Genomic DNA, 234,181 nt, shown 5'->3' on the forward strand with positions numbered 1-234,181 from the left:
ATGTAATTTTTCTCCTTGTTAAGGAAAAAATCAGAGTAAAAGAGAAAAGAAATATTCTATTGATTTGCTCTGTATATAAAAAAGAGAAGTGTGAATCTGTTTTTTTTAAATTTAAAAGTTATCCAAAATTTCAATATGTAAAATATATCATTTAGTCTGTAAGTGAGGGTAACGGATAAAGCACCTCATTCCAATCCTAATTTATCTGACAACCTCAGCGACTGGCACTACAGTGGGTCCCTCACCTCCTGAGTTAGGAGGGAAAACTATCCTGTTAGAAAGCTAAAACAGCATGGATTAAATATGACTCTGAAGTCAGGTTTATACACTTGAAATGTCTCATCAAAACAATAGATGGCCATAAGCACCCGGGAATTGCTTCCTTCAGGAGAGAGTAAAGAAAGAAAAGGTGAGGGGAAATTTAAAATAAATAATAGCCATTGTTTTTAATAATCTGAGGCACACATCAGACTTTTCACAGGTGGTGCTGGAAAGCAAAATGGTGTCTACCCCTGTAAATTAATTCAGTTTCACAAAGGAAAATGTGCAAATCCAGTACTGTATTTTTCTCAAAGGATTGGATATGTTAAGAAAAAAGAAATGACTTTCATTACTGTAGTGCCTTGGATGACCTGAGGACATCCCAAAGCACATTACAACAAATTAAGTATGACTGAACCATATGCTGGCGAAAATGCCACGTGAACAATGTTTGGTGCAAGACCATAGGCCTTTTTACATCTGTCCTCTGGGTTTCATTTTAAAATCTCATCTAGAAAAACTTCATGGATGGAATTAACAATCACTATTTCTCCCCTAGATCTCAAGATGCTGCATAAGACACTGACAGGGAAAAAATTACCAATTGTTCCACGCAAAAGAAACTAATACCAAATAAGTGTGCCGTGAAACTGATCTAAGCTGTGATTAACTCTCGTACTTCCCATTGAGACCCAACCTCGCTGAGTAACTCCTCTCTCCATGGCACTGAGGTGCTGACGACAGCCCTGGCTGCTGTGCTCCATGCCTGCTAATATGATGAACTGATAAGTGAGGCTTTGGGCCTACTCCGGGCTGCTCCAGGGTTTGGAATCGAGGACTCAATTTGGTTCAGATTGTTGCTCGCTTCAGTTGTTTGCATGATTGATTTTTTTTTCCCTTTTCTCTTACACATCGGGTGTTAGTCTTTTATTATTTATTTTTAATTGGGTTCTTTTGGGATTCTTGCTTTGTAGCTACCTGTAAGTAAACCAATCTCAAGGTTGTGTAATTTGTACATTCTTTGATAATAAATGTACCTTGAATCTTTGAAATCAAGGATTTCACATTCATATTTTGGTATTACTGGTCTCTAACTTTATCAAGTTTAGATTGTTCAACCAAATCATCTTGAAGACAGGCCCTCTTTTCACTTGACTACATGTACAGGACTATGATGCGAAGCAGAAGCCCTAACCATAGAATTGTAAAGATTAAAGCACAGAAAGAGGTACAGCCAATTGCACCTATGTCAACACTGAGGTTAGTTTTAATTTACTTTAAAAACATCCTGACCGAAAACCAGTCAGTGTGGCCATTGTGATCACACTGATAACTTGACTCAAACTCTCCAATCTGCCTATGCCGGGATCACTATACATGTTATCAAACTACAAGTTTATTATAACACAGGGTCAGTTAAAGACAAGAAAGACCTTGTACTTCACCTTATATTTCAGGAGATTCAAAGTCCTTTACAGCCAGACAAATCATAAACAAGAGAAATCTGCAGATGCTGGAAATCCAAGCAACACACACACACACACAAAATGCTGGAGGAACTCAGCAGGCCAGGCAGCATTGATGGAAAAGAGTACACAGTCGATGTTTCAGGCAAATATTGCTTCTGACCATTATCTGATGCAATCTGCAAGACAGCATGATTACAGAGTCATAGAGTATTACAACTCAGAAACAGGCCTTTCAGTCCATCAAGTCCAAGCCGAACTATTATTCTGTGTAGTTTCATCAATCCATACCCTTCCTATCCACGTATTTATCCAAACTCCTCTCAAGTGTTGAAATCGAATCTGCATCCATCACTTCTGCTGGCAGCTCTTTTGACACACGCACCCACCCTCTGAGTGAAGAAGCTCCCCTTAAACATTTCACTTTTCACCCTTAACTCAAGCCCTCTAGTCCCAGTCCCACCCAACCTCAGTGGAAACAGACTGCTTGCATTTACTCTAATTTTGTATACCTCTATCAAATCTCCCCTCATTCTCCTCTGCTCCAGAAAAATTATGCAAAAAAATTCTGCTTCCAAGTAAACAAACTGGAAATGCTTACAAAGTAGATACGCATGCAAGGAGCAGACTTAAGGTTAGTACGGGAAGACAAATTTACTTCTCGATTAAGAAAAGCTTTTTTCTCCTGGTATTTCATCCAACAATTTTAAAATAGGGAAAACACAATCTGTAAGACTGAAGTAGAGGTAATGTTGCTAATAAAGCTTCAGGAAGACAAGTAATTAAAAAAAAATCAAAGACCTCTCTCACACACGAGGAATTCTGCAGATGCTGGAAATTCAGGCAACACACATCAAAGTTGCTTGTGAAAGCAGCAGGCCAGGCAGCATCTCTAGGAAGAGGTACAGTTGACATTTCTCTCTCTCTCTGTGAAAGACCTCTCTCTGTGGTTTAGGGAGTAAATCCCATGAAGAGCTCAATTTCTTGTTGGACACGCTTGCCAACCTGAACAGATTCAGCATGCATCAAGTTGGCTATCTCAGCAGACATATGTTCTTTTTCTACATAGGAATTAAGCAAAAAGGAGCTGGAGGTGTATACTCTGCACTTCAACAAGACCATGGCTCATCATTTACCTCAAGCATCATTTTCCTGCCTTTCCTTCTATCTTATAATCCGTTTTGCATCTGGAAATCTACCAGTCCGTTTTGAATGCCGTCAGTGACTGAACCTACCATAGCTCTCTGGGCGGAGAATTTGAAAACCTCACCATAATTATTATCCACCATTATTTCAGTTCTATGTGGTCCGAGATAGTGTTGCCCTGGTTCTAGACATCACAGCAGGGAAATTATCCTCTGTGTACCAATCCTATCAATTTCTGTAGGAATTTTGTAAGTTTTAATGGTATCCTTTCTCATACGTTTAAATTTTAAAGAACACAGTCAAGTCTACCCAATCTCTTCTCAAAGAAACAGACCTGTCATTCCAATAACTAATCTGGTGTATATTCATTGCAATCCCTTCAATCATTGTATCCCTTTTTTTTAAGGCAAGGATTTCAAAATTGTACACAATACTCCAGATACTCACACCTGTGCTTTTGTACTGAATCCTCCTGGGATAAAAGCTGATGTCTCACTATTGTAACTGCATGTTAGCTTTCATTAGTTTGTGTGCAAAATATCCAGCCCCTTAAAACATGACTATTTCCAAACCACTCAACATTTAAGAAATGCTCAGCATTTCTGTTTTTCCTTCTGATGAATAAAGCTCACAGTTTTCCACATCATATTCTATTTTGTAAACTCAGCTGGTTTGCTCTCACTGTTGCCATCAGGAAGAAGGTACAGGAGCCTCAAGATTCACACCACCAGGTTCGGGAATAGTTATTGTACCCTTAACCATTCTGCTTTTGAACTAGAGAGGTAATTTCACTTGCCCCATCACTGAACCTATGCACTCACTTTGAAGGACTCTATCTCCATTTCTTTTTTTGCCTGTCCATAAGACATAAGACATGGGAGCAGAATTAGGCCATTCAGCCCATCGAGTCTGCTCCGCCATTCCATCATGGCTGATCCCAGATCCCACTTAACCCCATGTACCTGCCTTCTCACCATATCCTTTGATACCCTGACCGATCTTCTGCCTTAAATATACCCATGGACTTGGCCTCCACTGCAGTCTGTGGCAGAGCATTCCACAGATTCACTGCTCTCTTTCTAAAAAAAATTCATCCTTCTCTCTGTTCTAAAAGGTTACTCCTCAGTTTTGAAGCTGTGCCCTCTAGTTCTGGATACCTCCTCCATAGGAAACATCCTCTCCACATCTAGTCCTTTCAACATTCAGTGGGTTTCAGTAAGATCCCCCACCCACCCCCGCATTCTTCTAAATTCCAGTGAGTACAGGCCCAAAGCTGCCAAATGCTCCTCATATGTTAACCCCTTCATTCCCAGAATCATCCTTGTGCAACTCCTCTGGACTCTCCCCAATGACAATACATCCTTTCTGAGATACTCCTAAATTGACATTGTACCCGTGAATACTACCTCACTTTTTAAATATTTATTATTTCAGTTCTAATCTATTCAGTATACATATACTGTAATTGATTTACTTATTATTATTATATTTCTTCTTCTATATTATGTATTGCATTGAACTGCTGCTAATTTAACAAATTTCATGACACATGCTGGTGATAATAAACTTGATTCTGAATGAAAACTGTTAACAATACTCCAAGTGCAGCCCGACTAGTGTCTTATAAAGGCTCAGCATTATCTCCTTGTTTTTATACTCTATTCCCTTAGAAATAAATGCCAACATTTCATTTGCCTTCTTTACCACAGACTCAACCTGTAAATTAGCCTTCTGGGAGTCTTGCACAAGGATGCCTAAGTCCCTCTGCATCTCTGATGTTTGAACCTTCTCCCCATTCAGATAACAGTCTGCACTATTGTTCCCTTTATTGTCTTCTCTACATATTGAATACTATTGGATGTTTAGTTCCTATCCATAATTTCTATCCAGTCACATTTCCATAATCTTGATTGTATCATGCTCCTTTACATTTATTTGTAGGATTAATTCACCCATTTTATTGTGAATGTTCCAAACATTAAGACACAAAGCCTTTTAAGCTGGTCATTTCTCAAGTCTTCTTGGCGTTATTTTGCACCGTGGCTCTGTTTGTTTTTCATCCTTGATTTCTCAGCTGTCTAATCTGTTTTCCACCTCCCTTTTCTTGTTTCCCTCCTTATTTCCCCTTCCTCTGTCTCCCAGCTGCAAACACACAATCAAACATTTCCCCAGGATATTGGTCATAGATCTGTTTATGTGCAGTCTGCCTAACTACCCTAGAATTGGTTCCAATGACCCAGGCATTTAAATCCTTAACACCATTCCTCTAGCCAGGTAATCATCTGACAGATCCTGCTGTTTTTACTTTGACTAAAATGTGGCGCTCTAATCCTGAGATTATTCCCCAGCTGTACTATCTTTTATTCTGGAAATTTGTCAACATCTGCAGATGTGCCTGTCTCTTCCCCTTACAATTGAATACTCTAACATTATAGCCCTCCCCTTTTGTTCCTCCTTTCTGTGCAGCAAGGCCACTTGTGGTGCCACAAACATGGCTGCTGTTGCCTTCCTCTGATGGGCCATCTCCCTCAATGTTATCTGAGAGACAGGAATTGCAGATCCCTGTATTATTTGGCTTTTTCTACTGTGCCTGATGGTCACTCATTTCAGATATGGATAAGTCGAGGATCTAAAGTGCAGACAATAAAATCTGAGTGGTGGAAAATTCTTTGGAAGCATTGATCCAGCATTGACTATCCATTAATAGTCACTCATAGGCAATAAGGCAAATAAGGCAAGTCAATATGGATTTGTTGGGAGTATATTGTGTTTAATTAATTTAATGTAGCATTTTGATTAGGTAATGGTTTTACAGACCCCTAGAAGTCTTTTAATTTACTGACTTTTAGGCTTTTATCAGTTAAATTGAAGCGTGTGACATAAAAGGGACATCGACAACCGTAAAACAAGATACAGACAGACAGACACTTATGCAGTTGGCTCAGAAACAAGCAACAGCTGTGCTGCTGTTATTTTCTGAGTGGAAGAAGGTGAGCAGAGACATTCTTTAGGCTCAGTGCTGGGGCCATATTTAATAGTCAGGACAAGGGGAATGCAAGTCATAGTTTCTAAATTTGTCAATAACACTAAACCCAGTAGTACTGTGATCCACAAGGAGGATAATATATTTGTCAGGATATAAACAGGCTAGTGGAATACACAGTATGATGGGGGAGGATTAATATAGAGATGCAAGGTGATGCATTTTGATAGGAAAAGTCCAGAGAAGCAATGTAGAAATATCATTCTAAAATGGACCCAGGAGCAGAGGGAACTAGGGATATGAATCTACAAATAATTGTAAATAGTAAAGTAGGTTGTGAAATGATTAATGAGGCTTTAATAACAGAGTTGTATACCCTGTAGTATAAAAGCAGGGAAGTTACGCTGAATCTTTATAAAGCACTGGACTACTGCAAGTGGAGTACTGTGTTAAAATCTAGATTGCACTTTACAAGAAGGGTATGAAAACATTAGATATGGTCCAGCAAAATATGTACTAGAGCATGAGAAGATGGAATGCAGTTACAACGATTCAATCGGTGGCCTGTGACTGTTTCCTTTGGAGAGAAGACTTTAGGTCAAGGACTAAATAAACGTCACAGGCATAAAGGGAAAGACAACTAAAATATCAGGAAGAAAAATACATTTTTTCTTAATAAAAGTGGGTAGTTGTAATCTGGAAGGCTCAGCCTGCAGATATGGTGAAACCAGTCTCTTCAGGAGGGAATTGGATGAAGATGTAAAACAAAAATTGCGGAGTTACGGATGTGGGGCTGATGGGTGGAATTGGAGAGTTGCCCAAATGGCTTTCTTCTCTGCCGTAACCGTTTCTGTGACGGCATTTCTCACAGTGAAGCCCTTCTCCCTCATCGCCAGGCTGAAATATACAACCTCGACTTTCGCATTCAAATTTCTGGACAGCGACTTGGTTGTAAAACTCACAGGCGAACGCAAAATAAACACGTATGCAAAAACAAAAGTCAAATTTGACATACACATTAAAATGCAAATCAGCTGTAGATAATGGTACTAGTATTTTGATCCCTCGGGCGGGTTTAGTACTGTATACTGCTCTACTTTCCCCAAGCTACAAACTCCCTTCAACCGTAACCAGGCGAGAGCTCACAGGGCTGTTTGTTCACCCCCCGGCCTACGAACGACGTCAAAGCTGTTCAACCGAACTTCAATTTTCTTCCTTTCTTCCAGCACGGCCCGCCTTCCCCCCCGACCCGACCCCACCCCGCCCCACTACACAGCCTTTCTCACGGCGTGACGCCACTGGATTGACCTCGGCACCAACCGCTCAGCGGCGACATGTCGGTTTGATTGACATCGGCGGACAGCCAGTCATCAGGCGTCCCTGCCGTTTGACGTCGGCGGAGTGTCCCGGCCCCTGCCAATCAACGGGGGACAGGGGGCGGGATGGAGCGGGTGGCCCGCCCATATCCTCCCTCCCTCCCTCCCGCCCTTCCCATCCTCTCCACACCCCCTCGCTGACTTGACCACACAACCCCATGTTGGAAATAGATACGGCCGTTCGGCGCTGACACAAAAGGAGGAAAAACACAATAGGGAGGGATAGAAAATACCACACGAGGACCTATCAGGAACGGGCGAGTGCTGGTGAATCAAGTGCGCTCAAGGAATGTGACAGTTTTTTTTTGAGAAAAAAAATATAAATCGTCTACTAATTGTTCCCCCATCGCGGAGGGGATCTGATCTCAAACACACGCCGCAGCCGCCCGATTTTATGGACGCTTGAAGTGAGCGGCCCCGAGGCGGCTGGCGCTAACTGGACAGGAGCCTGGGGGGTTGCTGTGGCCCCGAGCTCGCCTACACGACACCCCCTCCCACCCCTCCGATCGAGAGGCGGAGAGGACGCCGGCCGGTGGTGGGTGGGGGGCCGCCCGATCGTTTGCTACCGCTCGCCCTCCGATCGCGGGCTGCTGCTGCTGCTTAACGCCACTTTTGCGAGGTGACCAGGCGCCGGGTTGACGTGATCGGAAGGGATATGTCCTCGCCTACCGTAACCACTCCAACGGAGAAAGTAGATGGATTCACCCGCAAGTCCGTTCGGAAGACCAAGCAGAAGCGCTCGCAGAGCTCCTCGCAGTACAAGATCCAGGGTAAAGCCGTCGACTTGAACCCCCTGCCTCTACTGAAAGGTAAGGCCACAAAAGTCAGCCTTCACACTCGGCTCCCCCAGTAGTGCCTGCAATATTCCACTATTGGATTCCGTCCCCATTCATGCACTTTTTGCAAAGTTGTTGGGGTTGGTTGGGGGGGGGTGGTTGTGGCAATGTGATTGGAGAAGGAGATCTGGCGTGAACTTGACCAAAGAGAAGAATAGATATCATCAGCACAGTTTATAATGATCCTGCATGGTCAAATCCGTTAAGTAACTTTTTATTCCCCGCTGCAGAGGTTTCTTTAATGAAATGTAAGGTTCTGCAAAGTTCGATGGAGACATTCAACATAAATACAGATTGAAGACATCCCCCTTCCGCTATACTGTTCCTGACACCCTGATATGATGTTTATAAGGTTTGTCTGCAGCTTCCTGATGTAAATCTAAGTTAGGGATTGTATTCTCCTCATATCTAAGTGGTGCAGGTACAGTAGAGATGTATTCATTGTGTGGTTGCTAGGCTAACAGTCTCTGTTGTTGAAGTAACAAGGGTCTCTTGAGGCAATTACTTGTAGCTTTTAGTGTTAAATATATTGTTTGGGGAGCTTGAGTTATGTGCACCTGTAATATTGAACTAATTTGCGTTGATCTGGGGAGTTACAATGACTTTATAAAGCATTATGATACTATGAAACCAGGGTTTTGTAAGATTTTCAAAATACTCTGTGTTTGCCTCCTAAAATATAGATAGCTGAAAAGTTTGTGGACAATGAAGTTTTGCAGCAGTATTGATGAATTATTGCAGTTTTTAATTCCCATGTATATGAGATCTAGGATTCTCATACCCGTAATTGTTTCAGGAAAAAAGCAAGAATGGTAACCATAGATAAAATTACATTTGAATGTTTATTGTGCAGTATGCATAATGCGACTGATAAATGTTCTTAGGGTTTCTAAGGATATAAGCTATTTCCTTATGTTATTGAACTGTCTTCTGTTTTTAAAAGAAGCAACTCCTGATTGGATGAATCCTGTTTTTCTGCAGCTAGTTCTATTGGGTGCAAATGATATTTTTAAATTCTAGGCATTGTGGTGACGTATCCTTTTAAGTATACTAGTGAATGCTAGCGATAATTCAGAGATTTGTCTATCAACTGGTGTATATTAGCAATAGCTGGTTTGTCTGTCACAGTTTTGGTAGAAATTACTGGTTTAGTTGTTGGTACAAAAAGTTAATGATGCCTCTAGAAAAGAAGGTTAATAGAATAGTTCAATTGAACATCAGATCACGAGGATAAATCAAATGATTCATGTCTGGCATCTGAACCTTGGAAATCATCAGGTTAAAATTTGTATAGACTTGGTTGTTTATCTCTTTGACTTAAGAGTGACAATATAGCATTTTCTGTGAGGAAATTGCAAGATTATTCCAGTTGATTAAGAAATGTAATCTATGTATAAAGTAGTCATGTTTCCAGAGCTGCTTTCCGTTGTTATTAAATCCATGAACATTTCCTTGTGTGCTGGTATTCCCCCAGTTATTTTAATAATTGTTTAAAGTTTGTTCTTCTGTTACAGTTGGTATAATAATCAGAATCAGTTTTATTATTTATTTTATTTATTGATATAGTGCAGAACAGGGCCATCCGCCGCAAAGAACAGTACTGCCTAGCAACCCACTGACTTAACCCCAGCCTAAACCATAGGACAATATATAACAACCAAGTATCTACTAACCAGTGCATCTGTGAATTGTGGGAGGATGCCAGAGCACCCAGAGGAAACTTGTACGCTCACGAGCTCTCTTACGGATGACGCTGGAATTGAACTTCAAACTCTGATGTCTCGAGCTGAAATAGCATGTACTAACCACTACGCTACCGTGGTGGCCTAACATATTATCTCTGACAGATGTCATGAAATTTGTTTGGCGGCTGCTGTAAAGTACAACACATAAAAAAAATTACTATACTTGACAATAAGAAATGTATGTAGAAAATAAATAAGTAGTGCCAAAAAATCAGGTAGTGTTCAAGGTCCATTCAGAAATTTAACTGTGGAGTGGAAGAAGCTATTCCTAAAACATTGTATGTTTCCTCAAGCTCCTGTACCTTCTCCCTGATGGTAGTGATGAGAAGAGGGCATAACCTGGATAGTGAGGTTCTTTAATGATGGATGCTGCCATTTTGAGTTACCACCTTTTGAAGATGTCCTCAGTGTTGAGATTGCTTGTGCCCTCGATGGAGCTGGCTGAGTTTACAACCTTCTCGCTTTTTCTGATCCTGCGCTTTTGGGCCTCCTTACCAGACAGTGATGCAATTAATTAAAATGATTTCCACAGTATATCTGTAGACATTTTCTCAAGCCTTTGGTGACAGACTAAGTCTGCTCAAACTGCTACTGAAATAAGCTGTTGGTGTGCCTTCTTCATAATTGCATCAATGTATAGGGTCCAGTATAGATCTTCAGGATGTTGACCATAAGACACAAGAACAGAATTAGGCCATTTGGCCCATCAAATTTGCTCTGCCATTCCATGATGGCGGATTTATTATCCCTCTCAACGCCATTCTCCCTGTAACCTTTGAGACTACTGCCAATCAAGAGTCTATGCTACCTGGTCTGCTGAGTTCCTCCAGTATTTGTGCGTGTTGCAAGAATCTATCAATCTCCACTTTAAATACACCTAAGGACTTGCCCTCCATGGCCATCTGTGGCAATGAATTTCATGGCTTCACCACCCTCTGGCTAAAGAATCTCTGTTCTAGTGGACGTCCCTCTATTCTGAGCCTGTGCCCTTTGGTCCTAGATTCCCTCACTATAGGAAACATCCTCTCCACTTCCACTCTCTCTAGGCTTTTCAATATTCAATAGGTTTCAATGGTTCCCCCTCATTCTTCTAAATTCCAGTGAGTGCAGCCATCAAATGCTGCTCTTACATTAACCCCTTCATTCCCAGAATCATTCTTGTGATCATCTTCTGGACCTTCTCCAAGGCCAGCATGTCTTTTGTTTTAGATGAGAGGCCCACAACTACTCACGATATTCCAAGTGCAGCCTGTTCAGTGCCTTATAAAGCATCAGCATTACATTCTTGTTTTCATATTTTAATCCTATCGAAATGAATGCTAGCATTGCACTTGCATTCCTTATCACTGACTAAACTTGCAAGTTAACCATGAACTTAAAGATAAAGCCAAACCATTGGGCACACCTATTTGGTATGTAGTCAGAGATTACACAGTGAAGAATTTAAGTCTGCTGATTTTGCTTTGTACAGTATTTATTTTGCTCTCCTTTCCAACTTGTCCAGCTCAGGATCTTCAAAACATAATGATTTCAGGAGTAAAACAAGTTAAGCTCGTTCCAGATTGGCAATCAGACCTGGGTCATGTCAATTCCGTACATTTTAGGAGCACAGTGGATTTAAGAGCACTTGGAATATAGTTTTTCACTAGTAGGTCACTTGCTTGTTCAATTTTGCAGCTGAGTGTAGTGTGGTCTAACTTAGGAATCTGTGAATGCTATCAATATAGCAAAGTCTTATTCCATTAGGGTTAGTAAGAAAATATTGTTATTGACTTAATTTCAGATCTTTCTCAAAAATACTTTGCTGTTTTGTGCTGATTTTAAGTCCAACTGGCTACTGGCACCATAAGTTAATGAGGCCCTCTCTGAAAAGGAAAGCATACATCAATTGAATGATTCAATAGAATGCCAGATCATGAATGTATTTTGATTGATTCTGGTCCAAACCCTGAATCCTGAAGTGTTGTTCGTTTATAATTTGAATCAACAGACTGAGTTGCTTTTCTCTTGAGAAAAAAGAGCAGAAGTTTTGCCCAGTAGGGGCTTTTAAAATTATTAGAAGATTTTAATAGTGCATGCAGAGGGAATGTTTCCACTTGTGAACATAAATAGAGCTGATCAATAGAAAATAGCCACAAAGATGTTCTTTACTTGAGAGTGGTGAAAATGTGGAATTTGCTTCAAGGAGTGGCTGAAGTGAATAAAATAGATACATTTAAGTAGGGGCCAGCTGAGAGTATAGAAAGTATAACAATAAAATTTTAAATTAGGAAGGTAAAGAGTAAGAAAAATTATAGAAAAAAAACTTATAAAGTCAGAGATAATACGTTGAGTAGAGGGTAACCAAGGAAAAGAATGGACTATTAGGGATGAAAAAAGTCATTTGTATGGTGGGGAAGGATATGGTTGAGGGGCTTACTGAATATTTTATGTGCATATTTACCAAAGGTAGTGTATTTAATTGTTGCTGTTTGCAATTAAAGACCAAGCGCGTGAAATAATGAGTTAGGATAAATGGAGAAAAGCAGTGAATTTAAGATCTTTGAAAATGCATAGTCATCTCTGGATGAAATATATCCCAGACTTTAAAAAATGGAAAGGCGGGTATTACAGAGGGTCTGATGACAGTTTTTCAAGTTTCTGGCTATAAGGATGGTGCCAGAGGATTGTAGGACTGCTAACTTTGTACACAAAGGAAGGAAGAAGGAATAAACCAAGAAACCAATATACCGGGTAAATGAGTCATCTTTGGGGTACTGCAAGTCTGTGTCTTTGCTGTTGCTTTGCTGCGTGCTTGAATGCTCGGTGGTGGGTGCCGATGCTTTTAGTTGCTGGTGTCGGGAGGGGGTATCATTGCTTGCTGCTGCTTACGCGTGGGAGGGAGGGGAGCTGGGGGGGGGATTTTGGGGTTCTAACATTTAACTGTTGTTCATTCTTTGGGAGCACTCCTGTTTTTGTGGATGGTTGCGAAGAAAAAGCATTTCCGGATGTATATTGTATACATTTCTCTGACATTAAATGTACCTTTGAAACCTCTGTGTTGGGCATGTGGCCAAGTGGTTAAGGCGTTTGTCTAATGATCTGAAGGTTGCTAGCTCAAGCCTCAGCTGTGGCAGCGTGTTTGTGTCCTTGAGCAAGGCACTTAACCACACATTGCTCTAGTGTCTGTGCAAGGAGTGGCGCCCCACACAGACTTCCAATCTGCGCCTTGTAAGGCATGAAAATGCCCAACACAGGCCTCTCATGTCTGAGTCGATGTTCCCTCCCTCCCTCCCTCCCCTTTGAAACCTTTGAAATTAGAGTATTTTAAATTTGGTAGGCAACTTATTGGAGTCCCATACTTGGGATTCATACAAGCCTTCATTTAGAAAGCATGGATTTGTTAAGGGAAGGCTGTGTTTAACGCATGGTTGGATTTTTTTTGAGTTAACAAGATTGTTCTGTAGGATAGTGCATTTGATGTATGTATTCTGCTTGTGTCTGTCTATGACCCACTTAGCAGACTGGTCAAAAGTACAAAAGCCTGTGGGATCCAAGTGAGAGTGGCAAATTAGATGGAATATTGCCTAGAAACAAAGACAATACAGTGGGTTCCGCTTATTTGGGACAACTCTTGGATTTGGAGCATGCAATCATCAATAGCATTGTATGAAAGCAGACCATTATCTGGAAGTAGAAAAAATATGGGAAGTGTAGTAGTGAAACTTAGAAGAGAGATTAGGGAAGCAGAGGGAAATAATGTATTTGGAGGGTTGCAGTAAGACATGGGGAATGTACAGTGCAAGGTGAGGGAAAACCAGGATCTTGGAATGTATGTACACTGATCCTTAAATACCACATGACAGGTCAGTAGGGAAGTTTCAAAACAGCATAACTTTGTCAAGTCATTAAAAATTTAGAAAGTAACAGGGAAATTTAGCTTGAACAATAAACAGCATTGGTCATTTCATAGCTTGAGTACTCTGTACAGTTCTGGTCACTAAATTACTGGAAAAATATTGCACTGGAGGAGTGTGGATGGTATTTTTGAGGATAGTGCAAGACTGGAAGATTGTAGCCATGAAGAAAGATTGGATATGGTACTGGAGATTTAGATAAGGGATTGAAAAGGAAGAATTAAGGGCTGTTTCTCTCAGTTGCATGGTCAGAGACCAAGGTACATAGATTTAGAATAATTGGCAGAAGGTTAGAGAGTGGAAGAGACCAAAAAAAAATCACTTGAAGGGTAGTAGAGGCAGTAATGCTTATCACTTTTAAATAACAGCTGTTGTGACCTGCAGGGGCATGGAGCCGGTAGTGAAGATGTGATTAGGCGGGGCAGGCTTTTTTTTTTGCAAGTTTTCTGTTATTTCTGATGAGAGAGAGTAGAATAGAGGGAAATATTAATAGACAAACAAGGACATTCTGCAGAGGAACATAATGCCGTGGATGCTAAACAGCACTTGTGTAAATGTTATAGATTCTGTAATAGTAATTTTTTTTATCCAGTTAGGTGCTGCTTCAGGAATCCTTTTGAAAGACTTATTATGTTCATATTGAATCGTGCTGCTCCAATTACGATCATGTGGTCAGTGTGGTAATGCACTATACTTTGTAGAATATACTTGGCATTTCTCAATTTGGCACAATTTAGAGAACTTTAACACAGCTTTCCATCATTTTTCATGTTTTTATATCTCATAATTGTTTGTGTCCCTATACTATACAATATGAATAAATTCTGTTCTTGTTTCCATTCATAACATTTTCCAGGCAGAGAATGTTTATATTGGTGAAAAATTCGAAGGGAAATATGCGGTATAGTTGACCAAAACTGTGATTCACCAGGGATGGTAACCATGGTGAATCAAAACGTTAAGTTGTAGAAAGGAATGAATAATGATGTGATGTCAAGCTTAAAAGTTGGAGAGCATCAGGCTCTTGCTGTTTGCTTTATTCCATGGTCCAGGTGAGGTTAGTATGGGCCAGAGGAGAATATGGAACCTGCTGGCTTTCATGCCTAAGGTGTATGTTAGGTAAATGTTAAACAACCCACCCAAACAGTGAGAAAGATATGATTTTCAAAATTATTTTAACATCTTCCTGTGACATATTTGCTCGTTGCTTCCCCTTATTTAGCAATTCATTGCAGTTGAGCCATGATGGTAAAACTAATTTTTGTACCTACTTATTTGACCAACTAACGTTGGTCAAATAAGCCCTAGTAGTTGAGCCATTTAACCTTCATAATGTACCCCCGATACCTTTTAATTTGATTGATAAAGGATAAACCTGTGCCTTGATCTGGATTGAGAAAGAACCTTTCTATTTATTGCTGTCTGTAGCTATTGCATTTCTGGAGGAAGTGTGATAGTCTTCTGTCTGTTGCTTTTCAAACACCAGCTTTATTTGAAGTCTTCCATTTTCTGAAGAGAATGGTACTCAGAATTGAGGAGTAATACTGCAAGGATAGAATCCATTCTGTTGCCTTTTATTTTTTGTTCAGACAGATAAGGGATGATGGACTAGATAAAAAGACGTTTTTTTTATTTGATTTTTTTTTACTTTACTGTCCATTACGCCACTGGCATTTAGGGCATCAAAGAAGGTCCTTCATCTCTGGCGGTGTTCAGGGCTCCCTTCTTCATGTCAGTAGCTTCCTCTCGGTTTTCACTACTGTCAGTCACCTAAGTCCTGGGGTGGAGACTCAGGAATACCATCACATTCAGATATAGAAGGATTCTTCATTGCTGTTTCCATTTTGTTTTTCCAGTTAGGGTTGTTACCCCTGAGCAGAACCCTTGAACCTGGAGGACCCGTGGACCACTCTAAGTCTGGCCTCTACCCTTGACTTGTTTGGCATGGGTGACCCCACTATGAGCTGAAGCATAAAATCCTGACTCCAGCCAGCATACCTCTCCAAGTCATTGAGGCATGCAAGCCTCCAAACCCAGCAACAAGGCTGTGGTCCTCTTGGAGGTTTTTATTTGTTAGGGATTTAAAAATAGGAGCTGTAATCCAAAAGCTGCATTCAATCACAAAAGGATATATTTGAAACTTTTTTTCTACAACATAGTCGGAATCTTGCCCTTTAAAGTTGTGACTGTTGCATAAAGTGGGATCTTTTAAAAACTCAGGTAGATATTTGGATGAAAACATTAAATGATCAAGAGCAAAGGCAGGTGTGTTAGGTGCATGCTAACCAAGATCCAACTGAAAGTTGAATTAATTACACTGGTCTACCTCTGTTCTTTAGCTGGAAGATCTACTGACAACTCCTCCTCTATTAATGCTATTATATTTGGCATGAGATGTATTCTTTGTTTTCATCTGGACTTCAGATCGTGAAAAGTGATTAAATTGCGTAAACATTAACTTCTGGCATATCACTTTGATATTCGATGAAGCTTACTTACTGGATTAGAATAATTTTTTTTTGAGATTTAATTTTGATACTGAAATCCATCCTCTTTAGCAGGTGAGGAAGCAGTTGTACTTCTGCTCCCTGCCAAAATATCGAAATGTAAATGTTTTGCATGTTGGAGATGAGGGTTATTAATTGACCAACTTGGTCATTATGTTTTCCTGGTGCTGAACTAGCAGATGTTTGGATTATTCAAAATTATTCATATTAATGCTCTGGTGAACTTTCAATTCTCTCTTTTTTTTAAAGATAATACATAATAGAGAAATATTTATTGGAACTAGGTAAGTTTTGAGGAAGGATGGTAAACAGAGCTTCAAGGGGAGGCAGTGAACAGACCAGCAACACACACAAAATGCTGGAGGAACTCAGCAGGCCAGGCAGGATCTAGGAAGCAAGTTCAGTTGAAGTTTCGAGCCGAAACCCTTTGGCGGGACTGGAGGAAAAAGCTGAGGAATAGATTTAAAAGGTGGGGGAGGGAGAGAGAAACACAAGGTGATGGGTGAAACCGGATGGGGAAGGATGAAGTAAAGAGCTGGGATGCTGATTGAAGAGGCAGAAGGCCATGTAAGGAAGAAAGAGAAGGTGGGGAGGAACACCAGAGGGAGGTGATGGGCGGGCAAGGAGATAAGGTGAGAGAGGGAGAAGGGGATGGGAAATGCTGAAGAGTTGGGGGGGGGTTGTTCACAACCCCTTATATTCCGTATGGGTAGCCTTCAACCTGATGGCATGAACATCGACTTCTCGAACTTCTGGTAATGCCCCCTTGTGTTTCTCTCTCCCCTCCAAAACCTTTTAAATCTACTCTTCAGCTTTTATTCTCTAGTCCTGCTGAAGGGGTTTGGCTCGAAATGTTGACTGTACTCTTCTCCTAGATGCTACCTGGCTTGTTGAGTTCCTCCAGCATTTTGCGTGTGTTGCTTGGATTTCCAGCATCTGTATATTTTCTCTTGTAGCGAACGGACCAGGTAAGCTTCAAAGAGGTGTGGCAAATAGACAAGGTGAGTGAGCAGAGAGTGTGGTAACTGATGCCACAGTGAATGGGAAACGTTAATTGGTGAGCCGGATACTTAAACTGTTAGTATTTCCAAATAGCCAGATAGTGACTTATCAGCATTTTATTGCATTCTGAGACCAAGTTGTATCTGTAAGAATTGTGTTTGAGTCCGGTATGGTAAGTAATAGCAGTGTTGCTTCATTAATTCACAATTATGTTTTTTTACCACAAGCTTGACAGTTTGTGTGGTCATACTGTTTTGTGGTAATCTATTAAACTTCAAATTGAAAACATGCAGTGGTAGGATTTGAACAGTTTTTTGTTATGATCAGTGCACAGCCGTCACTGTAGCTACACATATTGTAGTTGACGTTGAAGTGAGTACACACAGCTAACAATATAAAGATGAATGAGGGGCTCCAGCCCTTGTCAACTTCATTCTTCCATGGAATTGATATCTGTTGTTTTAGCTTTAGTCCATGCAATAGTAAATAATAAGAGTTATTATCTTGCATATTGTATGTGTAGCAGTATGCATTTCTTGTAGTAGCGAAATACATATAAATCAAAAACATAAGTTGACAGAAATGAACAAATTAGCACTGCTGTCAGCTGCTGACATTTTTCTTGATGAAGCAAGATGCTTTATTTTAATTGTGTGTTGAGTTGCACATGGTTTAACATCCTTTTTTTAAAAAAATGGAAATGAAGGCTTCCAGCTTTAAATGAAGCAGTGTTTACTGTACGAGCCTGGATACAGTCTAATCAATGCCCTATATCCCATTGCTGAAACTGCCTAACTCCAGGGCCCTTGAGCAATTCATTGCTATTAGATTGCCAACAGAGATCAAGAATTTCTGTCTAGTGTGGAGCAATGGAGAGGGCAGCAGTTTGTACCAGCTTCCTGGTACTGCAACAGTTTCAGTAATACATCACTCTAAAAAATAAAGTATTGATATCTCTTAACATTGATTCCCTTAGAGCTCTAATACTTGGACACACATCCTGAGCACAAATCAAGGTACCAGCAAACACCAATATTTTAAAAATGTTCTTTAGACCATTAATTATAGATTTTCATCTAACCATCTCCCTGCCTTGCGACATTTAGACTGTGAATGGCTGATGGGTTGTGTAAGGAGTTAGTATTTATGTGTGTTGTACTCTTGTGGGGTTAGAAATTGAATGGAAATAAATCGACTGTGGGACATTAACACAAACATTGTTTTAGCGTAGACTTGTTAAAATAAGCATCTTTTTGATATAAGCTTTATGCAAAATATATACACTAATACTCACCCATGAGGGTAGGGGTTATGAAACTTGTAATATTTAGCTGATTAGAAGCTAGTCAGTTGATAACATAATTTCCTAATTGAGAGTATAGATTTCCCCTGAGTTGAAAGTAAAACGCATCTTGATTTGCTCTGGGGAAAGATGTTTTAGTAACATATTTGTTGTATATAATTTCAGGTAGTTAATGTCATAAGAAAAGTGCATTTTTGAGTACTTCATTTGAATTAAGCCCAGTGAACTTGAGAGATTTTTTTCAAGTGTATGATTCATCTGAGATCCCTCAGAATGAAGCAAGTTGAAATCATAATTATAACTATTCCAGTGAAATTTTGTGTTATCTGCATGAAAGTTGCAATGACTTACAAGATTTTGTTGAAAGTGTGTAGATGGGTTGTGTGGTTGGTTACAAACATTCTTGCTGCATATAAACAATTGCCTTCAATTGGGAAAAAAAAACATGGTCTCGAGGACATGTGGTTTTGTTTGAGCAAATGTTCTGTTTTCATTGTGGGTTACTTAAAAAAAAATTAGATTGTCATTTTGGTTTGATGGGTTAGGACTAAATCACAATGTTAAGAAAATGGGCTTGATGGATTTGAATGAGTGCAAATTTAGATGTGTTGGGTTGATTAGAAATTGAAACCTAGTTTATCAGTGGTCTTTGTAATTATGTGCTGAATTATTGAAAACATGCCAGGGACAGGGTTTAGACCCCCTTCACACAAAGACTTTGTAATTAGATGATAAAGGTAAAAAAATAGAGCAGAATTTTTTATTGTAAAATACCATGTAAGATACCAGACGCTTATTGGGGTTAGGTGTCACAGTTACTGGCTGCCTTTAAAAGTATGTGATTGGATGCTTTCAAGCAAAAGGGCTGTGGCACCATAAAGATGAGCCCAGTTTTGTAGTTTCCCATGATTCAAGTGCACTTTATATGGGGTTTAGCAGAATTTAATTGGGCAAAGATGATTTTTTAAAAAAGTTTTGTTTCAACCTTCCACTATGGATCAAGCTTACTTTGATTGGAAAACCAAAGGTATAATACGTTTTCATGATCTATTTCTGGATAATTGTTTCATGTCTTTTGATCAACTTTCTAATAAATATAACTTACCCAGATCTGAGTCCTGACGAAGGGTCTCGGCCTGAAACGTCGACTGCACCTCTTCCTACGGATGCTGCTTGGCCTGCTGCGTTCACCAGCAACTTTGATGTATGTTACCCAGATCTCACTTTTTTAGATATCTACAGATTAGAAACTTCTTAATTACTGTTTCTCCTAATTTTCCACACCCATATCCAATGGACACTTTGGAAAAAATTTTAGATTTAAATCTCTTTCAGAAAAGTGTTGTAGCAATTATATATAATATAATTATGAATTTATGTCCCGATGTTTCCAATAAAATTAAAGCTGACTGGGAAGGTGAACTTAACATTATTAAACCGATTGAAAAATGGGAAAAAAATTCTTCAATTGGTTAATTTATCCTCTATATGTGCTAAACATGTGTTGATACAGTTTAAAGTACTACACAGGGCTCATATGTCTAAAGATAAACTATCTCGTTATTATTCTTATATAAATCCTATATGTGATAGATGTCATTCCGAGATAGCTTCTTTAACTCACATGTTTTGGTCATGTCCTTTGTTGGAAAAATATTGGAAAGACATTTTTGACATTATTTCAATGGTTTTGAATATAGATTTACAACCTCATCCGATTACTGCTATCTTTGGATTACCAATGATAGATTCAAATTATCTAACCTCTTCAGCACGTAGGATGATTGCATTTCTTACTCTAATGGCTAGAAGATCCATTTTGCTGAATTGGAAAGAGATTAACCCTCCTACGGTATTTCATTGGTTTTCACAAACTATGGTATGTTTGAATTTGGAAAAAATTAGAAGTGCGGTTTATGACCCTTCCATTACATTTGAAAAAAACTTGGAGGCCATTCATTCAGCATTTTCATTTGATGTAATTTGACCATTTCCAAACTTGTTTTATTTCTCTGTATTGTTGGTTGAGAGGAATGGAGTCGTCGACACTAAGGTTTTCTTCTTTCCCATTTTCAAGTTGTTAGTATTGCCCAAGTCTTTTAGTTTAGTTGACTAATTCTGTTTAGTTTAGTTTTTTTGGGGGATGGGGTTTGTGTTTTTTTTTCTTTTTCATGATTTTTCTTCAGTTTTTTTTGCTTTGTATTATTCACTATTATTCTGCACGATTGGGAGCTTTGTTAATTTTTACTATTTGGTTTTATAATTACTCATTTTAAATGTAACAATGTATCTCCTACTACTTGTATTTTTGCTTTGTTATGTTTTCATTCTATGAAATTAATAAAAAGATTGAAAAGTTTTGTTATTCTGCGATGTAAATAATTCAACGTGTTTGTGATCTGTATAGCTCACCGCCTTACAAGGTAATGTCTTAATCTATATTGGAAAGTTCCTGTAATTTATCTTGGAATTCGCTACTGTGGTATATTTGTTTATTGCCTTGCTATTAGTTTAGTGTAAATGTATGGTAAAATAACATTTCAAAGTTCAAAATAAATAAGTCACCATAAAAACCCTGAGATTCATTTTCTTGCAGGCATATGTAGTAAATCCAAGAAACACAGAATCAGTGACAGACTGCACTCAACAGAACGGACAAACAACCAGTGTGCAAAAGACAACAAACTGTGGAAATACAAATAATAATAAGGAAATAAATAAATAAACAATAAATGCCGAGAACATGAATGAGTCCATAGGTTGTGGGAGTAGTTCAGATGATGGGGTGAGTGATGTTGAGTGAAGTTATCCCCGTGGGTTCAAGAGCCTGATGGTTGAGGAGTAAGAGCTGTGTCTGAACCTGGTGTGTGTACCATCTTTCTGAAGGCAACAGCAAAAAGAGAGTATGGCTTGGATGGTGGGAGTCCTTGATGATGGATGTTGCTTTCCTGTGATGACCGTCCACGTAGATGTGCTCAGTGGTGAGGAGGTCTTTATCCGTGATGGACTAAGCCATATCTACTACTTTTTGTAAGATTTCCCCTGTTTAAGGGCATTGGTGTTTCTGTGCCAGGCTGTGATGTAACTAGTCAATATACTCTCCATCACACATCTAGAGAAGTCTGTCAGTGTTTTAGATGTCATGCTGAATCTTTGCAAACTTCTAAGGAGGTAGAGGCGCTGCTGTGCTTTCTTTGTAATTGCATTGGTGTCATGGGTCGAGGGCAGACCTCCTGAAATTATAACACTGAGTATTTTTAAAGTTGCAGACACTCTCCACCTCTGATCCCCCGATGACGACTAGCTCATGGACCTCTGGTTTCCTCCTCCTGAAGTCATTAATTAGCTCCTTAGACTTGCTGACATTGAGTGAGAGGTTTTTGTGGCACCATTCAGTCAGATATGCAATCTCTTTCCCATATGCTAATTCGTCACCAGCTTTGATTCAGCCAATGACAGTGGTGGTGTCAGCAAACTTACATATGGTTTTGGAGCTGTGCTTAGTCTCATAGTCATAAGTGTAAAGCAAGTAGAGTGGGGGCTAAGCACACAACCTTATGCACCTGTGATGGTGGAGATTGTGGAGACGTTTTTCCCAATCCGAATTGACTGAGGTCTGCATGTGAGGAAATTGAGGATCCAGTTGTATAAGAAGATATTGAAGCCAAGGTCTTGAAGCTCGTTGATTAGTTTAGAGGGAATGATAATGATTGCTGAGCTGTGAAATGCATCTTCACTGTCCAGATGTCCTAGGGTTGAGTGAAGAGCCCATGAAATGGTATCTGCTGTTGACCTGTTGTGCCAGTAGGTGTATTGGGGTGGACTCAAGTCACTTCTCAGGCAGGAGTTGGTATGTTTCATCACTTTCCTCTCAAAGCACTTCATCACAGTGGATGTAAGTGCAACCAGATGATAGTCATTGAAGTAGGTTAACTCATTCTTCTTAGGCACTTGTATAATTGAAGCCTTCTTTAAGCAGATGGGTACCTCAGACTGCCGAAGTGAGAGATTAGGGATATTGATGAATACTCCAGCCAGTTGATCAGCACAGGCCGTTAGTTCTCGGCCAGGTACCCTATCTGGGCTGGATGCTTTTGTTGGGTTCACCCTCCAGAAGGATGCTCTCATGTTGGCCTCAGAGACTGAAATCACAGGGTCATCTTTCTGTGGTAGTAGAGTTGATCTCTGCAGTTTGGAAGGTCTGGGATCTTAGTTGCTTTGTTAGAAAACGGTATGCGTTTTTATTTTACAAAGCCACATTATCTGCACGCATCAAGGAATGAGTTAGGAGAAAAAAAAGATTTCTGTTGATTTACTCACTTTTCATACTCATCCCTAGAGAGTGAATTCTATTCTGTTTCACAAATTTTAGGATAATGAATGATAAATTCCATGAGGGTGAATTTTCATCACTCAAATGACTACAACATGGGTGGCTGGCGGGGGGGGGGGGGTCACCTGTACTCATTCATGTTATAGATATGAATAGATTTTGGTAGTCTATTGAATATTACTTTCCTCCCAAAATCAGTTTTTTATTTGTTCATGCCGTGGGTGTGTGTGTGTGTGTGTGTGTGTGTGTGTGTGTGTGTGTGTGGTGACAAAGTATTGTGAGTTTGATGATAGCTGAATTGAATAGTTTGATTTTTGGTTTTCAAAAGAAATTGTGAATCCAGTCACTGATATGAATGGAATATTGCTGACAGACGCTATTGACAAACTAGGGACTAAGATATCACCCTGGTTCTGCATTGATTGGTTTAATTTCTGGCCATGAAAGCTGTCATTTTTGAGAATTTAAGTATATAACAAGCTTCATGAAAGAATTATAAATGCATCATTTCCTTCTGCATCTTTTCGCTTTATATTTTATAATTTGCTCATAATTGTAAGAATAATAGGATTGTGTTAGAAATTTTAATTTCGCTGTATTGACTAGGGTTACCCAAAATTTTAAGGACCTAGACAAGGTGGAATTTGTGAAATGTGTCCAAGAAAATTTTTAAATTAATATAGATGACCCTACTTAGGAGAGTGAAATACTGGATCTGCTCTTGTAGCTGAAGTGGCAGTCAAGTAGAACTTTGGCTACAGTGACCATAATTGTATTAGCTTTAAGATAGTGGTGGAAAACAAAAGGACAGGTCCACAGACTAGGGTCCTAAACTGGAGCGTGTACTTATCAGGGCTGTTGTACTCCGTGTGATGTCCTGGGCCTCGATGCTAGTTTAAAATCTGTATAGCAGTCTAGTCCATATTTGGCCATTGAGCCATAGCTAGGCTGTTCCTGATAAGTTTTAAATTACTTATTGTTATACATCCAATTATTGAGCTTTGCAATCCATGTTTTGCAGTTTTTATTGATCTATATAAGAAGTTTGGTTTGCTGGCCATTCATGCCTGCCCTGTCATTTTCTGTCAAAGGCCTTAACTCTGTTTCTGTGACACTCCTACATTACCCTCCATTTCCCCCATCTTGTTTTAAATATTATTTACCTACCTTCAGTAGTCTAGCGTGCATAACACCTGGGTGTAGAACTCCAGAAATTTACCCCGTCTGTGAGTTTAAAACAAAATCCAATGTTCCTCAGTTTTAAGTGATTACCCATTGCATCATGACTATATTTCCATCTGAGACTCCTCCACTTGTGGAAATATCTTAAATCTACCTTGTCACAGCCCCTAGGATCTTGTACATTTCAATAAGATCACCCCTTGTTGTTGTAAACTCCAAAAAAAGTTAATGATTACTGAACCCAAAACATGATCATTTATCTTGGTTCTTTGTCTATGCAGCTGAAAACTGGGTATCAATCCATAAGATTTGGATGTCACTATGGTCTTGTAGTGGGTCACATCCTGGTCAGCAGGATGTGTGTTCTGGTACCATTCAGATTTTTAGCATTTAATCATGTTGACTGTGCTGAACTTTTACAAGCATCAGCTTTCTAGTGCATAATGCAACATCTACTGTTCACTCATCAGGATGTTTTTAATGCTCTTTGAGACAGAGCGGTGGAGTTCTTTGCATTGGCTGTCATTTATTCTCTACCAGTGACAACTGAAAAATACGATTTTGCCATTTAATTGATGTTTGTAGGATCATGTTGTGTGCAATTGATTTTTACTTTCTTCAGTAACAGCAACCACACACTCTTAAATAATATTTTTTTTGAGTGGGCTGCAATCAGCGTGTGGTCAAAAAAAGAAGGGAGGTGTAAATGGAGCAGCCATTGTTGGAGTGTGGCAGTGTTAGAATGGTTTGACTTTGGCTCAACAGGCTTGGCAAGCAAAAGTAAGTAAGTTTTCAGTAATTTTTTTTCTGTTAGTACATAGCTAGTGTGCTGAGAATGGGTCTACAGGTAAAGGTATGTTCTTTGTGTGAGATGTGGGAACTCAGAGATCTTCACTCTCACTGATAACTGCATCTCCTATAAGTGCATCCAGCTACAGCGCCTAAGAGACCATGTTAAGGAACTGGAATCTGTACCTCAATGAGCTTCGGCTCGTACGGGAAAATGAGATGATAGATAGAAACTACAGGGAGGTAGTTACTCCTAAATTGCAGGAGGCAGTAAACTGGGTGACTGTCAAGAGAGAAATGGAATAGGTAACCAGCGCAGAGTATCCCTGTGGCTGTTCCTCATAGTAATAAGTATACTGCTTGGGGAACAACCTATCAAGGGCAAGCTGCAGCGACTGGGTGTCTGGCTCTGTGGCTAAGAAGAGTAGGAAGGAGAAGAGGAGTGCAGTAGTGATAGGTGATTCATAACTAGAGGAGCAGAAAGCAGATTTTTTTGATGTGAAAGAGAGACACCTGGATAGTATGTAGCCTCCCAGGTGCCAGGTCAGGGTTGTCTTGGATTGGAGCCACGGCTTTCTAAAAGCAGGACTTCCAGGGTAGTAATCTATGATTGTTGCCTGGGCTACATGCCATTGAAGGTAAGAATAGGATGGTTTGACAGGTGAATGCGTGGCTGAAGAATTGGTGCAGAGGACTGGGTTTCAGATTTCTGGATCATTGGGATTTCTTCTTGGGAAGGTATGACCTCTTTTTGAAAAAAAAGGATGGGTTGCAATCAACTTGGTGGGGGGAGAGCATTATCTTTGCTGGCAGGTTTGCTACAGCTGTGGGGTAATGGTTTAAACTAATTTGGTGGGGGATTTGGAACTGGAGTGATAGGGTTGAGGATAGGGCAGTTGGAATACAATTCGATGCAGAGTGTAGTGAGCGTGAGGGAGGACAAGCAGATGGTAGGGCAAAATTGCAGTCAGTGGAATGAGTTAAAGTGCGGTAGGGGGCCAAAAACAAAAAGGGTGATGAATACAGAACAAAAGGTGTTATATTTGAATGCACACAGTATCTGAAACAAGGTAGGTGATCTTGTATCACAGTTAGAGATTGGTAGATATGATGTTGCAGGCATCTGAGTTGTGGTTGAAAGATCATAGATGGGAGCTTAATACCCAAGGATACACATTGTATCGAAAGAACGGGCAGGTAGGAGAAGGGGATGGCAGGGGGCTCTATTGCTAACAAATGAAATCAAATCCTTGGAAGAAGGTGACATAAGATTGGAAGATGTAGAATCCTTGTGGGTAGAGGTAAGAAACTGCAAGGGTAAAAAGACCCTGATTGGAAGGGGACACTAGCAGGGATAATGGCAGAGCAGCAGTGGCTGGAATTTCTGGAAGCAATTTGGAAGGCACAGGAAATATACATCCCAAAGATGAAGAAGTATTCTAAGTGAGAATGAGGTAACTGTGGATGACAAGGGAAGTCAAAGACTGCATAAAAGCTAAAGGGGGGTGTATGATAGAACAAAAATTAGTGGGAAGCTAGAAGAATGGGAAGCTTTTTAAAACCAACTAGGTAACTAAAATGCTATAAAGAGAGAAAATATGAAATGTGAAGGTAGGCTAGCCAGTAATATAAAAGAGAATACAAAATTTATTTTTCCAAATATATAAAGAGTGAAAGAGATGAGAGTGGATTTCGGACCACTGGGAAATGATGCTGGAGAGGCAGTGATAGGGTCAAAGAAATGGCGGATGAACTGAGTAAGTACTTTACATCAGTCTTCACCGTGGAAGACACAAATAGAATGCCAGAAATGCAAGATGTCAGGGCAGAATAAGTGGCATTACTGTTAATAAGGAGAAGGTGCTTGGGAAGCTGAGAAGTCTAAAGGTAGATAAGTCACCTGGACCAGGTGGTCAACATCCCAGTGTTCTGAAAGAGGTAGTGAAAAGATCGTGGAGGCATTAGTAATGATCTTTCAAGAATCACTAGATTCTGGAATGGTTCCTGAGGATTGGAAAAATGCAAATGTCACTCAACTCTTTAAGAAGGGAGGAGGCAGAAGAAAGGAAATTTATAAACTAGTTAGGCAGACTGCAGTGGTTAGAAAGACATTAGAGTCTATTATTAAGGATGAGGTTTTGGGCTACTTGGAGGCACATGATAAAATAGGCCAAAGTCTACATGGTTTTCTAAAGGGGAAATCTTGCCTGACAGATCTGTTGGAATTCTTTGAGGTAACAGGCAGGATAGACAATGGAGAGTCAGTGGATGTTGTATATTTGGATTTTCAGAAGGCCTTTAACAAGGTGCCACCCATGAGGCTGCTTAACAAGATGAGATGCCATGGTATTTCTGGAAAGGTTGGCTGATAGAAGATTGGCTGACTGACAAGAGGCAAAGAGTGGGAATAAAGGGCACCTTTCCTCATTGTCTGCTGGTGACTTGTGGTGTTCCACAGGGGTCTGTGTTGGGACCACTTCTTTTTACGTTATAGGTCACAGATTTTAATGAAGGCATTACTGGCTTTGTGGCCAAATTTGCAGATGATATGAAAATGAGTAGAGGGGAAGGTAAAGGAAAAAGTGTCTGCAAAAGGCAAATTGAGGGGTTGGGCAAGGAAGTGGCAGATGTAATATAGTATAGGGAAGTGTATGGTCATGCATTTGGCGGAAGAAATAAAGGTATGGACTATTTTCTAAATGGGGAGAGAATTCAAAAATTAGAGATGCAAAAGGACTTGGGAGTCCTTATGCAGGATTCCCTAAAGTTAACTTGTAGGTTGAGTTGGTGGTAAGGAAGGCAAATGCAGTGTTTGCATTCATTTTGAGAGGACGAGAATACAGTAGCAAGGATCAAATGCTGAGGCTTTATAAGGCAGTGGTCAAACCACACTTGAGCAGTTGTGAACAGTTTTGGGCCCCTTATCTAAGAAAAGATAGATATGTTGGCATTGGAGAGGGTCCAGAGAAGGTTCATGAGAATGGTCACTGGAAGGAATGGGTTTACATATGAGAAGTGTTTGATGGCTCTGGACCTGAACTTACTGGAGTTTAGAAGAGTGAGGGGAATCTCATTGAACCCTATTAAATATTGAAAGGCCTCAATAGTGTGAATGTGGAGAGTATATTTTCTACAGTGGGGGAAGTCTAGGACCAGAGGGCACAGAACAGAGATGAGGAATAGTTTGTTTCTCAGAGGGTGGTGAATCTGTGAAATTCATTGCCACAGGTGGGTGTGCAGGTCATTAGGTATTTTTAAGGCAGAGTTTGATAGGTTCTTGATTAATCAGGGCATCAAAGGTTATGGGGACAATGCAGGAGAATGGGTTTGAGAGGGATAATAAATCAGCCATGATGGAATGGCGGAGCAGACTCCATGGGCCAGATGGCTTAATTATGCTTCAATGTCTTATGGTCTTGTAGTCTAAATTGGGTCATATTCTCACCATCAAGACATAATGTAGATGAGGATTCTGTTATGAAATAAAGCAAAATTTGCTGGAAATGCATGGTAAGCCAAATGGCACTTGTTGAAAGAGAAATTGTTAATATATTTGGCCAATAACTTTTTACCAGTTCTGATGACAGTTCATTGTTTTCGTTTATGATCAGAAATATTCACAAACTGATCAAGCAGTAGTAATTTGACATAATTGTTTTTAAAATTCCATATCCTTTTTCAATCAGGGCCAAATGAGTGGGATTATGTAGTGTAGACCGGTCATCCTAGATTCCTTGGTCTCTTGGTGGTGTATATGCATATTTGTTGCATGATCAGGAACTCACTGCTAAATTGAGTGTCAGAAAGGTGGCGAGATGCACTGGCACCTGACCTTGAGCTAGTGTTTTCTATTTCACTTTATGTTTCCAATATCTGAAGTTTTTTTGATTACTCGTATGGAAAATAACACAAAGGATTCTGTATCTTCTAGAATCTGTATTGATAAAAAAGTCTGCTTTCTTTCTCTTCTGTGTATCTCCTGTGTAATGATATCACCTCAAACGATTTGTCGAAGTTTCCCCAATAAAATTATTTGGTAATTAGTAAAATGTTGACATCAGCACAAGGTTCAGAAACTAGAGTAGATCATTTAAGAATAAAATAGAAATAAGTGAAAAATAACCTTTTGGAGATTCTTACAAGGTGGTTGCAGCAAAGCATGTATGGGCCAAATCAAGGTGGTAGAGTCCGGGCCTGAGAGCTGGGAATGAGCCAATGTTTCGTAATTGCTGACGCAGACTTGGAGGTAATTCGATGTGGCAGATGCTACAGTGTCGTGGCAAAAGCCCTGACCTGAGAGCGAGAGAAGATTTGAGATCTGATCAATTTAAGTGCTGAGCCGAATTGGAAAGATTGAGTGTGGACCGAGTTGAGGTGGCAGGTCTCGGGCCCACAAGCTTATCGAAGCAGCAGGTCCCAAGTCCAAGATGATTTAAGCACCGGGCTGGATTGAAAAGGACAGGGTTTGGGGGCAGGTGGCGAGAGACGGGCTGGTTCAGCTTGCTGCTCCATGAATCTGTGCTGAACTGAGGCTGTGGCTGGCAACTAATGCACTTCTGTGGACTTAGTTTCAGGAACTTCAGTTCTGAATACTATTTATTTGCTTTTATTGTTTGCATGATTTTTTTTTTCTTTCTTTGCACATTGGCTGTTTGACAGTCTACTTTTTTTTAATGGGTTCTATTGGATTTCTTTATATTATGGCTGCCTATAATGAGACGAATCTCAAGTTTGTATACAGCATACGTACTTTGATACTGGCCGGTTGGTGGCGCAATGGCATCAGTGCCGGACTGCGGAGCGAAGACTCCCAAGTTCGAATCCCAGTCGGGCCACCCTCCGAGCACGCTTTCCATCCGTGCTGGGTTGAGCATCGAGCTAGCCACTCGGCCTCGTAAAAAAAAAGGGTTGAGACAGGAATGTTCATATCGTGACCCGGTTAATCCGAAAGGAGACCAATCCTGACACCACGCGCCAGACTAGAATGGCTGACTGTCTAGTGCGACATGCTAAGAAAAAAACTTTGATCCTAAATATATCTTGAACTTTGAACCTTGAAGTGATTCAAAAACAACCCTGAGATCTGATATGATGATAAGATTAAGTGAATCACAAACCTGTTTTTGAACCTACCTCTTCATTCCATCCTTGGGTGAGTCTATTATGAAAGTAATTTAACTTAGTTCATTCAACAGATTGAGGAAAATATGCCTATTATGTTATCTTCGATTAATCTTATGGCAATATTTGAAAGAAGATTACTTTTGTCATCACTAGAATAATGTGGTCTCAGCCTGTGATCGGTCTCCTCTGAGAGTCCCTTTTGAAATCTATGAGCAAAATACGGTTGCATCCTTGCAGTGCTATTAAAATTGTTAATAATTTTGGTTCTGTGGTTGAGCTTGCAAGGGTTTTTTAAAAGAATTTTTTTTACAGCAGCAGTGCAAGTGCTGTAACAAAATATTTGGAATAGGTCAAAGGCTTTCAATGTTAGTTATTGGTTTGCAGTTACATTGAATTATGAAGTAATTTGTGATTGATTACCATACGAGCCTGAGGGTAGAATTACTTTTAAAATATTTGGTGTCTGTTCACCCAAATTGCTTAATGTAATAAATGGCATTCCTACTTTCCTGAGGCCTTTTGATAATTGTACAAGTTTCTGCACTGACCAAAGTTATTTCATAATTCCATTCTTGATTCACGTTTTTGGGACACAATCTTATTTGTTCAGGCTTAGATTTAACTACTTGTAGTAAAAGTGAGATGGCATGCAGAAATAGAGTTAAGAAGTTTTGATTTGACTTTAAGATAATTTTCACCAAACTGCAATAATATAATTGCTGATATTTTTGAAGACATGTTTTACTTTTTATGGTAACTCAGTTTTCAAGATGGTTGTCCAATTGCAAACAAGAGAAAATCTGGAAAATACTGGAGGAACTCAGCAGGCCAGACAGCATCAATGGAAATGTGTAAACAGTTCACGTTTCAGGGTCTTGGCCCGAAACATCGACTGTTCACTCTTTTCCATGGGTCCTGCCTGGCCTGCTGAGTTCCTCCAGCATTTTGCTGCATTATCAAGATGGTTGTCTTCATTGTTAAGGATTTGCCATCTCTACTTAGTGGAACTAAAAAGGTGTTGCATATTTAGTAGAATTTAAAGCAAAATGTTTGAATGCTTTTTATTGAGTCCAAATGGAGAGTCTCTACCCTCTATAGATGCTGCTTGACCTGTTTCTTTTTCCACTGGTTTCTCCAGCATTTTGTATGTTACTCCAGATTCTAGCATCTGTGGTCTCTTATTAAAATGTCTGTTCTGTTAAGAGCCCCATTTCATGTTTCTATATTTTATACTACTTTGTTTTTCAATTCTCTTTGTGTGAAATTGTTGCAGATTGTTAGGAAAATAGACTAACTGGAAAATCAAGAATTGGTGGTGTGTAACTTGAATGTATTGGATACTTTTCCGGAGGATGTCTATGACCAGATTATATGTCAAATGACAAGTTTCACCAATGGCAAATGAATTTTGACCTCTCAGTACTTCATTCCCTGTGGGATTTAAAAAAAAATTATTCCCAGGGTCTGAAGTTTTTTTTAGATCTGGATTCCTAGATAGTCCTATTTGTTGAGTATTTAAATGCAGCCTGTTAGTTCATGATGCCATTTCATTCCTCTGCCTTTACCTAGCTGAAGAATTGAGGCTGTTTGTTGTAAACTGCAGAGGTGAAAATGTTTTGTTATGCAAATTAGTTCTCACATTAACTTTCTGCCCTAGTGACGGCTCATTACCCCGTTCTTTAGAAACATAGAAAACCTACAGCACAATACAGGCCCTTCGGCCCACAAAGTTGTGCCGAACATTACCCTACCTTAGAAATTACTAGGCTTACCTATAGCCCTCTATTTTCCTAAGCTCCATGTACCTATCCAAAAGTCTCTTAAAAGACCCTATCGTATCCGCCTCCACCAACGTCGCCGGCAGCCCATTCCACGCACTCACCACTCTCTGAGTAAAAAACTTACCCCTGACATCTCCTCTGTACCTTCTCCCCAGCACCCTAAACCTGTGTCCTCTTGTGGCAACCATTTCAGCCCTGGGAAAAAGCCTCTGACTATCCACACGATCAATGCCTCTCATCATCTTATACACCTCTATCAGGTCACCTCTCGTCCCCTGTCGCTCCAAGGAGAAAAGGCCAAGTTCACTTAACCTGTTTTCATAAGGCATGCTCCCCAATGCAAGCAGCATCCTTGTAAATCTCCTCTGCACCCTTTCTATGGCTTCCACATCTATCCTGTAGTGAGGCGACCAGAACTGAGCATAGTATTCCAAGTGGTGTCTGACCAGGGTCCTATATAGCTGCAACATTACCTCTGGGCTCCTAAATTCAATTCCACGATTAATGAAGGCCAGTACACCGTATGCCTTCTTAACCACAGAGTCAACCTGCGCAGCTACTTTGAGCGTCCTGTGGACTCGGACCCCAAGGTCCCTCTGATCCTCCACACTGCCAAGAGTCTTACCATTAATATTATATTCTGCCATCATATTTGACCTACCAAAATGAACCACCTCACACTTATCTGGGTTCTCCTCTTCTTCTGTCCATCACCTGTACTGGGGCACAGGCTGCCGATTGCAGCTGGCCATAGTATTCTGTCTTTTAGGTGTAATCCATTGAATGTCCTTCCACTCCCAGGGATGAGGTGTTGGCGTTCCTGTAGCTGTGGGTCTTTACAGGATGGGGTTGCTAACCCCATGCCCAACACTGTTTTCTGCTCTGAAATTTTTTTACCTCAGTTCATCTTTGTACTCCCCTTATTGTTCTCCATGTACTTTGTACAGGTACTTCTTCAACAATCTTATACTCTTCTGGATTTTTGTGTTTACCTACCAGTTACCCAGCAGCACTTACAGGTACCCAATACATTAGTGGCATTCTGAAAAAGGATCGTTGGGACTTTATATTACATTGGGATTTTCGGTAAGTTGGGGATGCATTCGGACACAGTGGCCTCCCTGGGGCCAACCAAAGGTGTTTTAATGTTTTTTAAACACCTTTTTTGATTGCAGGACAATGCTGGGCATTAAGAACTTCAGGCCCTACCCTATCAGGGAGGTGCTCATTGGTAGAGGAACTGGACTTGGTGCACACCATGTAACTGCTTGCTACAGTATCATAGTCAATACGTGAAGGCAGAGTGCAGTCTAACAGCTTGGACGTTTCTCTTGCAAGGACAATACCCTGTTGAACATTGATAATATAAAATGTTCCAAAGTTTTAACCAGAGGCAGATGGCAGATGAGCTGTGCGGAATCAGTTGTAGCGAGGAGTAGGCCTCAAATGGCAGGCTGTTGTAGCAGTCCACAAGAAGAGATGCCAGAGACCATGTAGCTCAGCCTCTGTTCTGGGTTGGGGGCTGGCCCTTTCCTTGGTTGCTGCCCTCCAGTGTTTGATTGGTGGAATGACAAGCTGGATTCCATGCATGCGTACTGCTGAGCACTGCTTGTTCTTGTCGATAACACCCATGCACCTTCAATTTACAGGACATGTCACTCAGGAATTTGGACTATACTGTATATACTTTTGTTTGAATGTAGAGGTACTTGCTATCTATGCCTTACATGACTATTAGTACTGTGTTTTGCACCTTGGCCCAGGAGTAACTTAAACATTAACCAATCATCGAGTTTAATACAACAAATAAAATTTTAAAACTAGGAAAAAATCTGCCTTCACAAAAATCAAAAGTAACGTGCACCTTGGGTAAGTAAATTTATATTGTGAAATATTGACATGTAGCTAGAAGATATGTCTGTTATTCTAAAGGAAATTTACCATCATGCTAAAGAGAAGGTTCACTTACACGGATATGGACGTGTCCAAAGCTGATGAGTAGAATATGGCCTTTGTGTACTCGAGAAAGAAATTTACAAATTACTGTAGATCCTTTGGATGTGGAGTTTTGAAATCATTATTTTACAGTAAGATATTAAAGGCTTTCATTTTTCTATTTCTAACAAATATTTTGATTGTTGGTTTCCTTGGTTATGAATAACATTTCTAGTTATGAACAGCCTGTCGAAGAAAGCTTTCATAATAAATCAAAAGGGTTTTGGGCATTTCGACCTTTTATTTACCAAACTACTGAGTGACTGTTTCATCTATTATTATTCCTGAAAGCCTGTGTGTTTACTTATTGAAACATACGATGTTTTAACTCATTCATTTAGGTCTTTGAAGTGCTCCTTTTTGAAAGGCTCCTGATCACAAAATACCCTATTAGATGGTTGGAAGATTGCACAAGTGTCAGTATTAAGGATAGTAGGAACAAAACTTTTACAACAAAATTTATTCCAAGTCATTTGATTATTTGGTAGCAAGTCTTTCCCGAGAGCAGATCAGACTTACAAAAAAAATCCCATTGGGATTGAATACTGGTGAAACAAAAGCCAAATACAAGACAAAAATGCTGAGAAATAGAGTTTGGGAATTAGGTCGCAATTATTTTGTTGGACTGAATTATATGAAATAAAGTATAATTGTCATCTCTTCAATAATAGTTGTGCTTTATATTTGAAACCAGAATGAAAATCAAAGTTCTTTATATGTAACCATGAACAACCCTGGCGTTCGTTTTCTTGGAGGCACATGGAAGAAAAACAATAGAATCCATGGAAGATAGCACCCAATATGATGGATGAATGACCAGTGTGCAAAAGACAACAAATTGCCAAAACTAAATAATTAAATTGGTAAACAAATAAACAAGCAAACAAGAAATGTCGTGAACATGAGATGAAGGGTCCTCGAAAGTGAATCCACAGGCTGTGAGAACAGCTCAGTGATGGGGCCAGTGAAGCTGAGTGAAGCTATCTCCACTGGTTAAAGAGCCTGATGGTTGAGGGGTAATAACTGTTTCTGAACCTAGTGGTGCGTGTCCTGAGGGTCCTGTGCCTTCTTCCTGATGGCAGCAGCAAGCGGGGGGCCTGACCTGGGTGGTAGGGATCCTTGATGATGGATGCTGCTTCCCTGCAACAGCGCTCCTTGTAGATCTGCTCAATGGCTGGGAGGGCTTCACCTGTAATGAGCAATCAGAATCAAGTTTATTATCACTGACATGAGTTGTGACATTTGTTAATTTAGCAGCAGCAATTCAATGCAATACATAATATAGAAATAAATCAATCAATCAGATCAATTACAGTAGACATATATTGAATATATTAAAAAACAGAAATAATATATATTAAAAAAGGGAGGTAGTGTTCACAAGTTCAATGTCCATTTAGGAATCAGATGACAGGGGAAGAATCGCGTGTGTGTGCCTTCAGGCTTCTGTACCTCCTACCTGATGGTAACAAAGAGAAAAGGGCATGCCTTGGGTGCTGGGGGTCCTTAATAATGGGCACTGCCTTTCTGAGTCACTGCTCCTTGAAGATGTCGTGGGTACTTTGTAGGCTAGTACCCAGGATGGAGACGTCTAAATTTACAACCCTCTGCAGCTTCTTTCGGTCCTGTGCAATAGCCCCCCCTCATACCAGACAGTGATGCAGCCTGTCAGAATACTCCCTGTGGTACATCTACAGAAATTTTTGAGTGTTTTTGTTGACATACCAAATCTTTTCAAACTCCTAGTGAAGTATAGTCGCTGTCTTGCCCTCTTTAAAACTGCATCGATATATTGGGACCAGGTTAGTTTCTCAGAGATCTTGACACCCAGGAACTTGAAGCTGCTCACTCTCTCCACTTCTGATCCCCCTATGAGGATTGGTATGTGTTCCTTTGTCTTATCCTTTGTCCACAATCAACTCTTTCATCTTACTGATATTCAGTGCAAGGTTGTTTTGCTGTGACACCACACTACTAGTTGGTATATCTTGCTCCTGTACGCACTCTCATCTCCATCTGAGATTCTACCAACAATGGTTGTATCAGCAAATTTATAGATGGTATTTGAACTATGCCTAGCCACACAGTCATGGGTACAGAGAGAGTAGAGCAATGGGCTAAGCTCATTTACAACCCCTGAGGTGCACCAATGTTGATCATCAGCGAGGAGGAGATATCATCACCAATCCACACAGATTGTGGTCTTCCAGTTAGGAAGTTGAGGATCCAATTGCAGAAGGAGGTACAGAGACCCAGGTTCTGTAACTTATCAATCAGGATTGTGGGAATGATGGTATTAAATGCTGATCTATATTCAATGAACAGCATCCTGACGTAGGTGTTTGTATTGTCCAGGTGGTCCAAGAACGTGTGAAGATCCATTGAGATTGCGTCTGCCGTTGACCTATTGTGGTAATAGTTTTTGTAGGGTTTTCTGTTCAAGGGTATTGGTGTTTCTACACCAGGCCGTGATGCAACCAGTCAACATACTCTCCACCACACATCTATAATGGTTGTCAAAGCTTTAGATGTCATGCTGAGTCTTCACAGACATTTAAGGAAGTAGAGACACTGCTATACTTTCTTTGTATATTCACTGGTAATTTTATGTGTTTGCACTGTACTGCTGCTCCAAAACAACACAATTCAGGTCATTTAAGTCACTGATAATAATTCTGATTTTGAGTTGAACATTGCAGAAACATTAGTTATCATCCCTACTTCTGACCTAATAAAGGAAATAAAGGCAGCTAATGATTGCATCTGTAAAAGTGTGTTTGTTTGATTTAAACAGTCTCCCTCCCAAAAAAACTACAGAAATGTTAGATGAATGTTCGTGAATTTTAATAATTTTTAAGTTATATTTTTTCTGAATTCTTGATCCATGTCAGCCTTGTACAACTTATTAATTAGCCTGATTAGTGCAGAATTGACTTCAAAGCTTCAGCACATCTGTTTATATACCTACTGATGCTTTGAAGTCAATTCTGCTCTAATCAGGCTATCTCCTCAATAAATTGTACAAAGCAAACATGAATAAAGAATTTGTTTAACTTATTTGAAGGTGATTTTTTGATCAACGCTGAAGGAAATGATCTGCATAGTAAACAGGCAGCTTTAGACCCAGAAGAACATTGAAATTACGTTCCAGCTTGTGCTGCTTTCCCTCCCCCCACGACATTCTGGCTTCTTCCCCCTTCCTTTCTTGTCCTGAGGAAGGCTCTGTCAGCCCGAAATATTGATTGTTTATTTTCCTCCATAGGTGCTGTCTGATTGCTGAGTTCCTCCAGCTTTTTGTGGGTCTTGCTCTGGATTTTCAGCATCTGCAGAATCTTTTGTGTTTAGAATTTGAAGGGTGTACAGGATCACTAACAGATTAAGCCTATTGCAGGGCAATGTTTTAAAAAAAAGTCTTTTGGTTTTATTTTCAGCTTTATTTAAAAGTTATTTATGCCTTACCCTGTAATCTCACACTAAATTTTCTGCGGGTGGCATGTATGACTTTTTTTGATTTATTTTATATTGGCCTAGATTTTAGTGTATTAGTATTAACTGGGCTGCCAAAACAATATCATCCGTGGAAAAACATTAAGTTGTTGTCATTGCTCTTCCACTGGGTGCTCTCACTGAGTAATTACTGAAGAAAACTGTCCTGAACTAATGGATACTTGCCCTTTGTCTTTGCACTAGAATGATGAAAAGTTACAGGTTATACAAACAGTTTAATCTGCCAAAAACAGTGCTGATAAATCTTTGTGTTTGGGGAAAAAAAGCTGATAGAATCAATTTAATAATGTGATATTTTTGAAAATAGCTTTTCAAAGCTTTCACAAACACCTATATGCTCCCTTATTTGTTCACAAGATGTGAGCATTGCTAACAAGGCAAGCATTTAATATGCTGTATATCCTTCATAAATCTTGAAGCCAGTGCTCATAATATTCAGTTTTCCATTGGTAGTGGTGATTAGAGAGCAGGATTTTGACTTGGTAATGAAAGAACGGCAATATATTTCTAAGTTGGATGGGGAAAATGTATTTTTCAATCTTTCTTTACCCTTCTTTATTCATGCAAGAATAAAACATCAATTGCATTCTGATTATCTAAATTACCTGTTTCATGAATCTTGTCATTGATCTGGTTATAGGGTTACAGCTGCATGATCTGCCTCTCAGATGTCATGTTGTTGAGGTAAAGAGTGTCATGCTAAATAAAATACTCGGGCAATAAAAACCTCTGCTGACAACCCATTGAAAAATGAGGTGACCCTGCAAGAGCCATTTCCATGCCACCCACAGCAAAGTCCTGGCTTACTCATGCCTTTAAGGCAATAGTAAGTCTTTGCTAACCAACAATCATCAATATGGAAAATGGTGGAGGAATGTAATATTTTAATAATTCAAACATTTTCTATCTTTCAGCATCTTGAGAATTTCTTGTAAAAATTTAGCTTAAGAATTATGCTTAATTTTTTTATTCCTCATTTGGTAATACATAAAAAAATGGCTTTTGTTGAGCCTTGTTATCAATAATATACTATAGATTTAAAATAGAATAAATAGAGCATCAGTCTTGCCTGGTTTAAGAACTTTGGATTCTTCTTCACATCTCACTTCATTGTTCTGCAGTTCCTTTCTTTAAGGACGATAGAATATTTTCCAGTTTTCAGTGATAACAATATCTCTACTAAAATATCTTTGGGCTTTGATGTTATTGAAATTCATTAATTAATTATGTATTGTTCTAGCTTTGATTATTTTAAGTTTTTAATACTGGAATGGAGTGCATTATTCTAAGTTATGTATATTTTAAGGTGTATACATAATTTTGCTGTAATTCTAAGTTCAAAGTCATTTTATTATCAAAGTACATATATGTCACCATATACAAGCCTGAGATTCATTTTCTTGTGGGCATACTCAACAAATCTATAGAATAGTAACTATAACAGAATCAGTGAAAGACTGCCCAACTAGGGCCTTCGACCAGAATGCATAAGACAACAAATTGCAAATGTAAATATTAATACATAGCAATAAATATCGAGAACATGAGATGAAAAGTCCTTGTAAGTGAGTACATAGGTCGTGGGAGCATTTCAGTGATCGGGCTAGTGAAGTAATTCCCTTTCAGCAAGAGCCTGATGCTTAAGGGGTAGTAACTGTTCTTGAACCTGGTGGTGTGAGTCCTGATGGCAGCAGCGAGAAGAGAGCACGATCTGGGGGTGATGGGGAACCCTGTTGATGGATGCAGCTCTCCTACAACAGTATTTCATGTGGATGTGCTCAATGGTTGGGAGGGCTTTACCCATGATTGACTGGCTGAATCCACTACTTTTTGTAGGATTTTCCGCTCGAGGGCTTTGATGTTTCCATATCAGGCTGTGATGCAACCAGTCAATAGACTCTCCACTATACATCTATAGAAATTTGCCTCTATTTATTATATGCTACATTTATTTGTACGTAATCATTATAAGTAATGCCACATGAAATCCTCTGATTTTTAATTCACTTAAATGTGAACCCTGACTGAATCAGTGACATGAACAATTTGCTCACACTGTCTTATTTTTCTCATTTTAGTATCCTTCATTTTGCATTACTATCGCTTTTGCTGGAGCACTATTTAAAATTTTGGTAGGTAACAGCAAATTGTGGTAGTGAGAGTTGTAATGAAGCTTTGGCATCCAAGGACAAAGCTTCTTGCTGCTTTGGTAATGCAGTATATTTGGGAGGAAAAATGACTTCCCTGGCTTAAATATGTGTGCTTTTGGTGTTTGCTGATTTCCACATTGAACCAACTCAGGCTGAAACTTTTGGTATTATAGTTCCAGAGCAGGACTTTACTTGAGAGTGAAGTAGATGTGTATTGTCATACTTTGTTGTATAAAAGTGCTGAAGAAAAATGCTTGTTTGGTGCTTCATAAAATCACAATTAGTGGAGAATCATTATAAATATTGATCCCTCAAGGAGGTTTTGTAATTAAGGTCATTTCAAGCTTGGATTACTTATAAATAAGGGAAGACCGTAAGACATAGAAGTAGAATTAGGCCGTTTGGCCCACAGGTTCCGGTCTGCCATTTGATATTCAATAAGTTTCAATATTCGATAGGTTACAATGCGATTCCACCCCCCCCTCTTCTAAACTCCATTGAGCCCAGGTTCAGAGTCACTAAACACTCCTAATTTGTTAACTCTCTCAATCCCAATGTCATTCTCATCAACCTTCTCTGGGCCTTCTCCAATGCTAGCACATCCTTTCTTAGACAAGGGGCTAAAAACGGCTCAGTACTCCCAAGTGCAGTCTGACCAGTGCCTTATAAGCCTCAGCGTTACATCCTTGCTTTCATATTCTACTCCCTTTGAAAGAAATGCTGCCATTTGCCTTCCTTACCACTGATTCAACCTGCTAGTTAATCTTTAGGCAATCCTGCACAATGACTTCCAAGTCTCTTAGCATCTGATTTTTCTCCCCATTTAGAAAATAGTGTACACCTTTATTCCTTCCATCAAAGTACATGACCATACATTTCCCTACATGATATTCCATCTGCCACTTTGTCCATTCTTCTAATTTCTCTAAGTCCTTCTGAAGACCCCCTGCTTCCTCAGCAGTACTTGCCACTCCACTTATCTTGGTATCTTCCACAAAGTCATCAATGCACACAGGATGCTGGAGGAATTCATCGGGCCAGGCAGCATCTCTGGAAAAGAGTAAACTGTTGACGTTTTGGGCTGAGACCCTTTGTCAGGTCTAGACAAACAGATGAGAAGTTAGAGCAAGAAGATGGAGGGAGGGTAGGAAGGAGTACCTGGTGGTAGATAGGTGAAACTGGGAGAAGGAGATGGGTGATGCAAAGAGCTGGGAAACTGATAGGTCAGAGGGATAGAGCTGGAGAAGGGGGATTCGAATAGGAGAGGGTAGATGGCCATGGGAGTAAGGGAAGGGGGATGAGCACCAGAGGAAGGTGATGGTCGGGTAAGATGAGGTAAGAGAGGGATACTGTAAAGGGAATGGTGAAGTGGGGGGGGGCAGTTATCAGAGGTTTGCGAAATCGATGTTCATGCCTTTGTGTTGGAGGCTACCCAGACAGAATATAAGGTGTTGCTCCTCCAACCTGAGTGTGGACTCATTGTGGCAGTAGAGGAGGCCATGGACATTTTGGAATGGGAATGAGAAGTAGAGTTGAAGTGGGTGGCCATGGGGAAATCCCGCTTTTTCTGGCGGGCTTGGCGAAGTGGTTTCCTAATCTACACCGGGTCTTTCTGATATACAGGAGGCCACACCAGGGGTATCAGATACAGTAGATGACCCCAACAAAATCAAGATGCTAAAGTCAAAACTAAAGCTATTCTGATGCTCACTCAAATATCCCATTAAAGTTTCCATTTTAACAATTAAACTCTACTTTTATTAAAATTACGTCGGGTTTGCTTAGCATATGCTAACTTTTATTAAACCCTCCCACCAGGCTTGTTCACTTTTTAAAAGAATGGGTAAGCTGGAATGTCAAGTTTGAGCCTCTGACAAGAGCCTGGTTGTGTTGAATTTGGACTACCTTGAAGATCTGAATCTTAATTACACTTTTTAAAAAATTCACTGCTAGTTTACTTCACTGGTGGGTGATAGTGGATATGCTATATTCAGGATAAGGCACACATCTGGTGAGCTGGGAGTGAACATGGAAGGGAACCGAGGTTGTGCAATGGCCCTAAACCACTAGTGGATTAGTCAGGATTTTGGTCCAAAGATGATGTTCCCCACAGCAGGCCTGAAGTGATGTCCACTGAAGGTTTCTAAACTAGTGAGATCCTAAGCAGGTACCACAGCCCTTTACTGGCTGCCTGATCTGTACTGACAGGACCCAGCTTCATGTTGGGTTAGGGTTGGATTGGGTATTGAAAAAATTTCTTGGAGATAAACAAAACTGCAGATGCTGGAATACTTATTGCTCTATAACTTCTAGTTGGGATAAGGTTGTTTGACTGGTTAGTTCTTGTAATATTTAAGTTTTAAACTTGAGCATACTGCTACTGGATTGGTTGCTTCACAATCGCCAAGGTATATTTCCTCCATTTCACTGCTCACTTTTAAAACTCATGACAACTCTCTCTCCTTGAGGGTAACATTGAAACGCTCTTCATTAATATATCAAGTGAGGAAAAAGTTTGATCATTAGTTGGCTCATTTTGATATGGAAAATATTTCAGATGATACTGTTGAAATGTGCTATACGAATCACAAACATTAGCCATTGAATAAAAAGCAGGAAGTATGTATTGCATAGTGGAACAGGATTAATATGTGTCTGGCACTGATATGGTATGAAGGCTAGAGAACACTGCTCTGAAATAAGAAAAGGGCAATTGTAAAATCAACTTGCCCGCTGACACAACATTATGTTGAAATACGGACAGTTTTAACAACTGGCTATTGGCCTTTACCTTGTGAACTTGTAATTCTAAATAACAAGGCAGTTTTGTGAATTGTAGCCTACGCATCCAGAATTTCCTCCTTTTTTCCCTTACTGTGTTGAATAAGATTTTTGGTTCTTCTATTTTATCTGAAGTATCATTCCAAATATTCATATTGTCTCCAAGAGAAAAAAATCTTCTGCAATTCTCTTTCATGTGTTACCAGTCTAAGCTTTGATGTAGTGCTGCAATTTACGGTTGAGGTATACAATTTTGTATCCCAAATATTTAGTGCCTTGAAAAATTATTTGCACCCAACCCTTTCTTCACATAAATGAGTATTGCAAGTAGGGATTTTCATAAAGGAAACTGAGAATTATTATTTGTGAATCACATGTTCCTCTTTTTCACAGGGGAAAAAGAAATAGGGAAGGCATAAAATACTAAAAATTCAAAAACTGAAGTATCAGTAGTTCAAAAGTGTTCAACCCCTTGCTCAGTACTTAGTTGAACCTCCTCTCACAGCTATTACAGCTAGAAGTCTTTTTGGATAAGTCTCTATTAGCTTTGCACAACGTGATGGAGCAAGATGTGCCAATTTCTCCTTGCAAAATTGCTCGAGCTGTGCCAGGTTAGTTGATAGCAATCTTGTGGTCTTGCTAGAGATATCTGATCAGGTTAAGGACAGTACTCTTACTGGGCCACTCAAAGACATCAATTTTCATCATTGGAAGCCACTCCATGGTTGCTCTGGTAGTGTGCTTTGGGTTGTTGTTCTGCTGGAAGACTAACTTTCTCCCCAGTTTAAACTTTCTGGTAGAGGCTAGCAGGTTTTTATTCAAGGTCTCTCTGGATTTAGTAGCATTCGTCTTCCCATCAGTCCTGGCCACATGCCCAGTTCCTACTGATGAAAAGCATCCCCATAACATGATGCTACCTCCACCATACTTCACAGTAGGAATGGTGCTACTGGCTGATGCGTAGTTTTAGATTTATGCCAGACGTACCGCTAAGTGTTTGGACCAAAAAATTACACTTTAGTTTCATCTGACCACAAGATCTTCCACATCTTTACAATATCTTCCAAGTGGCGCTTTACAAAGTCTTTGTGTGCATATGCTTTTTTTTAGCCAGGGTTTTTTCCTTGTCACTCTTCCATAATTACCCTTTTTATGCAAGGCCTTCGATATTGTGGAGCCATGAACTTCATATCCAGTTGCGGCCATTAACTTCTGCAGCTCACAGGACTGTTGGCTTCACAAGTAGCCTCTCTTACATGTGCCATACTTCTCTGGCGATTTAAGTTTAGAGAGGCAGCCTGACCTAGGCAGTGCAGCTGTAGTTTCATATTTTTTCCCCAATTTTTCATGATGGACTGCATGGAGGTATTTTCAGCTGGTAGTGTACCCTTCCCCAGATTTGTGTTTCTCTATTATCATATTCTTAAATTGTCTTGAATGCTCTTTTTGTCTTCATTTTGGTTTGGATACTTTTTCAATCTCATAATTCTGGTTTTTCATTTTTAGTAAATTGTTGACAGGTTTGGGAATTTTGATTTGGCATGATGCACAATGTTTTATTGATTAGCTCAAAAAATCCTACTTCAGTATATTTTAAATTTAGAAAATGAGACAGTAAAATGTGAAATTAGTTGTGGGGCTGAATATTTTTTCAAGGCATTGTATATTTAAAAAAAGTTCTCAGGACTTCTCCCATTTTTGGCTCTAAACTCAATCTGTTAACACCCAGGATCAACTGCATGGTTTTCATTTCATTTCCCTTAAGGTTTGAATGTTTAGCTAAAATTGTAAACTATACTCAATGCTGTCTGACCAGGAATACCGTAATTTTAATGCTGACTCACCATCTCCTATTCCATTTCTTTCACTTTTCTGATACTTTCACAATATATCTGAAAATGTATGCACATAAACCTAAAATGTTACTTTCATTGTCTACCTCAGCCTTGATTGGATTGAATTTTTTGTGCTAATGTTCCATTTTTGAGATATTTTACCTCAGATTTTTGGCTATATTTTGCTTGCACAGGAACTGTATCCATCACTTACAATTGCCATTTCTTTGGTTGACATGGGATTACGATTCTGTTCCCTATTTTTCTTCATAATAAAAGAAAAGCTACTGCAGATTTTTCTTCTTCTCAAGTTCATGTCCACAGAAGCTTTAAATAGAATCTTGCTACCTTTATCAGTTTCTCGAAATTTTTCTACAGATGACTTGGGGTACTTTCTCAAGAGTTCTATCAAGCAAAATTCTGCTACCATGAAACTTAAATTCTGTTATCATGGAATGCCTAGGTAGAGTGGACATGGAGAGAATGTTTTCAATAGTAGGAGAGTTTGGGACCAAAGTGCACAGTCTCAGAATGGAAGGATGTCCCTTTAGACCAGAGATGAGGAGAATTTTTTTTTAACCAGAGGGTGGTGAATCTTTGGAATTGGATGCCACAGAAGGCTGCCTAGGCCACAGTTAAAATGGAGGTTAGATTCTTGGTTAGAAAGGGTGTCAAAGGTTACATGGACAAAGGCTGGAGAATGGAATTGAGAAGGATAATAAATCAACCATAATCAAATGGCGGACTCGGTGAACTAAATGGCCTAATTTTACGGTCTAACAGCATTAGTGCTGAATGTTTACACATCTTAACTAACCCAATTTATGGTTTTCAAACATAGCCAATATTGTAGCTACATTCTGAACATAATTTTGGTAATGCATTTTTCTCTTGAGAATTGTATATATAAAAACATCAGCATTTCCTTTCACACTCTTGTCATTATCTATAAATTTACAGTATATCTACTACTTTCTGTTTTACTTTCACTTCAAACAGTTTTAATTAACACTGTCAATCAATTGATAGTTCCAATTTTTCTAAATTGGCATGAAGCCCAAGATCCTTGAAATTATCATGCACCTCTTTTATAGCCACCCAAAGATAGATATTATTTGTTTTAGTATTGGAATGACAATGTACTTCAAGTACTTGCAGTTGTTTAAAAAGTGTATATACAGTTGCAAAAAAGTTTAAAAAGAAGATAATTTGTGTTTTGGAATGGCTAAGTCAGGGTCCATACCTGAACCCAACTGAGATGCTGTGGCATGACCTGAAGAGTACTCATTATGCAAGGTATCCCAGAAATGCTGATGAACTGAAACAGTTTTGTATGGAGGAACGGTCTAAAACTCCTCTTCACCATTGTGCAAATCTGATCAGCAGCTACTGGAAACATTTGGTGGAGGTTATTACTGCTAAAGGAGGTTGCGTCAGTTGTTAAATACAAAGGTTCACATTCTTTTTCCAGCCTGGACTCTGAGTGATTAAACAATGTGTCATAAAGATATGAAAAGTTCAAAAAAGGTTCATTTTATTGTTAAAGTATGCATGTGTAGTACAATTCTGATATTTGTCTGCTCCTGATAGCCATTAAATATGGGACGACCATGGGTGTTGATGAAAAAAAGACATTAACTCGCTCCCCCAACCAGAACGAAAAAAAAAGCAAACCCGCAGACCCCAAAATCACCCCCCTCACCTGCAGCAAAAGCAGTCATAATAACATTCAAAGACCCCCTTCACACAGTGGTGCAGTGCTAGCTGGAGCGTACCGGAGTGCGTCTGGCACATCTTTAAGAAAAAAAGCCAAAACAAACAAGCTAATTAATTAAACGCAAACAACAGGAATTCTGCAGATGCTGGAAATTCAAGCAACATACATCAAAGTTGCTGGTGAACGCAGCAGGCCAAGCAGCATCTATAGGAAGAGGCGCAGTCGACGTTTCAGGCCGAGACCCTTCGTCACCTAATTAATTAGGTGTCACCCAGGGTGATTTGAGTATCTCAGAAACTGCTGATCTCCTGTGATTTTTACACACAACAGACTCTGGAGTTTACAAAGAATGGTGCCAAAAACAAAAAAAAAGTCCAGTGAGTGGATTGAACAAGATGTTTTCGCTCACAGAACAGCCACTTGCTGGATGTTTTTTTTTTATTTTTGATACTCAAATCACCCTGGACAGCACCTAATTAATTAGCTTGTTTATTTCAGCTTTTTTCTTAAAGATGTGCCAGATGCGCTCTGGTGCGCTCCGGCTAGCATTATACCACTGCCTACACATAACAATCCCCGACTCCCTCACCCACAGAAAAGAACAGCGACAGTAGTACCAAATCCCCACCCCTTGTACCCATATTACGATTGTTTGTGTGTTATTAGAAGATCGGGCCACATTTTATGAGTAATTAATGTAGCAAAACAGGTAACTGCAAAGGTTTCACAAACTTTTTCTGGCAGCTGTATGTGTATGTAGGATATAGAATGTACTTTTAGAATACATTGTATTAATTAACATATTGAATATTAACATCATTCACTTTTGAGGATTTGTATATCTTTAGAGATTCATTTCCAAACTTTTGTTTGTTAGTATTGTGGATTCTGGTTAATTGGGACACATCAGAACCAGTACAGTTTGGCACAATTATGTGGCTGCCCCAGTTAGCCAAGATTTCATGGAAATTGTTAAAAATGTTTAAAAAAGACAAACTGAATAACAAATTGTGTATTTAAATGTAATGCAGATCAAAATGAAACACTATCAATACTACTACAGTACTATAAAACTGTGTATTAATTCCTTATTGTTATCAGTGGAGGAGTTCATCCAGCGTACCTGTACACTGCCATGTTGTTTTGATTGTAAATGAGAAAAAAGTGCAGACTCCTAGTGTAGATAATGAACTGCCTTCATACAATGACATCAATGATTTCATCCTTCAAATATTTTTCTGGTAATATTCAAGATGATTGTTGATATCCTCAAATTCTTTGTAGTTCGTAACTTGTTAAAGTAGTGAAATTGCTTCATTTTCACTCCTGGTCATCTCCGGCATCTCCAAGCCTGAATGTTTAAAACTGCAAAGCAGTTCAGAAATGTCTTACTACTTATTTCTCATGAACTACCATGTCAAAAATCACTACTTTTTGAACACAACTGAACACAAATGACACTATTTAAAAACTGTTCAGCAATAGTCTTCTGCCTCAATTAAGCAGCATAGTATCCTAAATAAGTGAAGGGAATCCTGGTTATTTTCTTGATTAGTTTTTTGTTTTTAAGAATTATTCCAAATAAATGGCTGCCCCAATTAACTGATTATGCAATTAACTGATTATGCAATTAACTGGTATCCACTGAATTTGATTATTGCATATATTCACATATAGTGCTTGAATTTGTTTTTGACACTTGGGTTCATTGTACTAGCATTTAATTAATAAAAAAGTTTTACATTGCCATTAAGTTTTACATTTTCCTGCCTATCTTTATTATATTGACAAATATTCAGCTATCTCTATAGTCTTCAGTAGTTCTGCCATGACAACTTTCGGCACTCTGTATCATACAGAGGATGCTTTTGTTGTTTGTGTGAACATTAGAAATTTAAAGAGGTTAGAATAGCAAAGACCACTGGTGTTCAGTAGACTGATCCTACTATCATGAACATGTATTTATTATAGTTATTCTATTCCTTTTTCCTCAAACCTTTCCCCACCTTCTCCAATTTTCTTGCTGTATTCAATTCAGAATCAGAATCATGTTTATTATCACAGGCATGTGTTGTGATATTTGTTAACTTAGCAGCAGCATTTCAATGCAATAGAAGAAAAAAATAACAATTAAAAATAATAATAATTACAGCATACATATATTGAATAGATTAAAAATCATGCAAAAACAAATAATATGTATTAAAAAAGTGAGGTAATGTTCAAGGGTTCAATGTCCATTTAGGAATCGGATGGCAGAGGGGAAGAAGCTGTTCCTGAATCGCTGAGTGTGTGCGTTCAGGCTTCTGTACCTCCTACCTGATGGTAACTGTGAGAAAAGGGCATGCCCTGGGTGCTGGAGGTCCTTAATAATGGACACTGCCTTTCTGAGACACCGTTCCCTGAAGATGTCCTGGGTACTTTGTAGGCTTAGTTAGCTGCTCCATAAATTCATTGCAATTTACTATGCTATTAAATTTAACTAGTAACTATCATCCTGACTAACTTTAAGGGTTATTAAAAAAAAAGAACATCAGGAGAAGTGTATTGGTTATGTCCAGAGCTGCAGACTTAAATCGGGACAAAGAAAGCCTTTTGGTTGTCAAGTGCATATCCTGTAGGGTGATTGCAACACTGGATACAGCTGTGAATAATAGGGAAGGAAGGCTGAAGAGAAGTAGGTCTTGCCCCTGCTTTTCTCATCACTTGCTCTAAATGCAGTCTGGAAGCAATGTCCTTCAGAACCTGATTAGATTAATTGACATTCAAGCTTCTTATCCTAGGTATAGTTCATCAGCCAACAGAGGCTTAAGGTGGGTTCCTTGTCTATTTTTGACCTGATGATATTAATCTCAACATTGAGCAATCACAGATCAATTCCCTTCCAACAGGATTGAAATAAAAGAAGATATTCTGAGTATGTTACATGATTAATCTCTAAGGCTGTTCTTCCACTTACGGCTTTTCCCTAGATGTAGGTTATGTTGCAGGTTTGTCTGGACCGTGCACTTTTGTTATGTTTGAAACTGCTTTCCAGGTGGTTTATATTAGCCTTTAATTTCTTTTAATAGAACTGATAGACCTATTAAGGCCCTAATTAATGAATCAGAAATCATATACGAATCAAGTGGGTTTTTACAACACTCTTGTAGTTTCATGATGAATGCTACTTCTAACATTACAATTCTAAATGTATTTAGTTAACATGAAAATTTAAATTCTACAGGTGCTCATGTGGGATTTGATCTTTAGAGTATGGACTCAACCTCTGAATTGGTTATTTACCTGACTAGATCACCATTCATTCCAGCAGAGGCCACATTTGAAATATTGTGTTCAGTTTTAGATTCCCAGCCTTTCAGTAAAAGAATATACTATGTATTGAAGATATTTCCACAAAGAACAGCACAGTAGTGATGGATGGTTCTAGAATTTGGGATCTGAATTGTAATAATGTTTTCCCAGAGCACCCCCAAGCCAATAGTTATTTTATATAAATACATATAAAATGTTATTTAAATATTTTATTGACAAATTGGTTATTTTAATAGTATGAGCTCTTTATTCCTTTACATGTCAATTGTGAAAAGTAATGCTTACATTAAAACATTTTTAAAACAAATTAAATTAGGCTGAATTAATTGGGTCAGAGATAATTTAGAAGATAATCATTTGGCCTTGGATATCTCTCCCCACTTTGGAATATTAGACACATTGCTCTGTAGGTCATGGCGCTTCATGTATACTGTATATTGAAGAATTATTTAAGTGTAACGAGAGTTTCTGTCTCACTGATCCTCACAAACACTGGTCTCTCTGAAAACGGGCTGTTGCCCATTTTTTCTCTTGTCCTCTACCAATTATCTCAAATCTATGCCACATGGTAATAATTATGTCAAAGGAAGTAATTATTTTCTATTTAACTTTCCATGCCATAAGAACATGGGAGCAAGTGTAGACCATCGGCACTTTAAGCCTGCTCTGTTATTCATGACGATTCAGCACTATCCCCACATCCCATGGTTCCTTTAATGTCTAGTAGTCTGTTGAGCTTTAGTTTGAACTAGTATAGCAGCTGAGCCTCTACAGTTTACTGGGCTCGACAGTTCATCCACTGAATCAATTCTAAACGCTCAGTGTCATCTGGGTGAAGAAATTTTAAGTCGTAAATTCTAATGGCCTACCCTTAGTCCGAAACAGTGTCCCCTGAACTGGACTCAGTTGGAAAATACCCTCCATGTCTAACCTATTATGTGCTTCAAGAAATTTATTTCCATGAGATCTCCCATTGCTCTAAACTATGTGGAATACAGTCCCAGTCTCCTCAATCCTATCAAGCAAGTGGATTATCTCAGGAATCTATTGAATGAATCTTTGCAGCACTTCCTCCATGGGAAGAGTCTTTCTATGGACATGGAACAGTCTTTTTCTGTTGTCAATGTCAAAAAAGCTAAATTAAATCCACTGTGATTTAATGTTGTAAAACAATAAAACATGAAAACTTCCAAGGGGAGGTGAATACTTTTTATAAGTACTGTATGTTATTTCTGGTTTGAATTATTTTTAATCTAACTATTTAATATAAATATATATCCATGCTGTAATTGATCCCTTATATTGTTTTTGTAATTTGTTCTCTATCCTGTAAGAGAACCCTGTAAGCATGAAAGTAAGCTGCCAGACCACATTTCCTTTTAATGCTTCAGTTATAGCTGAAGTATTTTGTCTGTCAGCACCAATAACTAGCTGAATTGTTTTTTTCATGAACTTCCTTGCAGTGTTGTCTTCATCTTTTTTTCCTGAATTTCTACTCAGTTCTTCACGCCCTTATCATTCCAGTTTAAACCTTCTCCAAAACTGTAAAACCTAGCCACAGGAATATTGGAACCAACCCTGGCGGGATGAAAGACATCTAACCTATACAGGTCAATTTTTTCCCAGAACTGATCATAGTGATTCAAATTTTTCAAGCTCTGTTCCTCACAACATCCCTCCAGTAATGTAGGTATCTACAGTCTAACATATTTCTATACTCCTAGTAGCAGCAGGTGCTACTTTTCCTTAAAATCTATCTGCAAGACCATAACCATTTCTGTATCCACTTTGTTGATTAGGACTGTTCACTTTTCACCCTCTTCTTTAAGTGTTCTGCAGCTTTTGTGACGTCCTTGACCCTGCCTGGTTTAGAGAGTATGCATTATGATCAGAGATTAAGGGAGCTAGGGCTTTACTCTTTGGAGAGAAGGAGGATGAGAGGAGACACGATAGAGGTGTACAAGATAATAAGAGGAATAGATTGAGTGGACAGCCAGCGCCCCTTCCCCAGGGCACCACTACTCAATACAGGAGGACATGGCTTTAAGGTAAGGGGTGGGAATTTCAAGGGGGATATTAGAGGAAGGTTTTTTACTCAGAGAGTACCATGCACTGCTTGAGTCAGTGGTGGAGACAGATACACTAGTGAAGTTTAAGAGACCACTGGACAGGTATATGGAGGAATTTAAGGTGGGGGCTTATATGGGAGGCAGGGTTTGAGGGTCGGCACAACATTGTGGGCCGAAGGACCTGTACTGTGCTGTACTATTCTATGTTCTATGTTCTGACCTCAGGAGGTCACATGCTACATTAATTATTCTGCAGATGCAGATATGCTGCTTCCATGCTAACTGTAGAGCACCCTACATCTATTACTCTCTCGATATGTATTGTGAGTGCAGTGGTGTTTGATGTCCAATGAATTGAATACTACAGTTGAAGGCAAGAAGTCAAGGAGTTTGGGAAGTGTTGTGAAGTTGCTTGCTTGCTTTTTTTCCTACCTTTTTGGAGTCACTTTGTTCTTTCACTGTCTTGAACTGTGGGCCAATCACTTCCTGGAAAATTATATCCACAAAAATACACAGTCACACAAATGGACTGCAGCCATCAGCTATGGCTCAAGCTCAAAACCCAGATCTCAAGTTCCTCTATTTTTGTGCATTTTGTCTTGGATATGGTTGGGTCTTGGGTGCCATATTCAGTTTTGTTTTCTGTTAGCTAATCTATGATGTATGAGAAAACAACTTTCCTTTCTTTGCAGCTAATTGTTTCACTTGCCAAAGTCCTGAAGTTCATATTCTGCAGAACTGGAAATGTGTGCATCAGTGAAACACCTGTATCGACACTAGGACATCAAAAAGCTAGGGTTGGCCCTTGCTGATGGTAATTACCATGAAACCTCATTGAGATGCCCATTGTTTATACATAACGATTGGACAGAGTTTCCTTTTATATACTCATTTGGTTTTTATTTCATGGCTTGACATTTTGTAGCATATTATTTCCTGCCAATTTCCTATTGCGAATATAGCTGACATCTGCAACCACAAGTTGGTACTTGCTTACAGTTTCCTTGTAATGGTTAATTTGCATTCTAGTTAACATGAAGTTAATGTTCCAGTGCATGAATTGTCAGATTCTTTCTGATAGACACGATATATTTGGACTATGAGTTGCTAAACTCATAAATGCTATACACAGTGAATGTCACACAAATGATGCCAAAATTTGAATTGATAATTGGGTAAAATTGAATAATATTAGATAATCAATATTCCAATGAATGAATATTGGAATGCACCCTTGAACTACTGTATGAAATTGTGCGAAGGCTCACAATTGATGGAGATGTATAAACTTTAAAAATTTATATGTAATTATTTACTTTAAATCATGAATTGTTGGTTATTTAGTATGGAAGTATGCAGCAGGTGTTTTTAATGTGTCATATTAGTAATACTTTTAAACAGATGAAGATGTCCTAGGGAAGCTGAGAAACATACTTGCTCATCTCTAGTGCCCTTGTAACTTTGTATGCAGAATATTCTCTCCGCACTATTTCAGCATTTCTGGGATTGACTTCAGTCGAATAATATTTATCAGAATGGGGTGTGAGTTCGGGGTATCATCAGTTCCTGATCACCACAGATTTTACACTTGCTGCCACAAGTAACAAATAATTTTATTGCATTCCTAAGATGCATTAATGCCATTACTAGCATTTCCAGTTGGCTTGGTTTGATAAAATATTTTCTTGAAATTTCAAGTAAATTTCATAACTTGGCAACACTTTCTCTGTTGCAGTGCAACCTATAGATAGCAGACAGTATCATAATGCATAGAGGATGGAGGTTGTCCATAAGTTAGAAAATACACAAAAAGCACTTGATATGATAACTGTACCTCCTGGGGAAGGGGAAGTGGGGCCCCAGTATCTGCGAGTCTGCTGGATGCTGAAGAAAATGGCCTGTCCTGAGATACAGTATTAGAAGATTGTATGCACGTGCATAGGGAGGAACGGGATTTGTTTGCTGTAGTTGCCTGTTAACTTTTATTTTATTGTGCTGTGTGTTGCTCTGCTGAGCATTGGGGGCAGGTATGCTGTGCTGGTGCCGGAATGTGTGGTGACACTGGCGGCTGCCCCCAGCACATTTTTGGATGTGTTGGTTGTTAAGTCAGTTGGTATGTTTCACTGTATGCTTTGATTTAAGTGTGGTAAATAAATTTGCATCTGAACGGCATCAAAAGCCCATATTACTAATTGAACACAATTACTAAAATATGGAGAGAAGGAGGAGATGAGTTTTGCAATTCATAGTGAAAGGTTTTACTACACTTCACATTATTATCAAATGGGCATTAATATTGAGAGGCTGGTGGCCAAAATTGTGATCAAATTGGGAAAGAGGGAGAAATGGAAAGGGAATTACAGAATTAAATATATTTGGAGCTGACGGTTTAGCTGCCTGCGAGTAAGCAATCAAATTTGGGCAGGAATGAGCTATAATTTAAGGGATATCTATACTCTTCCCCCACCTTTTTATTCTGGCATTTCCCCCCCTCCCCTTACTTCTCTGTCCTGAAGAAGGGGCTTGCTTGAAACGGCTCCATAGATGCTGCCTGACCTGCTGAGTTCCTCAGCATTTTGTGTATATGTTGCTCTGGATTTTCCAACACTGCGGACTTTCTCATGTTTATCTCTACATTTTGATACTTTTTGGGACCAGGTCAATAAGAATAGGGGTAATGAGTGAACATGAATTATGATAAGTTGGGATATCAGAGGGAGATTGGAAATCTGGTTGAATAGTACCATAACAACAACCTCTCGCTTAATGTCAGCAAGACCAAAGAGCTGATGATTTACCACAGGAGGAAGAAATCAAAGCTCCATTGAGCAGGTCATCATTAGGGTATGGGAGGCAGAGAGGGTCAGTAACTTTAAATTCCTGCTCCACCATTCACTAAGATCAACTAGCCAATCTATCTCACTCCAGTCTCCTCATCACCATCTGAGATTCTGCTGACAATAGTTGTATTACAGTATCAGCGAATTTATAGGTGGTGTTTGAGCTGTGCCTAGCCATGCAGTCAGTGAGCAGCGGGTTAAGCACACAACCCTAAGGAGCGCCTGCATTGATTGTCAGCAAGGAGAAGATGTTATTTCAGATCCACACTGACTGTGGTCTCCCGCTGTGGAAGTAGAGGATCCGGTTGCAGAGGGAGATACAGAGGTCCAGGTTTTGAAGCTTGAGGGGATGATGGTGTTGAATGCTGTGTTGCGATCAATTAAACAGCAGTCTAACATAGATATTGATGTTGTCCAGATTGTCCAAGGCTGAGTGGAGAGCCAGTAGGTTGTATCCACTGTAGACCTGTTGTGGTAGATGGTGTAATAGTCAATGCCTTACATGGAAGTTTACTGCTATGCCTGAATACTGGATTGTAGCATAATTACAGAGACATTGGAACTGACATTTTCATCTTGCCCCCCTCCCCAACACACCTGTAATTGTATCTTCAGTGACTTGCAGGCCTTGTGTTTATTTCTTGATAAGGAGCTACCAGACAATTCACATGATTATGAACCTTTACTGGGACTGCAGCAAATTTTGTTTTGATCCTGTGGGCAGGATTTGTGGTTGGAAAGCCCAAATGCACCATCTGTTCATATCATTTTGTGATAGTGCTGTACAAAATCATGTGATTGTGCAAAGCAGCCATGTTTCAGATAAACTAATAATTCAAAATAAAAAAAATGTATGTTTTGATAGTACTTATTAAATCACTTAGCATCAATTATCATGAGCTTGCAGATGCTCAGGCATGCAAAGTTGAGAAAGGCCTTTTGACTTGGTGATTGGAGTCTTTAATATTGGCGTCATATCTTTAGCTGATAAAGATATAAAAATGCTTGAAAATGAACTGTAATAAAGAATTACATTCTTAAACTTACCTTCAAGCAATCCATGCAGGCGAGAGTGAAGTGCTCCATTTTGTTGAATTCTAACTGTTGATTGCAGATAAACATCTTAAAAGTTTAAAAATAGGGTCAGATCATCATTCTATCCAAAGTATTAAGCTTCAGATTCAGATTTATTTATCACATGTACACTGAAACACACAGTGAAATGTGTTTGTTTGTATCAACAACAAATCTAATGGTGTGCCTGGAGCAGCCTGCATAGATCGCCACACATTCCATCGCCAACATAGCGCACCCACAATGATCGGCAGAACACAACAAGGAACACAACAAGCCCTTTTCTTCTCTCCCAAACATTCCCAGGAACAGTCCTCCAACTGCAGGACAGGCATCTGAGCCTTTAGGCTTCGATCATTGGACTACAACTTCTGGACTTCCGATCGACCTTCACCTTTGATCTTCGGTATTGACCCCAGATTAGTTGATAACCAGACCCCACAGCTTGAACTCCGAGTATGCCGAATGATGAGCTCTGTCCCTCCTGCTGTCACGGACACGCACACATCTGTGACAGCTCAACAGCCATGGATGTCCTTTATTCCCTTGTCCATGTTGCTGGCTTTTCATAGGCAGAGTGGAGGCTCCGACTCCTGAGGTCCTTTGTCAACTGTCCACGTCACTGGCCTTTGAATGTGAAGCCAATAACCATGGAAATATGTTATTTAAAAAAAAAATTGAAGCCTGCTAATTGCAAATTTTGAGGCCTGGCGATTTCTTTCCAATTTAAAAAAATATTTTGAACTAAAAGAAGTGGACTAAGCCACATGGTCCCTCAAACATGCTCCATTTTTCAAGAATAGATATTTGAGCATGCACATAGATAGGAGAGGTGTAGAGGGATAAGGACAAAATGGGCATATGGGACTGGCTTAGATGGGAATCTAAATTGTACTGCTCTATCAGTCAAAATCATGGCTGATCTAATCATGAACTCAATTCGTTCTTCCTGAAAGCAGAATGACAGGCATTGTAAGTGTTGGATGTATGTCCTGTTCCCATTTTTTTTATTCCCCTGAAGTATAAAATTCAGGCTGAGATGGCTTATACCTAATGACTCTGCTTCTAGAGCTTTCTGAATAGAGAATTCCAAATCAACTTTTTGAGAGATGAAATGTCTGCTCTTCTCAGTCTTACCCCTAGTATTGTGAGTTATCCCTCAAATTCTAGATTCTCATGACAGAAGAAAGATTTTAACAGCAACTACTGTCTCAACCGCTTAATCTCCTATGATTCAAGCTGATCAACTTTCACTCTTTTAAACTCTGATGTATAAACTTAATCTGCATACTATTTCTTTATAGGATAATTCCTTCAAATATGGAATCAGTTTAGTGAGCTGTTTTTGCATTGTATCCAAAACAATATATCATAAATTAAGTAGGCTAAAACTGTACACAGTATGATCAGACAAAAGTCATGTGCAGCTGTAACAAAATTTCCCTATGGTTTGCACTCTGTCTCTGTGGCAATAAAGAATAATAGAGAGCTGAGGCTGAGAATGATTTTTGTGCTTTGGGGGAATTCATGGTTTGTGAGAACCAGACAGATTTGTGGTAGTTGACCTCTTGTGGATGAATTACTTTGTAGGTTTGAGGGACCATATGGTTTAGTCCTACTTGTATAATCTGAAAAAATTTAAAGTGGAGGGTGATTGCCAAGTCTAAAAACATGGAATTCGTAGATTGCAATTTACTTTTTGCCCTCTTGTGGCCAGAAAATGAATATGCAGGTACGGCCGATTACTCAGACACTCAGTTCCTGCTTGGTGGAGGATACCAAGTCTTCTCTGAGCAATATGAAATAGTCTCAGATAATTTAAATAATATACTTTTCCATTCTTTGTTTTGAAGTGAATAGCATAATTTCCCCATAATATTACTCAATTTGTTGTTTTGAGCATTTTCTTAATCTTTTCATATCCCTTTACAGACTTTGTCTTCATCCCAAAGCAGATGCTGGAAAAATTAAACAAGGTAGAAAATGCTGGGAAAACTCAGCAACTGTGGAAAGGGAAAAGGTTAACGTTTCAAATGAGGGGCTTTTGATCAAACCTGAGAAGGGAAATTAAATTGGTCTAGCTAGCAGAGAAATCTTGGTGAAACCCCGAGAATTTCTGATAGAGTGAACACATGCAGTACCTTGGAAAAAGTATTCAGTCCTGCCCCCCCCCCCACAACTATTTTCACATTTTACTGTCTCACCTTCTAAACTTAAAATATATTAAAGTAGGATTTTTGAGCTAATCTACAAAACATTGTGCATCATGTCAAATCAAAAAAAAATTCAAAACCTGTCAACAGTTTATTAAAAATTAAAAACCAAAATTGTGAGGCTGAAAAAGTACTCACCCTCTTTGTAGTTAGTACGCTAACTTTCCTCAGGTACAATACTGTATATTCCTTTAACAACTCACTCAATTTGTTGATGTAGAAAATTGGAGGATCACCTGTTTTCAATAAATTCATAAGAATAAATACTCCTCTCTCTGTAAGGTCCAAAAGTATGGTAGATTCTTAACAGATCAAACCAAAATGAAGACAAAAGAGCATGCAAGACAAGTCAGAAAAATGATAATAGAGAAACACAAACCTGGAGAAGGGTACAAGACTATATCAAAGGCGCTGAATATGCCTCGGAGCTCACTGCAGTTCATCATGAAAAAGTGGAAAAAATCTGAAACATGGCCACACTGCCTAGGTCAGGTCGCCCCCTAAACTTAGTCCCTGGAGAAGAATGGCACTTGTAAGAGAGAGGCTATTGTGATGCCAGTGGTCACTCTATGAGTGAGCTGCCAAAGTCAGAGGCTACAACTCGAGATGAAGTTCATGGCACCACAATCTCTAAGGCCTTGCACATAAAGGGTGTTTATGGAAAAGTGGCAAGAAAGAAGCCCTGTCTGAAAAAGAACTTATCCTCGCCTGTCAAAGCTTTGCAAAGCATCACTTAAAAGATACTGTAAAGATGTGGAAGAAGATTTTGTGGTCAGATGAGACTGAAGTGAACTTATTGCCCTCAACACTAAGCGGTACTTGTGGTGTAAGTCTAAAATAACTACACATCAGCCAGGTAACATCATCCCTACTGTAAAGTATGGTGGTGGTAGCATTATGCCAAGGAGATATTTTACAGCAGCAAGGACTAGAAATCTGGTCATGATTGATGGGAAGATGAATGCTGCTAAATACAGAGAAACCCTGGATAAAAAACCTGCTAGCCTCTGCCTGAAAGCTTAAACTGGGGAGGAAGTTAATCTTTCAGCAGGGCAATGGCCCAAAGCACACTAACAGAGCAATGATGGACTGGCCTCCAGTGAAGAAAATTAATATCCTTCATTGGCCCAGTCAGAATCCTTAACCTGATCAAACATCTCTGGCAAGACCACAAGATTGCTGTCCACTGCTGCTCCCCAACTGACCTGGCACATCTTAAGCAATTTTTCAAGGAAGAATGGGCGAATCTTGTTCTATCATATTGTGCAAAGCTAACAGAGGCTTAACCAAAAAGACTACTGGCTGTAATAGCCGAGAGGTGGTTCAACTAAGTATTGAGCAAAAGGGGGAGGAATACTTCTGAACTGTTGACAATTCTGGTTTTGCATTTTTAGATTTTATGCTTTATAGTTGGCTGTGCATTTTAAAAAAACAGGGCATGTAATTCACAAATAAAAATTCTCAGTTAAATTGATGAAAATCCCTGGTTATAATACTCATTCATGTGAAAAAAGGGTTGGGACCTGAATACTTTTACAAGGCACAGTATAGCTGATTGGTTAAAATTGAATAATTTGTTGCTGATGCTCTGGTATTCTGGGGCACGTTCAGTAAGCTTGACTATATATCTATATGCACACACGCCAGCACATGTGCCCACGTGCACACACACTGAGCAGGTGGTAATTGTTTTTAAATAGGAAATTTCTTATCAAGTTTTTTAAAAACTTTTTCTTCTGTTAGTTGCTTCAGTTTTTTTAAAAACTGCATTTTGACTAGTAAAATATTTTGCTACAGTCCAACAATTTTTAACCAAAAGTTTATCACTAACGTTTTACACAATAAACTCTCTGTCTTTGTGCTCACGTAACAGTTTAGCTAATAGTCTTACATCAAAAACTGGAATGCATGTGTCCAGGTGAATAAACTGAGCATTTTCATTGAGGTCAGGTTGGACTGTTGTTTGCAGGGTGCAGTTGTCTTCACACTTGCAGTGAATTTTGAGATCTTTACCAAAATGACAAAGTAACAGGAGAAGTACAAGCACTTTTTCCTCATTTAACTACTGAGCAGTGTTGGGTGCACCCCGTTTAGATGAAGACAGTGATTCCCAGTGGGGGGCAGTTATGTGTCCTAAGGGAGTGTTGGGGGAAATAGAAGTCATCTGGTGGGGGGGGGTGGTGGCATTCGAGACTCTTGGGAGAGGGGGTAACTGGCACCCTAACTTGAGGCGCGAGAGCTGACTGATTGTGTCAACTTGCTGCCGTTGTCAGCATCCGATCAGCATTCCCAGTTTGCATTAATTTTTAGATATTAATTTAGCCCAGTTAATGATAAATAATCTACGTATGGCGTGATCCTTATGATTCTGAAGACGGCGAAGTCTTGAATTCTAATCCTGCTATGAAACAAACTACAGAAAGTGCATCAATACAATGTTACATACCCAGAGTATGGTTTTATTGTTACTGTCAGATCAGTGACACCCCATGTGTCTTATTTGTAATACTGTACTGTCTAATAAAGCCATGAAACCATCAAGATTGCAGGAACACTTCTGTAAAAGACACTCTGAAAAGGCTACTCAGTTCCAGAAGATGAAGGCGTTTGATAAGCATTACACTTGAGTCATTTGCCAAGAAATCTAAAAATGACCTTGGTAGTGGCCTCATTGCTTCTTATAACATTTCAAAAATGATAGCAGTGTGGAAATTCTTATACAATTAGTGAACGATTAATAATGCCTGCTGTATCAGACGTGCTCACTACTAATCTCAAAATCGATACCAGTAGTTTAAAACTAATTTATCTGAGTAAATAACTCTGTAGCTCGTCATATTGATGAAATGAGCAAAGGTATTGAGTATCCAGTTGTGCAGAGAGCTACAAAAAACAGAATTTGGGATATAACTGGATGAGTCAACTGTGCGAGTCAATGAGGCATTGCTAAAGGCATATGTCTGGCATAAGAGAAAAAGTTTTATGAAGAGATTCTCTTTTGTAAAAAGTTTAAAAAAAATATCAACAGACAGTCAATCTACAATGAACCCAAAATGTATATTGAGGATAAAAGTATTCCAATTAGGAACATGATTTCTTGTGCAACAGATGGTGCATCATATATGACAGGTTGCCATGATGGTTTAGTGGCACTTATGGAAAAAAAGAAATTTCAAGTCTGTTCACAATCCATTGTGTAATTCATCGTCAACATCTTGCAACTAAAAACCTCAGCCAGCGACTTTTTTTCCCAGCATGACTCTTGTAACATCTGCTATCAACAAAATTAAAGCTCATCCATTTAATGGCAGAATAATTCACCAGTTATGCCAAGATAACGATGAAGAGTTTGAATGCTTGCTTGCTTCACATTGAAGCGTGTTGGCTGTCAAAAGGCTGCTGCTTGAAATGTTTCTTTGATCTTTTCAACACCGTGGTTGAATTTTTGCTCATACTCGACCAGATTTTGGGAAACAAAATTGAACTTGTGGTATGTGGCCACTGTCATATGAAGTTTTCTGGTCTTTGGAAAAGAGCCAAACTGCTCTTCATTGCATGTACGTCCTCCTACCTTAATGAAAGTGGCTTCAGTGCAGTGAACCACATACTCACAAAAACCAGAAGCTGCTTGGACATTGTTATGTGTGGGGACCTGACGCTTTTGCTGTCACAACTTGAACCAAATATTTCAACTCCTGCTAAAAACCATCAAGTTCAAGGATCACATTGATGTCGAAGCTACTGTACAGCACTTAGGTACAGTGAAAGCCAGGTTTAAAGACAAAAATTTAAAACAGAATTTTTTTTTCTCTCATTTTAGCATATGGTAGAAATGTTTTTGCACTGTGGGGTGCCGGAAAGTATATTGTGCCTAAGCATTGACAAGTATGAAAGTGCTTTAAGGGGCCTAAAAAAGGTTGGCAAACACTGGACTAGGATTATTTAATCAAATATATGATGCTTCTGACATGTTCTTTGTCTGCAACAGTACGTTTGCTCTTTGGTCTCGCATTTGCCCATCCTCTCCTCCTGTATATCTTTTGTGGTGTCATCCCCATTTTGTAATTAGCTTAATATTGTTGCCTGTACTGGGATACAGTGAAAAGCTTGTCTTGCATGCTGTTCATACAGATCAAATCATTACACAATGTGTTGAGGTAGTACAGAACGCAGAATAAAGCATAACAGCTACAGAGAAAGTGCAGTGTAGGTAGATTGTGAGGTCAAGAGTCTATCTTATTGTACTGGGGAAACAGTCAGTATTCTTATAAAAACAGAATAGAATCTGTTCCTGAGTCTGATGACACACTTTCAGTCTTTTGTATCTTCTCCCTCGTGGGAAAGGAAATTATAGACCAGTTAGCCTGACCTCAGTTGTTGGGAAGATGTTGGAGTCAATTGTTAAGGATGAGGTTATGGAGCACTTAGAAACAATAGGACAAAGTCAGCATGGTTTCCTTAAGGGGGAAATCTTGTGTGATGAACCTGTTAGAATTCTTTGTGGAGATTACATGTAGGATGGATAAAGGAGATGCAGTGTATATTGTATATTTAGACTTCCAGAAGGCCTTTGACAAGGTGCCACACATGAGGCTGCTTACCCACTTAAGATCCCATGGTATTACAGGAAAGACACTGGCATGGTTAGAGAATTAGCTGATTGGTAGGAGGCAGCGAGTGATAATAATAGGATTCTTTTCTGGTTGGCTGCCAGTGACTAGTCGTGTTCCTCAGGGGTTGGTGTTCGGACAACTTGGTTTTATGCTGTATATCAGTGATTTTGTTGATGGAATAGATAGCTTTGTTGCCAAGTTTGCTGATGATAGAAAAATAGGTGGAGGGGCAGGTAGTGTTGAGGAAATGGGTAGGCTGCAGAAGGACTTGGACATATTTGGAGAATGGGCAAGAGAGTGGCAAGTGAAATACGATGTTGGAAAATGCATGGTCATGCACTTTGATAGTAGAAATAAATGTGCAGACTATTTTCTAAATGGGGAGAAAATCCAAAAATCTGAGTTGCAAGGGACTTGAGACTTGGGAGTCGTTGTGCAGAACAACCTAAAGGTTAACTTGGTGGTGAAAATGCAATGTTAGCATTCATTTCAAGAGGTTTAGAATGCAAGAGCAGAGATGTGATGCTGAGGCTTTGATGGCACTGGTGAAGCCTCACCTTGAGTATTGTGAACCTTTTTGAGCTCTCATCTAAGAAAAGATGTACTGGCATCGGAGAGGGTTCAGAGGAGGTTCGCAAGGTTGATTCCGGGAATGAAAGGGTTATAATACAAGGAGCATTTGATAGCTCAGTGTCAGCACTCGCTGGTATTTAGAAGGATGAGGGGATCTCATTGAAATCTTTTGAATATTGAAAGACCTAGACATGGTAGATGTGGAAAGGATCTTTCCCATGGTGGGGGAGCCTAGGACAAAAGGGCATAGCCTCATGGAGGGACGTTCATTTAAAACAGAGATACGGTTTCTTTAGTCAGAGGTTGGTGAATTTGTGGAATTTATGACCATAGGCAGCTGTGGAGGCCAGTTCGTTGGGTATATTTAAGGCGGAGCTTGATAGGTTCTTGATTGGACATGGCATCAGAGGTTACGGGGAGAAGGCTGCAGAGTGGGGCTGAGGAGGGTTAAAAAGGGTCAGCCATGATTGAATGGCGGAGCAGACTTGATAGACCAAATGGCCTAATTCTGCTCCTATGTCTTATGATCTTAGGTATAGACAGAGTCCACAGAGGGCAGGCTTGTTTCTGTAATGTGCTGAGCTGTGTACAGAATTCTCTGCAGATTCTCGCGGTTGCATGTACAGCAGTTGCCAAACCAAGCCGTGATACATCCAGGTAGGATGCTTTCTCTGGTGCATCAACAGAATTTGTTTTGGATCCCTTTTTGTTGCTTCCAATCTTTTCACACACTGCTCTATAATTCTCAAGAGTGTTACATTACAAAATTACTAGATGTTTGTGCAAACAATCTTGTAGGTAATTTCTTGCAAAGAATGTGTCACCATCATGGTATCTTAAGAAGAAAATAAAGGGAATTAAGTGATTGTAATGGTCAAATGAATGGAGTTAAATTTAGCTGTTAATAATTGTTTTCTTGTTGGAATGGGAAATTAACTTGTATTTAGGATACATTGGAATATATTAATTTAAACTCAGTGTATGCTGTAATCATTTGCATTCATGCATTTAAGTAGAGTAATGTTCTAGAATACAAGAACTTTGATTTTTTTTTCCATTACCATTTTATTCTGATGAATATGAAGAAAGGCTGCTTGATGATTTTGGGAACTAGAAACAGTTCACTATGCTTCCACGTTAATCTCATCAGTCTGTGCTTTAACAAATTGTTCTGTTTTTCTTCTGCTATCCTCCCAGAAACTAAATGCACCTTTTATAATGCAATTATAGTCAGGATGTTGATGACCTAGGGATACAATAATGTATATTTCAGGTAATTTTACATGCATTGGGATTAATTTCTCTTTCTTTTCAAATCTTTTTATTGTTATATTATACAGGAAAAATAACATGAGTACATTGAAGTAACAACACTTACAATGTCTCAAAAAAGACATTATCTTAAAGATTGAAAAAAAATTCTGTGATATCAAAAAAAACCTACTAAGCAGAAAAGTGAGAAAAAAAGGGAACCCATTAGATGTACAACCCTGGAGTCATGCGTAATACAAAAAGCTTCTAAAAATAAACATCAAACCGCCAGCAAGAAAATATACTAAAAAATTTACAATTAGATCGTGGAAAAGTTATATCAATTAACTCAAATGATAATAATGAGCAAATGAGCCCCATCTTTTCTCAAAATCAAATAAAGGTTCAAAGGTTCGACTTCTAATTTTCTCCAAACTAAGACATAGCATCACTTGAGAGAACCATTGTGACAAAGTGGGAGCTGATGTATCCTTCCACTTCAACAAAATGGCCCTCCTAGCTATCAATGTAACAAATGCAATAACATGTTGGTCAGGGATTAATTTCTCTTATACAGGTTTGGAGCCACACATTGATCAAGCTGCACAAATGTTCGACCTCTTACACAGTTAACTGGGATACGGGGAGAAGGCAGGGGATTGGAGCTGAGAGCATAAATTAAATCAGCCACGATGAAATGGTGGAGCAGTCTCGATGTGCCAAATGGCCTAATTTCACTCCTGTATCTTTATGGTCTTAACTGAGACTTAAACTACTAATTAGCATATAACCGTTGATATTTTCATGTGATATAATGGTTTATGAAATTCTAAAGCTGAAAACGTGCAGCCACTTGACCAGCTAATGAAAACATTACATTTCCAGTGCTTTTCCATCTAGAGTTTCTTTTATTCTGCAGACACCATTTCTTTTGAACAATTGCAATATTCTTGAGCAAAAAACAAGCTGCTGGAGGAATTCAGCAGGTCAAGCAGTATCTCTGCAGGCAAAAGAGTAGTTGCTTGAGACTGCATCAAAACTAGGAATGAAAAGGGGAGATATAGCCAGTATAAAGAGGTAAGCGGGGGCGGGGGGGAGGGATGAGATCAGGAGGTGGATCTAGGTGAGAAGGGGTTGATGGGTAAATGGAGTCAGGTAGGAGAAGGAGATAGCAACAGAAGCTGGGAGGTGATAGTGGAGAAAACAAAGCTGTGTGGGGAATGGGGTGCAATATCTGCCTGTGGCCATCAAACTTTCCAACTCCTCCCTTGGAGGGTCAGACACCCTGAGCCAATAGGCTGGTCCTGGACTTACTTCATAATTTACTGGCATAATTTACATATTACTATTTAACTATTTATGGTTCTATTACTATTTATTATTTATGGTGCAACTGTTTCGAAAACCAATTTCCCCCGGGATCAATAAAGTATGACTATGACTATTTCTGGTCTAGATGTGTGGCATGGGCTACATTAATTGAATTGACCAGTTATAAAGTTGCACAAAATGAAGATGCTAATTTTAGACCCATCATTGATGATGTGGTAATACTCATAGAGTCATAGAAAAGTACTGCACAGAAATGGGCCCTTTGGCCCATCTAATCCATGCCAAACCATTTAAACTGCCTATTCCCATCAACCTGCACTGGGACTGTAGCCCTCCGTACCCCTCCATGTACCTATCCAAACCTCTGAATGTTGAAATCAAGCTCGCGTGGACCACTTCTGTTGACATCTCGGTAAACACTCACGATACTCTTGAGTGAAGAAGTTTCCCCTCATGTTCCTCTTAAACGCTTCACCTTTCACCCTTAGCCCATGACATCTAGTTGTAGTCCCACCCAACCTCAGTGGAAAAAGCCTGCTTGCCCTTACCCTATATAAACCCTTCATCATTTTGTGTGCCTCTGTCAAATCTCTCAGTCTTATACTTTCCAAGGAATAAAGTCCTAACTCAGGTCCTCCAGACCCAGCAGATTCCTTGTAAATTTGGCAAAGGAAAAGTTCAGAGTTCAAATTTATTGAAGTATGTATATCATAAACAATCCTGATATTCATCTTTTTGCAAGCACTTACAAAACAAAGAAACCATAATAAAATCACACACACGCAAGACTGCCATCTATCCAATTTGCAAAATAGGTCTAATCATGCAAATAGTTTTAAAAGAAGTAAACAAAAGCACATGGAACATGAGCTGCAGAGTCCCCAAAAGTGAGTCCATAGCTGCGGAGTCCATTCAGTGCTGAGCCGAGTGAAACCTGCCCAGGATCCCGATACTTGCCGGGCAAGATCTGCTCCTGAGCTTGACGGTGTGGACCCAAAACTTAGTGAGAAGAGAGGGAGACCGGTCATATGCAGGTAGATGCTGCTGAACATCTCCTTATTTTCCACTCCTGTCCATGAAGAATTTAATCTTGGTGGACGTTTCAATTGACACAGTATAGTGGGAACCCGTCACCGGTTCATCTTCTGCTATCAGGCGTCGAAACAGGGTCCACCCCAGTGATGGTCGCCCCAGCCATACCTACATTCTCAAGAGTCTAGTTCACCAAACTTCCAAAAGATCACAAAAGTGCCAGATTGTTAAGGTGGTTCAAGTGTACACCCTTAAAAGGGCAATTGCCAACTGCAGTCTGCAGCGATCACAGTTCAGAAGATGTATATCTACTGGAGTATCTAGCAGTTTTGTGAGTTGTCTGCAAAATGCCGTAGTTGGTTGCCGGCACTCATCATTTGTGTGGTCACACAGTCACAGTCTGTAAGGTTTAAACCAAAAATCTTGTTTAGTCATGTCTTGGGTTTAAATAAATTGTAATTGTTCTTTTATCAAATCCATTAAAAGCTAGTAAAGAGGGAAGTTAGCATAATTAACCATCAAACCCATAACTTACCCTTCCTACCAGCTGTTGATTTTGGATTAAACTGTTTGGCAATGACGTAGAAATTAGTTTTTTTAAAGGAGTTAATAGCAACCTGCTGTGTTAATGACAGATTGTAGCAAACGTTTGGACGGTTAAGCATATTCTGAGTGCATTCACTTTTGAGTACAAAAATCATTTATTTTCTCTGTTAGAATTAATTCAGAATCTATTTTATAAATAGTGCTTTTTTTTATTGTTTTGGTACCACATTGATTAGTTGTGTTTAGAGGTTATAATTTTAAATATGGAAGAAAATTAAGTGCAGATGCTTGTGAGTTTAAAAAAAGTGAATATACAAGAACAATGGCCTGTGTTAATTGGTATCCTCACTCACACTAAATGTATGGTTGGTTGTTTGTTAGTTTCCTATTTTCATGATGTGCATTCAGTCCATTTGATATATTTATGTATCAATCATTAAATAGATGATCTTATAAAAATCACATTAGCATATTTTAACTATCTTTGTTTTACAATATGTCTATAATGAAATTAGTGTATTGTCACTACTGGCTTGAATTGTGATAAAAGTCTGATTTTTACTGTAGTCATTAGTTATCCTTCATGACAGCTATTCTGTAGGGTAGAAAGCTACAGAGACTTAATTACCTCTGAGAGAAGCTTTTTTCTGATAAGCCCAACAGCTGTAGTTATCAGCTGTTATTCTTTTTGTTATCATATATAATGAAGCATTGCTGTATCACACCACATAATTACTTTCTTGATGGCAGCTGTTACTTTGACTATTTTTTATGTGCTTCAGAATCAATAGAAAGTGAGTTCATTAAGTTTGTTTATTATTTGAATTTTATCTTCTCTTCACAGCAGAATTATAGTTTGTATTAATGTCCATGTTGCATATTAGAATTTGTGACCCTTGAGCCTGGGTCCATAATCACATTGAACTTGAGTTACACACTCAACAAGCTGAAGGAACTCAGCAGGTCAGGCAGCATCTACTGAAAAGAGTAACCAGTCGATGTTTTGGCTGAGACCCTTCACCAGGACTGTTGAAGTGTCCTGATGAAAGGTCTCGGCCCAAAACATCGACTGTTTACTCTTTTTCATTAGATGCTGCCTTTCCCGCTGAGTTCATCCAACTTTTTGTGTGTTGCTTTGGATTTCCAGCATCTGCAGATTTTCTCATGTTTGCGTAGAACTTGAGTTTACTTTACATGTGTTGGTCACTTTGCCTTCCGTTACTCGAGAAAGTGAGTTGCTTACTAGCACAACTTTCATGTTGTCTATTACAATATTGCTCCCCTATTTTATTCATGTTGATATATAATGCAAACAGGATCTTACAGCTGGATCACTATTCACCTTGGACCTTTTGTCAAGAATAATACCTTGCTAATTGCATACAGTGCATGCTGAATCATTTTTGTTAACTTTGAATGTTTCCTGTAATGGCACCTTGTGTGTACTAAAGTTTGCCCTTTGTGAAGTGTGCCGCCTACCAACTAATCCTTCATGGTCTTCGACTGTACCGTTGTCTGAACAGGAAATAAAAATTTGCACTTAAGAAATTTGTTTGGGGAAAAGAAGAACAATTTTGCTGTCATTTTGTGATAAGAAGGTAATAGGCTTTGCATTATGGGAAGACCCGATAGGGACCATTTTCTATGAACGCAGCCATCCCCCTACCCACCCCTAATGAAATCTAGGGGTCACCTATTTAATCTTTATAAACCTATGCGACCCATTTCTTTTCTGTGGATTAATATACAAAGCTGTAAATTATATTATTTGTCATTACAGTTACTGTAGCATGTTTGTAGTCTTTTTGATTTATGTTCTCTGAATTCAGTGAGTCAAGTCCATTAGCATCAAAATACTGTTGCTTCTCCACAGCTTCTATTAATGTTTCTAATTTGGTGTTTTGTTTTGAAATGGATGAATTCACACTTCTCCCTCTTTGTACTCCATCTGCTATATTTTTGCTCACTCTATATTCCTTATGACACAGGAGGTACATTCAGTCCCTCAAATCTGTTATTTGCTTTCTGCATAATGTCATCAACCCTATCCCTCCATTATTTCTTTCTCTCACATTCCTATTACCTGTAGGTTAGGGGACTGTGTGTTTACAGTAGGCAATCAACCCAGCTATTGTAACTGTGAACAAAGTCACTGGAGAGGCACTGAAGCTAGTGATATAGAAGTGTTTATTCAGCATTTGAAGCACTCTTGGAAGAAGAAGTCTGCTCGACCCAATATTACATGACATTTTATATGCCAAAGATCAAAGGTAACAACAGGCCATTTCTATAGTTAGTGTGTCTGCAGTGCTTCCTTTGAATTATATATAGTTTGCAAACACCACCTTCTTTGCACACATACTCCAGATATCCAAAATGAATGTTAATCCCTACCTACTGTATGCCACATTCATGCATATACAGGTAACTGAGGTCTAAGTGGAGTGTTTCTTTGTTTGTGATTGACTCCAACCTGCAGCTCCAGAAACCCCAATGTTCTGAGCTGCGTTTTAAATTCAGTCTGCAATCCACATTCTGATCTGAAGAATGGTTGCTGTTGAAATTATTATTTGCTATGTACCCTAACTCCACCAACAACTAGTACACCTTTAGGAAAAGGAGGAACCTGGAGCACCCTGCGGGAAACCTAGGCTGTCAACTATAGAACGTGCAAGCTTCCCACAACACTCGAGATCAGAACTGATCCTTCACAGGTGCTGTGAGGCTGCTGTACTGTGTGCAGCACTACTCTGTTACCCCTCCTCCACTGAGCTTTCTGATTTCTAATGAGAGATGTTGTAGCACTTTTTATACAAAAATTGATTAACACTACCTTTGGTGACTAGGTCTGTCTTTATTTATCCCAAGATGGAGCTGGCAGTGTACAGTGATGGTTTGCAGATAGCTCAAAAAGCTTGTTAGTACTACATATCTTTCTTCTGAACTATGATCAGTACAACCTGCAGCCTTTACTTTCCCTTAAACAAATGTGCTTTTGAACCAACTAAACAAATTAGTGATTGTATGATCTCCTGAGGGATTCAGTGAACTTGAATTTCAATAGTGCAGTTACGGCCAGGGCGGCCATTGCTAGGGGCTGTATCGAGGCCTGAGGGCAGAAAATGACCATGCTTAGCTCCATTAATCTGCACCAGTTAAAGCATCGAGCCAGGTTAAAATGTTGGAAATCGAGCCAATATTCAGTACCTTCTGCCTGTGTTTGACCCGTCTTCCTTCCTTCCCGCGACTACCATCAGGCAGAAGGTACAGGAGTCTTCGGTGGTGACAGGACAACTGTGTCCTGGTCAAATGCATCCAGGTCATTGGCGTCCCTGGACATTTGTGTCCGTTTTTCTTGCGTCCCAGACATTTGTGTACCAATATATGTACAAACCCCATTTCCAGAAAAGTTGGGATATTTTCCAAAATGCAATAAAAAACAAAAATCTGTGATATGTTAATTCACGCGAACCTTTAACTGACAAAAGTACAAAGAAAAGATTTTCAATAGTTTTACTGACCAACTTAATTGTATTTTGTAAACATACACAAATTTAGAATTTGATGGCTGCAATACACAACAAAAGTTGGGACAGAGACATGTTTACCATTGTGTTACATCACCTTTCCTTTTAATAACACTTTTTAATCGTTTTGGAACTGAGGAGACTAATTGTAGTAGATTTGCAAATGGAAATTTTGTCCATTCTTGCTTGATATAAGACTTCAGCTGCTCAACAGTCCTTGGTCTCCGTTGTCTGATTCTCCTCTTCATGATGCGCCATACATTTTCAATAGGAGATAGATCTGGACTGGCAGCAGGCCAGTCAAGCACACGCACTCTGTGTCTACAAAGCCACGCTGTTGTAGCCCGTGTAGAATGTGGTCTGGCATTGTCCTGCTGAAATAAGCATGGACGTCCCGGGAAGAGACGTCGCCTTGATGGCAACATATGTCTCTCTAAAATCCTAATATACGCCTCAGAGTCAATGGTACCTTCACATACATGCAACTCACCCATGCCGTGGGCACTGATGCACCCCCATACCATCACAGATCCTGGCTTTTGCACCTTTCACTGATAACAATCTGGATGGTCATTTTCATCTTTGGCACGGAGAACTCGATGCCCGGTTTTCCGAAAACTAGCTGAAATGTGGACTCATCTGACCACAGCACACGGTTCCACAGTCTTTCGGTCCATCTGAGATGAGCTCGGGCCCAGAGAACTCGCCGGCGTTTCTGCATAGAGTTGATGTATGGCTTCCTCCTTGCTTAATACAGTTTAAAGTTGCATTTCTGGATGCAGTGACGGACTGTGTTGAGTGACAATGGTTTTCCGAAGTACTCCCGAGCCCAGGTGGCTATAATTGTCACAGTAGCATGACTTTTCTGTGCACTTTTCCAATCTTATTTTAACTCTGTCCCAACTTTTGTTGAGTGTATTCCAGCCACCAAATTCTAAATTTGTGTATATTTACAAAATACAATTAAGTTGGTCAGTAAAACTATTGAAAATCTTTTCTTTGTACTTTTGTCAGTTAAATAAAGGTTCACGTGAATTAACATATCACAGATTTTTGTTTTTTTGCATTTTGGAAAATATCCCAACTTTTCTGGAAATGGGGTTTGTATATTTCATATTAAATTTGTGTCCCAATATGTGTATATTTCATAAAAGGTATAATTTTACATATTCGTGTAATTTTTAAAATCAAAAACAGTTTTATTAAAAAAGGGATTATAGCATGCATTTTATTGATTAAAAAATTTGATTTATAAGTCCAAACTTAAAAAGTATGCATGTTGTGGGCAACCCCTCATAAGAAACTTAATTTGTCCTCAGGATTATAACGTGCAATTAATGATTGAAGGCGCTTATTGATACTGTTATTTCTTGGTTGGACAATAATCTTTCTTTGGTAGTCAATTTTCTTCTTTGTGGCCATAGCTTCCGCTTTCTTCAACGCATCAATTAATTTCCAAACAGAGGGGTGTTGACAAGTAATTGAATTTTGAATAGCATTATGCCACCCCTCTAAACTATTGTTAGATCTAGGCAAGTCGTTCATTGTTCGATCATGAACATTCCAAGTTGTGGTGGAAAAGCTTGCTGCAATCCTGTGCCCACATCTACCTCTTGCTTGGCCAATGTATGTAACTTCAAAGTATGCGATGAATTCGGGAGGTAAGTCATGATCTTCACTCAGATCCAAGAAGCCTGTTACCACATCATTTACTGGAAGGAAAGCTAATGCAGAGAAACATCTAATTTTTAAATTGAATTCTTGATCTTCGTTATATTGTTGTCTTAAACCAAGGTCGCATATTTTCTTAAGGATGGATTTTGACAAATGAAAAATACATGAGCTTATTGTTGCATTAGGATATGTTTCTGCTATACTCTTTCTTGCTCCTATTTCAAAATCCGTCAGCACTAATTTGGGATTAAGTTGAGGGCGAGTCTGCAACAAAAGACTGAATAGGCGGTCATATGTAGAAGAGCAAAAGCACAGGGAATACTGAATGTACCATCTTGGACATGGATGCAGTACAATTGATAATAGATTTGTGGCAGATTTTAGAAGTGCCATCTGCTGCCCAATTCTGAAATCGTGTCAAGTCATCCAGATCCTCTTCAGAAGCAAAGATGAGCATTCTATTTTCATCATTTATGCCAGTATCAATTGCAAGAAACCATTGTCCTGTGGGGAGAATACAATATTCTTCTGGTATTTCGTAATTACATTTTTGGTTTGGTATAGATGAAGAATTTTGTGCTTTCTGTCTCCAACGATGAACATTTCTCCCCATTGCAGAGACAGAAGGCACTTCTGCCATTGAAAATTCATCATGTTTTGACAAAGTTGTTCCAATGAGATGTCTTGTTGGTTCTTGTGAGGATATCGCAGTTTTTCAACTCTAAAATCGATCCTTTTGCTCTAATTGCAGCAGCAGAAGAACCATGGTTATGCTCATTAATTCGTTTTGTTATTACATTGCTCTTGGTATGAACTCTTGCTTTGCAGGATCGTACCACACATCTCCAGTAAGTTTTCGTGCCCGCAGCATTTTTCTTATGATAGTAATAGATATAATTTCCGTCATCAACAAGTGTATTTCCAGCTTTGCTTGATTTCAAGAACTGTGACATAGCTTAATTTCTGAAAAAAAAGTAAATTTAAAGTCAAATTGTAATAGGAAACGTGGGGGTTTGTTTATAAGTAGCTCAGTCGCAAACGAGGCATGCCTCATTTGCCTACAATTACCCTAATTGATTAGACGGTTGCTTTTTGAGCTGAGATAAGAGGCTTATATAACACAGGGTTTGTTACCCAGTAATGGTTACATATAGTGGGACGCAAATGACCGGGACGCAAAAAAAAGGATGCAAATATCCAGAGACACTAGTGACTGGGACACAATTGTCCAGGACGCAAATACCCTAGTACCGTCTTCAGTTCCTTGCCACAGTGTTTGGGAGTAGTTGTTGTCCTGCAGCTGTGGACTCACTTTCGGAAATCTGCAGATCATGTTCTATGAATTATTTGTTTACTTTTTTTTTACTAATTGCACTCTTGTTCATTGGATGTTTCTCAGTCTTTGTGACTTTTTGTGGGTTCTATTGTGTTTCTTTGTTGTGTAGCTGCCTGCAAGAAGATGAATCTCAAGGCTGTGTATGGTATACATACTTCGATAATAAATTTGAAATTTGAACTTTACCTTTGATTGTCTTGGCTGGAATTGATGAGAGATTGGAGTGGAACCCATTTTTATACAGTAGTCTAATATAACTAAGACATGCAAGAGGTGCTGCTTATTATGAGCTGGATTTGCCACTGCTTTCATATTGGAAATCTGCAATCAATGGCCAGGGTTGTGTCAAAACACATCACCCTCTTTATTTGTCTATACAAAGGACTGAATGCCTATTGAAGCTTGGTTGATAATATCGGGCTGTTCTCATCGCAGAATTTTCCATCTTTTAAGGTTGAACAGTTGGTTATAAACTGAGATACATTTTACCAATGTATTTCAACATGGAACTGAGTAGATCAGAATTACCCTTTCCTCCTGGTCATTAAAATCTTATGAGCTACCACTGTCGAGCTGGCCATGCTTTCCCTTTTGGAAAAATAATCGTTGACACAAGGGAATGATTTAAGTTAAGACTATACAAAAATACTCAAATATTGAAGCTTTGTGGTGAAACAGCTACAAATTTAGATTACATTGTGGGATTCCTCAGTTTAAAAACTGCAAGTGAGAAGTCTGGAGATGAAATATCTTCAGGTTTTGTTTCTAAAAGCAGCCGTGGTTTGTATTTTGAACTGCAGCCAAGGTTTAGGTGGTGTAATTTTAGATCATATCATGGGATGTTTTCACATTTTAACTGAAAGTATACATTTTTAAGTATATGAAACACAAGGTTTTATTGATACAGGTGGCCCCCATTTTCCAAACGTTTGCTTTACGACACCTCGCTGTTACGAAAGATCTACATTAGTTACCTGTTTTCACCGACAAAGGGTGTTTTCACTGTTACAAAAAAAGGCAGCATGCCCCCGAACAGCCAAGCTCCTCCCCCGGAACTGCATTCTAGCCGGCATTGCTTATACGCGTGCTTTATCTTGATTTATTTTGTACATCTGTTAGCAAGATCGGTTCTAAGGTATCGGAAAAGCCTAAAAGAGCTCGTAAGGGTGTTACACTTAGCGTAAAACTAGACATAATTAAGCGTTTCGATCGTGGTGAACAAAGTAAGGACATTGTTCATGCGTTGAACTTGCCTGCGTCCACCATTCGCACTATTTCTACGCAGAGAGAAAGAATTTTGAAAGCTGCCAATGTTACTGTTGGTTCTGCTCGTAGCAAAGTGGTCTCTCTTAATCCGCATCCAATAATAGATAAAATGGAAAGTCTATTGCTTGAGTGGATTGATGGGTGTACAAAGTGTGGTGATCCGTTAAGTTTTCTTATACTTAAGGAGAAATCAGTCAGTCTTTTTAATAAGCTAAAACAGAAAGCACTGGACGATGGTGATGAAAGTGTTGCGAAAGTGGAATTTAAAGGTAGTCATGGGTGGTTTGATCAGTTTCTGAGGCGAGGGCAGCTTCATAGTTTAAGCAGTGGTCCCCAGCCTCCATGCTGCGAAGAATAGAGTGGTGCAGCGGTAGTCGGGACACATACAGCACATCTTTAAGAAAAAAGCCGAAATAAACAAGTTAATTAATTAGGTGCCGCCTGGCACGTAAATGTCAGCCCAGATCAGAGGCGATTGCCGATTGCGTCAGGTGGTTATTCGTATAAGCAAGTGTTTAACAGTGACGCAACTGCAATTTATTGGAGTCTTCCCGATTCCGGTAAGTGAAACTACACTGTACATACATTATTTCTACTTTATATAGGCTGTGTATTTTTATGTGTTGTTTGGTATGATTTGGCAGCTTCATAGCTTAAAAGTAACTGGAGAGAGTGTTTCTGCCGAGAGCGCTTCCGCGAGATTTTCGCTGCGCTAGACAGTGCTGCAGAAAAGTATTTCTACTTTATATAGGCTGTGTATTTATCATATCATTCCTGCTTTTACTATATGTTACTGTTATTTTAGGTTTTATGTGTTATTTGGCATGATTTTGTAGGTTATTTTTTGGGTCTGGGAACGCTCAAAAATTTTTCCCATATTAATAAATGGTAATTGCTCATTCACTTTACGACATTCCGGCTTAAGAACCGTTTCATGGGAATGCGCTACCTTCGGATAGCGGGGGAAACCTGTATTCAATTGTGTATAGAGTCTGAGTATGAAAGGAAGAGGTGAAAACATTGATGCAGTGGGGTGTAACATCTGGAAAAAGTTTACTTATTTCAGATTAATGCATTTTCTTTACATTCCAAGGCAATCTGCTTGAAAGGAATATACTTGAAATAGGCAGCCTATGACAGTGGCCAAGTATTTTTTTTTGTATTAATATAATATCATGCACCTATAGGAGTTAAACATGATTTTGAGAGAATATTGGATGGGTCCAGCTCGCATGTTTCTTTTGAACTTGAATATGGATATTAAGTAGATCCCAAGGTTCCCCAAGGAAAATAATGCTCGACATTATTTTTGTTGGGTTACTTTTCTATTGGTTTGTTTGAATGGTTGGTAGCTAACTTTGACTTTCTGCTTGCATTAATGGAAATCATTTTGAAAACAAATGGTATATAAAAATGGAAATGCACTTGCTTTCAACTGGATGGTTGTTATAATTCTCATCCATTTTGGCTTTTTTGTAGATGTTTCAACAACGGAGAAAGTCATGCTCTTTCAGAAGAAATTACAGCAGTGTTGTGTCGTATTTGATTTCATGGATTCATTAGCAGACCTTAAAATGAAGGAGTATAAGCGCTCAACCCTTAGTGAATTGGTAGACTTTGTTGCTGTGGGTCGAGGAATCTTGACGGAACAAACATATCCTGAAATAGTTAAAATGGTAAGTTTGTTAACTTGCAAATTGTCCTTTTTCATTTGGACATTTTTTCCTCTTAATCCCATCATTTTCTAATGCCAGCACACTTCAACTGTACATTGTGGAATTTATTAGTCATCTACAACCGTATCTCTCATTTTCAAAACCTCTTAGTATTTATTTTTGCATCAAAGTAATAAAAGAAAAAGTGGAGTAATTTTTATGGTGTGATAGAAATTTAATTGGGTGGCGTTCTCGAGTGGGTTGGCTCTTTGTCAAAGGAAAAAGATTCAGATTTATTTACCATACGTAATTGGAAATATGCAATAAAACGCATCGTTTGTGTTAACAATCAGCATGTATGTGCTGGGGGTGGCAGCCCGCAAGTGATTGAATTTAAAAACAATAGATTAAAAACCAAACGAAAACTTACTAGAGTAAGACACATAAGCTATTCAACTAATTGGAAATCCCAATAGTGCAGGGGCTAACTCACTAGGACCTTGGTTCCCAGGCTGTCTCTGACATACTTGAGACCTGGTACCTACTCTACACTCCCTTTATACTTGGTGGCTTTACTGGAAAATCTGTTATTCTACTGTGTAACTGCTTTAAAACAAAATGTGAATTAAGTGTAGAGGTAATAATATCCAATAATGTACGTTAGTCCAGAAAACTTGATAATCCGGCATTACCAAAGAGCTGAAAATGACAAGATTATTGGAATTTTACTGTAACTGAATTACTCTAGTGGCTTCACCAACAAGCTAATCCATTGGTGACTGCCTTTGAGAATGTGCTGGTGAGCTGTGTGCTTCCACAAATCCGTTGGGTCAAGGAATATAATTGTGACCAATTAACTAGGCTGAAACTGTGATAGATGCATAAGGACATGGAATTACTTGCAAAGAGGCCTTGGCATCTGGTAGAGAGTAAGCACCAGAGTGGTATTGATGAATGGACTGGATGAATGATGCTAATCAGTTGGCTTGCTTTGGTGTCCCTCTGCATAACTCTTGCAGCCATCCTGACTCAAACCAATCCTGCCCTTCACTAGGTACATATATTTTTTATTACAAAAATTCTTGCAGGTGTATTTGCTCTTTTAATAATTATTCATTTTGTTTGTTTCCTCATAGTGAAGTTGCTGAAGTGATTAGTAAATTTGTATTTGCTTAATATATTATGTTAAAATTATTCTTTTCTTTTAAGCTTATTATAAACCACTGGATAGAACTACCACATTGAATCTATAGAGAACGTTTCAATGTAGTATACCTGCATATTAATATCTATTTTATTTGTACTGACATTTCAGTACAAGAACCAAAGGGGAAGTTCATCGGGTATACTTGTTTAACAGGTATTTCTTCAAGAATCTTTATCAGTCTTTTAAAATGTGGAAATTACAAATGATTTATGCATGCTATTTGGAGATTACAAACTGTAATTTGCAATATTCTCACTAATTCTGTTGAATTGTTTCTGCAAATCATTGCATCAGTTTATGAGCTGCGATATTGAAGGCAACAATATTTTTTGATCCTGAGATTGTGATGTATTTCCAGGTCCGTATGAAGTGTCACTATTAAACCTCTGTTCTTGTTCTTCTCGGTTGCTGCTGGTTAAGATAACTAAGTTTTTTGAGAAGGATGTTCAATATGTAATTTCTATTCTATTTTGCCATAGGTTTCTTTAAATATTTTTAGGACACTCCCACCTTCAGATACTTCAGAGTTTGACCCAGAAGAAGATGAACCAACACTGGAGGCATCCTGGCCTCACTTACAGGTAAACTCTACAAGTTCTTATGTAAAATTAATATGGTATCTATATTAGATATCTAGCTTGGCTAGCTCTGTAATATTTTGGTACAATGGCAATCAGAATATTAAATGTTTCAGACCACTGAAAGTCTAAAACTTTCCAGTCCTGTAATTTAAATTTAATAGTTTTGACTGGAATAAACCAAGGATTGCACAAAATGATGATCAGCACTACTTAAAAAAAAATTTTCAGTGATATGGATGGTGCTAGCACTATTAATTGTTCTAATTTTAACATTCTTGAGGGCTCTTAAGTATCTATCATACAATGGAAATGAGGGTCATTTACTTCCAAGCAAGATATAGGTATCAGGGTCCCTTTCTGAAGAATATTTTTCCTCACAAATTAGTTGGTTTTCTTAGTCAATCCAGTTTTCACATTTGTTTTAATTGGTAATACCCATCAATATAATTGCTTCATACTGGAACTTGGCTTTGTGTAATTTAACTTTGCCACTTTTGGATTCCTAATTAATTACCATTTCCATGTGAATACTCTTCATTTATAGAGTTCAATGATTTTAAAAATTATTGTCTTTTAGATAAATTACCAATGTTCAATCTCACTTTTTGCATTCATTCAATTAATTTGACCTTTTGGCTGATGCAATTTCAACATTGCTCTTGGCATTGCTATTAATTGAGGAACTTCTGAGAGCATTAATAGTTGTGTTATCCTACAATCCATGCCTTCCGGGCTGTTTTACCTGCAAAATATTTATTAAAACATGTTTTACTACTAATAAATTACTTAAATAACATTAGGTTGCGCTCAGCATCGAGAATTCCAGTGGAAGAAATGGTACAAGCAATATTCAACTTCACTTGAAAAATTAGAAATCCAGAGCTTGCTTTTCTATAGATGTCATTAGTTAAAACAATCAACATAATTGAAGCTTTGAATTATCACATGAAAATTGTAATATAAAGTTGTCCTTTGGAGTCAGAATCAGGTTTATTATCACTGCCGTAGGTCATCAAATGTGTTATTTCGTGGCAACAGAACAGTGCAAGACAAAATAACTATAAGTTCAGATGAAGAATAGCAAGGTAATGTTCATGGACCATGCAGAAATCTGATGGCAGAGGAGATGAAGATGTTCATAAGAACGTTGTCTCTGGACCTTCAGCTCTTGTACCTCCTTTTGGTAGTAATGAGCAGAGGGCATGTCTCATACTGTGAGGGTGCTCAATGATGGGTGTCACCACCATGAGGCACTGCCTTTTGAAGGTAGCTGTGATGGTGGGGGGGGAGGGTTGTGCCCATGGTGAAGCTGGCTGAGTCTACAACCCTCTGCAGCCTCTTTATGTCCTGGCTTTGGAGCCTCCACACCAGGTGCTGATGCAACCGGTCAGAATGCTCTACACAGTACATCTGTAGAAACTTGCTACAGTCTTTTGTGACATACCAAATGTCCTTAAACCTCTAATGAATTATAGCCACTGGCATGCATGACTTAGCAAATATTTCGATGTGTTGGGCCGGAATTGATCCTCTGAGAAGCTGACACCCAGGCACTTGGAGCTGCTCACCATTTCACTGCTGACCTCTCAGTGAGGACCGGTGCATGTTCTCCTGACCTCTCATTCCTGAAGTCCACAGTCAATTCCTTGCTTTAACTGATGTTGAGTGCAAGGATGTTGTTGCAGCAGCACTTACTGACCAGGTATCTTGCTCCTGTGCACCACCTCCTCCCCATTTAAGATTCTGCTAACAACAGTGATGTCATTGGTGAATTTATAGGTGGTATTTGAGCCATACAGTTGTGAGTGTAGAGAGAGTAGAGCGGTGGGCTAAGCACACATCCTTGAGGTGCACCGGTGTTCATTTTTATTTTTTATTTAGCGATCCAGCGAGGATTTGGCCTTTCCGGCACTTCGAGCCATGCCACCCAACAAACCCTGACAACCCTGATTTCTAATCATGGGACAATTTACAACAACTGTTTAACCTACCCGGCATCTTTAGGCTGTGGGAGGAAACCAGAGCACCTGGGGAGAACCCACATGATCCACAGGGAGGATGTACTAACTCCTTCCAGAGGTTGCTGGAATTGAAATCTGAACTCTGATGCCCTGAGCTGTAATAGCGTCTCACTAACTACCACGCTGCTGTGTTGATTGTCAGCGGGCAGGAGATATTTCAACTGATCTGCACTAATGAGGAAATCAAAAATCCAGAGGGAGGTTCAGAGGCCCAAGTTTTGAAACTTCTGTATGACAATGATGCTATTTCAATATAATTGGCATATGTTGATGCCACTATTTTAAAGTGTGGGCTGTTTGTCACAAGGAAAATAGCCCATCAATGACAGAATTATTTTGTATTGTACCTGAAGGCGACTTGCAAAGCACAAATTTTTTTGTGAACAACTGTTTTATTTTGGGGTAAAATAGTAAATTAATTAAGTGGCTATTATCATTTTTCTGTCCTGAAAGTGGGAGATGCGTGGCAATTAAATTTCCAGTGTATACTACACAGTAGCGAGCTGCAAGACTAAGTCAAATTGGTATGAATTACCTGCAATAATTATAGGTAAAATACAGGAGGTAAAAGTGAGGCCTTTTGTGAAGTCTTAGCATTTAGAGATACAAAACTGATGACCATAATGAAATATAATGGTCTTCCTTATATTTGAGTGACCTTCATGATCAGTCTGAAAAATCTGTATCATATGTTGCTTTGATGCCAAGTAGTTTGAATTATATGTCATTATTTGCTCTATAAGAATTGTGTTCCTTATTGATATGTACAAGCCAATTAAATTAAGGCCAGCTTTTGGAACACTGCCTCTTTATTTAGCTCTTAATATCATTTTCAACATTCCCATAAGAATATTAAATATTGCAAAATCTTCTTTCTCCTTTATAGTTAAAAACAGACTTTCTTGGTATCTTTTTCATATACCATAAAATATTTGGAGCAGAATTAGGCCATATGACCCGTTGAGCCTGTTCTGCCATACCATCATGGCTAATCCATATTTCCTGTTAGCTCCATTCTCTGGCCTTTTCCCCGTATCAAGACTCTAGCAACCTCTGCCTTAAATATACATAAAATCTTGACCTTCACAGTTGCTTGTGGCAGCAAATTCCACAGATTCAGCACTCTCTGGTGAAAGGAATTCCTCTTCATCTCTGTTCTAAAAGGATACCCCTCTATTATGAGGACGTATCCTTGGGTCTTAGACACTCCCACTATAGGAAGCATCCTCCCCACATCCGCTCAATCAAGGCCTTTCACCATTCAATAGGTTTTTATTAGGTCACCCCTCATTCTTTTGAATTTCAACAATGCAGGCCCAGAGCTATCAGATGCTCTTCATATGACAAGCTGCTTAACTCTGGAATCATTTTTGTGAGCTTCCTTGAATCCTCTCCAGTTTCAGCACATCTTTCTAAGATAAAGGGGCCCAAAACCACTCAGAAACGCCTCTGAGGCCTCACCAGTGCTTTACAAGGTCTCAACATTACATCCTTGCTTTTATGTTCTAGTCCTCTTGAAATAATGCTAACATCACGTTTGCTTCCCTACCACAGACTCAACCTGCAAATTAACCTTTAGGGAATACTGCACGAGGACTTCTAAATCGCTTTGCACCTTAGATTTTTGTATTTTGTCTCCATTTAGAAAATCATCTACCCTTTTATTTCTTCCAAAGTGCATGACCATAAACTTCCCGACCCTGTATCCCATCTGCCATTTCTTTGCCCATTCTCCTAATCTGTCTGTCTTTCTGTAGCCTACTTCCTCAAACCACCTGCCCCTCCACCTATCTTCATATCATCTGCAAACTTTGCAACAAAGCCATCAATTCCATCAACCAAATCATTGACATAATCTTTTACAATGGTTTTACTATTGTTAATAAGGTCAAATGTTCCCTTCATTAGAATTGATTCCTCTCTAATCTTTACATGTACAGTATCTTTCTATATGCTACTAAAACTCTAATGCTCTGTCTGTCTGTTTGTGACCTCCAATTAGCGCAAACGGTGCAATACAGTGGCACTTTTTCTTTTGGCTAAATCGAATTAAAATGTGCTAACTTACAGAATGCAGGCAAAGTTCAGGGTTATATATTTGTATAAAATTGCTCATTCACCAAAAATCAACAGGCTGCCTTTCACCCGAGACCCGATTGGCCATCATGGAGACTGCAATGCCACAGCCCGACGCATGCGAACGGCCAGCCTCCGCGCGCCTCACGATGCTCACAGAGCCGGCTCCACCTTCCATGGAGACTGCGACGCCACAGCCCAACGCATGCGCGCGGCCAGCCTCAGCAGCTTGGAGGCTTGGTGTTACTGCTTTCTATCTTCTATCAAGCATTAGGGTAAAAATATATGGATAGCCTAATTATGCCGCGTGGAAAGAGAAGGGGGACATTATGGTCAAGAGGTGACGCACAACATCGTCGGGAAGCAGCAAGGAGAGGGAGAGAACAACAATCGGTTGAGGCCAGGGCCGCACGACTCCAGGATCAAAGAGTCAGGACAAAAAAGATGAGGGAAGACGAGACAGGGGAGGACAGGCATGCACGTCTCCAAAATGACAACAATAGGCACAGATGGAGGAGAGAACAAGAATCCGATCAGGCCTGGGCCGCACGACTCCAGGATCAGAGAGAAAGAACAAATGGTAGAAGAAATGAAGAGACAAAGGATGAAAAGGCTGCGCGTCTCCAGAATGACAAAAACAAGCAGAGGAGGAGGAGAGAGGAAGAGACAGAGGAGAAAAGGAAAGATCAACTCGAGAATATGCGGCACAGAGTAATTATTGCGAGAGTTGCTGAAGACGACAATGGCCGCTTTCGATGACAATACCTCGACAGAGAAGGAGCAAGGCAAAATGCACAACTCACATGCCGTCACATTTCTGCTTATGTTGCTTCGATGACCAGAGTATGCCCTCACTGTCATGCCTTCCTATTCACTGCAGAAACCACACATTTCTGCTGTATGAAGGGAAAGGTCAGGATAGGCAATTTGCAGCCTCTATGTAATGAACTCCTCAATTTGTACAGCAATGATGAACCTATTGCAAACGAGTTCAGGAAGAACATCAGACAATATAATTGCCTCTTCCAAATGACATCCTTTGGTGCCAAAGAAGTCATTCCAACTAGGAATCGATGGAATCCTTCTGTGATTATTCAAGGCCAAATCCATCATTACATCGGACATTTAATTCCAGACCCGACCCAGCAAGCCCGATTCCTTCAAATTTACTTCATGGATATTTAATGTTCATTCTGATCACATATTTGTCTTGCTATGCGTCTTTCTTCTTTAATAAGCTGAGTTTTTCTTCTTTAATTTCCAAATCAAAGAGATAGCAATAGCATTCAGGAAAATTTAATGTTCATTCTGGTCACATCAGACTGCACTACCCTTCTCCCAAAGGGTGCCCCAACGGGTCACCCCGTTGTCTAGTTAACACTAACTTTGAATCATGTTTATTAATTTTATGTGTTGCAACATGCCTTACAAATCACTAGAATATTTAAATATTTGTGTGTGTGTGTTACATATTGCATTGACTTGGTGGGATTAGAAATCTGGAATTAGTAATTGATTAATGTTACTAATAAATCTTTTTATGCCTGACTTCTGTGCTGAAGTTTTTTTAATGTGTTTTTTCTTTAGTAATTTTACTCTTTCTTGTCTATTCCAGCTTGTATATGAATTCTTCATTCGATTCTTAGAGAGTCAAGAATTCCAGCCCAGCATTGCCAAAAAATATGTAGATCAGAAATTTATATTGCAGGTATTTAAGCAAAACTGTCTTAACTGAGTAAAGAAATAATGAGATGCATTTCCTTGTATTTACTTACTATCCAAGTTACATAGCGGTTTATGAGTGTAAACTTTGTCCATTAGTTCATGGTAATTGGTGAGTAAGCTGTGAATATCATGATACTTAATGAAATTGGTATTGTAAACTTAACTCATCTATTTCAAGTTTAATATTTTGTTTTGAAAACTTACTACTGTTTTCATGTGTTCAATATACTTTAAACTACCTTTGTAAATTTTAGTATAAGTGTATAGTAATCATTGAATAGGCTTTACTATTGCTAAGATGATATATAATTAATCTTTACACAGATTAGCATGTTTACAATGGAATTATTGTATAATTATTTTTTCATGAATTTGGCAGGCCTGTTTCAAGTTTAGCATTTTTGCTTTGAAAGCATAGTACAATCAGGTGATCAAGAATGTTTATTGTACTTGTTGTGAAGTACGACTAAAAATGAGATCTGTCTGGGTAGCCTCCAACCTGATAGCATCAATATCGGTTTCTCTATCTTTGGCAATTTCTCCCTGTTCCCTCTCTTCTTTCCATTCCCCATTCTATCTCCCCTCTTTCCCTTTCTCCTCACCTGCTTGTCACCTCCCTCTAGTAATCCTCCTCCCCTTTATCCCATGGTCCCCTCTCCTGTCTTATCACCTCCAAGTTTCTCACTTCATCACCCCCGAACCACTTACTTTCACCTATCACTACCTAGCTTCTTCTTTTTCCCCTCCTCCACCTTATTCTGACTTCTTCCCCCTTACTGTCCAGTCCTGATGAAGGGTCTCGGCCCTAAATGTTGCACTTTATTCCTCCCTGTAGATGCTGTCTGACCTGCTGAGTTCTTTCAGTATTTTGTGTGTCCCACATGAGATTAAATAAAGCTGATTCTGGGGCTTCTAACTATAAAAGGAAATCATAGAAACATAGAAAACCTACAGCACAATACAGGCCCTTCGGCCCACAAAGTTGTGCTGAACATGTCCCTACCTTGGAAATTACTAGGCTTACCTATAGCCCTCTATTTTTCTAAGCTCCATGTACCTATCCAAAAGTTTCTTAAAAGACCCTATTGTATCTGCCTCCACCACTTTTGCAGGCAGCCCATTCCATGCACTTACCACTCTCTGCGTTTAAAAAAAAAACAAACTTACCCCTGACATCTCCTCTGTACCTACTCCCCAGCACCTTAAACTTGTGTCCTCTTGTGGCAACCATTTCAGCCCTGGGAAAAAGCCTCTGACTATCCAAACAATCAATGCCTCTGATCATCTTATACACCTCTATCAGGTCACCTGTCATCCTCCATCTCTCCAAGGAGAAAAGGCCGAGTTCACTCAACCTATTCTCATAAGGCATGCTCCCCAATCCAGGCAACATCCTTGTAAATTTCCTCTGCACCCTTTCTATTGTTTCCACATCCTTCCTGTAGTGAGGCGATCAGAACTGAGCACAGTACTCCAAGTGGGGTCTGACCAGGGTCCTATATAGCTGCAACATTACCTCTCGGCTCCTAAATTCAACTCCACAATTGATGAAGGCCAATACACCGTATGCCTTCTTAACCACAGAGTCAACCTGTGCAGCTGCTTTGAGCATCCTATGGACTCGGACCCCAAGATCCCACTGATCCTCCACACTGCCAAGAGTCTTACCATTAATACTATATTCTGCCATCATATTTGACCTACCAAAATGAACCACTTCAGATCTTTTATTTCTTTTACCATGCTTTTTTTTCCAAGAAATTAGCAATATACTCTGACCGAACACATGGTATGTTTTATGCTCTTGTATGCTTGTGTGCTCTATTTGAAATTGGCACCTTTTGCAGATAACTTCTGTAACCCTGAGGTTTGGCTAGCATGCGTTTGTCTAGGAGAAGACAGCCTCTGGTCCAGCCAAACTGAGAAATCTCGTTTTGTGTGGATGCTGCATGATGTGTTGCCCGGTTACAATTCCGAACCGCAAAATATCAGGCAGTACACCATATGCAATTCAATGATTGAACTTTATAAATTTTAATCTGACTGTAGGGTTAGTAAAAAAAGTTTAAAAAGGGGCCCATTTTAATGAAGCAGTCTAATTTGCACGTTGGAGCTCACAGATTCGTCCATTTGTTCCCCATCAACCTCCTCCAAGCGTCACTGACTGTTGGACCCCCACTCTGAGTCCACTTTGTCCGCCGGTCTGCCAACTCTTTCCATTTACGTCTTCTCTCTTCATCTCCTACCGACAAAGGACTGTGAAATCCCTGCTCTTAGACCCACAAGAAAGAACAGCATGCCTCTCATTGGCTAGCACACATTCCAAAGCCCCCGTTATCTCTAGTCATAACCCAAACATTGCCGCTACTGAGAAACCATTACTTTACCAGTGAAATATTACAGAGAGGCTATTACATAAGCAGTGAAGCTTTACAGTGTGTTACATTTCATTACATGGATAAATAGATTTGGGGTTCTATTAAATCTTGTACTTGTGATGTGACCAATTAAGGCAGCATTGAATTTTGTGCTGGCCACGATACTCCTGTGGCTGACGTTGAAGTTCACAGATATGGGTTGACAGAGATAAAACAAAAATCAGTATTCCTAACAACTACGGAATTTCAAATCATTAGATCTGTTTTATCCTTGGAATTGCCTTATTGCTGCTCTTTAGAGTATTTTATTTAATCTTTCCCCCATTTAGGGGATACTTCCTTGAACAAGTTATTCTTTGGATTTGACTTCTACATTTTTATGACTTGTGTAGCTTCTTTGTGGGATTTGAAGGTTCATTGCTAATCTGTCACTCATCTGGCTCTGTATGAAACTAGGATCTGATGATTATCTACCTGTGCAGATTTCAAAAGTGTTGAGCCCTGCTGTTTGATTTTTGCTCCTTTAATTAAACTACTTTTTAGTTTCAAGTGATTTGAACTAATCTGATATGAGTATTTGTTTCATTGCTTATTTTAGGGGATTGCTGTTTCTTCATATGTAATGATTTCAGTGTTCAAGCTGCTGAATTGAAACCCCATAATATTTACAGCAAAGATTTGTTTGTTACTTTTCAGCTTTTGGAGCTGTTCAACAGTGAAGATCCTCGGGAGCGAGACTATCTGAAGACCGTCTTACACAGAATCTATGGAAAGTTTCTTGGACTTAGGGCGTTTATTCGAAAACAAATTAACAATATTTTTCTACAGTAAGTATATATTTTCCTTGTCAGCTGTTGCTTCCAAAGTAATTAAACATTATTTCAAATATTTACTATTTGTACTTTTTTAGACTTGGAGAGGAATATTACTTACTCAACCCGATTTTATAAACATGGTATTTCCTTCTACCAAATTTAATAGATTTATTCATAGGTCATAGTGGCTACACTGAGGAACGTAAACCCAAAACTTGTTACGAGGAAAATTGCAATAGCATAAGGTTACAAATTATACTTTGGACAGTTTTCTGGACCAACAAAGCTATAAGATAATTGAGAGCAATTAAATATAACCCTTAACATTAGCTGTGTCATTACAGTTGTCACCATTGGGACTAATTGGGGAATTCTTGAAGAAAGAATTGATCTCTAAGTTTGAATAATTCTGCTGAATTGATCTTTGTTTAAAAGGTCCTTCCGGTAAGAGGCTGGAATCTTCCTAAATTTCCATTAAAACTGTTTCTAATCTGGCCAGTGACAAATCAGTCAGACTGAACTTCAAGGCAAAGTTTTCCTATCTTTTTGTTCCTCAAACGCTTTAAGTTGCTGATTTTAACAATTAAGTTCAAAAATGTATAATATACCTCCTGGGCTCTCCTGGAACACACTTAGAGACCCTTAGATGGGCACATGAATGAAATAAAAGTAGTGGGCTATGTGGGAGGAAAGCATTAGATCAATCTTGGAGATCGGCATGACATTGTGGGCTGAAGAGGCTGTATTGTAACTCGTTGACTTTATTAACTTTGCCTCCAACTTTCACCCTGCCCTCAAGTTTACCTGGTCCATTTCCGACACCTCCCTCCCCTTTCTAGATCTTTCTGTCTCTGTCTCTGGAGACAGCTTATCCACTGATGTCTACTATAAGCCTACTGACTCTCACAGCTATCTGGACTATTCCTCTTCTCACCCTGTCTCTTGCAAAAACGCCATCCCCTTCTCGCAATTCCTCCGTCTCCACCGCATCTGCTCTCAGGATGAGGCTTTTCATTCTAGGACGAGGGAGATGTCTTCATTTTTTAAAGAAAGGGGCTTCCCTTCCTCCACTATCAACTCTGCTCTTAAACGCATCTCCCCCATTTCACGTACATCTGCTCTCACTCCATCCTCCCACCACCCCACTAGGAATGGGGTTCCCCTGGTCCTCACCTACCACCCCACCAGCCTCCGGGTCCAACATATTATTCTCCGTAACTTCCGCCACCTCCAACGGGATCCCACCACTAAGCATATCTTTCCCTCCTCCCCTCTCTCTGCATTCCGCAGGGATCACTCCCTACACAACTCCCTTGTCCATTCGTCCCCCCCATCCCTCCCCACTGATCTCCCTCCTGGCACTTATCCGTGTAAGCGGAACAAGTGCTACACATGCCCTTACACTTCCTCCCTTACCACCATTCAGGGCCCCAAACAGTCCTTCCAGGTGAGGCATCACTTCACCTGTGAGTCGACTGGGGTGATATACTGCGTCCGGTGCTCCCGATGTGGCCTTTTATATATTGGTGAGACCCGACGCAGACTGGGAGACCGCTTTGCTGAACATCTACGCTCTGTCCGCCAGAGAAAGCAGGATCTCCCAGTGGCCACACATTTTAATTCCACATCCCATTCCCATTCTGACATGTCTATCCACGGCCTCCTCTACTGTAAAGATGAAGCCACACTCAGGTTGGAGGAACAACACCTTATATTCCGTATGGGTAGCCTCCAACCTGATGGCATGAACATTGACTTCTCTAACTTCCGCTAGGCCCCACCTCCCCCTCGTACCCCATCTGTTACTCTTTTTTATGCACACATTCTTTCTCTCACTCTCCTTTTTCTCCCTCTGTCCCTCTGAATATACCTCTTGCCCATCCTCTGGGTCACCCCCCCCCGTCTTTCTTCCCGGACCTCCTGTCCCATGATCCTCTCGTATCCCCTTCTGCCTATCACCTGTCCAGCTCTCGGCTCTATCCCTCCCCCTCCTGTCTTCTCCTATCATTTTGCATCTCCCCCTCCCCCTCCAGCTTTCAAATCCCTTACTCACTCTTCCTTCAGTTAGTCCTGACGAAGGGTCTCGGCCTGAAACGTCGACTGCACCTCTTCCTATAGATGCTGCCTGGCCTGCTGCGTTCACCAGCAACTTTGATGTGTGTTGCTTGTACTGTTCTGTTTTGTGTTCTGTGTGTCCTTTTCTGGTTTGTTCATGCCACTTTGTTTTATGGCCCATTTGAATATCCCCACTTCGGCAGAGCAGTTGTCATGCCAAGCTGTAAGGTATAGAATAGGATAATTTCTGTAGTACATTGATCAAAAATTGATGAGGGTCAATGGAGACATTGTGAATTTCCTTAGCATTGTGAGGAACTAGATGCACCGCTGTGCTTTCATGGCCATAGTATCACTGCAGTTGGGCCAGGACAAGCTGGTATTTATATTTAGGAATGTGAAACTTACAAAGATGAAGTGGCGGCACAGTAGAATAGTGGTTAGCGTAACGCTGTACAGTGCCAGCAATCTGGTTTCAATTCTTGCTGTTGCTTATAATGAGTTTATACGTTCTCCCTGTGATGGCATGAGCTTCCTCTGGGTGATCTGGTTTCCTCCCACATTGCAAAGATGTACGGGTTGGAGTTAGCAAGTTGTGGGCATGCTATTTTGGTGCTGGAAATATAACACTTGTGGGCTGGCTGCAGCATATCCTCATGCTGTTGGTTGTTGATGCAAATGATATATTCTGCTGTATGTTTTGATGTACATGTGACAAATAAACCTAATCTTTTCATCTCCACCTCAGCATTATTGATACCTACAAGGGCTGCTTCCTGAAGTCAGTGAATGGCCAGCTCTTTTGTTTTGCTGACATTGAGGAAAAAGTGGCCTAAATTGTCCTAAAGCTACATGTGCTCTTCTGGTCCTCCTTTTGCGATGGGCAATAAGGTGTTTGCCCATTATCTATTTTATTTGTTTTAACTATCTTGTCTTTTTTGTTTAAAAGGTCAAAATTTTGCACCTAAGAGTGGGTGAACAATGTGACTAAATCACAAGCTGAAGGTGGCTTTGCTGTCCTGTCAAGTTGCTCAATGTTTTAAGACCGTTGTGGAGGATAGACATCCCTGTCTTGCTCCATATTGCCAACTCTTAAACTACTTTCTGACTTGTATCATGTACAGGTGTTACTGATTTTATTATCAAATCCATTGACTTCCTTACTGCTTTGAAAACAAACACAAATTCTTATCTAATGTTTTTGAAGTAACAAAATATCCTAAGGCAGTTCATGAGAGTAATCAATTCTAATTTGGAACTACATAAAATGAGGGAAATTTGAAACTTTGTCAAAAATAGCTGTCATGCAGGAAAGGAAAAGCTGGAAAAGTAATGATTCAGGAAGGCAATTCCAGAGCTTCAGTTCAGTATGGCTGAACGGACATCAGAGGGAGAATGAATGGGGGCCATGATGAACAAGCGGAGTTGATTGGGGAGTGGGGTGGTGGTGTTGGGGAAAGGGGACTAAACAATAGAATATATTATACTCTAAATGTTTGTCAGTGAACTGAGAAAAGAATCAAAAGTCCATTTTGAGGCAAACAAAAGAACATAGAAAGTAAATACCTGATTTGTTGGTCACACCACATTCTTTCTTGAAAAGACGGTAGTTGTCACATGTTGGGCAACCAAATAAAACATTGAAACCAAAGTTACTTGGAGAAAGAAAAATATTAAATTCACTGTGAAAATACTAGTGTTCATGTTTTTATTTTTTATTTTCTTTGTTGCTCATGGTTAACTTGTATTTTCTTTGCAGATTTGTTTATGAAACAGAACATTTTAATGGTGTAGCTGAGCTTCTGGAAATATTAGGAAGGTAAAAATATTAATTTCCATCCTGTCCAGCCCTTTATCTTTCCTATTCACCTGGCTTCACCTACCACCTTCTAACTATCCTCCTTCCCCTCTCCCCACCTTTTTACTCTGGAGTTTTTCCCCTTCCTTTCCTGTCCTGAAGAAGGGTCTTGGCCCGAAAGGTTGTCTATTTATTAATTTCCATAGATGCTGCCTGACCTGCTGAATTACTTCACCGTTTTATGTGTGTTGCTTTGGATTTCCAGCATCTGCAGAATTTTTTGTGTTAAAGGTTTTTTCTAATTGTTTCAACTTTTCCTACTGGATTACACTTGCACAATATTCTGGTACCTCTCCAAAATGGTTGTTCCTTTTGTCCACGTCAAAGTAGGAAGTGTCAGGTGGCAATTTCTTTAAGGAAGCATTGGGACCAAACCTCACCAACTATTTAAACTCATTTTCATCATTTAGCATTCTTTAATGTGTACTGAGAAAAACTTATCAAGAGATGGACAATTTTGAATGCATCAACAATGCATTAGTAAAATGCCAAAACTGTAGTGCAGCTGATATTATAAATATTATGTACTGCTTTTTATTGTAAATGAATATTAAACAATTCGTAATTAGTTCATGCTGACCTACATTTCTTGGTCTCCAAGGCAGTGAAAGACAATGAAAGAAATGAGGCAAAAGTGAAAATGGAGATTGAAGATTTCTCATATTGAACATCAATGCCTCACTGTTTATCTTCATAAAATACTGTCAGTTTTGGTGGTTTAGTTGGGCTTTCTGCAATCTGGTGTAGTATTTTCCTTATAGAGCATGGAGGATTTTCAAATTAGAATTAATATTACTGTATGAGATTTCAAATTTTGCCATTCTTGTTAGAGTTGCAGATGTTTTAACCCTTTATTATAATTTGTGATGAAATAGGAATCTTAACTATGATTTATTTAATTTGAACATAACATGGACAAATACTTGATGTTTAGAAAAATACTTATTAATATACCTTGTTCAAGATACTCATTTTTAGATAGAAGCTGTTTCTATGCCACATCCTTTTTAAAATTTCTAAAGACTGAACTTTGGTATGTAAGTCTACTGAATAAAGTAGATAACTTTTTCTCTTTCCATTACAGTATAATAAATGGGTTTGCATTGCCTCTCAAGGCTGAACACAAGCAATTTCTGATCAAGGTGCTGCTGCCTTTACATACTGTGAGGAGTTTATCACTTTTCCACGCACAGGTAGGGATGATGCTTGACTTCTTTATAATATGGTTTACTTATACCTTATTTATTCAGCTAAATACAGAGTAAAAGAATTCTCTATTCTTTTGGTGGATAAAAAAGTCACACTGGAAAAGGTAAATTTGAGAACTTTGCTATAACTGCCAAATCTGATGAATTCTCAATGTATTGTATACTAAGCTTTTATGAAGGGAATTTCACTTCGGGATACAGAGTTAATTGTTTTCTGCTGTAGAAACTATTTCAGATAGAGATATGGCTATTTATTGGTTCCCTTAACAACTGACAATTGGCTTTTCAGATTGTTTTTGTTCTCCTCATATTTTTGTAGCCTTTCTTTCTCCCAAAGTTGCCAAACATAAAATAGAGCAGTTTATAGATTTTTATTGGCATTACGTCTCTGAGTTGGTTTCAAGCCCATTTGTCTCAAACTTACCCTGTAGTCATTTCAAACAACTCTGGATCTATTATGTGTTCTTCTGAGTGATCAACTTGTACAAATCTTTGCTTGTTTTCCATGATCTCATGACTTCAGTGTGTTGTTTGCTTGGAATTCTGCATGGAGTTTATTTGATATGCTCTTTCAGCTTGTATAGTTCATTGTGAAAAATAGTATAATGGAGAATATTCCAGTATTAAATGAAAGGTGTCTTGATTCCTTGAATTGCTTTTGTCAATGATTGAGTTGCAACCTTTAAAATCCACTGTAGAAATTTTGAAATATACTGGTTTTCTGATAGTATCTCACGAACATATTCACAACACAGTTGTCAAGGCCAAAAATAAGCAGTCACCCTATACTTGGATGTATTGTCATTTTGAGTCTTGGTGACAGATTAAATTCAGCAAGGAGGTAACACCTGCATTCTGCCCAGGTTGTTTGATAGCAAGTTAATTCAGTGTTTGAGAATATCAGATAGGCTGATGATCCAGCCAAATGAAGGGTGACTGGAGTGATACAATCACAGTCACTAAAAAGGTAATGATCAACAAACTAGTGGGTCTAAAGGTGGACAAATTCCCTGGTCCTGAGGGGTCCATCCCAGGGTCTTGAAAGAAATGGTGGAAATTATAGCAGATAATTTACAAAAATTCTCTGGAGTATGGGCAGGTCCTATTGGCATATTGGAAAACAGCCAATATCATGCCATTGTTTATAAAATAATGTAGGCAAACGGTGGTTAACTAGAGGCCAGTTAGCTTAATGTCTGTAGAGAGGAAAATGCTTGAAGCTATCATCAAAGAAGAAATAGTGAAGCATTTGGATAGAAATAGTTCTGTCAGGAGGATACAGCTTGGATTCATGAAGATGAATTCATGCCCTGTTTGACAAAGTTACTGGAATTCTTTGCAGATATAGTGAGCTCAGTGGATAGAATGGAACAGGTGGTTATTGTGTACTTGTATTTCCAGATGGCATTTGATAAGGTACTGTATAAAAGACTGATCCATAAGATAAGGATCTATGGAGTTGGGGGTAATGTATTAACATGGATAGAGGATTAATTAACAAATGGAAGGCAGAGGGTTGGAATAAATGGGTGTTTCTCTGGCTAGCAGTCGGTGGTGAGTGGAATGCTGTAAGAATCAATGTTGGGCCCACAACTGTTCATGACATATATGTTTGGAAGAGGGTTTAGAGTGTAGTATGTCTAAAGATTTGCCGATGTCACTAACTTATGTGGAACAGCAAAAAGTGCAAAGGATGCAGAGAGAGATAGCTGGATTAAATGAGTGGGAATGGATCTGGGAGATGGAGAACAACATTGCAAATTGTGTGATCATCCTCTTTGGAAGGAAAAATAGAAGATCAGATTATTTAAATGCTGTTGTTCAATAGGATTTGGGATTGCAGGAAGTTGGTTTGCAGGTGCAGCAGATTATCAAGTAGACAATTGTTGGCCATCATTGCTAAAGGGATTGAATTTAAGAGCAGGGAGGTAATGCTGCAACTGTACTGGTACTGGTGAGGCCACAGCTGGAATATAGTGTGCAGTTCTGGTCTCCTTACTTCAGGAAAAGCATACTGGTTTTGGAGGCCTTGCAGAGGAGGTTCACCAAGTTGATTCTGGAGATGAAGTGGTTAACCTTTGAGGAGAGATTGAGCCACCTGGAAGTATACTCGCTGGAACAGAATGAGATCTTATTGAAACAACTTTCCTGCCTCTGTCTCATCTATTCCTCTCATATAGATCTATGGAAGAAATATATAAGAGAGGCAGAAAAGTTGTTTCCACTGGTAAATGAGATGAGAACTAGGGGATGTCCCCTCAAGATTTAGGGGAATAGATTTAGGACAGAGATGAGGAGAAACTGCTTTTCTCAGAGAATAGTGAATCTGTCAAATTCTCTGCCAAGGGAAGCAGCAGACACTACTTCAACAGATATATTTAAGACATAGTTACATACTGTAGAAGTTTGCACAGCAGAGGAATTCAGGGTTATTGGGGGAAAAATGGGTAGGTGGATCTGAGTCCACAGCCAGATCAGCCAAAATTCTTATTGAATGGTGGAGTAGGCTAAACAAGCCAGATGGCCGACTGCTGCTCCTATATCAGAATGAGGCTTAATATCACTGCCATATGTTGCGAAATTTGTTTTTATGTGGCAGCAGTAGATTTCTTCTGTTATTATGTTCTGCTGACTGCATCAAATGGCTATACTCATTAAAACTGCATAATAGTGTTATCTCAGTGAAAAATACTGATGGATACAAGAATGATCATCATTATGTGCCGTGTTGTATAAAGTGGCTGATTGTGGTTTTCCATCTCTCTTTAATCTGAGAGATTCTAATAAGCACTGCAACCCTCTCACCGGACTTGTATACAAACTTGGCTTCTTAGCTAACTCTGCTAACAGCCACGTGACGCAGTGGTGAGAAAGCCACCTTTCATAAGGGTCAGTATGATTTGGGGTTCAACCAAACAGGAAAGTTGGGGTGTTCTGGGGAGGAACATTGAGTGTAGTGAATGCTGTGTAATTACTGCTCTATGCAAATATATCGTTTGCCAGAAAATTAATAGATCTTACAGCTGCATAAAATTATGAAAGAAATATATTTACCGAATTTTCAACTTTTAACAAACAGTTAAAGAAAAAGAAGACAAAATTAGAAGGGCCCATTACAGTTGAAACAGTCTACTTGTGCACATAAACATTGGAGCTCATTTCTGGAGTAGTCGGGTATATTGCTTTACTCGTGCTGAACTCGTGGTCTGAGTGAAAACACCTGCCATAGTCTGAATTCGCCTTGAAGACCATCTCGAATAAACTGGCTCTCTCAGGAGTATTGGCCCTTCCTCCTTGAAGTCACTCATCTGCACAAAGCACTTCTTACGATCGGGACACTCCTTCAAACAGCATTCTGCTGCATCTTTCCCTGTGCCCCTTATGGCTCCTTCTCTTTAGCCAAAGCCAAAACACTCTTACAGGACACACTGCTTTTACAGAAAACTACTAAAATTTAAAAAAAATACCTCACAGCATAGCAGCAGAAATCTTACCCAGGGCATTACAGCTCTTAAAAACTTTCACCTGTCATCCCTTGATGTAGCTCATGGATGTCATGCGCTGTTGACTACGGCTTTTTCTTTCATGAATTTTTCCCATCACTGCAAGACGTTCGAGCTTTACTTTCCTCAGTACGTGTCCCAGAAATTCCAACTGCCATTCCCTGATTGACGATATCAGCTCTCTTTTTATTCTGCCTTTTTGCAACACTTCCTCATTTGTTACTTTTCTCCATGATATTTTCATCATTCTTAAGAACCACATTTCTACAATTTTGAGTCTTCCCTCATTTTGCTTGATATTGTCCAACTTTCGCTTCTTTATGTTGGTGTGGAATGAACATAGCACCACAGTACTCTGAGTTTTGTACCCATAGAAATGATGTTATTCTTTGGTATCTTACTCAAATGTTTGAACGTGTATTTAACAATCCCAATCCTTCTGCTCATTTCAACATCAGCCCTACCATCAGATGTTATCGTGCTCTCTAAGTAATAAGAATTTTCTTTTACTTGCATTTGGGAAACTTAACCATAAATATGTGAAATTATTTTTTTGTTAACGTACAGACAGAATTGGTATTTGTGGCATGATCATTACAAAGTAGTTTTATGACTTTGTAGTGTAATAACAAATGGGAATTTACAGTTTAAATGTAGATCGTATACACATTCAGCATTTGCACAGGGATAACTTCCTCATGGTCCTAAGGTAAGAACAGTTTTCCCTGCCAAAAGGCTCAACATTGTGGTCAATGCGTGCAGTGTGGCTAAAATAAACACTAATAAAGTTAATACAAGTATTGGAATACCAGTCATTTCAAAATTGAATTTGACTTTACTACTTACATCCTTCATATACATGAGGAGTAAAATCTTTACATTACGTCTCCATCTAAATGTGCAATGTGCAATTTATAATAAATATTATGTACAACAGAACAGTCAATATAACATAGAAATATGGTTGCATCAGCGTGAATTAATCAGTCTGATGGCCTGGTGGAAGAAGCTGTCCTGGAGCCTGTTGGTCCTGGCTTTTATTCTGCGGTACTGTTTCCTGGATGGTAGCAATTGGACCAGTTTGTGGTTGGGGTGACTTGGATCCCCAATGATCCTTCGGGCCCTTTATGCAAACCTGTCTTTGTAAATGTCCTGAATATTGGGAAATTCACATCTATAGGTGCACTGGGCTGTCCGCACCACTCTCGGCAGAGACCTGCGAATGAGGGAAGTACAGTTCCCATGCCAGGCAGTGATGCAGCCAGTCAGGATGCTCTCAATTGTGCCCTTGTAGAAAGTTCTTAGGATTTGGTGGCCCATACCAAACTTATTCAACCATCTGATGTGAACAAGTGTTATTGTGCCTTTTTGACCACACAGCCGGTACGTAGGGTCCACGTGAGATCCTTGGTGATGTTTATGCCAAGGAACTTAAAGCTCTTCACCCTCTCAACCCCAGATCCATTGATGTCAATAGGGGCTAGCCTGTCTCCTTCCTCCATAATCAGCTCCTTTGTTTTTATGACGTTAAGGGAGAGGTTGTTTTCTTGACACCACTGTGTCAGGGTGATGACTTCTTTTCTTTCGGCTGCCTCACAGTGTAGTGTCGTCAGCAAATTTAATTAGCAGATTGGAGCTGTGGGTGGTGACACAGTCATGGGTATACAGAGTAGAGGGGACTTCGTACACAACCCTGAGAGGCACCTGTGTTGAGGGTCAGAGGGGCAGAGGTGAAGGAGCCCACTCTTACCACCTGCCAGTGATCTGACAGGAAGTCCATGATCCAGCTACACAAGGCAGGGTGAAGACTGAGGTCTCTGAACTTCTTGTTGAGCCTGGAGGGAATTGTGGTGTTGACATTCTCACATAAGCATCCTTCTTCTCCAGGTGTGTAAGGACAGTATGTAGAGCTGTGGCTATGGCATCATCTGTATGTAATGTTTTTGGATTAGTAATTTGTAGAATAAAGTGTATTCGTATGTAATTTTGTTTAAAAATAACTAAGTTTGCCTAGAAGCTGTGGTAATTAAAAAAAACAATCCCCTTCTCTGTCCTGCATTGAACATATGTTTGTGTTTTTCTGTGCACCTAATTACATGAGTTGTTCCAAATCCTTAAGCAATCCTTGAGTAAAATATCAGCTTGAATCAGAAATTTTAAAAATGTGTTTTTTTTTAAACTTTTGATTCAAGCTGGTATTTTACAAGATAGAAAAGGCTGATGAAAGAATTTTCATTGGTTGATAACTTGGTTTAACAACCATCAATATGGGCAGAATTTAGTAGTTTGCCTTTTGTATGCATTTGACTAATGTTTCAATTTTTCTTATGACTACACAGAACCAAATGGTAAGGCCTGTGAGTTGCATTAACGCATCCTGGCATTTAAGTTGTCAACATTATTAAAAATAAACATTTGCAGCAGCAAAGGATTAAAATGAAAGAGTTTGGCTTATAACCATTCAGCCCATACAGAGTACTGTTTTACAAATTATAAACTTTGCTTAAACTAAAACATTGATCTTTTTATTCAAATGAGTGGATTATCTGGTTGAATTGTTATACTGCAGTTTTATGAAATAGTCATAGAGTATGACAGCACAGGAACAGGCCCCTTAGCCCATCTGGTCCATGCCAAACTGTTATTCTTCCTAGTCCCATCGACCTGCACCTGGACCACAGCCCTCCATACCCCGCTCGTCCATGTACCTCTCCAAATTTCTCTTCAATGTTGAAATTGAACCCGCAACCATCACTTCCACTAATAGTTTGTTTCACTCTCTCACCACCATCTAAGCGAGAAATTCCCTCTCATGTTCTTAAATATTTCACCTTTCACCCTTAATCCATGACCTCTAGTTGTAGTCTCACAGAAGCTCACTGCAAAAAGCCTGCCTGCATTTATCCTGTCTAGACCTCTCATAATTTTGTATACCTCTGTCAAATCATTCTCCAACCCACCAGGAAATAAAGTCCTAACCTATCCACCCTTTTCCTATAACTCAGGTCCTCAAGTCCCAGCAACATGCTTAAAATTTTCTCCCTACTCTTACAATGATATTGATATCTTTCCTGTAGGTAGGTGACCAGAACTGTACACAATGCTTCAGATTAGGCCTCACAAATGTTCTTCTTGTACAACTTCAACATTACATCCCAACTCTTGTATTCAATATTTTGATTTATAAAGGTCAATGCTTTGATTTATGAAGTTTTTCATTCTGTAATTTTGTGAAATACTTGATCAGTGATGTCTGCTGGATTATGTTCCAGGTTGGTTGATGTTGCTTTGGTAAAAGTAAATTGGTTTTAAAAACATTGTGTTACTTAGATACAGTTTTGGCTTGAGTAAGAATTTTGTTAGCTAATTTCTTGCAGATGGAAAGAAAATGTATTAAAGAAGTTAGGCATTTATCTTGATTTCATATTCCCTCCATGTGATAATATTTTTTAGTTGTCATCCATGGGTTTTTCTTTTACAATGCTGAAAGAAAAATATATATAGTGGAAGCAAGTACCAAAAAATTGTGAATTGTGGGTGACACTCTGAAGCATTGAGAGTAACAAGAATGGATGCATTCTTGTTATGCTGGGGAGATTTGATATGTCCATTTCATAAAAAAACGTAAAACACCTACTTAAGCAACACACATCAAAGTTGCTGGTGAACGCAGCAGGCTAGGCAGCATTTTTAGGAAGAGGTACAGTCGACGTTTTGGGCCGAGACCCTTCATCAGGACTAACTGAAGGAAGATCTAGTAAGAGATTTGAAAGTGGGAGGGGGAGGGGGAGATCCAAAATGATAGGAGAAGACAGGAGGGGGAGGTATGGAGCCAAGAGCTGGACAGGTGATTGGCAAAGGGGATATGAGAAGATCATGGGACAGGAGGCCCAGGGAGAAGGAAAAGGGGGAGGGGTGGGAAAACCAGAGGATGGACAAGGGATATAGTGAGAGGGACAGAGGGAGAAAAAGGAGAGAGAGAGAAAGAATGTGTATATATAAATAAATAACGGGTGGGGTACGAGGGGGACGTGGGGCATTAGCGGAGGGTAGAGAAGTCAATGTTCAAGCTATCAGGTTGGAGGCTACCCAGACAGTATGTAAGGTGTTGTTCCTCCAACCTGAGTGTGGCTTCATCTTTACAGTAGAGGAGGCTGTGGATAGACATATCAGAATGGGAATGGGATGTGGAATTAAAATGTGTGGCCACTGGGAGATACTGCTTTCTCTGGTGGACAGAGTGTAGGTGTTCAGCAAAACGATCTCCCAGTCTGCGTCGGGCCTCGCCAATATGTAGAAGGCCACAGCAGGAGCACCGGACGCAGTATATCACCCCAGCCGACTCACAGGTGAAGTGTACCTTACAAACACCTACTTAATTGTTTTGCAACATTGATCGAACCAAAGATGTGAGAGAAACATAGGTGGAACTAGAGTTGTAGAGTGATACAGCATGGATACAAGCGCTTTGGACTAATGAGTCCATACTGACCATAGACCACCCAGCTAGTCTCAATGTCCAGCATTCAAGGTTCAAAGTAAATTTATTACCAACATCGTTTGTACATAAATGTCACCAACCTGTGTATGTTACCAGATACTACAACTAGGTTAATTTTCTTGCAGTGTTTATGGCAATAAAGAAATGCAATAAAATTTTATGACAACTGTACATAAGCAGGCTGATAATAATCAACCAATATGCAAATGAAGACACTGAAAATAAAAATGATACTGAGAGCATGAGTTGTAAAGAGTCCCTGTAAGTGAGTATTTAGATGATAGAAGCAGTTCAGAGTAGTGGTGATTGAAGTTATCCACGCTGGTTCAGGAGCTAGTGGTTGTAGGGTAGTAACTGCTGAACTTGGTGGTATTTGACCTAAGGCTTCTGTATCTCCTACTTGATGGTAGTAGTGAGATGAGGGCATGGCATGAATGCAAGGCGTCATTAATAGTCGATACTGCTTTTCTGTGACAGTGCTCCATGTAATTGTGCTCAATGGTGGGGAGTTCCCAGTGATAGACAGGGGAATAATCATCCCTTTCTGTAGACATAAACAAGAGAAAATCTGCAGATGCTGGAAATCCGAGCAACACACACAAAATGCTGGAGGAACTCAGCAGACCAGGTAGCTTCTAGGAAAAGAGTACAGTCGGCGTTTCAGGCTGAAACCCTTCAGCAGGACTGGAGAAAAAAAAGGCTGAGGAGTAGATTTAAAAGGTGGGTGGAGGAGAGAGAAAAACACAGGGTGATTGGTGAAACTTGGAGCGGGAGGGATGAAGTAAAGAGCAGGAAAGTTGATTGGTGAAAGAGACAGAAGGCCATAGAAGAAAGAAAAAGGGGGCAGTGGGTGAGCAAAAGATAAGGTGAGAGATAGAAAAGGGGATGGGAAATGGTGAAGGAGGGGAGTTTGGGGGGTCATTACCGGAAGTTTGGGAAGTCGATGTTTATGCCATCAGGTTGGAAGCTACTGAAACAGAATAGAAGGTGTTGTTCCTCCAACCGAAGTGTGGCCTCATCGCGACAGTGGAGGAGGCCATGGATGGGGAGATCCCGCTTTTTCTGGCGGATGGGGTGTAGGTGCTCGGCGAAGTGGTCTCTCAGTATATGTCCGGTCTCACCGATAGACAAGAGGCCACACCGGGAGCACCAAACACAGCATGTAACCCCCAACAGACTCCCAAGTGAAGTGTCTCCTCACCTGGAAGGACTGTTTACGGCCCTGAATGTTAGGTATATTGGTGAGACCTGATGTAGATTGGGAGACTGTTTTGCCAAGCATCTATGCTCCGTCTGCCAGGAAAAGCAGGATCTCCCATTTTAATTCCACTTCCCATTCCCATTCCAATATGTTCATCCATGACCTCTTCCACTGTCGTGATGAGGCCACACTTGAGTTGAAGGAACAACACCTTGTATTTCGTTTGGGTAGCTGCCAACCTGAAGGCATGAACTTCAATTTCTCAAACTAATGGTAATTCCCCCCCACCCCTCTCCTTCACCATTTCCTTTCCCCTTACCCCTTTCTCACCATGTTTGCTTGCCCATCCATCGCTTCCCTCTAGTGCACCTCCCTGTTTTTCTTTCTTCCATGACATTCTGTCTCTTTCACCAATCAACTTCCTGGATTTTTACTTCATCCTCCCTCCTCCAGGTTTCATCTATCACCTTGTAATTTGCTCTCCCCTCCCCCTACCTTTTAAATCTACTCCTCAGCTTTTTTTCTCCAGTCCTGCTGAAGTGTTTCGGCCCAAAACGTTGACTGTACTTTTTTCCTAGATACTGCCTGGTTTGCTGAGTTCCTCCAGCATTTTGTATGTGTTGCACCTCTTTCTATAGTCTTTTCCATTCCTGGGAATTGATGTTTCCATACCAGACCATGATGCAATCAGTTAAGACACTTTCCACAGCGTATCGACAGTTGTTTGTCAAAGATTCAGGTGACATTTGGAAACTTCTAAGAATGTATCATTTGGTTCATAACCCTTTAAGCCCTTCCCCTCCATGTACCTATGCAAATACGCCTAAAATGTTGCAGCTGTACTTGCCTCAACCACTTCTTCTGGCAGTTCATTCCGGGTACTCACTACCTGTGCAAAGAGGTTACCTCACAGGTCTCTTGTAAATCTCCCCCCTCTTATCTTGCATCTGTGCCCTCTAGTTTAGGACTTCCCAACCCTGAAGAAAAGACGATGACTATACAGAAGAATTGATGAGATGAGAAGCATAACGGAGAAACTGGTAAAGGAACAGAAGAAGAAAGTTCCCTGAAAGTTACAGCTGTGAGGTGTCTGTGTACAGATTGAGTGAATTGAGTCTTGGCCTGGTTCTGTGCTTATATTCTACTTATTTATTTCAGTGTACTTTTATGATCTTTGGATATAAAAGAATTTGTATTTTTTTTTGCCACTGATGGTAGTGGAGGCTAAACCATTTAAGTTAGAGATCAATATTTGAAAGGGGTCAAGCATTTGTGGATTAGAACAAGCACAGAAGAGTGGTTGAGGCCATTGTAGATCAGTCATAATATTGAATGCTGGGACAGGATTGAGAAGTCTTGTGACTTATTTCTGCTTATATTTTCATATATTCTTCAGTATTGGTCATTACTTCTGAGAGGATATCAGTTTCTATCTTTCACTTGGAGATGATTGCCACATTTGCCAAATAGTTGCTTTGTTCGTTTCCTTGTATTGATGGGGAGGACGTACAGACACCTTTCAGAGGATGCCGGGATTAAAATCCGACCCCCAGTGCTTCCAGCTGTAATCGCGTTACGCTAGCCACTATACTTCTATGGTGGCCAACATAGAGTAGTGGTTATCTGGAATGAGATGCCTGAGCAGTTGGTAGAGGACGATGTTTAAAAGGCACATGGATGGGTACTTAAATAGAAGAGGAGTGGAGGGATGTTGCTCTAATCTGGATTTATGGGATTAATGTAGATTGGTGTTACAGGTTGTGCCATAGAGCTGATTTCTGTGCTCTACAGCTCTGTGTAGGAATTTTCAAGATTTTGGTGTACCAGAAATAAAAGAAAGCTGTTTCATTTTTCGATTCAACCTAACAGTCACTAAAATAACTCCTCAACCATTAACAACAGTAAGCACCTCTGCCAACACAGAAAGCACATAACCTTTGTCAAAGCTGAAGATAAACCACAGCCTCAGCCCAGATCACCAGCAGGCTTGCTCTCTGTGGCATCTGACTGGCAACTGAAAGTTGATCTTGGCAAATAATTAAAATTCCCTGACTTCATCGCATCATCATCACTGAGGCCTGACGAGGTCATTCTATCAGAAACCGTGAATCAGTGGTCATAATAAAACTGAAGTTGCCTTGGGAAGAGTGGATTGAGGAGTCCATTGATGAATATAGGACTGAAGTTGTTATATTTGAATGCACACAGTATACAAAATAAGGTAGATGAACTTGTAGTGCAGTTAGAGAAGGGCAGGTATGATATTGTGGGCATTTCTGAGTCGTGGCATAGTGGTTAGCACAGCGCGTTACAGTACCAGCGACCCAGGTTCAATTCTCACCGTTACCTGTAAGGAGTTTGTACGTTCTCCCTGTGACCGTGTGGGTTTCCTCTGGGTGCTCCGGTTTCCTCCCACAGTCCAAAGACCTCCCGGTTGGTAGGTGAATTGATCATGGTAAATTATCTCGTGATTAGGCTAGGATTAAATTGGGGGTTGCTGGGCAGCGCAGCTTAAAGGGCCTATTCTGTGCTGCATCTCAATAAATAAATAAAATAAAATAAGATAAATCATAGTTGAGAGCTTATCATCCAACCATACACATTGTATCAAAAGGACAGGCAGGTAGGCAGAGGGGGTCGGGTGGTTCCACTGGTAAAAAATGAAATCAAATCCTTGGTAAAGGGGATATAGGATCGGAAGATGTTGAATCCTTGTGGGTAGAGTTAAGGAACTGCAAGGGTTAAAAAGACTGATGGGAGTTGTATACAGCTCTCTAAACAGTAGCTAGGATGTCGGGTACAAGTTAAAACGGGAGACAGAAAATGCAGGTAAAAAGAGCAATATTGCAATAATTATGGGAGATTTCAATGTGTAGTTAGATTGGGAAAATCCAGTTGGTGCTGATCCCAAGAGAAGGAATTTGTAGAATACCTATAAGATAGCTTTCCAGAGCATCTTGAGGTTGAGCCCACTTAGGGATCGGCTATTGTGAGTTTGGTGTTATATAATTACCCAGATTTGATTAAGAAGCTGAAGGTGAAGGAGCCCTTAGGAGACAGGGATTATAATATCTTAGGATTCACCCTGCAGTTTGAGAGGGCAAAGGTAAAATTGAATGTATCCAGATTACAGTGGAGTAAAGGGAATTACGGCAGCATGTGAGAGGAGCTGACCAAAGTTGACTGGAAGTGGACGCTAATGGATGATGACAGAACAGCAATGGCAGGTGTTTCTGGGGAAAATTCAGAAGGTGCAGGAAAGATGCATCCCAAAGAAATTTTAGTGAGAGGATGAGACAACCATGGCTGACAAGGGAAGTCAAAGTTAACATAAAAGCAAAACAGAGGTCAATTAGCAAAAATTAGTGGGAAGGTTAGAGGATTGGGGAAGCTTTTAAAAACCAACAGAATGCAACTAAAAAACCCATAAAGAGAGAAAAGATGAAATATGAAGGTAAGCTACCCAATAATGTAAAAAAGAATACAAAAAGATTTTCAGATATATAAAGAGTAAAAAAGAGACGAGAGTGGATAGCAAACTGCTGGAAAATGAGGTTGGAGAGATATTAATGAGGGACAAAGAAATGGCGAACAAACTTAATAAGTATTTGGAAGACACTGGCAGAATGCCAGAAATGCAGTGATGTCAGGGCAGAAGTGAGTGTCGTTGCTGTTACTAAGGAGAAGGTTCTTGGGAATGTGAAAAGCCTAAAGTTAGATAAGTCACCTGGACTAGATGGACTACACACCAGTATTCTGAAAGGGGTAGCTGAAGAAATTGTACAGGCATTAGTAACAGTCTTCTGAGTATCATTAAATTTTGGAATGATTCCTAAGTGCTGGAAAATTGCAATCTCCACTCTAAGAATGGAGGGAGGAAGAAGAAAGGAAGTTATAGGCCATTTAACCTGAATTCAGTGGTTGGAAAGATGTTGGAGTCTTTATAAGAATGAGGTTTTGGTGTACTTGGAGTCGCATGATAAAATAGGCCAAAGTCAGCATGGTTTTCTAAAAGGGAAATCTTGATTGACAAATCTTCTTTGAAGATATAACAGGTAGGATAAACAAAGAAGAATCGGTGAATGTTGTTTACTTGGATTTTCAAGAGGCGCACATGAGGCTGCTTAACAAGCTTGTGGTATTACAGGAAAGGTCCTGGCATGGATAGATGATTGGTTGACTGGCACAAGGCTAAAAGTGGGAATAAAGGGGACCTTTTCTGATTGGCTGCCGGTGACTAGTGGTGTGCCTTAGGGGTTGGTGTTGGGACCACTTCTTTTCATGTTGTATGTCAGTGATTTGGATGAAGGAATTGATGGCTTTGTGGCCAAGTTTATGGATGATACGAAGATAGCTGTAGGAGCGGGTAGTGTTGAGGAAGCAGGGTGTCTGCAGAAAGAATTAGATAGATTGGGGGAATAGGCAAAGAAGTGGAAGATGGAATATAGTGTAGGGAAGTGCATAACCGTGCACTTTGGTAGAAAGAATAAAGGCAAGGACTGTTTTCTAAATGGGGAGAAACCTCAAAAATCAGAAGGTCTTAAGAGTCCTCGTGCAGGTTTCCCTAAGTTTAAGGTTTACAGGTTGAGTCAGTGGTAAGGAAGGCAAATGGCATCTCATGCATTTTTGAGATGACTAGAATACAAAAACAAGGATGTAATGCTAAGGCTTTATAAGGCATCGGTCAGACTGCACTCAGAGTATTGTGAGCATTTTTAGGCCCCCTATCTGAGAAAAGATGTGCAGTCCAGAGGGGTTTCATGAGAATGATTTCAGAAATGAAAGGGTTAACATAAGAGTGTTTGTTAGCTCTGGGCCTGTACTCGCTGGAGTTAAGAATGAGAGCAGATTGAATATTGAAAGGTCTGCATAAAGTGGATATGGAGAGGATATTTACAATAGTTGGGGAGTCTCAAACCAGAAGCCACAGCTTCCAATTTGGGGGACACCCATTTAGAACAGATGAGGAGAAACTTCTTTAGCCAGAGGATGGTGAATTGGTGGAATTTATTGTCACAGATGGCTGTGCACCAAGTCAATGGGCATGTTTAAGACGGGAGTTTGATAGGTTCTTGATTAATCAGAATATTAAAGGTTACGGGGAGAAGGCAGGAGAAAGGTGTTAAGAAGGATAATAAATCAGCAATCACAATCACTACATATGCCTTTCAATATTAGATAAGGTTCAATGAGATCCCTCTCATTACTTGAGGAATCTGTTCATGTGCAGCATATTTCTGAAGGTAGACCTCTGCACCTCATGTATTGGTGCTGAATTTCTTCTGAATTTCTCATTTGCCAGCAATTAATGCGACAATATACCATGAAGAGAGTGCACATTATGAAAATGGAACCAGTTCTACATAGATTCTTGTTACACCTAGCAGTGTTGTTGTGAACAGATATTTCTGTGAAGGGTAAACTATTGATCTAACATTTTCATCCTCAGCAACATTAAGTTGATGGAGTCTTCTCAATGTTGGATGAGCAATGTGAGAAATTCTTGAATAGTTGAGGGCAGATGGGAGAGCTGGAGCTGAATATTTCCATCTAGTGTTTTGTTCTTTGCAAGATCAAAATGGATACATTTAAACCAGGTCTTACTGTCTAGTTTGTAAATTTTTTTGTGTACAAATATAACTTATTCCTGTTACAACAGCCCAGATATATTATAATTATTAAAATTCTGCATCAAAGCAAACTCCTGTGATTTTTTAAAAAGTGCATTCTTCTTCTAACATTTTATTTTTCTTTCGCAGTTGGCATATTGCATTGTACAGTTTCTTGAAAAAGATCCAACATTAACTGAACCGGTGAGTTCTATGATGCTTGTCAATTAATGTTATTAGATAAAATTCAAGTGGATTGACCTTAATACTTTTGACTTTTATGCTTCTTCAGGTCGTCAGGGGTTTACTAAAGTTTTGGCCAAAAACATGCAGTCAGAAAGAGGTAATGATATGATTTCATTCTCTCCTGTTGGAATAAAAAAAATTGCTTATGCTGAAGTAATCATTATATTTAAATGAAATGCAATTTATATTTTTGAGATTTTGAAATGCAAAAAATAAGAAAATTTAGTGCTAAATTACTCCATGATGTTCTTAAGCATTTTGTTGTACTGATTCAGAATGTGAATTTGAGACTTTTTGGACTTACAATATATTCACCCTCTGGGAACTATTCTCAGAAAGTTGTAACAGATTATAGTCACCAATAATTTGGGTACACCGTACATTATGTAGAAATGTATTCTGATCACTGCTTTGGAAAAAATAATTGCAATAGGGACTGACTGCGCCATAGTGTTCATATGGATGTATTAGTGTTGACTGCTGCTATTGTAGTTTTCTGTGAAATCAGTAAATGAGTAATAACTGAAAGGAAGGTACAAGTTTAAGTTGAGTAAATCAATGTGCAGACTATTTAATTTCCAATTAAAACGTAAGAACTTGTTAATGACAGATTTTTGGAATGCTGTGACCAAATTTCATTTTCTGATGCATTGTTCATTTTACTTACAATTTTTTCAAGTTTTGAAGCCTTTACTTTTTTCATAAACAAAAGCTTTTCTTCATAGAATCTTCATCGTAATTAAAAGATATCCTCATACCATTTCATAGGTGTGTGCCTCCAAATTTATTTTTCTGAAGTATGCAGATGTCCTGATGTCACAATTTCCATCTTCTCCCACTTCCCCATTGCTTGGTGAGATCTATGTTCTGTGTGTCAGCTATGATTGCCTGTCAGTCATCTCTGACACTGAACCAATCATATTCCAGGTTTCCAAGTCAGACAATGGGGACAGGCATTCCAGCATATTCGGGTCAGAGCAGCACCCCAAGACTTTGACAAAATAGTGATCGTGGTGAAGTAGTAAGACTCCTTATTACTTTTTTTTTGCATCCCAAGCAGCGGAATTTTCTAAATTAGCCATATCTTCTACTATTGAGTGAATCTTCTGTAAACAAAGCAAATCCTTAAGGCTCTTGACCAGGTTTGTTCCAGAATATAGACATTTGCAGGATGTACTTAAATCCTACAAGTCAGCTATTTATGTTGATTTTAGAAGAAGTGATGGGCATGGAAAATATATATAATATTGGTTGAAATTGAGGAAATCCATTACAAGTGCAATTCATAATTGACAATGACAAGTACCAATGACATAGCAAGGAAGAGTGAGGAGGTCCTGGAGAGTGAGTATAGGGAGCTTGGTAGGAAGTTGAAAAGCAGGACCTCGAGGGTGGTAATCTCAGGATTGCTACCTGTGCTATATGCCAGTGAGGGTAGGAATAGGATGCTCTGGAGGATGAACAAGTGGCTGAGGAACTGGTGCAGGGGACAGGGTTTCAGATTTCAGGATAATTGGGACCTCTTCTGGGGCAGGTGGGACCTGTACAAGAGAGACGGGTTACACTTGAACTACAGGGGGACCAATATCCTTTCAGGGAGGTTTGTTAGTGCTATTGGGGAGGCTTTAAACTAGATTTGCAGGGGGATGGGAACCAGAGTGCCAGAGCTGACAGTGTGGCTGGGGTGAAAATAAGTGATATTAAAAGTTCAAGCAAATCCGCTAATAGAAAGGTTGTGAGTGGTGGTAAAAATCTTCTGAGGTGTATATATCTCAATGCTAGGAGTATTGTGGGGAAGGCGGATGAATAGAGGGCGTGGATTGATACATGGAATTATGACGTTATAGCAATTAGTGAAACTTGGCTACAGGAAGGGCAGGACTGGCAGCTTAATATTCCAGGGTTCCGATGTTTCAGATGTGATCGAGGCAGAGGAATGAAAGGTGGGGGAGTAGCATTGCTTGTTAGGGAAAATATTACAGCAGTGCTCAGGCAGGACAGATTAGAGGGCTTGTCTATTGAGTCCTTATGGGTGGAGCTGAGAAACAGGAAAGGTATGGCCACATTAGTGGGATTGTACTACAGACCAGCCAATAGTCAACGAAAATTGGAAGAGCAAATCTGCGAGAGATAGCAGGCAACTGCAGGAAACATAAAGTTGTGGTGGTAGGGGATTTTAATTTTCCATATATTGATTGGGACTCCCATACTGTTAGGGGTCTAGATGGTTTAGAGTTTGTAAAATCTGTTCAGGAAAGTTTTCCAAATCAATATATAGAGGGACCAACTAGAGGGGATGCAATATTGGATCTCCCGTTAGGAAACGAGTTAGGACAAGTGACGGAAGTCTGTGTAGGGGAGCACTTTGGTTCCAGTGATCATAACACCATTAGTTTCAACTTGATCATGGACAAGGATAGATCTGGTCCTAGGGTTGAGATTCTTAACTGGAAGAAGGCCAAATTTGAAGAAATGAGAAAGGATCTAAAAAGCGTGGATTGGGACAGGTTGTTCTCTGGCAAGGATGTGATCGGTAGGTGGGAAGCCTTCAAAGGAGAAATTTTGAGAGTGCAGAATTTGTACGTTCCTGTCAGGATTAAAGGCAAATTGAATAGGAATAAGGAACCTTGGTTCTCAAGGGATATTGCAACTCTGATAAAGAAGAGGGAGTTGTATGACATATATAGGAAGCAGGGAGTAAATAAGGTGCTTGAGGAGTATAAGAAGTGCAAGAAAATACTTAAGAAAGAAATCAGAAGGGCTAAAAGAGGACATGAGGTTGCCTTGGCAGTCAAAGTGAAGGATAATCCAAAGAGCTTTTAGAGGTATATTAAGAGCAAAAGGATTGTAAGGGATAAAATTGGTCCTCTTGAAGATCAGAGTGGTCGGCTATGTGCGGAACCAAAAGAAATGGGGGAGATCTTAAATAGGTTTTTTGCGTCTGTATTTACTAAGGAAACTGGCATGAAGTCTATGGAATTAAGGGAAACAAGTAGTGAGATCATGGAAACTGTACAGATCGAAAAGGAGGAGGTCCTTGCTGTCTTGAGGAAAATTAAAGTGGATAAATCCCCGGGACCTGACAGGGTGTTCCCTCGGGCCTTGAAGGAGACTAGTGTTGAAATTGCAGGGGCCCCGGCAGAAATATTTAAAATGTCGCTGTCTTCAGGTGAGGTGCCGGAGGATTGGAGAGTGGCTCATGTTGTTCCGTTGTTTAAAAAAGGATTGAAAAGTAATCCGGGAAATTATAGGCCAGTAAGTTTAACGTCGGTAGTAGGTAAGTTATTGGAGGGAGTACTAAGAGACAGAATCTACAAGCATTTGGATAGACAGGGACTTATTAGGGAGAGTCAACATGGCTTTGTGCGTGGTAGGTCATGTTTGACCAATCTATTCGAGTTTTTTGAGGAGGTTACCAGGAAAGTCGATGAAGGGAAGGCAGTGGATATTGTCTACATGGACTTCAGCAAGGCCTTTGACAAGGTCCCGCATGGGAGGTTAGTTAGGAAAATTCAGTCGCTAGGTATACATGGAGAGGTGGTAAATTGGATTAGACATTGGCTCAATGGAAGAAGCCAAAGAGTGGTAGCAGAGAATTGCTTCTCGGAGTGGAGGCCTGTGACTAGTGGTGTGCCACAGGGATCAGTGCTGGGTCCATTGTTATTTGTCATCTATATCAGTGATCTGGATGATAATGTGGTAAATTGGATCAGCAAATTTGCTGATGATACAAAGATTGGAGGTGTAGTAGACAGCGAGGAAGGTTTTCAGAGCCTGCAGAGGGACTTGGACCAGCTGGAAAAATGGGCTGAAAAATGGCAGATGGAGTTTAATACAGACAAGTGTGAGGTATTGCACGTTGGAAGGACAAACCAAGGTAGAACATACAGGGTTAATGGTAAGGCACTGAGGAGTGCAGTAGAACAGAGGGATCTGGGAATAGATACAAAATTCCCTAAAAGTGGCGTCACAGGTAGATAGAGTCGTAAAGAGAGCTTTTGGTACATTGGCCTTTATTAATCAAAGTATTGAGTATAAGAGCTGGAATGTTATGATGAGGTTGTATAAGGCATTGGTGAGGCTGAATCTGGAGTATTGTGTTCAGTTTTGGTCACCAAATTACAGGAAGGATACAAATAAGGTTGAAAGAGTGCAGAGAAGGTTCACAAGGATGTTGCCGGGACTTGAGAAACTCAGTTACAGAGAAAGGGTGAATAGATTAGGACTTTATTCCCTGGAGCGTAGAAGAATGAGGAGAGATTTGATAGAGGTATATAAAATTATGATGGGTATAGATAGAGTGAATGCAAGCAGGCTTTTTCCACTGAGGCAAGGGGAGAAAAAACCAGAGGACATGGGTTAAGGGTGAGGGGGGAAAGTTTAAAGGGAACATTAGGGGGGGCTTCTTCACACAGAGAGTGGTGGGAGTATGGAATGAGCTGCCAGACGAGGTGGTAAATGCGGGTTCTTTTTTAACATTTAAGAATAAATGGGACAGACACATGGATGGGAGGTGTATGGAGGGATATGGTCCGTGTGCAGGTCAGTGGGACTAGGCAGAAAATGGTTCGGCACAGCCAAGAAGGGCCAAAAGGCCTGTTTCTGTGCTGTAGTTTCTATGGTGTCTGTGGTTTCTATAATTGGCAATAAAAAGTAATTGGTGCTTTGAACTGTAGGGGACAAAGAAATGAAAACAAACTATATAGAATGGATAACCTGTTGTACAATCCGAGAGGAAGATTTCCTTTACATTATCTTCAATTGGGTTGGGTATATAACAAATAGATGACCCACTGCCACGTAGAGTATTTCATAGTTTTACCAAAGGTAAAAGGCCTGCCCATGATTTCAAAGAACAAAATTAATTTTAAGATTGCCGGAAGAGACTATAACAAAATGTATTGACACAGCGGGGTGCCAAGGCTTTATTTAATGTTTTCTAATGAGCTCTTTTGTCACAGGTTTTCAAATAAAACAGTTGTCATATTGAAAATAAATGTTTTGTAATCCTCACCGAATTACTGAATTTATCTTTGCAGATGAGCATTGTTTTGAAATGCTCTTATGTATTCCATCTTATGAGATAAAAATTGTTATATTGATTTCTCATTAAATATGGAAATACTTTAGTAATTGGGCAACAATTATGCCTGAGTTTAATGCTGACTTTTGTGGTGCATTTTCATTGCTCTTTCAGTGATGAAATATAGTTCTGATTAGTTAAGCTTTGCCAACATAGTAAAGACTGAAGATAAACTGGTATAAGCAGTTTTGTTCTGATTTGTGTGATGGCTAACAAAGTGAACAAGCACAACAGTGGATTCTGGTTTATTGGGCCATCGTTTAGTCAGTGCAGCTGCTTATTTGGGACAACTCTTATAGAACAGAAACTGAAAAATAGCCGGGATTCCCTTTGTTTATTTGGGATACTATTGTGACGGAGCCTGTTGCTGAACAGTTTCCAACTAGCATCAGATATGTGCTCTTGTGTGGCTGCTGGACACGACACTGTGCTTAGAGTAAACAGTTTCCAAATAGTGTCAATTGTGTGTGTCTGTGTTCAAAAAAGCAATGATTTTTGCCATTGATAGAAATAAGCAGTGTTAATTGGGAACTGTTTTGCTCACTGCGGTTTCAAGGATTCGGGTTTGGAGATGCCAGAAACGGCTGGGGATGAAATTGAAATGATTTCATTACTTCAGGTTAGGAACTACAAAGAATTTGAAGGTATCAACAACCATCTTGAATGTTACGATGAAAATGAAGATTTGGAGGATGCCTTTTTTTGAAAGCATTGCATGAAGACTGTCCATTATCTGCACTAGGTGTCTGCACTGATTTTATTCATTATGCACGCTGGATGAATTCCTCTGTCTATACTACTGTAGTAGTATTGGTAGTGTTCTAATTTGTTCTGTATTTCAGTTAAATACATAATTTGTAACTCAAACAGTGGTCTGTCTTGTTTATATCTTTTAACTATTTCCATAAAACTGGCTAATTGGGACACCGCTTAATTGGGCCAAAATGTACTGGTCCCGATGTGTTCCCATTAACTGGAATCCACTGTATTTGTTTCTGTTGTGTGAGAATGTATTCTTGAAACGTTAATGTTGCTCTAGAACATCTGCACACAAATATACAGTTACTAATGTTTTAGCAGGTATAAAATAAAATAACTGGAATAATTCAAAGTCATATGTAAAGTTTGATGCACTGGTGTCCCTAATATCTTGTCCATGAAGAATATATAACTGAACTCTGCAGCTCGAAAGGTTACGGATTTGATTCCTGGACTGTGGTTGTGTTATGTAGTCCAATGTCATTTTCCAGAAAGTATGCTTGTAAGAATAGTACTTTAATAAGCATGGTGTTTCAGGATACCCATGGAAAATGCCAATATTACTGACTAGTAATTCCGAATAGAAAGTGGGTGTTGTGTGAAGATTCGATGATGCCGATTATTGATAAGTCGGCCAACAGCAAACCCATAAAGACCGAGTATCTGGTTGAACTGCAGCAGCATCATTTCACTTGCAGACTGGTAGCTTCATAAAATGACCCTCTGAAGGGTGGGATTTAGGGGAAACCATTTTCAAAGAAAGATCCTGAGTTACTGAAAATTAGCATATTGGGGTTAGAGATATGCAATGTTAGATAATTAGTATCCAAAAGATTACGGCAATAATATATATTGTGTTACTGAAAGCGCTGGAAATTTGTGAATTATTTTGTGTTACTGTTTTCTAAACCAGGTCATGTTTCTTGGGGAAATGGAAGAAATCCTGGATGTTATTGAGCCTACACAGTTTGTAAAAATTCAGGACCCACTCTTCAAGCAAATTTCCAGATGTGTTTCCAGTCCTCATTTCCAGGTTCGTTGGCTGAAGTGCCTTAAATTTGAAACATTTTGATGGTAGCGCGGCCATTCTGATGGTTTTAAAGTGTATTGTTTTCTGTAAACACCACAAAGAGCATCAGAGGCCTGATATACGGTAAGGTATGGAAACTTTAGGTATGGATAGAAGCAATACTCATTACTCAGGGTTTAAGGATTAGATGGGAGAGGTTTTAAGTAATTAGTAAAAGATTTGGGTTTTGATATGAAGAAATAAATGTGCAGTATGTATCTATGAATTAAAATATATTGCCTAAGAGTGTAACAGATGCAAATTTAATTAAGAATTTCATAATTGAATCAAATAAATACTTAAGTTTTTAAAAAATCTGTAGGGAAATTGAGTTGACTGAATTGCATTATAATGAATCTGCAGACTTAACCACATGGAAGATTCCTGTGCTGTTTTGATTCTGTGAACCTTGATTAGTTACAAGAATTTTCATCATCCCTCACTGTGTAATGTTGTTAGGCTCCTGATGTAACAATGCATTTCATTTTAGAAAAGCTCTCATCATTATTTTCAAATCACTTCATGGTTTTACCCCTTCCTGGCTTTGTAGAAACATAGAAAACCTACAGCACAATACAGGCCCTTTGGCCCACAATGCTGTGCCGAACATGTACTTACTTTAGAAATTGCCTAGGGTTACCCATAGCCCTCTATTTTTCTAAGCTCCATGTACCTATCCAGAAGCCTCTTAAAAGACCCTATCGTATCCGCCTCCACCACTGTCGCCGGCAGCCCATTCCATGCACTCACCACTCTCTGCGTAAAAAAACTTACCCCTGACATCTCCTCTGTACCTACTTCCAAGCTCTGTAAAACTGTGTCCTCTCGTGTTAGCTATTTCAGCCCTGGGATAAAGCCTCTGACTATCCATACGATCAACGCCTCTTATCACCTTATACACCCCTATCGGATCACCTCTCATCCTCAGTCACTTCAGGGAGAAAAGGCCGAGTTCACTCAACCTATTCTCATAAGGCATGTTCCCCAGTCCAGGCGACATCCTTGTAAATATCCTCTTCACCCTTTCTATAGTTTCCACATCCTTCCTGTAGTAAGGTAACCAGAACTGAGCACGGTACTCCAAGTGGGGTCTGACCAGAGTCCCATATAGCTGTAACATTACCTCTCGGCTCTTGAATTCAATCCCATGGTTGATGAAGGCCAATACACCGTATGCCTTCTTAACCACACAGTCAACCTGTGCAGCAGCTTTGAGTGTCCTGTGAACTCAGGTCTCAAAATCCCTCTAAGACTCCACACTACCAAGAGTCTACCATTAGTACTATATTCTGCCATCATATTTGACCTACCAAAATGAACAACCTCACAATTATATGGGTTGAATTCCATCTACCACTTCTCAGCCCAGTTTTGCATCCTATCGATGTCCCGCTGTAACCTCTGACAGCCCTCCACACTATCCACAACACCCCCAACCTTTGTGCCATCAGCAAATTTACTAACCCATCCCTCCGCTTCCTCATCCAGGTCATTTATAAAAATCATGAAGAGAATGGGTCCCAGAACAGATCCCTGAATCACACCACTGGTCACCAACCTCCATGCAGAATATGACCCGTCTGCAACCACTCTTTGCCTTCTGTGGGCATGCCAATTCTGGATTCACAAAGCAAGGTCTCCTTGGATCCCATGCCTCCTTACTTTCTCAATAAGCCTTTCATGGGGTGCCTTATCAAATGCCTTCTGAAATCCATATACACTACATCTACTGCTCTACCTTCATCAATGTGTTTAATCACATTCTCAAAAAAATTCAATCAGGCTCATAATGCACGACCTGGCTTTGACAAAGCCATGCTGACTATTCCTAAAACAACAGGAATTCTGCAGATGCTGGAAGTTCAAGCAACACACATCAAAGTTGCTGGTGAACGCAGCAGGCCAGGCAGCATCTGTAGGAAGAGGTGCAGTCGACGTTTCAGGACGAGACCCTTCGTCAGGACTAACTATTCCTAATCATATTATGCCTCTCCAAATGTTCATAAATCCTGCCTCTCAGAATTTTCTCCATCAACTTACCAACCATGGAAGTAAGACTCACTGGTCTATAATTTCCTGGGCTGTCTCTACTTCCTTTATTGAACAAGGGAACAACATCTGCAGCCCTCCAGTCCTCTGGAACCTCTCCCGTCCGCATTGATGATGCAAAGATCATTGCCCAGAGGCTCAGCAATCTCCTCCCTTGCCTCCCACAGTAGCCTGGGGTATATCTTGTCCGGTCCCAGTGACTTATCCAACTTGATGCTTTCCAAAAGCTCCAGCACACCCTCTTTCTTAATGTCTATATGCTCAAGCTTTTCAGTCTGCTGTAACTCATCCCTACAATTGTCAAGGTCCTTTTTCGTAGTGAATACTGAAGCAAAGTATTCATTAAGTACCTCTGCTACCTCCTCTGGTTCCATACACACTTTTCCACTGTCACACTTGATTGGTCCTATTCTCTCATGTCTTATCCTCTTGCTCTTCACATACTTGTAGTTTAAGTCTACAATCCTTTACTTTTCTATCTATGCAAACACGAGGAAATCTGCAGATGCTGGAAATTCAAGCAACACACACAAAATGCTGGTGGAATGCAGCGTGCTGCGTTTCACTAGCATTTCGTGTGTGTTGCTTTTCCATCTATACCTTAGATTATCCCTGATTTTAATTCCTTCATAGTTGACAGTCACATATTCAACTGTTAGGGCCCAAATCCTAGCAATTCCACCCCCCCCGAAACTTGTCTAAATCTAGGTATATGGGACTAATGCAAGAAAGTGGCACTGAGGCAGAGATCACCTGTGTTCTTATTGCATGATGCAACAGGCTCAAGGAGCCAAATGGCTTACTCTTGCTTCTGTTTATGTTCTTGCATAAACCAGACCTTTTGGCCTCATTCCTCCTCTGAAGTTTTGCTCTTCCAGCATATTTTAGGCCATTTGCACCAGAATGATCTTGTCTACCTGGTGCCATAACGTGACAAAGCTGTGGATCACCAAAGGCTGTTTTATGCCATTGAGTAGCCTGCATAAATAAAAGTTACTGTTTGCTGGATGACAGGAGAGCAGGAGTTTGATGCTGAGCATATTTCTCTTAACTTGGTAACCTGACAGGTAAGTCATCGAACCAGGCAGTTTATGAAACCTGTCAGGGCCCGGTATAATGACTGATGCCCCAGTTCACTTGTTGGGATCCTGGTTGAATATGCCCTCATGCTAATTCTCAGTTATAGAGTGGGTGAAACACCCACTTTGCCATTTCTTCAACTTCTCAAGTTCTGCATAGGTGTGTTCCATTGAGGCAGGGAAAGGATGGTAGATTTAAAGAACCATGGTGTACAAAGAATGTAGAAAATCTGGTTAAGAAGAAAAGAAAAGCTTACAAAAGGTTCAAGAAACTGGGTACTGTTAAAGCTGTAGTAAATTACAAGGTTGCTAGGAAGGAGCTTAAGAATGGAATTAGGAGAGCCAGAAAGAGCATGAGAAGGCCTTGGTGAGCAAGATTAAGGAAAACCCCAAGGCATTCTACAAGTATGTGAAGTGCAAGAGGATGAGCTGTGTGAGATAGTGGAAACGTGTGCTTGGAGACGGAGGAGGTAGCGGAGGTACTTAATGAATACTTTGCTTCAGTACCAGGGAAAAAGACCTTGGCAATTGTGGGGATGACTTGCAGTGGACTGAAACGCTTGAGCATATAGACGTTAAGCAAGAGGATGTGCTGGAGCTTCAGAAAAGCATTAAGTTAGATAAGTCACCGGGACTGGATGAGATATACCCCAGGCTACTGTGGGAAGTGAGGGAGGAGATTGCTGAGCCTCTTGCGATGATCTTTGCATCATCAATAGGGACAGGAGAAGTACCGGAGGATTGGAGGGTTGCAAATGTAGTTCCCTTGTTCAAGAAAGGGAGCAGAGATAACCCAGGAAGTGAGTCTGACTTCAGTGGTTGGCAAGTTGTTGGAGAAGATCCTGAGAGGCAGGATTTATGAGCGTAAGGAGAGATGTAATCTGATTAAGGATAGTCAGCATGGCGTTGTTAAGGGTAGTTCGTGCCTTATGAGCCTGATTGAATTCTTTGAGGATGTAAAAAAAAACATTGATGAAGGTAGAGCAGTGGATGTAGTGTATATGGATTTCAGTAAGGCATTTGATAAGGTTCCCCATGCCAGGCTCTTTCTGAAAGTAAGGAGACCTTGCTTTGAGGATCCAGAATTGGCTTGCCCACAGAAGGCAAAGGGTGGTTGTGGATGATTCATATTCTGCATGGAGGTCGATGACCAGTGGTGTTCTGCAGGAATCTGTTCTGGGACCCCTCCTCTTCGTGATTTTTTTTTATAAATGACCTTGAAGAGGAAGTAGAAGGATGTGTTAGTAAGTTTGCTGATGACACAAAGGTTGGGGGTGTTGTGTATAGTCTGGAAGGTTGTCAGAGGTTACAGCGCGACATCAATAGGATGCAGAACTGCACTGAGAAGTGGTAGATGGACTTTAACCCAGATAAGTATGAAGTGGTTCATTTTGGTGGGTCCAGTTTAAAGACAGAATACAAGATAAATGGCAAGACTCTTGGCAGTGCAGAGGATCTGAGAGATCTTGGGGTCCATGTTCGTAGGACACTCAAAGCTGCTGCGTAGGTTGACAGTGTTGTTAAGAAGGCATATGGTGTGTTGGCATTCATCAAACATGGGATTGAGTTCAAGAGCTGTGAGGTAATGTTATGGCTATATAAGACCTTTGTCAGACCTCACTTGGAGTACTGTGTTCAGTTCTGGTCACCTCATTACAGGAAGGGTATGGATACTATAGAGAGAGTGCAGAGGAGATTTACAAGGATGTTGTCTAGATTGGAGGGTGTATCTTATGAGAATAGGTTGAGTATACTTGGCCTTTTCTCCTTGGAGTGACAGAGGATTTGAGGTGACCTGATAGAGGTGTATAAGATGATGAGGGACATTGATCATGTGGATAGCCAGAGGCTTTTTCGCAGGGCTGAAATGGCTAACATGAGGGGGCATAGTTTTAAGGTGCTTGGAAATAGGTAACCGAGGTGATGTCAGGGGTAAGTTTTTCACACAGAGAGTGGTGGGTACGTGGAATGCACTTCTGGCGGTGGTGCTGGAAGCAGATAAATAGGGTCTTCCAAGAGCTTCTTGGATAGGTAGATGGAGCTTAGAAAAAAGAGGGCTATGTGCTAGGGAAATTCTAGGCAGTCTCTAGAGTAGGTTACATGGTCAGCACAACATTGTGGGCCAAAGTGCCTGTAATGTGCTGTAAATGTCTATGTTCTAGATTTACTTTCATTTATCTGTAAGCTAACAATTTAGATAAATATTTGTAAAGTTCATTCACCGTAAAGAATCACTGATTTATTATCGATTTATCAAATTCTGGTTGAAATCCATAAATGAGACAGACCAGCAAAAATTGGTGAAATTCAATTTGGGATATTTGATTGTATTATTATAGCTAGTGTATTCAATGGAGTTGAGTCTATGAAGACGTGGTAAACAACTTCCTCTGTTTATATTGCTTTCCACACAATAATTGACATAGCTAAGTTAGAATTGGACACTGATTTTAATCATAAGTTGATAAAACAGTGATTTACCAAGACCTGAAAAGATACTGCCTGGAATTGGTATTGTTATCAATAATATTGCCTTTTTTAAAAATGCCGAATACTTATTTTCTTTCTTCCTCTCAAGGTGGCCGAGAGGGCGCTCTATTACTGGAACAATGAATACATTATGAGTTTGATAGAAGAAAATTCAGCTGTAATCCTCCCCATCATGTTTCCCAGCCTCTATAGAATCTCCAAAGAACACTGGAACCCGTATGTATAGTTCTAAAGCAAAAATATTTCTATTGTCTTTAAGAGCTTTTCCTGTATACTTTTTGGCTATGTTGTTTTACCACTTTGTCTTTTGTACAGCTTTAATAGTGTAAACCATCTGATTCTCATTAGTCTGAACAGAAAGCCATATTGTCTTCTCTTGTCTATTATGCGAGTACTTGCCTCCATCTCCCTCACCTCAGACAATGTTAGCCTTGAATTCAAAAGCTGGGAATCTTGAACAATTATAAAGTGCTGAAGGTCCATAGAAGAGCAGAATGGCTTTCAGAGTTTGTTCAGCTGAATATTCATTGAATAATATGATTATGTCAGGAGCACAGACACTACACTGATCAAGAGGTTGTATAGAGTTACACCTGGAGTCATTTGGGGTGAGAATTTGCATTGTTATCACTGGCAGGTGGATATGAGATATCCTGTGACACTGTTTTAGTAAGTTTTATAATGTTCTGGTCATTAAGTAGTAACACAGCAAAATGGATTGTCTGGTCATTGTAACGTTACTGTTATAGGGACTTCCTCTGTACATATTGGTTATTGTGTTTCCTCCATTACAATAATGACTGCTTTTGAAAATACGGTACTTTTGAAACTGAGGTTATGCGTGGCATTGTATAAATGCAAATCCATTTTTTTTATTACTTAAGTGATTATTGGTGTCTAGTTTTTATTAATCCCATTATAGCAGTTTATTAATGATTCAGAAAGTGGAAACTTTGTTTTCCCTTTCTCGAGGTTCACTTGTAGATCGTGTGGTTGTATGACTGTAAAATCATGATGATTACGGATGTGAGTATGCATTGATAAGTGCACAAAATTTTCTGAACTTTGAAAGCAAATGATAACAAAATTGGTTCAAGGAGATGCTGAAGGACAGGTGGATAGGTTTTAGTAAACCAGAGAGTTAATGATAAAATCATTCAAATAGAGCACCCTCTGCAGGAAGAAAGGAACATGATGCGTCTTCTGTTAATTTTCAACAGCAAATTAGGTCAGCCTTTGAATAGTTTGTAATGTCTTTCATTTGCATGTTGGAAGAAATGGTAATTTGCAGGTACTTGACTTTTTTTTGCTTTCATTTGAGGTTGTTTTTTGAGTATAAGATGTTTTGTATCTGCAGTAAGTCATTGGATCTGAACTGAAAAATAATACCCTAAGGCAGTTTTTTTCCCTTGTAAACAGCCATTTTCCATTTTTGATTTTGCTTATTCTATATCTAAGCAATTACATACTGTAGGGGAGCCGATTACATAGAATTGTTGTAGCTGTTGTGATTGCTATTTTTCCCCTCTTCAAGAAATTTTTTTTAAAAATGGAAAAAGTGAACCAACCACAACTAATGAAATTAGACTTTAATGAAAATGGAAAATGCATGTCTGTCAGCATCTATTAGGGAGAAACAGAACTAATGTTTCAGGACTGTGATCTGTTAAACAGACAACATGAATGCCCATTGACCTGAAACTTAACCTTGTTGTTCTCGACATAAGATGCCTGACCTGAGTATTTATAGCATTTTCTGTTTTCAGTTTCAGGTTTCCAACATCTGCACTATTTTGCTTTTGTTAAATTAAAACTGTAAACTTAAAAAGGAAGAGACTTATAATGTTGCCAAATAGAGTAGCACCCATGAGGATTTTGGAATTCAATAATGGATAGTCAAGAAATTAATAGAGAGACAAATGGAATGAGCATAAAATAGCAAGGCATACAAACAATAGGTATGTAAACATCTGTGGAAGAAATATTGTGTGTCCCTTGTGCCAGAGAGATATTGTAATACAGTAAGGAAATGACAGGCATTAAACAAATGATTTGTATTTACCTTTATAGTAGAAGGCATGGTGATTCCGGTAAGCTTTCTTTGAATCAGAAACTTAAAAAGTAAAATTAGTAAAGTGGTTGTATTGCAGAAATTAATGTAACAAACAGCAGACATTTCCTAAACATGATCTTGTTTTTTGATGAACTAATGATGACGAATACAGAAATAGTGAATGAAATGATTTGTTTCTTCCAGAAGTGTCCAAATTTTTAAATGTTCTCTGCAGACTAAAAGGAAATGTACATAACCATGCTGTACAAGAAAAGGAGAGAGAGCAAAGGACTAGACACTCTGATGTCAGTTATGGAAAAAATGTTATGATTTGTTGTTGAGTTGTGGTACAGGGTACTTAAGCAACTCATGAGAATGGGTAAAATAGTAAAAAGAAAATTGTTATTTTCTGAGGTTGTAACTGGCGTGGAAGGGGGGAACAGTGAATCATCAATCAATTATGTGGGGATTGTAGGTTCCCTTCTCAGAATAATTAGTTTATGGTAATTGGGTAGTTTCAAGGCAATAAACAGCTCTTTAAATTTACCTCTGAAGTGCTATGGTAGGTTTCAGAGTTGACTTAGAATCAAAAATGCTGGCAATAATTACATGTGCAGTGAATTAGGCACTATGATATAGCATAGCATTAGGTGTATGCATTTAATAAGGTCACAATCATATCACAATTAGGGCTCAAGGGTTTGGGAGCAATGTCTCTCTTGAAGTATTTTGCATAAAATATTGTACAAGAAAGATAGTTTTTATGGTTGGTAAGTAATAACTAGCCTGTCATTTCTTGAGTTGTAATTTTGGTTATAAGTGACTTTGGAGGAAATCCAGTATAATGAATAGAAGTTTGCTCATAGTTCAAACTGGAAATTAAGACAGCATACAGAGAGACATAAAGGTATGAATGACCAATAAACGTGACAGAATGAATATAATATGGATGCGTATTAAGCTATCCACTTTGGTTGGAAAATAAATATAATTACATTGGACTTCAGTTAATTAGGATACATTTTGGCCCAATTAGAGTCATAGGGAAGTACACCACAGAAACAGACCCTTTGGTCCATCTAGTTCATGCCAAAACCATTTAAACTGCCTGCTCCCATCTACCTGCACCGGGACCATTGCCCTCCATACCTCTAGCATCCATGTACCTATCCAAACTTCTCTTTAATGTTGAAATCAAGCTCTCATGTACCACTTGTGCTGGCAGCTCATTCCACACGCTCACAACCCTCTGAGTGAAGAAGTTCCCCTCATGTACCCCATAAACTTTTCACCTTTCAATCTTAACCCATGACCTCTAATTGTAATCCCACCCAACCTCATTGGGGAGAAAGCTTGCATTTACCCTGCTTGTATTTACGATATCTATACCTTTATTATTTTGTATACCTTTATCAAATCTTCCCTCAATCTTCTACATTCTAAGGAATACAGTCCTAACCTATTGAATCTTTCCTTATAACTCAGGTCCTCCAGACCTGGCAACATCCTTGTAAATTTTCTCTGTACTCTTTCAACTTTGTTTACATCTTTCCTGGAGGTAGGTGACCAAAACTGCACACAGTACTCCAAATTAGGTCTCAACAATGTTTTATACAACTTCAACATAACATTCTATCTCCTGAGCTCAGTACATTGATATATGAAGGTCAGTATGTCAAAAGCTTTCTTTTTGACCCTATCTACCTGTGACACCACTTTCAACAAATTATGGGCATGTATTCCCAGGTCCCTTTGTTCTACCACACTCCTCAGTGCCCTACCAATCACTGCGTTAGACCTAACCTGGTTGGTCCTACTGAAGTGCAAAACCTTGCCCTTGTCTGCATTAAGTTCCTTCTGGCATTTTTCCAGCTAATGCAGATCCCTCTGCAAGCCATGATTGCCTTCCACTACACCCCCAATGTTGGTGTCAACCTCAAATTTACTGATTAAGTTAACCACATTATCATCCAGATCATTGATAATAGATGACAAACAGCAACAGACCCAGCACCCTTCGGCACTCCATTAGGTCTCCAGTCAAAGAGACAACCATCTATCACTCTCTGGTTTCTCCCACAAAGCCAATGTCAAATCCAATTTACTACCTCATCTTGAATGCTGAGTGACTGAACCTTCTTGACCATACTCACATACGGGACCTTGTCAAATGCCTTACTAAAGTCCATGTGGACAATACTGCCTTGCCTTCATCCACTTTCCTAGTAGCTTCCTCGAAAATATTTATAAGATTGGTTAGATATGACCTACTACACACAAAGCCATGCTGACTATCCTTAGTCAGTCCATGACTACCCAAATATTTGTATATTCGGTCCCTTAGAATACCTTCCAATAACTTTCCCAAAACTGATGTCAGACTCACCAACCAACTAGCCAAAGTTTTATGAAATATTTGAAAAGGTATTAAAAAAAACAAACTACCGTTTAGCTGAGTAACAAATTATGTATTTATATGAAGTACAGAACAAATTAGAATGCTACAATACTACAGTACAAATCTGTGTATTAGTTCTTAATAGTTATCAACAGAAGAATGCATTCAGAGTATGATGCCATATTCTTTCGATTGACTGTAAAGGAACAAAATTAGTGCAGACACTTAGTGCGGATAATGGACTGTCTTCATATAATACTTTCACTGATTGCATCTTCCAAATCTTTATTTTCATTATAACATTCAAAATGATTGTCAATAACTTCAAATTCTTCAACTACTTGTTGAAGTAGTGAAGTCGTTTTATTTTCACCCTGAGCTGTTTCTGGCATCTCTAAGCTTGAATGCTTGAAACTGTAGTGAGCAAAACAGTTCTGAATTGTTTTACTGCTTACTTCTTGCCAACTATTAGTAACAAAAATCACTTTTTTGAACACAAACACACGCAACTGGCACTATTTAAAAACTGTTAGTTTTAATCATGGTATAGTGTTGCTATGGCCACAAATGGCACGCAACTGATGCTAGTTAGAAACTGTTCAGCAACAGTCTCCAATCCCAATTAAGCGGCATAGTGTCCCAAATAAACAAAGTGAATCCTGGCTATTTTCACTCCAGTTTTTATTCCATAAGAGTTGAAAGTAAGCAGCTGCCCGATTAACCAATGACCTAATTAACCAGAATCTACTGTATTTCTAAGTATTGTGGAAGACTAGAAAATGTATTGGTATTTTGATGAATCTCAAATGTGTAGGTATAACAATTTGTATAGCAAACCTTTAGATATTAATCTTTAATAACAAAAGTATCAAGAGCACAAAGTCCTACCAGCTTGGTGAGATGACCATCTGGGGTATTCTGTACATTTCTGGGCTCCATCCGTTTCTTGGTGCACAGCAGTTCACAAAAATAATTGTTTTGTTAGAGCGAGTAGAACAAGAATACTTCCAAAAGCAAAATAAGTGTAGATGCTGGAAATCCAAAATGAAACAAAATGGTAAAGGTACTTGGGGTTGGAAGTGTTTATAGAGAGAGAAAATGCTTCAGGTTAGTTACTGACGGTCACTCCCACAAAGCCTGTCTGCCGACCCACATATTTTCGAATTTAGAAGAACATGAGTTTATCTATAAATATGATATTCTTTGGAAGTTTGACAAGATAGAAGCTGGAAGGAGTCATTAGCCAGTGGGTGGTAACATCAGAACCTGAGATTTAGATTTATCTATCACATGTATGTCGAAACATGCTGTGAAATGTGTGGTTTGATGTGCTGGAGGCAACCCAGAAGCGTCACCACACACTCTGATGCCAACATGAAAGCAATTTTCCTTCATTGGATGGGCTCAGAATCATTGAGTTTTCCATTCCTGAAGCTGCTTTATTGTTCTGTCATTCTGTATTTTGAAAACACACTACAGTAGATATTTGGAAAGAAAGAATATTCAGGATATGGGAATGATGACAAGATGGCAGTGGAAAATCAGCTAAGTTCTTGCTGATGGAGCTGCTTGAAGCTCTGCGGGCCCACTCCTGCACCAAACCTTGTGCCTTCAAGGGATCTTTTATATTTATGTTTGATTTCTGTTTCAAAGTCTGCACAAATGATTTGTCATAGTGTATTCTGCTAATCTACTGTTGAGATTTATTCATATTCTTTCAATGATGGTCATTGAGTTTATCTTAATTTACTGTATACACACTTCTCATTGATCAGTGCATGTTTTTGCATTCTTCAGGGCAATTGTAGCTTTAGTCTACAATGTATTGAAGGCTTTTATGGAAATGAACGGCCCCTTGTTTGATGAGCTGACAGCAACCTACAAGTCAGATCGGCAAAAGTAAGATTTTATTGCAGTAGATGAATTATGTTAAGTGTAGAATTACTTTTAAAGGCCCTAACTGAAGTACTAAAATATGTAGCTGTGGATTTGAGACCTTAATGGTGTGGATTTACTCAAAAAATCATAACTAAGTGAATCAGTGGGTGAGAGGGAACCACAGAGACTAGAGATCATTTTAAGGGCACCTAGTATATTCTGGCCATGTAGTGAAATACAGATATTAGAAAGCATTGTAGTTTCCAATTTGCAGTTGCCACCCAACCACGTTCCTGCCCCTGAACATTAAGAATAATTGTGAATGTACATTTCTAGACATAAAAGTACTAGTCTAAAAGATGTTTAATGCAGTTAACCACATAAAAGATATTTGCCGTGTAAGCAAAACTTTTATTCATCGTTGACTGCAGTAACAGGTTAGGAGTTTAGCAATTCTGTGTTAAAGGCTTGAATGGGGGTTCTCAAAGACATTGACTAAAAATTATGATCTATTTTTTTCTGATAAAGTATATTATGAAAAAAATATCCACTTGCAACTTGAGATTATAAATATATAGTCCTGATTTAATATGTTTTTCAGAGAAAAGAAAAAGGAAAAGGAGCGGGAAGAACTTTGGAAAAAATTGGGTGCTCTTGAAATAAAGAAAGGTGTGAAAAAAGGGATTTCATCTTAAAGAAGCATGGTACCAATATTCCATGGTATACATTTATGTAGTAAGAGATGGATCAATGGTCTTTTGTATTGTGCTACTTTACAGTAGATTTCACATCTGTTTCATTATGAATGACAGTTCTGTAACAGTACTGTATATAACTTTTCTCATGTTTAAATAGTATGGCAAAAGGAGGGGAACCAATACAAAACTTGTACAGTAGATTGATGTCTGAGAATTCTTATGTAAATGTAGTCATTGTTTAACTTTTTCCAAAAAAGAAGAAAAAACATCCTTTTGCATTAGCACAGATACTCCAAGAAGTTTGCTATTTCAAAATACCCAGATATGTTTCCCTACTTATTGGTGGCAGACCGCAAGAAAATATTTTTTTAGACTGAAGATTGTGTTCTGCTTGTCCCTGTGACTTTGCTGCAATTTAATTTATAGTTACAGAAAAGTTTGTGGATGTTTTCTTTTTAATTTGTTGGTTTTAAACCTCTTATGGTGTTAAAATACCTCTAGACACAGCACACTAAACTGTGTAAAGGTTAATATCCATGTGCATCAAGATGCTGTTCATTATTTTTTTACCTAGAAGTGTATTAAAATGCACTGCCAGGAGATACGGTATACTGAATATTAAAGTATCTGTTAAAGATACATAATTGTTTTGTTTGGATACGGAACTGAATAAACAAAATGTAGACAGTAAAGAACCAAATTTTAAGTTTGGGTATATATTGTTCATTGGAATTATAGACTACATATCCTCTTTAACCTGCTGTATTTCACACTTGCATCGAGCATCATTAATTCATACAACTAGCTTTAATTTGAAGATTCCCGTATGGAAGTGAACACACTTCCCTAATCCATAACTAGTGCATATTTTGGTGCATTATTCATGGTGTGTATGAGATTCCGTGTTTCAGTTATATTCAGTGTTGTGTGGCACGACACTTGTGTTGTTGGGATTGTGTACCTGACTAATTTAATAAGGGGGGAGTGGGTCATCAATACCATACGCATCTTAACCTTTTTAAAAAATCTAATGAAGCAGTAGGGAATTGAGCCATAATGTCTTGTGGCATAATAAGCCCTGTGTTGATCCAGTTGGAATGTTACACTACCAGTGTTATATTGCTCCATGTGTCACACCACTCTGTTGATGTAACAGCTTTTTTTGAAATCCCACCAGGTGTGGGAAAGAGTAGGGTATAAAACTTTGTTTTTTTTTAAATAAAACTTTTTTTGTAATTTTTAAAAATTTTACTGCAGATCTGACATGCGCATCGTCTTGCACTGTTCCCAACCTACAAAGGAAACCCACCTCAGACTTTACAAAAAAAAAAGAGCATTGAGCTTCACAGGTTTTGCTCAGTCTTGCTCTTCAAAATGTAATAAGCTGCCCCTGTTAAATCTGATGGCCATGTTAATATGATTTCTTTCAGCTTTTGGAAAAAACTGAGTGGCTGAAAGGAATTACTGCCTCATCAAGCAATATATGCTGTTTAATAATTACTCATTGTTTCAAATTTTGATGCAAAATATTTGCACTCAATTAGTACTGGTTACTGTACCGTACATGTTGTACTTCAGAACGGCACTTTTACAGGTGCAAAAAGTAACCAGAGATTTAATGTGGGTGTGTTACTTATCTGCTCTTTATTTACTCGTTTTGTGTGTGATGCTCAAAAGCAAAAAAAAATCTTGAGAGCAGAAATAAGAGACTTCAGGGATGACTGGGGCTTGAAAGAAACTTATTCAACTTCTCTCAGTTGAGAAACAAATTTAGATTCTTAAGTGGGCTCCACAGTGCTTTCAAAAAGTAATAAATGGTGAATGTGATGATGCACTGTAGTCTGTTATTAGTCAGTAACCTCCCATGTTTAAGCAATCCAAGTATTGCTTAGTGTGCACATTGGTCATATATGTGGTTTTTGATACCAACATAAAGTTACTGTATTTCATGACAGATTACTGTGTGAATGCCCTTAGGTCCGCTTTTGGATCACATATTGTAAATAGGCTGTAATCAGAAGTTCATGTATGACTGCAGAGTTTTAAAAATACAGATCTTATCAATGAATTGCTGGTGTTATCTTCTTTATCAAATATAGAACGACAATGCCACACATCTAGGATGCTCTGTAAGGAAAATGTACTTACATATTTTTCATATCTTTTTCTGGCAGTATTACTAAAATCCTGCAATGTATTATTACGATGTTGCATAATTGTACAGTAATGAATCAAACATCCTATAAATTATATTCCTAAAACTGAGGTTAACTTTCCTGTTTTGTCAAAACGGCTGATTTAAAGAGTATTTTCAACTCAGTGGCATTGCATTAAACATAAGATGTTAATACCCAAATCACTTATATTAAACTGGCATCAGTCATATTAAGGATCACCTTAATCACCACACAAATACCATAAGCTTTTTGTCCCCTGTGCGCCACTCATCATTGACCTGGGTCAGCTGTTTTTTTAAGTCTAACATTGGAATACAGATTAATTTAGTTGGTTTGTATAAGACCATAAGGTTTGTTATGGTTTCTATTAACCTTATGGTATATAAGGTTTGCTATGCAACATGTTTTAGCAATTTCCAAGTGTCTCACTCTTTCTGTTCCTTGCTAGAGAATTAGAAATGAAACCAATGTAAAAGAACCATGTAAACAAAGTGTTGTTGATCTTGGCTTTACTTTCTCATATACTGTCAATGGTAAAGAACTGATGTCATTAATACTCAGCAAAGAAATCCAATTTACATGAAACACAATGCATTGAGCAATAATTTTGTGAAATTACACACTGAAAGCTATTGTATGGAACTTAAATGTAAATTTCTTTCCTTAGTGTGCATTGTATAAAATTTGATATAGTAGTCTTGCTGATCTGGAAGCAACATTTTAATAACATTTAATGAGTAAAATTCAAAATTTATGTGACTCAATTCATTTTTCAGTTTAATGACAATTTCTTATGTCTAATTGACATTTTATTTATTGCTTTTGTAACCGTTATGAAGATTTGATGTGGAACTGTTCAGAAGGTCTTTAATGCTGCGCTCCAGGACAATGTTTCACATTAAACTTGAATCAGAAGTTAAGCCTGTAGTTTCATGTAGTTTAAAAGCCACTGTGTTAAATGCAGTGGGGTTGAAGAGGAGGGGAGGAGTGCTGTGGTTGGTGGTGGTGAGTTCTTATAAGCTATGTCTTATGAGAAAATGTAACATTTGTGGTTGGAAACTTCCTGAAGTAGACGATTCACATAGCACACATGTTCTTTATCTCAAAGCTGATGATAATTTATACTATATTTGAGTTGGCATTTTAAGTATTGTTCAGCTTCACCAAAGCTATGCTGGTAATGGTGTAATTAGTTCTTTTTTTATTTGTGTTTATAAACAAAATGCAGCAAAAATATAATTTAATTTCCCTATTATGACACCAATCTAATATTTATTAGTATTGCTTAAATAATGGTTTCTGACAAAGAATTTCAAATGCTTGCCTTAAATTTTGACGGAAGGTTTAGAATAGGGTGTCACCTTGACTACTTGTGGAAGCCATGTTTATTTTCACTTAAGTAAAAGACCTTAAAGTTTAATGATCTGTCAAAAAGAAGCTTTGACATTTTAGTTCAGTTCCTAACATAAATCACCCTTCCACCCCCACCCGTCTCCCCTACCAATTCACTTCAGTCTGAGTAAAAGAAGAACCTCATCATTGATTACAGATTTTACAAGCAGAGCTCTTGCAATGCATCCACTGATGAATGTGGAACTTCTCTTTTTTTTTAATCACTTGGGGACTTAAGGCAAATGCAGCCTATTATCAATAATAATAACATGACAGTGTTTGAACATGAAGGCCACTTTGATATAGAGTACATGAGCAATTTCAAAAGACCTACTTAAAACTATAATTGTCCACTGCTAGTGTGTAATTGCTAGTTTTTTTAAGAGCTTAACCTACAAGTAAAGTGATGGTACAACATAGGCTTTTTGAATCCAGGCCACTCTTTGTTTCTCCAATGTACCCAGTGACTCCTCTGGATAAAACTGGTTGTTTTGCTGCTTGGTTCACAACACCCCCTTTTCTTCTACACAGTGGATTTTGGTTAATTGGGTCACATCAGGACCTGTACATTTTGACCCAATGTAGTGGCTACCCTGATTAGCCTTAGTTTGATGGAAATAGTTTAAAAATGAATAAATGACCAACTGAGTAACAAATTATGTATTTAAATAAGGAACAAATTAAAACATTGCTAATAGTACTACATACTATAAAACTGTATTAGTTCCTAATAGTTATCGACAAAGGAATTCATCCAGTGTATGCAATGAGCAAAATCAGCACGGACACCTGGTGCAGATAATGGACTGCCATCATACAAAAGTATTGACAATTGCATCCTCCAAATCTTCATTTTCATTGTCGCTACCTTCAAATTCTTTGTAGTTCAAGTTTGTTGAAGTAGTTAATCATTTCATTTCCACTCCCAGATGTTTTTAGCACCTCCAAGCCCGAAGGCTTGAAACCGCAGTGATCAAAACAGTTCTGAATAGTCTTGCTGCTTATTTCTCACCAACTGTCAGTGATAAAATCATCCTGCTTTTTGAACACAAGTGCTCACAACTCTCACTATTTAAAAACTTTTTACTCTATGCATGGTGTGTAGTGCCTAATGGCCACACGTGCATGACTGATGCTAGTTAGAACCTGTTCAGCAAGTCTCCTGTCCCAAAGAAAGGAAGGGAATCTTGGCAATATTAGTGTTTAGTTTTCGTTCTTTAAGAGTTTTCCCAAATAAACAGCTGTCCGGATTAACCATGGCCCAATTAACTGGAATCCATTGTGATTTGATTTTGGTTGATTCTAGCAATTAAAGGCATTTAGAGTCAGAATAATACAGTGTAGAAGCAAGCCCTTTGACCCAACTCCTTCATGCTCATTAGGATGCACATCTAAACTAATCCCATTTGCCTGTGTTGAGTCCATATTCCTCTAAACCTTTTGAACTGTCTTTTAAATGTGGTTATTGTACTTGCCTGAACCACTTCCTCCAACAGCTCCTTTCATACATGCACTGTTCTCTGCAGGAAGGATTCCCTTGGGTCCCTTTAAGTTTTTTTTACCATCTCAACTTAAATCTTTGGCCTCTGGTTTTTGATTCCCTTTCCCTGCGGGTGTGGGGGGGGGGTGGGTGTAGAGAAAGGACTGTGTGCATATCTCATCAATGCCTCTTATGATTTTATACACCTCTACAAGGTCACTCCTTAGTCTTCAGTGCTGTAAGGAGTAAAGTCTTAGCATGTCCACCTCTCAGGCCATTGAATTCTGGCAGCATTCTTATAAATTCTCTGCCCTCTTTTAAGCTTTTCACACAACTAAAATCCAATAACCTTTATCTGAAGGAAAGCTTATACTGTTGAAGATTCTCATGAAGAAATTATACAGGAGGCTTTACAACTTGAAGCTGGAGGGAATTGCTACCATCACAGCTTGTTGCGAGAATTATGGTAGGTGAGAATTAAAAAAAATACTGGATATGATATGAACACACGTTAAGATTTAGCAAGTGGTAAAGACTTTACAAAGATTTTTTTCCAGTTTCTTCTTTCCCAAGTAAAAGATTAAAGCACTTCAAACTTCAGGAAGTTCCAAAAGATGGCATCCCACAGTCCCAGTGCATCTATGAAGTGCTTGAATGCTTGGAAAAAATATTTCACTTCTGCTTGAACTGCAGAAGCTTATCTTGTACTGAATGAATTATAGAGGGTTTTGTTTCCTTGACTATTCCTCGAGAGCCCTCATTGAGATGGGCTTTACACATGTAATTCAGGTAACGTTGATTGATTAAAGCTCCTTTGGAGTACGTCTCAAGTCAAGGAGATGCGAGTTCAGCAGCACTTCAGGTGTCCAGTGTTTATGGTCATTATTTTATGTTCTGTTTATGAGATGTATAAATGGTTTGGACAGATATATATAGGAGGCTGATCAATGAATTTGCTGCAGAGTGGATAGTGAGGGAGATTATCAACTAATGCCGGATATAGATCAGTTGGAAATATGGGCAGGGAAATAGCAGATGTAGTTTAATTCAGACTTTGGGAAGGTCAAATGTTAAAGGAAAGTATGCAGTAAATGGCAGAAGCTTTGGGAGGTTTGATGTACAGAGTGATCTTGAAGTGCAAGTCAATAGCTCCTTGAAAGTGGCAATGTAAGTAGATTAAAAAGCTGTGCTGGCTGGCTGGTGTAGTGGCATCAGCACTGAACTTTGAGGCAAATGGTCCTGGGTTTGAATCTTACTGGCTCCTTGCGCGCTTTCTATCCGTGCTGGGTTGAGCGTCGAGCTGGCGACCTTGTAAACCAAGATTAGAGAGTATTAACTATAATGCAAGTTTGGACAGACCTGGTGATGAACTTGATGCCCTTGAGGCTATTGTTGCAAATGATATGAAGACGGCTGGAGGGGCAGGTAGTGTTGAGGAAGCAGAGAGTCTGTGAAGGACATAGATGCAGCTCGCAGCGGCCACTCCAGTGGTGATGTCTGTTATCTATCAAGTAGGGTGCCGTGCACAATCCTGATTTGATGGATACAGATGCAAGAGCATGGAGGAACATCTGGTGAAACTTCTGAAATGCCTGCTTCGCTGCCGCTGCTGCTGTGTGATCCAGAATCTCTGGAGGGGAAGGCCCCAAGTCCTCAGCTTCGCTTGTTGCTCAGCGGCCAGGGCGGGGTCAAAGCGCTCGGAAGAGAATGGCGCTCGGTGCTCAGTGTTGGAGCGCTGGTCAGAGGCTCGAAATTTTCGGACGGACTCGGAGTCCGCTGCGGTCGAGTGCTTCCAATGGTGCTGCATCGGCAAGTTTCTGGTGCTTGGAGATTCGTGGCAGGGAGAGTTTCTCCCTTCTACCATCTGCGTGAGGTGATGAGGCTATCGGGACTTGAGACTTTTTTTTTACCGTGCCCATGGTCTGCTCTTTATCAAATTACGGTATTGCTTTGCACTGTTGTAACACTTTTTTATAATTATGTGGTTTTGTCAGTTTTAGTCTTGGTTTGTCTTATGTTTCTTGTAATGTCAGTCTGGAGGAACATTGTATCATTTTCTAATGCATGCATTTCTAAATGAAAATAAACAAGGACTGAGTGTCCTCATAATCTAATCTAATCTAATCTAATTAGGAGAATGAGCAAAGAAGTGTAGGAAATAAAGGTGTAGACTATTTTCTAAGGAGATAAGTCAAAGATTAGAGATGCAAAGGGAACCATAGAACACTACAACACCAAAAACAGGCCATTCGGCCCTTCTAGTCTGTGCCAAAACTTTATTCCGCTAGTTCCATTGACCGGCACCCAGTCCATAACCCTCCAGACCTCTCCCATCTATCCAATTTATTCTTAAAACTTAAGAGTGAGCCGGCATTTACCACATCAGATGGCTGCTCAATCCGCACTCCCAACCACTGAGTGAAATAGTTCTCCCTAATGTTCTCTCTAAACCTTTCACCCTAAAGCCATGTCCTCTTGTACTCATCTCTCCTAACCTAAGTGGAAAGAGCCTACTCACATTTACTCTGTCTATACCCCTCATAATTTTGTAAACCTCTATCAAATCTCCTGTCATTCTTCTATGCTCCAAGGAATAAAGTCCTAATCTGCTCAATCTTTCCCTGTAACTCAACTCCTGAAGACCCGGCAACATCCTAGTAAATCTTCTCCGCACTCTTTCAATCTTACTGATATCCTTCCTATAGTTAGGTGACCAGAACTGCACACAATACTCCAAATTTGGCCTCATCGATGTCTTATACAACCTCACCATAACATCCCAACTTCTACACTCGATACTTTGACTTATGAATGCCAGGATGTCAAAAGCATTCTTTACAACCCTGTCTACCTATGACGCCACTTTCAGGGAATTATGTATCCGAACTCCCAGATCCCTTTGTTCCTCGCACTCCTCAGTGCCCTACTATTTACTGTGTATGTCCTGCCTTGATTTGTCCTTCCAAAATGCAACACCTCACACTTGTCTGCATAAAATTCCATCTGCCATTTTCTGGCCCATTTTTCCAGTTGGTTCAGATCCCTCTGCAAGCTTTGAAAGCCTTCCTCGCTGTCCACAACGCCTCCGATCTTAGTGTCATCAGCAAACTTGCTGATCCAATTTACCACATTATCATCGAGATCATTGATATAGACAACAAACAACAATGGTCCTAGCACAGATCCATGAGGCACACCACTAGTCACAGGCCTCCAGTCTGGGAAGCAATCATCCACTACCACTCTGTCTTCTCCCACACAACCAATTTCAAATCCAGTTTACAACCTCTCCATGGATACCTAGTGTCTGAACCTTATAAACTAACCTCCCATGTGGGACCTTGTCAAAGGCTTTACTAAAGTCCATGTAGATAACATCCACAGCCTTTCCTTCATCTACTTTCTTGGTAACCTCCTGGAAAAACTCTACAAGGTTCATTAAACATGATCTACCATGCACAAAGCCATGCTGACTATCCTTAATCAGCCCTTGGCTGTCCAAATACTTGTATATCTGATCTCTCAGAACACCTTCCAATAATTTACCTACTACTGATGTCAGGCTCATTGGCCTGTAATTACCTGGTTTACTTTGAGCCTTTTTTAAGCAACGGAACAACATGAGCTACCCTCCAATCCTCCGGCACCGCACCCGTGGCTAAGGACATTTTAAATATTTCTGCCAGGGCCCCCACAATTTCTACACTAGTCTCTCTCAAGGTACGAGGAAATATCATGTCAGGCCCGGGGGAATTTATCTACCTTTATTCACTGTAAGGCAGCAAGCACCTCCTCCTCTTTAATCTCTATATGTTCCATGACACCACTGCTTGTTTCCCTTCTTTCCATATATGCTATGCCAGTTTCCTGAGTAAATACTGATGCAAAAATACTGTTTTAAGATCTCCCCCATCTCGTGAGGCTCCACACATAGACAACCACTCTGATCTTCTAGGGGACCAATTTTGTCCCTTACTATCCTTTTATTCTTAATATACCCTTAGAAACCCTTTGGGTTTATCTGCCAAAGCAACCTCATGTCTTCTTTTTGCCTTCCTGATTTCCTTCTTTAGTATTTTCTTACATTTTCTATACTCTTCAAGTACCTCATTTGTTCTTTGTTGCCTCTACCTGCTATACACCTCTCTTTTTCCTTAACCAGATTGCCAATATCCCTTGAAAACCAAGGTTCCCTATGCCTGTTAACTTTGCCTTTAATCCTGGCAGGAACATGCAAACTCTGCACTCTCAAAATTTCTCCTTTGAAGGCCTTCCACTTACTGAACACATCCTTGCCGGAAAATAACTTATCCCAATCCACTCTTCCTAGATTCTTTCTCATTTCCACAAAATTGGCCCTTTTCCAATTTAGAACCTCAACTTGAGGACCAAACCTATCCTTATCCATAATTAATTTGAAACTAATGACATTATGGTCATTGGACCCAAAATGTTCTCCTACTTCTGTCACCTGACCTGTCTGGTTCCCTAATAGGAGATCAAGTATTGCATCATCTCTCGTAGGCACCTCTATATATTGATTTAGAAAACTTTCCTGAACACATTTGACAAACTCCAAACCATCTAGCCCTTTCACAGTGTGGGAGTCCCAATCAATATGTGGAAAGTTAAAATCCCCTACTATTACAACTTTCTGTTTCTTACATCGGTCTGCTATCTCTCTACAGATTTGCGCCTCCAATTATCTCTGACTATTGGGCTGTCTATAATACAACCCTATTAGTGTGGTCACACCTTTCCTGTTCCTTACCTCCACCCATATGGCCCCTGTAAACAACCTCTCTGGGCTGTCCTGTCTATGCACAGCTGTGATATTTTTCCTGACTAATAAAGCCACTCCTCCCCCTTTCATCCCTCCCCATCTGAAACAATGGAACCCTGGAACATTAAACTGCCAGCCCTGCCCCTCCGGCAACCAAGTCTCACTAATAGCAATAATGTCGTAATCCCACGTGCCAATCCACACCTTAAGATCATCTGCCGTACCTACAATACTCCTTGCATTGAAATAGATGCACCTGAGAACATTTCTATCACGTAGAAACCTTTGATTTCTGTCTATACATGCAGTCCTCACATGACCTCTCTCCTCCTCCACCTCACTATCTGCTCTTACACTCTGGTTCCCCTCCCCCCGCAAATCTAGTTTAAACCCCCCGGAGCAGCATTAGCAGATCTACCCGCAAGGATGTTAGTCCCCCTCCAGTTCAGGTGCAAACCGTCCCGTCGGAACAGGAACCAACTTCCTTAGAACAAAGCCCAATTGTCCAGAAACATGAAGCCCTCCCTCCTGCACCATCTCCTTAGCCACATGTTTAGCTGCATTATCTTCCTATTTCTATCCTCACTCGCACGTGGCACAGATAGCAATCCTGAGATTGCAACCCTGGAGGTCCTGCCCTTCAACTTTGCACCTAACTCCCTAAACTTTTTGCAGGACCTCCTCCTCCTTCCTGTCCATGTCATTGGTCTCTACATGGACCACGACATCTGGCTGCTCACCCTCCCTATTGAGAATACCAAGAACTCGATCCGAGATATCACAGACCCTGGCACCAGGGAGGCAGCAGACCATCTGGGATTCTCGATCTCTCCCACAGAACCTCTTATCTGTCCCCCTAACTATCAAATCCCCTATCACTACTGCTCTCCTCTTTTCCCACCTTCCCTTCTGAGCTGAGGGTCCAGTCTCAGTGCCAGAGACGTGACCACTACAACTTGTCCCTGGTAGGTCGTCCCCACCAACAGTATCCAAAACGGTATACTTATTATTGATGGGAACAGCCACAGGGGTGCTCTGTTCTCTCTGTCTATTCCCCTTCCCTCTCCTGACAGTCAACCAGCTACCTGCCTCCTGATTTTTAGGGGTGACTGTCTCCCTGAAACTCCTGTTTATTTCTGCCTCTGCCTCACGAATGATCTGAAGTTCATCCAGCTCCAGTTCCAGTTCCCTAACTTGGTTTGTCAGGAGCTGCAGCTGGATGCACCTTTTACAGGTGTAGTCATCAGGGACAATTGTGCTGTCCCTGTCTTCCCACATACAGAGCACTCAACTGCCCTAACTGTTGCCTCCATTACCTACTCCTAAGTTAATTAAATTAATTAAGGGAACTTACCCAGCCTTATCTCACTGGGAGCAAGCTCATCCTCAGCTCTGCTCACCGAAGCCTCTCGAGCTGAAGCCTCAAAGCTCCACTCCTACCCTGAGCCACTCACACACTTGCCACTCCTCTTCAGTTACCCCTCCTTTTATTTGTCCCTGCCAATTATCTCAAGTACTCACTCCCTCTAATCAACTAATTAACACTCTGTTTAACCCTTCAGTTGCCCTCCACGCTCCTTTTTAAAGCACACTCACCTCAGCTGCTTTCCAGCACTCAGCACTCTCCCGAGCCCCTCACTCCTCCTCCCGCTGTGACGGTCCCGCGATCACACTTGGGAGTCCTCGTGCAGGATTCCCTAAAGGTTAACTTGCAGGTTGAGCTGGTGGTAAGGAAGGTAAATGCAATGTTAGCATTCATTTCAAGAGGGCTACAATATAATAAGGCATTGGTCAGAATGAACTTGGAGTACTGTGAGCAGTTTCAGGCCCCTTATCTAAGAAAAGATGTTCTGGCATTGGAGAGAGTTCAGAGGAGGGTCTCACGAGTGATTCCAAGAATAAAAGGATTAACATGAGGAGTCTTCAGCTCTGGGCCTATATTTGCTGGGGTTTAGAAGGATGTGGAGGGGGGAATCTAATTGAAACATATCAAATGTTCAAATCCCTATGTCGAGTGGATGTGGAGAGAATGTTTCCTATAGTGGGAATTTTAGGACCAGAGGCCACATCCTCAGAATTGAAAGATGTCCATTTATAACAGAGAAGAGGAATTTATTTAGGCAGAGGGTTCAAAGTTTATCTTTGGGTCTGTGCAATACATTGCACTGATGGCTGTGGTTGCCAAGTCTTTGGGTATATTTAAAGCGATAGTTGATAGGTTCTTGAGTCAGGGCGTCATCAAAGGTTACGGGGAGAAGGCAGGAGAGTGGGTTGAGAGGGATAATAAATCACCATGGTGGAATGGTGGAGCAGACTCAATGGGCCATTTGGCTTAATTCTGCTCCTTTGTCTTATGGTCTTAATGACTCGGGTTGTTTTCCCTGGACTGATCGGGCAAACTGATAAAGGCATTTAAAGTTATGAGATTGTGAAAGAATTGAATAATAGAGTGCCTGGCATTAGGATGGCGAGGGAAGGGAAGGACAAAAAAACGGTGTGCTGATGGATATGATTTTTAAATTTGGCATCTTGGCCATCACAGATATGACAAACAAAGGGCCTGTTCCCATGTTGTCCTGCTCAATGTTCCATATAAGTTCTTTATTTGCAATAAGATTTTGTTCTGTAGGGTTTAAGGATAGATTTGGCGTGGATATTGAATATTATGTGGAGAAGGATATAAAGTTGTTGAGTTATTATTTAGAAAATTTCCAATCTAGTATTCTTTGATATGTTTAGAGTAGTTTTCTTTTTGTTTGGTACCATAAGAGGGCAATAAAGAACCTAAAATAGAGCCACAGTTTTGTATGAAAAGCCAATTCATTTTTATCCTTTGATTTTAAATGCTGGAAGCTGATCTTTTAACTCGCTATCGGACAGAAATTGCTCATCATCTCTAGTCATTTATTTTTGTTTCTAATATCACTTCAGGGACTGAGCCCACTTCTTTTTAGCCAACTTAAAATGCTCCACCTTTGTGGATATATTCATAGAGTGTTGAATGTTTATAAATTTACAGAATGAGTTAAAATAAAATGCATGAATCATTGAGCTATGATATATTTGTAATTTCCTCAAAAGAAGGCACAGATGGTTTGCATGGATAAAGAAACATTGTAATGCAGGAATACCTTAAACTTAAACTCAATGCACAATGTTGGGATCTATTGGGACACAGTGATGTTATGGTAGTGGTCCAAAGTTGGAAAAAACTTCCTTCTCCAGCCGAGGTGAAAAATAAATATAAAAATGTCAGAAGTTGCTCAGTGAACAGATCAGCTATAAATAATGCATGCACGTACACACAGGAATGTAATTTATTGTTTTTATGCTAGTTACTAGTTAGGGTTTGCCTTCGTTCAAGTTTGCAGGTACAGAACTCTGTAAGGTACAAATATATTACACAGAAGTGAGTTCAATGAGTTATTATTGAAAGGAAAGAGTACTCAGTCACTATATTTACTGGAGCAATCAATGCTAACAGATCTGTGAGAATAGACAATGCAAAGGTATTTAATGAATTTTGTAGTGCTGCTTCAGCTAGGTTGTTAACTGCTCAGTTAATAAAGACCATAAAACATAGGAGCAGAAATATATTAAAAAAATCTCGGGTCCCTGAGTGTCAGTGTTTCTCAACCTAGGGCTTCCACGAGAGAGCATGATTTAAAAAAAAACAAATCGGTTTTATGAACTTGGCGCAATGCACAATGGGAGTACTGGCAGTGGTGGGCAGTGACTGAGCAGCCCTGTTGGTGGTCTCTCAGCCCAATATGGCAGTGCACTGTACAACCGTGTTTATTTGGTTGCAAACAACAGGAATACTGCAGATGCTGGAAATTCAAGCAACACACATCAAGGTTGCTGGTGAACGCAGCAGGCCAGGCAGCATCTCTAGGAAGAAGTACAGTCGACGTTTCAGGCCGAGACCCTTCGTCAGGACTGACAAAGGGTCTCGGCCTGAAACGTCGACTGTACCTCTATCTAGAGATGCTGCCTGGTCTGGTGCGTTCACCAGCAACTTTGATGTGTGTTGCTTTATTTGGTTGCGTCCATTTTCCCTTTTTGATGCGAGGTAGGGGAGGCCATTGATAATCAGTGAGCGCTGAATTGCACAGAAGGGAGGAGGGTTGGCTGATGAGGAGAGTGAAGTGTGTTTTCCAAGCATAGAAAGGACTCACCTAACTTGGGCTGTGACATCAGCTTCTCCCTCCTGAATTACCTCCCCCAACTTCCCCTTACGAAAATAGTACGGTCAGATTTTGCTGAGCATCTTGAAGATGAAGAATAGCTTACTTAGCGGACATTTTTCATCATATGAACCAGTTGAACAAGTCTCTGCAAGGCCTTGGAGAAAAAGTTTTGACTTCAAGTGACAAGATTCTTGGATGTAAAAGGAAACTGGATCATGTTGCAAAAGGAAATCTTGAAATGTTTCCACTGCTGTTTGGGCTTGAGAGTGAGAAAGGATATCAGAAGGTCTTGAGACTTACTGAAAACCACCTGGAAAACTGCAGAAGACAATTGAACAATATTTTTCCAGTCTTTCAACACAAGTGAGGGACCCTTTCACTGAATCTTCTGCTCAGCCTGAGGACTTGACTTTGAGAGAGATGGAAGAACGTTGTGAGCTGCAGTCTGATCATGCAGTCAAGACGAGTTTTGGGTTTAAATTCAAAAGCCTTCTAACCTGAACTAAAGCAACACACATCAAAGTTGCTGGTGAATGCAGCAGGCCAGGCAGCATCTCTAGGAAGAGGTACAGTCGACGTTTCGGGACGAGAAGGGTCTCTTCTCGGCCCAAAACGTCGACTGTACCTCTTCCTAGAGATGCTGCCCGGCCTGCTGCGTTCACCAGCAACTTTGATGTGTGTTGCTTGAATTTCCAGCATCTGCAGAATTCCTCGTGTTTGCGTAACCTGAACTAAAGGTCTCTCTTAAACTGCCCCATTCAAATGATGGCCTTTTGTCAAATGCCTATTTAAGCAAAACACTGAGCAATGTTGTTTGAGTAGGCAACAGTGCCTTTTTATCAGAGAATACCTTTCTATCTGATACTGATAGTTTTATCTCAAACAATATCTTCTTTCATTGAATCGATTGCTAATCTCAACATTCAGATGTGACATTTGGTGGTTTGGTTTTCAAATCAGAATCAGGTTTAATATCACTGGCACATATTGTGAAATTCATTAACTTTACAGTAACAGTACAATGAAATACATGATAAATACGGGACAAAAACCCGAATTACAGTAAGTATATATATGTAGTTAAGTTAAAATAAATTGTGCAAAAACACACAAAAAGGTTCATGTGTTCAGTGTCCCATTTAGAAATCAAATGATAGAGGAGAAGAAGCTGTTCCTGACTGGCTGAGTGTGTTGTTACAAGCTACTGTCTCTCCTTCCTGGCAGTAACGATATGGGAGCATGTCCTGGGTGGTGGGGGTCCTTCACGATGGACACCGCCTTTCTGAGGCACCACTCCTTGAAAATGGCATATAAATTTTTTTAAAATGGTGAAATGTTGGAAGTGATGTAAGTGTTGAATATATTAAAGTTCCAGTTGTCCTTTTTCACAGCAAATAAATACAATCAATTCAGCTGCTTTTAACATGCTCGACATGGAACCTCTGTACTCTGAGTAACTTCCCTGAGAAATATCCACAGGGAGCTCAAGAGTGTTGTACAAGTATCATTAAAGAAGAAATAGCGAGGCATCTGGAAAGAAATGGATCCATCAGGCAGACGCAGCAGGGATTCAGCAAAGGCAGGTCCTGTTTGACAAACTTACTGGTGTTCTTTGAGGATATAATGAGCACAGTGGATAGAGGGCAACAGATGGATGTCATTTACTTGGATTTCCAGAAGGCATTTGATGAGGTGCTGCATAGAAGACTTAACAGGTATCCATAAGATAAGGAAGTATAGAGTTGGGGGTGATGTATTAGAATGGATAGAGGATTGCCTAACTAATAGAAAACACAGAGTTGGGAGACATGGGTGTTACTCTAGTTGGCAACCAGTGGAGAGCGGTGTGCCGCAGGGGTGGGTGCTGGGCCTGCAACTGTACATGATGTTCATTAACAATCTGGAAGAGGGGACAGAGTGCAATGTATCTAAGTTTGCTGATGATACTAAATTGAGTGGAAAAGCAAATTGTGCAGAAGATACGGAGAGTCTGCAGAGAGATATAGATCAATTAAATGAGTGGACAAGGGTCCGGCAAATGGAGTACAATGTTGATGATGTGAGGTCATCCACTTTGGAAGCAAAAATGGAAGATCAGATTATTTAAATGCAAAAAATTGCAGCATACTTCTTTGCAGAGGGACTTGGGAGTGCTTGTGCGTGAATCACAAAAGGTTGGTTTGCAGATGCAGCAGGTTATCAAGTTGGGCTTCATTGCTAGAGGGATTGAATTTAAGAGTAGGGAGGTTATGCTGCAACTGTACAGGGTACTGGTGAGGCCGCACCTAGAGTACTGTGTTCAGTTCTGGTCTCCTTACTTAAGGAAGGATATATTGGTTTTGAAGGCAGTGCAGAGGAGGTTCACCAGGTTGGTTCCAGAGATGAGGGGGTTAGACTATGAGGAGAGGTTGAATCGTCTGGTACTGTACTCGCTGGAATTCAGAAGAATGAGAGGAGATCTTATAGAAACATAAAATGATGAAAGGGATAGATAAGATAGAGGCAGGAAAGTTGTTTTCACTGGTAGGTGAGACTAGAACTAGGGGACATAGCCTCAAGATTTGGGGAGTAAATTCTGGATGGAGATGAGGAACTGCTTTTCCCAGACAGTGGTGAATGTGTGGAATTCTCTGCCCAATGAAGCGGTGGAAGCTACCTCAGCAGGTGTATTTAAGACAAGGTTGGATAGATTTTTGCACAGTAAGGGAATTAAGGATTATGAGAAAAAGGCAGGTAGGTGAAGATGAATCCATGGACAGATCAGCCTTGATCTGCAGAGCAGGCTCAACGGACCGGATGGCCTACTCCTGCTCCGATTTCTTATGTTCTTATGTTCTAAGTATCAGTATGTTGAAGGAGCTATGGCAGGAAGAGGATGCCTCAGCTTGCTTCCCTTTGTAGGCAGAGGTATTAAGCACTTGGGTTGGGTCATAATGTTGCATCTGTACAGGAGATTGGTTAGACCACACTTGGAATAATATTTGCAGTTCTGGCCACTGCATTTGTGAAGGGATGTGGCAGTATTTGAAAGTTTGTCGAGAGAGTCACCAGATTGTTGTCTGGAATGGAGAGTTTTAGTTACATGGATAATTTGGGAATGTTCTCTGTGGAGTGCAAGAGGTTGATGGATAGTTTTAATAGAATTTTATAAAATTATGAAAATCATAGGATAGATAGATAGTCTTTTTACTGGATAGGGATGTCTAAAACTAGAGGGTATAGGTTTAAGGTGAGCAGGGAAATAATAAAGGGAGATCTGAGGACAAGCTTTGATAAAGCACTAGGGTAAAAGGAACAAGCTGCCGAAGGAAGCTGTAAAGGCAGGTACAATTACAATATTTAAAAGACATTTGAATCAGTTCATAGCGAGGAAAGGAGAAGAGGGATATGGGCTGGACAATAGTGGAGAGAGGCATCAGTATTGGCATAGGATGAGTAGTACCAAAGGGCATGGTAGACTAGAACTATTATGACGTTTGTTATAAACAGTGCCTGAGGAAAGTCACCGGAAGCTCTAATGGGAGATTTACGATGGAGGAAAAATGAAGTAAGTTGTTTTTTTAATTAAAGTCTGTCACGAGCCTTGTGGCCCATCAGGCCAGTGCTTATGCTGGTTTCCGTGGTGTGAAGCAACTGTAGGCTCCCCCCCCCCCCCCGGATAGGACACCAGTCTATCGCGAGGTTAACCCCCAGCATTTTTGCTGGTACCCATTCTCAGCTGGGTAGACTGGAGCATTGTGTGGTTAAGTGCCTTGCTCAAGGACACACATGCTGCCTCGGCCAAGGCTTGAACCCATGACCTTCAGATCGCTAGTCCAATGCTCTAACCACTTGGCCACACGCCACAAGATGTTGTTTAGCATATGTTTAAGGTTTTTTCTACTGGAGACAATACAGAGAAAGAGGTGGGGAAGGTGAAGGGTAAGTGAAAGAACTGGAGAGATTATATGACAATGGGAATGAGGTGGGAAGTGAAAAAGGATGGTAATAGGACATTGACTGATTGGCAGGAGGAAAAGAGTGGGAATAAAGGGAGCCTTTACTGGTTGGCTCCCAGTGACTAGTGGTGCTTTACAGGGGTGTGTGATAGGACAGCTTCTTTTTACATTATATGTCAATGACTTGGATGGTGGAATTGATGGCTTCTGGGCTAAGTTTGTGGGCAATATGAAGATAGGTGGAGGGGCAGGTAATTTTAAGTACAGAATGATTTACACAGATTTGGAGAATGGTCAGAATTGCCAGATAGAATACAGTATTGGGAAGTGTATAGTCATTCACTTTGGTAGAAGAAATAAAAGGGTAGACTACTTTCTAAATGGAGACAAATTTTAAAAATCTGAGGTGCAAAGGGACTTGGGAGCCAAGTCAAGTTTATTGTCATTTAACTCTATACATGTATACTGTCAAATGAAACAATGTTTTTTCGAACCAGGGTGTAAAGCACTGTATATACATAACAAACATAACACAGAATCTTATCAAAGTAAGGATGAAATTTACAGATAGATTACACACAAAAGAACAAACCAATGTGTATAAAATAAGTATTACAAGGTACAGAACAGATTAGTCAGTGACACTTTGAATGCAGTGCAGCAGGGAATTCAGAAGCCAAATGGTCTGAGGGAAGAGACTGTTTTCCATCCTGATTGTTCTTGTTTTTATGCACTGGAGTCTCCTGCCTGATGGTAGAAAGTCAAAGAGGAAGCTGGATGGATGGGTGGGATATTTAATAGTACTAAGGGCCCTGCGTACGCACCTCTGCTGATAAATGTCCCCAGTGGATGGTAGGGAGACCCAGCTTCCTTAGTCACCTTAGAAAGTGGAGACGCTGATGCCGCCTTGTTCAGGGAGGTGATATTAGGTGACCAGATGAGGTCATCCATGACGTGAACTAAAAGGAAGTTGGTGCACTTAAATCTCTCTATGGAAGAGCCATGTATTCACAGGGGGGGATGGTTCATCTGCATCTTCCTGAAGTCTACAGTGATTTCCTTGGTCGTCTTCATGTTCAGACTTGGGCTGTTGTTCTTACACCAGTCCACCAGCTGCTCCGTTTCCTCTCTGTAATCTGACTCATCGTTGTTGATGAGGCAAAACACTTGTGCCATCCGCAAACTTGATGAGATGGTTTGAGCTGAATCCTGTGACACAGTCACACGTCAGCGTGTGAACAGCAGCAGGCAGTTGAGAAGTCCAGGATCCAGTTGTAGAGGGAGGTGTTGAGGACAGTTTCTGGGGTATGATGGTGTTAAACGCCCAACTTGTCTATAAACAGCAGCCTGCCATATGATGCCTTGTTTTCCTGCTAGGACAGGACAGAGGTTATTGCATCATCAGTGGATCGACTTGAGTGATAAGCAAACTAGAAACGGTCCAATGTAGCTGGAAGTTAGGCTTTAATGCACTCCATGACCAGCCGCTCAAGGCAGTTCATAGTAGTTGATGTTAATGCCACTGGACGATGGTCATTTAGACAGGTTACTGTGACCTTCTTTGGAACTGGATTGATGGTTCCCGCCTTGAAAACCGAGGGGACAGTGGACTGTTCCAGAGAGATGTTGAATATATCAGCCAGCATCTTAGCTGGGCTGGGCAGTCTTTCATGTTATGTTATCGGACCCTGCAGCTTTGTATAGGTTGACTCTGGCCAGAGTCTTGCCTCACCTCACCTCTGCTTCAGCTATCCTCGTGAACAGTTTCATAAAGGTTAATTTGCAGATGGTGAGGAAGGCAAATGCAATGTTAGCATTCATTTCAAGAGGACCAGAATGTAAAAGTAAGGATGTAATGTTGAGGGTTTATAAGGCACTGGAGAGGCCTCACATGGAGTTTTATGAGTAGTTTTGGGCCTCTTGTCTAAGAAAAGATGAGCTGACATTAGAAAGGGTTCAAAAGAGGTTCACAAAAATGACTCTGGGACTGAAGGGTTTGTCATATGAAGATGTTTGATGGCTCTTGTCCTCTACTCACTGGAATTCGGAAGAATGTGGGGTGACCTCTTTGAAACCTATTGAATGGTGTAAGGCCTTGATAAAGTGGATGTGGGAGAGGATGTTTTTCTTTGGCGGGGGTGGGGGGGTGGGGATGGTCTAAGACCAGAGGACACAGCCTCCAAATAGAGGGTCATCCTTTTAGAATGGAGATGAGGAGGAATTTCCTTAGCCAGGGAAGGGTGAATCTGTGCAGGCCAAGTGAGTGGGTATATTTCAGGCAGAGGTTGATAGATTATTGATTAGTCAGGGCATGAAGGGATACAGGGAGAAGGCAGGAGATTGGTGCTGAGAGGGAAAATGGATTAGCCACGATGAAATGGCCAAGTAGACTTGATGAGCCAAATGGCCTAATTCTGCTCCTATGTCTTGTGGTCTTATTATTCTATTATTTTTATTTGCAAAGTTTGTCATCTGTTTGCAACACACATCAAAGTTGCTGGTGAACGCAGCAGGCCAGGCAGCATCTCTAGGAAGAGGTACAGTCGACGTTTCAGGCCGAGACCCTTTGTCAGGACTAACTGAAGGAAGAGTTAGTAAGAAATTTGAAAGTGGGAGGGGGAGATCCAAGATGATAGGAGAAGACAGGAGGGGGAGGGATGAAGCCAAGAGCTGGACAGGTGATTGGCAAAGGGGATATGAGAGGATCATGGGACAGGAGGCCCAGGGAGAAAGACGGGATGGGGGGGGGACCCAGAGGATGGGCAAGGGGTATAGTCAGAGGGACAGAGGGAGAAAAAGGAGAGAGAGAGAGAGAAAGAATGTGTGTATAAAAATAAATAACGGATGGGGTACGAGGGGGAGGTGGGGCATTAGCGGAAGTTAGAGAAGTCAATGTTCATGCCATCAGGTTGGAGGCTACCCAGACGGAATATAAGGTGTTGTTCCTCCAACCTGAGTGTGGCTTCATCTTTACAGTAGAGGAGGCCGTGGATAGACAAGTCAGAATGAGAATGGGATGTGGAATTAAAATGTGTGGTTACTGGGAGATCCTGCTTTCTCTGGCGGACAGAGCGTAGGTGTTCAGCAAAGCGGTCTCCCAGTCTGCGTCGGGTCTCGCCAATATATGTCATCTTTTTGGTTGCTTTGTTTAAGTACAGCTTCAATAAAATTATTTTCTAGTTTTTCCCGTAAATGCCCGCAAAAAAATAAACCTTAAGGTAGTATATAGTAATGTATATGTACTCTGATGATAAATTTGCTTTAAATTTGAACATGTAAAGTGGGAGAAAAGGTCAGTTGAAATGTTGTAAATGGAAGTAGTAGAATAATAGTCTGAAATGAAAAGCGAAAATGCTAGAAAACTCATCATTATTGAAATTATTGAACTCCAGTATTGAGTCCAAAAACCTGTCATAATCCCAGACAGAAGGTGAGATATTGTTTCTCAACCTACACCAAGCTTCATTAGAACAATGTGATCAGGGTGGAATTCGGGTGGACAATTTAAGTGGTAGGCAATTTGAAGATATAAATTAATTAATTTTTGCATACAGAAGTTTCTGCTGACATTCATTTATTCTGAAGTACTGAACCCAAAATGTAGGAGTTTTAGAGATTGACTGATCTGAAAACTGTGACCCCAGCTGCAGAAAGAGTGACGACTTTGTAGAATAACTGGCCTCTGCCATAGCCATCCTAAGCTCCCAGTTGCAAACCATTTAAACTTTTCTCCCTGTGCTCACATCGACTTGTCTGTCCATTGCCTCCTGCATTGGCATGGTGAGGACAAATACAAGCTAGAGGAACAGTAACTCATATTCTGCCAAAGTAGTCTACAGTCCAGTGGCGTGAATTCTGAATTCTCCAATTTCAGGTAACTTGCTCTAACTCTATTCCTTTCTCTTTCCTCCTGATCCATGTCGGTCATTTTGTATATCCCCTTCTTCCCAGCCCCAGCCCTCTTTGCTCTCCTTCAGCTGATCTGCGTATTACCCATACTAGCCAGTTGATCCCCTATTTTCTTCTCTCCCCCAACTGTTCCCCTTTTGTTATGCATTCCTCCCTTATCAGGTTTCACTCACAACCTTCCTTTCTTATCAGATTCCATAATCTATAACCTTGAGGAAAGGTCTCGGCCTAAAACGTTGACTGGTTGTTCATTTCTATAGATGCTGCCTGGTCTGCTGAGTTCCTCCAGTACTTTGTGTATGTGTTGCTTTGATTTCCAGTGTGTGCAGACTTTCTCGTGTTTACCTTTAGCCCTTTGTTGTTTTCTCAGCCTTTCTCGCTATCCCCACCCCTCCCTCTCCCACCTGGATCTATCTGCCCATCAACCCCTCCTGGCTTGGATTCATCTCCAGCTACATCTCTATACCAGCTAAATACCCTTTACGTTCTCAGTCTGATGCAGGGGAATCCCTTTACTACCACAGATGCTGCTTGAACATTGAGTTCCTCTCGTAATCTGTTTCTTGCTCTAGATCCCAGCATCTATAACCTCATTATTGTTATTCACAGTTGAGGCATGGCTTCTCCCAAGATTTATAGGTTTAGATTTATCCCTAGATTTATTTCCCAACCTAAAAGTCCAGGAATTAATGGTATCAAAGGTTGTGGGGAGAAGGCAGGAGAATGGGGTAGAGACTGATAATAAATCAGCTATGATGCAGTGGTGGAGTAAACTCGATGAGATGAATGTTTTAATTCTGCTCTTATATCTCATGGTATAATTCCAAGACCAATGTTCTACACCCTTCTCTGGAACAGCTGACCTTGAAACGGCAAATGACAGCTAAGGACCGAAGTAAGATTTGGCTCCCAGTTTAATTTGTATATTCTGTTCTATTCAGTGTGTGATAAGAAGGTGTCCGAATTCTTCAGGTAATTTGAAATCCTTTAAGATTCTGCAATGAGAAGGACTTGAGTGCAATAGACAGACTGTTTAAAGCTTGAGAAGAACAAAATTCCTTGGAGACAGAGGAGTCAGGCAGTTGTTCATTGGAGCTACATATACTCTGTTATGGAAAACAAATAATATTCAGAGACAATAAATGGAATTGAATTGGTATTGGTTTATTATTGTAACATGGACCAAGATGTTTCTCTGGCATTGAAGCAGAACAAGATAAAACAAATAACAATGCAGAATAAAGTGCAATAAAATGTAGCTTAGCATAGTTACGTAGAAAATCCTACAGCTCAATACGGGCCCTTCAGCCCACAATGCTGTGCCAAACATGTACTTATTTTAGAAATTACCTAGGGTTACCCATAGCCTTCTATTTTTCTAAGCTCTATGTACCTATCCAAGAGTCTCTTAAAAGACACTACTGTATCTGCTTAATGAGGCACTCTCAGTTTGCGATTCATACCCATGGCATTCATGGTTTTCCTTCTGGTAAATTCCAATTTTGCAAATTTCCTTTTCCCCACTTCTGTTATCTGCTGACCTTCACTAACTCCATCATGATTAGTATCATGCGTACAGTGGTTGTTGAAATATAATATTTTTGGTATAGAAACAAATGCTGTAGGTGATCAGTAACGTGGTGAGAGAAACTGCTTGTATTTCTCTCTCCAGATACTATTTTACTTTTCATATATGAAAGGTTCTATTTCAGATTTCGGAAATGATGGTTTCCGCATTATTTTTCTCTGGCGCCTACTCTGGATCTTTAAAAACCTTATGGTGATATTAGTTTCTTGAAATTGGGAAAGGCAACAGAAAAATTGCAGTCACTTTGGGGTAAAAAATACTCTAAGTGTTCATTTCTTTTTGCGCAGACTATTGATTTTGAAGATTATAAAAAAGATGTTTGCTTCCCCAATGCTGAAATCAGAGGCTTATTGTGAATATCTACTTTGATACTTATCAACGGATATGTAGAATCCGGTAGAAATGATTAGGACCAGATAGAAATGATGTTAATTTAACAGACTGGGTGACCTTTCAAGAACTAATGGAAGTATTTCAAAGACTTGAACTTGCTTTAACTGGATTAGGTCATTATCTTTTCATCCAACTCGTTAAAAGAGTATTAGATATAAATTAAAGCCCCAGGATTAACTTGTAGCCTTTGAATCATGAAGAAGACATGCCCGCGGCTCTGTTTCATTAGGAGTTTAAGGAGATTCAGTGTGTCACCAAAGGCTCAGACAAATTTCTTCAGATGCACCGTGGAGAGTATTCTGACTGGTTCCATCACTGTTTGGTATGAGAGGGTCCAGTGCACAGGATTTAAAAAAGCTACAGGGGATTGTAGACTCGGCCAGCTCTATCATAGACACTAGCTGAGGACATCGCCAAAGAAGGTGGCATCAATCATTAAAGATCCTCACCATCTAGGGCATGCCTTCTTTTCATTACTACCATCACGGAAAAGATTCAGGAGCCTGAAGATGCATACTCAATGTCTTAGGAACAGCTTCTTCCCCTCTGCCATCAGATTTCTGAATGGCCCTTGAACCCATCACATTACCTCACGATTTTGTTCTCTTTTCTATCCATCTATCCATCCATCACAACCATCCATCCATCATATCCAGCCGACATATCCATCTAGTTATCTGTCTAACTCATCTATTTTTAAATGTATTTTAATGCTGTCGTGCTCTGACTTTCATCCCTTAGCAGTCTACAGCCACATAGTTAACTGAGAAGCACAAGAGAAGAATCACCTCTTCTATAATTTGTTTCTTTTGTTGTCTTTTATCTGGTGCATTTTACTGAATAATAATTGGGTGGGAAGTTGGACAAAAAGAAATAAAAAACATATTGATTTTTACCCCAGAAGACATTTTATCAAATGCATAGTTAACCTAAAGTATGGTAGATTAAATACAGCCACTGCTAAAATGTATTCAGTAATAACTGTGGACGGAAATAAAAAAAACCAATGTACATGCTTTCTTATTACATTAAATTTTAAACAGTTTTTGAAATACAATTACTAAAGAGCAATATGATGTCAAACAATTTGAATGCTGATATTTCTACATATGTAGCAATATGTTTGCTTATATTTTCTGTCATTGATGAAGTGTTCTGTGTACCTTTGGTAAATGCCATAGATTGACTGACAAATAATCACTGTTCTATTTGGCAGAAACTTACTTAAGTAAAGCAAGTAGGGACAGAGTAACCACAATCCACCTGAAGTTAAGAAGATGAGGTGGTGGACACAACTGCACATATTCTCCCCATACCTAAGGATGTGCTCACCAACCACCGCAAAAATTGACAAATTTAAATTCCTGCATGTACCCATCCCGTATCAATACCACAAAGATCCCCTGTGGCAACTGTGAGCATCCATACCAGGCACTGTTCAGCTCCCACCCAACAAAAATCATCATGGTTCCTTCCTTCCCTTTTATAGAACAAAGAACATTACAGCACAGTGCAGGTCATTCGGCCCACGATGTTGTGCCAATATTTAACCTATTCCCCAATCTATCTGACCTTTCCCTCCTACATAGCCCTCCATTTTTATGTCACGTGCCCATCTATGAGCTTATTAAATGTTCCTAATGAATCTGTCATTAGGTCAAGCTGTTCCACACAAACTCCATCCTCCATAAAGAGCTTACCTCTAAAATTTCCCCCATGCTCTTCTCTAATCAGCTGGCTGGTGGCGCAGTGGCATCAGCGCTGGACTTCGGAGCGAAGGCTCCCGAGTTCGAATCCAGCCGGCTCCCTTGCACGCTTTCCATCTGTGCTGGGTTGAGTGTCGAGCTAGCAACTTGTAAAGATAAAGATGACGGCGTCCCGATGACTCCACTTGGAGTTAAGGGCTTTCTTCTTTCTTCTTTCCTCTAATCACCTTAAAACTATATCCCCTTATATTGGCTATTTCCACCCTAGTTATCCACTCGATTTATGCCTCTTTCCTTGTACACTTCTCTCAAATCACCTCTTGTCCTCCCTTGCTCCAAAGAGAAAAGCCTTAGATCACACTTAACCTGTCCTGTTAAGACTTGCCCTCTAGTCCAGGCAGTACCCAGGTAAATCTCCTCTGCATCCTCATCTAAAGCTTCCACAGCCTTCCTTTAATAAGGTGACCAGAACTGAGCACAATACTCCAAGTATGGTTTAACCAGGGGTTTATAGAGCTGCAACATTACCTCATGACTCTTGAGCTCAATCCCTCCAACGAAGGCCAATGTACCATTAACTTCCTTAGCAACCCTATCAACTTGCGCGGCAACTTTGAGGGATCTATGGATATGTACCCCAAGGTCCTTCTGTTCCTCAGCATTGCCAAGAATCCTACCATTAACCCTGTATTCCACCTTCAAATTGAATCACTTCACACTTTTCTGAGTCAAACTCTTTCTGCCACTGCTTAACCCAGATCTGCATGCTGTCAATGTCCCACTGCAATCTACAACCCTCCACACTATCCACGACCCCACCATTCTTTGTGTCATCAGCAAACTTCCTAACCCATCCATCCATCTTCTCCTCCAAGTCATTTATAAAAATCACAAAGAGCAGGGGTCCTAGAACAGATCCTTGCAGAACATCACTAGTCACTGACTTCCAGGCACAATATGTCCATCTACTACCAACGACTGAAGTGAAATCAAATCATTAAAGAGGAGAGAGTCCTAAGGAGGTTCACAAGGATGATTCTGGGAGTGAAGGGGTTAACATATGAGGAGTGTTTGGCAGCTTTGGGCCTGTACTCACTGGAATTTCGAAAAATGCGTGAGGATCTCATTAAAACCTACCAAATGTTGAAAGGACTAGGTGAGGTGGATGTGGAGAGGAGGTTCCTTCTGGTGGGGGTGTCCAGAACTAGAGGGCACAGGCTCAAAATTGAGGGTTGACCTTTTAGAACAGAAGTAAGGAGGAATTTTTTTTAGCCAAAGAGAATCTGCGGAATGCTCTGCCACAGGCTGCAGTGGAGGCCAAGTCCGTGAGTATATTTAAAGCGGAAGTTGATAGATTCCGGATTGGTCCATACATCAAGGGATATGGTGAGAGGGCAGGTGTATGGGGCTAAATGGGATCCGGAATCAGCTGTGATGAAATGGTGGAGCAGACTCGATGTGTTGAATGGTCTAACTCTGCTCCTATGTCTTATGGTCTTATAGGTGATGTAGGATCGGAAGGTGTAGAATCCTTGTGGGTAGAGCTAAGAAACTACAAGGGTAAAAAGACCCTGATGACAGTAGCCAGGATGTGGGCTACAAATTGTAACAGGAGATAGAAAAGACATGTCCAAAGGGCAATGTTATGATAGTGATGGGGGTTTTCAATATGCAGATAAATTGGGGAAATCAGGTTGGTGCTGGATCTCAAGAGGGGGAATTTTTGAATGCCTATGAGATGGCTTTAAAGAGCAGCTCATGGTTGAGCCCACTAGGGGAAAGCTATTCTGCATTGGGTATTGTGCAACGAACTGGAATTAATTATAGCGCTTAAGGTAAAGGAACCCTTAGGAAAACGTGATCAGAATATGGTAGAATTCAACTTGCAGTTTGAGAGGAAGAAGATAAAGTCAGATGTACCAGTGTTAGAGTGGAGTAAAGGGAATTACAGAGGCATGAAAGAAGAGCTGGCTGAGGATGATTGGAAGGGGACTCTAATGCGGAGGTTGGCAGAGCAGCAATGGTTAGAATTTCTAGCAGCAGTTTGGAAGGCTCAAGGTAAATACATCCCAAAGAGGAAGTATTCTAAAGGCAAGACGACGCAACTGTGGCTGACAGGAGAAATCAAAACCAACATAAAAGCCAAAGAGTGAGAGAGTAAAAAAATAATGGGAAGTTAGAGGATTGGAAAGCTTTTAAAAACAACCAGAAGGCAACTAGAAAAGTTAGAAAGAGGGAAAAGATGGAATAAGTTAGCCAATAATATTAAAGAGTATATCAAAGTTTCATCAGAGATATAGAGTGAAAGAGAGATGAGAGTAGATATCGGACCACTGAAAAATGATGCTGGAGAGGGAGTAATAGGGGACAGGGAAATGAGTATTTTGCATCAGTATTCAGTGTAGAAGACTCTAGCAGTGTACAGAAGTTTGAGGGTGTCAGGGGGCAGAAGTGAGTGAAGTTGCCATTACTAGAGAGAAGGTGCTCGGGAAGCTGAAGAGTCTGAAGGTAGATAAGTGTCACCTGGACCAGAAGGGCTACACCACAGGGTTCTGAAAGAGGTGGATGAAGGGATTGTGGAGGCATTAGTAATGATCTTTCAAGAATCAATTGATTCTGTCATGGTTTCGGAGGACTGAAAAAATGTAAATGTGACTCCACTCTTCAAGAAAAGAGAGAGGCAGAAGAAAGGAAATTATAGGCCAATCAGTCTGACCTCAGTGTCTGAGAATATGTTAGAGTTGATTGTTAAGGATGTGGTTTCAGGATACTTGGAGGCACGTGATAAAACAGGCAGTAGTAAGCATGGTTTCCTCAAGGGAAAATTTTGCCTGATAAATCTGTTGGAATTTTTTAAAGAAGTAACAACCAGGACAGACAAAAGTGAATTGCTTGGTGTTGTGTACTTCGATTTTCAGAAGGCCTTTGACATGAGGCTGCTTAACCATCTAGGAGCCCATGGTATTACAGGAAAGATTCTACCATGGATAAAGCAGTGGGGGATTGGTAGGAGGCAAGGACTGGGAATAAAGTGAGCCTTTTCTGATTGGCTGCTGGTGACTAGTGGTGCTCCACAGGGATCTGTGTTAGGACTGCTTCTTTTTATATTATATGCCAATGATTCGGAAGATGGAATTGATGACATTTTGGCCAAGTTTGTGGACGATATGAAGATAGGTGCAGGGGCAGTTGGTGCTGAAGAAGCAGAGGGACTTGGGCAGATTAGGAGAATGGGCAAAGAAGTGGCAGATGAAATAAAGTACTAGGAAGTGTATGGTCATGCACTTTGGTAGAAGAAATAGATTATTTTCTAATTGGAGAGAAAATTCAAAAATCCACAGTGCAAAGGGACTTGGCAGTCTTTGTGCAGGATTCCCTAAAATTTAATTTGTAGGTTGAGTTGGTGGTGAGAAATGCTATTGCAGTGTTAGCATTCATTTTGAGAGGATTAGAATATAAAAGCAAGGATGTAATGTTAAAGCTTTATAAGGCACTGGTAAGGCCTCACTTGAAGTATTATGAGAAGCTTTGGGCCCCTTGTCTAAGAAAGGATGTGCTGACATTGGAGAGGGTACAGAGGAGGTTAATGAGAATGATTCCAGGAATGAAAGGGTTACTTTATGAGGGCCAATTGATGGTTCTGGGACTGTACTCACTGGAATTCAGAAGAATGCAGGGGGATCTCATTGAAACCTATTGAATGTTGAAAGGCCTAGATAGAGTGGATGTAAAGAGGACGATTCCTATGATGGAGGAGCCTAGGACCAAAGGGCACAGCCTTGGAATAGAAGGATGTCCATTTAGAATGGAGATGAGCCAGAGAGTGGTAAATCTGTGGAATTCGTTGCCATGGGGAGCTTTGTAGGCCATGTCATTGGGTATATTTAAGTTAGAGGTTGATAGGTTCTTGATTAGTCAGGGCATGAAGGGTTATGAAAGAAAGCATGAGATTGGAGCTGAGGCGCAAATGGATCAGCCATGATGAAATGGTGGAGCACACACGATGGGGCCAAATAGCCTAATTCTGCTCCTACATCTTACTGGCTTATGGTTCTACCATCCCCTGCCTTCTGTGGGCAAGCTAATTCTGTATCCACACAGCCAATTTTCCCTGTCTCCCCTGTTTATGTTGGATCTTCCTCTACCACAACTGGAAAACCAAGGTTCAAGGCAGCTCACCGCCAACTCCTTGCCAGGCATGATCACACAAGGTAAATGATTTTAAAAAACTAAACAAAAACTAATCCCGTTTTGAAGCTGGGATCAAATAGCACACAAGATAGCAGGGTGTTCGTTGTGGTGAGAGACTAAGAATGGGCTTGTCAGTTAAAGAACTTAATCTGTGCTTTTTGTCTTTCAACTAGTTAGCCAAGCCTTAGTTCACCTAGTACAGTGAATGATCTCATACTGAATTGTGTAATTATATCCGGATAACTCACTATAATTATTTAATTATTTTCTGTGTTCGTATCGACAGGAATGACCACAATTTGAATAATAATAGTAATAATAGGCATCCGTTAGTCTCATGAGACCATGGATTTGCACCTTGGAAGGTTTCCAGGGCACAGGCCTGGGCAAGGTTGTATGGAAGAGCAGCAGTTGCCCATGCTGCAAGTCTCCCCTCTCCACGACACCAATGTTGTCCAAGGGAAGGGCATTAGGGCCGATACAACTTGGCACCGGTGTCATCGCAGAGCAGTGTGTGGTATAATGGTATTATGGCAACAACCTTTCCCCTCAGTGTCAGCACAACAAAGGTACTGGTCATTGGCTTCAGGAAGGAGCAGCACACATGCCCCTGTCTACAGCAGTGGTGCTGAGGTTGAGGGAGATGAGAGCTTCAAGTTCCCAGGGATGAACACCACCAGTAGCCTGTCCTGGTCTACCCACATTGACACCACAGCTAAGAAAATGAATCAATGCCTCTACTTCCTCAGGAGCAAACAAAATTTGGCATGACCTCCTTGATCCTCATCAATTTTTTTATCATTATATCATAAAAAGCATCCCGTCTGGATTGATTTGGCAAATGATGTGCTCATGATTGTAAGACACTGCGGAGAGTTGTGGATACAGCTCAGCTCATTGTAGAGACTAGTCTCCCCTCCATAGACTCTGTCTACACTGCCACTGCCTCAGTAAAGCAGCCAGCATCATCAATGACCTCACCCATCCTGGGTATTCCCTCTTCTGTAATGAAAAACTTGTATAGAGACTGTTCATACACACATCAGTTCTTTACACAGTGCATTAAGAACATGTTAGAACAATAACAATGTAGAATAAAGTGTGACAGCTACAGAGAAAGCACAGTGTTGGTAGACAATATGGTGTATGGTCACAATGAGGTAGATCATGAGGTCAAGAGTCCATCTTATCATATAAGAGGTCCATTGAATAGTATTACAATGGGGTTAAAGCTGCCCTTAAGTCTGATATGTCCTGGTCATCCACTGCGCCTAGTCCCACCTTCAGCCGTCTCGACTCTGTCTTGCCACTGGATCCTGATGGGAATTGGGAAGAGAGAGTGAGGCTGACACTGCGCAACTCTCCCTCACTTAAATCCAAGTCACGCGCTAGTCTCGACACCATCAAGAGGTCCTCATCGACGTACGATGGATGAACAACAACAAGTCTGATAGTACAGGCTGAGTACCCCTTATCTGAAATCCGAAAACCATAAGACATAAGAGCAGAATTGGGTCATTTGGCCCATTGAGCCTGCTCCACCAGTCAATCATGGCTGATCCTTTCCTCCCCTCCTCAGCCCCATGCCCCGGCCTTCTCCCCGAGTCAATACCGTGGCTCTATCAATCTCCTCAACAAGGCCATCCATGCCATCATCTAAATCACTGATATACAAGATAAAAAGAAAAGGTCCCAACCTCAACCCCTGCGGAACGCCACTAGTCACTGGCAGCCAAGCAGAGAATGATCCCTTTATTCCTACTCTCTGCCTCCTACCAATTAGTCAATGCTGTAACCATGCTCGTAACTTTCCTGTACTACCATGGGCTCTTAACTTGGTAAACAACCTCATTGTGGCACTTTGTCAAAGATCTTCTGAAAATCCAAATGTACAATATTCACAAGGCATTCCCTTTATCTATCTTACTTGTAACATCCTCAAAGATTGACTACAGGTGTGTCAGGCAAGATTTTCCCTTAAGGAAACCATGCTGCCTTTGTCCCATCCTGTCCTGTGTTACCAAGTATTCCATAACCTCATCGTTAACAATTGACTCCAACATCTTCCCAACCACTGAGGTAAGGCTAACTGGTCTATAATTTCCTTTCTGCTGCCTCCCTCCTTTCCTAAAAAGTGCAGTGTTTTGAAAACTTCCAAAGTCCAAATTTTTTTCAAGCGCTGCATGACGTCACAAATGGAAAATTGTACAAGGTGCCAGGAAGGTTGTCGGGTGATGCTCGGGTCTCTGAGACAGTTCTGAGAAGTGACCTCACACATGTAATGAACAGAAGTTAATGAAAAATAGAAAATTACAGCATAAAGTGAAAAATGAAGATTTTGATTGTGCATTGAAAGAATGCATTTGTCAGCATCGGAGTGAACATAATGCCACTTAACTGTACACTGATCATGAAACAAGCAAAGATCTGTCACGACAAACTAAAAATAGAAGGCAATTGTAAGTGTTCAGCAGTCTGGTTGCAGAAATTTAAGAAAAGACATGGCATTAAATTTTTAAAGATTTAAAAAATTTTCAAGTTAAAGGGTTTACTGAACACGAACCAGCAGAGAAATTCATTGATAAGATTGCAAAGATTGTCACTGGTGAAAATCTATCATCAGAACAAGTCTATAATGCTGGTTGTTTTTATACCCTACATAAAACCTTAAAAATGTAAAATACAAACACCATGTATCCTGAGCTGAATCCACAGTGAATTCTTTGCAGTTTTTCCTGATGCATTCTATCTAAGGCAACATCTTGGTGAACTCCCTCTGGACCCCCTCCAGTGCAATGACATCTTTTTTGTCATGTGGTCACCAGAACTCCAGCTGTAGCCTTAATAATGTTTAATATAGCTGCTGCATAACTTGACTGTTGTTCTATCCCTGGCTGATAAAGACAAGTAACTCTTAACCACCTTATCGACTTGAGCAGCTGTCTTCAGGAATCCTTGGACATGTGCACAAAGGTCCTCTGTTCCTCCCCACTGTCTAATGTCCTTTCATTCATTCTGTATGTCATAATTTCATTAGTTCTTCCAAAATGCATGTCACAGATTAAGCTCCATCTGCCATTATTTTGATCATCTTACTAAATCAACAATATAATTCTGTAGCTGCAGACTGCTGTCCTCATCATCAACACCACCAGCAGTTTTATGTTAATTTACTAATCCTGTCTCCCACGTTCACATCCAGGTGATTCCTATATATTACAAGCAGAAAGGTCAGGCATTCATTTCTTAGGTATGTTATTGTTCGTATGGTCCCAACCACAAAACAACCATCAACCTTCACTGGTTTAGATACAATTTGCCAAATTGACCTGGATTCCATGGGCTCTTTTTAATTTCGGACCAGTCTGTCATGTGGGACATTGTCAAAGGCCTCATTGAAGTCTATGTCAACCACATCAACTACAGTGCCTTGATTCATATGCTTTGTTATTTCTTTGAAATATTCAGTGAGATTCGTCACAGTATCATGAAAGAGAATTCTTTTGGACAGTAGAACTAGAATTAGAATCAGAATCAGAACTAATGTCATTGGCGTATGTCATGAAGTTTGTTGCTGGAAAAAAAGTAAAGTAGTGGTTATGTCATTCAGAAATCTGATGGCGGAGGGGAAGAAACTGTTCCTGAAACATTGAGTGTGTGTCTTCAGGCTCTTGTACCTCCTCCCTGATGGTAGCAATGAGAAGAGAACATGTCCTGGGTAGTGCGGAGGTCCTTAGTGATAGATGCCACCTTTTTGAGGCATCGCCTTTGGAAGGTATCCTCAATGCTGGGGTCGCTAGAGTCCATGATGGGCCAGGCTGAGTTGAAAACTTTCAGCAGCTTTTTATGATCCTGTGCAGTGTCCCCTCCATACCGGCGCATGCACCGGTCGTGCATGCAGCCTGGTACAGCCGTTCCGATCTATTCTTACTTTCTTCTTCTTACTTTTTAATTTACGTTATTTTTTGTATTTTTTTCTCTCACGGTAACACGTCGAAGCTGTACCCTCTTTAATATGCTGGCAGAGAGAATTTTATTTGGGTCTTTTTTGGCACTGGAAATGGTTACATCCCAACACGCGGGACAGAAGCAAGGTCGCATTGTGTATTCCATGGACCAGCAAAGACCGGCTGGCTTAGTGAACAGAGCAGCGGACACCCCTGCTGAAATCCGGAGGAAAACACACAGAGGGGGATCACAAAGCCGAGGAAAGAGGACCGGATCGAGACAACAGAGACTTTTGGAGAAGAGGAGTTCGGTGGGTAATACCGTTCCGGCTGACCGGAAGTGCACTGAGAGCGGTAAGCGTAAAGGAGTTGGGTGCTTACTGTTCTGGTTAACAACGGATGGTGCAATCCGGGGTATATTACGATCAAGGAACGTGTTTAGCAGACTGGATATTGAACTTTTTACTGTTGGACTTTGGCCACATTCCACCGTGATACAACACTTGGCGGCACGGGAGGTCGTTCCTGCCTGTGGCCATCGAACGTGCAGCTCCTCCCGTGGAGGGTCAGACACCCTGAGCCAATAGACTGGTCCTGGACTTATTTTCCATCTGGCATAGTTTGCATTTTGGTGTTTGATTGTTGGGGTTTTTTGTAGTGCTATATTTACGCTCTATTCTTGGTTGGTGTGGCTGTAATGAAACCAAATTTCCCTCGGGATTAATAAATTATATCTATCTATCTATCTATCTATCTATCTATCTATCTACCTGATAGTCATTCAACCATTTAGAATGCTTTCCATGGTACTTCTATAGAAATTAGCAACACACCAAGTCTCCTCAAACTCTAAATAGCTGCTGTCATGCCTTCTTTGTAATTGCATCAATATGTTGTGCCCAAGGTAGACCTTCAGTGTTGTTGACACCCATGAACTCAAAATTGCTCATCCTTTCCATTGTTGATCCCTCAATGAAGACTGATTTGTGTTCCCCTGGCTTCCCCTTCATGAAATCCACAATCAATTCCTTGGTCTTCCTGATATTGAGTGCAAGGTTGTTGCCACACCACTCACCCAGCTGATCTACCTCACTCCTTGTCACCATCTGAAATTCTGCCAACAATAGCTGTGCTATCGGCAAATTTATATTTGAGCTGTACCCAGCCACGCAGGACTGAGGGTATGATTGCGTTGAGCACTGAGCTGTAATCAATAAACAGCGGCCTGATGTAGGTATTACCATTGTCCAGGTGATCTGGCCCAGTGGAGAGCCAGTGAGATTGCATCTGCTGTAGGTCTATTGTGCTGGGCAAATTACGGCAGGTCCATGTCCTTGCTTAGGCAGGAGTTGACTCTGGCCATGTCCAGCATCTCAAAGTGCTTCATCACAGTAGATGTGAGAGCAACTGGGTGATATTCATTGAGACAGCTTACCTGCTTTTCTTGGGCAGTGGTAGAACTGTGGCCTTTTTGAAGCAGGTGGGAACCTCTGACTGCAGCAGAGAGAGAGGGTGAAGATGTCCTTGAACACGCCTGCCATTTGGTTGGCACAGGTTGCCAGCGTCCCACTGATGGGGTGAAGGGGTGGGTAAATAGGGGTACAGACTAAGAACAATGGTCAATCACCTTGGGTGCGCTGTAGCTTACTGTTTTGGACAGTCAGAAAGAAGCTTTACCCAACAACTGGTGACGTACTAGTCATTGTTCTCTAAAGATAGGCAAAGCCTCAAATAAGGAACTATCTGATCTTACAGAAGCAGCTCAAGGTATAGCTAAATATGGGAAGTATAGTGTAGGGGCTAGAATGTTCTGGAGAAAAGGGGAAGGGTCCGAATGAGGAACTGATGGGCTAGCTTTGGCTTAAAATAATTATAACTAACTGACCAATGATTATTTTACATCTAATTGTATCTTAGCATGTGATTAAAATTATTCTAATATTATCTAAACTTGTAATCATAAGATTTCCTGCTCCCTGATCAATGTTATAAATTGTGGAGAACTGCGTAATTCAGGGGCAGTGTCTGGACTGGCTCTTTTGGGAGATCAGTCTGTAACTTCCCCCATAGCATGCTATGAGTAAAGAGTAAAGGTTTGAAAAAGGATTACGTGTGAGAGTGTTTTTGTGGTACTTTGTCTTTGCATCGGCCGGTCCAGTAGGACACCACCAGGTAAACCATCAGGGCCTGATGCCTTGCGAGAGTTTACCTTTCTGAAAGATGTTCTGACATCAGCCTCCGAGACAGAGATCACAAGGTGACTATATAGAGTGGGTGGTGGAGTAAAGGGAGTCAGAATTGGAGGGCTTTCGCTCAACGGGGTTTCAGCGATAACGGGTCGAGGCAAGGTAAGTTACTTGTGAAGAACAGAAACAGGAAGTATGTCTGTGAGACCAGTGTTCTGTACTGGGTGTCAGATATGGTATGCCGGGAGACTCCCAGCCTCATGGACGCCCACATCTGTGCCAGGTGTGTCAAGCTGCAGCTCCTTAGGGACTGCATTAGGGAACTGGAGATGCAGCTCCATGACCTTTGTCTGGTCAGGGAAAGTGAGGAGGTGATAGAGAGGAGTTATAGGCAGGTAGTCACTCCGGGGCCTCAGGAGACAGATAAGTGGGTAACAGTCAGGAGAGGGAAGGGCAGGAGTCAGATACTAGAAGGTACCCCAATGGCTGTCCCCCTTAACAATAAGTACACGTGTTTGAGTACTGTTGCAGGGGGAGTGGCCTCTGGCACAGTGTCTGGCCCTGTGGCTCAGAAGGGTAGGGAAAGGAAGAGGATGGCAGCAGTCATAGGGGACTCTATAGTTAGGGGGTCAGACAGGTGATTCTGTGGACGCAAGAAAGAAACACAGATGGTAGTTTGCCTGCAACACACATCAAAGTTGCTGGTGAACGCAGCAGGCCAGGCAGCATCTCTAGGAAGAGGTACAGTCGACGTTTCAGGCCGAGACCCTTCGTCAGGACTAACTGAAAGAAAAGTGAGTAAGAGATTTGAAAGTTGGAGGAAAAGGGGGAGATCCAAAATGATAGGAGAAGACAGGAGGGGGGGGGGGGGATGGAGCCAAGAGCTGGACAGGTGATTGGCAAAAGGGATATGAGAGGATCATGGGACAGGAGGTCCGGGAAGAAAGACAAGGGGGGGGGAACCCAGAGGATGGGCAAGGGGTATAGTCAGAGGGACAGAGGGAGAAAAAGGAGAGTGAGAGAAAGAATGTGTGTATAAAAATAAATAACAGATGGGGTACGAGGGGGAGGTGGGGCATTAGCGGAAGTTAGAGAAGTCAATGTTCATGCCATCAGGTTGGAGGCTACCCAGACGGAATATAAAGTGTTTGCCTCCCAGGTGCCAGGGTCCGGAATGTTTCTGATCGCATCCATGATATCTTGAAGTGGGAAGGTGAACAGCCAGAGGCCATGGTACATAATTGGTACCAATTGGTACCAACGACATAGGTAGGAAAAGGGAGGAGGTCCTGAAAACAGACTACAGGGAGTTGGGAAAGAAGCTGAGAAGCAGGACCTCCAAGGTAATAATCTCGGGATTGCTGCCTGTGCCACATGACAGTGAGTATAGGAATAGAATGAGGTGGAGGATAAATGCGTGGCTGAGGGATTAGAGCGAGGGGCAGGGATTCAGATTTCTGGATCATTGGGAACTCTTTTGGGGCAGGCGTGACCTGTACAAAAAGGATGAGTTGCACTTGAATCTGAGGGGGACCAATATCCTGGCAGGGAGGTTTGCTAAGGCTGTTGGGGAAAGTTTAAGCTAGAATTGCTGGGGGGTAGGAACTGAACTGAAGAGACTTACAAATAACAGCTTACAAATACAGAAAGCCTGTAGGCAGTGTGAGAGGGAGGATAGGCAGGTGATAGAGAAGGGATGCACTCAGACTGATGGTTTGAGATGTGTCTATTTTAATGCAAGGAGTATCATGAACAGAGCGGATGGGCTTAGAGCGTGGATCAGTACTTGGAGCTATGATGTTGTGGCCATTACAGAGACTTGGATGGCTCAGGGGCAGGAATAGCTACTTAGAGTGCCAGGCTTTAGATGTCTCAGAAAGGACAGGGAGGGAGGCAAAAGAGGTGGGGGCGTGGCACTGTTGATCAGAGATAGTGTCACGGCTGCAGAAAAGGAAGAAGTCATGGAGGGATTACTGAGTCTCAGTGGGTGGAAGTTAGGAACAGGAAGGTGTCAATAACTCGACAGGGTGTTTTTTATGGACCATCCAATAGTAACAGAGACATCGAGGAGCAGAAAAGGAGACAGATTCTGGAAAGGTGTAACAATAACAGGGTTGTCATGATGGGGGATTTTAATTTTCCCAATATTGATTGGCATTTCCCTGGAGCACGGTGTTTAGATGGGATAGAGTTTGATGGGTGTCTTCAGAACAGTTTCTTGACATAATATGTAGATAAGCCTACAAGAGGAGAGGCTGTACTTGATCTGGTATTGGGAAATGAACCTGGTCAGGTGTCAGATCTCTCAGTGGGAGAGCATTTTGGAGATAGTGATCACAATTCTATCTCCTTTACCATAGCATTAGAAAGGGATAGGAACAGACAAGTCAGGAAAGCGTTAAATTGGAGTAAGGGGAAATATGAAGCTATCAGGCAGGAACTTGGAAGCATAAATTGGGACTAGATGCTCTCAGGGAAACACATGGCAGAAATGTGGCAAAAGTTCAGGGGATATTTGCGTGGCATTCTGCATAGGTACATTCCAATGAGACAGGGAAAGGGTGGTAGGGTACAGGAACCATAGTGTTTAAAGGCAGTTGAAAATCTAGTCAAGAAGAAAAGAAAAACTTACGAAAGGTTAAAAAAACTAGGTAACGATAAAGATCTAGAAAATTATAAGTCTAGCAGGAAGGAGCTTAAGAATGAAATTATGAAAGCCAGAAGGGGCCATGAGAAGGCCTTGGTGAGCAGGATTAAGGAAAACACCAAGGCATACTATATGTTTGTGAAGCATAAGAGGATAAGATGTGAGAGAATAGGACCAATCAAGTGTGACAGTGGAAAAGTGTGTATGGAACTGGAGGAGGTAGCAGAGGTACTTAATGAATACTTTTCTTATACACATTCAGAAAGAGAGTGTGCTGGAGCTTTTGGAAAACATCAAGTTGGATAAGTCACCGGGGCTGGACAAGATATACCAAGATATATCACTGGCTACTGTGGGAAGCGAGGAAGGAGAACGCTGAGCCTCTGGCAATGATCTTTGCATCATCAATGGGGGCAGGAGAGGTTCCAGAGGATTGGAGGGTTGCAGATGTTGTTCTCTTGTTCAAGAAAGGGAGTAGAGATAGCCCAGGAAATTATAGACCAGTGAGTCTTACCTCAGTAGTTGGTAAGTTGATGGAGAAGATCCTGAGAGGCAGGATTTATGAACATTTGGAGAGGCATAACATGATTAGGAATAGTCAGCCTGGCTTTGTCAAAGGCAGGTCGTGCCATAGGACACTCATAGCTACTGCGCTGTGTATTGGCCTTCATCAACCATGGGATTGAATTCAAGAGCTGAGAGGTAATGTTACAGCTATATAGGACCCTGGTCAGACCCCACTTGGAGTACTCTGCTCAGTTCTGGTTATCTCACTGCAGGAAGGATGTGGAAACTATAGAAAGGTTGCAGAGGAGATTTACAAGGATGTTGCCTGGATTGGGGAGCATGCCTTATGAGAATAGGTTGAGTGAACTTGGCCTTTTCTCCTTGGAGCGATTTAGGATGAGGGGTGACCTGATAGGGGTGCATAAGATGATGAGAGGCATTGATCATGTGGATGATCAGAGGCTTTTTTCCGGGGCTGAAATGGCTAACATGAGAAGGTACAGGTTTAGGGTGCTTGGAAGTAGGTATAGAGGAGATGTCAGGGGTAAGTTTTTTACGCAGAGAGTGGTGAGTGCGTGGAATGGGCTGCTGGTGATGGTGGTGGAGGCGGATACGATAGGGTCTTTTAAGAGACCCCTGGATTGGTACATGGAGCTTAGAAAAATAGAGGGCTATGGGTAACCCTAGGTAATTTCTAAAGTAAGTACATGTTCAGCACAGTGCTGTGAGCCGAAGGCCCTGTATTGTGCTATAGGTTTTCTATGTTCTAGATGCTGCAGGAATTCACACAGGTGTAGTTTTAAGTGTGCATAAAACTTCAGGTTTATTGTCATCTGACTCTACATATATACAACCAAACGAAAGAAAGTTCATCTGGACCACTGTACCCCTACACAAAATATATCACACACTGCACGTAAACAAAAATATTATACTATAAATAAGTTCATTAATTCAAAATGCATGTAATGAAGCATAGCATAGGTAAACAGTAAACAGCTTGATAGTCTAGTGACGAGACTTCAGTGATGGCACTGTATCCATCAGTCTCAGAGCTTGAGGGGAGCAGTTGTTCCCCAGTCTGGCAGTCCTAGTCCTGATGCTCGTGTACCTCCTTTCTGATGGTAATGGGTCAAAGAGATTGTGGGATGAGTGGTAGGGATCCTCAACAATGCTTTGGGCCCTTCATTTGAAATACTCCCGGTAAATGTTACAAATAGGTGTGGGGGTGGGGGGGCGAGACCCTGATGATCCTCTTGGTGGTTTTTGCCGTCCTCTGTAGGATCTTGCAGTCAGATGCCTTGCAGGGTCTGTACCATACAATGATACAGCCAGACAGGATACTGCCAATGGTGCTCCTGTAGAAAGTTGTTAGAATGGGGTTGGTAGCCTTGCACACCTCAGTCTCCTCAGAATCTGTAGATGCTGCTATGCCTTCTTGACTAGTGAGGAGGTGTGGTGAATCCAAGTTAGATTGTCCATTATGTGCACACCAAGGAATTTTGTGCTCTTCGCTCTCTGCACGGCAGAGCCATTGGTGCGCAATGGAGAGTGGTTGACCTGGCCTTTCAGAAGTCCACAGTCATCTCTTTTGTCTTGTCTATGTTGAGACTCAGGTTGTTCTCATGCCACTTGACAAGCCTCTCTAGCTCCTCTCTGTATGCCAACTCATCATTGCTGCTGATGAGGCCAGCCACTGCAGTATTACCAGCAAACTTGATGGTGTGGTGTGAGCTGGAATCTGGTAGTGCCATTGTGAATCAGCAACATGAACAGCAACAGACTGAGCACAGAAACCGGGGGCGGGTGCTCAGTGCGATGCTGCCAACTCCAACTTACTGGGGTCTTTCCATCAAGAAGTCCAAGATCCAGTTACCGAGGAGGTGTTGAGTCCCAACAAGGCCTTTGAGGGATGATCGTGTTAAACACTGAGCTGAAATTGATGAACAACATCCCGGCATACAAGGCATCGTTTTCTAGGTGGGACAGGACGGAGTAGAGGGCCGAGGTCATGCATCATCAGTGGAGCAGGTCGAGTGGTAGCAAACAGGAAAGGGTTCAGAACATGAGAGTCCTTGAAAGTGACTCCTCAGATTGTGCAATCAATTCAGAGTTCAGGTGAGAGATACATGTTTCTTCAGGAGCTAGATGGTTGAAGTGTAATAACTGTTTGCGAACCTGATAGTGTGAGGCCCAAGGCTGCTGAACCTCCTTCCCGATGGCAGCAGCAAGGAGAGAGCATGGACCGTATTCTAGGGTCCTCAATGATGGATGCTGTTTTTTTGTGGCAGTGCTGAAACTGGAAAGGGTTCAAAGGAGGTTCACGAAAACAATTCCAGGATTGTATGAACTTGTCACATGAAGAGTGTTTGATGGTTCTGAGCATGTATTCATTGGAAATTAGAAGAATAAGGGATGACCTAATTGATATCTGTTGAATTGTGAAAGGCCTTGATAGAGTAGATGTGCAGAGGATGTTTCCTATGGTGGGAGTGTCTAAGACCAAAGGGGACAGCCTCAGAATATAGGGGTGTCGTTTTACAGTGGAAATGAAGAGGAATTTCTTTAGCTAGAGTGGTGAATCTGTGGAATTCTTTGCCACAGGCAGCTGTGGAGGCCAAGTTTTTATTAAGGCAGAGGTTGATGGACTCTTGATTGGTCAGGGCATGAAGGGATACAGGGAGAAGGCAGGAGATTGGGGCTGAGAGGGAAATTGGATCAGCCGTGATGAAATGGCGGAGCAGGTTCGATGGGCCAAATGGCCTAATTCTGCTTCTATATCTCAAGGTTTTATGGTGCCCCCTGTAGATGTGCTTAATGGAGGGGAGGGCTTTGTCTGTGATGGACTGGGCTATGTTACCACATTTTGATCTATTTATCTATCATTTGGTATTATACAGTGAAGTTGGGATTTTATATGATCCATTACCAGTGCTCAAAGCACCACATGGTTGTTGAAGTCAGTGGCACTGGGCAGAAATCAATTAGGCCAGTTGCCACTCTGTCTTGGGCACCAGAATGATGGTGGTTGCCTTGAAGCTTGCAGGGACAGTGGACTGTTTCAGAGAGATACTGAAGATGTCCATTGAGATATAAGCTGGGATACACAGCTCAATAAAAGATATTGAGTTCATCTGGGTGGTACTGCATCATTCTATGTTGCAGGTCAAGAGAACAAGAGTGTGACAGGACCACTTTGTTCTATAACTTCTTACAAGAATGATCAGATTTCAGGGCAAGTAAATGTCAGATCCTTCAATAATATCTGCTTTTAATAACATTTCATACGATGTCATGGCTACAGGAGAAGGTTTCACGTATTAATCTGGTGTTGCTCCAGGGAAGGGTTTCCCAAACTTTTTTATGCCATGGACCAACACCATGAAGCAAGTGGTCCTGCGGACCCCAGGTTGGGAGATCCTGCTAAGGACATTCTGTTATGCAGAGATGTTTAAGGGCATAAGAACGAGAATGAGGCAGGCAGCTAAATACAGATAAGGTGCAGAACATCAACACTTGTTCCCCAAGAGTCACTTAGTTTGCTGTTTTAATTGCCCATCCCACTCTGGTCTGAAATCCCCTGTACCATTACAAAAGGCTCAAGGCAAACTTGAGGAACAATTCCTCACCTTCCATGTTACAGCCAGCAAGACTTGATATTTAATTTTTGTTTAGCCATTTCTGCCTGTATTCCTCTGTTCTGACTTGCTGGGTATGTTCTGACTATACTATGTTACCTGAAATCAAAATCATGATCAGAGTCAGGTTTGTTATCACTGATATATGTGGTGAAATGTGTCGTTTTGTGAAGCAGTACAGTGCAGTACACAAAAATTACTCTGTTACAAATAAATAAATAGTGAGGGTATGATGGAATTGAACTCCAAGCTGAAATTGATTAACTGTAGCCTAACATATGTTTTGCAGTTTTCTTCATAAAGCTTGAGGATGTAACAAAACACATTGATGAAGGTGGAGCAGTGGATTTAGTGTACATGGATTTCAGTAAGGCATTTGATAAGGTTCCCCATGCAAGGCTCATTCAGAAAGTAAGGAGGCATGGGGTCCAAGGAGACCTTGTTTTATGGATCCAGAACTGGCTTGTCAACAGAAGGCAAAGGATGGTTGTGGATGGTTCATATTCTGCATGGAGGACGGTGACCAGTGGTGTTCTGCGGGTATCTGTTCTGGGACCCCTCCTCTTTGTGATTTTCATAAATGACCTGGGTGAGGAAGTAGAAGGGTGAGTTAGTAAGTTCGCTGATGACACAAAGTTTGGGGGTGTTGTGGATAGTCTGAAGGGTTGTCAGAGGTTACAGTGGGACATCGACAGAATGCAGATTTGGGCTGAGAAGTGGTAGATGGAGTTCAGCCCAGATAAGTGTGAAGTGGTTCACTTCAGTAGGACAAATTTGAAGACAGAATATAACATTAATGGTAAGACTCTTGGCAGTGTGGGGGGAGAGAGGTCTTGGGGTCCGGGTCCACAGGATATTCAAAACTGCTGCATAGGTTGACAGTGTTGTTAAGAAGGTGCATGGTGTGTTGTCATTCATCAACCGTAGGATTGAGTTCAAGAGCTCTGAGATAATGTTATAGCTATATAAGACCTGGGTCAGACCCCACTTGGAGTACTGTGTACATTTCTGGTCACCTCACCACAGAAAGGATGTGGATACTCTACAGAGAGTGCAGAGGAGATTTACAAGGATGTCGCCTGGATTGGGGAGCATGCCTTATGAGAATAGGTTGAATGAACTGGGCCTTTTCTCCTTGGAGTGATGGAGGATGAGAGGTGATCTGATAGAGGTGTATAAGGTGATAAGAGGCATTGATCATGTGGATAGCCAGAAGCTTTTTCCCATGGCTGAAATGGCTAGCACGAAGGGGCAGAGTTTAAAGGTGATTGGACATAGATATAAAAAGATGTCAGCGGTAAGTTTTTCATACAGAGAGTGGTGGATGCGTGGAGTACACTGCCAGCGATGGTGGTGGAGGCGGATACAATAGGGACTTTTAAAAGACTCTTAGATAGGTACATGGAGCTTAGAAATATAGAGGGTTATGCAGTAGGGAAATTCTAGGCAGTTTCTAGTGTAGGTTACATGGTTGGCACAACATTGTGTGTTGAAGGGCCTGTAATGTGCTGTGGATTTTCTATGTTTCTATGTTTCTATGTTTCTATCTGGCCTGTCGAGCCTGCTCCGCCATTCAATAAGATCATGGCTGATCTGGCCATGGACTCATCTCCACCTCCCTGCCTTTTCCCCATAACCCTTAATTTCCTTACTATACAAAAATCTATCCAACCTTGTCTTAAATATATTTACCGAGGTAGCCTCCACTGCTTAATTGGACAGAGAATTCCACAGATTCACCACCCTCTGGGAAAAGTAGTTCCTCCTTATCTCAGTCCTAAATCTACTCCCCCAAATGTTGAGGCTTTGTCCCTTAGTTCTAGTCTCACTTATCAGTGGAAACAACTTTCCTGCCTCTATCTTACCTATCCCTTTCATAATTTTATATGTTTCTATAGAACAAAGAAATACAATAGAATTAATGAAAATATACATAAGCAAAGACTGGCAGACAACTGATGAGCAGAGGAAGGCAAACTGCAAATAAAAATATAGACAAATAAATGACACTCTAAACATGAGTTGTATAGACATTGCAAGTGAGTCCATAGGTGGTAGAATCAGTTCAGTATGGTATGTGAAGTCATTCACGCTAGTTCAGGAGGGTAATAATTATTTGTGAACCTGATAGTGTGGGATCTCCTTCCTGATGGCAGCAGTGAGAAGAGAGCATGAGATTAGCTTGGATGTTCATCTTGGTCAGCATGGACCAGTTGTCTGAAGGGCCTGTTTCTATGCTGAATGATCCTAGGACATATCTGCACAGCAAAGACCAAACTTTGGCTACCTGTATCGTAATACAATTGTTTAATGTTGTATGACAGAACTCCACCCATTGTGCTAGTGCATAATAAGTCTAGGCATATTTCATATGTTGGAAATGAGAATTGTAGAGGGATGAAAATTCTTAGAGACATCTTTGACATTCACCTTCAAATGTTTTAAATTCTTCAATACTTGTTCAGTCCCTGACAACCACCTTCCAACTCCCTAAAAACTGCACCGTGAATAATACCACCTTTTTGATATCAAAAAAAGACTTAATGGAAAGACCCATGACATTAATTGGATTTAATGAATACAAGTAATAACATGCTTTCAAAAGGAACATTACTGCCTGGCTTTATTACCAAAGAGACATTAATCTACTAATTAACCCTTGCATCATTTAAGTTATGTCCTGGCAAGCGTAAAAGAAGTCCTGGTGTAACATGGCAGACGTATGACAATACTGTCAAGAGAATGATTAAAATGGGACAATAATGTCCCAGCTAATATATTGGGGAGGTATAGTATCGAGTTTCCTTTTGGACAGGATAACTTGACTATTAAGCAGAGCAATGAGAACTCTTGAGAGAATAAGGGGTATATCTGCAAAGCCAGTGCTCTGTTTTGAGTGTCAGATGTGGTATTTCTGGGAGGCTACTAGCCTCCCCAGTGACCACATCTGCACCAGGTACCTTGAGATGCAGCTCCTTAGAGACCGAGTTCCGGAACTGGAGCTGCAGCTCGATGACTTTCTGCTTAATAGGGAAAGTGAAGTGATGATAGACAGGAGCTGACAAGGGAAATTAGGGATAGTATCAATTCCAAAGAAGAAACATACAAATTAGCCAGAAAAAGCGGCACACCTGAGGACTGGGAGAAATTCAGAGTCCAGCAGAGGAGGACAAAGGGCTTAATTAGGAAAGGGAAAAAAGATTATGAGAGAAAACTGGCAGGGAACATAAAAACTGGCTGTAAAAGCTTTTATAGATATGTGAAAAGAAAAAGATTGGTTAAGACAAATGTAGGTCCCTTGCAGTCAGAAACAGGTGAATTGATCATGGGGAACAAGGACATGGCAGACCAATTGAATAACTACTTTGGTTCTGTCTTCACTAAGGAGGACATAAATAATCTTCTGGAAATAGTAGGGGACCGAGGGTCTAGTGAGATGGAGGAACCAAGGGAAATACATGTTAGTAGGGAAGTAGTGTTAGGTAAATTGAGGGGATTAAAAGCAGATAAATCCCCAGGGCCGGATGTTCTGCATCCCAGAGTGCTTAAGGAAGTAGCCCAAGAAATAGTGGATGCATTAGTGATAATTTTTCAAAACTCTTTAGATTCTGGACTAGTTCCTGAGGATTGGAGGGTGGCTAATGTAACCCCACTTTTTAAAAAAGGAGGGAGAGAGAAACCGGGGAATTATAGACCAGTTAGCCTAACATCGGTGGTGGGGAAAATGCTAGAGTCAGTTATCAAAGATGTGATAACAGCACATTTGGAAAGCGGTGAAATCATCGGACAAAGTCAGCATGGATTTGTGAAAGGAAAATCATGTCTGATGAATCTCATAGAATTTTTTGAGGATGTAACTAGTAGAGTGGATAGGGGAGAACCAGTGGATGTGGTATATTTGGGTTTTCAAAAGGCTTTTGACAAGGTCCCACACAGGAGATTAGTGTGCAAACTTAAAGCACATGGTATTGGGGGTATGGTATTGATGAGGATAGAGAATTGGTTGGCAGACAGGAAGCAAAGAGTGGGAATAAATGGGACCTTTTCAGAATGGCAGGCAGTGACTAGTGAGATACCACAAAGCTCAGTGCTGGGACCCCAGTTGTTTACAATATATATTAATGACTTAGACGAGGGAATTAAATGCAGCATCTCCAAGCTTGTGGATGACACGAAGCTAGGTGACAGTGTTAGCTGTGAGGAGGATGCTAAGAGGATGCAGGGTGACTTGGATAGGTTAAGTGAGTAGGCAAATTCATGGCAGATGCAAATTAGTGTGGATAAATGTGAGGTTATCCACTTTGGTGGCAAGAACAGGAAAACAGATTATTATCTGAATGGTGGCTGATTAGGAAAAGGGGAGGTGCAACGAGACCTGGGTGTCATTGTACACCAGTCATTGAAAGTGAGCATGCAGGTGCAGCAGGCGGTGAAAAAGGCGAATGGTATGCTGGCATTCATAGCAAGAGGATTTGAGTACAGGAGCAGGGAGGTACTACTGCAGTTGTACAAGGTCTTGGTGAGACCACACCTGGAGTATTGTGTGCAGTTTTGGTCCCCTAATCTGAGGAAAGACATCCTTGCCATAGAGGGAGTACAAAGAAGGTTCACCAGATTGATTCCTGGGATGGCAGGACTTTCATATGAAGAAAGACTGGATCAACTAGGCTTATACTCTCTGGAATTTAGAAGACTGGGGGGGGGGGGGTGGATCTTATTGAAACGTGTAAAATTCTAAAGGGATTGGACAGGCTAGATGCAGGAAGATTGTTCCCGATGTTGGGGAAGTCCAGAACGAGGGGTCACAGTTTAAGGATAAAGGGGAAGCCTTTTAGGACCGAGATGAGGAAAAACTTCTTCACACTCAGAGTGGTGAATCTGTGGAATTCTCTGCCACAGGAAACAGTTGAGGCCAGTTCATTGGCTATATTTAAGAGGGAGTTAGATATGGCCCTTGTGGCTAAATGGATCGGGGGTATGGAGAGAAGGCAGGTTCAGGATTCTGAGTTGGATGATCAGCTATTAACATACTGAATGACGGTGCAGGCTTGAAGGGCTGAATGGCCTACTCCTGCACTTATTTTCTATGTTTCTATGTTTCTAGGAGCTACAGGGACGTGGTCACACAAAGACTACAGGAGGCAGATAAATGGGTGACTGTCAGGAGAGGGAAGGGAGAACGTCAGATAGTGGAGAGCACCCCTGTGGCCATCCCCCTCAACAGTAAGTACTCCATTTTGAGTACTAGTGGGGGGTAGGGGATGAACTTCCTGGGGGAAGCAACAGCGGCCATGTCTCTGGCACTGAGTTTGGCCCTGTGGCTCAGAAGTGTAGGGAACTGAGGAGGAGGGCAGCAGTGGTAGGGGACTCTATAGTCAGGGGGACAGATAGGTGATTCTGTGGATGCAAAAAGCAAACACGGATGGTAGTTTGCCTCCCAGATGCCAGGGTCCACGATATTTCTGAATGCATCCACAATATCCTGAAAAGGGAAGGTGAGCAGCCAGAACTCATGGTACATATTGGTACTAACAACGTAAGTAGAAAAAAGTAGAAGGTCCTGAAGAAAGAATACAAGGAGTTAGGAAGGAAACCGAGAAGCAGGAGCTCCAGGATAGTAATCTCAGGATTGCTGCTTGCGCCATGCGACAGTGAGGTTAGGATTAAGACCAATTTATACTTGTGCGTCAAATCGACGCTGTAGGTATGGTGTAGCCATGTACCCTACACCATACCCTACGCCGTAGCCTGACGCGCACCTCCCCAAAAATGTTACTACGCGTCGCGGCGACACAGACCGCAACAACTGTGATTGGTCTGCTTGGTAGCCTTGCATTTCCTCCTACGCTGCAATAGCTTCCCATTGGGCGACTGAAGGGCAGGGAAGGAATTCTGGCTGCAATGCTTTCCATAAAGCTTTCCAGACCTCCAAAATTATGGAGGACCCTGTGCTTGACGCCAGTTTGTAGCTAGCTGCTACAGCCTGTTGACTTCCACCTGAAGCTAAAACTCGAATGGTGATTGCCAGTCTCAGAGTATACTGTGCGTACACTGATGCGAAATAAATGGTTGGAGATGATGAACTAAATCGTCAAACCTATCTGCCGACATCCGAAAATATTTGAAATGCATTTCCTCGTCCGTGTCTCTCAGTGGCCGGACAAGCACAGAAAATTCACCCTCCTTCAGTTTCAGTCGCCATTGTTTGAAGTTTGAGTTTCTTCGTGTTGAGTTTCAACATGAAGAAACTCAACACAGTGGCATAGAAACCCCACCGCCAACTAGCGTTTTGGTGGTGAATTACAGAGCGACGCAGACACACCAATGCACAAGTATAAATGCTCACAACAGCATAGCCCACTTGTGTTGGCTACGGCGTAAACTAATACGCATAAGTATAAATCAGCCTTAAGAGATTTTACAGATATGTTAAGAGCAAAAGGATTGCAAGGGACAAAATTGGTCCTCTGAAAGATCAGAGTGGTAATCAATGTGAGGAACCAAAAGAGATGGCGGAGAACTTAAGTGCATTTTTTGCATCTGTATTTACTCAGGAAACCAATGTGGAGTCCATAGATGTGATGCAAATAGTATCAACTGCATGGACCCTATACAGATTACAGAGGAGGAGGCGTTTGCTGTCTTCAGGCAAATTAGGGTGGATAAATCCCCAGGGCCTGACAAGGTGTTCCTTTGGATCTTGCGGGAGGCAAGTGTAGAAATTTTCGAGGCTCTAGAAGAGATATTGAAATCATCCTTAATGGGGTGAGGTACCAGGAAAACTAATGTTGTTCCAGTGTTTAAGAAAGTCTCTGAATATAAATCAGCAAATTATAGGCCGGTGAGCCTGGAAAGGTTATTGGAAGGTATTCTGAGGAATATGAGTATTTGGATAGACATGGACTGATTAAGGCTAGTCAGCATGGCTTCGTGCATCGTAGGTTGTGTCTAACCAATCTGATAGAGTTTTTCGAGGAAGTTACCAAGAAAGTTGATGAAGGTAAGTGAAACACCTTCAATAACTCCAAAAGACCAAGGTTAGGTAAAATACCGAAAGGCTTTTATTCGCTGTACAATACAACCTCCATGGTGAGTGTCTGCCCCCGGACTGAGGGGGAGGGGCAAGGCGAAACACCTTTATACAGGATCTGTGGGAGGAACCACAGGGGCAGTCAGCAGAGGGGCGTGTTCAGACAGTTAACCCAGTTACAACATTTATATGGTTTACCACCATAAGACATGTTGTTTACATAGTCTTTTGCAAGACATTTGACAAGGTCCTGCTTGGGAGTTGGTCAGGAAGGTTCAGTTGCTCGGCATTCAAGATGAGATAGTAAATTGGATTAGACATTGACTTTGTGGGAGTAACCAGAGAGTGGTAGTAGATGGTTACCTCTCTGCCTGGAGGCTTGTGACTAATGGAGTACCACAGGGATCAGTGCAGCACTCACAACATGCTGGAGGAACTTAGCAGGTCGGGCAGCATCCGTGGAAATGATCAGTCAACGTTTCGGGCCGGAATCCTTCATCAGGACTGAAGTGGGAAGGGGCAGAGGCCCTAGCCCTGTGCTGGGTCTGTTGTTGTTTGCCATCTATATCAATGATGTGGATGATAATGTAGTTAACCTATCAGCAGATTTGTGGATGACACCAAGATTGGGGGTGTAGTGGACAGTGAGGAAGACTATCGGGACTTGCAGTGGGACCTGGACCAGATGAAACAATGGGCTGAAAGATGGCAGATGAAATTTAATACAGACAAGTGCAAGCTGTTACACTTCAGTAGGACCAACCAGGATAGGTCTTCCAGAGTGAATGGTAAGTGCAGTAGGACAATGAATACAGGTCAATAATTCATTGAAAGTGAGCTGCCAGCAGAAGTGGTGCATGTGAGTTTGATTTCAAAGTTTAAAAGAAGTTTGGATAGGTACATGGATGGTAGGGGTATGGAGAGCTATGGTCCTGGAGCAGGTCAATGGGAGTAGTCAGCTTCAATGGTTTAGCACAGACTGGATGGGCTGAAGGGCCTGTTTCTGTGCTGTACTTTTCTATGACTCTGTAACAATGACATTGTTATTGTTAAGAGAGGTTTTGCTCAACTGCCGTCCATTTTTGCTTTTCTTTCCTAGTTGTTAATGCTTTCATATCATATGCTGTAGCAACTAAGAGTTATTTTGTTATCACTGAAATTTCAATTCCAGGCTGTGTCATTATATCTAGTAGGATTGGTTACAACATGACTTCTGGTGATATTCATTCCTTTTCTATAATCTTCTGCACAGACTCCATTTAACCCCTTGTACATTGACACATGGGAGCATTATACTTCTCTGGGTTGAGGCCACAAAACAATTATTTTGTGACAGTGGAATCCACCATTGCGCTCACTTAACCAGGGTTTGGGCAAACACATCTTCTACAATGTAATAATTTTTCTCTTGGTGGTTTCATTCTAATAACAGTTATTTTCACAAAACTCTGCCAAAACAACACTTTCTTCAATTCTTTGTCCTACAGATTTCTCCTCCAGGCCTAACAATAACTTCCTTCCTAACTTGCTCAGACTCACACATTAAAGAATCACAATGCAAAAAGGGAGAGAATTCAGCTTCTGTGCCTTTGTTTTCTCGTGGAGTCATAGACACTGCTCCTCAGAAACAGGCCCTTCGGCCGTCTAGTCCATGCCGGACTGTTATTCTGCCTAGTTCCATCGACCTGCACCAGGGCCATAGGCCTCCATATGCCTCCATTCCAAGTTTCTCCCAAATTGAAAGTGAACCCGCATCCACCACCTCCAGTGGCATCTCATTCCACACTATCACCACCCCCTGAGTGAAGACGTCTCCCCTTCGTGTTCCCCTTAGATAGCTTACCTTCCACCCTCAACCTATGACCTTTAGTCTAGTCTCACCCAACCTCAGTGGAAAAAGCCTGCTCGAAATTACCCCATAAATGCCCCTCATAATTTTGTATACCTCTATCAAATCTCCTCTCATTCTTCAAGGCTCCAAGGAATAACGTCCTAACTTATTCAACCTTTTCCTGTAACTCAATTCCTGGCAAAGGCCTTGTAAATTTTCTCCGTACTCTCTCAATCTTATTGAATAAATCAGTGAATTGCTCTCAGTCTACTGATAACTTCCTATGGCCAAACATTAAAAAAAAATCTGATCAAGTATATACATTTGTATAAAATTCTCTTCCAAAAATTACTCTTGAACTTGCTTCCATTCCCCTCTCAGACATTACATTTCAAGTTGCTGCATTTTAAAATAACCTCTTCTCTGCCTTGCTGGATCTTTTACCCTTCTGCTGCCGAGCCTGGAAATTTGAGCTTGTACCCAGCCATTTGTATCCATATTTGTCCAAGAATACAAAACACCATTGCTGATTGTACTGAAACTGCTCATCAAATGCTATTCGATACCAATTGAAACATTTAAAATATTAATAGTCAGAAACAAAACAAGTTAGCATACTAACCCCCCTGTAACAGCTATAACTGTCCCCATAAGGACGAACATTCACTGAGGTTGAGACCCAGATTATATGTTGTCCCTTCTGAACTCCATTATGCCTCAGCATGAGGATGATGTACAACAAGACCCTGTCAATGGCCTGGACCACTTACTGCACTGAAACAGGACTTCTGCTCCATCAAGTCCACATTCATGAACAGCCTCCTATTTCTGGAAAGTTTAAATTAATCCCATTTTTGATCGGTTTCACTTTCTGTGATTAGTTTATTACTGTCACATGTACCAAGATACTGTGAACATTTTTGTTTTGCATGCCAACTACAAAGATTATTTAACAATGTACTGTAAGCAGGTTGAGGTAGTACAGGAGAAAAGCAATAACAGAATGCGGAATATAGTATTACAGTTACAGAGAGAGTAGATAATAAGGTGCAAGAGCCGTGATGAGGTAGGTTGCGAAGTTAAGAGTTCATCTTTATTGTACAAAAGTTTCATTCAATAGTCTTATAACAGAGGGATTGGAGCTGTCCTTGATGCTAGGTGCTGTGTGTTTTCATGCTTTAGTATCTTCCGCCCAATGGAAAAGAGGAAGAGAGGTAATAAACAGGGTGGGAGGAATCCTTGATTATGTCACGTGCTTTCTGAGGCAGTGGGAAACGTAGACAGAGTCCAGGAAGCGGAGGTTAGTTCTTTGTGGTGGACTGAGCTGTGACCACAACTCCTTGCAGTTTCTTGTGGTCTCAAGCCTCAATGCATTGGGATAGGATGCTTTCCACAGTGCATGGAGCATAGAAAGCAAAACTGGTGAGTGTTGATATCTGAATTTCATATTTAAAATTTCTGTATTTCCTTAGTCTTCTGAGGAGGCAGAAGTTCTGGAGAGCTCTCTTGGCTATGGCATCAATGTGGTTGGACCAAGGCTATTGGTAATGCTTACATCTAGAAACTTGAAGTTCTCAACCATCTTCTCCTCGATACAGGGATGTATGCCCCACTCTCCTTCCTGAAGTGAATGACCAGTTACTTAGTTTTTCTGACATTGAGGAAGACATTGTCACTGGGCCCTACATTTCCTTCCTGTACTCTGTTTCATCAGTATTTCAGATTATGGTGTCATCACCTGCAAACATATGAAACTCTAAACTTCTCATTAACCCCTCCCAGATTCTACCTCCACAGACTACTTACAGCAGCCATTTAACCTAGCAACCCACATATCTGAGTAATCTGAAGCACGTAGAGGAAACTCGCGCTGTCCCAGGGAGAACATGCGAACTCCACACAGACAACATTCAAGGTCAGAATTGAACCCAGGTCCTTGGTTCTGTGAGGCAGCAGCTCTACTTGCAGCACCACTGTGTCACTAAAACAGTGGACATTGTTATTCATGTGAGAATGGAAATTCTATGACAGAATAGTTCTGAGATAATGGCGGTAAAAGTACTGACTTTAACCATAATGGTAAGGATACTATGAACCATGAACTTTGCTAACCTTTAACTTCAGTTCCTTATTTGAAAGACCATGCATGCTTAGAACAGTAAACGACAAAGAATGCCATTTTGCTTTTCAAATTGCAGTTGAAATAGACTCAGGTACAGAAGTGGAACCCAGTGTTGTCTTCTGCACCCCACATGTGGTTATTTGAGTTACTGTCACTTTCCTGTCAGCATGAACCATCTAGCCACTCTCCTCTGACCTCTCTCATGAACAAGGCTTTTTTGCTGGTCACCAGATTTTTTTTTTTTTGCTTTTAGCACCATTCTCTGTGAATTCTAGGGACTGTTGTGTGTGAAAATCCCAGGAGATCAGCAGTTTCTGAAATAGTCAAACCATTCCATCTGGCACCAGCATTGTCAAAATCACTTGGATCACATTTCTTCCCCATTCTGATGTTTGGTTTAAACAACAACTGTACCTCTTGGCTATGTCTGTATGCTTTTATGAATTGAGTTCCTACCACATGATTGGCTGATAAGATATTTGCATTCACAAGCAGGTGTACAGGTGTACCTAATAAAGTGGCCAGAGTGTATTTCAGTATGTCTGCTGCTTGTAAAAATCAAGCATGATTTATGTTTAATTTGTTTTTCTTGTGAATGCTTTGTGCCTGTGATGCTGTGATAAGTTTATCACTGATCCTGTGCATGTACATGCGTATATTAGATTAGATTAGATTAGATTATGAGGACACCCAGTCCTCGTTTATTGTCATTTAGAAATGCATGCATTAAGAAATGATACAATGTTCCTCCAGTATGATATCACAGAAACACAGGACAAACCAAAGACTAACACTAACAAGACCACATAATTATAACATATAGTTACAGCAGTGCAAAGCAATACCATAATTTGATAAAGAGCAGACCATGGGCACGGTAACGATCAACTCTCAATAGTCCCCCGATAGCAGACGGCAGGAGGGAGAAACTGTCTCTGTCATAAACCTCCAGGCACCAACAACTGTTGATGCACTGGAAGCTCCAGCCCCCAGCCAACTCTGAGTCGGTCCGAAAACTTCGAGCTTCCGACCAGCCCTTCGACACTGAGCACCGAGCACCACCTCTGCCGAGCGCTTCGACCCCGTCCCGGCCGCCGAGCAACAGGCAAAGCCAAGGATTCGGGGCCTCCCCTCCGGAGATTCAGGATCACACAGTAACAGCGGCAGTGAAAAAGGCATTTCAGATGTTTCTCCAGATGTTCCTCCATTCTCTCACGTCTGTCTCCATCAAATCAGAATTGTGCACAATTAACTTGACAATAAACAATAAACTTGACTTTGATATTGACTTTTGAAAGGTTGCATTCTTATTTGTCTCACCTTTGAATTCCTTGCATATCCTCCTTAACTTTTCAAGAAAAATAATATGCAGGAGAAAGTTCTTTAGAGCAGTGTGGAATTTCCAGGATAAAGTTTTAATTCATGTACAATACCTTTTAAGTTATTTTTATATAAGAAGTGCTTCTTTGTGTTGAATTAATTGGTCTCATGGTGACAGTGAGGCGATTAAACTATTCTCGGTGCTGCTGGACAGAGAGTACTTATCCACTTTTTATCAATGACATACCTTTTTTAAACAATATTTTTATTGAATTTTACATATATTTCACATATACAAATAAACAATAATAATAATTAAACTAAATAGTGAAACATGTCCTCATGTTTTTCACAATCATTAAAGGAAAAGAAATATAACATTTCACATACTTCACATATTTAACAAAGAAATAAAATAAAAACACATCAGAAAAAAAAAACCGTAGAAGCACTCACCAACACCCAGCTATTTCAAAATGACTGTGCACCTTGACGTCCAAGAAACTCCAATAAGGGTTTCCACACATTTTCAAATTCTCCTGCCCTTCCTCTAGTTATGTAAGTCAGTCTCTCCAATACAATACAAGATGCCATCTCCTTCACCCATACCTGTACTGAAGGTATATCCATTTTTCTCCAAGATAAAACTATCATCCTCCTGGCCTGCAGGAGTCCGAAGTCAATTAAAATTGACTGTTTTGAACTAACAGTAAAGTTCTTTGGATATATATACCTATTACAAACATTTTTGCTTGGTGAGGCACCTTTACTCCAACAATCTCAGATATAGTCTGAACAACTGTTTTCCAGTATTTTTTTTAATTTTGGACAGTCCCATACACAGTGAAACAGAGTACCCTTTTCTGCTAAACATTTAACACAAGTGTCCGGGTTGTCAGGGGACCAATGGTTCAGTTTGACCGGGGTAATATAAGTTCTCATTAACCATTTGTATTGCAATAGCTTCATTCTTGTATTAATTGATTGTTTTTGGGCTTTTAAGCATGCCATTTCCCACTCAGTTTCTTGCATGTCCTCTTGAACATCCAGTATCCATCCCTCTAGCCTGTCAATGGTGGACTCCTTATCATATGACATCAAAGCTGTATAGAACAAAGAAATCTGACTCCTCCCCTTTAGGTTTAGAAGTATGAGATTTTCAAGATGTGATATTGGTGGTTCAGATATTAAATGCCTATATTTTGATAGTATGAAATGTTTCAGTTGCAAATATTTAAAAAAGTGTTTTTTAGGAATATGGTATGTCTGACATAATTGATCAAATGTAATAAGATTACCATTCATATAAAGGTCCTCTATTTTTTGCACACCTTTGTCTGCCCAGATTCTGAAACCACCATCTGCTCTTCCTGCCCTGAAGTATGTATTGCCCCATACTGGGGAGAAGTGAGAAATGGGAGGAGTATCTTTAATATGCTGATGTGCTTTATACCAGATGTCAATAGTATTTTTGAGGAAAGGGTTCTCAGTTGTTCTTTTCAGATTTCTTGGGTCTGCAGAGTATATATAGAGCTTTAATGGGAGGTTTGATACTGATGCCTGTTCAATATTCACCCAGGCTGGAAGGGCCTCCATTGAGAAATAAAACATTGCAGAACGTAACTGGGCAGACCAATAATACCATTTCAGGTTCGGAGGTCGTAGCCCTCCCCTTTCATAAGGCAGGTACAGCAGCCTAAGTCTCAGTCTAGATGTTTTATTATTCCAAATGAATTTACTAAAAACACTATTAAGCTTATCAAAAAATGATTTTGGTAGTGGGAGAGGAAGTGCTTGAAAAAGGTATAGAAATTTTGGTAATATATTCATTTTGATCATATTTATACGACCAATCATTGATATGGGCATTGTTATCCATCGATCCAACGTCTCCTTCACTTTACCCACTAGTGGATCATAGTTTGCTGGGACGATCGTTTAAACTTCAGGAGTAATTTTGACACCAAGGTAGGTAAATCCTTCCTTTGCATTTATAAATGGGGTTTTTACGACTGGTTTCAATATTTCTTCTTTGTTCAAAAATAGTACTGATGATTTTGAATTGTTAATGTTATAACCAAAGAACTGCCCAAACAATTCAATCTGTTGCATTATGTTTGGAATACTGATGGATAAATTTGTTAAAAAAAAGAATCACGTCGTCAGCATATAAGGATATTCTATGTTCCTGTTCTCCAAGCTGGATGCCCGACAGGCCTGTTTGCGTTCTTATTGCCATAGCCAGGGGTTCTATGGCCAGTATAAACAGCATCGGTGACAAAGGACATCACTGGCGAGTAGATTGCTCCAAGATGACTGGATTAGAAAATATACTACAGGTATTTGTTAAGACACTGGCTATTGGATTTGTATATAAAATCTGAATCCATTTAAGGAAGTGCTTTCCAAATCCAAATCTAGGTAATACATTAAATGAATATGGCCCATTCTATTCTATCGAAGGCCTGCTGAGCATCCGGTGATAATACTGCTGTATCTTTAGCGTCAAACTTTTCACGAATTATGTTAAGAACTCTTCTGATATTATGGAATCCTTGGCATTTTTGTACAAAACCATTCTGATTATTATGAACTAGAGGTGGATATAAGGATCTAATCTTCTTGCTAAGGCTTTACAAAGTATTTTTGTGTCCGATCCAATTAGACTTATCGGTCTAAATGAGGGACATTCTGTAGGTGGTTTGCCCGGTTTCAAGATCAGTGTTATCACTGCCAGCCTTAAAGAGGGTGGGAGAGTTCCATTCCGATAAGATACATCATACATATTTAAGAGTGGGACCAGTAATTTTTCTTGTAATGTTTTGTAGAATTCAATTGGTAGGCCGTTAATATTTTGGATAGCCTGTGTTATCTCTTCAATTGTTATGCCTCTATCTAACTCCTTTTTTTGCATCTTTGGCTTCCAGTAGCCTTAGACTTATTTCTGCATTATAGAATAAAGGATGTGTAGTTAATTCACATGACTAGCTGTCAAACATGAAGCAGAGAGTTGCAGTAGAAGGTTATTGAGAATGACTGTACTCTGGAATAGGGGCCCCACAAGAATTAGAACTGAGGTCTCTTTTGGTTGTTACATGCTCAAGGAGATCTGTTTTTTTTTGTGAGAATGATGTAATGGTCTTTTGGAGGTCACCTGATGTGATTTTCCCGCCGATGAGGTCACGTGATGACATGTGCCCCGTGACTATATAAAGGTCAATCCAGGTGACACAGGTTTTTTTTTTAGTTTGTAGATTTCCAGGTAGAATGTGCTGTATCTCCGTTTCTGTTGCGTGTTTGTTTTTTTGGTGACACAGTTTCATTTTTAAAATGGAGTGTGCGTTCTGTTGCAAAATACCATATTATTTAGACTGGAAATTTTTGCTAGATGTGTTGATTTACTCAATTCCAACATTAGAAGGGAGAGTGAAGAATTTATCGAAGTTACAGGATCGAAGGATCAAGAGGAGTCGGCATCATTTGGCAGTTTAATAAAGGATCGACCTTATTGTATCTTCGTTGGAGGAGTAGCTACCTGCATCGAGATAACTCTTGCCAAAAAGAGCAGGGAGTTCATGCAAAAAGGTGATCTCTCCCTCTCTCTCTCTCTCTCTAAAGGAATTTAAGGTCAGTTGATTTAAACTGGTTATTTTTGGCATCGTGAATCCTGTGGACAGAACCAGCAGTAAAGTTGCGTCTGTGAAGAAATCCTTCTCCAGAGAAGTCTCTCCCAATTGAACGTGTAGATCGGTTGGACCTTCGAAGTTATCGCTTTAAGAACTATATTTGACTTTATCGCTTTAAGAACTGTTTTTGCATTTAACGCTTTAAGAACCAGACCCAAGTGGCGAGTTGGTGAACAGCTGCATATCTGTTAACTTCTGGTTAAAGTTTTCGTTTGTTTTTTTTTTCCTTATCGTTTATCTGTGTTTAATAAATGTTTGGTTGTTTTTATATAACCTGCCTCGATTGATATTCATTGTTGCTGGTTACGTAACATGGTCATGATGTTTTAAATGACATTGGCCTTGGAATCAAAAATACAACTTCTAAGGATGTGAATCATATTTTGTTTGGAATAACCAATTACCAAGTTAGGCAAACAATTTGGGAATTTTATTGCTTTACCGAAGTAGGAATATTCTGTCGGGAGAAAAGAGAACAAATATGGTAATTGGGAATTTTCCAAGCGGCAGTGGAATAGAAAAGACAGTTAAAGCAAGGTTGACATGAACTGGACCCACATAGCCCCAAACACAAGAGATGGATATTGCGACGAACTTAGCAGGCTGGCTTCAGCTGAAATCCTTCAGATGAAAGAAATTCACTAAGCACCCTCCCCCGACGTGATTTCTGTAGAATCGGTTTCTTTAAGAGTTTTAACTTGTGTCGCTATTTATGAGTAATGGAACTATTTACCGAGATGAAGCACTAGCTCTTAAGATGTCACAGTGAAAAATTGCCCTGCATCCGAGTTCAACTTGGTTTTCATGTAACCGACTAGACTACAAAGGAAAGCGGTGAGTTCTAACAAAAGTTGTTACATAATTATGCTCTACTGTGCAAATGTTTGCAATGACTCAAAAATCCTGAAACACCTCAATCATGGTTTGCCATAACCTAACGTCAATTTTCCATGTCACCTAGGTAATTGGAAAATATCACTTCATAAACAAAGTTGACGCATCGCAAAAATATGTTCCACAGCTCTGACCGCAAAGCATACATTAACACAATTCAGTGAATTTTCTCCACATATTTATGCAGCCTAATTATCAAGTTCTATCAGTAACTACACAGTTTTAAGGAGAGGGGATTATGGGGTTATCTCAAAGCTGAGCATAACTGTCATGAAGGCATCTGCTTTTATCAGTTTTCCATTAGCTAAAAGCAGTTTGGATAGCTGAGCGTGTTATTATTGTCAAGTGGGCACCCATCAGTCTGTCTACAGCCCTCATCATTGCATATACAAACAGGGTAAATCCATAATGATCTTCAGTTTAAAGAAATGGCGATGCATCTCCCTAATGTCTTGTTATATCCAGAGCATGGTTAGTTCATCAGATCATAGGTCAAGAGACAAAGGAGCAGAACTAAACCATTCAGTCCATCAAGTCTGCTCTGCTATTCTAACAAGTCACCGATTTACTGTCCCTCTCAACCCCATTCACCTGTCTTCTCCCCACAACCTTTGACATCCAAACTGATCAAGAACCTATCAACCTCTGCTTTAAATATATCCAACGATTAGGCTTCCACAGACACTTGTAGCAATGAATTCCACGTATTCAACATCCACTGGCTAAAGAAATTCCATTTAAAGAAATTGGAAATCTCTGTTCTAAAGGGACTTCCTTGTATTCTGAGGCTGTGCCCTCTGATCCTAAACTTCCTCATTATAGGAAACATCCTCTCCATGTCCACTGTTTCTAGGCCTTTCAATGAGATCCCCACCACCTCATTCTTCTAAATTTCAGTGAGTACAGGCCCAAAGCTACCAAATGCTCCTCATATGTTAACCCTTTCATTCATGGGCTCATTCTCATGAAACTCCTCTGGAACCTTACCAATGTCAGCATATCCTTTCTTAGATAAAGAGCCCAAAGCAGCACACAGTACTCCAAGTGCATCCTGACCAGTGCTTTATAAAGCCTCAGCATTACATCCTTGCTTTCATATTCTAGTCCTCTAGATTTCCACATTAGATCTGTGGTTCTCAATGTAACTCCACATCACATGTTTGCTGAGTGATCTCTGATACATAGTGCATCACCATGTGGTATAAATAGTATACTTATAACTAACGGATAGTTCTTTAGTTATTCAACCATACATTAATGTTATAAAAGTAATAGTTAATATCATTCCAAATAGAACATTGTATTTTTGATAAAGGTCAGCCCAACTAAAGCTTCAAATTACTGTTCATTTGTAGCTGTGCATTTGCCACTTCTCAACCTGGATACTAGATATAATGTGACATTGTTAGATACAAATAGATCTTAGTGAGTGTGGAAGAGGGTGTTGGTGGGGAAGGATGGGAAAGTCCTGCAAGGGTGGTTTGGCAGGGGCAGATTCAGTAATAGACAATAGGTGCAGGAGTAGGCCATTCAGCCCTTCGAGCCAGCACCACTATTCACTCTGATCATGGCTGATCATCCACAATCAGTACCCTTTTCCTGCCTTCTTCCCATATCCCTTCACTCCACTATCTTTAAGAGCTCTATCTAACTCTTTCTTGAAAGAATCCAGAGAACTGGCCTCCACTGCCTTCTGAGGCAGAGCATTCCACAGAACCACAACCCTCTGTGTGAGAAAGTTTTTCCTCAACTCCGTTCTAAATTGTCTACCCCTTATTCTTAAAACTGTGGCCTCTGGTTCTGGACTCCCCCAACATCGGGAGCGTGTTTCCTGCCTCTAGCGTGTCCAATCTTATATGTTTCAATCAGATCCCCTCTCATCCTTCTAAATTCCAGTGTATACAACCCCAGTCGCTCCAATCCAGTAGAAGCAAGGTCAAGCTCACAACCTTTTCTCCCTGCCTTCCCAGCTGAGAAAGACCCTTTTCATCATCACCACTGGTAGCTTACCTGTTTTTTTATAATGCAAGGCCTGCAGTGATTATGAAAGAATAAGAAGATAAATTGGAATGGGGATGGAATCAGTAAGATTGGTGTCAACCATCATTAGTCTATTTATCAAACTGTGAAGTTTGAATTGAGTTAGATCTAACAATGTCAGACAAGTTTAAGTTCAAGATTTTGAACATTTCTACTGTGGATCCAGCTAGAGGAGCTCACTAGGACCGGCAGTGTTAAAATAATCCATGTCAAAAAGGAGTTACTGAAGCAGGAAATGCAGAATTCAAAATTCATTCATAGTTTGACCAATGCTTTAAACTTTGGAGCAGACTTGAATGAGTGGTTGGTAAAGACTGACGGGTGCTGTAAACTAGGGGCCAAACAGCTTTCTTGGTGTTCAGTACAATTGGACTGAAATAACCTTGTAATAATGCAGTAGAATCAATTAAAAAAACACACACACAGGATGGGGATCCGAAATAAAGTCATAAAATGCTATAACTATTCAGAAAGTCAGAATAACAGAATCAATATTTTAGGTAAAAGTCTCTTGAGTGGATTAAATCCCCCCCCCACCCCAGCAATCTTACACCCCAATTGAACGTAGTGAAAATGCTCTTCATTGACCACTGCTAAACATTACTACTGTCCCCTCAGAACTAAACAGTAAGCTTCAATACCTAGGCCTCAATATCTCCTTGTGCAAATGGATCCTTGATTTCTTCACTTGCAGACACCAGTCAGTTTGGATTGGTAACAACATCTCAACAATCAGCATCAGTACAGGAGAAACACAAGGCTTTAGATCCTTTTAAATCTCTCATCTCTGATCTTGAACCACTGCCCTCTTGCATTTAGCAAGCTCTCCTTGGGAAAAAGACAATGTGCTTTCACCCTATCCACAGGGTCTTCATGATCTTACACACCTCTATCAGGTCACCCCTCAATCTCCTAGCTTCCAGGGAATAAAGTTCTAGTTCAGGCAACTTCTCTTTGTAACTTGGACCCCACCATCTAAGCAACATCCTGTTAAATATTTTCTGCAATCTTTCTAGTTTAATAACATCTTTCCTACACTAGGGTGACCAAAACTGTACACAATACTCAAAATGCAGCCTCATCAATGTCTTCTATATCTGCAACACAACTTACTAACTGCTATACTCAATGCCTTCTTCACCACCCTGTCTACTTGCTACTTTGAGTGAGCTTTGCGCTTGCACTCCTTTGTCCCTCCGTTCTATAACACATCCCAGAACCTTCCATCCATTGTATGAGTCTGATTTTCCAAAATGCAATACCTCACATTTATTTAGTCTGGGAAACAACCCTCAGGCAACACCCTCTGCATCTCCTGCTGAGCTAACAATCCACTATCTCCCACTGGATCCATATAATCTAACATTCCAGACTAGCCTGGCAAGAGGGAACATGTCAAAGACCTTGCTAAAGACCATGTAGACAACATCACTGCCCTCCCCTCATCCATCCATTTTGTTATCTCCTTGAGGAACTCCAAGAGGTTTATCAGACATGACTTATCAGTCATAGAACAGTACAGCACAGAAACAGGCCCTTAAGCCTATGTAGTCCATGCCAAGCTATTAATTTGTCTAATCCATTGACGTGCACTGGGACCATAGCCGTCCATACCACTCTCATCCATGTACCTATCCAAATTTCTCTTACATGTTGAAATTGAACCTCAGTACACCACTTCTGCTGATGGCTTGTTCCACACTCTCACCACCCTCTGAGCGAAGAAGTTCCCCCTCACACTCCCCGTAAAAATGTCACCTATCATCCTTAACTCATGACCTTTAGTTCTAGTTTCACCCAACCTATGTGGAAAAAGCCTGCTTGCATTTACCCTATTTATACCCGTCATAATTTTGTATACCTCAATCAAATTTATTCAACCTTTCCTTATAACTCAGGTCCTCAAATCCTGGCAAAATCCTTGTAAATTTTCTATGTATTCTTTCAATCTTTTTGATATCTTCCCCATAGGTAGGTGAGCACAACTGCACACATTACTCTAAATTAGGCCTCACCAATGTCTTAAACAACTTCAACATAACATGCCAAATCCTGTACTCAGTACTTTGATTTATGAAGGCCAACATGCCAAAGGCTCTCTTTACGATCCTATCTGCTTGTGATGCCCTTTTCAAGCGTTTATGAATCTGTGTTCCCAGACCTCTTTGTTCTTCCACAATCCCCGGTGTCCTACTGCTCACCGTGCAAGTCCCACTCTGCTTTGTCCTCCCAAAGTGTAACCCCTCACACTCATATGCATTAAATTCTCTCTGCCATTTTTCCAGTTGGTCCAGATTCCTCTTCAAGCTTTGTTATCCTTCCTTATTGTCTACTAAGCCTCAAATCTTTGTGTCATCTGCAAATGTATCCCCCATACACAAAGCTGTGCAGATTATCAGATTCCGTCTCTCCAAATATTGGTAGATCCTGTACTTCGGAATTCACTCCAATAATGAACCCACCAGCGATGATGGACTCCCGATCTGTAGTTCCCCAGTTTGTTTTTGCTACCCTTTTTAAACAATAGTACCACATTAGCCACTCTCCATTCTTCCAGAGCATCACGTGTGGCTAGAGATGAGGCAAACGCCTCTGGAAGGGTTTCTCCAATTTCTTCTCTAGCTTCCCACAAGGTCCAAGAATGCATCAGGTAGTCATTGATTAACTAATCAATTGGTTTTTATTCAATCACAAATAAGAGAAAGTCTGCAGATGCTGGAAATTCGAGCTTCACACGCAAAATGCTGGAGGAACTCAGCAGGCCAGGCAGCACCTATGGAAAAGAGTAAACATTCGACATTTTGAGCCGAAACCCTTTAGCAGTCCTGTACTCTCAAATTAGCTGTGATAAAACTTGCAGAATATGTTCGGAAACTAGTGTAAGAAGTTGTAAAAAAAAAGTTGGTAAAATTACATGAGTAACACATACAAAATGCTGGAGGAACTCAGCAGGTCAGGCAGCATCAATGCAAAGGGATAAACAGTCGATGTTTCTGGCTGAAACCCTTCATTAGGACTGGAAAGCAAGGGTGAAGAAGGCAGAATAAGATGACTGGAGAGGGGCTGGAGTACAAGCAAGAAGGTGGTAGGTGAAAGGGGTTAGATGGGTGGGGGGGAGATGAACTGATAAGCTGGGAGGTGATAGGTGGAAAAGGTGAAGGGCTGGAGAAGAAGGAATCTGATAGGAGAGGAGAGTGGACCATGGGAGAAAGGGAAGGAGAAGCAGCATCAGGGGGAGCTGATAGGCAGGTGAGTACAAGAGAAGACATAAGAGGGAAGCCAGAGTAACGAGGGAAGGGGGCAGGGGAGGGGAAAATTACCGGATGTTAGAGAAATTGATATTCGTGCCATCAGGCTGGAGGAGTAAATGTTATATAAAGAGAAACAATATTTAAAAGCTCTTCATTCCCATTGCAGCATTTAATATTAGTGCTTTTAGTACTGGACTTGAAATACCAGCCGTTAAAGATGACATAATACTTCAACATTAAAGCACAGTGAAATAAGCTACAGGTTGGCAAGGTTGTCCGAAATCTTGTTCATTATAAATTGCATCTTCATATTTCACAGAAGTGCTGCCTTCAATAGATGTTTTGCTCTTTTTAGCTACTGAATACCTTAAAGCTTTCATTAACACATTGTGTACAGCTGACAAAACAACAGCATTGATGATACTGCTCTTTGCAGGTTATTAACACCCGAGTTATAGGGAAAGGTTGAGTAGGTCAGGATTTTATTCCCTGGAGCGGAGGAGAATGAGGGGAGATCTGATAGAGGTTTACAAAATTATGAGGAGTAGAGATAGGGTAACGCAAGTAGCATTTTTCCACTGAGCTTGAGAGCTAGAGGTCATGGGTTAAGGATGGAAGGCGAAATGTTTAAAGGGAACATGAGGGGAAACTTCTTCGCTCAGAGGGTGGAATGAGTTGCCAGCGCAAGTGGTCGGTGCAGATTTGATTTGAACACTTGGTGATGTACATGGATGGGGGGGGTGGGGGTTGCGGTATGGAGGGCTGTAGCCCAGGTGCAGGTCAATGGGATCAGGCAGAATAATCGCTCTGCATGGACTAGATGGGCCAAAGGGCCTGTTCCTGTGTTGTAGTACTCTATGACTCTGACTTAAAATCCTCTCAAAAGACAGATTGAGTAATATTGAAAGTTATAGATTTCTGAAATAGGTGTTTAATCTTACATCTGTGACTAGATTTTTACTGTACTCAGCTGAACGGTAGGGTTTAGTTTGGTGCAGCTAGCTATACATCACAGTAGCTTGATCAATGCTCTGCTTTATAATAGTGAAAGAACATGACTTATGCTCGGGTTTACAGCACTAAGTAATTTCCAGCTTAAATTGGGATGTCAGCAAAAATGCACAGCAGAGAATCGACACTTTCATAAAAGGTGAAGAAGGTAATCAGAATCGGAACTCCACACAAGAAATGACCTCAGCATTTTAAGGGAGAAGAATGGGAAGCATTGTGAATGAACCCACTGTCTGATAGGGATAATGCCTCACTGGAAGATGAATGGAGATTGAATTTATGAACCCAAGAAATTCTGCAGATGCTGGAAATACAGAGCAACCCATACAAAATGGTGGAGGAACTCAGCGGGTCAGGCAACGTCTATGGGAATGAATAAACAGTCAATGTTTCAGTATAAGACCCTTCATCAGAACTGGAAAGCAAGGGTGAACAACTCACCCTTGGAAGGAGTTGAAGGAGTACAAACTAGAAGGTGATAGGTGGAAAATGTAAAGGGCTGGAGAAGAAGGAATCTGAACGGAAAGGAGAGTGGCCCATGGGAGAAAGGGAAGGAGGAGGACACCGGGGGAGATGATAGCCAGAGGAGGAGAAGAGAAGAGATAAGGGGAAGGGAGCCGAGTGGGCAATTGAAGAAGAGAAACGGGGATGGAAACGTCACTGGAAATTGGAAAATAGGTGTTCATGCAATCAGGTTGGAGGCCACCCAAATGGAATATGAAGTGTTGCTCCTGCAACCAGAGAGCAGCTTCTTCATGGCAGTAGAGGAGGCCATGGACTGACATGTTGGCAATGGAAAGGGGATAGAAATTAAAATGGTTGGCCACTGGGAATTCCTGCATTTTGTGGATGGAAGGAAGGTGCTCGCCAAAGCGGTCCCCTAATCTACATCGTGTCTCACCAGTGTAGAGGCTGTATTGGGAGCACCGGATACAGTAAATGACTGCAGTAGATTTGCAGGTGGTGTTGCCTCACCTGGAAGGACTGTAGGAGCAGCGCGTTCAACGTGCTGGAAGAGCTCAGCAGGCCAGGCAGCGTCTAGGAAAAAAGTACAGTTGACGTTTCGGGCCAAGACCCTTCGGCAGGACTGGAGGAAAAAGCTGAGGAGGAGATTTTAAAAGTGGGAAGGGGGAGGGGAGAGAGAAACACAAGGTGATAGGTGAAACCTGAAGAGAGAAGGATGATGTAAAGTGCTGGGAAGTTGATCGGTGAAAAGAGACAGAAGGCCTTGATCTCAAACCTGGCCAGATTCAAACTCAAGACCATCTGCTTCAAAATCCAGTGCTGATGTCACTATACCACCAACTGACCCAAGCAACATTGTACAAGGAGTTGTTATTTATTGAGGATCATAGGAGGTGTCAAAAAGAACATTGATTTGTCTCTCTGTCTCTCTCTCTGTCTCTCTCTCTCTCTCTCTCTCTCTCTCTCTCTCTCTCTCTCCCCAACCCCCCCCCCACCCCCTCTCCCCCTCTCCCCCTCTCCCTCTCTCCCTCCGCATTGGGTATTTGTCAGGGTTTTTAATGGGTTCTTTTGGGTTTCTTGCTTTGTGGCTCCCTGTAAGGAGATGAATCTCAAGGTTGTATAATGTATACATACTTCGATAATAATTGAACTTTGAGATGAAGTACACTTTGATAGCCAATTAAGTCATTGCTACCCTGACAACACCTGATATTCAGAAGTATTTCAAAAGTGATGATATATCAAACAAAAAATATTAAAATTATTCAAGGAAGAAAATCTTGAACAATCAAAAATATTGAACTAAATGTAACTAAGTCAAATATGTAAGTTGCTTAAATGTTAATTACCTTGACCCCAGTTGTTATTCCCCTCCATGCAAAACAGATCACATCACTGTTTAAACCCAGATGTAGCCCAGTGCAGTTTCAGAATGCACATGCCCTGTTGTAACTATTGGCGAAATTCTCCAGGCTCCTATCTGGTCATTATATTCAATTAGGAGTCAAATTTCTTGGCAGAGTCAGGAATTTGCCAGCAATGAGTGGCCATTATATTCAAGCTACACACATCAAAGTTACTGGTGAATGCAGCAGGCCAGGCAGCATCTCTAGGAAGAGGTACAGTCGACGTTTCAGGCCGAGACCCTTCGTCAGGACTAACTGAAAGAAGAGCTAGTAAGAGATTTGAAAGTGGGAGGGGGAGGGGGATATCCAAAATGATAGGAGAAGACAGGAGGGGGAGGGATGGAGCCAAGAGCTGGACAGGTGATAGGCAAAAGGGGTACTAGAGGATCATGGGACAGGAGGACCAGGGAGAAAGAAAAGGGGGAGAGGGGGAAACCCAGAGGATGGGCAAGGGGTATAGTGAGAGGGACAGAGGGAGAAAAAGGAGAGAGAGAAAAAGAATGTGTGTATATAAATAAATAACGGATGAGGTACAAGGGGGAGGTGGGGCATTAACGGAAGTTTGAGAAGTCAATGTTCATGCCATCAGGTTGGCGGCTACCCAGACAGAATATAAGGTGTTGTTCCTCCAACCTGAGTGTGGCTTCATCTTTACAGTAGAGGAGGCCGTGGATAGCCATGTCAGAATGGGAATGGGATGTGGAATTAAAATGTATGGCCACTGGGAGATCCTGCTTTCTCTGGCGGACAGAGTAGTTGTTCAGCGAAGTGATCTCCCAGTCTGCGTCGGGTCTCGCCAATATTCAGCGAAATGATCTCCCTCTCACTATACCCCTGGCCCATCCTCTGGGTTTCCCCCCTCCCCCTTTTCTTTCTCCCTGGGCCTCCTGTCCCATGATCCTCTCATATCCCTTTTGCCTATCACCTGTCCAGCTCTTGGCTCCATCTCTCCCCCTCCTGTCTTCTTCTATCATTTTGGATCTCCCCCTCCCCCTCCCACTTTCAAATCTCTTACTAGCTCTTCTTTCAGTTCATCCTGATGAAGGGTCTTGGCCCGAAACGTTAACTGTACCTCTTCCTAGAGATGCTGCCTGGCCTGCAGCGTTCACCAGCAACTTTGATGTGTGTGGCTTGAATTTCCAGCATCTGCAGATTTCCTGGTGTTTGCACTATATTCAAGCTTTCTGTTTTCATTGAAGATCCCTGAATGTGGTAGCACTTAAGTGAAGAAGTGATGACAAATTAGATTCCAAAGCATCAGATGGAGAGAGCTTGAAACCATGGCTGGAACTCTCTAGCTCTCCAGCGTCAATGACAACCAACCCCTAGGATTACTGTCAGTCAGTTTAGGCATTTACAACTCATGGTTTCATGCTTATAGTTTGATTTCTTATAACCTGCCTGACATTACTTGCAGATATTTCTAAGGACCACAATTTCAAAAAGCAGACTGCAAAAAGGTTGGGCCATTGTAGAAATAGACTTCAATACTGGTGGAAGTATCTCCCCAATGTGCTTTGGATGCATTTTGATATGTATTTGCAAACAGTACTAGGATATTTTGATTTGTAACATTCAAAAAACTCTACATGGTTTCTAAAATGATTTTGAAAGATTTAAGGGGATCCTTCATTCAGAGGGTGGTGTGAGTGTGGAATGAGCTGCCAACAGAAGTGATAGATCTGGGTTCAGCTGCAACATTTAAGGGAAGTTTGGATAGGTACATGGATGGGAGGGATTTGGAGGGCTATGGTCCAGATGTAGATCCATGGGACTAGGCAGAAGAACAGGTCAGCATGGACTAGATGGATCAAAGGGTCTGTTTCTGTGCTGGAGTGCTCTATGATTCTAATCAGGATTTCAACTTCTGCAGAGTAATTACTAGATTAATTAAAACATAACACACAATTCAGTACACATTCACTATAAGGCATGCTAGAGTCTATGAATCAATGTACATAGTACCAGATCAGGCACAGTTGTTGTTACTACACACACAAAATATTTTACAGATTCTTAAAGAGAGGGAAGCACTTAGTGTTACCTCTCTCACTGAAGCAGTCAGGTGTGATGTAACTAGTGTATAATCAGATCGATAAAGTGGGCGGGCATCTGTAGCACGATAAAGATTAAATGGTCCCAGCATTAATAGAAACACTTACACGAGGCAGGATTTGGAAGGGCTGGAGAGTTCATGTGTTGACAAGTCTGAGAAGCTAATGGACAGGCTAACTCACCCTTCCACGTGCTTTTGAAATTTAGCTGTAACTACACAAGCTTTATTCTTTGGTATAGATTTCCATCCAGGAGTTACACTGATTAACTCTTGGCCGTGAGTATTCCAGAGAAGGCTACGGGGCACAGGAAGAGATAGATATCTTCAATGGATACTTGGGACCAGATCCTGGGAGGTTGCATCCCTAACCCAGGATTGCAGCAGTCACCAGATCAAATCTGGCATGGGGAGGGATGGGCAGACAGTTTTGTTTACAAGATCCCTAGGGCCCATTTCCAATCTGGTGAGGAAGCTCTTTGTATGAAGAGTGATCATAGGGTGTTTAGAAAAGTCTGGGAGTAAAACATTCCTGGCTCACAGGTGGTGAAGTAAATGCTCTTCTTTATGCATTATTTCCTGCCTTCAGCTGCCAAGGTTTCAAGAGACTGGAAAATTCAAGTCAATTCAAGATTGTTTAATGTCATTTCTGGTACACAAGTGTAAAGAGAAAGCCCTTAACTCCAAGTGGAGTCATCGGGACACCGTCATGACGGTGTTTTTTTAGCAGGCTTTCTTATTTTTATGAGGCCAAATTGCTAGCTCAACGCTCAACCCAGCAGGGATGGAAAGCATGCAAGGGAGCCGGCTGGATTCGAACTCAGGAGCCTTGGCTCTGAAGTCCAGAATGAAATAATTGTTACTCAGGATTTGATATAGCACAAAAAAACCCACAATAAAATAAAGAACTCAAGAATTAAGAAAGCACACAATAAATATAAATATGTAAGATTAGCTTATATACATCGACTGATTGTATGTCCATAAAGTCAAACTAGGCACAGGTGTGTCTATACATAAGGTGACAGACAGGAAGTGATAAAGTAGTTGTAGTTGGAGGTGTGGTGGGGTGGGTTAGTGGGCGGAGGTGTTGATCAGCCTTACTGCTTGGGGAAAGTAACAGTTTTGGAGTCTGGTGGTCTTGGCATGAATGATACCTAGCCTCCTCCCCGATGGGAGCGGGACAACCGATCAAGCCTGAAGCTATGAGACTTCCTTTAATGTTAAGAGCGGCAACCTTCAGCTGGGGAGCTGTCAGTCCCTTCATGAACAGATCGAAACCATATGAATGATTTTGGCAGTCTGCACTCAGACAACCAACAGACAGCAGAAATCTTTGGACTGTCCTTTAGTCTTTAAACACTGTAAACTTCAAAGAATGAATTGCCTGTGTCTCCACATGCAACCTTAATAAAATTCTACAATTCTACAATGAGAGGACAGGAGAACTGGTTTGAGGGGGATAATAAATCAACCATGATGGAATGGTAGAGCAGACTCAATGGGCCGAATGGCCTAACTCTGCTCCTATGTCTTATGGTCTAAAGAGAAATAAACAGTTTGGCCTCTCTGATCCTTGTACTAGAAATTATTATGTACTGATCTGAAGATTTGACTGGTACTTAAAACCTTTTAAATTTTGGTTGTATTTTTTAGTTCAGTTCAGTTACTAAAAGCTTCCTTGCCTTTGCTGAATCTTGCCTTCCCATGAGATCATAGGGAAATGAATGTGCTATTTCAGTCCTGAAAAGGTTGCAATAAGAATAAATGAAAAGTGTTAAAGAAAGCGTTAAAAGTGTTAACGGCACAGTAGTGTAGTGGTTAGCACAACGCTTTACAGTACCAGCAAACTGGATTCAGTTCCCGCTGCTCCTTGTATATTTTCCCTGTGACCGCGTGGGTTTCCTGCAGGCGCTCCAGTATCCTTCCACAGTCCAAAGATGTACCAGTTGGTAGGTTCATTGGTCATTGTAAGTTGTCTGGTGATTAGGAAGGCTAGGGTTAAATCAGGGGATTTCTGGGCAGTGAAGCTCGAAGTCAAGATTATTATCATTTACCTTTTTATATGTATACTGGCAAATGAGACAACGTTTCTCCGGACGAAGGTGTAAAGCACAGTACTACATGCAACAATTTAGGAAAGTAAGAATTAAATCTACAAATGAATTATGCATAGATGAACAAAGTAAAGTGCATAAATTAAATACTGTGGGCTTCAGTACAAATTATCTGGTGACACTTTGAATGCGATGCGGCAGAAGTGTCACTGGATAATTTGTGTTGTACCTTACAAAGAGCTGGAAAAAGAAGGGCTTCAATAAATAAATAAATAAATGTTCTGCCCACCACATGGTTTGGGGAGAAGGATTTGGATGGGACAGACAAAATGACCACAGGCAGTCTCAACCTAATTTCTCATTGTGAGCAGTCCAGTGTACAGAATTATATCATGTTCGTCATTTTCACATGTGGAGTTTAGAAAAAATGACACTTCTAGACAGAATGCTGTAAAATTGGGGCTAGACTTTGTTATTGAGATTGCATAGAAATAAGTCAATTTCTACACCATAGAAGCTATAACTTTTAAGTTGCTACTGCATCAAACTGTATAAATCTAAATTGCTCCTCACCTGGTTCCACCTACCTCATCCCTCCCCACACAACTCCTTCTACGGGCTATCTCCCCTCAACACTCAGTCCTGATGCAGGATCTCAATCCAAAATCCCAGTTGGCCGTTTGCCTTCACAGATGCCTGTTGACTCATTGAGCTCCGCGTAGTTTGTTTCTTTGCTCCAGATTTCCACGCCTGCTGTCTCTCTTGCATCTCTAAGTTGCTATTGTGCTTGATTTAGTCCTGGGAGGAGGAACATTGGCATAAAAATAATTGGTTAATGGATATTGGTTAATTGAATATTGGTTTAAAAATTAGATTAATAAACTCATGAAGTAAATTAGCCCCTGAAAATCCATTCCTCCACAGATAAAGGAGCAATCAACCAACTGCAGATGAATTTAATGAACAAGCAAAATTTATACAAATTTATTTTCTTCATGAATAAGACACCAACATGTTTCTATTGCTGAAACATGTACAAATGCCTTCCACAGATCACTCTTGCTTGAACTGTGCAAAATAAAGTGTTTAATTACCTCTTTCTGTACAATATAACACACATGAAGGATTGGGCAGATAGGGGAATACCATATTCATAACGAGACCATTAAGAGAGGAAAATGTGCTTGCCTAGCACTCACGGGACTCCCACTAATCTCAAACGTCGCCAAACAAATTCGAGTCGGCACTGTTTGACTTGCTTACCAATGCAAATCTGAGGGACCAATGTACAGTAGGCAGGGATGTTGTGGGGGGGGGGGGGTAGGAATCTCATCTGATCTCATTTGGAGGGGTATCAGTATGCATTCGCAATATTGTGGTGGATGCTTGCACAAGCCAAGCATGTATGCATCCAAAACCTCCATTCACACTTGTTTTCAGATGGTTATTCAGCAAAGGACTTGTTCCCCCTATCACCCATCTCTACTTAAGGACATCCCCCATTAATTTCCTTTGCTGGAAGTCTGTTTCACATATCCTCTCTACTGAGGCCAGGAAAGATTTTCTTCATCTGAATCTGACCAAAATCTCTGTTGTCCTAAACCCAGCCCTCCAGTGCAGGGCTTACTTCATTTATATTAGTCATACCTCATATGTTCTTTTCCCTATGCATGACCAGATTGAAGATAGATGGAAGATCATGATCATATGACACCGCACATAATGTTGATGATGAGCTCATATGTTGTGTTATGGACCAGGGCTCCTTGCTTTCTCACCAACCAATTTTAATTTCTGTTTGGTAAAAACAGGCTGATCATTGACAATGCCTCTCACTTTGAAGTTGTCCATTCTTACCCTGGGAAAGTTGAAATCTTGCATTCCAAATCAGGCTTTAACTTAACAAATAATTGAATGCTTTCATTCCAGCTGACTGTACTGCTAAACTCATTCGTGACTGACAGATGACAGGGGGTTTGCATACTACACTGATTTTACGGAGTATTGATTGAGACACACGTGTACAAAGACGTTGATCTTAACTGTATGGAAAAAAATGTTATACAATCTCTAACATGGCAGTCTGACTAAATATTTAGCAGTTTAAGGCTAGTACCAACTGTGGATTACAGATCTACCATCATACAAACATATGCTTTAAATTACATTATACATCATAATACTGCACTTTATCAAACTCTCCTCACTCCAAAGCAACTTCCAAAAGTGCAATGCAGTGCGGTAAATCCATTTTAAATGATATTTATCCGAATGCAACGTATCCCACCTAGTTCTGACTTTGAGTGCAACACCACAGGACACCATAGATCGGAGGTAGCCGACAGATTGGAGGGAGGAACTGCAGGGCGCCGACGCTGATTGACAGTTGCTCTCTCCATATATTCCAAAAAATGCAGGAGCCTCCGAACCGCCAAGGTGAGCAACAGCAACAGATGCTGCTGATGCTGATCTATGTGTAGATAAAAAGGTTTTTCTAGTCTGTGTTTTGTAAGAAGTTGGAAACGTGGCATTTATTTGAGTAAAAATTAAAGAAGACAATAATTATTTTGTGATTCATGAATACTGAGCAATAATTTGAAGAATATATTGCAAAAGAGACAGAAAAAGCAAATAAAGATCAAAAGATGTCCAGCCACAGGTAAGTAATACTTCCCCTAGTCTGGGATAATTTGCTTTTACAAGGTAAAACCAGCTTTGCTTAATCATTTGATGTCAGTGCTTGTTTTATAAAGTTTTATGAAAGTTGATGATGTTTGATAGCTCAGTTTTACATTATAAGTTTAATATTTTATGCATGATAAAAATGAATAGATTTATATTAAATACCTGAGCCACACTCTAAGGGAATGCACAGAAATGAACACAAAGAGAGCTCTCCTTAGCAGGCATCAGCTACAATACTGCAAAAGAGCTACTTAGCTCTGTTATTACAAGCTTACAGTTTAAAGAGGATGAATTTGACCCACTGGCTTGCTTGCTTCTAATGCTTGAGCTCCAAAAGGCACGCGCTACAGTTATTTTGTAAGGTGATGTGCAATCAAAGCTGTAAGGAATTTTGCTGAAGAAAGTAGGCGACATCAGTAATTGTTAAATACAATAATGGAACTCACCTCTTGTATATTTTAACTACTGCCTGATAAGGTAATGCCTCATTTTTGGTGTTGACCTCTTAAAACCGAATTGTTGCCTTACTCGAAATTTTGTTTTAATTTAAGGTGCTGTAACTTACCATGGAATTTCAAATGAGCAAATTATACAGACATCTTCTTTACAAGAAGGCAGACATTTACAATTCAAATAGTTCTATTCTGAGATTGTTCTTTAATTTCCCCAAAGACTTAGCAGGCAGTTGTACCAGCCCATGAGCCACATAGATCAGGAGGTTTGTAATCAATAAGGTCACGCTGGCTTGCCTCCTGAACAAGGACATTAAAAAAAAGTTTCACTAACCTGTACTCCATATTGGAACTTGTATGGGTGGGAATGAGAACAATTGTGGCTTTTAACAGTTAAGTAGATGATCACGAAAGAAAGCCTGCATTTATATAGTACTTTTCATGATGAGAAGATATCCACACGGGTTTACATTCAATTCTGAATCTCAAAGCAAATAGCATCTAATCCTTCACTGAACTGAAATACCAGCACAGTATCGGGAGGGGGACCAGAATCCACAAATATCTAAAGCAAAAGGCATGAGCTGAGCTGTGTCCAGGGAACTGCATGAGAGAGCGGAGGGATTTTAATTCACACACTGCAGAAAGAATTAGCATTTTGAAACGGGAAGAGTGAGCAAAAACAATGAAATAAACCCCTTAGGAGTAAATTCATTTTGGTCATTCATTAATTAACATTTTCTTAACTCTTGTGGTTTACTTTCACCTCGAAGGCCAGCCCTAGTGAAAAGTCTTGGCCCAAAGCATCCACTGTTTATCCCCCTCCACCGATGCCTAACCTGATGAGCTCCTCCAGCAATCTGTGTGTGGCATTCTAAATTTTTGACTCCTTATTGATTCCATTTGCCTCTGAAAATGGGGAAGAATTTTCTGCAGTCTACTCCATGTATACTTCCCCTCATTTTATACACATCAATCCTGTCCCCTCCTAATCTTCAGGGAAAACTGACCCTAACCTCTCCACCCTCTGCAGCACCATCACATCTTTCCTAAGGTGTGGTGACAGAACTGCATACAGTGTTCTAACTGAGGGCTGACCAATGAGTTATAAAATTGGAGCAAAACCACTTTGATCATGTACTCAGACCCCTGTCTAATGAAGGTCAATATCCCAAATGCCTTCTTAACCATGCTAATTTCATAACATTTCATGTGAATTTATTTCCTGTAATAAATTACTAACCGTGCTTTAGCTTAAATAGTTTGATAATCCTTAAAATTAAAAACACATAGGGGGAAGAGTATAAACTTGCATAGCACATAAAGATAGTTTTCCAAATAAAAATCTCACTGTACATCTATTCTGTATTTTAAGTCGTAATTCTTTCAACACCACCTCTACTGTAATAGAACATTATTTTGCAGAGGGCAAGTGTCATATCCGGCATTCATGAAGAAAGGAATGTTGTGTTATTTTACAATAATCATGCTTTGCATTATTACAATTTCATAAAGACTGAAAAATAAATAATTTACCAAATTAATATTCTTTATTTTTCATGGACTGTCATTTGTTATACATGTGTTGCATAGTTCCTTGTTTTATAGAATTTATTGTTAATAATGAAAAATGTGCATTTGTCTTAGACTGAATCTGCAACATTTACTATGGGGGAGCATCATTCTTCAGTTCCTGGTCTTTTATGAAAATGCCCTTCCTGCCTCCACCATCAGCTTGCAAACGTTTATTGGCTGTGCTGTGAGAGAGTTTCGGTTCCTGGCCAGGAAACCTGGTTGTAAAGGATTGCGAATAACTACAGATGCATGCTGGGGACGATGTGAGACCTGGGAGGTAAATGTATCATTGTTTCAAAATAACGTAATAGAACTTTTAGCCCAAATAACTTTCCTAATGAATAGGTAAAGAATTCTTCTAAATCTAAAACAATATTAAAATAATCTTGGATTTTCTGGTAGCACTGAATTCAATTCGAAACACAGAATTCCCACGAAGATATAATCAAATACATTGAAACCTATATACTATAACAACACTTGAAATGAGAATCCTTTTTTTAAGTGCTGATCATTGTGATGTTATTAAAGCAACAAGTATTTACTTTCAACATGGCTCAATGATTACCTTAATATATTGTGGCTACTTTATGGCTACCTGTGAGCAAACAGATCTCAAGAGTGTACAACTTATACATTCTCTGATAATAAAGGTAATTGAATTTTGAATACTTATTACTGGCAACATCATCATGGTAAATAAATTCTTCCATTTTATTATAACGTGATCAAATACTCGGGCCTATTAGAAGATACTACTGAGATTTCCTCTCTAAGTAACAATTTTATAAGAGATCAAAAATTTTAGATACCTTTTAAAAGATGAAGCTACACACATAAAAGTTGCTGGTGAACGCAGCAGGCCAGGCAGCATCTCCAGAAAGAGGTACAGTCGACGTTTCGGGCCGAGACCCTTCATCAAGACTAATTGAAAGAAGAGGTAGTAAGAGATTAATTTTAAAAGATGAATTGCTATAAATGTTGAGATGTAGTAAAACTTGGGTATCCATACACTCAGTGATTCAGGATTCAGGAATCCCTTCTTTCCCTTTGCTATCCAATTTCTGAACCCATGGACAGCACCACACTAATTTTTTATTTCTATTTTTGCACTATTTATTGAATTATTAAATATAAATATATTACTGTAATTCACTGATTTTCCCCCTATATTCTCATGTACTGCATTGTACTGCTGCTGCAAAGTTAATGAATTTCATGATATTAAACCTGATTCTGATTCCTTGTGTATACAGCAAGGAAAGTTCACCTATAATTTCAGCAAGCGACTAGAAATTATATATATATTTTAATTACAAAGTGGTTTAAAGCTTTTCTGTGCCATTGGTCTCTGCTGTTTCAGTTCCTTGTTCCACAGGCACTGCCTGATTTGCTGAATGGGTTCAGCATCTTTTCTCGTTTTGTTTCAGATTTCCAACATCTACCATTTTGTTTTGATTTATACTTTATACTTTATTGTCGCCAAACAATTGATACTAGAACGTACAATCATCACAGCGATATTTGATTCTGCGCCTCCCGCTCCCTGGATTACAAATCGATAGTAAATACTAAAAACTTAAATTATAAATCATAAATAGAAAATAGAAAAATGGAAAGTAAGGTAGTGCAAAACGAAAACCGAGAGGCACGTCCGGATATTTGGAGGGTACGGCCCAGATCCGGGTCAGGATTCGTTCAGCAGTCTTATCACAGTTGAAAAGAAGCTGTTCCCAAAACCTGCAATTTGTGTGAGACTTTAGTGAGGCCACACCTGTATCCAGTGATGGCTGTCTTACTGGATACAGATAGTTCTTTGGTAGAAAGATATACTTGTCATAGAGGAGTTGTAACAGTTTCTAAAATGATAAGGTTGTCCTATAAGGAAAATTCTAGTCGAATTGGTCCTCACTCAAAAGTATAAAAGCATTGGCAATCTCAGTGAAACGGAGATAATTCTTAGTCAGTCAGATATAATGAAAGCAGTGGTTTTATTTCTTGTTGAAAGGAATTGAAAAAGGTGATACAGGTAGATAGTATCGTAAAGAGAGCTTTCGGCACATTGACCTTCATAAATCAAAGTACTGAGTACAGGAGTTGGGACATTATGCTGAAGTTGTATGACCCATTCGTGAGGCCTAATTTGGAGTATTGTGTGCTGTTCTGCTTACCTACCTACAGGAAGGATATCAATAAGATTGAAAGAGTGAGAGAAAATTTACAAGGATGTTGCCAGTACTTGATTATATTTCGGGAAAGGTTGAAATAGGCTCGGATTTTATTCCTTGGAGCATATGAGAATGCAGGAAGATTTGATAGAAGTATATACTGTAAAACTATGAAGTGTGAATATAGGGTAAATGCAAGCAAGCCTTTTTCCACTGAAGTTGAGTGAGACTAGGACTAGAGGTCATGGGTTAAGGATGAAAGGTGAAATGTTTAAGGCGAACATGGGGAGGAACCTCTTCACTCAGAAGGTGGTGAAAGTGTGAAATGAGCTGCCAGCGGAAGTTGTGATTTGGGTTTGATTCCACCATTTAAGAGAAATTTGGACAGGTACATGGATAGGAGAGGTATGAAGGGCTAAGGTCCTGGGGCAGGTCAATGGGACTAGGCAGAATGATAGTTTGGCATGGCCAGAGAGCCTGTTTCTGTGCTGTCCTGTTCTATGACTTTATGACTCTAAAAATCTAGAACTAGTTTTAGGAACACACATCAAAGTTGCTGGTGAACGCAGAAGGCCAGGCAGCATCTCTGTCCCTCTGAATATACCTCTTGCCCATCCTCTGGGTCCCCCCCCCCCGTCTTTCTTCCCGGACCTCCTGTCCCATGATCCTCTCATATCCCTCTTTGCCAATCACCTGTCCAGCTCTTGGTTCCATCCCTCCCCCTCCTGTCTTCTCCTATCATTTTGGATCTCCCCCTCCCCCTCCCACGTTCAAATCTCTGACTAACTCTTCCTTCAGTTAGTCCTGATGAAGGGTCTCGGCCTGAAACGTCGACTGCACCTCTTCCTAGAGATGCTGCCTGGCCTGCTGCGTTCAGCAGCAACTTTGATGCGTGTTGCTTGAATTTCCAGCATCTGCAGAATTCCTGTTGTTTACTAGTTTTAGGATCAGGGTTTAGCTAATGAATACTGGGATGAAAGATATCTCTTTATAAGAGTATCCTAAATGTTTTGTTAAGATCAAGTTGTTTTTTGATTTGGCACAAAGCAAATCCAAACTTACACAGCTAGGAATGTAGCAGTAAGCTTCAGCAGACCATAAGCAATGCAACCTACTCCTATTCTATTTCTACATCAGGTTTTAATTAAACATCCAGTTCATTTCACACCATGTACATAAAGTACGCAAATCAAACAATAATGATTGTATAGGCAACAGAAGATTGTGACGCACTGTACCTGACCTCAACCTGTTACGAATTAGAAGGTGAGGCTTTGCAGGAACAGAGAAGGGCCAATTGATTATCTGCCTGTCACTGTCACTCACCTCCTTGCTTGCAGAATTACTTACCCCTCACCTCCTTGCTTCTAAGTCTTTCTGGATAACCATTTCCGTGAGTGAATCTGCTTGCTGCTATGACATCAACACTTTAATGCACTTAGATCCAGCTTTTCCTACCTCTTATATCAGAATCAGAATCAGGTTTAATATCACCAGCAAATGTCATGAAATGTCTTTGCAGCAGCAGTACAATGCAATACATAACAATTGAAAAAATCGAGGAATAAGTGATGCAAAAAATAAAAACCAAGAAGTAGTGAGTTAGTATTCATGGGTTGAATGTTCATTCAGAAATTGAGTGGCAGAGGAAATGAAGCTGTTCCTGAACCACTGAGTGTGTACCTTCAGGCTCCGTTAACATCTTCCTGATGGTAACAACCAGAACAAGGAATGTCCTGGGTGATGGGGTTCCTTAATGATGGATGCTGCCTCTTTGAGGCATTGCTCCTGGAAGCTACAGAGGCTAGTGCCCATGATGGAGCTGAGTGAGTTCACAACTTTCTGCAACTTCTTTCGACCCTGTGTAGTAGCCTCCCCACCATCCCTCCACATCAGACGGTGATACAGCCAGTTAGAATGCTCTCCACGATGCATCTATAGAAATATGCAAGTGTCTTTGGTGACGTACCAAATCTCCTCAAATTCCTCATGAAATAGAGCCACTTTCATGCCGTCTTTGTAGCTGATTCGATATGTTGGGCCCAGGGAAGATTCTCAGGGATATTGACACCCAGGAGTTGCTCACTCTTTTCGCTTCTGCTTCCTCTGTGAGGACTGGTACGTGTTCCCTCAGCTTCTCTTTTCTGAAGCCCCCAACTCTTTGCTGATGTTGGATGATGGAGACAGATACAATAAGAATTTAAAAAGACATTTGGTCAGTCCCATAGATGGGAATGGTTTAGAGTAGGGGCCCTCATCCTGGGGTCCACAGTTAATGATAAGGGTCTGTGGTATAAAACAGGTTGGGAAGCCCTGGTTTAGAGGGATGTGAGCCAGCCCATGCCAACCAAGGTGCCTTACCTGAGGGAGCTCACTTTCAAACCCTAGGAATCTAAGGCTCATCCAACTTGAGTGAAACCAACACGTGAAGGAAATATTTGATAACTCACTGTAATATAGCAAGTAAAGAATGATGCATTCGTCACATCAGGAAACTTAATTCTTCATGATGAGGACATTAAAGCAAGGTAAATGATGAGAGAATGATTCCTCTTGTGAGTGAGTCTAGGACTACAGGATAGTCCAAGGTTAAGATAGCACCCAGTTAAAGTGAGATTAAAAATAATTTCTCCTCTCAAAGGGCTGAATGATTTTGGACTCCCTTGCTGCTGAAATCTGTGGAAACTGATTTTCTGAATTGATGCAAAACTGAGAAATAGAATTTTAATCAGCAAAGGAATTGAGGGTCAAGATGAAAGGAGGCATGAGGTAAATGAATGAGCCATGGTGGAGCAAGATTAAGGGGCTATTGACCTTCTCCTGTTTTTACGACCCTATGGTCTACTGCCAGGTTTTGTCAGCAAAAACGCAGAGCAATCAGAAGTTGAATGTTAGTGTAACAGATTTTAAATATTTGCATGTATATTGTACGAGGTTCCTGGAATGATTTTGTTCTGTGCGTCTGCCTCCAGAGACCGATTCTTGATCCTCCTTACGTTGAAGCATACCACCGGGTCTGTACCTACAACGAAACCAGGTTCGTCACGGTGAAACTACCCAACTGCCACGCTGACGTCGATCCATTCTACACCTACCCGGTCGCAGTGCGGTGCGACTGTGGCATTTGCTCAACTACAACCACCGAGTGCGAGACCTTGTAACGCATCTCCCCCACCTCAAAACCAGATGTAATACATGCCTCCATGGGAAAGTGCTCATGCTTAGTGAAGTCTGATCTATTGATTCAAAAAGAAATTGAAATACATCTTCCTGTAACAAACCTTGTATGCTGATAATTTTAATTGTTCATTTTCTTGGATAAGAAGCAACATTGTTCGTATTGAAAATAAAAGAAAAATACTTGGAAGTGATATAATGCATATAAAGCACTGAAATGCAAAAATCAATTTTAACATGTTTGCTTATCAGCCAAATATAGTCAAATCCTTGAACATTACAACAGTGCAGGCTTTTTCCTCTCAGGTTGGGTGAGACTAGAACTAGAGGTAATAAGTCGGGGTGAAAGTTGAAATATTTAAGAGAATCTGAGGGGGATCTTCTTCGCTCTGAGAGTGCAGTGAGTATGGAGCAAGCAGCCAGCTGAAGTGGTAGATGCAAGAACAATTAACACACATGGGAAGTTTGGATAGGTTCATGGATGAGAGGGTTTTGCAGGGCTACGGTCCAAGTTCAGGTAGATGAGACTAGGCAGAATATCAAGCTGGCATAGACTAGATGGGCTGAAGAGCCTGCTTCTGAACTGCATGCTCTATGACTCTATGTATGTCCTGCCTTGGTTTATCTTCCCTAACCACACCGAGTTGTGACCTGTCTCCGTTATATTCCATCTGCCGATTCCTGGAGAAGGGCAAAGAGACAAGGAGAAAGGCAGGTTGAGCAAGAGGAAAATATAGAGGAGTGTAGGAAAGGTGATGGGTTGAGGAGGATAAATGGAATCACAGCCAAAGAAGGAGAGCATGGATTGCAAACTCTGACGTGAATCACTTTTTATTCTGAGTCGGGAAATCCAAATTCTGTCCCATTGGGTTAATAGCATAACTGAAGCTCAAAATAAGAGTTTTTTTCCTGGCTTAGAATCTGGGCAGATATTGGTGACAAAGTTTTGAGTGAGAAGAGGAAAATTGTGTTAATTGAGCATTAACATGTCCTACAATTCTGAAAAAAATCTGACTGGTCCTGAGTCTCCAATCACATCCTTCAGCTTTCAGTAGAGATACATGTAGCAGTGGCACCTGCTGGCCAGGTTTTGAACTGCATGCGCCTTTGAACAATCAGAACAGAAATATGCACAACTTTCGCTGTTACTGGAAACCCTACATTCCATCCTCTGGATGCATGGCAATCATTTATCTGTTTAAACAATCAGAGAGAATAATTTTCTTATTCTATTATAAAACAGGACATGCAAATAAGAATAAATACATACATCGAAAGCAAAATTGAAAGAGAGAAAGAAAGGGTGATCAGAGAAAGAAGGACAATGAAAGAGACAAAAGAGTAAAATAAATTAAAATTGCTAATTTAAAAGCATTTTCAAATATAGACATGATCTGAAGGAATGAGGTTCCACACCCATTGAAATTAATTTCCAGTGCCAGAAAGATTCAGAGGGTTAAATTTTGCTTAGACTGCAACAGCTCCAACCTTTACTCAAGCAACACACATCAAAGTTGCTGGTGAACACAGCAGGCCAGGCAGCATCTCTAGGAAGAGGTACAGTCGACGTTTCGGCCTGGAACCCTTCGTCAGGACTAACTGAAGGAAGAGCTAGTAAGAGATTTGAAAGTGGGAGGGGGAGGGGGAGATCTGAAATGATAGGAGAAGACAGGAGGGGGAGGGATAGAGCCAAGAGCTGGACCGGTGATTGGCAAAAGGGATATGAGAGGATCATGGGACAGGAAGCCCGGGGAGAAAGAAAAGGGGGAGGAGGGGGGAAGCCCAGGGGATGGGCAAGGAGTATAGTGAGAGGGGACAGAGGGAGAAAAAAGAGAGAGAGAGAGAAAAATAATAATAAATAAATAAATAGGGGATGGGGTAAGAAGGGGAGGTGGGGCATTAATGGAAGTTAGAGAAATCAATGTTCATCCTCTGGGTTTTCCCCCCTTTCTTTCTCCCTGGACCTCCTGTCCCATGATCCTCTCATATCCCTTTTGCCTATCACCTGTCCGGCTCTTGGCTCCATCGCTCCCCCTCCTGTCTTCTCCTATCATTTTGGATCTCCCCCTCCCCCTCCCACTTCCAAATCTCTTACTAACTCTTCCTTCAGTTAGTCCTGACGAAGGGTCTCGGCCTGAAACGTCGACTGTACCTCTTCCTAGAGATGCTGCCTGGCCTGCTGCCTTCTCTCTGTCTCTGGAGACAGCTTATCCACTGATGTCTACTATAAGCCTACTGACTCTCACAGCTATCTGGACTATTCCTCTTCTCACCCTGTCTCTTGCAAAAACGCCATCCCCTTCTCGCAATTCCTCCGTCTCCGCCGCATCTGCTCTCAGGATGAGGTTTTTCATTCTAGGACGAGGGAGATGTCTTCCTTTTTTTAAAGAAAGGGGCTTCCCTTCCTCCACTATCAACTCTGCTCTTAAACGCATCTCCCCCATTTCACGTACATCTGCTCTCACTCCATCCTCCCACCACCCCACTAGGAATAGGGTTCCCCTGGTCCTCACCTACCACCCCACCAGCCTCCGGGTCCAACATATTATTCTCCGCAACTTTCGCCACCTCCAACGGGATCCCACCACTAAGCACATCTTTCCCTCCCCCCCTCTCTCTGCATTCCGCAGGGATCGCTCCCTACGCAACTCCTTTGTCCATTCGTCCCCCCCATCCCTCCCCACTGATCTCCCTCCTGGCACTTATCCGTGTAAGCGGAACAAGTGCTACACATGCCCTTACACTTCCTCCCTTACCACCATTCAGGGCCCCAAACAGTCCTTCCAGGTGAGGCATCACTTCACCTGTGAGTCGACTGGGGTGATATACTGCGTCCGGTGCTCCCGATGTGGCCTTTTATATATTGGTGAGACCCGACGCAGACTGGGAGACCGCTTTGCTGAACATCTACGCTCTGTCCGCCAGAGAAAGCAGGATCTCCCAGTGGCCACACATTTTAATTCCACATCCCATTCCCATTCTGACATGTCTATCCATGGCCTCCTCTACTGTAAAGATGAAGCCACACTCAGGTTGGAGGAACAACACCTTATATTCCGTCTGGGTAGCCTCCAACCTGATGGCATGAACATCGACTTCTCTAACTTCCGCTAAGGCCCCACCTCCCCCTCGTACCCCATCTGTTACTTATTTTTATGCACACATTCTTTCTCTCACTCTCCTTTTTCTCCCTCTGTCCCTCTGAATATACCTCTTGCCCATCCTCTGGGTCACCCCCCCCCTTGTCTTTCTTCCCGGACCTCCTGTCCCATGATCCTCTTGTATCCCTTTTGCCTATCACCTGTCCAGCTCTCGGCTCTATCCCTCCCCCTCCTGTCTTCTTCTATCATTTTGGATCTCCCCCTCCCCCTCCTACTTTCAAATCCCTTACTCACTCTTCCTTCAGTTAGTCCTGACGAAGGGTCTCGGCCTGAAACGTCGACTGTACCTCTTCCTACAGATGCTGCTTGGCCTGCTGCGTTCACCAGCAACTTTGATGTATGTTACCAGTATCTTTAATGTGTGTTGCTTGAATTTCCAGCATCTGCAAATTTCCTCGTGTTTGCGTCTAACCTCTACTGGCATGTTTGACAGTCGTTTTATACTGATGGCCTTCCATACGTTTCAATACTACAGCCACCATTGCAATGCCATTAAAGACTTTTTTAAAAAAAAGATTAGCTTTATTTATCACATACACATCAGAACATACAGTGGGGTGTGCCGTTTGTGTCAATGACCAACACAGTCCGAGGACATGCTGGGGACAGATGGGATTTCAGAAATTCTCTTCTGTACACCACTATTGTAATGCCTAGTTATTTGAGTTACTAAGATCTTCCTGTCAGTTTGAACTAGTGAGGCCATTCTCCTCTGACCACTCTTTTTGACAATGCAATTTTACCTACAGAACTGCTGCTCACTAAATAATCTTTTTGCTTTTTACACCATTCTCTGTAAACCCTAGAGACTGTTGTGCTTGAAAATCACAGGATATCAGCATTTTCTGAGATTCTCAAATCACACCCGTCTGGCACCAACAGTCATTCCACAGGCAAATTCACTTCTCACATTTCTTCCCATTCTAATGTTCTGTCTGAAGAACAATTGGACCTCATGGCCATGTTTGAATTCCTTTATGTGAGATGCTACCACATGATTGGCTGAATAAATATTTGCATTAACAAGCAGGCGTACTAATTAAGGTGACAACTGAGTGTATACAAGTAAGCAATATTTCGCTGTCTGATTTTTTTTTCTCATTGTACTTGGTGTCCCTACATTATCGTCTATTTACTCCATTGTAAAGCTTGCAGAGGAAAACCAATTCTTCAAGATCTACAATTACAATCATGCTAAGTTCCATTGAGTACATCTATATTCCCATATTCACTATTTAACTGAATACAACTATTCTTAATAGAAGTTTCTGTAAAGAAGGAAAATGCAGAACAATTAATGCCAACACAGCTTTGCTCCTCGTGATCTTACAAACAACAGTACATACATTTAGATCACAGATGTCGAAGAGGTGCCTCTTTATAATCATTAGCATGAAGCACATGGCTATTCTCAGCTCTTGGTAATAATCTCCCTTTCATTCATTCAATGATATGCAAGATAATTAACATGCAGCGGGAATTAGCTTGCTCTACATACTCACAATGAAAACCATTTCCCTATGTATATAATAGAATCAAATTAAAATATTTTCTCCAACACAAGGGCTCTCATTTTGTGGTTAGCGGAAAAAAAAAGCTGTTCACACTGCAGATATTGAGCAGACTTTGTGGCATGGATTTTACCTCTCATTTTGTCAGGCGTAAGTGCGAGGTTATTTTTGGCATCCAGTGATAGAGAGGTCATCACATAGGCTAAACAACCAATCACTTAGAGGACGTGTCACAGGCAGCAAACTTGGAAGGAAAATGCAGTATTTTAAACTAAAACTTTATAGAAAGTGAAATAAAGCTTGGAATGTGTACAATATTAAGCTACGTGAAATTATTTAACATTAAAAGAAGAATTTTGAAAAAAATGGTGGGGTGACAATCTAAGTATCTTTTTCTTAAAGTGTCATGACTTTGTTTTACATTAAAATTCACTTTCTTCATGTAACCAACCACACAATTTTCAGAGCATTTTAAAGTAAAGCAGTTCCTAATCAATTTTCTTCAGATCATGGATTTCTGAGAATTATACTGGAGAACGTATAAGTACTGACACCTGTAGCAGATCTTGATTTCTGCACAATGGATAAACTAGAAAATGCTTCCAGGTACACAGTGTTTTACACAGAGTTAACAATCACTGCTATCATTACAATAGCAAAATCTAGATCAAGATACCTTGAAATTAGCTGCAAAAGGATTTGGATTTTGTCACAGAATTTTCAGGTTAAAATCCCATAAATTAATAAATTTCTACCTTTGCAACGTTGATTGCCTCAAATATCTCGTTATCTCAATGTTGAATTAAATATTTATCACTCCTGTTGTTCCCTAAGACTGTGGTCCCCTTGCTGACCACAGAACTCCTTTACATTAACTCCAAAATTCCATCACAGTCTTGTGTTCAGTCCCATCATCCTTTGCTCTTGTTATCACCACACCTCGTTGTGCAGAACTGTACTAAATTTAAACTCTTCTAGTTTTCTATTTTCTTCAATATGTTCAATATTTGTACCTTTATAGCCTCAGGTTACGCTTTTTGGAGCTGTGCTTCACTGTACCACTTAGTTGGCACAACCTGAGAAGTGAGGATTTTTGGTAATTTATCTCCAAAGCCACAGCAGCCCATGAAGTAGTTTTGAAATGATGATTAGCAATGGTAACATTGGAAGTATCTAATAATGTTTATTTTAGCATTGTTGGTTACAAAAAAGAATTAAATATTGGGCAGAGCATCTTAGGTTAACTTTCTGTGGAGAAAAATACACTCAATGGCCACCTTATTAGGACCACCTGCTTGTTAATGCAAACATCTGGTCAGCCAATCATGCGGCAGCAACTCAATGCTCAATACTCAAGCATGTAGTCATGGTCAAGAGGTTCAGTTGTTGTTCAGACTAAACATCGGAATGGGGAAGAAGTGCGATCTAAGTGACTTTGATTGTAGAATGATTGTTGGTGTCAGATAGTGTGGTTTGAGTAACTTCGAAATTACTGATCTCCTGGGATTTTCACACATAACAGTCTCTAGATTTGACAGAGAATGGTGGGAAAAACACCACTGAGCAGCAGTTCTGTTGGGCAAAAATTCCTTGCTAGTGAGAGAGGTCAGAGAAGACTGGCCAGGTTTGGTTCAAGCTGACAGGAAGGTGACAGTAACTCAAATAACCACGTGTTACAACAATGGTGTGCTGAAGAGCATCTCTGAATGCACAACAATTCCAACATAGAAACATAGAAAATAGGTGCAGGAGTAGGCCATTTGGCCCTTCGAGCCTGCACCGTCATTTAGTATGATCATGGCTGATCATCCAACTCAGAACCCTGTACCTGCCTTCTCTCCATACCCCCGATACCTTTAGCCACAAGGGCCTTATCTAACTCCCTCTTAAATATAGCCAATGAACTGACCTCAACTGTTTCCTGTGGCAGAGAATTCCACAGATTCACCACTCTCTGCGTGAAGAAGTTTTTCCTCATCTCGGTCCTAAAAGGCTTCCCCTTTATCCTTAAACTGTGAGCCCTCATTCAGGACTTCCCCAACATCAGAAACAATCTTCCTACATCTAGCCTGTCCAATCCCTTTAGAATTTTATACGTTTCAATAAGATCCCCCCTCAATCCTCCAAATTCCAGCAAGTATAAGCCTAGTCGATCCAGTCTTTCATCATATGGAAGTCCTGCCATCCCAGGAATCAATCTGGTGAACCTTCTTTGTACTCCCTCTATGGCAAGAATGTCTTTCCTCAGATTAGGGGACCAAAACTGCACACAATTCAGATTAGGGGACCAAAACTGCACACAACCTTGAAGTGGACACAGACGTACAGTCAGTGGCCACTTTATTAGGTACCTTTAAGTATATATGCTTAAAGGAGGAGGGGTGGTGCTGCTAGTCAGGGAAAATGTCACGGCAATGCTCCATCAGAACAGATTGAAGAACTTGACTAGTGAGGCCTTATGGGTGGAACCGAGAAATAAGAACAGTATGACCACTTTAATGGGGCTATATCACAGACCAGCTAACTGTCCGTGGGATTTAGAAGAACAAATTTGTAAAGAGATCACAGACTGTTGCGTGAAACACAATGTTGTTATAATAGGTGATCTTAATTTTCCACATATTGTCTGGGAATTCCATACTGTAAAAGGATTAGATGGGATAGAGTTCAGGAAAGTTTCCTTCAACAGTACGTAGAAGTCCTAGTGAGAAAGTGTGCGATACTGGATCTGCTATTAGAGAATGAGACAGGGCAGGTGATAGAAGTTTGTGAAGGGGAACACTTTGGATCTAGTGACCACAATGCCATTAGTTTCAAAGTACGTATGCAAAAAGGTGGGTCTGGTCTGCTGGTCGAGATTCTAAAATGGAGAAAGGCCAATTTTGATGGTATCAGAAATGATCTGGCAAGTGTGGATTGGGACAGGCAGTTTTCTGGCAAAGGTGAACTTGGAAAGTGTGACTCCTTCAAAAGTGAAATTTTGAGAGTACAAAGGTTGTATGTACCTGTCAGAATAAAAGGTAAAGATAACAAGCATAGGGAGCCTTGGTTTTCAAGAGATATTGATGTCCTGGTTAAGAGAAGGATGAAGGTGCATGACAGGTACAGGAAGGTAGGAACAAATGGGGTGCTTATAGAGTATATGAACTGCAAGAGAACACTTCAGAAAGAAATCAGGAGGGCTAAAAGAAGGCATGAAGTTCCTCTAGCTGACAAGGTGAAGGAGAATCCCAAGGGATTCTATAGTTATGTTAAGAGCAAAAGAATTGTAAGGGACAAAATTGGTCCTCTGGACCAGAATGGTATCTATGCGTGGAGCCAAAACAGACAGGGGAGATCTTAAATGCATCTGTATTTACTTGAGGGATGGATACAGTGTAAATAGAAGTGAGGAAAAGTGGCATCAACTTCATGGACCCTGTACAGATTACAGAGGAGATGTTTGCTACCCTGAGGCAAATCAGAGTGGATAAATCCTCAGGGCCTGACAAGGTGTTCCCTTGGACCCTACGAGAGGCAGGTGCAGAAATTACCGGGGCCCTAGCAGAGAGATTTAAATCATCCTTAGTGGCAGGAGGGGTACCAGTGGATTGGAGGATAGCCAATGTTATTCTGTGGTTTAAAAAAAGGTTTTAAACAAAAACCGAGAAATTATATGCTGGTGAGGCTGACATCAGTTGTGAGAAAGTTATTGGAAGGTATCCTAGGGGCCAGATATATGAGGATTTGGATAGAAGTGGACTGATTAAGGAAATTCAGCATGGCTTCATGCATGTTAGGTCATGTCTAACCAATCTTGTGGAGATTTTTTGAGGAAGTCACCAGGAAAGTAGATGAAGGCAAGGCACTGGATATTGTCTACATGAACCTGAGTAAGGCATTTGACAAGGTCCCGCATGGGAGGCTGATGAAGAAGGTTCATTCACTCAGCATTCAGGATGAGATAATAAATTGGATTAGGCATTGCCTTTGTGGGAGATGCCAGAGGGTGGTAGTACATGGTTGCCTCTCTGACTGGAGGCATGTGACTAGTGGAATGCCTCAGGGATCGGTGCTGGGTCTGTTGTTCGTCATCTGTATCAATGATCACGATAATAATGTGGTTAACTGGATCTGCAAGTTTGCGGCAACACCAAGATAAGGGGTGTAGTGGACGATGAGGAAGGATATCATGGCTTGCAGAGGGATCTGCATCAGTGGACAAATGGCAGATGGAATTTAATGCAGACAAATGTGAGGTGATGGACTTTGGTTGGACCAACCAAAGTAGGTCTTACACAGTGAATGGTAGGGCACTGAAGAGTGTGGTAGAACAAAGGGATTTGGGAATACAGGTCCATAATTCATTGAAAGTGGTGTTACAGGTAGGTAGGGTCATAAGGAAAGTTTTTGGCATATTGGCCTTCATAAATTGAAGTATTGAGTACAGGAGATGGGATGTTACGTTGAAGTTGTATAAGACATTGGTGAGGCCTAACTTGGAATATCGTGTGCAGTTTTGTTCATCTACCTATAGGAAAGATATAAACATGGTTGAAAGAGCACAGAGAAAACTTACGAGAATGTTGCTGGGTCTAGAGGACCTGAGTTATAAAGAAAGATTGAATAGATTAGGACCGTATTCTTTAGAATTTAGAAGACTGAAAGGAGATTTGATAAATGTATACAAAATTATGAGGTGTTTAGACAGGGTAAGTGCAAGCAGTCTTTTTCAGCTGAAGTTGGGTGAGACTACAACCAGAGGTCATGGGGTAAGAGTGGAAGTTAAGAATTTTAAGGGGAACATGAGGGAAAACTTCTTCACTCAAAGGGTTGTGAGAGTGTGAACTGAGCTGCCAGCACAAATGGCCCATGCATACTCTATTTCAAAATTCAACATTTTGGATAGGTAGATGGATAGTAGGTGTATGAAGTGCTATGGTCCCCATGCAGGTCAATGGGAGAAGGCAGTTTAAATGATTTTTGGCATGGACTGGATGGGCTGAAGGGCCTGTTTCTGCGCTGTATTTCTTTATGACTCTAAAGGAGATCACCCAGAATTGCTAGCCTGCCATTAAATTACCTTGCAAATCTTATCCCTATAATAATGGCAGCATTACGTGCACCAAAAAATCCCGTAAACAACAATGAAATAAACAAGCAGGTCATTCATTTTGATAGTCTTTTTTGATGACAGAGGGGAGTGTAGCAAGATAACTTGCAACCTGAACAAATCAATACAGCCTGTTTTAAGGTCATTGCTATATTGTAGTAACGGTCTAGATTGCATATTCAAGTTTCTGGAGTGGAACTTGAACCCGTGATCTTTCACCTCAGAGGAAAGAATGCCACAGCTGAGACAAGTCTAAGAAAATCAATTGGATTAATATTAGTCTCCTTATCTTTAAAATCCTTTCTGTTAAACCTTTTATTATTGCTCAACTCTAATACTTCCTTTGAGGAACAGTAGGAAGGTTTGAAAAATTAAATTCAATCTTCTTTGTTGGGCACGTGGCCAAGTGGTTAAGGCATTCGTCTAGTGATCTCAAGGTCGCTAGTTCGAGCCTCAGCTGTGGCAGCGTGTTGTGTCCTTGAGCAAGGCACTTAATCACACATTGCTCTAGTGTCTGTGCGAGGAGAGGCGCCCCACACAGACTTCCAATCTGTGCCTTGTAAGGCATGAAAATGCCCAACACAAGCCTCTCATGTTCTGAGTCGATGTTCATCTGAGTCGATGTTCCCTCCTCCCCTTCTTGCAAGTTATTTACCTGTTTACTAAATAGGAATGTTAAAAACTACACATCTTTATTGGATATACCAATATGTAAATATAGCCCTTAATAGCAGTTTAGCTCTAATGCGAACTGCAATTACTAACAAATGTTATTCTTGCTCAAAACAATTTGCCTTGCAATTGACTTTAATAATAAGCCATGCTTTATTATATTGCTACATTTAATTAGTACTTGTGTTTAACAGTCAGTCATTGTAATAGGAACACTGTAAGCCTTGGTAATGAATTATTCTAATTATATACCGATTTTAATCAAATGGGAAGTGCCAAGTACTTCAGTTATATTTTCTTTACACACAAAATTGCTATTGGATTTTTGTTAGTAATTTCCTTTTGTTGATCATTAAGATCATTAATACACTAGATTGGGCTTTAATTGATTTTTAAAAATGGCTTTATAGTTCATTTCAGCTGTACGTCTTATTTTCTCTAAAGGTTTTAAAACTTTTTTTAAAAATACATTCCTTGTTCAACTTACTGTAGTTTGGAGGGGCAACGTTTCTATCTATTCATCTCTGTATCTACTCCTATCAAACTTCAAAGTAAAATTTACTATCAGAGTACATACATGTTACCACACACAACTCTGCGATTCTTTTTCTGCAGATGTACTTAGCAAGTCTATAGAACAGCAACTGTAAACTGGATCTGTAAACTGTAAACATCAAGAACTGTAAACAAACTGCAAATACAGATATAAAAAATTAGCAATAAATAATGAGCATGAAATAACAAGATAAAAGAAGTCTTTAAATGAGTGTAATTCAAGAGCCTGATAGTTCAGGGGTAATAACTGATCTTGAATCTGGTAGTGTGAGTTCTAAGGCACTTGTACCTTCTATCTGATGGCAGCAGTGAGAAAAGAGCATGGTCCGGGTGGTGAGGATCTTTGATGATGGATGCTACTTTTCTACGGCAACATTTCATGTAGATGTGTTCAAAGGCTGGGAAGGTTTTACCTGTGATGCACTGGGCCAAACTTTTATAGGGCTTTCCATTCACAGGCATTGGTGTTCCCATACCAGGTTGTAATGCAGTCAGTCAGCACACTTTCCACCACACGTCTATAGAAGTTTGCCAAGGTTTTCGATGACTTGCCGAAACACCACAGACTCCTGAGGAAGTAGAGGGGCTGTTGTGCTTTCTTTGCAATTATATTTATGTGATGGGTCCAGGACAGGTCCTCTGAGATAGTGACACCCAGGAATTCAAGGTCTCATTCCGACTGCAGACTGGAGCAACACTGGGCAGATATTTTCCTCTACTTGGAGAGAGGATCGATTTTTCCCAGCTAGGCAGGGACTGGGAATTGTTGTGTAAAATCCAGTTGCTCACTTTGATATGGTTTACTTGCTTATCAATACTTAATATATTGGTTAAGAATTCATAACCAATATATCAACAAATACAGCAAGAAGATGGGGCAATTTTTTTTGAAGTATTGCTTATATGATTATAGAACGGGAAACAAGTCTTTGTGACAATTATGTTTGGGAAAGAGAGCATGACAAACCAATATGCCTACAGATCTGAAACTCCTACCTTTGTAACCAATAACCGATCCGCATGGAACTGGAAGCATTTCTTCACAAACACTCTGGTAGATTTTAGGACCCCTGTGGATTCCGTTGTCTTACCAACAATCCTGGCTGCAGCCTGTTGTGTTGAATTCAGCAAATGGTAGAAGTTATATTTAGCTTTATCCAAACTATTAATTGCTGCTTCCACAGGATACTGCCTGTCAAGATATGAGGAGATTAGTCTCAGTCAGGCTTTTGGCTTCCTTTTGCTCTCTAAATCCCAGGGTTCCCCCTCCTTCAGAGGTTCTCTCTGAAATCACAGGTTCTCATCTCCTTCCAGTAAGGAATTAGATCCTGTTTCCGAAACACAATTCTCTCCTGGTCCTTCTGTATTCGTCCAAAGGGAGAGTACTATATCAAAACCTGGGTCCTAGTTTGACCCATTTTGTCCATCTTCATCTGGTTACAGCTGGACTACTGATTGTCACACGACCATCTTCATTTACCACATCCATCATGTAGTGTCATTACTGGTAGTTATTTTCTGGAGCATGTACCTGATTGCTCCATCATGGATATCGTGACAAAGTCACACTGTCTTAACCTAGTTCTTCAGTTTTTTTGTTTTTTTGACGAGAGTAACAACTGGCTCTTCCGTTCACCGTTAAGGCTTTGGGAAGTATTTCAGAGAGGACACATTGTTGGTAATCGCACAACTAACAGACGGCTATTGTCTTGTTATTTTCAATTTAATAGGCTTTTAAGTCCTCGAATCCCAGCAAGGCCTAGCAACCCCCAATGAGAAGAACGAGAATGAGAGAATGCCACTTTGCAGCCATGCTCCTTTAACTCCAGGATGTGTCTCTCTGTATTTATGTCTATTTCACAGCTTAACTGCCACTGAACTAAAACAGTTTCTGGTTCATAATTCTATCATCAGCCATTCAATATCTGAATATTTATTCTTCCAATTAAATTGTTACCAATTCCTTCATATTTTCTTAGCATTCTCAGAAAACTTATTAACTGTCCTTGGGGTAACTGATTTGTAGCAACCTCCAAATGTTTGTTCAGATGGAAACTACCGTTCATTCTTCTGTTCTGGGATGATTATGTAACCCTTCGATTACTATATACCTGCTGCTGAATTCTGCGTGGTTATAAGAAACTATGGATTCTGGAAATCTGAAATAACATCAGAAAATGCTGGAAACACTCAGCAGGTCAAGCAATATCAGTGGAGAGAGAAATAGAGTTAAAATTTTGATAACAACTGTATACAGAATTTTCTGAGGAAGTCTCCAGGGAATGCAAATGAGCCTTCTGAGATTCTCCTAGCTTCGACACTGGGGAATCTCTTGTTAAATCCAGTGAAGGTTTTCATTTAGCTGAAGGTAGCAGATCTTGAGGAAAGATAGGGAGGATAATCCTGGCCAAAGACTGGATAAATGGAAAACTTAATGAACACCCTTCTAAAAAGTGGCAGACCAATTCTTAGCATTGCGCTCGCCAATGATTTGTGAACAGGGCAAATGAATCGTGGCAGAACAACAAACAATCATACAACAAACTCTGGCAAGCAGCATACCTAAAGGATATAACGATCATGATAAAGATTAAGATTAGTTTTAATGTGTCACCTGTACATTGAAACATAGTGAAAAGCATCATTTGTGTCAGATCTAATCACTGGGCTGCCTGCAAGTGTTTCCATGCTTCTGGCGTTGGCATAACGTGCCCACAACTCACGAACCCTCACTGTACGCGTTTGGAATGTGGGATAAAAGCAGAGTATCCAGGGGAAACCATGTGACCACTGGCAGAGTATACAAACTCTTTACAGACAGTGGCAGGAATCAAACCCTGATCATACGAGGCTGGTGCTGTAAAACGATTGTGCTAACCGCTATACAACTGTGCTGCCCCAAAATAGTGGAATCAGTACAAGAGTAGGTGGAAGTTAGTGACATAGAAATTAACTATCTGCCAACTAAAGCCAACAGGCTTGATTTGTAGGATTTACTCCTTTTCAAGAATTTACTTTGTTCATTGCCTTGCTTGTGCCACGACATACAGCCATAAACATAACCCATTTCCATTGACGACAAACACATTTTCAGAACAGGCAGGTCCAGTCCAATCTAATCTATAAAGGAAGAGGCTTCCCAAGTGGACAGGCTTGACTGCTTTCATTGAGAGAGTCTAATACCTCATTGGCAAGTGGTATAATATTTTGGCCAGATTTCACCTCGTGGCCATTTACGGTCAGCGTGTCATAAGATTCAAAGCAGCGTAGAGAACCTCACAGCTAATCACTGGAGCTGAGTTAGGTATAAACATTAGAAGGAATTGCAAGCTTAGCTTTAAAACGAAGCAGATGTGAGGTTCTTAATGAACTGGAATGGGCGAACTTCATCTGGAGCTCTATTTCTAACAGTACTATTACTTCAGGATGCAGAAACACAAATGGTGAAAGGCAATTTCCAGGACTGATGTACTCTCTGAGCAGGTTTAGTAGATATTCAAATATTCTTCCACATCTGCAGACGATAAAGAGTTGTTTAAGAGGGGGGTTGATGTTAATGGGGAGGGCAGTATTTAAAACATTAGCTGGAGATGAATGGCACCTCCTCCCCATCTCCAAACTTTGGATCAGTTGCACCAGTAATTAAGGATGCATATGGAATCTTAAACATACCACATGTCACATTAACAGGATCAAATTTCACTTCATCTGTCCGGTGAAGGGTGCAAGGGCTCAGAAAACAGTCAATTTTTCCATAAGGAGGTGATAGAAATGTTGACCATTTATCATTGTCAGCTACAACCCTTTTTAAAGCACTAAGTATAAAATATGAAAGTTAAGAGGACATCTGCTTCACATTTGTTCAATATATTCTGTTATAATTCTAAACTTGAATAAAAAGAGAATTCAAATCAAATATATCATGGAAACTCCCAATCGTGTTCTCCAATGAATTGCATTGTGATGAAGAGACTGAGTTTTGCAGTCCGTGTTTCTTTTCAAACTGAATGCAAGATCTCTTGGTGAGACTGTATTCTAGCATTGACATTTTTACTGCAATTACATAGGACCCTGGTGAGGCGTGCACCTGGAGTATTGTATATAGGTCTTGACTCCATAAGGGTTTTCGTGTAATTGAAGGAGTGAAACAGTTCACCAGATTGATTCCTGGGATGGAAGATGGAGCTGTCTAATGAGGAAATATTAAGCAGACTGGGCCTTTACTCTCTGGAGCTTAGAAGAATGAATGATCTAATTGAAACATATAAGATTCTTAAGGGGCTTCACTGGGTAGAAGCAGAGATAACTTCCCCCTTTAGAATGTCTAAAATCAGGAGTTACTGTTTCAAAATAAGGGATTAGACATTTACAAATAGAAATTTCTTCATCCCAAAAGGTAACAAACTTTTGGAGTTCTTTACCCAAGAGGACAAAGGAAGTTTATGTTCAAGACAGAGAACAATAGATCTCTGCACATTAACAGAACAAGGGATCTAGAGTAGGTGGGAGAAATTGAAGCTGAGGGAAAGGATTGGGTAAAATATTACTGAACTGTGGAGCCAACATGAAGTGTTGATTGGTCTACTGTGCTTAAATTGGCTATGGAAATTTAATGGAGTAATATTAGCCAATTCTTTTACCTACTGTATATGTGCCAAAGTGCATCTTCATCTAGCTTGAAATTATGCCACAAGTCCTCTTGGAGGTTTCCATTGGGACGTGTCAATCCATCTCATCAACTGATCCATTTATTTGGTTGAGAGTGTGCTGACCTTTTGCATCACAACCTGGTACTCCAGCTGCAGTGCTGTCGACAAAAAAGCCTTGCAGAGGGTGGTTAGGGGAGCAGAGAAGGTTATTGGGGTCTCCCTACCTTCTGTCCAAGACCTCTTTCAGAGTCGATGCCTCCAGAAGACACGGTACGTCGTTAAAGACCCCTCACACCCTCTCCATGAACTGTTTGTTCTTCTGCCATCAGGCAAACGTTACAGGAGCATCAAAACTAAAACCACAAGGCTACTAAACAGCTTCCTCCCACAGGCAGTCAGACTGCTAAATAGCTGCTCTACCTGACTCTGCTTTGCACTGGACACTTATAATTTGATTTTAACTGACATGTGGCTGTTGTGTTTTACTATTTACTGTTATGTTTATTATTTAGCGTTGCGTTTGTTATGTTATGATTGCACTGCTCCTGAGAAACGCTGTCTCATTCTGCCCTGCAGAGCTGATGTATGGTTAGAATGACAATAAAGTTTTTTGAATCTTTGAATCTTTATACTCTCAAGTATGGCTGTTTAATTACAGATATTCCTAATAAACCTCAATATCCTTGAAAGATCTATCATCAGTTGAAGTCCTTGTGGCCTGGGGTGAACTAAGAGAGTAGAAAGGGCAGAGAGACAGTAGGACAATCAAGAGCAGTTCAGGCAAAGTGGGTACTGACCCATCAAGCTGGAACTCACAGACCGGAAAGGGACCCGGCGTGGTGGAGGTTCTGCGGAGCTGAGACGGATACTGCAGGGTGGAACTCAAGTGATCTGAAAGGGTGATGGCCAAGTGGACCGTGTGGGATGAACAACGAGACAATTATTCAAGAAATACGCAACTATTCATGTCATCGGTCGCCGGGTAATGAAAGGTGAATGAAAATGGAACGGGAAAAGTGAACGTGAACGTGGGCGTGGCCGGGAGACGCAGCAACGATGTGGGAATACAGGATTAGTCTAGGTGTGTAAAGGCAACATGGACATGGGCTGAAGAGCATGTTTATGTGCTGTATGTTGCTGTGACTCAACGCAGTTAACAAATAACATTCCCAATTTCCATTATCCTTGACATGAGCATCAGTGGTGAGAGAACCAGTTAGTGTTACAGATGGTTGACCTTTATTCAGTTCCAGAAGATAATGTACTTAAAGCATTAACTCTATCTGATTTACTGAATACTTACAGCTTTAATTTTAATTTCATATTTTCAACATCTATAGTCTTTTGTCCTTTAGTCTTCTTCAAACTTTATAGTTAAGCGGACTTGAAAGGAAGAAGGCAGGGTGAACCTCATTGGGGCCTAAATGGGTGATGTCCTAGTGGATTGTGTAAGATGGACCTGCTACCACTGATCGTCCCCCACTATTGAGCACATCAATAAAGAGTACTGCCACAAGGAAGCAGCACCCAACATCAAGGAACCTAGCCGCCCATACCATGTTCTATCCTTGGTACTGCCGCTGGGAAGGAGGTACAGAAGCCTTAGGTACCACTTCACCAGGTTAGCGAACCGTTATTACCCTTCAACCATCCAGCTGTTGAACCACCTCAATGCTCACCTGCTCACTCAATACGGAACTGATTCCACAACCTATCAAAGTTCAAAGTAAACTTATTATCAGAGTACGTATAAGTCACCATAGACAACCCTGAGATTTTATATTTTCTTGCGGGCATACTGTTCTCAGGTAATATTTATTTATTAATTATCTTGTTTTGTATTTGCGCGGTTTGAATTCTTTTGCACATTGGCTGCATGTCAGTCTTTGTGTATAACTATTTTCTTTGATTCTATTGTATTTCTTTGTCTACTGTGAATATTTGCAAGAAAGTGAATCTTAGGGTAGTATATGGTGACGTATACATTCTTTAATAATAAATTTACTTTGAACTTTGGATTTTGTACCAGGAGCATGGACTGACAGAGTGAAGGGATAACTAATCTGGCTTGTGCAACAAAAATCATCTGCAGGGTCGTTTGGAAGTAGCCCTTGAAATGTGAAGAGGTACAGAATATTGACCCTGGTTTTTTTAGGGGAGGGGGATGTCTGCTGAAGTATGAACATGCAAAGAAGGCAAAGTAAAGCGAAGGGACCTAGGTAACATGGAGATCGTGGGCGGCATGGAGAAGCTCAGAAGTAACATATTAATTTGGAATGGCGATGGATTCTATGGGTTCCATCCCTTTACCATGTAGAAAGTACTCTTTGCCATTCATTCTAAAGTCATTATCACTGACTGTAGTCATAATCCCGACAACTAAGATGTCAGACTGGAAGAAAGGAGATGGCCTGTATTAAAAGGTGGAGGAAGAGCTAGAAAGTGATGGATGGATTCAGATGAGAAGGGGTAATAAGACCAGGGAAGAGCGGGGATAGTGACAGAGGTTGGGAGGTGATAAAATGCTGCAGATGATGACCAGTCCTCCCACTGATGTTTCCTGACCTACTGAGTACTTCCTATGTTCCAGTTCCATTTCTGCTTAGTTTTTTTTTGCTCCACTTCACAATGTGGCTGATCTAATTGTAAGTCAGCTCTATATTCACTCGTAGGTTCCTCTGTTCTATAAGCCCTCCTGTTCATTGTGAAACCCTACTCTGGTTTGATTGCCTAAAATGCGAAATCTCACACTTATCTGAATGGATTACCATTTGATATTTCTTGACCCAATAACCAAACTGATCAAGATCCCCTTATCAAGATGACCTTCTACGCTGTCTACAAATACCACCTCTTTCAGTATCACAGAACATAGAACAGTACAGCACAGCACAGGAGCAAGCCATTCAGCCCACAATGTTGTGTCAAACTAGAAACTCACGAACACTAATCTCGCCTACCTACTGCATGACCATATCCCTCCATCTTCCTTACATGCATGTGCCCATCTCTTAAAGGCCTCTAATCTATTTGCCTCTACCACCATACCAGGCAGTGCATTCCAGGCATTCACAACTCTCTGAGTAAAAAACTTACCCCTCACTTCCTCCTTGAACCTACACCTTCTCATCTTCAATGCATGCCTCTGGTATTGGACATTTCTACCATGGGAAGAAGACACTCTCTGTCTACTCTGTCGTTGCCTCTCATAATCTTGTAAACCTCTATCAGATCTCCCCTCAGCCTCCGACACTCCAGAGAAAATAACCCAAGTTTGTCCAGTCTCTTGTAATAGCACATGCCCTCTAAACCAGGCAGCATTCTGGTGAACCTCTTCTGCACCTTCTCCAAAGCTTCAACATCCTTCCTCTAGTGGGGTGACCAGAACTGTAAATTATTTGCAAATTTACATTTGCCTTGTACAGTATCTACTACATTTTTCAACTCCAGCTTCTTAAGAATCTATCTACAGTACTGTGGAAAAGTCTTAGTCACATATAACTAGGGTGTCTAAGACTTATGCACAGTACTGTATATTGGTTAAAATAGGAAGGTGGTTGGGAAACAGAAATAAGAGTACTTAGCTTTGTATTAGCTCAGTTGTATTATGTGTTATTTGGTAACTGGAAGGACATAATATACAGTATTGTGCTAAAAGTCTTAGGTACCCCGTCTACATAGATGGGCCCAAGACTTTTTGCATCGTTCTGTACTTCTGCCTTAAAAATATTGAAAATCTCTGCTTCCAACACTGAGAGGAAGTGTCCCAAAGACTCATGTCCATCTTAGAGAGAAGAAGAAAATCATTTAATCTGATCTGTCTTTAATGGGAATCTACTTCTTCTTCTTCTTTGTTTTATGGCGGGTGGCAACCAGTTTTCAGTGCATTACTGCCACCTGCTAGACTTCTTGTGTTCCAACCAAATATGTCCTGGAGTTCTCTACTTTAGACAATCTAGTTCAGCCTGCAGTTCTCTATTAGCGTCACTCACCTCCTCGTGAATGTTTAATGTGCTCATTAGATAATGCCACAAACTGCCATTCTTCCCTAACTTTGTCACGTTTTCGAGTAATTGCATTACCTCAATTAATTGATTTCATCTACATCACTTGTAAGACTAAAATCGTCTTGTTAAAGAATAATAATTATCACTCGTTATACTTTTAAAATTGCTGTTTTTCCAAGTCTATCTGGCTTTAGAGGTTTTCCTTTTCGTGGATCGTAGCCTGCAGTTGTTTACTGAGACCTTGGAGTTCTTCTTCATTTGCTTCCATGCTTTCATTTTATAATCTGAACGTAGATAATTCACTTTGCAACAAATTCCTTTTCCTTTTGTATCCTTGTAATACTTTCCTACATTTTCAAATCTTTTTCCAACTCACCGTTGTTCTTGTCGGGTACGTCTATTTGTTGTTGGGAGTTCTGCACATTTACCCTGGGCTTCAACCATAAAATCTGAGGATTTTCCTTAAGTTCTGAAACATTTCTTCAATTCTTGACCATTTGCGATAAATATACTGCCATTAAGATTCCATCTCCCCTGCCTGTGAACTGTTGGATCCTCCATTCAGCATTTCTTTGACTTATTCCCACCTAATCCCTTTAATACCAAGGGAATAATAGGAATCTATTTTTAAGCACAGTGATTCTCCATGGATTTCTATTTTTTGTACTTAAGCAGAGGCGTTCTCCTCAACAAAGCAACCTGACAGTCATGTACTTACATTTTAAGAATTCAAGACCAGTGAGAGGGGTTGACACAGTCTGGTCCTAGACTTCCCCAGTGAGATTAAAATGCCAAATGGAATATATCCAAGTTTGCTTATGTTACAAAACAAGCCGGGAAATCAATTTTTTTTTACAAGTACATGAAGAGGCTGCAAAGGGATGCAGGCAAGAAAGTTACAGAGTATAATGTGGGGGAAAAGTAAAATTATCCAGTTTGGTAGGAAGAATGAAAAGGATTCAGTGTTAAAAATAACGACTGAAGTACCAGTATACATGTGGGAGGGTGTGGTCAGAGAGATTTGGGCTTCTGTAATTAACAGGCAAGGGCAATAAATAATTGTGGAAACAGTTGGCATTAGTGAGTTTCCTATAAGAGTATGGAAGTCTAACTGCATTAATACAGGATGGGCCAGCATGGTGGGGTAGCAGTTAGTGTAACGCTGTTATAGTGCCAGCGACCCGGGATCAATTCCACCACTGACTGTAAGGAGTTCGTACATTCCCTCCATGACCGTGTGGGCTTCTCCCCACATTCTAAACACATGCGGGTCAGAAGGGCCACAATTAGTCACATGGGTGTAATTGGGTGGCGTAGGCTCGCTGGGCCGAAAGGGCACTTTACTGTGCTGCATTTCTAAATAACTAGGTTATTGCTGAGAGAGCATCGTTGGAGTGCAGTCTAATGTTTTGGTCTCCTAATTGACTTAAATGCCTTGAAAGAGTTCGGTGCACATGTACTGGGCCATTTCCTGGAATAAGCAGCTGTTCCATGGGAAACAAATTAACCTGGTCCCAATTCCTCCAGTATTTAGGAAAATGTGACAACATTGAAACATAAACAGGCAGATCTTCTTGGCTTGAAATGAACATCTGGCACTTAGTCATTTATGTGGCAATTAGTTCGTTATGCATGTTATAATATGGAGAAGTGCGAAACTTTACTGAATGATAGATGATACGACATTTTTAAACAGCCAATATCACTGAATTGCTCATTGAATCCAGCTGCAGTGCTGAAACTCACAGACGAATGGGCCTAGGGACACCATCTATCTGGCTTTTAGCTCTCTGCCAGGAAGGTGGGGGGGGGGAAGGGGGAGGCAAAATCGGAGACATAATCCCATGTTGGACATGGGACCTCCTCACTTTGGAAGAAGCATCTCAGAGAGAGCAAAGCCAGCTGCAAGATTCCCTGATGAGGGAAAGTTTGTTAATTTCACAGCCGTTTCAGGATAAACTGCTCTACTATTTCATTCACTCCTTCATAATGATATTATTTTTCATCTGGCAAGAGCTTGTAAAATCCTTTAAAGATATTTTAATAGCTGTTTGGCTTTGTGCAATGAAAAGGACAGCAAGGCCACTGGACAGCAGATGCCCAGCAAAACTCTTGTGTCAATACCAAGAAGGTATCCAGTCAGTGGCCACTTTATTATGTACCTCCTGTATCTAATGAAGTGGTCACCGAGCGTATGTTCATGGTTTTCTGCTGCTGCAGCCCACCTTCTTCAAGAGTTGACGTGTTGTGCTGTTCAGAGGTGTTCTTCTGCACACCACTGCTGTAACACATGATCATTTGAGTTACTGTCACCTTTCTGTCAGCTTGAACCAGTCTTGCTATTTTCTCTGATTTTAAGGCTTTTTTGCTCACAGATCTGCTGGTCACTCGAAGTTTTTGGTTGTTTATTGCACTATTTTCTGTAAACTTTAGAGACTATTGTGTGTGAAAACCCCAGGAGATCAGCAGTTTCTGAGATACTCAAACCACCTTGTCTGGCACTAACCAAAATTTAACAGTCAAAGTCACTTAAATCATATTTCTTCCTCATTCTGATGTTTGGTCTGAACAACAACTGAACCTCATGTCCAAATCTGCATGTTTTTATGTATTGAGCTGTTGCCACAGGATTGGCTGATTAGATATTTGCATTGAAGAGGTGTACCTAATGAAGTGGCCACTGTGTGCACATAGGGTAGTCAATGTGCCTGGTTACATGCAGACAGGAAAAAAATATTAAAAACTGATGTTAATGTCCTGCTAGACTCTACCCCAACACCCCCAAAGGGGCCCGAAAGGTTGTCTTAACTGTTTATGATTAAATTACATAATGGAAAGAAATGTCTTCTAGGGTGCTTGTTCATGTTCATGACTGGTCAGCTCGAGGAGGATTAGAAAGTGTATTGGAAACAATATTGTTTAATTTGTTATATATTTTTTAGATTTTTAAAAATAATTTGGAGTTTATTAGCTTTGTTCCTGCAAAAAGAGCATATTTTGAGCCACTGTTATTTGACTAGCATTTACCACTTCAACATTAACTTCATATCTCGCTACACAAAGGTTGCCTGACTTGCTGAGAATTTTCATTATCTTTTTAATATATTAGTAGAGAATCAACAATGATTTAGTATGAAAATGCCAACTTACTCAACCTAATATGAAAGCTTCCTCCAAATAGAACAGCAAAAATACATGTACAGTTCATGAAGTATCGAAATAAGTGTGTAAAAGTCTTTGGCACACATATATATAGCCAGGGTGCTGAAGACTTTTTCATGGTACTGTAGTAATTTTATGTGTTGGACTGTACCGCTGTCACAAAAGAAAACAAATTTCATGACATATGTGAGTGATGACAAAGCTGATTCTGATGTGGGTCTCTACTGTGGACTGAGAGTGGGAAGGAGGCAGGGCGAGGGGAATCCTGGTTGGGAAAAGGGGAAGGGAAAGGGAAAGGGGAGGGAGTGGGAAGGACCCGAGGGACATTCTGTAATGATCAATAAGCCATTTGTTTGGAATCAAATGACCTTCCCTCATGTCTCAGGGCTGGGTGTCTCCACACCTACCCTTGGCACTCCTTCTCTGTCACCAATCCCACACTCCTCCTGTGGTGCTCTACCCTTGCCATTCCCAACATTCTTTGCTCTCACCAGATTTACAGACTCACTCTCTGCTCCACATTGACAAATACAGTACTGTGCAAAAGTCTTAGGCACCCTAGATAGATCTGTATCTATCTATAATATCTATATCTTTACCTGGGTATGTGGCCAAGTGGTTAAGGCGTTCGACAAGTGATCTGAAGGTTGCTAGTTCGAGCCTTAGCTGTGGCAGCATGTTTGTGTTCTTGAGCAAGGCACTTAACCACACATTGCTCTAGTGTCTGTGCAAGGAGTGGCGTCCCACACAGACTTCCAATCTGCGCCTTGTAAGGCATGAAAATGCCCGATGCAGACCTCTCATGGTCTGAGTCAACGTTCCCCTTTATCTCTATCTATCTATATATACATACCTAAGACATTTGCACAGTATGGTACAATGTAATACTTAGTAAAAGCAAATTCAATGTAAGAAGTGACTGTTTTAAACTTCCTGCTGACACGGGCTTTTGAAAAAGTTTTGATAGTTTCATGAAGTTTATGAGACCATAAGATATAGGAACAGAAGTAAGCCATTCAGCTGATTGAGTCTGCTCCGCCATTCAATCATGGGCTGAGCCAATTCTTCCAGTCATACCCACTCCACTGCCTTCACCCCATACCCTTTGATGCCCTGGCTAATCGAGAACCTATCTATCTCTGCCTTAAATACACCCAATGACTTGACCTCCACAGCCGCTCATGGCAACAAATTCCACAGATTTACCACCCTCTGACTAATTTCTCTGCATCTCAGTTCTAAAAGGACGTCCTTCAATCCTGAAGTTGTGCCCCCTTGTCCTAGAATCCCAATGTTAAAATAAAAATTTAGCTTGTTTTACTTAACCACAGAAGCTCAAATGTATTACTGAATACTTTTAAACTTACCTCCTGCTGCTGTGACTGGTTTTAGTGAGGATGATGTCCTGGCTCTTTCAGTAGTTGGCCCTTAGATCAAAGCATCAACTTTTGGAGATTGGCACCATGCTCCTCACCACTTCACTCTAGGATGTTTGATAAAGTGGGACGTTACTCACAGTGGCCCAATACTGTTGGAAAAAAGACTTGTCCGGTTAGATGCTGAAAACCTATTCCCTTGGAGTTATTGTTTCAGGATGAAGATTAGTCATTTAGGACAAAGCCCTTCTCTCTTCCATTCCCCATTCTGTCTCCCTCTTGCCTCTTCTCATGTTCTCATCTGCCTATCACCTTCCTCTGGTTCCCCTCTTCTTTCTCTGATGGTCCACTCTCCTCTCCTAGCAGATTTTTTCCTCTACTGCCCTTGACCTCCTATCACTTACTAGCTTCTCACTTCATTCTCCTCTTCCCCCATCTACTCACCCCTCGCCTGACTTCACCTGTCTCCTTCTAGCTTGTACACCTTCTCGTTCTGGCTTCTTTCCCCTTCCTTTCCAATCCTGATGAAGGGTTTCAGCCCAAAATGTCGACTCTTTATTCTTTTCCATAGATGCCGGCCTAACTGCTGAGTTCCTCCAGCATTTTGTATATGTTACTCCAGAGAACTCTTCATGTGGAAGATTTCTTTACCCCAGAGGATTGCAGTTGCCTAGTACATTCATTGAAGATGCCACACATTAGGCTTGCTTGATGGACAAAATTAGGTGGGGAAATACAGTTGAAAACAGAAGTTTACATACACCTTAGCCAAATACATTTAAACTCAGTTTTTCACAATTCCTGACATTTAATCCTAGAAAACTTTCCCTGTCTTAGGTCAATTAGGATCACTACTTTATTTTAAGAAAGTGAAATGTCAGAATAATAGTAGAGAGAATGATTTATTTCAGCTTTTATTTCTTTCATCTCTTTCCCAGTGGGTCAGAAGTTTATATACACTTTAAAAATGCAAACATGAGGAAATCTGCAGATGCTGGAAATTCAAGCAACACACACAAAATGCTGGTGGAACGCAACATCTATAGGAAGAAGTACAGTCAACGTTTTGGGCCGAGACCCTTTGTCAGGACTAACTGAAAGAAGAGATAGTAAGAGATTTGGAAGTGGGAGGGGGAGGGGGAGATCATTTCTGATCCCTTCTTCCTATAGATGCTGCCTGGCCTGCTGCGTTCCACCAGCATTTTGTGTGTGTTGTTTACATACACTTTGTTAGTATTTGGTAGCATTGCCTTTAAATTGTTTAACTTGGGTCAAACGTTTTGTGTTGCCTTCCACAAGCCTCTCACAGCAAGTTGCTGGAATTTTGTTCCATTCCTCCAGACAGAACTGGTGTAACTGAGTCAGGTTTGTAGGCCTCCTTGCTCGCACATGCTTTTTCAATTCTGCCCACAAATTTTCTATTGTTTGACCCAAGTTAAACAATTTAAAGGCAATGCTACCAAATACTAACAAAGTGTATGTAAACTTCTGACCCACTGGGCAAGTGATGAAAGAAATAAAAGCTGAAAT

At 40.5% G+C, this 234,181-nt stretch overlaps 2 protein-coding genes and 1 long non-coding RNA gene across 3 annotated transcripts; 2 read left to right on the forward strand and 1 right to left on the reverse strand.

The window, feature by feature from the left end:
- The first annotated feature begins 7,357 nt into the window (after positions 1 to 7,357).
- Positions 7,358 to 129,657, forward strand: ppp2r5eb (protein phosphatase 2, regulatory subunit B', epsilon isoform b). Its single transcript, XM_063046278.1, has 13 exons — positions 7,358 to 8,041; positions 75,856 to 76,052; positions 77,718 to 77,819; positions 83,532 to 83,624; positions 86,716 to 86,846; positions 90,649 to 90,708; positions 91,832 to 91,940; positions 106,920 to 106,973; positions 107,062 to 107,112; positions 113,771 to 113,890; positions 119,633 to 119,760; positions 125,793 to 125,894; positions 126,475 to 129,657. Exons 1-13 carry the CDS (start codon positions 7,888 to 7,890, stop codon positions 126,566 to 126,568), a joined length of 1,395 nt encoding a protein of 464 aa, XP_062902348.1. The 5' UTR covers positions 7,358 to 7,887; the 3' UTR covers positions 126,569 to 129,657.
- On the reverse strand, positions 53,672 to 57,427 carry LOC134353193 (uncharacterized). The gene is made up of 3 exons (XR_010019564.1): positions 57,365 to 57,427; positions 54,987 to 55,061; positions 53,672 to 54,405 (listed from the first exon to the last, which is right to left on the reverse strand). It is a non-coding gene; the product is annotated as an uncharacterized LOC134353193 (long non-coding RNA).
- Positions 129,658 to 201,054: 71,397 nt separating the features above from the next.
- gphb5 (glycoprotein hormone subunit beta 5) lies at positions 201,055 to 208,495 on the forward strand. The gene is made up of 3 exons (XM_063045399.1): positions 201,055 to 201,068; positions 203,194 to 203,398; positions 208,262 to 208,495. Exons 1-3 carry the CDS (start codon positions 201,055 to 201,057, stop codon positions 208,448 to 208,450), a joined length of 408 nt encoding a protein of 135 aa, XP_062901469.1. The 3' UTR covers positions 208,451 to 208,495.
- Positions 208,496 to 234,181: the final 25,686 nt, after the last annotated feature.

Source organism: Mobula hypostoma, chromosome 1 (assembly GCF_963921235.1).
Source record: "Mobula hypostoma chromosome 1, sMobHyp1.1, whole genome shotgun sequence".
NCBI lineage: Eukaryota > Metazoa > Chordata > Chondrichthyes > Myliobatiformes > Myliobatidae > Mobula > Mobula hypostoma.

Bases quoted from the DNA above. Each gene is read 5' to 3' on its own strand.
- ppp2r5eb (XM_063046278.1), top strand. From the start codon at position 7,888: ATGTCCTCGCCTACCGTAACCACTCCAACGGAGAAAGTAGATGGATTC. The intron at 8,042-75,855 runs GTAAGGCCACAA...GCTTTTTTGTAG, and splicing joins CCCCCTGCCTCTACTGAAAG to ATGTTTCAACAACGGAGAAA. The intron at 83,625-86,715 runs GTATTTAAGCAA...GTTACTTTTCAG, and splicing joins ATCAGAAATTTATATTGCAG to CTTTTGGAGCTGTTCAACAG.
- gphb5 (XM_063045399.1), top strand. The intron at 203,399-208,261 runs GTAAATGTATCA...GTCTGCCTCCAG, and splicing joins GACGATGTGAGACCTGGGAG to AGACCGATTCTTGATCCTCC.